Source organism: Mustela lutreola, chromosome 6 (assembly GCF_030435805.1).
Source record: "Mustela lutreola isolate mMusLut2 chromosome 6, mMusLut2.pri, whole genome shotgun sequence".
NCBI lineage: Eukaryota > Metazoa > Chordata > Mammalia > Carnivora > Mustelidae > Mustela > Mustela lutreola.
Window position 1 is genome coordinate 26,493,209 of NC_081295.1, and position 202,812 is coordinate 26,696,020.

At 36.8% G+C, this 202,812-nt stretch overlaps 1 protein-coding gene, 1 long non-coding RNA gene and 1 pseudogene across 3 annotated transcripts; 2 read left to right on the top strand and 1 right to left on the bottom strand.

Annotated features, from left to right (window-relative positions):
* Window positions 1–12,653: 12,653 nt before the first annotated feature.
* LIN28B (lin-28 homolog B) lies at window positions 12,654–150,394 on the bottom strand. 2 transcript variants are annotated; one of them, XM_059176987.1, is made up of 5 exons: window positions 150,123–150,394; window positions 141,559–141,607; window positions 133,348–133,535; window positions 73,395–73,579; window positions 12,654–13,041 (listed from the first exon to the last, which is right to left on the bottom strand). In XM_059176987.1, exons 2-5 carry the CDS (start codon window positions 141,593–141,595, stop codon window positions 12,672–12,674), a joined length of 780 nt encoding a protein of 259 aa, XP_059032970.1. In that variant the 5' UTR covers window positions 141,596–141,607; window positions 150,123–150,394; the 3' UTR covers window positions 12,654–12,671. The 2 variants fall into 2 exon arrangements, with proteins under 2 accessions (XP_059032970.1, XP_059032971.1); XM_059176988.1 differs by lacking the exons at window positions 141,559–141,607; window positions 150,123–150,394 and adding an exon at window positions 133,842–133,872.
* On the top strand, window positions 95,540–96,658 carry LOC131833256 (cytochrome c oxidase subunit 6B1-like; annotated as a pseudogene).
* On the top strand, window positions 149,900–166,482 carry LOC131833565 (uncharacterized). The gene is made up of 3 exons (XR_009354530.1): window positions 149,900–150,175; window positions 153,030–153,178; window positions 166,236–166,482. It is a non-coding gene; the product is annotated as an uncharacterized LOC131833565 (long non-coding RNA).
* Window positions 166,483–202,812: the final 36,330 nt, after the last annotated feature.

Here is a 202,812-nt window from a genome sequence, read left to right on the forward strand (position 1 = left end):
GACTAAATCATATCCAGATATTCTCTTGGACCTTGTATCTCATTTGTCCTTGCTTCCAGGTGCATCTATTCAAATCTAAAACCCGGAACACCTGAGTGTACCATCCTGTGAGCATTTTAACAAGATACGTTTCTTCTCAGATAATGGGGAAACAGATCTTTTTAAAGATGCCTGAGAAGAACAACATCCGAATTTTAAGGAATAAAATCCCAACTAAAAATTCTAGAAGTCTTGTATTTCTTATAGCTTGAGAGGTGGATGAGGAACTTATGGGTTAGTAATGCTGTGTGTATATTTAATGCAGTATGGGTGTTTATAGGTTGGAATGACAAGAGGTCCTAGAAATGCTTAGATAAAATACTTTGTCCTATAGGGCACCTGGGTGGCTCTCCCTTTGGCTCAGGTCATGATCCCAGATCTTGGGATTGAGCCCTGCATCAGGCTCCCTGCTCAGCAGGAAGCCTGCTTCTCCTTTTCCCACTCCTCCTGCTTGTGTTCCCTCTCTCACTATTTCTTTCTCTGTCAAATAAATAAATAAAATCTTTAAGAAAATAAAATAATTTAAAAGACTTTCTCCTAGACAAGTTACCTTATCAGTGCCTTTTCAGTGTGATGAACTCTACATTGACAGCCTGTGTCTTCTGCATAAGAACCCATAAATTTATCACATAAATTTTTCCTGGGAGGAATTTTCCTAGGCAAATTTATCAATCATATGAAATACTGAAAAATCCAGTAGTAGCTAGGAGGCAAGGTTAAAACGGTTTCAGAAAGCGAGTGAAGAGTGCCCTCTGGTGGTATTAGGCAGTAACTGACATGCGTCAATGCTTGGTCTTCGATCGTCATTATTAAACTACAGTTCTACAGTTCCTTAAAGTCAGACTTTCATCCTAACCATTAGAAATTTTTACACTTCCAGTGATCCATTATGCAATGTACTACATTAGGACATGCTGTTTATACTATGTTGTGTTATGTTATGTAGGTTATCTTTTACATAGTGCTAGAGAAAATTTTAGTTAGACTGCTCCACTAAGAAATGATTTAGGGGAAAAAAAAAAAAAGAAAGAAATGATTTAGGGGCACCTGGGTGGCTCAGTTGGTTAAGCAGCTGCCTTCGGCTCAGGTCATGATCCCAGCGTCCTGGGATCGAGTCCCATATCGGGCTCCTTGCTCCGCAGGGAGCCTGCTTCTCCGTCTCCCACACCCCCTGCTTGTATGTGTTCCTTCTCTTGTTGTGTCTCTCTGTGTCAAATAAATTTAAAAAATCTTTTTTTTTAAAAAAAAGTGTTTTTTAAAAAATGATTTTTAATTAAAAAGAAGCACTAGAGGTTGCTAATATAACACTTCCAAATGAGATCTCTTAAATAATTAGATCTTGGCCTGCAGCTTGTTATTGCTTGTTTCCTTATTTTGTTTTTGGGTGGGGCTGGGGTTTGCATTGGAACATTTAGCTATTGTGATGGGGTTCTAATGGAACACGTGGAATCTTTGGCAGGTTTGGGGACTAACCACCTAGGATAATCTAGTGTGATTCTAGAGGAGCACAGAATATTGGGTCAAATGTTAGTCCAGGGTCCCTTCCAACCACTCTGTTCTATGTTAAATTTTCCCTAGCAATCTGATGCATCTCAGCAGTTTGGAAATGTTGTACAGTATTTATACACAAAAAGAAAATAATGACCTGGAAATAGAGCGGGCAGTGGCAAGCCTCCAGATGGCTTCAACAACAGCTCCTCTCACTTCAGCCCCTCCTTTGTATTTTCCAAATTTTCCACCTTAAGAAAGTTGGTCATGATGAGATTCTATTATTTTTTTATTTTTATTTTTTTAAGATTTTATTTATTTATTTGACAGAGATCGCAAGTAGGCAGAGAGGCAGGCAGAGAGAGGGCAAGAAGCCGGCTCCCTGCCGAGCAGAGAGCCCAATGCGGAACTCGATCCCAGGACCCTGTGATCATGACCTGAGCAAAAGGCAGAGGTTTAACCCGCTGAGCCACCCAGGCACCCTTCTATTGTTGTTTACAGGATTGTTTTGGGTGAGTGGCCAAAGCAGCTTCAACCTAGGGCTAGCTAAACTAATATCTGGACCAGCCAATGAAAATTACTTGTACAGAATTAATTTCACAAAGAAAAAAGGAGAATTTGAAGAGCCAATGTAGAGATAACTGTAATGGCCTGAGTATGTGACATAATGATCTAAATGAAATAAGTGAGAAATAGAACTTGAAATATCTGACATGTGAGTAGTGAAGCCACACTTCTAGAAGAAAACATGGAAAAGCACCAAAGGACCACAAAACAATAATACATCTATTTGAACCAATTCGAATGTAAATACAGTTTGATTCTTAAGTTGTCTTTCCTTGCACTCTGACTTTGCCGTATTGCTGTTACGGTAACACACGAGTCCAGTATTCTTAACAAAAGAGCAAAACTAACCATGTTATTTGGGGTACATGCAAAACCCCCAAGGTTAGAGTTGGTACTTTAAAGAAATTAAAACTGGAGCAGGCAAATAGCTACAGATCCTAAGCAGCTGAGAAATTAAATAATGATGGGGCACCTGGGTGGCCCTGGGGGTTAAGCCTCTGCCTTCGGCTCAGGTCATTATCTCAGGCTCCTGAGATTGAGCCCCATCGGTCTCTCTGTTCAGCAGGGAGCCTGCTTCCTCCTCCTCTCTCTCTCTGCCTGCCTCTCTGCCTACTTGTGATCTTTGTCTGTCAAATAAATAAATAAAATCTTAAAAAAAAAAGAGAGATTAAATAATGGAGGTCCTTGTCCTTCAGAAAACAGCTAGCATCTTCAAAACACTGATTAATTTTAGAAACAAAGTACACAAATGTATCCTAGATAGGAAACTTTTTAAAGTAGAAATTTTGTTTTATTTTTAGAGATTCTATTTGTTTGAGAGAGAGCGTGTGGACACACACACAAGTGGAGGGGGGCGGTGGGCAGAGGGAGAGGTAGAAGCAGACTCCCACTGAAAAGGGAGCCTGACTCAGAGCTGGATCCCAAGCCCCTGAGATCTGACAACATGAGCCAAAAGCTGACACTTAACTGACTAAGCCACCCAGGTGACCTGACATTTTTTTTAAGGAACATGCAGTCTCAGAAGTATTAACCATTTTCCAGATACCTAAAACCACTTCAGAAGGAGTGTGTGTGCGCGCGCGCATGCGCACACTGGGGGGAAGGGGATTATAAAAGGTAACATATGCTGATTTCTAAATTGAGGATGACAGAAATAATTTGAGCAGCGGTAAAAGCTTTTCTTTTAAGTTTCAGTTGTTTCTAGAAAGTAAAGCAGACAAGAGAACCCTATAGTTTTTTGAGAGGAAAAAAATCAATTTCATGAAAATAATGAGAAAACTGGAGCAGAATCTATCACAAAATGATAGATTGTAACATAAGCAATTTTTTAAATTTAGTAGCCTATCAAGCAAAGCTTCATAGAAAGGTTCTTACAAAAAGCTATGTAAGAGGTGGAAATGGGAGTAGGTTGTACAAATGTAGCATTTTGTGTACACATAAGGAAAGCCTAGGATTCTGGGGCTTTCTATTATTCTGCTGTTCTTTATTACAAAAAAGGAAAAGAAATATTAATTGTGGAAATATCCTGGATTCCCCCTATTCAGTTGTCAGTCTCCTACCTATGGTTCTTTTCCCCAGTGTAACTCCCTGGAGAGGACAAATGCAGTGAGCCAGGCTTCTCCAAATCAGCACTTGGGTGCGCCACCATAAAATGCTTGTGTATTTCTAAACATTATAAATGCTCAGATCACCTGAAGCCACCGCTTCTCAATGATGCTCTAGGGAGCTTGTGCCCACCCCCTTCAAATGGCTACTTCAAGTCCTCCAAAATGGCAACCCCCCCCCCCCCGCCCCGGCACTGGAGGATGAGGAAAGCACCATTCACTCTGTTAGCATCCAGCCAAAGGCTGGACTAAGGTGAGACCAGAGAGGTGCTCAGGGCAAGGTACCACCCTGAACATGGACACTTCTTTACATTTTATACCATAGCCACCTCTTGCCTCCTAGTTGTGGCCCTGATCTCCTCAGCTGCAGTTTTCTGCTGAGTCTTTTCAGTCAGTGACTTGAAAGGAATCTGTAGAAAGATTTCAGGGAATACCTTCTTTGCGACCCCTCTTCCCTGGGATTGGTCTCTCAGTTTTCTGTTGTTTTGGCAGTCCTGAATTTGTTTCCTCAGCTCAGGAAGAATGCCACTTCCCTTTGGGGTTTTATCATTCTGTGGTGTCTTCAGGGAACCGGAAAGTGCCCTTAGGGGGAAAGCTGGGGGTAAGTGGGTGCTCACCTCCTATGCTTTTTTTTTTTTTTTAAAGATTTTATTTATTTATTTGACAGACAGAGATGACAAGTAGGCAGAGAGGCAGGGTCGGGGGTGGGGAAGCAGGCTTCCCGCTGAGCAGAGAGCAGGATGTGGGGCTTGATCCCAGGACCCTAAGATCATGACCTGAGCTGAAGGCAGAGGCTTTAACCCACTGAGCCATCCAGGCGCCCCCCCCCCTTTTTATTAACATATAATGTATTATTTGCCCCAGGGGTGCAAGTCTGTGAATCATCAGGCTTACACACTTCTCAGCACTCACCATATCACATACCCTCCTCAATATCCATCACGCAGCCACTCTATCCCTACCACCCCCGCCCTCCAGCCACCCTCAGTTTGTTTCACGAGATTAAGAGTCTCTTATGATTTGTCTCCATCCGATCCCATCTTGTTCCATATTTTCCCTCCCTACCCACCATGACCCTCCACCTTGCCTCTCAAATTCCTCCTATCAGAGAGATCATATGATAATTGTCTTTCTCTGATTAACTTATTTCGCTTAGCATAATACCCTCTAGTTCCATCCACATCATTGCAAAAGGCAAGATTTCATTTCTTTTGATGGCTGCATAGTATTCCATTGTATATACCACATCTTCTTTATCCACTCATCTGTTGATGGACATCATGCCCTTTCCATAGTTTGACTATTGTGGACATTGCTGCTATAAACATTCAGATGCACGTGCCCCTTCGGATTACTACATTTGTATCTTTAGAGTAAACCCAGTAGTGTGATTGCTGGGTCATAGGGTAACTCTATTTTCAACTTTTTGAGGAAACTCCATACTGTTTTCCAGAGTGGCTGCAACAGCTTGCATTCTTACCAACAGTGTAGGAGGGTTCCCCTTTCTCCGCATCCTTGCCAACATCTGTCATTTCCTGACTTGTTAATTTTAGCCATTCTGACTGGTGTGAGGTGGTATCTCATTGTGGTTTTGATTTGTATTTCCCTGATGCCAAGTGATATTGAACACTTTTTCATATGTCTTTTGGCCATCTGGATGTCTTCTTTGCAGAAATGTCTGTTCATGTCATCTGCCCATTTCTTGATTGGATTACATGTTCTTTGGGTGTTGAGTTTGGTAAGTTCTTTATAGATTTTGGATAATAGCCCTTTATCTGATATGTCATTTGCAAATATCTTCTCCTATTCTGTCACATGTGTTTTGGTTTTTTGACTTTCCTTTGCTGCGGAGAAGATTTTTGATCTTGATGGAGTCCCAATAGTTCATTTTTGCCCTTGCTTCCCTTGCCTTTGGTGATGTTTCTAGGAAGAAGTTGCTGTGGCTGAGATCAAATAGGTTGCTGCCTCTGTTCTCAAGGATTTTGATGGATTTCTGTCTCACACTGAGGTCTTTCATCCATTTTGAGTCTGTGTGTGGTGTAAGGAAATGGTCCAGTTTCATTCTTCTGCACGTGGCTGTCCAATTTTCCCAACACCATTTTTTGAAGAGACTTTTTCCATTGGATATTCTTTCCTGCTTAGTCAAAGTTTAGTTGACCATAGAGTTGAGGGTCTATTTCTGGGCTCTCTACTCTGTTGCATTGATCTATGTGTCTGTTTTTGTGCCAGTACCAAACTATCTTGATGATGACAGCTTTGTAATACAGCTTGAAGTCTGGAATCGTGATGTTGCCAGCTATGGTTTTCTTTTTCAACATACCTTGGGCTATTTGGGGTCTTTTCTGGTTCCATATAAATTTTAGGATTATTTGTTCCATTTCTTTGAAAAAAGTTGATGGTATTTTGACAGGAATTGCATTAAATGTGTAGATTGCTCTGGATAGCAAAGACATTTTCACAATATTTGTTCTTCCAATCCATGACCATGGAAGGTTTTTCCATTTCTTTGTGTCTTCCTCAATTTCTTTCAGGAGTTTTCTGAGTACAGATTCTTTGTCTCTGGTTAGATTTATTCCTAGATATCTTATGGTTTTAGGTGCAGTTATAAATGGGATCGACTCCTTAATTTCTTTCTTCTGTCTTGCTGTTGGTGTATAGAAATGTAACTGATTTCTGTGCATTGATTTTGTATCTTGACACTTTACTGAATTCCTGTATGAGTTCTAGCAGTTTTGGAGTGGTGTCTTTTGAGTTTTCTACATAAAGTATCATATCATCTGCAAAGAGTGAGAGTTTAACTTCTTCTTTACCAATTTGAATGTCTGTTATTTCTTTTTGTTGTCTAATTGTTGAAGCTAGGACTTCTAGTGCTATGTTGAATAGCAGTGGTGTCCTATGTTTCTTTCTTTTGAATTTGGTGGCCTCTCAAATGTCTGGCTACATTGGTTGACCTCCAATCCATTCATAAAGTTTTTTCATAATTTATACCATCAAATTCATCTCTTTACTGGTTGACTGAACATGAACTACTTAGTCTTGACTCCAGTTTTTTGTTGATGCTGTTTCTTCTGTCTCAGAGTCTCTTCCTTCTCCAACCAAACCAAACCCAAACCTTCCCCTCCACCTCAATCTTATTTCTTCAAACCACATATGCAATTGTCAAAAACTTGTTTCTGAAGAATTTTTCTTGATAAGACATGTTTAATGATGTTAATGGGAAAGTGTAAAAGTTCCCAATCCTATTCAATAAAACCTAATTTTATTTTAAAAAATTCAATAAAACCTCATTTTATTTTAAAAAATTTAAATTAATATTTATTTCCCATAAATATTAATTTATGGGAAATAAATTAGAAGAGAGTTAAGGAAAAATATTAATGGTTATTTCTAGATAATGGGATTATATATTTTTCAAAATGTTTCTCATATTTGAAATTGATGAAATATGTCATTGGTTATTTCCAGGTGATGAGATGATGTACTATCTTTTCTTTCAAGGCTCTCCATATTCTTTATAACAAAATACAATGCTACTTATATAACAAAGATACTCTTTTAAATAACGATTATCAATAAAACATTTATACACTCACTGTCTCACGAGCATGAGATCTTCACATCCTAAAATCGTCTCCACACAAGATGAAATACCTCTACTGAATTAGATATTAAAAAAGGGTTAAGATGGTAAATTATGTGTTTTTTACCATAATAAAAAAGAAAAAGCAGCAGGAGTCATGGTAACACACACACACACACACACACACACACAAACACACACACTTACACACCCAAAGGAAAAGGAAAAGGAAAAGTGAATCATCCAGGTGTAGAGCAGAAATGAAAATGAGTTTAATTGTCAGACTGGTCAATTTATAGAACACAACAGTTTTATCAAATTGTTTTTATAGTATGCCAATACTATATACATAGTTTGATAAATCTACATTCACATTTTAGATATTTGGTACTGGTATAATCTGGCTTTGATTGTCCTTTTTGAATACTTTAAAACTACTAGGAAAATATTGTAGGAAAATTTTAAAATGGTTTTTCCAAAAGGGTTGAACATTTTTGTGTTTGGGGCACTTTTCATGACCACATGAAGTATGTGTCTTGACTCCCACGCTTGCATACTCCGTTAGCTAACCCAGGATGATTCCTGATGAGGACAGGACTCACCTTTCCTCATTAAGATTTAGATTGAATGTATTCACCATCTGTATTGTCGTAAGTTCTACATTTCTAATCACTGATATCTGAGGGTAAGTTAAAACTTATGTTCAGAGAGGTGTAGATACTGCCTAAATGGCCTTTTATCCATTCTTTTCTTTAAACAATCATACAAATCATGAAAAATCTCAAAAACTCATCATAAATGCCAACGTTATATGTTTTATTTTTTAATCAAGTAATTTTTAAACCTCAAAATATCCATAATTGACAGAATAAGACATTAGGCATGAAATGAGAATATAAAATCCACGATCTGCAGAAAGGCAAACAGTACTCCAGTCCCTCAAGATGACTGTACATGAGTGAAATGCCATTCCGAACATCTACTCCTTTTTTGTCCTTTAAAAACATATAGTTCAAGTGTTTTTTTATTTTCACTTGTAAACAACATGAGCCAAAATGGACAATGAGGTAATCTAATTACTACACAGGATAATTTAAAAAACACTAGATAAAACACCATATTAAAGACATATAGAAATCAGTGTTCACTTTGGTCTCTAGTATGGTTAGAGTTGTTAATACCAAAAAGCAACACACACTAATTAAAGCCAGCTTGGTGGTGGGTGCCAGTGGTTGATAGATACTAAGTAATTCAAGAGGTAGTTAACACCATCATTTTCAAGCTGGTAACACTCATAGGTGTTAAGCCACAGATGTATTAAATATTGTAACAGTTTGTCACAGTACAGTACTTTACCATAACTTTGCAGCTTTGTTCCAAATATAAAATTTAAGAACGATTCATAGGTCAACCTCTCACGCTAACTGAACAACTATGACACAGATCACACAACCACCACATCTTAAAGAGGCTGCTGACAGCTATGTAAGACAGAACTTGAGGCTTTTCACGATTTGTTCTTTTCTAAAACAAATAAATCTCATTAAGACATCTAGAAAATTAAAGTCAGTGCAGCTGCACTTGTACACACTTTCCCAAATTTTATAACCGAAGGGGAAATACACATATATATTTTACGATAAACATTTCTTAGAGAAAACAGATAAATTAATTTAAATTAACTTTAAGACTTAATGAGATTTCCCATGTCCTGTATAATTCATCTTACAGTGAATGTTACAAAGTCTATTAACACTTATGGGCTTCTATTCACAAACTAAATACAACTAGCAGTAACTTGGGGCCACACTGGTGCAAAATAAAACTGGGCCAGAATATCTTAAAATATTGGCATTAAAACATCCTATGTTTATAGATGGATCGATGTTAATACCGTGATGTTTCTTGATCTTTTTCCCTACATTGCACACCAAACTTCCAAGTTATAAGCAGGTAAAAATCTTTTAAAATGTTTTAGTTGTAAAAATACATCCAAAGTCTTCGAGTAAATACTAGAAATGCAAGTATAAAAAGGTTTCTACTATAATCTGCCATGTATTGATGAATAGCTCCCAGGGCTAAGAGTCCGGCAGAGCATCTTTCTTAGGAATTACACTTGTGTTGACATGGGGTTGAGATCAAGGAGCAACTAGTTCACACACCTCCTGCCCATCCCATTAGTAACCTCCATAAACTGATGCTTCACACAGACCCTTCTCCTCCGTAGCTAGAAATGGCATTGCACATTTACTCTATGTTCACTCCTTGGCAAGCCAGTGCTAGTTCGTTATGTGCCTAGGGCAATAATGCTGAACTATGCTTGGCCTCAGGGCAGCACGAACACACAAATGGAGATTGGCATCCTTTATACTTTTGCCCAGCATGAATACACTCATACACCAACTTATTCTTCTGCTACCCCTTCCTGCCCTTCACCTCTGGGCAGAGCAGCTATTTCCAAGATTGCCTCTGTGTTTTGTTTTGCTTAAGTGGAAGGGTGCCCATAAGTCTTTAAATTAAATACCTGATAACTTTAAAGAAATGCTTGGAGACTTTGCTAACTAAATGAGATGTGTCCTCATTCACAAGTGTTTGTTAGAAACATAGAGTTGTGAATTGCTATCTACAATTAAAAGGTGAATTGCTATCTACAGATTAAAAGGTTCTGTACCAGAGGATTATCAGCCCCTGTACGGCTGGAGCAGCACAAAGGTGAGCTATGCATCAACTATGAGGTAGCCTTTTGCTGTAAACAGAATATTTCACCCATGTAAATGGACATGTGCTCACATCAGTGATATTCACATATGCAAGAAGCTTGGGAATTTTGCTTTAGCATACTTTTCACAGGAAATAAAAATAGGAAAACAGATATCTGATATTTGGAAACTGTGATCAAACTCAGAGGTAGTTATGACTAACATCAGTTCATAATACTTATACAAAGGTCTAAGTTATTTGGTTTGTTTTGAGTAAGCGGGACTGTAGACTATTCTGAAAAGAAACAACAACATTATATGGTATGTTCCCTGAGCAAAGTTCTTTGTCCTGAGTATGTTATGTAATAGTGATAGTATTTTTATATAAAAAATAAACCCCAGCTTTTAATAATAAGATAGGTTTGGTATGTGCTCTTGGTTCAGTCTGGTAAGATGCTTAAAATGATTTTAAATTGCACCCATAAGGTCCAGTTATAAAATGCTTTTCTTTCTTTCTTTTTTTAACCAAGATCTTAGCTCTGAACTTTTTATATGTAAACAGGGAATGTCCAATTCTCAAGTCCATAACTTCCTATGTCTATAAGGTCAAGGAACTTTGGTTTGAATTTTCAAAGTGACTTATTATGTTTTACATTTTTACCATTAAACCTGCTTATTTTGCCTGCTAAAAATTAAGCAATGCCACTTTGATTTGTCTACATAATTTAAATAAGCTTACAATCCTCACATAAGGCAAGGAAGTACTTCTCTATAGCTATTTATCACATTCAATATCGTCAAAGGTAAGCTTTGCATCACAGCACGTGGATATTCCAGAATACACCGTGGAAGAGTCTCACAAACACTGTCCCAGAATTCAAGCTGATAGGTAAAGGGCTGGCGGCCCAGCCGGAGGCGTTTGCTCCTGATGGGGCCCTGCTCAAACCGCAGGAACTGCCTAAGACCCTCAGGGCAGGACAAGTTGGGGAAGGAGCAGAAGCTGCTTGGCAGAATGGATCTCATTTGACTCATGCTCTTGTCTTCTTCTGATTATCTGAGCTTACACCAACAGGCTCACACACAATGTTGTCTATTGCCAATGTTAAGCATTATATTATTAATCGGTACCTTCTTGGAGATGTTTCAGAAATTTACCCATAACATCTAGAACCAGGAGGACACCAACATTTTTTTAATTTTTTTAAATGACTGAAACCTAAAGGGACCAATATGAGGACTGGTCCCAGGCCAGCTGACTCACATAATTGAGGACCAACCTGAGAAGCGTCTCTATCTCCATTACTGAATGTCCACCCTGAATGCACCGTTTCGGTTACTTCAGCATGAGTAATGAAGGGAACCTCTGTCAAATTCATTTTAATGTACGAAATTCTTGTCGCTTGTGGTGGGAGAGGCCCAGCCCCTCGGCCCCAGGCCCATCACTCCAGCTGCCTGCCACCAAATGCTGCACTTTTCAATATCCTTCCCAGGGCAAACGTATTGGGCAATTATGAACACCCACTTAAATGTTCATTCTCAACCCCGGTATTTTATTCTCACCTGTGCTGTTTTGTTTTAGAAACAAGTCAGATAACTCTCTTGGGGGAGGGGGGGTAAAAAAAAACAGCCACAAAAAAAAAAAAATTACACCAATGACTGGAGCTTTCCTCCAAAGTCTTCAGTAGTAAACAAGGAGACCCCTGCTCGAAGTGGTGGTTTGGACTGACTTCGTCAAGGGAAGCTGCTGTTGCCACAACCCCTTCAAAACTTCACAACACATAAAAGATTATAATGAGCTGGCATCAAAATACCACTGAAAACAATCAAGTCACTACGTTACTACATTGCCCTCCCCCTTCATTTTTCTGAATAGGCGTCTAACTCATAATCAAAATGCTTGAATTAAAAACATGGAAATATCGGCACGGAAATTACACATTCATTGTCTTTTCTGGAGCTCTGTATCCCAGATTCCAAAAAGCTTATGGCAGTCAGAGGCATGTGGAGTTAAGGTACTGCCTTCAAAGGGGGTGCGGGTAGGGAGAAAATTCTCTATAGATAACAAGAAAAAGAGGCAATCCCAAACTTGGGAAAACTGATGACATAAAACCTTTAGTACCATATGATTGGCAGCTCTGAGATCTGAAGTAGCCTTTGGTTCACACAAAAGGTAACAGTCATGTTTTTATTTTAATGTCATATAAAGGGAGTGGTATTTCAAGAAGAAAAAAAAAAAAAAAAAAAAAAACCTCCAGAGGTTAGCTTTGAAACCATCTAAAATGCTTCCTACGGGTTTTCGATTCTCGGGGCTGTCCAATTCCGTGAGGGAGGGTGTGTGCTTCTATCTAGAGACGCACATACATAAAGACAAATCTGCTTTATATACGTGTCCACATTCCTGTATCGATGCCTCCTACACACACACACACACACACACACACACTCAGGCTCTCTCCCTCTCATACATGCACATACAGATATACATAGTATTTCATTCTCTGAATAACATAAAACATGACACCCTGCTCAAATGTAATTTGCTTAGAGTGATTTGTCTGTTTAAAAAAATTCACAGTTCCTCAACAGTAGTTAAAAATCCCAAGTCAGCTGCTGCTGTGAAATACTGCTCCCCTGTACTTATATGAGGTAGACTTCCCAACCGGGGAAAGAAAATGATACACTTAGGAAGAAGCACTATGTCTTTTTCCTTTTTTGAACAGAAGGCCCCTTTTTGCTTGGTTCTTCCGGCGCTGCAGAGGACTTCGCCGAGGAAGCTTCTTGAGAGGACCTGCCTGGCCATTCTGAGATCTCGAACCTGGCCTCCTGAGGAAACGGCGGGGACGTGCAGCCGTGCCCTCCCCCCAGCTCTCGAGGAAAAGTCGAAGTGCATGGCTGTGCTTCTGCTTCCTGTCTTCCCTGAGAACTGGCGGGCGGCTGCGCCACAGTCTTGTGTGGGCAGTTGGCCACCATGTGTGCGATGCTCTGACAGTAATGGCACTTCTTTGGCTGAGGAGGTAGACTACATTCCTTAGCATGATGATCAAGGCCACCACAGTTGTAGCATCTGCAACAAGAACAGCGGAAACGTCTCAGCAGCGGGGAGCAAGTGTCATAAAATGTGTTACAGATTAAAAAAAAAAAAAACTGTCGATGAGGTCAGCCCGTTTTAATGTGCCTTCTTAATAAGTATGTAATGCTATTTAAGTATGTAATGCTGTTTTTAAAAAGGATTTTATTTATTTATCCGAAAGACAGAGAGAGAGAGAGAGAGAGACACTGCACAAGCAGGGGGAGCAGCAGGCAGAGGGAGAAGCAGGCTTCCCACCGAGCAAGGAGCCCAGTGTGGGACCCATCCCAGGACTCTGGGACCATGACCCAAGCTGAAGGCAGACGCTTAACCCACTGAGCCACCCAGGCGTCCCTGAAATGCTGTGTGCTTCCAAGACCATCTCACCAAAATGCTCTCACGAAGTTATAAAGCTATTTGTGCTAAACGCAACAGTCCATGAAAAACGAGTACTAAAACATGAAACACTAGTCACTTCCGTAGAGAAATGACTTTTTTTAAAGACTTGACAGGTTCTTTTAAGAGAACAGTGTAGTCCACTAGAGGGCAGCCAATGTTCAACAAAAAACCACCAGCTCGCTTTAAAAAGAAGCCCTTTAAAAAAACAAAGCTGTTGTGACATAGAAATACACACTGGGAATGCACTCCGCAATTGAGAAAATTATAGACCAAATTAAATTTCATTTTTTTAACAGTTCTTTGCGTGTTAACTATGTTGACTGTGGAAACCAGATGAACTGAAAGAATTTTATCAAGGGAAATTTGATATATAAGAAGTCAGATGTCTATGGTGAGTGATATCTGGAAAATTACCAAGTAATTTGAATCAGAGGAAGCTATAAAAGCTAAATTCTGGGAAGAATTTATTTTCTTTTCCCTCTGTAAGAAATTAGTTTTCCTTTCAGGTAACTTCTTTTCAATTGAAATAAACCTAAATCTACCCTTAATTAGTATTTCAATGCAGACTGGGGGCATGGCTTTGTGTGAGATGTCTGAAAATCTGACTTTGTTTCTAAAAGCTGAACAAGTAAATTAATTGGGAGATATATTTGCTCAAATTTAGTTAGATTTTCTTTGAAAATTTTACATTCAAAACAAGCGGAGAAAATAATATTGTATACTTACAAAGGTTTTTAATCTACTTGTTGACTATAGAATGTGCTTGTTTTGTCTCCAAATGAAAATTTTTAAGAGTTTTCTGTTTTAAATTTATTTCCAAATACATTTAAAATAATTCTTCGTATTAAGAATCTGTAATTCTTAATACGAAGCACAGACAAAATAATAACAAAAATTAATTGTAATTATGTATGTATGTGTGAGAGAGAGGGAGAGAACAGCAAGTTTAACAACATATACTACCATATATTTCAAAGACAAATGACTAAACTACTAACCAACCGAGCAGTATATGTAGGACAATTAGTATTCTGTTTTCTGGGTCAACGTATGAAGAGTATTTTGTTGTTATGTGTTTTGTTTAGTTTTTACCAGGCAGAAATTAGGGTACCTATGGCCTATTTCTTCAGTTACCAATATTACCTTACAGATATTAGAATAACAGATTCACAACATGGGCTTTTGTTCTTTGTAATGATTAACAAATATTTATTCCAAGGAAAAGGAATGCATCATATTTTTTAAAATTTAAGGGAAGAACTGAAAATCCACTTTTTCTGATTATTTATTATACAATTATATACCTTAATAAAATAATATTACAATCCAGATTCAACACTGTTTCAGCCATGTGTTCTAAGAGATCGTGCAAAATTCAAGAATAAAAATTACCAATGAAGGGTTGAAATTCGGGTCCCCCAAATAACACCCTCAAAAATGGCATCTTTGAAAAATATAACCATATTACTTCTCAATAATGTTTTCCCACACAGTTTTCCTCTACCATGGATTAAGTGAATTCTTAAATTAAATTTGCACATCTACAAAATGTCTCCTTTTGAATTTAATTCACTTCCTTAAGGATAACATCCACTCAGGAGCTCATTGTTGAAGAGGAGAAAATAGGTTAAAGCCTTCAGTAATAGAACAGGCTCTCCTGCGGACACATCAATTTCATCCATCACTGTGGTGTGTGCAGCGTTACCCGATGCAGGGATCCGTTCTGCCTACTCAATTTACCAAGGGCCTCATGTCAGGATTCCACTTTTACAAATGGGGCCTTCCATCATATTCTGTATGTGCATTTACCATTACATTTGGGGTTAAAACATCATTTTAAAGGATACTGTATAATGTTTTGTTTCCTTGCATCTTGATCTACTCCATTCATTCACTTTCCTAGCTTCTCAGATATGTGTTATCATGAGGCCAGACTGTCTTCCACACTGAAAAGATTTGCATTCAGTGGATATGTGCTCAGTCTTAAAAGCAGAGGAGTGGTATTTATTCCCCTCTTCTATTTAATCATTCAGCGTCAATCACACTTACTAAGAGTGCAGATCACACTCCATTATGAAGCCCTGTCCTTCTCCAAGGACTGATACCAAAATGGAAATGTTCAGCTACCTTTCAGCCAACAAATGATACCACACCACACACCCCGTACAAGCTCTACGTGGTACTTGTTTCAGTGTCCACACCTCTCCCAATCAGCTGGCTTTTGTTAATTTGAATGAATTTTAACATCTGATGTGAGCATAAAAATGGCATGTGTGCCCTTGTATAGTTACATGCTTAAGAAATATAAGGACCCAGACTCACAAGCAAAAGACTACACATGAAAAAAACCATAATCATACTTCATTATACATTCCTATACCCAACAATAAAAAGTAAAATCATACATAGTATTTTATAAAACGATGAACCAATAGCACAAAGGATATTTTACCTATTGAACATAAAGTAAAATAAAAATGTTTAGATTAGTCTCAGAACTTAATAAGTTCTTTGTAAAATTATAAATACTTTAATTCTAATGAGTTAGCACATTCTACAGATATTACTTCTTATTTAAAATGCTTTTGAAGATGGAAAATAACAATAAAAATGGAGCCTATTTTTTAAAAAATTATCAAAATAAGATGAACATTTTTAAATTAAACAATGCCAACAATAGATATAGTAGGATAGAAGCATCCAAAATAGCAAAATAAATAAAAGCAAATATTTAGGGCTTGAGAACTATATAATTATGTTATGAAATAAGTAATTAGGGGGGGTCTTAACAAACTAAGCCCAAACAATGACATTACTTAATAAGTTAATCAAACATATGCAAAGTTCTGAGGATTCCAAAACAAAAATGAAAATTCTCATCCTGAAATCAGAATTCAGATCTGCTATGACCCTTTGAAAAATTCTCATTTTTGGGGCGCCTGGGTGGCTCAGTGAGTAAAGCCGCTGCCTTCGGCTCAGGTCATGATCTCAGGGTCCTGGGATCGAGTCCCGCATCGGGCTCTCTGCTCAGCAGGGAGCCTGCTTCCTCCTCTCTCTCTCTGCCTGCCTCTCTGCCTACTTGTGATCTCTCTCTCTGTCAAATAAATAAATAAATAATCTTTAAAAAAAAAAAAAAAAAAAGAAAAATTCTCATTTTTGAGGTCCACGCTGCAGAACAACTAATTTATGTTTTCAAATGATAATAGTAACAAGGATTAGAACTGAGCTCAATTGAAAACCACTAGGTTAGAATACGGATGTTAATTTTTTAAATGATACCTCAATGATTTAGATGAAATAATTAATCAATTGTATGTTCTGCCTGGATCTCAAAAGTGATAATAACTTGGGGAGAGGGATGATACTTCATGGAGAGCCAGCTTTCCCTATCTAAAAGTGTAATGGGAATAGCAGAAGATAGGCACTTCTAAGTATTTGGAAGTGTTAACTTTGTAAGCATTTATATGGAAAATTAAATCTACATTCTGGGGGGCTTGAAGGGGCATTAAGGACAAAGATACAGAGATCTGGAAGCGTCTCAAGAACAAACAAATACTGAGACAACAGTGAGTCCAGTAGTATCGAGGAGAGAAAATGGAAAAGAGGACATAAAAATCCATGGAAAAGAAAGATGTGAAAAACAATCAATAAAGTTTCCAAGCGGGAGGACAGAAAAGTCACAGATTGGAAAGAATTCCGGAAACCAATTTGGAGAAAGAATAACTGACTCTTTGAAGAGATTGTTTATCAATCTTGATACAGTCCAACTAAAATCCGGAAATGATACTAACGACATTCATGACTACAGTTTTTTCATTTTATTTTTAAAGATTTATTTATTTTAGAGCGAGGGTGTGAGAGAGGGCGAGTGGGGAGAGGGACCGCGGAAGGAGGAGAGAATCCATAAGCAGACTCCCTGATGAATGCAGAGCCCCAAGGGGGCCCGATCTTATGACCCTCGGATCATGACCTGAGCCAAAACCAGGAATCGGATGCTTAACCGACGGAGCCACCCAGGCCCTCCAGTGTAGTTTTGGATTTTAATATGACTGACACTTGTTATCTAATTCAATTGTCTGCCAATCAACCCAGCCACCTGGGAGTGTGAGATGCCAGTGTGGGAGTGGGAGGAGGTGGATGGCAGAAATGCTATCAAAGAACCTAAGAGAGCTAAAGAAAAGGAACAGATCCAGAGAAGCTTTTGATGGAAGCAATTTGCCCACCCCGTACCTCCTGAGGGTCACAGATTCTTCCAGAAGGCCCCATTTCCTTTTGATAGTGTCCATACATTCTAAATTTACACCTGGGTATAGTTTATTCACTTCACAGGATCTGCCCCCACATACCAAGAGGAGAGTTAGAAAACTTGGATAAATCCAGAGTTGGAAAAGCCTTTCAATAATGCACACATTTTCAGATCTCTATCAAAGCAACCTATTCTTTACATGAATCTGTTCCTTGTATCTCATTCTTCTTATATCATCTCTTGAAACTGTAAGCCAACTCAGCAATAAACATTTTAGTAAGATTAATTTTTATATATTTTTCTTAAGTACGGTGGTAAAAACATTGAGTTTTTAAAAATACTGGCTAGTGGTGATTTATGACTTAAAAAGTTGGGGCACCTGGAGGGCTTAGTCATTAAGTGTCGGCCTTTGGCTCAGGTCATGATCCCAGGGTCCTGGGACTGAGTCTGGCCAGGGTTCCCTGCTCAGTGGGAAGCCTGCTTCTCCCTCTCTGACTTCCTATGCTTGTGTTCCCTCTTGTGCTGCGTCTCTCTCTGTCAAATAAATATATAAAATATTTTTTTTTAAAAGTTTCTTATGGAACAAATACATATTTAACACCAAAAAAAAGTATGTGTATCTGTATGAAGCCAGTATCCCCCTAAATTACCTTAACTCATGTGAAAAATAAAATGAGTTATAGAGTAGGGCTGAACATATTGTTAGCAGAATTAAAATAATAATAGAAATAATAAGAAGTTGGGACGCCTGGGTGGCTCAGTTGGTTTAGCAGCTGCCTTCCGCTCAGGTCATAATCCCAGCGTCCTGGGATCGAGTCCCACATCGGGCTCCTTGCTCGGCAGGGAGTCTGCTTCTCCCTCTGCGTCTGCCTGTGTTCACTCTCTCTCCCTCTCTCTCTGACAAATAAATAAAATCTTACAAAAAAAAGAAATAATAAGAAGTTTAATTTATTAAAAGCTTACTATGTTCCAGACACTGTATAGAAGGTTTCTAATGTGTTATATAATTTACTTTTCCCCACCAAACCCTATATAGTAGGTACTATAATATCTCCTTTGTGTTGATGAAACAACTAAAACTTGAGTTTACAAAGAAGGAAATTTTAATTGAAAATAATTTCCCCTGCATTTTCTTTAAAGATTTTTTTTTTTTTTTTTTTTTTTTTTTTTTTTTGGACAGTAGGCAGAGAGGCAAGCAGAGAGAGAGGGAAGCAAGCTTCCTGCTGAGCAGAGAGCCCAATGCGGGATCATGACCTTGAGCCTAAGGCAGAGGCTTTAACCCACTGGCCATCCAGGCACCCTTTCCTTGAATTTTCATTATATGAAAAATTATACCTAACAATAGATGTAAATTTTATTACATGTAAGTCTAAAAAATAGAGTCTTAAATTTAAAACAGCAACACACACATACAGATTTGCAACAGATTATTTCCCAAGATGTGGCTCACTGCTGAGGAGGAGATGAGTGTCTCTCACTGAATGATCCCATCTATGCCATGAAGGTTGGGACTAATCTAGTACAGAGTTTTCAATGCCAATGCCCAGTTTTATTTCTATTCCTCTTGTACCATAGGTGGAAAATTTTTGTCTAAAAATTAGTAAATAATTTTCCCATTTTCCTTAATCATATATGTTTAAGTCTGTAAGTCAGAACTGCAGGATGACATGTTATAATCAGAGCTATCAAACTAGCTCAATAAAATGCCAGTCAAAATAAAGAACTCTGACATTTTAGTTAGCCCATGAAGACATATTATGATGTGAATGATTTATTTAGGCCTTGAAATAAATACTACAATGAGATTCTACTGGTTGGAGTGAATGTAAATTGAGATGCCATGTTTTCCAGGGCGATTTGACAGTATATTTAAAAATATTCTATGGCACATATATTTTAAAAATAAAATAAAATAAGTATTATATAGTACATATATTTTAAAAATAAAATAAGTATTATATAGTACATATATTTTAAAAATAAAAATATGGTACATACTCTCCCACCCAACAACACCAACTCCAAAAATCTGCCTGTAGAGATACACTATTACATTAGAAATAGTGTTGCCCGTATCAGTAAAAAATAGAAAAATCGAATGACAATAGTAATACTAACAATAATAATAAATGCTTGTGATCAAAATTGGATGATCTGCTCCAGAACTGACGTTCTTCACCACTGAGCTACAAATGTGTGGAAATGAGAGCCCACGTATATCAAGAAATGCTGCAGATATTGAAAGAAATGAAGTAAAAGAACAGTTTTTTAGATCTGTATGTATCCAAATGAAAAGATCTCCAAAATAAATTAAGTAAAAAAGGCAAACCACAGGATAACACATATAGTATAATACTAACTTATGTTTCAAAAACTGTATATGCTTCTAGGTAATAGTACGCATTTTTTCAAATGCATGAAAAACCCCTGGAAGGATAAGCGGTAAACTCAAAGGGGTTACATCTGAGGGGAAGAGAGGTATAACGTGAAGGAGGACTTTCATGTTTACTCTCTAATTTTTGTAGAGTTTCCTTTTTATTTATTTTTTATTATTTATGTCTTTATTTTTATTTTTAGAGAGAGAAAGGGAGTATGCGTGGTGGCGAGGGACAGAAGGAGAGGGATAAGGAGAATCTTAAGTAGGCTCCATGCCCAGTGGGAAGCCTGACACGGGGCTCGATCTCACAACCCTGACATCATGCCCTGTGCCCATACCAAGAATCTGACGCTTCACTGACTGAGCCACCCAGGCATCCTGAGTTTCTTTTTTAAATAACAGGTAAGAATTTATATGTTGTTCGTGTAATTAGAAAAAGAGCAATTCAATAGCTCCACCTCCATTTTGAAATTCAACCATTATTACTGTTTGTCACTGGATGGTGAACTTGTAGACCAGCAGTTCTAGAAACATCTTGAAAGCTTTTAAAAAATACTTATACCGAGATGCTACTCCACACCAATTAAATTAAAATTTAGAAGATGGAGGCCCACGTCTGAATACTTTTTGAAAACTTCCCCAGTGGTAGTGAGCAGCTTCTTAGCACTGACAACCGTACAAGGAGGTCACTCATAATCCCAACCATTATGGAATGTGGTTCAAAAAAGAATTTCAAACCTGGTGATTCACAGACCTGTACCCCTGGGGATAAAAATATATGTTTATAAAAAATAAAAAATTAAAAAAAAAAAAAAGAATTTCAACTGTTTCAACAGATCACGGATGCCTCAGAAAGGAGGAAGGAAGGAAAGGAAGAAAGAAAAAAGTGTGTATGTATTTTATTTCCTTACTGGGAATGAAAAATGATTCCCTAAAATCTCCAGTTGTGGGAACACAAAAGCCCATCACCTTTTACCATCACTGATCCCTGCTAATTGTGGAAGTAAACCAGTGCAAAGAACTACTGTGTTGAGCTTTAGATGTAGTTTCTCTGCTTCTGAGACCATTATTCAATTCTGAATTCATCAGCCAAGGACGGATTCAATGTGTAAGAACCCATGTCATCAAATAGGTGATAATTTACAGCTCTTCATCAATTGCTACTTTCTCTTAACTTTACCATCATTACCAATTAACATTTATTGATTTCCTATAACTCAAGTCTCTATCTTCTGTTGCTTGCATCTAAAATAATTCTCAAAAGCATATAAATTTAGTATAGATAAGACTCCTGCAAACATTTCTATGACCAAGTTTTGTTGGCTATTACATAAAATTACTTCCTTATGAATATAAATATAAAACCAAGATCTTTGCTTTTTATAAAAATCTATTAGCCATGGCATTTTTAAAAGCTCAAATATTTAAACTGCATTTCACCTGAAAGAGTGCATGGATAAAGTAACTACTGCTCACTCTGTCTTCCTCAGAGAAAGGGAAAGTACAGAATAGATGGTTGAAAGAAAACTGGCTTAGTTAGACTATCTTCAGGGTAGGTTTTCAATATAGTTTTTTAAAAAGCAAAATTCAGTTAGTATAATTGCCATTCAGTTCTTTCTGGTGCAAAATTAATGGCAGATGTCTGGATGGCTCTGTATTGTCTAGTTCTAGTCAGAGTAAGGGTCAGTCTGTTGTGGCAATGAACTAATGTGAATTCTAAACTTGAAAACTGCTGGTAGTGTAGGGGCACCTGGCTGGCTCAGTCGGAAGAGCATGTGACTCTTGATCTAGGGGTTGTAGGTTGGAGTCCTAAGTTGCGTGTAGAGATTACTACAAAAAATAAGTAAACTTAAAAAAAAAAATTGTTGGCAGTGCAAATAAACACTCTAGGTCTCCTCCAAACTTTAGTGTTCAGACCATTTAACTAAACTGATCTGGGGTATGCACTGAGTTCAGAGGGTATTTTTTACTTACCAACTATTGTTCTATCCTCTTTCATCATCTGGTTCTATGATGGGAAGTTGTCTACATACCTTGTATCAGTGAATTCAAATGCTTCTAATACCCATGTAATCATTGTCATAAATTGAAAGGAAAAACAAAAAAAGCACTTAAGATATCTACTATGTGCAGGGAGAAAATTATCTGAAAAATAATGTTAAAAAGAAAATCCATACTAAAGGATCCAATTTTCCAGAATGAAAAGGAGATCAATTTCCCAGGGCAACCGATTAATTTAAAAAAAAAATCGGGGCGCCTGGGTGGCTCAGTGGGTTAAGCCGCTGCCTTCGGCTCAGGTCATGATCTCAGGGTCCTGGGATCGAGTCCCGCATCGGGCTCTCTGCTCAGCAGGGAGCCTGCTTCCCCCTCTCTCTCTCTGCCTGCTTCTCTATCTACTTGTGATTTCTCTCTGTCAAATAAATAAATAAAATCTTTAAAAAAAAAAAAATAAAAAAAATAAAAATAAAAAAAAAATCAACATAAGAAATATTTTATTTATATTTCAGAGCACTAGGGGTAAGATTATAAAAATTTTTCAGAAAATTGTATCAACAGTAATGAACATTCAATGATATTTAGATGTCTTACAACTAAGACTGGAAACAAGAAGAAAATTTAAAAATGCCCTTAGCATTTTGGAGAAAATTATTTCCAACATAGTAAAAAATATAAGTACAACTTGGCAGTAGACAGTAATGGAATGTATGTAAATAGAGAGCTGAATGGTAAGACTTATGTATTTACATATTTTATGTTCCTTAATGTCTTCTGACTGCTTTCCGAACCATCTTATGTTTATTAGTTTTGGGACAGTCTCTCTGATAAATGCCATGGCCTGTCATCTGTATCATAATGCCAGCCAAAAATGCACCAAAGTATCTTGAAAACCAGTTAAAATATTGTAATAGTTCTATTTGCAAACCTTTCATCATCTTATGATAACAAAACAGGAAGATGGAAAATGTGGGGGGGCAGGCATGTAACGAACGGCAGTGCTGGGTTTCCAGCAAAGCAGGGATGAAACACATAGCGGTTTTAAGAGAAGAGGACACGGAAGGAGAGAGAAATCACTGAAGAAACAGGGACAAAGGGAGCCTTTCTCATGGAAGGGCACTTCAATCAGGTATAATTATAAGCCAGACATTTTGGTATTTCATTCCACTATGGGTAGAAGTACCTGGTAGATCTTGTGGCGATCCCACGGAACAATAATCATTTGTTCAGAGTCTGCTACTTTGTACCATAGCTTAAGAAAGAGCATAATAATGAATTCTAGGTCAGAAGCTAAATCTGTATTTCAGATAAAAACGTTATCTCCCTTGTAGGTAACAAACAACATTCCAGCCAGGTAATCAGTTCTGTCTAACGGCAAAGTTGAAAAAACAAGGAGAAAGACGTACTTAAACACAGATAACTCAATGCTTTCCAATGTCTTGGAAGAAAAACCAGTTTGTTATGAAATTGGACCCAATCTCACAGGCAGTGGACATTCTGCCAGCATGGCTTTTATGATCCAACACAACTAAGGAGGAGTGTCCAGCTCAAGTCATCTATCTCTCTCTCTCATACATGTGTATACACACACACACACACACACACACACAAGCATGCGCCACAAGCTGTCCTACAGTAGTAGTGTGTAGCCATCCAAACTGTGTATTTAAATGTATCCTTGTTGGAACCAAGTTCAGTTGATCTACCATATTTGTCACAGTGGCTTTTAGGTAGAGAGTATTTTTAGGTTACTGCTGGTATCAAATATAAAGGAAAGGAAAGACAGTCAATATTTAACTAGAAATGGTTAAAACTAGGTGTCTGCTTAAATGGGAGAATCAGATTATAATATGCAACCTGAAAATGGTTCAATTATCTATTTTAGCAGTCTTGCTGAAAATTTTAAACCCCCAGGGCTAACTGCGTTTCCCTAGACCATTTCACATCACCAGTGACAGAGGGACGACTTTGGCTGTAGGTTAAGCCTTGGTACAGGCGGAAGAAATGCAATTCCACTACTGCTTTCGGGTCAACTTTGATAAATTTTTTTTTCTCTTGGTCATCACATGATTTCTTTCTTTTGCAATGTAAACCAGCCCTATTTTTATGTTATTTTACAAGTCATTCTAAAGTGATAGCTCTCTCTTTAGATATATGTTGACTTTTTTTTTAATCTATTAAAGCACAAGCAATTTTAAAAGAGTAGTTTCATCATGACTACTTGATGTGTGAAACAATTTGTTATCTAGAGAAATGGACATAAACGTCAAAACAATATGTGAAAGAATTTAAATACATTATAAAAAACACCTTAGGTTTATAAACAAAGACTATAGAATAAAATTTACTGTCTCATATCTTATCACACCTTGCTGTTAAAACACAGAAGGAAGAGAAGGCATGAGGAATTTCAAAAGAAAGAAAGATGTACAGAGTCAAGAATCAATTTTGCTGGTATGATTGATGCCCTGCACAGGAGAAGGTTAGATTATAGTTCTAGATATATGCTGGTTGTTTGCAAGCTGGAGGCAACAAGAGGGCTAGATTAGAAGATTTTAGCCAAGTGAGCTATTATTTAGCCAAATGTGTTATTGAAAGCGTTGATATTACTATGACTAAGTTACTTTTGGTGCAAGTCAATATTGGTAGTATTTGAGTTTCTATGAAGATAGACGGTTTAAACACCTTCCAGTTGTTGTATTACTAAATTAACACTGAATTTCCGCTATATTACTGAATTAGTAAGAACTATGTATAAACTTCCCATTTTGACAATGTTTATATGGGTAGCATTAAACCTATTTATAGAGGGCCTGTTGTTCTAGAGTATGTTGCTTAGTACGATCTACCCAAAATGTATCCTCAGGATGAATCGTGTGCAGGAGGCCAAAGAAGACTGTGCTAAACCTTCCCCATTTCTAGGGCTATTCAGGAATCTGGAGTTAAAACTATTCTGCTGAAATCACCAATGAGAGGCTTCTAATGATCAGTAAGTTTGGTCTCCCGTTCTAGCATCAGCTAGTGCTGAGGAAAATGATAAACTACAGATAAGAAGTACATGACCTCTGTCCACTCCTCCTCTAGCCCAGCTGGTCTTTCTGTGACTATTTGTTGTCTTTTGCCAAGAATCAGCAGTTCTTAAATTGTTCACCACGTAGGTAGGTAGGTGAAAACCGAATGAAGAAAAATTGTGACTATGTCTAGATAACCTCCCTAAATGGTGATATCAAGTCCTTTCTGTATAAGACTGATCTTGAAAATTAAAGCTTAAGGTAAAGTCATGGATGGCATTCTTGGCTTCATGGCTACTTCTTTTTTTCCTTCCTTACTGGCTGCAGCTGCCCTTCGTGTTATCCAGCTGTTTACATGAATAAAAGCTTGGGGGTTTAGCTGCTAAGGCATCCCTGGCAGATCTTTTCTCTGGTCACGGATCCCTTAAGGAGTCTTGTTTTTTCCCTATTTGAACATTTTAAGGCTGTGACCCGGTGAACACATGGCCATGGTTGTAAAAGAAATGGCTATCAAGCCAAGGATGGAGGTTAAAAACTGAAGGTAGGCATGAGAAGGGCAGACAGGTCCACCTCAGAGCCAGGATTGTTTACACATGTTCCAGTACTCGTAAGTGCTAAGAATAGGGCTAGATTCTGCACATTAACAGATTTGTTTGTGCATACTCCATAAGCCAAGACAAGCTCCTGAGTATCTGAGCAAAGGAATTTTCACCTCCTCTGGTCATACTCTGAATTTGGCTGATAAGTTTGTGTGAAGAATTTAGTTTATTCCTTTAGTGAGACAAAAGAAACAAAGTCACTGAATGATTTTTTGATGTTTTCCTAACAAAAAATAATATTGAAAAGAATGGCAGATATAATGAAAGGCAGTAAATTTGGCTAATACTTAATCTTTTTACTTTAAAAATGTACAGATTTCAGAAAAATAAATATTTTAAAATATGGTAGCTGCAAATGGAAAAGTGCTACTTATTTATCACACTGAATGTGAAGTTCTCTTTAGATGGTCTATTTTTATAACTTAATTGAATATAACACATTTATAGGGGGAAAGCTGTACTTCAGTGGGAAACTGCATTGTCTAGATCTAGAGCTCACACTTATGGATTAACTGATTCTGATTTAACAGAGTAATTTTCCAGCTCTTTAAATCGCCAATAACTGATAGCAATGCAAAGCTGTTCTTGACCATACAGAGGCAAATTCTGTCCTGTCAGGTTCCAGTGACTTTTCCCATCCTGAAAGAAGCATGTTTTTCATTCATTGGATATTGATTTCAATATTCCTGATCTAAAAATCTGTCTGTTCTTTGGACTGTCCTTTGTACAGGTTATTCCAGCTGTTTTCCTCATTTCATTGGATTAAATAAAATCTTTAACATTTGCTCATTTTGTATCTGTATCAGAGTCAAGATGTTACCATTTTTTAAAATTATCCTTTAATTCTGACACAGTAAATATTTAACCACAGAAGCCACTGGTTAAGATGCAAAGTTCATTATGATATCGTTAGGATCTTACTCTTTAAGCATGTAGAATCTAGAATAAAGTAAATGCACAACTAACTTTAATCCTCAGGTTTACTGAACCCGTACTAGTTTCTACGTTTATTCTCAGTGATCTTATTTTTTTTATACCTTGAAATATTTTGTTCTTTCATAATCCTGGGAATTACTTCCAACTTCACTGAAAAGGAGGTTAAAATAACACAAAAATTTTAATTTTTCTAAAAAAGACATGTAAATGGCCAACAGATACCTGAAAAGGTGCTCAACATTGCTAATTATCAGGGAAATGCAAATCAAAACCACCATGAGACATCACCTCACTCCTCTTAGAATGGCTATACCAAAAAGACAAGGGATAGCAAGTATCAGCAAAGATGTGGAAAAAAGGAAATCCTTGTGCACTGCTGGTAGGATTGTAAAGGGTACAGCCACTGTACAAAATAGTATGAAGGCTTCTCAAAAAATTAAAAATAGAAATACCATATGATCTGGGCATATATCCAACTGAAATAAAATCACTATCTCAAAGAGATATCTGCCCCCACCCCCATGTTCACTGAAATATTATTCACAATAGCCAAGACTAGGAATGACCTAAAAGTCCACTGATGAATGAACGGATAAAGAAAATGTGGTATACATACACATAAGGGAATATTATTCAGCCATAAAAATGGAAATCCTGCCATTTGTGACTACATAGATGGATCTTGAAGGCATTACGCTGAGAAATTAGTCAGATGTAGAAAGACAAATATTATATCATTTTACATGTGTGGAATCTAAAAAAAAAAAAAAAAAAAAGTCAAAGTCACAGAAGCAGAGAGTGGAAAAGTGGTTCCTGGGTTTGGGGAGGAAGAAGTGGGAAGGGGTTGGTAAAAGTATACAAATTTTCACCTGTAAGATGAATAAGGTCTGAGGATCTCAGGTATAAATAACATGGTAACTACAGCTGATAACATCGTATTGTATAACTGACACTTCCTTAGAGAGTAGAACTTAAGTCTTCTGCCAAAAAGAAAAGAAAGAAAGATAAATATGTGAGGTGATGAATGTGTTAGTTAACTAGTTAACTAGAGTGTGGAATCTTTTCACAGCATATACATATACCATGTTATCACAAGTACATTGTATTTTACAATTTCATCTGTCAATTAGACTGCAATAGAGCTGAGGTGGAGGAGAAAGAATATTTCCCATACAGGCCTATGTGACACCTTAATAGCTTTTTCTCTTGTCTCATATTTAACAGAATTTTCCCCTCAGCTTTCCGACTTTTCGACTCACTATGATGGAAAACACTGAAACAAAGGTCAGGAATCTTTGGCCCTTCTTTTTAGTTCTAATACTAACTTTCCATCTCACTTGTAAGACGGTGCTAGGACTTGAATTCTCTCAATTCTCTCCCTGATCTTGATATCACCGTACCCTTGTAATCAACTCAGACTGGTTTTTAACTTTCTCCAAGAAATATCTGCCAGCCCAGTAGTGGGCAAAGCAATGGGAGGCAGAAGAGACCCAAATTTATCTAGCGATGCTGTTGGCAAAGTGGATGTTGGGAAAAGACAGGAGGGTCAGGAGGACTTAATTCATTCATAAAAAGCCTTATTGAAATGAACACTCCAAACCGAGAGGCAGGCAACTGAGACCAGAAGAACTCAGATGATGAGAAAAAGGGAAAGAGGATTTGCGATACCTACCCTCAACAGCTCAATTTCTTCTACTTTCATAACATTAGTATCAGTAACATTACATGTTCATTTGGAATCAAGATTATCTAAAGCATCTCTCAACTGCCTCATGCAATCCTGGAATCCAAAATTGTTGGCACAAAACTTAAATCAGCTTAACTGATTCTGCACTGCCTCCACAATATTCTATTAATTATACAATCAAATAATTTTCTGATAACTGGGAAATAACCATTTTGAACATAAGGTTTTCACTGAAAAAAAATTTTAATAATGTAATCATCTAGAGGAGTGACTAAATAGTGAAATAAACCATCACATTCCATCATCCCTCAGCTTCATTATTGCATTGCCCAAACTCAGGAGACAGAATTTCCGTAGTCTTTTTCTTTTCAACCTTTTATTAAACAACATTGAGAATTCAGAATTTTTCGTTTCCTGTCCATAATGGCAAAGAGAAGAAAATTGACAGAAGATGTTTTGCAATTGTTAGACAAGTAAGAACACAAATATAAAAAGAATAGACAGCAGTACTCCAGGCTAATGATGATGGTAAAACTACATATAAGCTAAACCTCAGATTATGAGCCATTATACCAGATAATATCCTAAATATATTTTCTCTAATTGAAAAACAGATGAGTGGACAATAGGTTTCTATGAACAACAATGAAATCTGTTATCCAGTTAGTCATCCTACAGGGAGGACGCTGTCATCATGCAGTATTTTTTTGACCAGAAATTTTTGTGAAAAAGACACGTATTCTTTCACCTTTTATCAAGTTTGTACTAAGAAATTTACTTGCTATGGTTCATAAGTGGGCAACTGCTGACGGCATTATTGAAAGGAGGGAAAGAGCACAGAAATCAAAAGGTTCACTGAACTGATCATTCTAATCAATAGTATGAAGGTATTTTACTATTACAGACTGAAGAAATTGACCATCCTATCTTCGACAAAACTATGAGCCATGAAACTTTTCAAAGCACTGAATTTTGTGGATAAAAGTGTAAGAACCAGGATGCCTGGTGGCTCAGATGGTTGAGTGTCTGCTTTCGGCTCAGGTCATGATCTTGGGGTCCTGGGATCAAGTCCTGCATCAGGTTCTCGGCTCCTTCGGGGGCCTGCTTCTCCCTCTGCCTCTGCCTCTCATGAATAAATAAATAAAATCTTTTTTTAAAAAGTATAAGAACCAGAGGTAATAACAAAGCTGGACTCTCTTAGAAATATATTTAAAATCTGGAGCAAGATTTGTAAGATGAGTATGTTCCAGGCCATCCATGAGCAATTATTCGCATATAAAGGATAATGCCCATTTTGGATACATATATCTTCACACCGGAAAAATATGAAATAAAGTTTTTTTGGTTACATTTAAATTCTCATTAATTTCCAATATAGCTATTTTTCACATCCCTTTATTTTTTATCTGTAAATTATTTGTAAAATGACTTTCAAAATGTGTTCCAGAAAGAGTTCCTTGGACTCAAATGGCAAATAGTAATGATTGCTCTTCCTCACATACAGCTGGCTAATAACATACAGAATTTGATAAATGGTGTAAAATAAAGTGCTGTACCTTTTCAAGAGAAGACATAATCACAGTCATTGGGAACAGGAATGGTTTTGTAAAGGAGTTGGTCTGGTTACAACAAGCTAGGTAAAATTTATTAAAAATTATTGAGGTTTGGGGCACCTGGGTGGCTCAGTTGGTTAGTGTCTGACTTTTGATTTCAGCTCAGGTCATGATCTCAGGGTTGTGAGTTCAAGTCCTGTGTTGGTCTCTGCACTCAACAGGGAGTCTGTTTAAGATTCTCTCTCTTCCTCGGCCTCTGCTCCTCCCTCCCCTACACTCACTCTTTCTTGCTCTCTCTCAAATAAATAAATAAATCTTTAAAAAAAATAAATGAGGTTTACATAGACTGAAGGAAAATATGCTAGAATATATGGCACGAATGGCACGAATACAAAACTAGAGGATATGTTTAGGAAAGCGAGTTGGGTAGCCTGGAAAATAAAATGGAAAACCAAGATTACAGAACAGAATTTTAGATATATTTTATAATTTACTATTTTTAAAACCTTTCCCCTTAGAGTTGAAAGAACTGAGTTTTGAAGTTGATAGATAACATTGCTCATAACCACAAACCCAGTAATGGAGAGCCCAAGATTTCAGCTTACAGCTCCAATGATCCATGAAAATCATTTAATCTCTCTGGGTTTCCTCATCCATAAGTAATTTTCATCATCCAGGAATCCTTTTTTTTTTTTTTTTTTTTTTTTTTTTTAAAGATTTATTTATTTATTTATTCGACAGAGAGATCACAAGTAGACAGAGAGGCAGGCAGAGAGAGAGAAGCAGGCTCCCTGCCGAGCAAGGAGCCCGACGTGGGGCTCGATCCCAGGACCCTGAGATCATGACCTGAGCCGAAGGCAGCGGCCCAACCCACTGAGCCACCCAGGCACCCCAAGGAATCCTTTTTTAAAAATGATAATAACTCCCACTTACTTCTTGTGGTTGCTGCTAGTCTTGAATGAGATAAATATTTAAAGATGCTTTGCAAACTACAGAGTTCTATATAAATAGTAGTTACGATCTCTTTCCCTTATCTTGGATATTATATTCCCAAAACACTTTCACCCTAGTTGTAATAAGATAATTAATGGTAGAAGAGCTGAAGTTCTCATGAATGAGGGGAGGCAGGCAGAAGAGCAAAAATAAGTAACAGGAAAAGCTTAAAGTATTTTTTTGCTTGGTATTCTGCATATTTATTTATGCTCTATAATTAATCTGCATTTAAGATTCCTTATGTCACTGTGATTTCCTTTACCATCTCCTCCTCTTATATACTGGGAAATTCACTTACTTTGTTGCAGATGTCACACAGTTAGTGTAGATAGGTCACTGTTAAAATGTTCACTATTTTTCTGGTTTATATTTTGTAGTCCCTAAAAATCAAATCTCAGAATAACTCTGTTTATTTAATAAACTGTATCAGAAGACTTTGTAGATAAAGAAAATTATAAAGATGTTAATCTGTGTATCATACAGTTTAGGTATGGGGAATTTGCTCATTATTCTTATATTCTATAATCTTTTCTTTCATCTGGCCTTCAGGATACTTTATTGGATTTTTCACTACCCTTTTTTCCATTATTTTCCTACCTTATGCTTTGTGCCTTTCTGGATTCACCAAGATCTACACTTGTCTATCATCTCTCCTTCAAAAAACTGATCCATTTCCCTTAACAAATTACTTTCTTTATGCTGATCACTCACAAATTATTCCCACCTTGATGTCTTCCTGTAATCTCCAACTCAACTCATCTCTTTGAGGTCATTTGACCCCTAGTTTCCAGATCTCTTCCAATATTGGTTGATTTTCCTATAAATTCCATCATTCATCACTATATTCACACTGCTTATTGTGAAGTTACTTGGTTGACTCAAAGAAAAGGAAAAGATATTAAAATATTCACTGCCATTTGTCTTTCATTTTATTTATTTATTTTTTAATTTTATTTATTTATTTTTTAATTTTATTTATTTATTTGACAGGCAGAGATCACAAGTAGGCAGAGAGGCAGGCAGAGAGATGCGGGGCTCGATCCCAGGACCCTTGGATGATGGCCCGAGCCGAAAGCAGAGGCTTTAACCCACTGAGCCACCCAGCTGCCCCTCATTTGTCTTTTAAAAGCAAAATGGAAACATAAAGCTCTCTTAAACCTATGAACTCTCTTAAACCTATGAATAATTTCCTTAACTTCTTGTCCATTTGGGGACTGAGCCCCCATCTCCTATCTTTGCACCATGTCAAAGATCAATCGTGCTAACTCATACTTCAGGTACATCTGTTAGCCCATTTGGCCCACTCAGTCACCAACGAGTGGTGACTGGTTACCTTGGTTAATTTAAATGAAACAAACAAAAATTTATAAAAATCAGTCACCCTGTATTACTTTTTAAAAATAGTGTAACAGGGACGCCTGGGTGGCTCAGTTGGTTGGACGACTGCCTTCGGCTCAGGTCATGATCCTGGAGTCTCGGGATCGAGTCCCGCATCGGGCTCCCAGCTCCATGGGGAGTCTGCTTCTCTCTCTGACCTTCTCCTCATTCATGCTCTCTCTCACTGTCTCTCTCTCAAGTAAATAAATAAAAAATCTTAAAAAAAAAAAAAATAGTGTAACAGAAGAATAAAAACTGTGAAAAGGAAAACTATTATAAGCTGTTGGAACCTGAGGGTGAAAAGAAGAGTATTTAGTACCAAAAGGGCAGGATCATTAAAATTAGAGAGGTGTTAAGTGGCCAATGTCAAAAAGACATAAAAGCATGAATTCCCACCTAACATACTTTTTGTTCTGAATATTATGGTCATGGACTCTAGTCAATATTACAGAGTAACAAAGACTCACTGAGCTGTCATGTAACCCTATGGCAGAAGCCACACCTCCTGGGCAAAAAACTACCAAACTCAGGTCAATTTCCCTTTATCTAGTCATCTTTTGACAAGTCCTCTTGACTTTCTGACTTAGTTTGAGTAGTCACTATTTAAGGAGTTTTCAAAGAAGTAGTAATGGCAAAAGTTAACTATATGCTGATGTGCATCTCTGGAGATACCAGACAGAAGCTTGAAGTCACAGATTTGGGGGAATATCACGGAAAGGACAGACAGTCTTAAAGCCATGGGATGAAGGTCAAGCAGCAAAGTGTGAAGAGTGAGAAGAGGACTCCAGACAAAGACATTCTTCTATTTAATAATGTTCAAGTGTTAAAACCAGTTAGACATCTAAGAAGGAAAAGTCAGAGAAGTAGTAGGAAGGCACAAGAAAAGAGACATTTTCCTCATTAAAAAACAAGATGCAGTTTTGGGGCGCCTGAGTGGCTCAGTTGGTTAAGTGACTGCCTTCGGCTCAGGTCATGATCCTGGAGTCCCGGGATCGAGTCCCAAATTGGGCTTCTTGTTCCCTTCTCCCTCTGACATTCCCCCTTTTGTGCTCTGTCTCTCTCTCTCATTCTCTCCCTCTCAAATAAATAAATAAAATCTTTAAAAAAAAAGAAAAAAAAGATGCAGTTTTGTATTGGAGAAACTGGCTGAAAGTGTTTTTAAAAAATGAAGTATTAAAATAGGTTGATAGACTTAGCAAGCCGGAGAGAAAGAAGCCTCAGGTAGAACATAGTGTGAATACGAACGAATTAAGGAACTGTAACTGAACTGCAGTGTCAGTATTAAACTTAACTTCCTCGGGCACCTGGGTTGCTCAGTTGATTGGGCGACCGCCTTTGGCTCAGGTCATGGTCCTGGAGTCCTGGGATCAAGTCCCGCATCAGGCTCCCAGCTCCATGGGGAGTCTGCTTCTCCCTCTGACCTCCCCTCTTATGCTCTCCCTCACTCTGTCTCTGTCTCAAAATAAATTAATTAAATCTAAAAATAAATAAATAAATAAAATATTAAACTTAACTTCCTCAAAGTCCAACATGCATATCTTAGGAAAAATAGGTCTTCTGAGGGGATTCACTTCCTCAGAAAGCCCTTTCCAAAGCCGTACATTACATATTCTTTTAAAAATGACCAGAGTCCAATAGAAAAACATTCAAAAGACACAAACAGGAAATTCACAAATATAGAAAGAATAACAACAAATAGTCTTAAGTACACTCACCCAAACAAAAAAATTTTAAAAATCAGTGATACAACGAACCATGAGAGGCTGTGGACTCTGCAGAACAATCTGAGGGTTTTGGAGGGGTGGGGACTAGGAGGTTGGGTGAGCCTGGTGGCGGGTATTATGGAAGGCACATATTGCATGGAGCACTGGGTGTGGTGCATAAACAATGAATTCTGGAACACTGAAAAGAAATTTTAAAAACTGAAAAATTTTTTTAAAAACCAATGATACAAAAAAATGAATGATACACTTTTCAAAGTAGCATATAAAAATATTCTGACCATATCATCAAAAACAACTAAAAATACTTGATAAAATATTTTTAAAACATCTTTTTAAATGCATTACTGATCAGGCAAGAAAATAAGGAATGCTTAGAAGTAAAAAAATGAAGTGAAAGCAGGAAACTAGGGCAGTAAGTGGAGCATTGAAACAGACTCTCACCCTGGAGGCATCACAGAACACTGCCAACCTAAGCTTTGACCTTGTAAGGGCGGGGGGGCAAGGGGGGGGTCAGAGGGAGCAGAGGGGTCAGGAAACAAAGTCCAGGACCTGCCTGGAAGCTGGGAGTCTTATTGGAGATCCTGTCCCACAGAGCTGGAACCCCCCCCCTCAAAAAACTCCCCTCACAGTGTAAAGATAAAAGATAAACTTGCCCAGAAGAAGGGGATGGCATGGAAGCTTGTCTACACAGAACACAACATTGGGAGGAACGTCAGGGGAGGAAGTTCTCCCCTGAGAACTGGTAACTATAACCCAGACTGTGTATGGTGTTACAGCTCAAGAGGGCATATGGCATACACTGAGAATTCATTATAAAATGGTTCCCGGTTGGTTCAGTGCCTCCAGGCACACGAGGAAGCAAACACAAAAAGTCTCTGGAAAAAATGTACCTTTCAAGCCAGGAGTGAAGAAATTCATTTAGATAAAAGTCCAAGAAATATCACTGGTTAAAAAAAAAATCACAAAAGACAAAAGAAAACAGGGCACCATGAACTAAAGACAGTAGAATCAGACCTGAAGACTTTTATTGGGTTGATCAGATTCAAGCTGTAAAATAAGTAAGTTTTGATATGTTTAAAGTAATGGTTCTTAATATTATCAGGCCAATGTCTACCTTTTTTTTTTTTTTAAGACTTTATTTATTTGAGAGAGAGAGAGACAGAGAGTGAGAGAGAACACGAGACAGGAGAAGGTCAGAAGGAGCAGACTCCCCACAGAGCTGGAAGCCTAATGCGGGACTCGGTCCCGGAACTCCGGGATCATGAACCAAGCTGACGGCAGTTGCTTAACCAACTGAGCCACCCAGGCACCCTAATATCTACCTTTTATAGTAACTATTTTTAATGCCCTTATTCCTATCCTGAAAGAAATGTAAAATAATATATAGACACATATCATGCATACATGCATATAATTCTTATTCCTTAACTATAATATATAGAAGAAAAAAGTAATTTATCATAAAAGAATACCTACTTAATAAAATATGCAGAAACCAAACTATGTTAGAAGACAGTACACTTGTCTATGTAAATAAATTTGGATTTAAGAAAAGCCATTCCATACAAGTACAGGAAAATAAAAAAGAAGAGTCACAGCGAAATACTAGAATAAAAATTAGTGTGAGTACCCCAATATACAATAAGAAAAAGGAAAATGGGGTGCCTGGGTGGCTCAGTTGGTTAACGATCCAACTCTTGATTTCAGCTCAGGTTCTGATCTTAAGGTCGTGAGATCAAGCCCCATGTCAGGATCCATGCTGGGAATGGAGCTTGCTTAAGATTCTCTCTTCTTCTCCCTTTGCCCAGCACCCACCCCCTACCCGCGCCCTTAAAAAAAAAGAAAAGGAAAGTCATCTTAATTAAAGAAGCATAATATTTCAAAATAAATTAAAAAAACACTCAACACATAAAAAATAGAAAATAAAATATTCTTCAAATGAGCTATACCTCACTTATACATGTAGTGCCTAATTAATTCCTCATGCTATAACATGGTAGATGATAATGATGAAGTACAGGAAAGAAATTTCTACCGCATGCTGACACATACATCCAGTATTGAGCATACCAGAAAGACCCTGGCGGCCGTATCTTTTAATGGGAGATAAGACTGGAAAACGGCGGATGGACTGGAAAACAAAATATAATATAAGATATTCTAAAACAATTGTTTCTGGAAACAGTATCACAGTAAGGCTGAAAAAACAACTTACAACTGCAAATAAATAATTTCTACATATAATTTTTCAATATAGATGTTTCATCTCTGTTATTAAAAAATAGGAATATGTAGACTATGTAGGGACCACACCCTAGAGGAGGGGCTGCACCCTAAACCAAACCACATTTACACTAACCTAGAATAAAAACAAGGCTGGCAGAATAAAAATTTACTAGTAATTCAGCTGCCTGCCAGAACAACACTCAAGAAAGAAGATAAAGACCCGGACTCCCTAGAACTTATCCGCCACAACATTCTGCATACAGTGAAAAAAAATTAGTAACATGTAAAGAAACAGGAAAAACCAACCCCCATTCAAGAAAAAAAGTAGTCAATAGAAAAGATAGTTTTTCTTACTGCATATTGGTATACTCCCACTAATTTTTATTCTAGTATTTCTCTTTAGCTCTTTTTAAAAAATTTTCCTGTACTTGTATGGAAGGGCCTCTCTTAAATCCAAATTTATTTACTATAGACAAGTACATTCTCCTCCAGCATGGTTTGGTTTCTGCATATTTTATTAAATAGGTATTCTTTTACTATAAATTACTTACACTCACACATGTTATCATAGCTCAAAACAGCTATGATAAATACATTCAACTCTATGAAGGAGAAGGATATGATAAATGAAAAAGTGGGGGATTTTGGCAGAAAAACTAAAAACTATAAAAAATAAGCCAACTGGAAATTCTAGAACAGAAAGCCATATCTAAAATGAAAAAGTCACTGATTAGGTATCAGCATCATAGAAACTGCAGAAAAAGTCTGTAAATTTAAAGACTGATTAAAAAGGAAATAATACAGATGGATTACAGAGACCAAAAGGGACTGAAAAATATGAACAAAGCTTCTCTGACCTGTGGGGGTGATAAGAAATGGTATATTATAAATGTAATTAGAGTCTCAGAAAGAGAAGAGACCTACCATGGGGTTAAAAAAAAAAAAAAAAACCACACCATGGAATAGAGAAATTAATGACATTTAATGTCTTTGCAGAAATAACGGAGGCCGGGTGATAAATGAGCACTCGAAACATGTTTGTAGCACATGAAACATCATTAACCAAGAAGAAAGGAGAAACCGAAGAATAGAAGGGGGAAATGAGAAAAACAGAAAACAAACAGCTTGTATCTAAATATATCAATAATTAACTACAAGCAGACTCAATTCTCAAAATAAAAAGTAGAGATTGTCAGGTTTGATTTTTTTTAAAAAAGGATCTGAATGCCTGGGTGGCTCAGTCAGTTAAGCATCTGCCTTCTGCTCAGGTCAGGATCTCAGAGTCTAGGGATCAAGCCCTAAATTGGGAATCTCTGCTCAGCAGGGAGCCTGCATCTCCCTCTGCCTCTCACCCAGCTGATGCTCATTCTCTCCCTTCACCTCTTTTTCTCAAATAAATAAATAAAATCCTTTTTAAAAAGATCTAATTATATCCTGACTATTGGAGATACACTATATAGAGAGTCACAGATATGTTGGAATTAAAAGGAAACATAAAGTACTCCATGCACACAATAATCACAAAAATGTTGGTATAGCTATATTAGTACCAGACAAAAGATACTTCAAGATGAGATATATTACAGGAGAAGAAATGGGAAATTTTGTAAACACAAAATGTCAATCCATCAGGAAGTATAATAATCCCACTGTGAATGCAACTAATCTGTTAGCAACAGAGTTTCAAAACAGGAAGCAAATACTGTCAGAACTCAAAAGAAAAAAAGGAAAAAAAGAAGAAAGAAACCCACAATTACAGTTGGATTTTTACGACTCTTTCTCAGTAACTGATAAAACAAGTAGACACATATCAGTAAAAACATAGATAATTTCAGCAACACTATTACTAAGAGACATCATAGAACAATGCACTCAATATAAGCAGAATATACATTGTTTTCAAGTGCACATGGAACATTGGCCAGAACAGAATAATGGCTTAGGACATAAAAGATGTCTTCATGAATTTCAAATACTGAAATCCTATGAAATGCATTTTCTGATCACAATATAATTAAATTTAGAAATAAATAAGACATACAAAAAAAATATTTTAGAGATTACCTAACACATTTTCAAATAGCACAGATCAGAGAAGAAACACAAGAGTAATGAAAAAAAATATATGTTAAAACTCATGCAATACAGCTAAAGCAGTGCCTAGAGAGAAATTCAGGGCTTTAAATGTTTATATTAAAAAAGTTTTAAAAGTCAATGGTCTAAGTTTTCACCTTAAGAAGCTAGAAAAAGAGCAAAATAAATCCAAAGTAAGTAATATGAATTAAGTAACTGAGTAGAAATCAATGAAATAGAAAACAAACAATACTGAAATTTAACAAAGCCAAACATTGGTTTGAAAATTTAACAAAATTAATGAACGCCTACTAAGACTGGTCAAGAAATGAATTACCAATATCAGGAATGAAAGAGGCAATATTGCTACGTGTCTTACACATATTAAAAGTATATAACGTAATATTATAAATAATTTTATGCCAAAAACATTCCACAACTTAGATAAAAAGGACTTATTCTTTGAAAAAACATAATATAAGAAAACAAAGAAAATCTAAATTGCTTTCTATGATGGTTATTAATGTTATGCATCAACTTGGCTATATGGTTATTGGTCAAACAGCAGTGGCCCTGTTTCTGTGAAGGTCATTTTTAGATGTGATTAACATTTAGTTCAAGAGACTTTGAGTAAAGCAGACCACCCTTCCTAATGTGAATGGACCTGATCTAATCAGTTGAAGGCCATAAGGGAGAAAGACAGAGGTCCCTGAGGAAAAGGAATCTTCCTGCAGACTGCCTTTGGATTTGAGCTGCAACATCAACTGTTCCCTAGGTCTCCAGCCTGTTAGCCTGCCCTGCAAATTTGAACTTGTCAACTCCACAACAGCATAAACTAATTACATATTACTATATATTTATAGCACATATATAGTATATATACTATAACAACATACTATACTGTATATAATATGTAATAAGGTATGCTATAAAATATATATATATTATACTAGTTTTATTTCCCTGAAGATGTCTATTACACCTTAAATCTGTTAAAGAAACAGAATTTATAATAATAAAAAAATCCCTACAAAGAAAGCTTCAAGCCCAGATGGTTTCACTGGGTGAATTCTATCAAATATTTAAAGAAAAAAATTTTAAACAAATAATACAGTCTTACAAAACCTCTTTCAGTATAAAGATAGAAATAGTTAATAAGATCTAAATAATCTGATACCAAAACCTGACAAATATAAGAAAATAAAACTATGCAATAGTATTCTTCATGAACACACAAATCATTAGTAAAATATTAGCAAAAAGAGTTAGCAATATAAAAAAAATTATGTATTATGAGCAACTGTAGTTTATCCCAGAAATATATATTGGTTGGTATATCATCAGAAAACGGGTATGAAGAGGAAAAAGATAAAACTCAGAGGAAATTTTCTCAGTGCATTATCTGTCAATGAAATTGTATCAAATAAAGAATTCTCATAATTCAGTAATAAAATGGCTACCCAATTTAAAAAACAAATAAGCAAAAGAAAAATACAAATGGCTTAAAATACATAAAAAGATGCTCATTCATCATTATGGGAATGAAAATTAAACCCAAAAGGTGATACCACTCACTATACAATAGGTAGGAAGCCCAATACTAAAAACACTGAAAATTTAAATACTGAGGAGGATATGGAACAACTCAATTCATAAACATTGCTATTGTAGAAAAACTGGTGGTTTCTTATAAAGTTTGGCAAGCTACTCTATAACTCAGCAATTCTACTTTTATGTAATTCTTTAAGAGAAACAAAAATACATGTCTACAGAAAGACTTATAAGAATGTTTATGGCCCTTTTATTCATAATAACGACACACTGCTAATGTGCCAAATGTCTGTCAACAGATAAATAGATATATAAAGTGTGGTAAACTCATACTAAAAACTACACTAATTAAAATTAAAATGACCCAATAACATACAAAACAACATTAATCTCATAATCAAGTGTTTAATAAAAGGAACTAGATGTAAAACTGTATACGGCACGATTAATTTCATTTATGCTAAGTTCAGGCAAAAGCAATCTATGGGAACAGAAATCAAAAGTAGTTACATATAGAAAGCATAGCCTGGTTGGAAAGAGGCATGGGATATCTCCTGGAATGATAAAAATGTTCTATATCTTGATGATCATATTTGTTATATGGATGTGTATTTTTATCCCAATTCACCAAATTATACATTTTAGATGTGCATTTCTTTATATATAAAATAACCTCAAATATAAAAAAATTATGGAAAAACCGTTCATAATATGAAGTATTTTATTTTATTTTTTTAGAGATTTTATTTATTTTATTTGACAGACAGAAATTACAAGTAGACATAGAGGCAGGCAGAGAGAGGAGGAAGCAGGCTCCTTGCTGAGCAGAAAGCCCGATGCAGGGCTCGATCCCAGGACCCTGGGATCATGACCTGAGCTGAAGGCAGAGGCTTTAACCCACTGAGCCACCCAGGTGCCCCAATATGAAGTATTTTAAAGTAAACCTTATACTCATGTGTATATGCTAACTTGATATTTGAATTTAAATCTATTAAAATAAGTCTCAAATCTGCTTTACAGCATATTTACATTTGCCAACTACAAATGCATACTGATATCGATGTCCTTTATTGGCCAATCAAATACTAACAGTGGTATTTTTTTAAGGTTTTATTTATTTATTCCACAGACAGAGAACACAAGCAGGCCGAGAGGCAGGCAGAGAGGAGGGAGCAGGCTCCCTGCTGAGCAGAGAGCCCAATGTGGGGCTTGATCCTGGGATTCTGGGATCATGACCTGAGCCAAAGGCAGAGGTTTAACCACGGAGCCACCCAGGCACCCCAATGGTGGTATTTTAAACAAAGTATTTAAAAAAATCCAAAACAGGGGTGCCTGGGTGGCTCAGTGGGTTAAGCCGCTGCCTTCGGCTCGGGTCGTGATCTCAGAGTCCTGGGATCGAGCCCCCACATCGGGCTCTCTGCTCAGCGGGAAGCCTGCTTCCTCCTCTCTCTCTGCCTGCCTCTCTGCCTGCTTGTGATCTCTGTCTGTCAAATAAATAAATAAAATCTTTAAAAAAAAAAAATCCAAGACAAAGTATAACCTTCCCTCAATTTATAGTATAGTTTTATTTCAATAAAATTTGATATATATATTATAATAGACCACAAAGTATTTGTGCTTAAATGTAAAACAGAATTTAGTTTGAGGCTTTGATATTTCTAAATAGGTTTTTTACTAATATGAGTACTGGCATGTATATTTACAAAAGTCAAAATGTAGATAGGACAATGTGTAAGTTTTGGAATACTGCGTCATACACTGAAATTATCTAGCATTCCCACATAAATAACTATCCTTTCTTATCACTGATTATCATTTGTAAGGGAAATGACCAAAATCTGCCCCACCCCCAAATTTCCAAACACCTTCTTTGTGATGGTACAATGCTTGTTGAGAACCATTAATTTAAAGAAACTGCAAAGGTTTGAACATATGGTCAGGAGCAAAGGACTCTAAAACACCACCAAGCAGATTTTAAAAAGAAAAAAAAAATACTTAGAAATAGAAAAAAAATTAGCAATTGAAACAGAAAACTCAAAGAGGAACACCTAGGTAGCCAAGTCAGTTAACCATCTGCCTATAGCTCAGGTCATGATCTTGTGGTCCTGGGATCGAGCCCTATGTCAGGCTCCATGCTCAGTGGGGATCTGCTTTTCCTTCTCTGCCTTCCCCTCCCCACTCCCACTTGTGCTCATGTGCTCTCTCTCTTCCAAATAAATAAAAAAAATCTTTTTAAAAATTTAAAAAAAAAAGAGCTCAATGAATAACTTAAAAAGAGCAGAAATAGGGCTCAGTGGGTTAAAGCCTCTGCCTTTGGCTCAGGTCATGATCCCCGGGGTCCTGGGATCGAGCCCCGCATCAGGCTCTCTGCTCAGTGGGGAGCCTGCTTCCCCCACTCTCTCTGCCTGCCTCTCTGCCTACTTGTGATCTCTGTCTGTCAAGTGAATGGATAGAATCTTTAAAAAAAAAAAAAAAAAAAAGAGCAGAAATAGCTGAAGAGAACATCAAGAAATGTTTCCAGCAGTATGACCAACTAGGTATCTAAAGAACACCAGGTACCAAAAACATACAGTTCCATGCACTACTGGGCTTGCAGAAAATAATGGAATTAACCCCCTCAAATAAACCCAGAGGTAGAGCTAAAGGAAGGAGAGGCAGGGGTCCCCTAATGGTGAATGATAATATTAGTACTCTAACAGGTAACTAGACTGAGTCATGGGGCCAGCAGCATCTAGACTCATTTCCACACCAAGGCAGAGATCCTTGAAATTAGTTACACAAGGCTATTAAAACTATTTCTAGGCAGAAGCAAACACAATTCTTTCAAAAGAAAACTCTTCTCAACTTAGGCCAGCATTATTTCCATAAATTATAACCAAATATTTATAAGCTCATAATCAAAGATCACGAGACACTAAAAAATAAACTACTATAAGGTGAGGTTCAGCAGAAAAAACAAACTATAGATTTAGACTTCCAAAACAGTTACTGGAATTGTCAAAAGCAAACTATAAAGTAGCCAAAGACAAAGAGATGAAGTTTTAAGAAATAAAAGATGAAATCACATAAGTGAGTAACAGCCAAAAAGAGACCAGCAAAAATACCCAGGCACATTTGAAAATATAAAATTCAACAGAATATTTGATATCAAGTTAATAGTGTTGAGATTTAAAACTCAGTGGAATTACTAAACAGCAATGTAGATATAGCTAAAGGTAGGGTTAGTGAACTAGAAAATATATCTAAAGAAATCACATGAAACAGTGTAGACAGATAAGATTATAAAATGTAAAAAGTTAGGAAATATCAGTAAAAAAGTAAGAATGTCTAACATACGTCATGTGTGTGTGTGTGTGTGTGTGTGTGTGTTCGAGAGAGAGAGAGAGAGAGAGAGAGAGAGAAAGAGAGGAACAGAGAGACAGAGACAGAGAGAGACATTATTTGAAGAGATGATGGCTGAAAATTTTCTGAAAGGGAAAAGATTTGAACATGTATAGAGAGAGGGCGTATTACATATGCCAAGGAGGATAAACAAAAATGAACAAAAAGATCTTACAAGAAGCTAGACAGAAAAGATCACTTGCCAAAGAAAATAGCAATTAAAGTGATGGCAGGCACCTTTACCTGCAATAATGGAAACCAAGAATCATAATAATATCTTGAAATACTGAGAGAAAATATCTGTTAACTTAGAAATGCATATCATGTAAAGCTAGATTTTAGGAACAAAAGTAGAATAAAGATTGATTCAGATAAAAACAAAAGAATTTGTCACAAACAGATATTTCTATAGAAATTTTTAAAAAGATATATATTGGGAAAAAGGAAAATGAGAAAGAAATTCAGACATGCAAGAATAATGAGTATACAGTTTGGTAAACATGTAGGTAACAATGACTGATACTACTACCAGTACTACTATTACTAATGATTATTTGTAAAGTTAAAAAGCAAAATTGAAACATAGCCTATATGCTTGGAGGAGGAGGTTTCTAGACCTCTAAATATTCTATATATTATTGTTTGATGGAAATGAACTAATACTAAAAATACTTAACAACTATTACACCACAGGTACCAACCAAATGGAATGGTCAGTAAAATAAACAGTATGAGTATACCCGTGTGTAACTGCTTAATACTGGTCTTAGTTAAGCTGTGGACTAACTGAACACTTCGTTAATTTATGTAAGCATGGTAGGATTTCAAGGGAACCACGAAAAAATGGGAAATAAATAGACTGTATTACCTTAGGACTACTAGGTATTTTTTACTAAAAAAATAGATTTAAAAATCGTACATTTTGGCAAATACATACACACAGATTAAAAAAAAGAGAGAGATCCAGAAAACTACATATCTAAAGTTTTCACATTGGTACTCTGATAAGAGTATGGTCCTTTCTTTTTTTGGCTTGTGGTATATTTTTAAGTTTTAATAATGCTCATGTACTGCTTCTGTAAGAAAAGTTTGTTTAAAAAATAAACAAACTGAGGGGCTCCTGGGTGGCTCAGTCAGTTCGGCATCCACTCTTGATTTCCATTCTTGTTGTGATCTCAGGGTCCTCGGATGGAGCCTCCTGAAGACTCCCAGCTCAGTGGGAAGGCTGCTTTTCTCCCTCTCCCTCTGCCCCTCCCTTCACTCACATACACATGCACACACCTGCTCTCTCTCTCAAATAAATAAATCTTTAAAAAAATAAACTGAGAAAGAAGCAAGAGGCAAAAGCATATGTTATAGTATGCCATCCTTCATAAGAAAAGAATCTATTTATTATGAGCTGCATACAATCTAGGGGGTTGGAGAAAGGAATGTGTTTATAGATAAGACTATATGCTAAATAGGAATATATCCTATCTTAAAGATAGTTGGTTAGAGTGAACACATAAAATAGAGCTACTACTTTTTAAAAAAAATTTATTTACTTATTTGACAGAGAGAAACACAGTGAGAGAGGGAACCCAAGCAGGGGGAGCAGGAAAGGGAGAAGCAGGCTTCCCAAAGAGCAGGAAGCCTGATGTGGGGCTCGATCCCAGGACCCCAAGATCATGACCTGAGCAGAACACAGACACTTAACTGACTGAGCCACCCAGGAGCCCTAGAGCTACTATTTTTTAAATGAAACATTCTGTATATACATAAATGACTTGAGAAAATTGACTTGAGAAAATTTAAATATCAACACCAAAACTGAAAATGCAGGACCTGGGAAAAACGTATCTAGCCCAGTGAACTATTTTTTTTTTCTTCTAATTTTTCTCTTAAAGATTTTATTTATTTGACAGAGAGTGACAGACATACTGAGAGAGGAAACACAAGCCTCAGGAATGGGAGAAGAGGAAGCAGGCTTCCTGCTGAGCAGGGAGCCTGAGGCAGATCTCGATCCCAGAACCCTGGGATCATAAGCTGAGCCGAAGGCAGATGCTTAACTACTGAGCCACCCAGGCGCCCCTAGCCCAGTGACCTTTTAAATGATAATACTTTGTTTTGATTTCAATCTCTGCCCGCCCCCAGTTTAAGAACAAAAGACTATGTAGCTTGTACAGAAAAATGAATAGTGAAGTCACGTTTCTGGCTAGATAAGGAAGTAGTCATTTAATCTACCTCTTTAACCTATAAGCACCAGAAACACTGCTTTGTTAAAGTCCCCACCAACCTCCGTCCTGCCAAACCGAACAGCTGCTTCCCATCGGACCTTCTCAGCAGTGTTACCAGCACAATCCCGGTCTCTGAAACAAGGCTTCTGATGAACCACTCTCCTTTTTTCCTCCCTAATACCCACTTTTTTTTTTTTTTTAAATGCTCACTCTTTCTTAGCTGTATCTTCTGTTGTTGTTTTTTTTTTTAAGGATTTTATTTATTTATTTATTTATTTGCTTATTTCAGAAAGAGAGAGAGAGAAAGGAAAGCACGAGTGGGGGAGGAATAGAGGAGAGGTACAAGCGGACTCCACACGGAGTTTGGAGCCTGACATGTGACAGGATCTCATGACCCCAAGATCACGACCTGAGGCAAAACCAAGAGTTGGATCCTCAACCGACGGAGCCACTGGGTGCCATTAGCTATACCTTCTAATCTCAACTTATAAATTTTTGTCCTCAAAGTGCTATCATCCATCCCCATAGCTTTCAATACCATCAGGACATTGATGGTTCCCAAATTTAGATTTCCAGTCACTACCATTACCTTGAACTTCAGGAAAGAATCACCCGAATATCCATTTGACATCTCTGCTCTAGAGTCAGGTCAAAATAAGTATGTCCAAAACAGTACTCCTGACTCTCCACTCTGCCTGCCTCCATCCTCATCTCAGCAAATTTATACCCTCCTCCACCCAACTGCTTACACCAGAAATTAGGAGTCACCCCAATCCCTCTCTTTCTCTCATGCTTCATACCCAGTGGAACAAAAGTTCTTGTGGGCTCATTCAAATTACCTCCAGAATTGACACCTTCTTTCCAAGTCTACATCCCTGCCCAAGTCCCCATCACTTCTCACCTGCGTACATTATTGTAGCAGCCCCCAAAAGAGTCTCTCTGCTTCTGTTCCTTCCTCACCAAGGCCTGTTTTCCAAACTTCATAAACAATATGTCCTCCACGGCCCTATCCAATCCAGACCCTGCTAATTTCTCAGCGCTCATCTTGTACTTCTCCCTTCAGTTGCTTCACTCCCTACCAGCTGGCCTGCAGACCCTCAAACAGGCTGAATTCATTATTGCCTCAGAGTCTTTGCATAGGTCTAGCCTTTTGAATAGAAATCACTTTCCCCAGAGCTGTACAAGGCTTGTTCTATCTCTGTACAAGGCTCAGATGTCATCTCCACAAGGCATTTCCAGACCACTTGACCTATATCCGTCCTACTGTTGTCCCCTGGCACCTCTCCCTGCTGTATTGTTCCTCACAGCAATTACTACTACCTGACTTTACGTTATGCCTTTATTTGTATATCTGTTTGTCTATCTGGCTCAAATGCTAAAATGTTTGCTCCAGGGGTGCCTGGGTGGCTCAGTGGGTTAAAGCCTCTGCTTTCGGCTCGGGTCGTGATCCCGGGGTCCTGGGATCGAGCCCCGCGTTGGGCTCTCTGCTCAGCGGGGAGCCTGCTTCCTCCTCTCTCCCTGCCTACTTGTGATTTCTGTCTGTCAAAAAAAAAAAAAAAAAAAAAATCTTTAAAATGTTTGCTCCAGAATGACAAAACCCTTACATATCTCATTTTCTGCTATATGCTCAGTACCCAGGACAAGTTTAACCCACAGTGGATAAGCAACAAAATTTGGTGGAATTAATGATTTTAGAGGTGATGGAACTGAAGCATAAGGAAAGTTAACTGTCCAAGGTCACAGCTACTTTATTCAAGAAACATTTACTCAGGACGTATATACCACACCAGGTGCTTGGACCTAGACATACACATTGATAAGGAAGATCAGATCCTGTCCTCATAGGATTTTACATGTCAAAAAAGCTCAGATCACAGGTCTCATGGTCTACTGTTTTTTCTAGTACAAACACTTTTTTGAAACTTTAAAAAAGTCCTTTGGAAGAACTGAACAAAGCTAGACTACAGCATTCCTTAGCAATTCAATTATAACCAGGTGTCCCCTGAATGCTTATTAATAACCGCATTTATTCCTTTTTTTTAAATTGAGGTATAATTCTCATACATTATATTGGCTTCAAGTATACAAAATAATGATTCAACACTTGTATATATTGTGAAACAATCACTAACAAGTTTAGTTTGTTTTCTTTTAGATATATTTACTTAGCCTAGGTGAACCTCATTTACCTTTTACAGCATCATTTGTAATATAGTCTTAAGTATTTTATACTGTGCCTTTAATTTCCTAATAAAACAAAGTACCAAATTCAACATTTCTCAGATACTTTGGTGATCTAACTTAAACAAGAAACAAACTTTAAGAAAATTAATAAAGCCTATAATTGGGCTGAGTATATAAAATATAACGTGATTTTAAAATATTTTAAATCATTTAGTACCAATTAAAATTACTTATTGTGAAACATGCCATTTCAGAAAATAGAATGAAAACAGTACATGGAAAAAAGAATATCCAAGCTTCAGATATACATTTTTTAAGTGGTATTAAATAGTACATCATATATTGCTCATTAGGAGAGAGATGTGTTCAAATTTAGAGTTCTGAGTACTGGCCAGTGTTTGCTCAGCAACCCACCTACTGGACTTTCAAAAGCAGCGTAACCATACACTACAGGACATCGGACACTTCCTTCCTCAGCCAAAATACAAGTAATTTTTTTTACACTTGTCCAAGTATGTGCAGATAAGATAGTTTTTTCATTTTTTTAAAAGATTTTATTTATTTATTTGTCAGAGAGAGAGCGAGAGCAAGCACAGGCAGACAGAGTGGAAGGCAGAGTCAGAGGGAGAAGTAGGCTCCCTGCGGAGCAAGGAGCCCGATGTGGGACTCGATCCCAGGACGCTGGGATCATGACCTGAGCCGAAGGCAGCTGCTTAACCAACTGAGCCACCCAGGCGTCCCTAGTTTTTTCATTTTTAAAGAAAATATAATTTTTTAAAAGTGGATTTTAGGGTTACCCAGAATTTAATTAAGCAGGCCCACCTATATAAAATATATGTAACATGAACAAAGAGTTCCTTCAGGTATTCTTATATTTCTTCTTAATATATTTCCTCTTAATTTGTGATGAGATTATTTATCTGCTTTTTCCATTACTACTCTTAACAGTCTATTAGACTATTCAAAACACATATACCTGTAGCATTATTTTTCCCTTCTTTGACAATGCCTTTCTAATACATCATAGATCTAAATTTTGCTAATTGCCCTGTTATAAAATATTAAATATCAGAGGTAAATTTTTAAATTATTATGAATAGATACTAAACTGCTAAAATAATTTCCAATGACTATATCAATTCAACTCTTAAGAGTATGGAAAAAAATAGATGAAGCTATATGAAGTAACAGCTTACAGATATGATTAGATTTATGGCTTCATTAAAAAAATTAAAATTTCTGGGGCACCTGGGTGGCTCAGTGGGTTAAGCCGCTGCCTTCAGCTCAGGTCATGATCTCAGGGTCCTGGGATCGAGTCCCACATTGGGCTCTCTGCTCAGCAGGGAGTCTGCTTCCCTCTCTCTCTCTGCCTGCCTCTCTGCCTACTTGTGATTTCTCTCTCTGTCAAAAAAAAAAAAAAAAAAAAGTTTAAAAAAAAATTAAAATTTCTATTTATTTAACTGTACTCAGATTTACAAACTACAAAACTGAGATTCCTGTACCCACAGGAATTCCATGAGTAAAATAACTTGAATTCCATCAAAATACCAATGGAATTCTTTTTAAATTCATTCAGAAAAATACAAGAGAATTGCTACAAAAATATTTTAGAATGTAATAAACGGAGATTTACCTTCCAGGTCCTAAAAGGTATTACAAATATATAAAAATTAAAACAATTGGTGGAAGAAAAAAACAGGACAAACCATGCAAAATTAAAGAGTCCTGAAGCATACATACTAGAAGTATTATACAGAAGAAATCATTATATAATAAAAGTGGTTTCACAAATCATGGAAAGAGTCAAACAAGACACAGAGTGTAAGAAAATTCAGAATAAAACTTCATATTATATGAATTTATGAATTAAATTTCAGAAGGATTTAAGAGTTAAAAGAAATAAACCAGAAAAAATATAGATCAATATTTATAAGATTACCAGATGGGTAAGAAACAAAATGTAAGAACTCACCAAATGAAAAAGCAGTAACACTGGACATGCCTAAAATTATCATAGATGAGGCAAAATTATTATTTGTAGGTGAACATATTTTATACCTTGGAAGCCACAAATGCATTAAAAATTATTAAAATTAATAGAAGACATTAGTAAGGTGGCTAGTTACAAAATCATATAAAATCAATCCTATTTCAAAAAAAAATTATAAAAAGAGGACAAAAGAAATGCCATTTTCAATAACACACACGTAGACACAAAGATAACATACCGCAGGAGAGACTTTACATATGTGCTTAGATGCATGCAACTTTTCTTTTATGCTAACAACGTACAGTTTTTGTTTTTTCCATTTAGGTCCTGCATACCTCTTATTAAGTTTTATTCCTAAGTGCTTTCATTTTTTTTTGTACCTTTGGTAAATGGAATATATTCTTCAGTGAACAGAGGAAGATACAGAGAGGGGCTTTCCTCAGCCATCCATCCCTCCGTCCTCCTATCTCCCTTAGCAGAAGAGTCATGCTTTGATACGTTTGTTTATAGCCAGCTCAGAAGAGCAGAAACTATACCTTCCACAGTTCAGAGATTTGCCTCTGCCCAAGAAACACTCAAAGCCAGGTCCGTATTCTTGTTAAGTGAAGAAAAATCATGACTGGAGAAAAACAACAATAACTCATAGGGACAATGTAACCTAGGGAAGAAAGATACACTTTTAAGAAAATGTGGCTCCCACTGAAATTCTCTCAAGAGAATTTTAATGCAAACCAATTAGATTCGAACAGGAAACACAAAAGCTCTCTGGAACTAAAAACATGATTTCAAATTTTAAAATTGAATAGGAAAAAAAAAAACAGTAACAGGAGATAGTCACACCTGAGAACTCAATATTCTGGAAGTTCAAGAACAATCTTATAACAAAAAGCAAAATAGGACATGGGGCAGCTGAGAGAAAAATGAAACAAAGATCAATTCAGAAGCACTAACAGCTGACTAACAGAAGCTCCAGAAGGAGAAAAGGAAAAAAGAAGAAAGAGGTAAACAAGTAACAGAAGATAATTTCTCAATTTCTAAGAAATGAATATTTAGTACAGGTGCCACTGTTTTTGAAGTAAGATTTTAACACTTTGAAGTAAGATAGATAACACTTTCATTTACCTAATGGCACAAATTCCTCATATTGTTGGAAAGCGGAAAGAGTTTTGCATTCTCACTTCTTTGGTGTAGCTCTGTTTTACAAACAAAAGTTAATTTTCCTGATCTCATCAAATATCTCTTTTCCTAACACCCTGATTTGCCCCTTAAAGTCCTCCTTCCCCTACTTCTAACCCTTGTTATTTGGATAGGGCTCACCTCACCCCTCAGCTCAAGGGCTGGGCAAATGACTCAATCTAGCAAATCAGAGTGTTACATTATAGTTCAGATCAATAAAATCAATCATAAACCCTTGTTGGAATTGCTCCTAATTCTATCCCCCTGGGCATTTGGATTGAGCACTCAGATCTAGATGTATGTGAAACTATTCTAATTCCTGGAATTATAAATTATGTGAGTCAATACATTTCCTTTTTTTCTCTTTACGCCAGTGGTTCTCAGACTTCGGAGTACAAGATCACCTGGTGGGTTTGTTAAAAACAAGATAAGACAGATTGCTGGGATCCATATCCCAGGAGAAGTCTGGATAAGGCCTGAGAATCTGCAATGCTAACAAGACCCCATGTGATGCTGGCACTGCTCCAGGGGCCGTGCTTGAGAACAACTGCCTTAAGCCATTATGAGTTAGTTCATATTACTTACACCTGAAAGATTAGGGACCACTATTATCTCCAGTCAGATGAAAAACAATAACCCTTGGAGCAAAATTTAAACTGAAATTTTAAATTATCTAGAAAATAATGAAGATAAGTAGAAATTCATACCAAAACCTGTACGACAATAGTTTTAAGGAAAAGGTCTAAAATCCTTATGACTTATAAAAACAAAGACTGAAAATATGCTAAATATTCAACTAAGGAAAATAGGAAAATATAACCAAATTAACAAAAACAGAGGACTTGATACAGGTAAGATCTGAAAGTTTAAAAAAAAATAGAAAACAACAAAAGCTGCAGAAAACATACATAAGATTAAAGCTAATTATTTGAAAAGCCTAATAATCTATGAGAAACCTAAATAGGAGGAAGGAGAGAAAAGAGAAATGTAAATGCTAGGGACTGTTAAAGTTCACTTGCATATATGAAAGAAACTAAAAGAATATGAGAATCTTATTGCCAGTTTAGAAACAAGAAATCTAAAGGAAGTAAATGATTTCCCAACAAACTACACCAAATGTGACCTAACAAGAAGCAGAAAAACCTAATAGATGAGATAAGTCTCTGGAAATATATAAAAGGCAAAGGGCTTAGATGTTCTGTAGCTTAGTTCTATCATCCTCTTTCAAAGCTGTGGGTTCCAAATTATTTTGATGATGCATACTTATTAGTAAAACACTTTTTTAAGATTTCATTTATTCATTTATTTGAGAGAGCAAGAACTAGACAGAGAGAGAGAGCGAGCAAACACCAGTGGGGGTGGGGAGAGAGGCAGAGGAAGAGGAAGGCTCCCTGGTGAGCCGAGAGCCCAACGTGGGGCTTGGTCCCAGGACACTGGGATCATGACCAGGGCTGAAAGCAGACGCTTAACCAACTGAGCTATCCAGGCGTCCTTCAGTAAAACATTTTTTAACACCCATCCCAATATAGGCTTATTTGTTTGTATTTATAAATTAGATATGCACTAGTATACTCTACAAAACAACAAAAAGGTAAATAAATATAAAAACAGGTTGCGATTTTTTTCACATAAAAGAAATTGAATCTATTATTTTGGAGTGTAAACTTTCCACTTAGGAGTTCATTATTTTAATTGTTATGCTTTTTACATTATTCTACAACAGAGAAAGAGACAGAAAACTACCTAATATATAAAGCTAGAATAACCCTACTAAAAAAACATGATGCAGAAAACACATTAAAAAGTCCAAGTGTGTGTATGGCCAATAAAATTATGAAACTAAATACATCAGAGCACATCATGACTAAGAAGGGTTTTGACACCCCCAAACCTCCCCAGCATATGAGAATCGTTCAAGTTCATAACATCTACAGATATAATTCATTTTATCAATAAAATAAAGTTGAAAAATACAAATTATGTCAATAGATGCTTAAGACTTTTGATATAGTCCAGCAGCCATCCACAATAACTCTGAGGAAGAAGGAAGCAATTAAACATGATGATTATTTACTGAAAAGCAATAGCAAACAGATTACATTTGAAATATTAAAGCCATTTTCATTAAATTAGAAGACGGGATGCTTGCTGACATCAGCATTATTCAACATAGTTTAGGAAATTCTAGTCTATTCTATAAGAAAAGAAAATGAAATAATAGATACAAGTATTTTAGAAGAGTCAAAGCTATCAATCCTCCACACCTATAACTTTTCTTTATAGTAGCAAGAACTAGTTAAAGCTAAAGGAAAAAAAAAATCATTCATAATAGCACCCAAAATTATAAGAATGTGTTAAAAAAAGGAAGGTATGGAATGCTACTGAAGGACACAAAATAACTTGAAAAAAATGGTCCAACAGTTTATATGCTCCTCCTATTCCCTTCCTTGCCTCCCTCGAGTAAGCACTATTGTGAACTAGGGTTTATTATGTTTTTATATTTTTACCACACATAGAAGATCTTTAGTATCATTGGTAGTTTTCAAAAATTAGTAAAGATGAAATAATATTGCATGGATCACTCTGCAACTTGCTTTATTATTCAACAGTATAGTAGGCTTAAAAAAAAAAAAAGTTATCCAGATTGAAAAAGGAATTCAAATTTGTCCGTTTTAGCTGTCCTAAGAATATGCTATAATGTAACCATTCTTTTGTTAATAGACACTTAGGTTGTTTCCATTTTTTTGCTATTACAAATGATGTAAGAAAAAAATAAACATTTTTGTAAAATTATTTTTTGTCTACATGTGCCCATGACCCACAATGAGAAAACATTTTGCATTACAGTTTCAATACTCAAACACACACACATACACACACACAGCATAACCCAAAATGTTTATGAAATAATTACTCTTACATGAAATGCATTCTGAGGATTTTTATTCTGTAATCTTTCATTAAAAAATAATAATGCTGGTTATAACCCACCAAGCTAACATAAAGAATTAGTGGGCACCAACCCACAGTTCGAAAAATAATGTCCTAAGAAATCCACCTAGAAGTGGAACACAGGAAACACAAACAATTTTGATTCTACCAGATATTGCCAGTTTGCTCTTTAGAGTATTGTCCTGGGGCACCTGGGTAGCTCAGACGGTCCAGCATCTGGCTTGGGCTCAGTTTGTGATGAGGGGGAGTCTGCTGCTTGGTGTGGGAGGAGGTCTGCTTCTCTCTCTCTACCACCCTTCCACCCCATGCTCTCTCTCTCTCTCTCTCAAATGAATAATAAAATCTTAAAATAAATGAAGTGTTATATCGAGTCCCACCAGTATTGTATAACATTCTTCACAATATTGTTGGACTTTGAAATTTCTGCTTAATTGAATGAGAGCAAAGAGATATACCATTTAAATTAGTAATGCTAAGCATCCTTTTGTCCAGTGAATATATTCCTCTTTCATAAATTACTGTATATTCGTTCATTTCCCATTGGGTTTTTACTTCTTTTTTATTTGTAGTCCTTTATATATTTTGGATATTAAATTCCTTATCAACGACATGCATTGCAAATATCTTTCCCACTCCATTTTCTAACTTTGTTTATACTGCTGATGCTGGATTGTTGCATGTCAATTTGGCTATGGCTGGTAACTATGTTTCTCAGAATCTCTTTCTCCCTAAGGGCGCTGGGTTGGAGTTAGCCAAAAGAGAAATTTGTATAAGACCTGGAAGGCAAAAATGAAGCAGAAGCCATTATTCTTGGAGGGTCACCGTGGTCAGACACCTGCAAATGCAGAGAGGCTGCAGCCACAGAGAAAGCCATTTCCATAGATCTTCCCAGATCTATGCAACACCAGATGTGCTTGGCTTTTTAGAATTCCCTACAAGGTCTGGTTTGTCTGTCTACTACAGGGTTTGTGCAAAATGGTTAGTCATTATTTCTTTAATTCACTGACTCCTCCCTTCTCTAGCAACTTCCATATTTGCTTAAGATCTAAATCCCCTAGGAGCACTTGGGTGGCTCAGTTGGCTGAGTGTCCAGCTGAGTGACTGACTCTTGATTTTGGCTCAGGTCATGATCTCAGGGTCCTTAAGATTGAGCCCTGTTCTGGGCTCCATGCTCAGCGTGGAGTCCGCTTACTTGGGTTCGCTCTCTCCCTCTCCCTTTGCCTATCTCCCACTCACTTGCGCGCTCACTCTCTCTCTCTCAAATAAAATCTTTTAAAAAAGTACTATTAAGATCTAAATCTCCAATTTTCATAATACTTAGAGTTCTATCTTCCTGAATGAAACCTTTGCCAGGTATAAGTTATACATTCTGAAGTAGTTAATTTAATCTTACATCTTATGATTTGTGCTTTCTATATCTGGTTTAAAATTATTTTTTTGCCCAGACCTAAGAGCATAATGATATTCTCCTATATTTCCTTCTAATAGAGTTGTAAAGTTTTGCTTTATACTTTTAGGTCTTTAAATACGGTATGAGGTAGGGGTCCACTTTCATTCTTTCTCTATAGACAGATATACTCCCAGGACCATTAATAATATTTTCATTATTTTCCAAGATCTGAAATGCCATCTCTGCCATGTATCAAGATTTTTTAAGATTATTTATTTGAAAGAGAGAAAGAACAAGCAGTGGGGAGAGGGAGAGACTGAGAGAGAAAAAGAGAAGCAGACTCCCTGCTGAGCAGGAAGCCAACTGCGGAACTGCCATGTATCAAGATTTATTATATATATTCTCTTAAGGTCTATTTGTCTTTCACTGGGCCATTGCATCACTTAATTACATTTTGTTACCTAGTTGCATAACAAATATTGATATCTGGTAGAAAGAGTGCTCACACTTTGGTTCTTGTCTACAAAACTGGGGGGTTATTATTGGCACTATAAACTTCCAAGTCAATTTTAGAATCAAGCTTACTGGAACTCCGAATGGAATTACATTGAATTTGTAGATTAATTTATGGTGAATTACCTTCTTTAAAATACTGAGCCTTGACATTCATTATTTTGTTAAATATACCTTTCTCCATTAATTTGGATCTTTTATATCTCTCAATATGTTTATCATTTTCTTCCACAGTTTTGTTAGATTTATTCCTAGGTACAGTGTGTTATGGTTAGTGTTCCAGTTGTAAAATAAACCTTTTTTTGAAATTACAGTGATTTCCTGAAGTATAGAGCTGTTTTGACATTGCTGATAATTGTTTCTTTTTCTGATATTCAGTTGTTCTTAGTTCAATTTTCTTGTACTGAACTTATAACTAGTAATGTTGTTAAATTACTTTCTTTATTCCAACTATTCTGCTAATTTTCCTGTAGATAACTATGGATATAAAATCCCATTGCTACGTATAACAAAGCATTTCATTTCTTCTTTTTCAATCCTTAGATTTTCAATTTTGCTTACTTTTCTTATTGCATCAGTAGTACCTCCAGTTACAGTATTCTCAATAATAAACCCAAGAAAGGACTCTAAATGGGCTACTAAAACTGAGGGGACTAAAAGCAAACGCTTAAATCAGGGAACACAGTCTTGAGTCAGCCAAGTAGGAAAAAGCAGGAACTGACTTAATAGCAGTTTCATACAATGGTCCTGTTAAAAAACTGCTATCCAGATAAGCTTTTGTTTGTGACTGTGCAGAATGGCTAATGAGGAGGCAGGCTCTGTATGAAGAGCCCAGGTTCAAATTGAGCTCCTCTAACTATGGCCATATCCTGCTTTCCCAATTAATGAGAAGAGTTAAAAAATTCAGTTGTCCTTGTATACGATTTTTGAAAGACAAAGTTTAACAAATAATTATAAAAATTGTAGATAGTATCTTTAGCCTTCATGGAAGGGTTAAGTAAAATTTTTTGCATTTCTAGGGATTCTTAACATTTTCTATAGCCACTAAGAGTCAACAGTAACTCCCTCCCAAAAGAAAGGAAAACACCTGAGTTTTGTTCCTTATTAACTCCTATATTTAAAATAAGCCTACAACAGACAAGACTAAACTTAAAAATTTTAGAGGCGAAAATTCTTGAATTCTTGTTTGACCTGAGATTTTTTCTTTCTTTCTTTTTTTTTTTTTGACTTGAAATTTTCTTTCAAGAAAAGATGGCAAGAGCATTTTTCCTTTAAAAAACATCTTCTAAATTTTTATTCTCTGCTTATATGCAAATATTTATTCTCTGCTTACACTTTAAAAACCGTCCTTCATTATGTGAAAATGTATATGCTAAAAACATTACTTTATATAAAAGCTTATTATGAATCTGATTTTACTAAAATAGAATCTGATTTACTAAATTACTACTTTTTACTGGTAAGTGCAAGCAGATCAAAATTTATACATTATAAATTATAATATAAATAAGGTAATCCTATTTATTCCAATAAAATAAAATCTCATTGCACTATGAGTACAGTTCAAGTCATAACTCTCAATCTGTTCAACCAAATTTCAAAAAATTAAAATTCGAGTATGAATTTGAAAGATCTTTGCATAGGCTCTTCAGAACAAAATTTGACTTGTACTTCCTTATTAATGGAGAATAAAGAAAGACTAGCTCAAAGCTGCTAACAACTTGATAATTCCCTGGATTGTTACTTGGGCTTGGGGCTTAGGACTAGTATTTCAGTGGAGGGATTTAGCAGTGTAAAGAATGGAAATTTTTGGTTGATTAGTCTCCATCTTAATCAGTCCTTATTGGGTTCACACAGAAACACAATGGATACCATAGTGGATATAAACTTGATGATTTATGTTTTATAAATTTAAGAGTGATACTCTGAACAATGTCATATGTTCATTAAATATATACATACTTAGTATTAAAGGTTAAATTAATTTCCTTTTTTGAAAAGAACTCCAAATTTTGTACTACACAATTCTCATAACAAACCATACTATGAATATTTGATCTCACTTTCACCAGGAACATAGGAAGAAAATCATATAAAGTTACTTATTAAACCTGCAATTCCTAGGGGTGCCTGAATGGCTCAGACAGTTAAGCGTCTGCCTTCAGCTCAGGTCATGATCCCAGGATCCTAGGATCAAGCCCCGCATGAGGCTCCCTGCTTTGTGGAGAGCCTGCTTGTCCCTCTCCCTCTGCTGTCCCCCCTCTTGTGCTTGCACTTTCTCTCCGTCAAATAAGTAAAATCTTTTAAAATAAATAAATAAACCCACAATTTCTACTTGAAGTGTCATGAGAGTTGCTTCTGGAACATTTTTTTCTGCATTACTTTACTATTTATTATGCTTAGAATAAAACAGCAATCAGAAAATCAACCTCAAATTATGATGATTTGCCACTTGGCTTCTGCCCACTCTCATCAGGCATCTGGGGAGACCTATGCAGCGCCAAAGGAAGCTCAGCCCCACACAATGTCTTGTGCAGGGTGATGAGAACGGCACATTGTCTGCCCAGTCTGAACAGAGGTCACAGCAGGGAGAGCATCTGCTAAGATAATGTGAATGAAGGAAACAACTATAATTGCCTCATTAAGAGATCTCTGGCAAAATAATCACAAGAAGAAAGGACTTGGGAAACCACCCTAAAATTAAGTCTACAATAAGGAAAATTTGGGGGTAGAATAAAAAATGCTTAAGAATTAAGGAAATGTGGGTATTCCATTGGTTTTACTAATGCCCTTAGTCACTATATAGATGAATGGAAACTTCGATGCAACAGTTCAGTTATTCAACTCCAGCTCTGCCAGTCATTAGTAGGAAGCAGAAGATGCAAATCCACAGCTGTCCAGGATACAAACAAATGTGAAATAAAGGGTAGTGGGGAACTGTTTACAAGAGACAAAAACTAAGTAAGATTTAAAGTTTATATTTTGCAATTATAATAAAATATAATTAAAGGAACATCTCTACAGGGAAAAGTAAAATATAAAAGACCAACGTCTAAGAAAGACAAAGGAGAAATTGTCTCTACTTGACCAATTTACGTTCTTCTATTTTCTACCACTACCATTTAAAAATACATTTTTCTTAAAGGTCAACAGTATATAGTTACAACTAAATCCTGTCACTTTCTAATTATCAGCCAATATAGGTACACATACATTTCATTCAACATTGTTGAATAAAATTATCTCATGATAAAAGCTAAAGTAAATGTTATTCCAATTTAAATTTAACTTAAACATCCAAACTGGACACAAGACTAAAATGTACTGAAACTGACAAGTTATTTTGCGTTTTCTGACATTTTGAGGTTAAGCTTGGTGAACTTAATTTGTGCTATACAGTTAAAATTTATTATTAAATAGAATCTTCAATTACGGTTACTAAATTTTTCTGATTCCAACAAAAACAGTAAAATTAGCTTGTTACACCCATAAGCCAGGTTTAAAATAAGCAAACTATTTGATGACTTTGATGTTTTGCACCCAAAATGTGCTGGCTAATTTTTCCATTCCATTTACCATTCCGGTCTTTAAACTGCCTTAATCTCCTGCCCTCAGATGTTGACCTTGTAAGAATAGGGGTCATAGGTCAGAATAGACAGACCTCAAAGGATCTGGACTATCAATTCATGCCTGAGAGATTTCTCTTCCACAATAGGAACCTACTAAACAGCAAATTCCTAAATCTAATCACACAAGTATCAGGGTGAAACAGTTATTTATTGGAATTTGTTGATTTACAGTTTTCAAACATCACCAGCATCTAAAGAGCATTTTTCTTTTTATTTTGGGAGCAGGTTCTGAGATATAATAAACATGAAAATAAAATCACTGAAGAACTTTTAATGTGAAACAGATATCCTTAATAAAATGGCATCATAAACTTAAGTAGATTTATTATTTTCAGTGATGCTATGTATGTAGATTTCAAAATGAGAATAACATAGCACTCTAATTCCTACTATAAAGTAACTGAAAAACTTCAAGTTATACCACAAAGATAATGAGAGAAAAGACATTACATTCTTGAGGTAGGTGGGGGAGGGGTGGATGAGGGTTATTTCTAGTTAGTTTTGAGCTCATTTGCTCTAAAGGTAAATAAGAGCATTAAATAAATATTTTTTCTTTTTAACAAATGAAAATACAGTCTTTCAATGATAAAAAGCCTAAGCAGATTTAAAAAAAAAAATCTTATGGCTTCCAAAACCTTTTTCTAAATTTAGGGAACTTGAAATTAAAAAATTATGGCTCTGTAAAAATAACTTTACTATCATATATCTTCACTTTTACTTTTAAACAAAAGGCAAGTTAGCTCTTGAGAATAAATTAGACATACATATTGAGATTCTGTTTATATTCACCTTGGTCTTTTTGACCATAAATTTCCATTCTAATACTACTTTAATACTGGACTATAAAGAATGTCCAATTTCAAAATCAGTTTCTAAATCTACATGAAGAACATCTTAAAAATGACAAATTAATCTTTTCAATATGATCAAATCAAAGGAACTTCCTACACTTCAATGTGAAAAGCAGTAATACTAAACAGAACAATTAACCTTCTTTCTAAATGAAATATATTAAAACTTCAACTTGTGAGAAAAATCAAAAAGCTTAATCATGTGCTATTGCAGTGATGCAAATGAAATACTGCTTGAAATGAAATGAAAGCAGTAAAACATTGGTATTATATTTTATTATTTAAAAAATCTCAGGTCAACACTGTTGAAAGGAACTGCATTATAATGAACACACTTCTTGGACTGTGTGGTTGGGTCAAAAGACGTGGAAGGTTAAAGAGAACAAAGGAAATAGTCGCTACCCTAGGAAAAATTTAGAATTAAAAAGGGGGTAATAAAAGAAACCATAAACAAAAAAAAAAAGAAGAAGAAGAAGAAGAAGCTTATATGTATACACCTAATAGATACATTTACCATGTATATATGCACTTCAAATATTTTTAAAGCTTACATACATTTTTATTCCTTAATTATTAATGATTAAAATCATGTAATCCTCATAGAAAGATTTCCAGACCATCTGTTCAGTCTGTATCATTTTTACTAATATAATACATTTGTTAATATAAAATAAATTTTATTACATGGAACATTTAATTCTATATTATAGTCTGACATGATTATTCCACATAAATCCCAAAAATTAATAGTGGCAAATAGAATAACCATTTTACTGTCTTTTCCCACAATTTCATTCTTTAGAAGTTACTTCTTTTACTTCACAGTAAATTGTGGCTTTATAAAAAATAAAAGTTATCAAGTATAGGCCATATTTTGAGGGGAAAAGTACAGTTTTAAATTAATAACAACCTTCATTTTATTATAAAGAGACCTTTATAGGAACCATTACATCTCTACTCTTTTGATAATGTACATTTTAAAAAATGGCAAAAATAAGTCTGAAATTATTTCATTTAGAATTTTTCAAAAACATTTTAAATGTGGAGGATTCAAAATAAGATAACCACCCTGCTACTGAGTAACTGGACACTGGTAACTGTGGTAACTAAATTCAGAAGAATTTTAAAACAGAATGAAAAAAAAAAAACCCACTTTCTTTTGTAAAATAGTTTATGTAAAATTAAAACAGAATCCTTAAAATTACTTTATATTTCTTGCCACAAAGACATAAATCTTCACAAAATATTGTTCTATCATATATGTATATATATACATATATATATATATATATATGATTTTAGAGTTGAACACTTTGAGTGATGGAACCAATTTCATATTTGTTAAGTATGCTAATTCCATGTAATAAAAATTTTAATAGAGTTTTAATGTTTTAACTTGAAATGACAGAAATTAGATTAAACATATTATTCATGAAAAAAATGAGCCTGGATCTAAACCTCAACCCGATACAAAAATTAACTCTAAATAGACTGTTATGTAAATGTAAAACACAAAACCATAAAACTACAAGAAGAAAACACAGGGAAAAAATCTCTGTGTCCTGAGGTAAGCAATAATTTCTTAAACATAACATTAAATAAACATGATACAAAATAAGAGATTGATAAATGTCCTTATCAAAATGCAAAACTTTAGCTCTGTGACAGATACTTAAGGCAGTGGTAAAAATAATCCACAAACTTAGAAAAAAAAAACACCTGAGTCATATGTCTGACAAAGGATTAGTAGCTACAATTTTTATATAATGAGCTCTCAAAATGCAACAATAACAAACAATCCAGTAAAAACGGGCAAAAGGTATGAACAGACACTTCACAAAAGAAGATATAAGGATGACACAAAACATTTAAAAATGTCAATATCAGTAGGAAATGAAAATTAAAACAATGATATCACTACACATCTATTAGAATAGTTAAAATTTTTTAAAATTCTGATAATATCAAATGCTGACAAAGATACAGAGCAGCCGGAACTCATATACTGTTGGTGGGAATTCAAAATAGTACCAACACCCTGAAAAAAAAAATTGGCATTTTCTTATAAAGCTAAATACACACCTATGGTCAAATAATCCAGCAATCCACTTCTAGATAAATGAAAATTTTGTTCACAAGAAAACCTATATATAAATGTTTGTAGAAGCTCTGTTCATAATTGTCAAACTGGAAAAAAGCCAAATGTCCTCCCACAGAAGAATGGATCTACAGTTTTATATCCATTCAATGGAATACTACTAAGCAATAAAAAAGCATGAACTATTGATACACTCAACAACTTGGATGAATTTCAAAGTCATTATGCTGAGTGAAAAAAGTCAATTTCAAAAGGTTATAAACAAAATTAAGCCCAAATTAGTAGAAGGAAAGAAATAACAAAGAACAGAGTGGAAATAAATGAAATAGAAATGAAAAAGACAACAGAAAGATCAGTGAAACTAAGAGCCAGTTCTTCAAAAAGATAAATAGAAAAGACTGGCATGCCTGGGTGGCTTAGTTGGTTGAGCCTCTGCCTTCGGCTCAGGTCATGATCCCAGGGTCCTGGGATTGAGACCTGCATCAGGTACCTTGATCAGCGAGGAGCCTGCTTCTCTCTCTGCCTACCACTCTCCCTGCTTGTGCACTATCTCTCTCAGACAAATAAATAAGTAAAACCTTTTAAAAAAATAAAAGAGAAATGCCTTTAGCTACACTTACCAAGAAAAAAGGAGAGAGGATTCAAATAAATAAAATTAGAAATAAAAGAGGAGACATTGTAACTGACGCCACAGAAATACAAAGGCTCAAAACAGACTGTGAAGAACTATACATCAACAAACTGGACAGCCTAGAAGAAACGGATAAATTCCTAAAAATATACAACCTATCAATACTAAATTATTAAGAAAAAAAATCTGAGTATACCAATTACTAATAAGGAGTAATAAAAAAAATTTCCTAACAAGGAAAAGTCCAGAACTATATTGCTTCACTGGTAAACTGTACCAAACATTTAAAGAAGGCTTAATATCAATCCATGTCAAAGACTTCAAAAATAAAGAAGAGAAGGGTACATTTCCAAACTCATTTTATCAGGCTAGCATTACCCTGATACCCAAACTAGACAAGGATACTGTAAGAAAAGAAAATTACAGGTCAGTATCCCTGATGAATAAAAATTCAAAATCCTCAACAAAATATTAAAAAACTGAATTCAACAATACATTAAAAGGATCATACATCATTATTAAATGGGATTTATTCCAGAATTACAAGGATGATTTAATATCTACAAATTAATAAATGTAATACATCATATTAGCAAAATAGAGAATAAAAGTCATATGGCCATCTCAATAGACACAGAAGAAACATTGGACACAATTCAACATCCATTCATGATAAAGTGGGTATAGAGGAATACACTCCAACATAATAAGGGCCATATATGACAAGTCTGCAGCTTAACATTATCCAATGGTAAAAAGCTAAAAGTTTTTCTTTCAAGATCTGGAACAAGACAAGGATGCCCACTCTTGTCACCTTTATTCAACATAGTACTAGAAGAACCAGCCAAAGCAGGTACATAAGAAAAAAAAAAAAAGTCTTCCAAACTGGAAAGGAAGAAATAACACTGTCTCCATTTGCAGATGACATGATATAGAAGCCTCAGAAGATCCCACCAAAACACTGTTAGAACTAGTAAACAAATTCAGTTAAGTTGCAGAATACAAAATAAATATATATAAATCATTTGGTTTAGTGAACTATCAGAGAAATTAAGGAAACAGTGTCATATACAATTGCATCAAAAAGAATGATATACCTAGGAACAAATTTAACCAAGGAGGTGAAAGATCTACACACTGAAAACTACAAGACATTGGTGAAAAAAAAATTATAGAAAACACAAATAAATGAAAAGCTATTCTGTACTCATGGAAGAAATAATATTGTTAGAATGTCCATATCACCCAAAGTGATCTACAGATTCAATGGAATCCCTATCAAAATTGCAATGGCAGTTTTCACAGAAATAGTATACACACATCTAAAATTTGGAAGGAACCACAAAGTCGCTGAATAGTCCAAGAAACCTTGAGAAAGAACAAAGCTGGTGGCATTATATTCTGATTTCAAACTTTTGTGTTTTTTTTAATTTTTCTTTTTTAAAGATTTTATTTGACAGAGAGAGACACAGCAAGAGAGGGAACACAATCAGGGGGAGTGGGAGAGGGAAAAGCAGGTTTCTTGCTGGGCAGGGTGCCTGATGCAGGGATCAATCCCAGGACCCTGAGACCATGACCTGAGCCAAAGGCAGACACTTAACGACTGAGCCACCCAGGCACCCCAGATTTCAAAATTTATTATAAAAGAATAGTAACTAAACAGTATAGTACTTACATAAAAAGACTCATAGATCAATGAAACAGAACAGAAAGATCAGAAACAAACCCACACATATATGGTCAATTAATTTATGACATAGGAGCCTAGAATATACAATCAAGAAATTAAAGTCTCATCAATAAATGATGTTGGGAAAACTGGGCAGTCACCTGTCAAAAAATAAAACTGGACCACTATCCTACACTGTGCACAAAAGCCAACTCAGAATAGATTCAAGACTTGAACATAAGGGGCATCTGGGTGGCTCACTGGGTTAAGCCTCTGCCTTCAGCTCAGGTCATGATCTCGATCAAGCCCCAATTCAGGCTCTCTGCTCAGCAAGGAGCCTGCTCCCCCCCCCTCTCTCTGCCTGCCTCTCTCTGCCTACTTGTGATCTCTCTATCTCTGTCAAATAAATAAATAAAATATTAAAAAAAAAAGAAGAAGAACATAAGACCGAAACCACAAAACTCCTAGAAGAAAACACAAGATTTAAGCTCTCTGACATCAGCCTTGGCAATGATTTTTTTGGATTTGACAACAAAAGCAAAAATAAACATATCAACTAAATAAAATTTAAAAATTTCTACACAAAAGAAACCATTAACAAAATGAAAAGGCAACATATAAAATGGAAGAAAGTATTTGCAAATTAGATATCTGATGAAGGGTTAATATTCAAAATATGTAAAGAACTAATACAACTCATTAGCAAACAAACAATCTGATTAAAAGTGGACAGAGGAACTTAACAGGTATTTTTTCAAGGAAAACATATAAATGGCCAACCGGTACATGAAAAGGTGCACAATATCACTAATCATCAGGGAAAGTCTAATAAAAAACACAATAAGACATCATTTCACACCTGGCTATTAACAAAAAGACAAGAAATAACAAATGTTGGCAAGGATGTGAAAAGGGAACCCTTATGCACTGTTCATAATAGGAAAGAGAGGCTACATGTACGGCAGATTCTTATCACTGCTGCTCGTTATTTTCACTTGTATTACATTGCCCTATTTATCACAGTTTCTTTTGAACAGCTTTTTAAATATTTGGGAAGTGTATATTGCCACCTTCCCCTTCCTGGTTCTCTGCACCCAACTGTCCCACTATTGGTGGGAATATAAATTATTCAGCCAAAATGGAAAATAATATGGAGGTTTTTCAAAAAATTAAAGATAGAATTACCATACGATCCAGCAATCTTGCTTCTGGGTATATATTCAAAGGAAATGAAATCATTGTCTCAAAGAGATGCCCACCTGCAACATGTCCTCTGTAGCATTATTTACAATAGTTAAGAGACAGAAACAAACTAAGAGTCCACCAACAAATGAATAGATGATGAAAATGTGAGATACATACACATATACACACATAAATACTAATCAGTCATAAAAAAAAGAAGGAAATTCTGTCATTTGGGACAACATGCATGGATTTTGAAAGCCTTATCCCGGGTGAAAGAAGACAGACAGAGAAAGATAAATACTGTATTACCTTACTTATATTGGAATCTAAAGAAACCAAACTCATAGAAACAGAACAGATCAGTGGTTGCCAGAGGTGGGTGTTGGGGGCTGGGTAAAACAGGTAAAGGTGATCAAAAGGTACAAACCTGCAGTCAAAAGACAAGTAAGTTGTGAGGTTTAATGTACAGTAATACATGGTGACTAAATTTAGTTAACAATACTGTATAGTATATTTGAAAGTATATTTGAAAGTTGTTAATTGTAAATCTTCAAAGCTCTCATCACAAGATAAAAACTGCAACTGTGAAGTGATGGGTGTTAACAAAGCTTACTGTGGTAATCATTTCCCAATATATACATATATGAAATCATTATGTTGAACACATTATAGCTAATAAAACTGAGGGGGAAAATGTATAATTACACACCTAGTTGTGAAAAGACAAAATTATAGTGATATGGGTCAGTGGTAGCCAAGCGTTTTAGGTGGAGTAGGAATAGCTACAAAAAACAGAGGGGGGGAAAAAGACAGAGGGTCAGGACACTCGGTGGCTTAGTTAAGAGTCTGACTCTTCATCTCAGCTCAGGTCTTGATCTCAAGGTTATGAGTTCAAGCCCTATGCTGAGCTCCACACTAGGCATGGACCCTACTTTAAAAAAAAGGGAAATTTGGGGGTGGGAGAATGTTCAGCATCCAGATTATGATGGTAACTACATGAACACATGTGTGAAAATTCATAGAACTGTGCACCAAAAGAAAAAAGTCAATTTTACTATACCACAATTTAAAAAATACAATAAAAACAATTCTCTAAGCAAAACAAAATACCCAGAAATATATCAATGCTTACTTTTTAAAATAGAAATTAACAGGAATTCTAGCTTTCTAATACTTTAGCAAATCAAAGCAAGTATTTAATATCATTATTTTAAAATTTTGTAGGCTATGAGTTTGAAAATATCTTATGTCTATAAGTAAGAAGTACTCAAAAACGGATGAGAACATGTTGAAAGAGTACAGAAGGGGGCACGGGATAACTGGGTGATGGGTATTGAGGAGGGCACGTGCTGTGATGAGCACTGGGTGTTATCCACAACTAATGAATTGTTGAACACTACATCAAAAATTAATGATGTACTATATGCTAACTGAACATACTAAAAAAAATTAAAAATTTAAAAATAAATAAATAAATGACATAGAAACCAGCTGGAAGGGCCTCAGTGACAGAAGAATTGAGCATTAAAGTAAATACTGTAATTTATTGAAAGAAACAGAAACTCATGATCTGTATTGGGACAATAAATAAGTGAAAAAATGGAAAGTCTGATACAGAATGGGATATTTACATAACCTCAAAGTGTCTCTCACAAATTGCTAGTTAATTATGAAAAGAAAATGTAGCGGGAAAAATCAAAATCTTCTGCCATCTGATCGGATACAATGAGAAGAATGTAGCATCACTTCCATGACATTCTTGTCAAAGAGAACAACCTCAATCTAATCATAAGGAACTACCAGACAAACACAGTCTGTGATCTGGATTCATCCTGGTGTTTTTCCACTTGTCCCTCTAACCCTAATACCGCCTGTAAACTAAAAGTCAGATCGAAAGGATTTTGTTAGGTTCAAGATACACATTTTTGCATAATACTTCCAATTTAAGGAAACATAAGTGTTGGAGAAATAAGTTTAAAGACACTCACATGAATTCCAAATATGGCACATTGCATAAAACCATTCACCTAATCTCTTTAACAAGTTAGTGTCATAGAATTCCTTCCTAAAAAGGATGTGTGCGTGTGTATAGGTGTGTGTGCGTACATGTACGTGTGTGTGTAGGGAAGGGGTGTTCTAGATTACAAGAAACTTAAGAGAGATAAAACTAGGGGTGCCTGGGTGGCTGAGTTGGTTGAACAATGGATTGTTGGTTTCCGCTCGGGTCATGATTTAGGGGTCACTGAATCATGCCCCATGTCGGGCTTGGCAGGGAGTCTGCTTGACATTCTCCCCTCCCACTGCCACTTCCCTCTCTAAAATAAATAAATAAAATCTTTTTTAAAAAAGACATATAACTAACTGAAAGCCATGTTCCTTAACTGCATTCTGATTTGAAAAAAGCAGCCAGAAAAGATAAGTTTTGGACAAATGGGGATTTTTTTTTTTAAGACTTTACTTATTTATTTGAGACAGAGAGAGATCACAAGTAGGCAGAGAGGCAGGCAGAGAGAGAGAAGGAAGCAGACTCCCTGCAGAGCAGAGACCCCTGATGCGGGGCCCAATCCCAGGACCCTGAGATCATGACCTGAGCCGAAGGCAGAGGCTTTAACCCACTGAACCAACCAGATGCCCAAATGGGGAATTTTAAAAATGTATCAGGTATTACATGTTACTTTTTTAAAAAAAAGATTTTATTTATTTGACAGAGAGAGACACAGTGAGAAAGGGAACACAAGCAGGGGGAGTGGGAGAGGGAGAAGCAGGCTTACTGCTGGGCAGGGAGCCCGATGTGGGACTGGATGCCGGGACGCTGGGATTATAACCTGAGCCACCTAGGTACCACAGATATTAGATGCTATTAAGGAAGTACTATTTTGATGGATGAGGAGGCATGATATTACACTGTTATGCACCTATAATATACTTTAAAACTTAAAAAAAAAATTCCCAAAATGTTTACAATTACTGCATTATAGTGTGGGTATATATGGGTAATGACCATAGCATTTTTTCAACTTTTTTGTATTCTGAAAATTTTCATAATAAAAAGTTAAAGGGAGGGCAACTGGCTGGGTCAGTCAACAGAGCATGTGGCTCTTGATCTCAGGGTTCTGAGTTTGAGTCCCACATTGGGGGTAAAGTTTAGATTAAAAAAAGAAAAAATTAAATGGGGCACCTGGTTAGCTCAGTCAGTAGAACATGACACTCTCAATCTCAGGGTCATGAATTCAAGGCCCACATTGTGCATAGAGCCCACTTAGAATTTTTAAAAACTAAGAAATTAAAAAGTAAAATGGAAGGAAATAGAAGGATCACACAAAATATTCAGAAAAAAAAAAACAGTGTAACAAAAATTAATCCAAGAGCTGTTCCTTTAAAAAAAATAAAAAACTTAAGGAAAAATGTAACAAAAAATAGATAATGGGAAGTAACTAGAAAATCTAGACTATTTTAAGATCTTTGAGGATATTTTACATAACTAAGCAAATAAACATGAAAATCTGGATCAAAGCACAATTAATATTTATTCTCTTTATTGAGGCTTTCTCCAGAAGCAGACTAGTTAATAACCATAGAAAAAGGCAAGAAAATTACAAAAGATCTCTGAAGTCTTTTGAGCATTTAGGGGGCAAATGAGTGCATTGGAGACTGTTCCAAACATCAGTTAACACTGCCACATACTGCTCTCTCATTGTTTCAGTTTCTACGCAGGGGTCTGTGCTTATTTGATTATTTTATTGCAGCCTGCCTTTGTCACTTTACAAAAAGGGTAGAATGCTAATCCTAGTGACAAAAACTATAAACATCTTGAACTATGCAGTTGGAAATCGTAAGATACCAAATTGTGTAAAAGCCTTTATCACAGTAAGACATACAACAAACACAAGCAGTTATTCACCTTCTGGTCATCACTAACTTCTACCCTCTCGTTCTTTCTAGCACCCCAAGTGCAGCAATTCTAGAACCCCATCTGTAACCCACCCACCATGAGCCTGCCACCCAGTTTATACTGTATAATCCATCATTACAACTGCTCCCTTGCATACATTGTCAGTGCCTTCGCTTCTCCCTCTTTGTTATTCTCAACTAGGAAAGCCCCAACTCTAATTATATCCATTTCTGTGCCTATTCCACTGCTCACAAAATCACCAGTGGCTGGAGAAAGAACACAATCATACCAACTGACATTACTTTAAATTCATGTCCATTTATCTTCAGTGGGTTTTTGGTATAGCCTGGAATTCTACCTTTTCTCCATAATGCCTTCACTCTTTTAATTTATTATTTCAGATTTTTTTAAAAGTACTTATGTATTTATTGAGAAAGAGAATGTGTGCACTTGATTTGGGGGAGAGGCAGAAGAGAATCTTTAAGCAGACTCCCCACTGAGCGTGGAGCCTGACATGGGGCTTGATCTTACAATCCATGAGATCGTGACTTGAGCCTAAACCAAGAGTCAGACATTTAACCAACTGAGCCACCCAGGAGCCCCTTGATTTCCTACTTCATACGTTCTCTCTTTTTAAATCTCCAAACCTCCTTTCCTAAGCAAGGAAAGGACTCCAGCAAGCGTCCTCCTCTTCCCTGTGTGCTCAATCTTCCCTTTCCACTGGACACATAAGCAGATTATACATTCTTTGCCTCAGCTACTGCTTCATTTTTCTGCTCTCATTTAGAGGAAAACTCAAAAAATTGTCTACACTTGCTGTCTCCACTTCCTCGCCTTTCCTTCTGTTGAACACAACCCACTTAGACTTTCATTCTCAACAGTCCACTGAATCTGAGCTTGTCAACTTCACTGGTGACTTCCTTGTTGATAAATGCTCAAGTCTTGGTGGTCATCTTAATAATTTCACTATCAGCACCATTCCAACACTGGGGACCCCTTCCTTCTTGAAATACTACTTGCCTTGACTTCTCAGACAAAATCCTCTTGATTTTCCTGTTTCTCTCCTTCTAACATAATGCCCTTTACTATTCCTCCTACTTTTCCTGATCCCTAAGTGCTGGAGTGCCCTTGGGCTGAGTTTTCTTCTCTTTTCCATGTATAATCCCTCTGACAGTGACCTCATTCAATCTTAAGGCTGTAACTATCTTTCTGCTGGTTACTGTCAAGTTTTTCTCTATAGCCTTGGAATTCCATACTTATGTATCCATCTGCCATATCTATTTTCCCATTTGGATGTCTACTATAAATCTCCAGCTTATATATATCTGAGACCATACTTCTCATTTCCTCCTGCTCCTTCCCTAATCTTTCCTCTCTTGGCAAATGACCCCTCCATCCCTCTGGTTACTCAGGCCAAACAAACCTTGGAGTCATCCTGAATATTCACTTTCTCTCACGGTCCACATCTGATCCAACAGTAAATCCTGTTGTCTACTTTCACAGTGTCAGGATTTTTGTTCCTCACCTCTATGCTACCATCCCAATCTGAACCACCATTACCTCTTTTCTGCATTAATGAAACTGCCTCAGAATTGAGTTAAATTATAGGACATCCAGCTGGTGTTACGGAGGACTGCTTAGTGGGGGGGTAAAATCTCCACACATTTGGTGTCAGAAACCAAGAGTTGCGTAAAAGTAAAGGAGATACACAAGAGAAGAACTATAGGGAAGGACAGGATTTTTCACAGTGGAAAAGAAGAAAACAAGAGTTCTTTCCTAAACAGAAAACTTCCAAATCAACCACAGCAAATGAACACCTTGATAGAAACATGAGCAAAACACAAGAAACATATATTTCATAGAAGGAAAAAATGAAAATTGACCTAAAATTATATTTAACCTCTAATCAAAGGACGCAAAGGAAAAAAAATGAGCTGTATGTCTTAACCTATTTGAAAGAAAGAGAGACAGAAAGTATGTGCACGAGCAGGGGGAAAGGCAAAGGGAAAGGGAAAGAGAGAATCTCCAGCAAAATCCCCACGAGCACACAGCCTAATAAGGGGCTCAATCCCTGACCCCGACCAAAGTCAAGAGTTGGATGCCCAATCAACTGAGTCACCCAAGTGCTCTGGAAAAGATTTTTTAAATGACATCATACAGGGTCACCTGGCTAGCTCAGCTGGTAGAGAATGTGACTCTTGATCTCAGGGTTCAGAGTTTAAGCCCCATATTGGGCATGGAGACCACTTTAAAAAAAAATTCAGGGCAGCCTGGGTGGCTTAGTTAAGCCTTGGTCTTTGGCTCAGGTCATGATCTCAACATCCTGGGATTAAGCCCCACAGGCAGGCAGGCCAGGCTCTCTGCTCAGCAGGAAGTCGGCTTCTCCTTCTCCCTCTGTCTCTCTCCACTGCTCATGATTTTTCTCTCTCTCAAATAAATAAAATCTTAAAAAATAAAATAAATTGAAAAAAAAATTCAAAATGTATATTTAAGGGGAGCCTGGCTGGCTCAGTTGGTAGAGCACGTGACTCTTGATTTTGGGATTATAAATTTGAACCCTATATTAAATGCAGAGATTACTTAAAAAAATAATAAAAATCTTAAAAATAAAATAAAATGACATCATTCAATGAACAGTATCATTTTTTAAGGGGTTGTATATTGGCCCTAATCATTTCTGGAGAATAGTTTGGAAATAGATAGTAAAAATTTTTAAATGCATTGTTTTTGATCTAGATTTTTCAATATTTATTCCAAGGATATAATCAGACAATTTTTCAAAAATGTACACATATGGATTCCACTCTGGGACTACTGATAATGTTAAAACATTCAAAATAGCCTAGATTTAACAAATTACTTTAACCTTGTTTAAATTCTGGTGCATTCAAAAAATAAATTCTGATATCTTCACACAGTGGGAATTTACACAGGTGCTAATGACCACTATGAAATGTTCCTTGATATAATATTAAGTGAAAAAAAAAATGCAAGTTTCAAAAATACTCCATATATTCCCACCTTAGTTAGGATTCTAAGTGAATTTTTTCCTGATTTTTTATAATTTTTATATTGTTCAAATTTTTTATGCACCAGTTATCTTTTAAAAACAGACAAAATAATAAAGGTATTTTCATTTTAAAAAACAGGTGACAGGACGCCTGGGTGGCTCAGTGGGTTAAAGCCTCTGCCTTCGGCTCAGGTCATGATCCCAGGGTCCTGGGATCGAGCCCTGCATCGGGCTCTATGCTCAGTGGGGAGCCTGCTTCCCTCTCTCTCTGCCTGCCTCTCTGTCTACTTGTGATCTCTCTCTCTGTCAAATAAATAAATTAAATCTTTAAAAAATAAAAAATAAAAAGCAGGTGAGGTGTTAGTAAGTCCAAGCACTGTCTGTTGAGAAGCCTGACTCCTCATTTGTGATCTCAGAACAGTCTGGTGAAAATAGTGCAGAGTTCAAATTGTAAGATAGACTATATTCCCTTTTTTTTTTTTTTAAGATTTTATTTATATATTTGTAAGAGAGAGAAAGAGAGAGTACAAGCAGGAGGGTAGCAGGCAGAGGGAGAAGCAGGTTCCCCTCTGAGCAGGGAGCCTGGAGCGGGACCAGACCGTGGGATGATGACCTGAGCAGAAGGCAGCCACTTAATCAACTAAGCCACCCAGGCATCCTGATAGCCTATATTCCTGATAAAGTTTATTCATCTATACAATGGTGGCATTTATTTACTTTGGCTAATTTATTTACTATTGGCTAAGTCCAATAACATAATAAAAATGAAAAAAATTTTCAGAATTTTTTTCCAAATACAATAAACTCATAAACTAACAAAGTAAAATGATTACCTATCTCCCTTTGGTTTTCTTTTTTGTAGTGTCTTCCCTTTGGGTCTTCTTTCACTTCCTAAACAGGGGCTCCCACCAGGTCCAGTTACCCGTATTGATTCAAGGCCTTTGGAAGATTTTTTAAATGTGAATTCCACTGGTTCTCCTTCTTTTAGGCTTCTAAATCCTTCCATGAATAATTTGCTCTGTAAAGTACAGGGGAGGAAAAGAGAGAAAGAGAAATCATGATTATTAATACTTTATAAGTTTTCTCTATGACTTAAAAATTAATATAGCAAGATAGTCATTACTACCCATTATAAATCATAAAGTCTCTTTAAGCTCAGTAAAAGTTATACCATTTGGCAATACTTAAAAAAATTTTAATGTGCACATTATTTGACCCAGCAATTCAACTCTGGGCACTCTCCTACAGACATACTCACACACAGAAGTTCAAAAACAGATGGAGAAGATGACCTACACCAAAATTCACTACAGTACTATCTGTTAAAAAAAAAATTACAACTGCCCCCATGTCCATCAATGGGAAACCGATTACACAAATTACAGCAGAGCTATATTATGTAGTACTATTAAGCCATTAAAAGAAGATCTATACGTCTTGCCATTTAAGACATGGATGGACCTAGAGGGTATTAGCCTAAGTGAAATGAGTCAAACAGAGAAAGAAAAAACTATATGATTTCACTTATATGTGGAATCTAAAAAAACAAAACAGAAATAGATCCACAAATACAGAACATGTATTAGGGCAAAAAGAATAAATCACCTGGTAAAAAGTCAAAGAGAATATAGTCAGTAATAGTGTAACAGCATCATATGGTAACGATTGTAGCTACACTTGCAGTGAACACAGCATAATGTATAAACTTGTATGCTGTACATCTGAAGCTAATGTAATATTTTGGGTCAACTCTACTTCAATTAAAAAAAACATAATTTTTAAAAAGATCTATACGTATTAATGTGAAAAAATAAACACGTAATATCACTGAGTAAAAATATATAGGGAAGGACAGCATATCTACCATAATTTCATCTATGCAAATAAGTTTTTAACAGATAAATGCTTATTTTTATAGAGATAGGGTTTCACACAACAGTCATTTTCTTCAGTCTTTTGTTTTGTTTTGTTTTTGGAAAATGTGGAAGGTTGTTGGTATACATATTATTATAATTTCAAAGGAAACAGATTTTTTAATTTAAAAGATGGTTGATTTTTGTGGGGAAAAATGTTCCTGATTGCAAAAGTGTAACCTTGGTTACAAATATTAATTGGCTCTTTTGATCTAACTCTTTTCATCAAAGCCAATGTGTGAATTCAAAATATACTAAAAATAATCAAATCGTTAGTTTTATTTCTTAAGACACCTTTGTGTATTTTATGGGTCTAATTTGGAACATCATGTAGTTTTCAAAGACTTTTATGAATTTGGGGGTAAAAGGAAGCAAAACTAAATATGATGGAGCCCTTAGGTCAAGTCCATTTCTTTAAGTAAATAGCTATGCGGCTTTGAATGAGCCATTCCATCGCTTTTCTGTTTATCCATAAATTTAAGGGATTTGAGTTTCCCCACGTGTGTTCTGTGGCACAATGGTTCTGAGAAAGACTCCATGAAAAAAGGATTTTGTGGTCAAATAAGTTTGTGAAATGGTGTATCTTGCTTCTCCTCAGTTGAGTCACATTAGCATATTAAAGTCTCTGAAATTCTATACCCCTCCCCTCCACCACCTAAATAAAAATCTTGTTTGACTGTGTGTATTTAATCCAGCAATTTCCTGACCAAACTGATCCCAGAGCCCACCCTTTATGGCTGCGGTTGACAAGCACACTTAGCGAGATACTGGACCACAAAGTCTTTACTCCTCCCAAGTCCATGACTCTAAAGGCAGCTGAATAACAACATACAACCGAATAATTATATGGGACGAATAAAAACAACACTTCAAAATTTAAGATTAAAGGAGACTATTCACAGTGAAAGTGATATGACACATGAAAACAAGGTTTTTAACCAGTCATCCGATGCTTCAAAATCCTTCATGTGGAAGTCTGCAAATTGGCACCAGCTTCTTTGCTGTCAGATGCTATGCAGAAGTCAGGAGGAAAGAATCACAATTGCCTATGCTGTTTAAAATTAAATATATATATATATATATATATATATATATATAGTTCTTAAAGCTTTATTTAATATTTTCATATCTTATTTTTTCCTCCTAGGCTTTATCCTCACTAATTATAAATAGTCCTTTTGCTTTCATTTCCTTTCTTACTCCCTACTCAAGAAAGTGCAGATTATCAAATCAGATGGAAGTGGAGCATACATGAGTCAATTATAGTAATTAAGAAAATGAAGGGAAAACAGTTTTAATTAGAGCTATCATAGGTTCATGTGTTTTTTGCTGTAATAAAAATTCTATCACTTATTTTCTCATAGTTCCTAGTATATAGGTGTTCTTTATTTTCTATTATAATTTTTGATAGGTTTCATTAATAAATTGAATTACTTCTCCAAATTAAAGTTAAAATTCTACCCTTATGGTCCGTTAAGTTCTGGCTTTTCTTCGTGGTATTCCTAAGGAATATTTTTTTAAAATTCTATCTCATATTACTCCTTCCCCTTATTAGTACATAAGGCAATTCAGATTCATACTAATTGACAAGAACTATTGACAAGGAACAATAATATCCCTAAGAAATTATAATCGCTTTGCAAGAAACAGATAAGGATTCAGAGATTATTGTATCTTTGTTACTATATCAAAATTGCTGTCACATTGGTGGGAAAGATTTGTTGAAAGATAGGGAATTCTCTATTATTTCTTCACAAAAAATCAACTTCTCCCCTTGACTCAAAAATTTTAATTAAAGGTGCCTCCATTTTTCCAGTCACACTATTTCCAATCCTTAGTTATACCCAAACCATTCACTGAATCTTGTGAATTCTTACTTCACAATCTGTATCATTGGCCCAAACCATTTTGTGGGATTGCCACTGCCCGACTTCAGGCCCTAACTATCTCCTACCCAGATGAACATAATGGTTTCCTCGTTGCTATTAAAACGTCGAGTCTCCTCCCTACACCACAGCATCTTCCATATCCACACAGTCTCTCAGAATAAATCTTACCCTACTAGTCTCCTGTCTCAACATTCTAAAATATCTCTCCTGGACTGTAGGTTGAGACGATTCATAATCTTATTTTTAGTATGCCTTCCAATTCTTTTCCCATTACTGTAAATCACAATTTCTCCATTAGTAAAGCCGGATGACTTGTACTTCCCTGAAAACACTTTATTTTCTCATCTCCACACTCCAGCTTATGCTGGTAGAGACGCACACTCCTAGTCAGAACTGCCTGTCAAAATCTTACTCAATATTCCAGACACAGTTCAAATGATCCTTTGTGTAATCATCCTCAACAGCTGCAAGTTGTAAATTCTCTCCTCTTTCATTTAATTGATTCTTCTGTAGAGTTTTCACAATATACTGCTGTATATGAAGTTACTAGCCTTACTTTTTATTTGTTCTTTTGGCTTTATCTTCTCCTGAAAGCCAGGAATTTTGATATATATCTTAGTATCTCCCAAAGGGCTTACTTAGCAAAATGCCTGCAGATAGATATCATTCAGTATGTACTTAAAAGAACTGTAGACTTAACAACAGTTAAGATCCTTAAGGGTTATTTAATCCAACTCCCCCTTGGGGGAAAAAAAAAAAAAGGTGAACTGCAGTTGAAGGAGTGAAGTGAATTGCTCATGCAAATTCAAATTTTTCAGCTTCTACTTCTACTACATAAAATAAATTCTCATATTTTTAATGTCAAGGTGACACTGTGTATGGTACAAGTGGGATAGAATACTTACATACTTATAGGATTATAATGTTTCATGGTAATAGCCTTATTCCCTAACTCCATTCCTTGTTCTTCCTTCTTCTACCCATATTCTCCAATCATCCTCATTGAGGTGCCATACAATCCATCAAATTCTGCCTATGGTGAACAGATTTATGTGGAATTTTCAGAATTCTAGATTTTTAAAATAAAGATTTATGTTGATTTTTCCTTGACCTACACAGAAGACCTTCATAAGGCAAGACTCTGGTGTTTGGGCTTATATCCCAACTGTGCCATTTGTCTGGACAAAATGAAAATTTATTCTCTATAGGACAGCATCACAGTTATTGAAGGAATAAACGAACAGAGGAAAGAAGGAGCATTTAGAAAAAGGTGCTGACATGAACACTAAGATATCAGGCACTTACAATAAGGACAGGCCAATTTTGAATGTATTCCTACTAATTCATCTGACACTTTTCATTCATGTTCTTCTTCCTCCAATCAAATAAGGTGACCTTTTCTCCCACTTCCCTTTATTCCAAATTTTAAAATTCACTGTGGCTCAAATTTATTTCAGAACTAGAAAAATACTGGCTTTCGATTTCCTTGTTATACTCCCTTTCCTCTTCCCAATCATTTTAAAATGACTTGCAGAGAATGGCAGTAATATGGAGACAAACGAGAATGGTCCAAATGCTATACTTTATTTGTCAAGTACCTCTATCCAACCTTCCAGTTAGTAATAGGATCATTTATTGCTCTTGGCACATGCTATTTCTTTCCAACTAGACTGGGAAGGCCCTGAAGTGTTGCTACAGTTTTGTGTTTGGTTATCCTTAGAAGAAAGAGTATATTTTCCTCTCTAGGAAGCTTAAGCTGACTTCTAATTCAAGATGGTCTCATGTTATTCTTCAAAAGCCACCAAACTGACAGTAAAATAATAAAAAGAAACAGACTCAGAAGAAGGGTGTCTTCTGAGACACCCATCATGGTGTCTGGGTGGCTTCGTTGGTTAAGTGCCTGACTCTTGATTTTGGCTCAGGTCACGAACTCAAGTTGTGAGATCAAGCCCTGTGTCAGGCTCTACCTGACCATGCAGTCTGCTTAGGATTCTCTCTTTCTCTCTCCCTCTGCTCCCACCTTAAAATGAAAAAAAAAAAAAAAAAAAAAAGCCTCTCCCTCTGCCCCCCTAAAAAAAGAGGGGTGCCATCAACAGAAAGCTAATGCAAGAAATTTCTGGAAGTTAGAAAGCCGACTGGGGTACCAGGCTGGCTCGGTCAGAAGACCATGTGACTCTTAATCTTGGGATGTGAATTTGAACCCCACATTGGGTATAGACATTACTTTAAAAAAGAGAGCTCATTGATTAATTAAATTGAAGGAGCCACACCCTAGAAAACCAATAAAGCAGGCTACAGCAGAAGGAGAAACCAATATTCCTAAGATACCCCAGAGAGGCTATGTGGAGACTCAACATGTACAATGAAAAGCAAGAGTGAGAAGTGGGCTTGGAACCCAGGGGATTAATGGAAGGTTTGTAATGGACTAGATGCTTTTATCCTCTATCCCTATTCCTACCTTACATGTGCAAACAGCCAAACATTATCCCAAAACAATTGTAAGGCTGTTCTCTTAAGACACTGAAGGTAATATCTCGACAACTGGTGAAATAATGGATCCTACACACAAATCCTTATTTATTCTGGCAATTTAGAATGGGTTAGAGAAGGACTATCTCCCTACCCACTCAACCTTCAATCATTCCTATCTCTCATTCTTATCCCTCATGCATATATCTGCAGGGCCAACTAAGAATCACAAAACATGGGCGCCTGGGTGGCTCAGTGGGTTAAGCCGCTGCCTTCGGCTCAGGTCATGATCCCAGGGTCCTGGGATCCAGCCCCGCATCGGGCTCTCTGCTCAGCAGGGAGCCTGCTTCCCTTTCTCTCTCTCTGCCTGCCTCTCTGTCTACTTGTGATCTCTGTCTGTCAAATAAATAAATAAAATTTTAAAAAAAAAAAAAGAATCACAAAACATGCAGCATAGTAAAAAAAAAAAGATCAAGATAAATGAGGAAAGGAAATTTCATGCACCATCTAATCAGTATCTCCAGAGATATCTGAAACAATTTAACATCATAAAACAAAACAACCATAACCAGAGAATTAAAAAAGAATTAATAAAGTCAAAAATGATTGTTGAAATCAAGTGGGATGGAAGTAAAAGATTAGAAAGTCACCCGGGACATAGAAAAAAGGACCCCCAAAAATGAAATATATGAGAAAATATTTCAGAAGTAAAGAGGACTAATCTAAATGGGAGAGATAACAAAGAAGATGAAGGGGTGCCTGGGTGGCTCACTCAGTTAAGCAGTTGCCTTCAGCTCAGGTCACAATCTGAGGGTCCTGGGACAGAACCCACTGGGAACCCATTGGGCTCCCTGCTCAATGGGGAGTCTGCTTCTCCCTCTCCCTCTGCCTGCTGCTCCCCTGCTTGTGCTCTCTCTCTCCGTGTCAAATAAATAAATAAAATCTAAAAACAAACAGAAAACAAAGACAATGAAAGAAGAAAAATGAAATATAAGAGAATTGCCCAGAGCTAAGGGAAATGCCAAGGAGCGGCCCTATACTGGGTGGAGGCATAAAACTTTTATGTAAGATGTACATTTTTTAGTGTACATTTTTTAGTGCATGGAGAGAGAAATGTTAATGGGGACTGAAGATAATTATCCAAACTGACATAACAGTTTAACCACATGCTTGTCCTGCAGTATCATTAATACATGTCTGTGATAACCAGAAACTTAGTTTAAGGGTACTATTAAGGGTGTGACCAAAAATGAGGTTGAAAATGCTAGTTAAAGCCAGATAATGGAAAATTTTAATTGCCAGCCCGAGCATTGTATTCTATCTAAAATAAAAATCTACTTGATTTTTTTTTTCCTGGGTTTTAGATTGAATGTGTGTTTTAAAAAATTTAACTTCTTTGGCAATACTGTGGATGTGTGGGGGATATGAGCAACCTACGTGGGGGTGCCTGCTACAAGGTACAATCATAACCTCAGCAAGAGATTGTTACAACTAATCTGAAAGATGAAAGAAGGAATTGATTTTGCAAAACACTTAAGGAGTCATACTATCATCTCTTCTAAATTATTACTTGTCCCATGTAACAATTCACTGTTAAAATGGATAGTGGTGTTCTAATAGTAATACTTGTTTACAAGATGGTCCAAGAGCTTCACCAAGAAAGGATCATCTAACTCAGTCACCTAGGAGACAACTCTAAAAATCACAATCTGGTTTTTTCCTTTCTTTTTTACTATCATTCCTTGAACACATCAGTATCTTGATAGTTGACTCTCTAACTATAACAATAACTTTAAATGATTCACTCCATTTTTAAGACAGCATAATGAGAATATAATTAAAAATTAAATTGTAGGGGTGCTTGGATGGCTCAGTTGGTTAAGTGTCTGACTCTTGGTTTCAGCTCAGGTCATCATCTCAGGGTTGTGGGATCAAGCCCCAAGTCTGGCTCCCACTCAGCAGGGAGTCTGCTTGAGGGTCTCTTCCTCTCTCTCTCTCTTTCTTTCTGCCCTTCCCCCTATGCTTACATTCTCTCTCTCTCTAAAATAAAATAAATGAATCTTTAAAAAAAATTAAATCGTAGGGGTGCCTGGGTGGCTCAGTGGGTTAAGCCGCTGCCTTCGGCTCAGGTCATGATCTCAGGATCCTGGGATCGAGTCCTGAATTGGGTTCTCTGCTCAGCAGGGAGCTTGCTTCCCTCTCTCTCTCTCTGCCTGCCTCTCTGTCTACTTGTGATCTCTCTCTGTCTAATAAATAAATAAAATCTTTAAAAAAATTAAATCGTAGAAGAATTCTAGTCCAATAAAGCTGGGTGATAAGAGGTATGTTTAAAAAAAAAAAATACAAAACCTCACAGATTCCTGTATAACAGTTAATAGTAGATTAAAGAGCTGAAAAACTTCATGAAAATTCAAATATATTGTTTCTTTTCAATATTTTTATGAGGCAAAGACTGTTTTTCTCTAATGTAGTAGTGGAAAAATTATACCGTTAATGAAGGGGAATTAATTATTACACAATATACAGTTGTAGAGGTATTATACAACATGCATAAGTAATTCTGGGACTTCCAAAGATTATATGCTTTTGATCTACATGCCAAGATACTCCAGGATAATTAAGCCTGCACCCACAAGAACACAACAGAAAGATCACTAGAGTAAGCAGGGATCTAGCCTTGGCTCCATAACATAAGTGTGGTACAACCATGGACAAATTGCCTACAACTGAGTAAGTCTCCACCTCTTGTTTTTGTTATAGACACAGATCTCTAGCCTTTATTATAACTCTTCTGGAAAAGAATCTGTGTCTTCACTGTCTTTGTAGACATAAGTAGAATATATTTTAGCTAATGTTGAACTATCCTTTTATGTATTATTATTATTTCTTAATTTATTGAAGAGTAGCAAGACTTTAGGTCTTACTTAACTCAAATTCCTTTTCTTTTTTTAAATATTTTATTTGTTTATTTGACAGCTAGAGAGAGAGCACAAGTAAGCAGAGTGGCAGGGAGAGGGGCAGAGAGAGAAGCAGGCTCTCTGCTGAGAGCCTGACGCGGGGCTCGATCCCAGGACACCGGAATCATGATCCGAGCAGAAGGCAGCCTCTTAACCAACTGAGCCACCCGGGTGCCCCTTAACTCAAATTCCTTAAGAAAACAAAAACTAATGATGTACTGCATGACAACTAACATAACATAATAAAAAGGGAAAAAAAAAAAAAACTAAAAGAAATATGGTAGCAGTGTCAAGTATACCCAAGAGAATTAAAAAAAAAAAAAAGGGGGGGATGCCTAGGTGGCTCAGTCGGTTAAACCATTGCCTTCAGCTCAGGTCATGACCCAGGGTCCTGGGATCGAGTCCTGCATCCAGCTCTCGGCAGGAAGCCTGTTTCTCTCTCCACCTCTGTCTGCCACTCTGTTGCTTGTGTGCTTTCTCGTTCTCTGGCAAATAAATAAATAAAATCTTTAAAAAAAAAAAAAAGAAAGAAAGAAAGATGCATGCTGTACTCTAGAAGTTGAAGTTTACTGACCTTTACCTAAATAGATCAAATCCAGCTGAACTCCAATCAAATCACTAAATTTCACATAAAAAATGGGATTTTTCTACTTTCCTTGAATATGAAAGGAAGCCTTTGGAAAGTCCCTCCATTTGGCCTGTCCTTCAAAACTGAGAAGGGCAGCACTAAAACTAGCAACACTACTAGGATGGCATTTAAGAAGGCATCATGGAAAGCATACAGGTTTAAAGCATACACAGTTTAAAGGATTTGAATACTGGGTTTGAATCCTAATTCTATTACTTACAACCCCAAGCTGCATGACCATACACATATTAAAAAAAAACTAAAAACAAAAAACAAACTTGTGCTCTCGTTTCTTTATCTGTCAACCCATGATAATAATATCTTCCAGAAAGAGAAAATATCTACTACAGTTATGGTTAGATTCCAAATAACTAGTGTAAAATGCCTTCTACAGTGCTTGGCAGGGGTGCCTGGGTGGCTCAGTGGGTTAAGCCTCTGCCTTTGGCTCAGGTCATGATCCCAGGGTCCTGGGATCCAGCCCCGCATCAGGCTCTCTGCTCAGCAGGGAGCCTGCTTCCCCTCCTCTCTCTCTCTCTGCCTACTTGTGATCTCTCTCTCTCTGTCAAATAAATAAATAAAATCTTAAAAAAAAAAAGCATGAAGTTTAGTGTAGCATTCTCCAGAACGTTTCATTATTTCCTCAATACCATAATCACAATATGAATATTTAGAACATTGAAGCTATAGGTCTCCTCAATTCATGTTCATCTTTTATATCCTGTTTTAATATTGCTTAAAATTTTTTCTGTAAAATTTCTTAGCTGATAAATTAAATTGTATGAAATTAATTCTCATTGTGGGAGAATCTTATTTTACTGCCTCTCTTTGAAAATAAGAGATACTTAATACATGATGGCTAAAAAAAAATTTTTTTAATCCCTATCAAATCTAAGCTTCAATGATATTCATGTTTCATGAAATTGAAAGATTATACACTTCAGTTAGATCTTACTTAAAAATACACATCTCAAAAAATGGTGCTAGATTAACTGACATCTGCATGCAAAAAAAAAAAAAAAAAAAAAAGATTCCAAACAGTTCTTTCACGAAAATTAACTTGCCATGAATCCTTGAGTTAAATTTAAAACACAAACTATAAAACTCCTAGAAAATACCACCGGAGAAAACCTAATGATCGTGGGTATGGTGATGACCTTTCAGATACAACTGCAAAGGCATGAAACAGAAAAGAAATAATTGATAAGCTAGACTTGATTAAAATTAAAAACTTTTGCTCTGTAAAACATGCAACTGATAAAGAATTATTTTTCAAAATGCACAAAGAACTCTTAAAACTCAATAATAAAAAAAGACCAACAAACTAATTTAAAAATGGGCCAAAGACCTAATGTACACCTCACCAAACAAGATATGTGGATGGCAAAGATGCATTAGAAAAGATGTTCAGCATCACGTGGTATCAGGGAAATACAAATTAAAACACCTGGTAGAATGGCCAAAATCTGAAATACTGACAACACCAAATACCAGTGAGATATGGTACAGTTACTGGTAACACCAGGGCCTCTCAATCATTGCTAATGGGAATGCAGAATAGCACACTCACTCTGGAAGACAGTTTCAAATATCTTAACAAAACCAAATATACTCTCATCACGGGATCCAGCAACTGTGTTCTTTGGTATTTACTCAAAGGAGCCAAAAACTTATGTCCACACAAAAATCTGGATATGGATATTAATAGCAGCTTTATTCGTAACTGCCAGAACTCAGAAACAACCAAGATGTCCTTCAGTACCTGAATATATAAGCTGTGACATATCCAGAAAATGGAATTATTAATCGCTGAAAAACAAATGAGTTATCAAGGTGCATATTACTAAGTGAAAGAAGTCACTTTGAAAGAAGCCAATCTGAAAAGGCTACATATTGTATGATTCCAATTACGTGACTTTGTGTAAAAGGTAAAATGGCAACAGTGAAGAAATTAGTGGTTTCTAGGGATTGGGAAGAGTGGAAGATGAGGAGGGATAAATAGGTAGAGCATGGAGGATTTTTAGGCAATGAAAATGGTCTGTATGAAACCATAACAATGGATAGATGTTGTTATACATTTGACCAAACCCACAGGACATCAAGAATGAACCATAATATAAACTAAGGACTTTGGGGTAGTTGTGATGAATCAATGTAGGTTCATCAATTGTAAAAAATATACCACTGTAGCAGGGGATGTTAAGAATGGGCCCCAACCCACACCACACCCCAAGCTCCAGGGAGTGGAGAGGGGGCTAGAGATTGAGTTTAACTACCAATGCTCAATGTAGGTATTGTAGGTCAGTGTAGTAGGTTTTATAATGAAACCTCCATAAAAACTTAAAAGATCTGATTTGGAGAGCTTCCAGGTTGGTGAACCCATGGAGGTGGTGGTAAAGTCTTGTGTCTAGAAAGGGAGTGGATGCTCTGTGCCCTTCCCACATACTTTGCTCTTTGCATCCCTTTCATCTGCTTATTCCTGGGTTATGTCCTTTTATAATAAACTAGTGATTTAGTAAATAAAATGTTTCTTTGTGTTTATGAACACCTCTAGCAAATTAATCAAACCCAAGGAGGAGATCACTGGAAACTCTAATCTATAGCCATTAGATCAGAAGCACAGGTGATAAAGTGGACTTGGGACTACTATCTAAAGTAGGGTTCTGGGAGCAGTCTGGTACCAAGATCCCTTAACCTGCACGATTTGATAATAACTGCTGGCTGACAGTGACATAATTGAGCTGAACTGTAGATTGTATAACCCTCAGCTGGTATCACAGAATTTGCTCGATGATATGGGGAAAAATTTCACAAATCTGAATTGGAGTCAGTATTTTACAGAGCAACTAGAACTCCCATACATTGCTGGGAGGAATATAAAATGGTAGATCTACTTTGGGATTAAGTTCAACTTCTAAAATTTCTAACAGAATTAAATATATACCTGTCTTATAACCCAGTATTTCACACTCCTATTTATTTATTCAAAAGAAATGAAAACACATGTCTACTCAAAGATTTGTGGAGAAACATTTATAACAGGTTTATCCATTGTAGTTAAAAACTAAAAACAGGTTAGCCTTCAGTAATAAAGCAGATAAATAAATTGTGCTATGCACATACAATGGAATACTACTGAATAAAAAAAGGAATGAACTACTAGCATACACATCACAATACTTCTTAAAAACTGTAAAGGGTCTTTGACTTTTACCTCAAATGAAAGGTGAAAACTTAGCCTGCTAGAATTTCACAGGTGCTTACAAAGCACAGTACTATGGAGTCAGAGACAAAGGACAGTTTATTATTCAGAGCAATAATAGTAACAAGTAATCAGCATTTTTGAGCTGGTTCTACAAGTCCTTATTCCCACAGGGTGATAGGAAGAAGGCCAAATGAAACCTACACATGGTGTGTTGCATTACAAGAGAGGAACACTGAGTTTAGGGAAGCTGAATTTTTCATAATGGGCAGTAAGCACGCTTGCCCTTTACTCTGGAAGGAAACACTATCTCTGTGTTCCAAGGTAGTTTGCTGTATAAACATCCTTGAAAAGGTAGCCCAGAACAAAGAAGAGCCGTTGCCCCACTCACAAGTCATGCAGCAATCTGAGAGAGCTAGAGAAAATTGTCTCCCAACAATACTGAGTGAATGCAACTTTATACAAAAAGAGTACAGACTGTGTATTCCATTTGTTTGGATTTCTAGAACACACAGATATGACCTATGTAGGAAAAACATTTAGAATAATTGTTGCCTGTGGATGGGTGTGGGATAACTGAGGAGGGACATGCAGAATCTTCCTGGAGTGATAATGTTCACCCTGACAGTGGTTCGGGTTACAAAAGTATAGACATCTGTCAAAGTTATTGAAAGGTACTTAAGGTACTTAAACTTTGTGCATTTCATCATATATCAATTTTATCTCAGAAAAGATATTGAACTCTAGTTAATGATATGCATGATGAAAGATTTAGGGTAAATTGATGTCTGCAACTTCTTTAGAAATGCATCAAAAAGTTAGGTTAATGGATCCACAGGGACATAACAGGTGTAGAGTTATGTGACAAAAACAAGTATAGGAAAACGTTAATTATACAATCTAGATGTTGGATGTAATGGTGTTCACTGTTGAAATTCTATCAACTTCTTTGTTTCAAATTTTTTATTCAAAAATACGTAAAAGTACATCTTTAACAGATACTTCATGGGTGAGAAACATCTTGGCATACTTGATTTTTTAAAAAAAGTATTAAATTGAAATGGAGGTTTTCATTATTACATTTATAAAGTATCTAGTAAGACCAATGTGTACATGGTACTATATTGGACATTACCAACAAATTTCAGAAAATCAAATATTCTAGTGACTTACAATCTGAAATTCTATATTACTTATGTAATTGGAAAAGGAGAGAAGGTGAATGGCAGGATGGTGAGAAATAGAGAGAGATGAGTAAGAAGTAAGAAATGAGACTAAGGGGGCGCCTGGGTGGCTCAGTGGGTTAAGCCGCTGCCTTTGGCTCGGGTCATGATCTCGGGGTCCCGGGATCGAGTCCCGCATCGGGCTCTCTGCTCGGCAGGGAGCCTGCTTCCTCCTCTCTCTCTGCCTGCCTCTCTGCCTACTTGTGATCTCTCTCTGTCAAATAAATAAATAAAATCTTTAAAAAAAAAAAAAAAAGAAATGAGACTAAGGAAAATGAATAATATTTTTATAGTCATCTACAGAGAGAATCTGAAGAATTAATGTCAGGATGTACACTCTAGACTGCTGGACTAATGCCCAAATCAGAAAGGCAGCAGGAAGGTGATTTAGGGAAAAACACGTGGGAACACAGATCATGAAACTAAAGCAAAAAATGATACAGAGATCATGCTTTCCCTTTATGCATATTTTCTGAGGAGTTATACTTGATCCTTTCCTCCCAGATAATTTCTACCTTCAGCTTGGGGCTGATTTGGCTTTGAAAACACTATGATATTCACTCTTTATTACAATGGGGATAAGTACAGGGAAGATGAATCAATGAGAAGTGTGTTTACTTTTCCTTTAGAGCTGGCAAAAAATTAGAAACCTCTCAAACTGCACATATAATACTAAAGATTCTGAACTTATCTTTTTTGTTTTATCCAATGGAAACAAAAACAAATACAAAACACCACATCAGCTATCTACAGCTAATACTACTTGCCCCCCATCTGAAGCCCTATGAAAGAGTGATTTTTTTAAACTAAATTTTTTTTCTTTTTTTTTTTAAGTAGGCTCCACACCCAGCATGGAGCCCAATACAAGGCTTGAACTCACAACTCATCTTAAGACAAGACCTGACCCAAAAAAAAAAAAAGAGTTGAAAGCTTAACTGACTGAGACACCTAGGTGCCCCTAAACTAAATTTTTTTTTTTTTACAAATTTAAACTCTGGAAATGCTTCACTGACTCTAAAATTTACTTGAATTTTTACTTTTAAGTATATTTTTAAGTGCATTAAAATCTATAACATCAAAGTCATATTATGCTCTTAATTAAGTTAGGGAAACCATAATGTCTCTTGGCACGACGAGGTTTACAAATTTCGTGCATGTGTGCAGATTTCAGAAGCTTCTACTGGTATCTTTCAGTGAGTGTATTAAAACTTGTGCTTTTGGGGTGCCCAGGTGGCTCAGTGGGTTAAAGCCTCTGCCTTCAGCTCAGGTCTGATCTCAGGGCCTTGATCTCAGGGTCCTGGGATTGAGCCCCGCATTGGAGGGGGGGAGGGGCTCTGCTCAGCAGGGAGCCTGCTTCCTCCCTCTCTCTCTGCCTGCCTCTCTGTCTATTTCTGATCTCTCTCTCTCTGTCAAATAAATAAATAAAATATTAAATTTAAAAAAAAAACTTGTGCTTTAGATTTATAGTACAGTAGTATAGTTCTGTACTGCTCTTTCATTAAAGCTTTTTTTTTTTTTTAAGATTTTATTTATTTGACCGAGAGGTCACAAGTAGGCAGAGAGGCAGGCAGAGAGAGGAGGACGCAGGCTCCCTGCTGAGCAGAGAGCCTGATGTGGGGCTTGATCCCAGAACCCTGAGATCATCACCTGAGCCGAAGGCAGAGTCTTAACCCACTGAGCCACCCAGGCACCCCTTACCTCAGGTTTTTTTTTTTTTTTTAACTATTTGATTTTTTTTTTTTTTTTTTTTTTTTTTTTTTTAAAGATTTATTTATTTATTTGACAGAGATTACAAGTAGGCAGAGAGGCAGGCAGAGAGAGAGAGAGGAGGAAGCAGGCTCCCTGCTGAGCAGAGAGCCCGACGCGGGACTCGATCCCAGGACCCTGAGATCATGACCCGAGCCGAAGGCAGCGGCTTAACCCACTGAGCCACCCAGGCGCCCCTGATTTTTTTTTTTTTTAAGATTTTCTTTATTTACTTGACAGACAGAGATCACAAGTAGGCAGAGAAGCAGGCAGAGAGAGAGGAGGAAGCAGGCTCCCCGCTGAGCAGAAAGCCCAATGCGCTCGATCCCAGGACACTGGGATCATGACCTGAGCCAAAGGCAGAGGCTTTGACCCACTGAGCCACCCAGGTGCCCCACTATTTGATTTTTTTTAACTCTTACTTTTATAAAACTAAACTTAAAAAACAAAATCAGAGAAAGAGATCTAAATTCACTGTTTCTATTGCCTCCTGATCCATTTATTCCTCAGTCCTTGGTAAAGTGACTTCTACACCAAACTATAAAGAAATGCTTTCACTAAGGTCAAACTTTGACTTCCTCCATGAAGATCCAGAAGACTCTTCAGTCTTACCGTATTTGTCAGCTTTATAGCACCTGGCATTAATCACTCTTTCACTGCTCTTGGCATGTGGGACTCAAAGGCCTAAATTTCTTTCTTTCTTTCTTTTTTTAAGATTTCATTTATTTATTTGAGAGAGGGACTTGATTCCGGGACTCCAGAATCATGACCTGAGCTGAAGGCAGGTGCTTAACCAACTGACCCACCCAGATGCCCACCTAATTTTATTTCTTATACCTCTACTCTCTCCCCCTCAGTCACATTTATAAGCTCATCTTCCTTGACTTTTAAATTATCATTGTTCCATAATGTTCCATTTTTGGCCCTCTCACTATATTTGCTTTCCCTGGGTATTTCTTTTTTTTTCTTTTTTAAGATTTTATTTCTGTAAGAGAGAGAGAGTACAAGCAGACCCCCCACTGAGCAGGGAGCCCTATGCGGGGCTTGATCCCAGGGCCCTGGGATCATGACCTGAGCCAAATGGAGACCCTTAACCATATTCCCTTTTTAACTACTACTTATATAACTTCCATTATGGTATTTCCGGCCCAGACTTCTCTACTAGACTCTAGTCTCATATTATCTAACTGCATATTACATATTTCCATATAACTTTCCCTCATGTCTAAAAGTGAACTAGCCCATATCCTCTACTACTATTGGTAAACACATACAAAGCTTACATGCCAGAAATTATTCTAAGCATTTCACACATATTAACTCATGTATAAATGAAGCTAATGAAATAGGTGAAGGGGATTAAAGGTACCAACTTTCAGTTGTAAAATAAATAAGTCACAGAGATGAAAAGCACAGCATGGGTAAGACAATAATACTGTAACACTGTCATATGCTGACTGTATTTAATATAATGAGCACAGAGTAATGTGTAGAATTGTTGAATCACTATGTTGTACGCTTGAAATCAAACACGCCTGTCAACCATACTCAATAGCAAATTTTTTTAATGAAGCTAATAAATGAAATTAAGGCTCAAGAGACTAAGTAACATACCCATGGCCACAAAGCTAGTGAAGGGGAAAGCCAGGATTTTTAAACCAGGCTTCAAAGTATAGCCTCCTAAATACACTGCATTACCTCACTAGTCAATTCTTAATGTACTCCTTACCAAGTAAGGAGTCAGAATTCTGTCACCTGAGACAGAAATCTCCACCTTCCTCAACCCCACACCAACCACCAATTAATACTAATTTTACTTAATATGTGTAGACTCTGTTCCCCTCCTTCATTTTCCTAATAAAATTCATTACTTCTCGCTTAAATTGGGGAGGAAAAAAAAAAAAAAGCTTCCTATGGTTTCTTTGCTTTTAATCCATTCTCTACATTGTTGCTAGAGTGAACGTCCTGAAGCCAAGATTTGCTCCTTCTCTCCCCGTGTGTTCACATTACCCTGCTCATCAATACAGGCTTTAAAGGTTTCAGTGTGATCCCACAGTGCTCAGCATGAAGTCTGAACTCTGAATGCTTTCTTTTTTAGCCTTTGCCTATATTCCCAGGCTTCATTTTTACCATACCCTTCTACTCCTTCTCTATGCTTTAGCTGTACACCTCACATACCAGGGTCTCTGCGCACACTACTCATCTGCCTTGGAATACACCCTTCCACTATGCTCTTCTCTTCCTTCTCTACCATGGCCAGGGGTCAGTTAAATAACCTTCTTTTCTGTTTTTATAATATGTGGTACACATCTATAACAAAACTTTCTCACCCATTACTGTAATAATGTGTCTATCCCTCTGAATTGGCTGTAAGCTCTAAAAGATAAGGGTAACATACCATTTCATCCATCCAACAGGAAACTGAGGCAGACAGGTTATGTAAACTCACTAATGCCAAAGAGCTAGTGATCAGAGGAAATAATACCTAAATTCAGATCTACATAACTCCAAAGCTAATCAAGGTCTTTATAGAGAAGCAATGAACATGATGAAAGCAGTATCTTGATAAGCTGCTACAACTTAAGACCAACAGAATCATTATACTTCTTGGTATCGGTTTAGTGATTTACACAGCTAAATGCTGTCTTAAAATAATTGTGTAGAAGGACAGCCTTCTCTTAGCAGCATCAACACACCTCTTCTTTCTTTTTGTATTAGCTCTTCCATTCAAAACCATAGGTCGGGGCACATGGGTAGCTCAGTCCTGAAGTGGCTGCCTTTTGGCTCAGGTCATGATCCCAGGGTCCTGGGATAGAGCCCCACATTGGGCTCCCTGGTCTGCAGGAAGCCTGCTTCTTCCTCTCCCCCTCCCCCTACCTGTGTGTTCCCTCTCTTGCTGTGTCTCTATCAAATAAATAAATAAAATCTAAACACTTATAGGTCTTTTATAAAAGTTGTATCAGAAAAAAAAAGTAATAGCAATTAACTGTTACAACAAAAGACTTTTAAAATATTTTATTTAAAAGTACAATTTAGAGATGAAGAAATTAAGTCTCAAATTACTTTGGGAAATTAAATGCCCAAAGTCTTAAGGCAGCAAAAGTAAAAATAAACAAATGAGACTATATTAAATTAAAAAACTTCTGCACAGCAAAACACACACAGGCACAAAACAAAACCAAAAAAATCAACAAAATGAAAAGGCAACTTACTGAATGGGAGAAAATATTTGCAAGTCACATATCTGATAATGGGCTAATATCTAACATATACAAAGAATTCATACAACTCAGCTGCAAAAAATCAATCCGATTGAAAAATGGACAGAGGGGGTGCTTGGGTGGCTCAGTCTGTTAAGCATCTGCCTTTAATCGCTTCTCGGCCTTTTGGCTAAGATCAAGTGAAGCATCTGCTTTTAGATCAGGTCACGATCTCAGGGTCCTGGGACAGAGTTCCATTCCTCCCTGCCCCTGCTCTCTCTTGCTATCTCTCTCTCTCTCTCTCTCAAATAAATAAGTAAAATCTTTTTTTTAAAAGGAAAAGAACAATGAACAGAGGATCTGAATAGACATTTTTCCAAGAAGACATACAGATGGCCAACAGATACATAAAAAGATGTTTAATATCACTCATCATCAGGGAAATGTAAATCAATACAACAATGAAATATCACCTCATACCTGTTAGAATGGCTGTTTCAAAAAGAAAAGAGATAGCAAGTGTTGGCAATAATGTGGAAAAAAGGGAACCCCTGCACATTGTTGAGGGAATGTAAATAGGTACAACCACTATGAACAATAGCATGGATGTTCCTCAAAAATATTTAAATACACCTAACATATGATCCAGAAATTCTACTTCTGGGTATTTATCAGAAAATTAAAACACTAATTCAAAAAGATATATGTGCCCTCATGTTTACTGCAACATTATTTATAATAGCAAAGATGAGGAAAAAACCTAAGTGCCCACCAACTGAATGTATTAAGAAAATGGGACACATATTATGTGCTTACATATATTATGTCTGCGTGTATGGAATGGAGTATTTTTGAGCCATAAGAAAAGAATAAAATCTTGCCATTTGCAACAACATGGATGGACTCTGAGGGCAGTATGCTAAGTAAAATAAGTCAGATAATAAAAGATAAATGCGGTGATTGCACAAGTGGAATCTTAAAAAGCAAACAAACATAATTCCAAGCTCGCAGATAAGGAGAAGAGACTAGTAGTTGCCAGAGGCAGAGGTGGGGAATGGGCAAGACGAATGAAGCAGGTCAGAAAGTATTTCCAGGGGCATCTGGGTGGCTGGCTCAGTTGGTTAAGTGTTGGACTCATGGTTTTTGGCTCAACGTTGTGATCTCAGAGTTGTGAGACTAATCCCTGCTTCAGGTTCCACACACAGTGGGAATCTGCTTGGGATTCTCGCTCCCTAAAATAAATAAATAAATCTTAAAAGAAAGTATTTCTGATAATAACTTTCCAGTTATAAAATTTCTGGTTATGAGGTATATTTCTAGCTACAAAATACTTAAGTCATGGAGGAAAAATGCCCAAAGTCTTACATTTAGTTAGTGGCAAAGCTGGGACAAGATCACATTTTCTATATTGGAAGTAAGCATTCTTTTTTACTACCTACATAATGATATTTCTCAGAGACCCAACTTTAAAATATTGTATAGGTAAACAAAGTAAATCTCTATGACTGATTAACTTGAATGAAGCCTTCCTCATAGTAAAGTTAGCTAACCTGCTAATCTACTGTCATTATAATATATTGTCAAAGTTGTGAGAACTACCTTGGACCAACTTTAAAAAAACTATGGTTATTTCTCTTCAATAAACTTACACTTTAAAAGACATGGTTGAGGCAACATCGCTGACCTCCTCAAAAGACACGTATACATACATATCTATATCTCCTCTAAAGGAGTACAGACCAATTGAATTTTATGTAATGGATAGACATGTTCTACATTTGCGCTGTCCACGGTGGTAGCTAATAAGTAGCCATGTGTAGGTAACTAATGAGCACTCAAGATACTGTTAGTGCAACTGAAGACCCAAATATTTTATTTAATTGTTCTTAATTTAAATTTCAAGAGCCACATAAGCTAGTGAATACATCTTGGAAACACAGTGTTAGAGTTACATCATAAAGATCTGAGAGGTACTTTGCAAAGAAGGTTTGGAAAGATTATATCTCTATACTGTTCAGTTCTATTAATGTAAAATAATTAACACAGAGTAATGACTATGAGAAGTGTTTTTATAATTTTGAAGTGTTTTTATAATTTTGAAGTGTTTTTATAATTCCATGTTTTTATAACCGTCTTCCTCCAATCTTTGTCTCAGAGACAGGATATTATATGCTATGGGAGAAAACCTTTTAGCAGGTACAAGGTTGGGCAAAGAATGAACAAACCCTCCTCCTCTAAAAAAATCAGAGAATCTCTTCAAGTGCCCAGCCTGCTCCAATGATCACAGAAGGGTCAGGAAGCCCCAGGGGATCTTTCCAGGCATGAAACAAGTTCCACAACTCAGCTCTAATTTTTCCACTGGATACATGTAAGGCAAGGTCCCAGGTACACCAAATAACAATTTTTACATTACTACAAATTATACAACCAAAGACAAAAGAATCACATGTAGTTTCAGGCAAGGGCTTCATTACTTTATGACTACATATGGATTTATGTATTACCTATGGATTTTCTAATGCTTAAATATTTGTCTATACATGTCTCAAAATTATCTTTCAGCCAGGGATATGGATTTTTTAGCATCAAGAAAAATGTGGAGAAGGGCTCATTTTATTCATTGGGATATCATAATATTTCCCTGATTAGGTCATCACCTTTTAGTAATACTGCTTTAATTTCTATATTTTCATTAGCATACTTCCCTATATTTATTTTCTCCTGTATTCTCCATCCATTTCTTCAGCATCCTTCATTAGCCTGTTAATAATTCTTCCTTTCCCTAATTAAAAGGGAAACGACCCTTTTCCCTTATAATCTTTCCAACCCTCACCAAACCTAAATAGTATTTTATAAATGAACTATCTGTTCATTTTTTGAAAAAAGCACATTACATAGAGATTATTGGTCTCTTAATGCACTCAGGTGCCTCCTGGCTTTTTCACCTAGCTCTGTTGAGGCCCAAAGGTCACAGATAAGAGAACATGTGGATGGGTCAACACAATCACTTACCACCATAAATAAGTCAGGCATAAATCTTGCTGACAGTGGGAAGTCTAAGCCAGGAAATAATACCAAACAAAATGCCATCTTCAAGCATAAAAACACATGATTTGTGTATGTTCCAAGGACAAATGATTTCTATGTTGTTCCAGAGGCCCAGCACGTAGACACTGTACATATCTGTATGTATGTGGTGCTCAGTTTGCTTAAAAATAAACAGCAACTCAGGGCCAGGGCTATCACAAACAGGTTTCTAAAAGGTTGTTTGTTTGTTTTTTTTAAGGTGTTTATTTATTTTTCTTTTTTTAGAGAGGGAGGGAGAGATGGTAGGACCAGAACAAGGGGAAAAGAAAGAGTTCTAAGCAGGCTCCATGCCCAGTGCAGAGCCTGACATAAGACTCGATCTCACAACCCCGAAATCATGACCACGGCTAATAAATGAACAGTTGACACTTAACCGACTGAGCCACCCAGGTACCCCTATAATGTTTTAATAAGAGGGTGCCTGGGTGGCTCAGTGGTTAAAGCCTCTGCCTTCAGCTCAGGTCATGATCCCGGGGTCCTGGGATCGAGCCCCTCATCGGGCTCTCTGCTCGGCGGGGAGCCTGCTCCCTCCTCTCTCTCTGCCTACTTGTGATCTCTGCCTGTCAAATAAATAAATAAAATCCTTAAAATATATATATATTTTAATAAGGATGAGCATCTGATCAACTTAGAAGATCCTGTTTCCTATCTGCATATGGTGGTGGCAATGAGTGAAGTTATAGTAAGTCAAAGGCTTCTAACAGGATGAGACAAACAGACAAAAAAAGCCTGAAAATACAAGCAAAATACAAAATAGATACAAACATGTCACTATATCTCTATGTTTTCACATCTAGTACTTATAAACTACTTTTAAAATTTATGGGAATTGGGGGCGCCTGGGTGGCTCAGTGGGTTAAAGCCTCTGCCTTCGGCTCAGGTCATGGTCCCAGGTTCCTGGGATCGAGCCCCGCATCGGGCTCTCTGCTCAGCAGGGTGCCTGCTTCCTCTCTCTCTCTCTGCCTGCTTCTCTGCCTACTTGTGATCTCTGTCTGTCAAATAAATAAATAAAATCTTAAAAAAAAAAAAAAAAAAGATTCTCTCTCAAAAAAAAAATTTATGGGAATTGGTTATATGAGCTGGGGTTTAGTAAGATGGAATTCTTTGTAAACAAGAGATAATTTATCAAGGAGATTCAATCAGCAGCATGACTTTGCTCACATTGTATATATTAATAATACCTAACTAGGGTTGTTATAATAATTAGATGAGTTAATACATGTCAACTGCTTAAAACAGGAGCTGGCATGAGGTAAATCTTATGCTTAAATCATGCCAATATTAAAAGGGGACTTTGCATGTAAATGTGATAGCATTTAAAAAGTATTTATAAGTAATTGCTATTGCTTTTTTTCAATCTCCATACATAGCATGTGTTCATTTTATAAAATACAGATAAGGAAAACAGAGGGTAGACATTGAGCTATGAGCTGTGTAGTGTGTAGGAGTTGGCACCACGGCAGAAGACATCAAAACTAAAATCAAGAACTACTGGGCTGCCCCTGTGAGACACTTCCCCAACCAGAACCAGGCCAGGATACATAATAATAATAATTATTGTTATTATTGACAATAATAATTGTTAAAATCTAGATAATAATAAAGTTCTGCTGGCAGAACTACCTTGACTTCCACCACTATGAGTAGACAATGACTAATAAAGGAGATGGTGTCTCCACATGTGAATGGTACCGGTATGTGTACAAGTCCCTCTGCCCCATAGCCTGGGTGTCAACCTCAGATGACCGACCACCAGGCAGAAGGCACATTTTCTGGCAAGATTTGAACCACCTCTCCTTTGCCCTCCATCCTTCTCCCAGTGTTGTGAAGAAGGTACATGGCGATCCCCATCCTGGGATCCTGAATCATGGCTTAACTAATAATAAATACTTCTTGGAAATGTGTTTTAAAAAGAAAACAAAACAGAAGAGAAGGTAAAAATCACCTGAAATTCCATCACATCACTATTGCTATTTTTTTATGATTTTATTACCCTATTTATTAACCATAAATTTCCACTTTCTCATAGGTATAGATAGAAGGAGATACATTTTTTTAAAACATTGAGACCCACTAAACCCAATGTTTTATACTTTACTACTTCTCATCCAACAAGGTAACTAAATATCTTTCCTTTGCGTTGAACACTTTGAGGCTGTGTTTTTTAGCAGCCAAATGCTCCCCACTCCCATCTTTTCTCCAGGTGTACTCTCAATTTTTGAAACTTCTATATTAAAAAACAGGGACAAAGCTTCTCCAGTTGGACAGAACGAAGTTGTGCTCAGCCTCCCCATCTCCCATTGGTCCTCAAAGTACCCCCAAGGAAATCAAAGACACTTCTGAATACAGTTTAACAATATAAGTTAAAAAGCATCATTTTTAAAAACTGGCTATATTACATGGAGGTTTATAATTTAACCAATCATCTAATAAAAAACATTTAGTTTTTTCCAATTCTTTGTTTTTATAAAAAGTGCTATGAAAAAACATCTTTATGTACACCCATCCTATTCATAGGCTTTTGATGTATACTGCCAAATTATACTGTAGAAACTTGCATAAGCATATATCTCTGCCAGAGGTATAGGAGAATATTTCTCTCCATATTCCACAGCATCAAGTATTATCATTAAAATAATAATAATAATAACATGTCAAACTCTCATCTGTTAAACATTGCTTTAAGCTTTTATTTGTTTAGTTTCTGTATTTTTACTTTCATGAATTTCTACATTCCTGTCCTTTGTCTGTTTGACAAAGTTGCTTGTTTTTTCTTACTAATACAAGACTTCTTTATACTGCAATGACATTAACCCTTTGTTGATGTATTGTAAATAATTTTCTTAATTTGTACTCTGTCTTTCAACTTCCTAACAAGTTTCTCCAAGAGATTGAAGTCGGGTTAATGATACAAACAGTTAATATGAAAAAGACCTACCCATATTTAATTTATACTTAATATATTTACTTTACTTAAATGTCTGAGATTTTGATCTATAAATGTACTTTATAAAATTTGTACTTTATAAAATTAAAATATATTTGGAATAAAAGATTTCACTTATTATATAAACAGCCATCATTACTTTTATAATTAACACATAATCTATATATAAATTTGACTTTAAGTGTCAACATTAGTGAATGACTAATGGTACTGGATTCTAAGAGGAAATGAATGAGCAAGAAGAAATTAATTTTTTATACATGCAGTTGTAACATGACACAGCTGTGACATTTGGAGAGAAAAGGTAGTTATAAAAATGGTGAAGGTCAAAAAGATATTTAAATCACAAATAATAACTTGATTATTATCTAGATGTCACAATTACCATGCTAAGAGTAAATTTAGATGAAATAAATAATCTAATCCTAAATTATTCGGGTATATGTTCATTGTTAAGTATATTCCCTATTAAAATTTAACATTGAAAAATCTAAAGAAAATGATAAAATGTTAATGAATGTTACCCTCTTTTAGCTGCACTTTATTGTTTAAGAATGAAATGTGGTCTCAGGATTTCAATTATATGATGGGTTTGAAGTCCAGTGCAATGAACTTCAATCATTTCTAGGTTTTCCCTTATGGAGTTTTATAATATAAAACACTTCTTAAAATTACAGGCCATGAATTAGATTGATTTTAATATTTTGTTATAGGATTTATATTACATATCGTATCTAAAATTATTTTATATATATGGTTAAAATAAGTTAGGTATAATATGCCTTTTAACTTTTATAGTGTAAAAAGATTTAAAACAATCTTTCAATAATCAGGCTTCTCCAATAATAGAAACTTTCTCTCCTTAGTTTATTATGGTATATAAATAAGACTTTTTTTTCAAAGGCATCTAAAGAAGACAACCTTATCAAACAAGCACAGGGGAATAAACTAAGGATAAAAGGCTAGTGTTCCTTCCAATGAGCACTACCAACACTAATGGGGATGCCAGACATCTTAAACCCAGAAATATCAGTCTTTGCTAATGCTCTCAAACTAATTTTTATAGGAGATGAACCCAGCCACATGCAGATTATAAATTCTGATTTCAGTATGAGTATCCACATCTTACCAATTGCAAATTCTAGCCTCATCATAATTTTCTAATATTTTTAAAATTTTTCTTTTTTAAGATTTTATTTTTAAGTAGTTTCTACAACCAGCGTGGGAGCTTGAACTTACAACCCCGAGAACAAGAGATGTGTGCTCTGACTGAGCCAGCCAGGTGCCCCTCATTGTTATTTTCCACCATTGTCACCAAATGTCCAATCCTCAACCTAAAAATACTTTATCATTTTAACCATCAGGTATATTTTGCAGCTTTCAGGATATCTTGAAGAAATAGTGTTGGTGGGTGTTACAAACTCTTGTTGATATTTTATTATTATACATCATCCAACTGAGAAACTATGTATACAGATAATGGTTCAACTTTGTCAGTTTCAAGGATTCAAAAAAATTTTTTACAAGATTTTATTTATTTATTCATGAGAGACAGAGAGAGAGAGAGAGGCAGATGGAGAAGCAGGCTCCCCACTAAGCAGGAAGCCCAACACGGGACTCGATTCCTCGACCCTGGGATCATGACCTGAGCCAAAGGCAGATACTTAACCATCTGAACTGAACCATACAGGCACCCAAAGATTCAAATTTTTTTATTCTTCTCTTCCCTTAATCCATCACATCAGTAACAGATGTTTGTTAATTCTTCCTCCCAAATATCTGTTATATCCTCCATATTACTGCTTTTCCCTTTCTGAGAAAACAGCCTCACCGACAACTACTACAATGATACTTATCAAACAAGACCAAAACACAGAATAAAGTGTATGATGGTATATTAAGCAGATATTTTTTAAAGTTCAGAACACAAAATAGTAATTTTATGGACAAATATTTTGAAGGAAAATATTTTGAGTTATAGGCAAGGTAAAATGTTCATTAAAATCATTTTAAGATATTTAATAATTTTAAAAGGCAATAGTACTGTTCACAAATACTAATTTCATCATACCATAATCTGATTCAGAAATCTATTTAAACTATATTCAAAGGTGATCATTTAAAAACCATTCACCTGGGGCACCTGGGTGGTTCAGTCAGTTGGGCATCTGACTTTTTGTTGAGGCTTAGGTCATGATCTCCTGCATCATAGGATCAAGCCTCATGTAAGGCTCCATGCTCAGTAGGGAGTCTGCTTGAAGATGCTCTTCCTCTTCCCTCCCCTCCCTCTCTCTCTAAAATAAATAAATCTTAAAAAAATCATTCACCAGTTGGTCACTCTTCTCCTTACCTTTCCATCCTTCCAAAGTTCCCTTAATTATCATCCTTACTATACCCCAACTATAAACTTACTAGAGCATAAAGCACTTCTAACAACACCTAACATTTGTCTCTGTCACCAAGACTTTGCTGAATTCTCTTACCTCTGTTAGAGACTAAGAAAGACAAAAAGAAGCTCTGGACAGCCAGGAGTTAGCCTGTCACTCTCAGTCAGGTCTTGTGTTGCTGGGAGTTGGCTTGGCACTTAGAGCTATGCCAGGGTGTTCATAACATTTTATTTGAACATAAACAATTTCAGAGAACACACAAAATCAAACAAGGCCACTCTAACTTTATGTGAACAGAGACAAAAACAACACTGTCCAAACCAAACAATGGTTAAACACTCCCCTTTCATGGCTAATATGTCTGTTTCCTTACCAACTCTAGTTTTAGCACCATGATGTTATTCCTGCTTTCTAGCTAAGAATTATTAGGATCCCTAGGGCCCTGGGGGGACTTAGTCAGTTAAACAGCTGCCTTCAGCTCAGATCATGATCCCCGAGTCCCGGGATAAAGTCCTGCTTCCAACTCCCTGCTCAGGGGGAGTCTACTTTTCCCTCTGCTCCTCACCCTGCTCGTGTGCTCTCTCTCTCTCAAATAAATATATAAAATCTTCAAAAGAATTATTAGGATCCCCAATCACAGAATTACTTCTGCTTTTTGACAGCATCAAACCCCTGTTTTCTTGACCTTCCCCCAAATCACTTAACAGGAACCCCAATCCTAGAAGTCCTTTCTAACGCCTTCTCACTGAAATGCTTCAAGGTTCCATGTACCCCAGTGCTACAAGTTAATAAATCCAATTTTTTTTATTCAGGTGAGTTCCTGATGGCATTTTTTTACATATTTATTATTAACAATACTATTTGCTTTTTTAAAAAGGATTTATTTGGGGCACCTGGGTGGCTCAGTGGGTTAAGCCACTGCCTTCAGCTCAGGTCATAATCTCAGGGTCCTGGGATCGAGTCCCGCATAGGGCTCTCTGCTAAGCAGGGAGCCTGCTTCCTCCTCTCTCTCTCTCTCTCTGCCTGCCTCTCTGCCTACTTGTGATCTCTGTCTGTCGAATAAATAAATAAAATCTTTAAAAAAAAAAAGGATTTATTTATTTTTAGAGAGAGCAAGCAAGCACGCAGAAGAGACAGGGAGAGGGACTGAAAGTTTTAAGCAGAGTCCCTGCTGAGTATGGAGCCTGACGTGGGGCTCGATGTCACCACCCTGAGATCACAACGTAAGCCAAAACCAAGAGTCAAATGCTTAGCTAACTGCACCACCCTGGGGCCCCAAATACCATTAATTTTTACAATGGTTTTCATTTTTATATATTTTAATCTTATCCCCCCAAAAATCTAAAAAGTCTCTTTTATTTTCTAACATGAAGCTGTATTTAGTTTCAGTATATACTCTTATAGTTCATACCATGTTTCATCCATTTAACTTATATGTTAAACAATTTTTTCCATCACAAGCACATACACATTTGCTCCTTAATTCCATAAAATGGTAATTTCTGGGATGCCTGGGTGGTTTAGTTGGTTAAACATCTGACTTCAGTTCAGGTCATGATATCAGGGTCCTGAGACTGAGCCCCACAGTGGGTTCCATGCTCAGTAGGGCGTCTGCTTCTCTCTCACTGTTTGCCCCCAGCCCTTCCCTCTCTCAAATAAATAAAATCCTTTTTTTAAAAAGGTAAGTTCCTTAAGAGTACAGTCATTGTGATGCACATTGAATAATATATAAAATTACTGAATCATTTTATCATTTTATTGTGTAACTGAAACTATTAGTTAATTATATTTTAATAATATTTCAATAATAAAAAATGATAAGCTCCATGTGGATCAAAATATTTATATTTTTATAACATTACAAAGAAGGCTGTCATTAACTCCTTTTATTTACTGGAAATTCTGATCCTGGCTTCTTCAACTCTACATTTCCTTCTTTTAAGATGCTTTCCTACCTTAGTTTCACGACCACCTAAATATGATGGCTTCTAGCTAAACCTATAACCATAATCGATACCCCTCTTCGAAGACCCACACAGATATCCAAATGGATGGTCAAAGGGCTCTCATGTTCCCCATTTCTAGAACAAAATTCAGTATCTAGTCCCCCAAACTTTGACACTCTATCTCCTTCTCCAACTTCCATCCTTGGGTCTCCCCCAATCGCTCAAGCACTCAAGTCAGAAATCAAGTAGTAATTCATATTCTTCCTCTTCTCTCATCTCCCACAACCAACAGTTTGCCAAGTCTTGGATATTTTGGGTATATTCCCTAACTTTACTTCTCTCCCAATTTATATCTAGTGTAACTACCTTAGTTAAGACCCTGACCCCCTCTCCCAAACTGCAGTTCTCTTACCTATTCAAAATCCATCTTCAACCTAACGCTGCAGCAGAAACCATCTAGAGTAACAATCTGTTCCAGTTAACTCCCTGCTTTTAATTCTTCAATGACTTAAAATCCATTAAAATCCTTCAATGGTTCCGCAGTATCAATAAGTTAAAGGCCAAACCTATTTCTTCTACCTCCTCAATGGACCCTCGCACACCGTCCCCTCACCCTTTAGTCCAGTGATCTGAAGTGTTCAAAAAAATGCCAGGCATCAGGTATAATGCTCCCTCTGTTGAGAAGCACTTCCTCAAGATGTCCGACAAATACTCTGTTCTCACAAGCTCAGTTTAATATTCATCTCATATATAATAAACACTTTGACAAATTAAGCATATCTCCTTTCAGAGTCCAATATACAAGTTTCCCTGACAGCATCAAAATCACTACGAAATAGGGCGGCCTGGGTAGCTCAGTTGGTTAAGCATCTCCCTATGGCTCAGGTCATGATCCCAGGATCCTGGGGTCGAGTCCCATATTGGGCTCCCTGCTACGTGGAAAGCCTGCTTCTCCCTCTGCCCTGTTCATATGCTCCCTTGCTCACTCATTCTCTCAAATAAATAAAATCTTTAAAAAATTAAAAATAAATAAATCACTTTAATATATGTCAGTATTTACAGTTTCTTCTCCTACTCTGAACTGCAAGGTCCTTGAAGACAGAACCCATGACTTAATATAATTTATATCCAAAGTAACTAACACTACACCTGGCACAAAGCAGACCTAAACAAACAAGTTAAGTAACTCATTTGCAAATTCACAGCAAAAGAAAAATTTTATTTTGCCATGAAACTTCATCTAATTAAGGTTAAAGGCAAAGAATATCATATCAAGCATTGCTGTACTTTTTAATGACAAAAACCTTCTCCATAAAATGCTACAAGAAAGAATAATTTTACAAGAAAGGGTAACTTTACATGATGACCATCTTATTGCTTTCAGAATTGCTACTTACGCCAATGCTCATAAGAAATAAGATTTATGATCCTACCTATAATACTATGTTTTAGTTTGTTTAAACAAACTAAACAATGGCTGTTCAATAATAAGTTTTAATAATGCCAATATAAACATGTAAAATCAGGCACTTACAAGTGAAAGATAGCATTTTAAAGCTTTAAAAATAAAACAAAGGAAGACAACTTTATAATCTCAGAGTACAAACTGATATAACCAATGTAGAAAACAATTTAACATTTCTTTTTTTTTTAAGAGTTTATTTATTGATTTGACAGAAAAAGTGAGAGAGCACAAGCAGGCAGAGCAGCAGTAGGAGAGGGAGAAGCAGGCTCACCACTGAGCAGGGAGCCTGATGCGGGGCTTAATCCCAGGACTCTGGGATAATGACCTGAGCAGAAGGCAAACACTTAATGATTGAGCCACCCAGGCACCCCCAATTTAACATTTCTTAATCAAATTGAAAATACACATGTTAGTGCACCTGGGTGGCTCAGTGGGTTAAGCCGCTGCCTTCGGCTCAGGTCACGATCTCAGGGTCCTGGGATCGAGGCCCGCATCGGGCTCTCTGCTCAGCAGGGAGCCTGCTTCCCTCTCTCTCTCTCTCTGCCTGCCTCTCCATCTACTTGTGATTTCTCTCTGTCAAATAAATAAATAAAATCTTTAAAAAAAATAAGAAAAAAAAAAGAAAATACACATGTTACAACCCAAAAATTCTATTTCTAGGTTATATACCCTGGAAAAATGTTTGCATACATGTACCTGAAATTTTGTAAGAGAATGCACAGTATAGTATTATTCATAATAGCAAAAACATTTAAAAATCAATTGATTAATAACAACAGAATATAGCATATTCATATGATGGCATACCCCATGACAGTAATTATGAATATATGGATATTTATATATGAATATGGACTAACTATATCTATATTCAATAATATAATCTTAAAATATTAAGTACAAAAATCAATTTTGATATAGTAAAAATTATAATAAAGAATGTTTTAATTAATTTCTAATTTACTTTTAATCCATTTAAATGGGGAAACTATAGTGTCACTGCTATATTAGATAAGAATTTCTCTTTAGCGGAACTTGAGTGGCTCAGTTGGTTAAGCATCTGACTTCACCTCTGGTCATGATCCCAGGGTCCTGGGATCGAACCCCAGATTGGGCTCCCTGATCAGCAGGGAGTCTGCTTCTCCTCCTCCTTCCCACTTCTGCTCTATCTCTGTGTTTCTCAAATAAGTAAAATATTTTTAAAAAAGAATTTCTTTTTATGTTTTTTAAAGTATACTTAGTTACTTATTTTATTTTTTTTAATTTCCATACCCAAAGCAGGGCTCAAACTCATGATCTCATGATCCTGAGATCAAGAGCTGTATGCTCTTCTGACTGAGACAGCCAGGCACCCCCAGGTAAAAATTTCTTAAAGCAAAAAATTAAGCTCACAACTACCAAACTGAAATTATTTCCTATAGAATAAAATGAAGAAACAAAGTCAGCACTGTCCAGTAGAACTTTCCATTTTAATGGGAATGTTCTATATCTATACTGTACAATAAGATAGCTATCAACCACATGTAGCTACTAAGCACTTGGCTACCACAGTAGAGAAACTACTTTTTTTTTTTTTAAAGATTTTATTTATTTGACAGACAGAGATCACAAGTAGGCAGAGAGGCAGGAAGAGAGAGAAGAGAAAGCAGACTCCCCACTGAGCAGAGAGCCCGATGCGGGGCTCGATCCCAGGACCCTGGGATCATGACCTGAGCTGAAGGCAGAGGCCTTAACCCACTGAGCCACTCAGGTTCCCCGAGAAATTACATTTTTAATTTTAAGTAATTTAAAGAGCTACATTTTATAAGTGGTTATCATATTGGACAATGTAGCACTAAATATTTCTTTGTAGAAACATAACCTAGAAGAATAGTTATATAATACATACTCTAAAATATCTAGTTTTAGCACCTAATTGTTATTGATTTTCCTTGATAAAAATCCATTACTTTATAAAGTTCTTTTCCTTCTCCATTCTCACAATTTAAAGCAAATTTCAGATGTTTGATGTATAGGTGCTTTGGTTATAAAAGACATTTTAAGTACTTACTCTAGGTCTTTTTTACATCTAAAATCTCCAATGAAACTATGTAACTACTAAAAAGTACACAATTAAATTTCCATTCAGCCACTAAAAATTTAATAGGAAAAGCTCTGTTCTCACGGGTAAGAATACCAGTTCTAACTTCACTTACTAGTTCCAGCACTTACTAGTTCTAACTTCAGTCAAATTTATTTAACCTTCTGAGCCTCAAGCTTATCATTTCAAATGAAATAATATCTAATTCAGATGAATATAAAGGGTAAGTGAAATAAAATGATAAACTTGCATTACACAGTGTCTGGCCTCCTGCCCCCGCCTGCTTCTCTGCCTACTTGTGATCTCTCTCTGTCAAATAAATAAGTAAAATCTTTAAAAAATTAAATAAATGCATTTTGATCAGTTCTGTTTTCTTAAGCACAATTATAAAGAGGCTGAACACGTTCCTTTCTTAGCTACTCCCAATATTTAACTCTGGTGATCTATAAAACATTGCTGAGCTCATTTCACAATGTGTTACATGTCTGTTATGACTTTTTGACATATACCTATATTTTGACAAAATGCTTTTAAATATGTTAAACCGTTATATTATATGATGATGTGAACTATAGCATGAAATATTTTTCTGATGCTCAGGGTACATAATATTATGTTTTTTTCTAAGTTATTCAGAAAAAATCTCTAAGTAAAAATAAATGAAGGAAAGAAGAAAATGTCCTTTAACTCAGAAATGAGAAAAAAAAAAAAAACATGGTGTGTTTGTTTTGGAGAAAGCAAAGGCTTTTTATTTAGGAAGAAGGGGAAGGAGTGGCAAAGGTACATGACATTTAGTAAGTATCTAACAAGGGTCAGAAAGAATTTTTATTTACTTTGAGTTCTAAGCTTTTCCCTTAACCTTGGTGAAACTCCCTCTTCTTGAGTAAATGTATTAGTTGGGCTGCTCTGGAACAAGGCTCTGTATTTTATACATTTGTACTAGTTTTAGGTAATGTTTAGACATCTTTGAACTTTTTTTTTTTTTAAGATTTTATTTATTTGACAGAAAGAGAGATCACAAGGAGGCAGAGAGGCAGGCAGAGAGAGAGGAGGAAGCAGGCTCCCTGCTGAGCAGAGAGTCAGATGCGGGGCTAGATCCCAGGACCCTGAGATCATGACCTGAGCCAAAGGTGGAGGCTTAACCAATGGAGCCACCCAGGCACCCTGAACTTATTTTCTTAACCAACATTTAGGTAGTGTCCAAAATAAGTTGTGTCTTTAATTTACTCTACTAATTACTCAGACTTAAGAATTAAATACAATCTTGGGGTGCCTGGGTGGCTCAGATGGTTAAGCGTCTGCTTTCAGCTCAGGTCATGATCTCTGCCCTGGGTTCGAGCCCGGAGTTGCGCCCGGAGTCGAGTAGGACTCCCTGGTCAGTATGGAATCTGCTTCTGCCTACCCTTCTACCCCTCTGGCTCATGTTCTCTCTCTCTTAAATAAACAAATACAATCTTAAAAAAAAAAAAAAAAAGAATTAAGTACAATCTTGTTTTCACTATTTTATTATTTTCTAAATGTTATTATCTTTGTTCCAATAATTCCGTGTTAATTGAAGAGATTAAATTTTTATGTGTACCAAAAATTAACTTCTATTCTTTTCTATTCTGAAGGAAATGGTTATTGGATCCAAATATAATTTTTATTTTTATATTTTTTTCAAACTTTATTTCTAGATAATAATTTTAAAGTTTTATCACTAAGTTGGAAGCTTTCTGAATACTTATTATGATTAAATGATATATCTAGTATTTATGGTGGACAGAATTCTAGGACTCCCAATTACCCTAACCTTTTAAAATTCCTTCCTTTATTAAGAAGACTGGATATCATTCCTATGATCCTGATCATAGATACAAATAAAGTTACCAACAAGGTGACTTTAAGTTAATCAAAGAGGGGATTACAACGTATGTTTCTTGAACTCTATGTAATCATACGTTAGAAGAAGAAATTTTTCTCTGGCTGTTGGGAGAAGGGAAAGTCAGAGCTTTGAAGAAGGATCTCACCTTTGAAGAAGGATCTCACCACCCTTGCTGACGTAAAGACAGATGGGAGGCAGGAATGTGAGTTTGGCCTCTGGGAGCTGGGAATGGTACCTTGCCAACATCTGATAAAAACATGGAAGACCAGTCCTACAGCCACAAGGAATGATTTGTACCAACACCAGGAATGAGTCAGAAAGAGAACTCTGAGTGAGAGATGAGAACACAGCTGGCCAACACCTGGACTTCAGCCTTGGGATATTCTGTGCAGAGATCCCATTTACATTGTGTTGGACTCCTGCTCTATAGACTGTGAACTAATAACTGTGTGTTTTAAGCCACGAAGTTTGTGGTAATAAAAAACTTAATTCAATATCAAAGTGGGAAGAAGGAAATGACGGGCAAGAGGAGTGCTTTAAAAAATGTATATACATCATAAACTGCAGGGAGTAATGTACAAAGTAGTGCTCAAGACCTACCCAACAGCTGAAAGATAACAGTCCCAGGGTAGTAGAACCTCTTACATAGCATCCGCCTATTGAGGCAGTGTAGAAGATTTAAAAGAAGACCTGCACAAAATTTTAAGTCTTTGAGATTTGTTTTCTATTAAGATTTTATTTATTTGGGGGTGCCTGGGTGGGTCAGTCAGTTAAGCGTCTGCCTTCAGCTCGGGTTATGGTCCCAGGGTCCTGGGATCAAGCCCCACATCAGACTCCCTGCTCAGCAGAGAGCCTGCTTCTCCCTCTCCCTCTGCCTGCCACTCTGCCTACTTGTGCTCTCCATCTCTCTGTCAAATGGATAAATAATATCTTTAAAAAAAAAAAAAAAGATTTTATTTGACAGAGAGAGACACAGCGAGAGATGGAACACAAGCAGGGAAGTGGGAGAAGGAGAAGCAGGCCTCCCGCTGAGCAGGAAGCCCAATGCAGAGTTCGATCCCAGGACCCTGGGACAAAGACCTGAGCTGAAGGCAATCGCTTAACCAACTGAGCCACCCAGGTACCCCTGTTTTCTAACATTCTTATCTATGAGTGACTCTCCTTAACCCTTCAGATTATAAGGATTTTGAAGACCAACAGTAACCTACCATCTGTACAAAACAGAAAAGTATCTGGGTGATCATTGGTACTTATTCACTAGACTAAATGAAGAATAGCTTCATCTCCTTGTTGCTATACTACTCAGAGGATAGTGATGTCTAAATAGCTATGTACGAACTCAACTGATGTTTTAAACCCTGTGTTAAAGAAATGTAAAAAATAAGAACAATGGCTATGCTTGTAAGCTGTCTTCCTTAGGGTTTTTCTTTTACTCAGAGATGATATCCCTCTTGTGAAATGACAGTAATTACGAATAAATAAACGTCCTTCCATGGCAAAACAGCCACTGGAGAGGTGTGCTGGGGCTGACTTAGACCAGCTCAAGAGAACTGACTGTTAGTCTGTAAGAATTCTATGAGATCGTTGTTAAAAACAGCGGTTATTAAAAATTAAATTGTAGGGGCGCCTGGGTGGCTCAGAGGGTTAAAGCCAGGGTCCTGGGATCGAGCCCTGCATCGGGCTCTCTGTTCAGCAGGGAGCCTGCTTCCTCCTCTCTCTCTCTGCCTGTTTCTCTGCCTACTTGTGATCTCTGTCTGTCAAATAAATAAATAACATCTTTAAAAAATATTAAATTGTAAAAACATAAAATTATATGAACAAAAGAATAAAAATACTTAAAGCTCATTGCTTCCTAGTTATTGTGCTATATTTTACTATTATCTTTACTATTACTTTACATTTACTCAATCTGTACAGTAGAATTACTACATAATGGTACATCACTGTGCATTTCTTCCTAACTCCACACAGACATCACACTGATAGCTTGAAACTAATTGGCAAATGCTACAAATCAGGGCTTTTTAAACAATTTTGTTGATTGTCTAGACACTGAGGAAAGTCACGGAGAAACTATTAATAAAGCAAATGAACTGTAACAGTTATCATGTCTATAGCTGTTATACTGGAAATGCTATAAAAATAGAGGAATTCTTACAGTGTTCAAAAACTGTTTTTCAATTCAGCAAAGCTTTTAATAAAGTTCTGATATACATCTTTGTCTTTGTCATTTAACTTTTGTGTTGTTACTCATTTAACATTCATGTTCATTTAACATTCATGTAAAAACTACCCTTGATCATCAAATGCTATCAGAGTTTAGCTATAGACGTAAGAGTTCCAGAATAAAAAAAAATCAACAAAAGCATTCTGTGAGAAACAAGTGGCTACACAGAGTTTATAATAAACAATACTGTATATGTATTATTATTATTTGTAAACTGTATTCTATATCATTTATGTCAGTAAAATGCCTAATATACACAAGATGATTTTTAGAAAGCCAATTATTAAAAATTTATCAAATCATCTATATTTCTTGAAATGTTTTCTGCTCTATAAATTACCAAAATTACAATCAGTGACATAGAAACAGCATTTACATTTTTAAATAATTTTTTTTTCCACTTGTAGAACTGTTAGTCCTCAGTAGGAAACGGGAGTTGTAAGCAGTGAGACATACTCTAGTTGAGAGCATGGTAGAAGTGGTGATAATCCAGTCACAGTGTAGGTGTGATTAGAGGATCAGCACTGCCAGTAAACTGTTCATTACTAGACCACAACAAGTATGTAACCTGAGGACAGCATTTGTGCAAAAGTATTCGAGCTGCAACAGATCAGAAATTTTTAAAAATTAAAAAAAAAAAAAAAAACTTGGAATCACTGCTCTAGGACACCAACATTTGCCACAAAACTACAAATGAATTGTCCTCTTCACAGGGGTAAGTTACCTTCAAACTGCTGTTTCTCAAAAAAAAAAAAAAAAGCCCCTAGACTACAGGCCAGAGGCTATTACCAGAAGCTATATAGTTAAAGGCAACTGTGTATGACTGTGTATCACTTGTTTCTTTTTCATCTGATTCAGAATCTATCCCGGCCAGATTTCAGCTTCCCTATACCACCACAACCACCATTTATCAATCTTGAGCTATCCTCACTCTCCTTTTAAGTTGCCCAGACCCACGGTTGATGTTTTCTAATACTTACCCGATTTTATCTCATCTGTTAAGCTATCTGTTAAGCTACTTTCGTTCAATGAAACACTATCTGTCCCTGGGTTTTCTGGATGTCTTAAATACTAGCTAGGTCTCTGGTTTTGTAAAATAAAAACATTATCATCACTAATAATGTTTAGCAGATATTTAAAAGAGCTTTAATTTTTTCTAACTTACTGATAAATTATAATCTGAAGAGTAAAGATGTTAATATTGATTAATGCACAGATTTTTGGCCATCAGCCAGGAGTTTCTGAGTGCTTGCCCCATGGAACCATGTCCTATGAGACTGATAGCACAGTACTGTATGACAAGGCATTAAGAAATCATGTATTTAATGAAGAAACAGGCTGAATTCATATAACCAAGAATGTCCCAAACTTCCTAAAGATGGACTTTTTTTTCTGCTCAAGGAACACTTAATATACAATGAAACAACTTACTCGTAAAATATGCTTTAGAGCATTAGTCATCAGTCTTACCACTGAACCTAAGGCCATTCAAATTAACTCCTTCCTATGATAATCCTGTGTATTACCTAATATCACTAAGTGCAGACACCTTTATGTAATGTCTAAGGTATTCCAAATACGCTTTGCTCATTTTGTCAATTTTCTTTTCAGATCTTATAATCTACTTTTGAGGCTTTAACTTGGCTGTTCAAACTTGCCCATGACCTAAAGGCACATTCTTTTAATTCTGCTTCTAAATAAAACAGTATTTAACATGTTTAAAGAAATATCCTTATTAATAAAGAACAGTATAGTAACTCCCCCTCGTTTTTTGGATTTCATTGTATTAGTTTTCTCTGTTAGCATGATTTCCTTCTATTGAGTGCTCTGGAATTGCTTGGCCTGGGTTTTTGTAGGAAAGTCAACACAAACTAGGAAAAAAATGCACTCATTTTGCTTTGTAGGCACTGTCTCTTGAATAGGAATCAGCTTCATAAATTAAATTATGCAAGTACCAGAATTAATAAGAATCACTGCGGATATATGAATTATAGGAAAATAGCTCTTCACTCTCCATTACAAATGAGGTAACAAAAACCTAAGAATTAAAAGTTTGTAATAAAAACATAAAGTGACAGAGAAAGAAGAGCAGATATATGCAGGGCAGCAATGAGCAAATGATTGAAATTTCAAGCTAGTTTTCTTTTGTTAAAAGCATCTTCTCCAGTAAAGAAAAATTGATTAATCAGAGAAACTGACAAGGATCACAGGAACCTGGTCAATTTCTCTTAACAGCCAGCTCCACTTGTTAAAGACTTTGAAGCAGAAAGACACCGATTGTCAATTTCCTACAGAAGCTCTTTACACCAGGAAGAGAGTGTGGGGGTGGATGTTGAGAAAGAGGAGAAAAAAAACCACACAGAATGGTGAGAAGAGCAAAATGAGTGGAAAATTTTAAAATAGTGTTTTAGAAAAATGGGAAATAACAGCACAAAGAAAACAAAAACTAAGGTGAATTTATAGTGTGGGAGGATATGTCCCGCATTCTTTGTGACACTCTATTTTTGTTAGCTAAAATAAGATGTTTCAGAACCTACTGTGGTGTCCAACCTCATTTCTATTTAGCATTATCTTAAGAATAGGCCAGGCACCCTGGAGGCAAAAGAAAACATACAGCATGAAATATATAACAGAAAATGATAGCAATAGGCATACCTTTTAATATATGGCAGAAATTCAATTAATAACAGTAGATTAGGGATGGGCAGTTCCCCGTGTCTGTGTTGAGAAAATGAGTAGGATGGCCAACAATTTAAAACATGATATGAAAAGGTTAATTCCGTCTGAGTACAGACAGGAAACCTCAGTGTATGGAGAACTTACATGGGTGACAACTAATGTGGATGACTAGAAAATGAGTCAATCACTCTGGAGAAAGGTATATTTAAAGAGGATATAAAGACTGTTTCCTTTCATAGTAAATGAAAATTTTCTCCTTTATCTTTATTTCCTTTATTTTTATAAATTACACAATCTCTACTGTGTAAGACAGAACCTTAAGTGTATTTGCCACTTAAATCCAGGTCAGCATATGACCTGTGCATAAAAAGAAATATATACATTTGTGCATCTCTGAAACCAATTTAGGAATTTAAAGTTGAGAAGGGCTCCTGGGAACTCCTTGTCATTTGAAAATTTTCAAACTCAAAGAAATGCTTCTATCATTTAACACCTGCATCATTTTCTGTGCCCAGATGCTTTTCCTTTTGCTGTGTGGCCAAACATCTTCCTTTTGAAAGATACAAAAATTCACCTTCCCAGAAATGCTAATGACAAGGTTATGGTATTTAATATACTTTGGTTAGATATACAGATTCATCTAAACTTGCATAAATCTATAAATTATAGTAACAATTATTTCATGGTATTTTATTAGATTTACAACAACTATGTTACAGAATTTTAAGTAATATATTTTAGAAGTGAAGGTCATCTCTAAATGTAGTTAGCAGAACTGAATTCCACTATCAAGAGAAAAAATATTAACTTGCCTATAAAACTGAAAAACTAGCTTAAGATTTTATGATGACCTAATTTTTTAAAATTTTTGTACAAAATAAAAACTTTTTCTATACTTTGCATATGAAAATAAAAACATAGTAATATAATTCTGTTACTGTTTCTCCCAAATGGCAAAATTTCCCAAAGGATTTAAATTTAAAAAATAAATGTCTCACATATTCAGAGGTGTGAAATTATGAGTAGATTAAAGGAAGAAATAATAATATAAGTTGTTAGGCTTAGTTTTATTCCAAAAAACTTACATTTCATCAACAAATATTATTTAGAATCTATCATTCAAATGCATAGTATGTGCTTCCCTATACTTTCTTTTTGCAATTTCCAAATCCCTATTTTTTCCTATTATAATTTAATTAGTTTTAAACTCTTTTTTTTTTTCTTTTAGTTTTAAACTCTTCTAATTTAGGACTGGCAATAACTTGACAAAGGGAATTGAAAATTATTTTCCCTGTTTTTAAAAAACTTCAAGAGAAAGCGCATAAAAAGTAAATGACTCAAAACCAGAATTTAAGTTACAAAGAGAAGAAAAACAGTAAAACAAAATACAGTAAAAGTTAATAAGCAGTAATTTCCTCCAGGTGACAGGAGAGTAAGTGATTTTTCTTATGATCTTTGTATTCTTTTTTGTCTAAATTTCTTACACTCAAAATGTACTACATCTATAATCGGAACAGTACAATACATAACACTCTTAAACTTAAAATGTTAAAATGTTTCATATTTAGCTTTCAGTCCATTATGTTACTTAAATATAAACTTAGTGGTAATTTCTTATCCCAAATGTCCAGGCTTTCTAAAGTCATTTTAGACTATATTTCTGCCTAAAGAAAAGATTATATTCATTATGAAGCGTAATATATTTGGTAAAGCACTTATCAAAGTCATTAAATCAGAGGTTCTTAAATGGTGGCAATTTTGCCTTCCAGGGGACATTTAGCAATGTTGGAGACATTTCTGGTTGTCACAACTGGGGAAGTGTAATGCTGACATCTAGTAGGTAGAGATCAGGGATATTGCTACATACCCTACACAGCACAGGCTAGCTAGCCCCTCACGGCAAAAGAGTTATCTGGGCCAAAAGGTCCAACCTGACCCAAAGTGCCAAGGTTGAGAAATTCTGCTGTGGATCATTAACTTTTATTTCTCCTTAACATTATGACTATAGATACCTCATGGTATAATTTTTTGAATGTTCTAGAATTCAGACTTAGAGTTATCTCATTATTATTTTTTTCTGCTTCCCCCCAAATAAAACACCTTCTTTTACTTTGTTCTTTACGTTTCAATTTTCCTGAAATTGATTTCCAGAGTTCAAATATTATTATAAGGTTTTCAAAAAATTAAAGATGCTCTATTTTGTACTTGATATGGCTAGTCTATGTTCCTAGTTTTCACAGTGGAGATAGAAGATAGAGATGGGGGAGTGAGCGCTGGTGCATGAGGGCAGGTGTTTAAAATCACCCATCTGTTTTCTCATTGCTGTAGCTCACATATTAGGTGTTCAATAATTTTTGTTGAATAAACTAATGGAGCTAAGTCCTGACTAGACAGACTGCTTACCACTGGATTCCCTCTGAGGAGTGATGTACCTGCAGAAGCTCACCAGTGGAAGACTCTAACATCAAGTCATACCATATGCCAGAGCTTCTTTATCTGATATGCCAAACTTTCAGGCGCATATTCTTCTAGGTACTAACACAAGAGCAGCCACATGAAGGTTCTGCTCTGATGAACATATCAAGTGTAGATGACAGGAAGCTGCACGGCATTTTAAGATTATTTTTTAAACTATCGATTGGACACAGGGAATAAGGAAGAGCCATGAGTTAGAAATGACACTAAATTTTCTTTCTTTCTTTCTTTTTAAGATTTTATTTATTTGACAGAGAGAGAGAGAAAGAGCGCACACACACAGGGAGAGCAGCAGAGGCAGAGGGAAAAGCAGGTTCACAACCAAGCAGAGAGCCCAACACAGGGCTCGACCCCAGGACCCTGAGATCATGACCTGAGCAGAAGGCAGATGCTTAACTGACCGAGCCACCCAGGCGCACCAACACTAAATTTTCATATCCAAGTAACCCAATTTGGTGGAAAGCCTGAGATGCAGGAGGGTGAGAGCTGTGTCCTCCAAACTGGAATTCAGTATGTATCAAAGGAATCGTTTCTGGTGCAAGTTCTACCCAAGGAAATAGAATGAAGGGAGAGAGGAGGTAAGAGTCACAGAAGTAAAAAAACCAGTAATCTTTTAATAGTAAAATGTAAATAACTGTTCCCTCGTGACTGAGTAAGCCAATTTAAGTCTTATCCCTGCTACTGGAATTGAAACAGTTTATAAGAGAATGCCATGTACTTAGACTGATCGAGCTACCCCTTATCTTAGAAGTGGAGTCATCTTTCCCAGGGACACAGAAAGATAGAGGTGAATACATGAAACAAAGAACTAGGGTTTTGATCAGAAGGATGGAAGGAAGAAATGGATACTGGGAATGCAAATAATGGTTTCCACAATCTCAATTCTTTTTCACACAAGCAGATATTAAGATAGACTAGCCCCATCCTATACTTAAGGAAAAGACTTGCATTCATTATGCTCTTTAATTTTGTTATGAACAAAGATGTAGATAACTGTATTTTTCTCCATTATGTTTTTTTTTTAAAGATTTTATTTATTTATTTGACAGAGAGAGAGATCACAAATAGGCAGAGAGACAGACAGAGAGAGAGATGAGGAGAAGCAGGCTCCCTGCTGAGCAGAGAGTCCAATGCGGGACTCGATCCCAGGCCCCTGGGATCATGACCTGAGCCGAAGGTAGAGGCTTAACCCACTGAGCCACCCAGGCGCCCCTATGTTTTTTTTTTTTAAAGATTTTATTTATTTATTTGACAGAGATCACAAGTAGACAGAGAGGCAGGCAGAGAGAGAGGAGAAAGCAGGCTCCCCGCAGAGCAGAGAGCCCGATGTGGGGCTCGATCCCAGGACACTGGGATCATGACCTGAGCCAAAGGCAGAGGCTTTAACCCACTGAGCCACCCAGGCGCCCCTCTCCATTATGTTTTATAGTGTGTGGGTAGTCTGACTTATCTCCTACATTTGCACCCTGCCATCCCTTTTACCAGATATCCTTTTCTGCATTGTATCAACTGTAGCATATCCGCATTTTTTTTTTTAGTTAAAAAACAAAGAAACAAAAAGAGGAGGGCAATCAGGATACCGGGTACCCCCATTTCAGGCATGAGGCTAGACACTTAAAATTCATTACCTCAACTCCTCTTAACCCTATAAAATTAGTACTGCTAACTGATTTGTATAGATAGGAAATGTGAGGTAAGGTAATGTGACAAAATTCAAACAGCCAGTAAGCACTGGAGCTGGGATTCCAACCCAGGTCTATCTTCCTGCAAGGTTACCACTATTTCCATTTAATATCATCTCATCTCCCTAATGGTATTGCCACTTAAAACGTTTATTGAACATCCATGTCAGTTTTTTCCGGGCTTAAAAAGAGAATTAAACAGGTAAGTTCTCCCCCTCCAAAAAACTACAGACACTTGACACTTATCAATAAACTACTGTAATAAATACAGCACAAAAGCCAGTATCTTTTCTGCTAAGAGCTGGGGTACAAAAACCCAAAAGTGTTCTGGGCCCACAAGTGCACTGTTTACCAGACATAACTCAATGTATAATGAACACGTAAGAGTGACATAAAAAGGGAACTGAAAATAAGAACACTAGGTTTTCTAAACAAGGTAAGTTCACATATACTCTCTTGGTCAATTCAATTTTGTTAGTTCCCTATGAGCCATATATATTTTTTTTAATAAGTCATATCTTTTTATCCAATGGACAATAAGGAAAAAATGCTCCTAATGCAGTGTGATTTCTTCATTATTCAAGAAATGTTTTTGAGTAGGAATTACATAAAAAGCATGCACTTATGTATTGTAGGAAATACAAAATTTGGTAAAACAATTCCACTTAGAGTTAACAATTTTTTTTGGAGGGAAAGTGAGTGTGTACAAGTGCGGTTTGGGGCAGAGAGAAAGAATGTGAAACAGGCCCCATGCCCAGTGCAGAGCCCAATGAGGGGCTGGATCCTACCACCCTGAGATGACCTGAGCCAAAACCAAGAGTTGAATACTTAACCGACTGAGCCACCCAGGTGTCCCAAGTTTACATTTTATTTTTTTTTAAGAATTTATTTATTTATTTGACAGAGATCACAAGTAGTCAGAGAGGCAGGCAGAGAGAGTGGAGGAAGCAGGCTCCCTGTTGATCAGAGAGCCCAATGCGGGCTCCATCCCAGGACCCTGGGATCATGACCTGAGCCGAAGGTAGAGGGTTTAACCCACTGAGCCACCCAGGCACTCCGAGTTTACACTTTAGTAGGAGAAACAAAATATAATAGAAGACAATCTATGACAAGTGTCCCATTATTTATAAAAAGTTTTGGAGTTTTTAAGAAGGAACTATGCAATTCTAGCTAGAATATGGAAAGGCCTCAGGAAAGAAGAATCCGAATCTGGTTCTGGAATCCAAAAGATGGCAAAGATTTCCCAAAGTGAAAGAATGTAGGAGGAATTCAGGGGAAAGGCACAGTACAGTCTGTGCAAAGGAGCAAAGACAAAGAGGTACGTAGTATGTTTACAGTGGCAGATTCTAATAGGCAAATCAAACAATTTAAATAAGAAGTATGAAAAGAAAAAGTGGATAGGTAGACTCAATCAGATGATGAAGAGCTTGGATACCAGGCTAAAAAGCCTAAATTGTATTCAGAAAACTAACAGCCAATGAAGCTTTAGGGAGAGTGAGTATTAAAAGAAATTACAGCTATCTATGTCCATGGTAAGGACTAATGGTGGCTATACCTGCCTGATCACAAGCTGGCCCAGCCCCGGCTCAGACCTCATCTTCTACTCCCTTTCCTTGCTCCTTCTGTACATCAAATACCCAGTAGCATACTACACATTGCCCTGTCCAAGAGGCTCTTTCACCTCTCCATATCTTTGCACATTTATAACATGGAATGTTCTTGGGGCTGGCAAGGTTCTAGGTATCTCCAAGGCCAATCTCAAATGGTCTCTATCTTTGTAAAGCCTTTCCTGCTGCTAAAAGCACAAGCAATTCCTACCTTTATGCTCTTATCTGAACATTTATCACTCTGTTGTAACTGTTAGATACACACACACACACTGCAAGCTACTTAAAGACGGAGACTGACTATTAATGATCTTTATAATGCTATAATGTCCAATAGAGTTTAAAGTTTCATTTTCCCTCCTGCCTGGGTGCAGCCCCCCCAATTCCTCTATTATAATATTCTTTTCCTTGGTGTCTACTCGTTCTTCATCCCTCATCATAAATTTACCTACCCAAAGAAGCCTTCCTGACCCAAAGACTAAGGTCAGGTTCCTCACAGCTAATAGACACAGCACCATGAATCTTTTTTTCATAGCAGTCACAGCAGTTTTTATTTTATTTTCATTTGTGTAATCTGACTGTCTGTCTCCCCTACTGTTCTTTAAGCAACCCCAAGTCAGAATCCCTGTCTGCTTTTTTGCTCATAGTTCAATCTCTAGCACTTAGCGTAAGATAAGCACATTAATATAAAATTTGAACAGCTAAAAATGTTGCTGGAACCCAGAGATTTAAGGGCACAGCTCTGGGAGCATACTGCTGGCTCAACTACATGTAGTTAGGCATTTAGGCATTCTAAGATCATTTCTTCATCTACAAAAATAAGACAATAATAGTAATTGTCTTTCAGAGTTGTGAAAATTTAATGGATGTAGAATGCTTACTACAGTAGTTGGCACAGGCAAGCTCTCTATAAAAGTTACATGATAACTACTGTTATCATTCTGTGTCATTGTTACTGATGTCATGATTACCAACATTGCTTCAATACTGATTGGCCATAGCTGAAGGGCTTTCTTATGTCAGCAGAACAGAAGCATTGGTTGAGGGGAGTCACACCAGTGGCTTTGATTAAATGGCACACAGGATCAATTGGTAGCAAACTGAAGTCTATTCCTGTGCATGCAGCAGTGGGAACTCAGTATCAGCAAGCAGCCAATAAACAAAACAATTTGTTTATCTGGAGGAGGGGTGGACCAGTAGAAATAAATATATGATTGCATTCTAACTATATCTTTAAAGTTATTTTATCGAAAGATTGCTTACACTTACTATTTGTATATTACTTGAAATATGCTCACTATTATATTTTGTATTTGCCTTTTAAGTACATAATATTTAAATTTTTCAAAATATCTTTGGTTCGTTCCTTAAAATGTAAGTATTATTTAATACTTGCTTATACATTTATCATTTATTGTTACATTTATCATCTGTCAGATATAAATTAAGACTTCTAAAATCCTTGTTAGGCTAATTGTGAGATCCCATGACCATTCTGCTTAAGTTTTTCAAACCAAGGCCAACAAATAGAAGAGATTTAAAAAATGCATGTGGAGCTAAGTAAGGGATTGCCCTTTAAGATGAGGAAATGCTAGCAGAAATCTCTCCAGTACAATGGAAGAAATTTGGACTCTTCAGCAATCTTACACTATAGTTTATAGTATTTACCCCACGTATCTGCAGTTTTTACTCATCTTGGGGAGGAGGAAGAGATTTTTTGAACAATCTCTTGAAGGAAGCAAATAATTACAATTCTAGATCCATCAATAACAACTTATTTTCACTCTTGGCCTATTTTATAATTCAATTTGTGGATTCAAAAGTCCTCCTCTACGCAAAAATATGTTACACACAAAAATATTATTTTTAAGTTTGCCTAGGTGGCTCAGTCAGTTAAGCATCTGACACAGAGTAAAATAGTTCATACATACTTTCTTTAGAAATTTAGGTAAATGCTACAAATATCAGTTAAGTGTTTAGAAACGTTAAAATTACCGAGCCATCCACTGCTTTTGTTTATGACTCATCCTTCTCCATGTTAGGAACATCACTGGCAGCAGCCATTAGATAAGGTACAAAAGATTTAACCGAAGCTAAGTAAAGAGAGGAAAAGTGGTGAAGGACTAGGCGGGACTTTGCTAATGCCTAAAGGAACAAAGTAGACTTCTTTTTCAGTAACAACAGTAATATTTAGTGTACCAAAAACGAATTTTGAATTAACTTAGAATAAATCTGAAAAACTCCTATATCTATTATTAACATTTTCTCAACCATACTCTTCTCTAAGGGATGATACTTCTGCTAAAGACAGACACTTTGTGCTGAGTGATTGCTTTTTTCCTGGTATCTCTAGAGTGAGGGCCTCAGGCTTCCTTCCGAAGGGGCAAGAGGAGGGGGAGGGGAAACAGGGCAGAAGGAGACTAACTGGAGTCCAGTTAGGGCCTTCATCATTCCTAGCAGCAGATCAAAGGATAATGTTAGGACAGGGAATACTTTGGGAATATCATAGTGCTTTAATAATCCGAGTAATTTCTTTCTCCAATTTACAGCTAAAAATTTTTTAAATGTAAGCTAAAGCAATTAACTCTCCTGTCTTAAAATCTTACTCTGAAAACATTTTTCTTTTTAGTTTTTCATATAATGTTCAATGACTCACTAGTGGAATAGAATACCCAGCACTCATCATATCACGTGCCCTCCTTAATGCCCATTACCCAGTCACTCCATCTACCGCAACTTACCTCCCTTTCCACAGCCCTCAGACTGTGAAAACATTTTCCAATATTTTATGAGATTTTTCAAAACTCATTCAGATTTTGTTATTCTGAGTAACTGAATGTATGTCAAACATTGAATCTCATAGGAAATTCTAGACTACCTTTACCCATATTAATGGTTTAATAGTGACCAGATATTTTTTTTAAAGTAATGGCAGAAAGGATGGGAAAGTGGTCAACACCTAACAAGGCAAGTCCCCAAATGTTATCTCTTAACAGTTTTAAAAATCAGAATGTCTTTACAAAAATAAACATGAAAACCCTAAGATAAAGAATATGTACTGAAACAAATGTTCATGTTTCTTGGCCTGTCATTCATTGCAACTATTTAAACAATTATTTCCCATTTATTATGAAGTTCATTTTAGGAGAAAGAAAATCTAGAAATTAAATCATTCATGAACTGGATAGTCAGAATAACCCACCATGAAAATGAGTAGCAATATCCCAAATGACATTACCTCCACAAATGAGCCTTATACTTTTGAACACACATGAAGTCACTTAAAGTCATCCAAATTCATTATAAAAATTATTTTCTCTGTGCAAGTTTAAAAAAACTTTGCAGAAAAAAAACACAGTTATAAAAGAAAATCACTCAACGTTTCACCTACATATATTAAAATTTGTTTGAGGCAGGAGAAAAAAAGCATAGAACACATACCAAAAAATCCCAGTAGCATTTTTTTAAAGTAGGCTTTTGTTTGTTAATATTTTTATTTTAAACTTACAGTGACACTAAGATGCTAGATTATTTCAACAATAAATATCAATACTAGATTTAAATACTTAATAATAGCCTTGATGTTCTAGGAATAACTTGCTACCTAAATGAATATAAAGTAAGACCACAGAATTTAAAGATTTGGTATCCTAAGCCTTTCCCAAAGGCAAAATTTTAGTGATAATTTAAACATTAAATAAAATGTCAATAAATATTTATATTAATTAATTAATTAAACAGAAACTGAAATATTCTGTTGTAAAACACATGTAAAATAAATCACTTGCTATAAATTTTAATGTCAAGAAAGCATGGACCAGCACATTAATTACAGACTTCATACCAGATCCTAGTTATTCAAAAGCTGATATATCTACTTTCATTAATAGAAACTTAGGAAATTTTTCTATATATCAACAAATTTTTCATATTGTGAAATCTAATTAATCAAGGAAACTTGATATCAAGGATAACAAACTCATAGGATTAAATATCATTGCTTTTTAAGATCTGCAAGACTATAAAAATAAAACAACGCTTTTCTATAGAAAAACAGTCTGGAACATTTTATTGAAATATAAGATTTGAAATAAAAATGCATCCTAGATTTGAAAATAGTATTGTTCTCAGAAGTCTTTTAAAAGTATTTATGTGCTTGGAAATATCATGTGCTAAAGAACACTATATCTTAGAATCTTTGAAAAGATACTCTTTTAAAACTACCATTATTTCAAATATTTTACTTATTATTTAATGAGAACTATATGGTTTACTAAAATAGAATTTAAATACTTGAAAAGATAGCTTAAGAGCAAGTTCAAATAACCTTAAAGATTAAATATTTAATGATTCATATTTAATGATTCAATCACCAATTAGAATGAAATATCAACATTTTCCTCAAATTATTTAACTTCATATTAAAATATTTGTCCATTGATATTAATAGCCTAAGAGCTGCATAGCATTTTCTCCCAAACAGCTACCTATAATGCTTATTATTACTGAAAGGTTAGACCAAAGAGGAACAAGAGAAAATGTAACCAATTAATTTCTTCTTATATTTACATGCAATCCTATAGAACATATTTTTCTTTTTTCCTACCAGCAGTTTTTCCTTGCTAAATCATTCCAACCACCATTCCTACTTCCTTTACATTGTTGAGTTCTGAGAAATAAGCCACAATTTAGAAACCCCAAATGATGCTAAAAGAAAAGTAAGTACACCAAATGTAGATAAAAAGAGTAGTATTATTTTAAAAATCTATTTAGTTACCTTTTTTTGGCTTCCTAAAAAAACAACAGCATGTATGTAAACTGAGGTAAAATTGTTTGAAAACAAATATTTTAATGCATAAAACACATGAATTCAATAAATATTTCCATGAATATTTCATACATGCATAAAACTTTGATATCTTATTCATTTTGAGATTCACTTCCATCTTATCTGTAGCTAACCAAAAGGGAAGTCACATGACTTACACAATGAAAGAGAAAGAACAGTTTTCTTTCCTTTCCTTTCTACAGGAAGAAACAAAAGCTCAGTATTAGTTATCCAAGGCCAATGGGTGGGGCCTGCAAGCCAAAAAGCTGTAATGGATTGAGGTTAATCTTAATGGGGGCCCACTCGAACCTTCTGAAAGCATCAAAAATGTGAAAACGGCAACCAAAGCTTACAGAAAATAAGAAGCATTTAATGTAAGTTAGTTTTCACATCTACAAAGTTCTATAGGGACCTAATTCAGTTTATAAACAATGTTGCTGCTTTTGTTGGGATAAAATCACCTAACTGTGATTCCCTTACAGATACACACACCATCCCCCACCAGCACACAGATACTTCACAAGCTTCTTGAATAAATAGGAGTATCCAATGTCCAGGGTGATGGGTGGTCCTGAGGTCCTGAACCAGAGCTGTATACTTTTAAGGGATGCTGAGATAAGAACAAAGTGTTTTGTGTTTGTTTAAACCTGGCTCTATATTTAAAGTCTTCACACCATTACTGATACAGTTCATAAACTTGTACTCTAATTGATTCAAGCAAATTTTAACTGTCAACATAAATACTGGAAATTAAACATATCAAAACAAAATAAATACTTTGGGACTTATTATAGATCTGATTGAAATTAACTAATTCAATTTACTTAAAAGTAATCACCACATTTCAAAGCTGTAAATTCTCAACCCAAGATAGAATATCGTTATCATCCCATTTTCACTACCAACAGGGTACTTTTATAATACCTTATGAAATAGCATGTATTTAAATAAAATTATATACACCAAGTAAGTTGAAATGCAATGAAAAACTTCTAAATTAGTGAAATCAACCCATGCTGAGTCACAATCAAGCATCAACTACTATGCCCATTTTTATACACCAGGCTTTATTATAAGTCTAATAGAAAGAGATTTTTTACAGAGCAGAAAGGCAGGATTTACAAGTGGCCCAAGGAAAAGATAAGCAATGAATAGTTCTGACCCCAGCTTCTCTGGCTTGATCAAGTGGGTCTGCAACCTGAGCCAAAGGGCGCAAATTCCTCACCATTCAAAATTCTTCAATGGCATGGGGGAGGAAACAGTGAAAGGGGCAAACGTGCAAATCCAACTGTCCTTAGATTTAGTATTCAACTAAAAATTTTAATTAGAGAGTTAAGTAAATGAGCTCAATACTGTGTGATTAAACTTGGGATTCATAGATTAACCAGTCCTTAAAAAAAGGAAGCTTTATTTACTTATTAAAAATGAAAAAAAATTACTCATTTATCTTCTTAAATGTGTGACTTAAACAGAACTGTGTTAGGTATGTATCTCTGACATAATTTAATCTATTTAAGGAAGTTGTTGATAGTGGAATTAGTTTCCAAGTACCAGTGTTTCCATATCATAAGCAAAATGATGTATTATTAAAGTCAGACTTTGGTAAAACAGTTGAAAGAATTCATTTCAAGCTCCACAATATATCAAAGATCCATGAAGTTTTTAAAGCAATAGGTAGAACCTGTGTTGTCAGACTTCTGTTACAAACTGAACTAAGGATAAAGAATTCCCCTGAATGAAGAAAATGTTAAGATAAAAGAATTTAGGCATTATAGTATCTGGGAATATTCTAGCTACTTACTATCAGTAATAGTCTAGGCAACTGCTTACAAAGCCTAAGGAAATAAATGGTCATGAAGAAATCATGGCCAGAGTAAAGTTAATTTGAATTTTACATAGAGCCTTTAGATAATACAGCACAATAAAACTGAACAAAAATCTTTAAGTTTTGAGCAAAATTAGAAGATTTTGAAATAAATGCCAACTTAAGACTAACAAAGTAATAAATTAAAGTGGGTTTTGATTTTAAAAAGTGGACTGTTAATAACAAAATGTTAAAGCAGCTAGTAAAAGTTGTGTGTTATTAATAACACAGTAAAATGATTCTAAACATTGGTAAAAAAAATTTCTACATAAGAAATCTGAAAACTATGTATTTTAAGACTGATAAGAAATCACTGTATTTAGTTCAAAATTTGAAAGCTAACATTTATTATTTTATCATAGTTGACCCCAATTTAAATGGGTAGAAGCTGCATAACTAGGTTTCATAAAAAAGTGAATGGTTCATGGGAAAAATGATCCACTGCTTTTATACCTTGTATGAAAAGAATGAGAATTGGAAAAATCTTATTAAAAAGTTTGCTAGAAAGAAGAAAATAATATGTAGCAAACTGGAGAGCAGAAATCTTAATCTTTATCACCCCACAGTGCTTTACAACTACTATGTGATCAATAAAAAAATACTTGAATAAATATAGTACCAGAAATTTTTCTAGAGTAACGATTTTCTTACAAGTTAGTACTTTTACACAGTAAACCATCTTGTCAATTAACACCTCTTAAGATTGTTTACTCAGTGAGATAGAAATTCATTAAATTTCTAACAAGAAATATGAGTATCAGCAAGCCTTATTATGCCCTTTAAGTAGGCAATGAGTTTACATTGCATGAAAAAGTACCATAAGGATAAATGAAATCAACACAGAAGATCAGTGAAATGCATACTAATTAATCTTACTTTCACAAACATAGAAACTACTAGTAAAAAAAGCAAGCAGATAACTCTGAGAAAAACAACAACAAAAAAAATCAAAATCAAGTGTGGGCTGGATTTGATAAAGGATACTGAATTGTAGTTTATGTCTAAGGTGATAAAGTTAAAAAGGCCGGGTCAATTAACCAGTTACTATGACATATCAATAATCATATAGAACAACTAAACTTCTTGTCTTCAAGGGTGAATGACTATAAAGAGACACAAGGGAACTTTTGGGGGAGATGAAATGTTCCGTATCATGACTGTGGTGGTGGTTCATAATTTGTCAAAACTCATCTAACTGAAACTTTATGTTAGAGAATTTCATTCTATATAAACTGTATCTTAATAAGCAGAGAATGCCAAAAATAAATGACATGAGCTTACTTTTAAAAATTTTAACGGTTTACATGATGAGAGTATTAATAAAAATATAGTGCTCGAAATAGAAATTTAAACTAAAACCCGGTATTCTTACATTCTTAAATTATTTTCATGTATACTACCTCAATGAGCCCTTTCCTTAACTCTGAAAAATGGGGAGGAAAGATATTAGTGAACACATTTCACCTATAGGAACACTGAAGCTCAAAAAAAGTAACTAGCCAAAACTAAGAAAACCACCAAGTGGCAGAGCCAAATCCAAACTTCCATTTCTGATCCTTTATCCCTTAGTCTACTGCACTACCACTTCTTAGTAATATTAACTATGTACAACAAACATCACTGAGTGCTTACTATCTCTCAGGCTCAGGGCTAAATGCTTTACATGTGTAATAACATTTAATCCTCATAATAACCCTATACAAAAGTGGTTACTGTTTTGTCCCCTCCCTTTATGAGACCCTAGATAACTCACTTCCTCTACAAACAATGAACTGGAATTTGAATACTGATCCATTTGACCAGAAGCTATGCCACTATATAGTACCTCACAAAGATTAAATACTTAGTTATACAGCAAAAGGTATTAAATTGTCATAGCAGGTCTATTTAAAATAATACTTTTTCTTTAGCTTATACTTAAGGATATACAAACTGGATATGTACAACTTAATACTCATATAAAATCTCATGATAAAACAAACTATTAAAACAACCTGTATAACTAATTCATTTCCAAGTCTCAATTTATATCCTGTATTTTAAACAATATTAAACATTATGACATAAAATTATAATAAAATGCTTGTAGTTCACTATAATGGAAATTAAGCTGTTAACATTATATAACACATTCTCCCAATTTTAAAGAGACCACATTAAAGAAGATATCAATTTAATTTTCTACTATGAATATATGCCACTGAACATAACTTATCTGTGATTTTATTGTGACTAGGTTACATTTTAGTTTATTTATTAAACACAGACTTGCTATACAACTTTTATGACAGCCTCAAAAGTTAAGTATTAATGACTCCAATTTGCTGCTGGTTATAAAAAGATAAGACAAGACTAAATCTATCAAATGTCTATAAATCTTAGGTTAGACGGCATTTCCAAATTGTCAAATATTTAGACACTGGGGGGTTCTGTAATTTTCAGATAATTTTCCAATTTGTTACTAGATGGAAAATAAGACAATCCTGATATATCAAAATGCAATATAACAAATAGTTTTGTTACTCATTCAATAGAAGTACTCATTAAAAGATAATTTCTAAATGTACCCCACTGATCTACAATATATTTTCTTGAATATGTTACTGTTAACTTTTCAGTATTAGAAACTGTTATAATCAAATTATTTTAGAGAAGAATATAAACCATTTAAGTTTCTTATGTACTGTATATGTTACAATGTCATAACCTATAGTAACTGTATGTTGAACAAGCTGTATTTCTTATTACTTAAAATTCAGTGAGAAATATCTCAAGATATAATTATAGAATTGATAATAATTTAAAAACTCTATTTCATATGTAGTTCCAAATCAATACAAAAGAATATCATATTTAAATATATTTCCAGTTTAATTAATCAGAAATAACATCACTTTATTTGTTTAGGTTATACTTGGATTAGAAATAAAAACCCAGCACACCATATTTTTAACTAGTAACTTTTAGGTTAATCACAATACCAAAAGAACTACTCAGTTAAGATATATAAAACTATCTGTAATTTCTGAACAGAAAGAATTCTGGCAAGTTTAAATAATAGGGCTTTCTTGCTGCCCCAGAGCAACAAAATTTACAATGATCTCACTTTTTATCTACCATGTTGAATGTAGGCAACAAAAGAAGTTTTTAACTTCCTATGAAACCCAAGAACTCTAAGATTCTGTTAAAGGTATGTTAAAGTTGTTATGCTAAATACTTGTAAGTAGTTTCTCACATATTTGTTTAAAAAACAATTATTTGATTTATTGCCTTAATTTTTTGTGAATAGTCTTTAAAAAAAAGAAAAAGAAAAAATAAGAGGAAAATACAATCATCTTTACTCATTTTTTTACTGAAGTACAATTAATATGCATCAATAGTCTTTAACATGAGGAAGACTATTTTAAACATGTGGTCAATTCACACTTCATGTTTAAATTGAATTAGGATAAAAATATCTTTTAGAAGTAAACAAAAACAAAACAAAAAAAGTGTCTTGAAAATGGACCAGCATTTGAAAATCAGAAAGTACCTAATATCTTTTAAGACAATAAAAGTCATAAAATTTTGATTTAAATGTCTTTACATGTAATTTTCTAATTAAATAGCTTTAAAGCATTTCATTTAGGATTCTTCCAAATTGGTTAACTCAGCAAATCATCTTGAAAATTTGGTAGTTTTAGGAACCACTTTCAAAACATTAAAATGTGTAACTCACTAACAAATGAGCTGTAACTGCTAAATGGTATTTTTATAATTGCTAAGATTTTGCTTTATCTAAATAGTTTTTGACACTGACATTTTCAACAGCCCCAAGAATAATAATAACCACAATTATTTTCCATGTGAAAAATGTTTTCATGCTAAACTATGATAAAAATAAAGATGGCTAATAAATTGGTAATGAAATATTATGAAAAAAATCATTAAACAAGAACATACTGGTATAAATCTGTTTTCATAAATTGCCTAATTAATAACCACTGAGACATGAACTGTCTGCTACATCAACTGAACTGTGTATAATACATAAAATTTTCATATATTTAAAAATTATTTATCTCGAAAAGTTTTCATATCCTATACTGTTAATAAAAATGCTTTAAATTTATCTCAGTTATACCAATTATTGTTATTTCTTCTATTTCCATCGCTTTGAGATATTTTCTGAGCAAAGTAATAAAAGGAACATAAAAAATATAAATCATTGTAACACAGACATTTGTGTTTTTCATTAAGATCAAAGTATAAGTCAGAAATAAAGAGCATAAGAAGAAAACATCAATACATGGAAGGTAAATTAAGAATTCAAAACCAAATTATTAATAAATATTTAAGCCTAATCAAGTAATGGTAGCTAAATTATAGACATTTTGAAATTACACTTTTCTCTCCAGAAAAAAAAAATTCTTATGTACGCAGTGAAATAAATGAAATACATTTATGTTAAGAATTCTTTATACCATAGTGACGGCAAAGAATAACAGATATATAACTGAAAAAGCAAGAAAATATTATTATGCAAATGAGCTGAAGAGAGGAAAATAAAGAGAATGGATTCTGCACCCCACCCCCAACAAAATAAGATTTACTTTTTCTTATTAGGTAAGAAAATGACTTTTGGAAATAAATACCAAATTTTATGTAAAGAAAAACTTACATGATAATAAACATCAATAAGTAGTTATTAGGGAACACTGCCCTACTCCAAAAAGATCTAACTTTACCATGTGAGTCACCTAAACTATCATTAAATATTTAAGTTCTGTCAAAGTTTATAATATTTCAAAAGGTTGTAAGAGACCTCTCCAGGTAATTTAAACATGTTATCCCACAATCTAACTGTGGATGCAATTTCTTTGAACTTATCAGTAACGATAAACTAAAAGAAATATTAATTATTAGCACTTACAAAATAATTGTACTCTCACTAACAAAATTACCTTAGTAGCAACCTAGACTTACAAATCTGTACTAACCATGTATGTATATTCTTAATTCAATTAAGAGACAAATCTCTGTGCTTTGCACTGGACTCTCAAGTAAGAAATTCCTACAAACATACCCTATTTACAAACTAAATCATCATCAAGATTTTCCAGTTTTAATTATTAAATATTTTAAGGAACAACTAAAAAACAATAAGCTGTACTCAGCTTATTGTTAAATTTCAAAAACATAGTATTTATATATTCTTGTAAGTTTTTAAAAGTATTATTAAATGCTATCAAGTTTCCAAATTAATGTGTGTCAAAATACACATATTACCAGCCCATAATCATATGATCATTTAAACCACAAGTTAATATTAGGAAGTCAAATGAGACTGTCATTTTTAAACTACCAATGGTCACATAACATTCTCAAATAGCAGAATCTCTCTGCATTTATCAAAAAGTCTAAAGATAAAGAAAAGTACAGCACCCAAGTCATGTTTATTTTTGAGATGTTGGTGACACTACAGAGACTAGAAGAAAATGTGACTGTATTCTTCCCAACACATTTTAAATAGAATTACGTTAACTATGAATGTACAGCTCTATTTTAAAACTACACATGCATGTATTCTCCTCATTTCATAGCAACTAAATTCTTTGCAGTAGAGATTTTTTTTGTTATTCCTGTTTATTTTTATGTATTTTATTTATTTATTATTGAAGTATATGTAGTCAATATTTTTTAAAGGAAAAAAAATTCCTGGGAGCCATGGCATGAACTTTTAAATATTATGTCAAACTAAATCATTGTTTATTTCCCCAAATATATACAATTAAAAATGTTTCATAATACTTAAAAAATACCTAGTGACACATGTATTTCTAAAGACTAAAAAAAAAACAACCCCAAAACTATTCCATGTACTTAAAATAATGAGTAGATATTGGTCCAGTTGAGCATTTAAAATTCCTAATTACCAACAATGGTTATTCTTTCATAACAAAATAGTATATAGACATAATGGAGGAAAATCTAATTTTAATTATACATTAAACATAATATGTGTTCCAAAATTCTCATACAGTAAAAATGGCAGTAAAATAGTAATTTGAAAAGTATTTTAAAAACTTTTGTTAAATGGTCCTGAGCTGTAACCTGATTGTGTAAGTGATGCTGACATCATGCCTGCAGACATCATTTATAAACATCTAATTATTGCAATTGCTTGGCTAAAATCTGTAGGATTCCTGCCTTGTTCAAAACAATTTTTCATATGATTTATATGCAATTTATATGAGTCTCAATATAAGAGAAACTCCTCTACCAAGGCATCTAAATCAATAAGAAAAAAAAAAAAAGCAACTGAAAACTACATAATTTCCCTTTAGGAAAAAAGTGAGATATGTTTCAAAAAACAAACACTGTAGTCATCAAAAAAAACTCCTTGAAAAATCATTTTCTAATTTTAATTTAAAGAGTATCACTGCTCTGGTTTTTTACATCACAAAAATTCTAATACTTAAGTTTTATCGACTTTTTTACATACTTCTTCCTAAAAATGTAAGAATACAAATATACACATTTTATGAGAATTTTTCTCATATACCATTTTAATACTGTTTTATTAGTAAATATGTGATTTGTAACATAAGATTAAAGGAAGTTTAATATTAATAACCAACATCTGTACTCTAGAAACTCTACACTATCTGTAAATAAAACTTTTCCAGCAATATATTATTTCATAATTCAGTGGGTACACTTGAGTTTAGCAACATATAACCATTAAACAGCTTAAATTTGGATTAATTGTGGTTCTAAAGATTAATGCTGGTTAATGAAATGTCTAATATTTGAATGTATTAAAAGGTAAACACAGGAAACCAAATTATAACAAGGTGTGATCAAAGAAGAAAAGGGCTATTCTTTTTCATTCATCTATAAAACAAATTTATGAGATCGTAAAGAACAATTTAACAACCTCAAGAAGGTTCAAAGTGGGGAAAGCCAGAGCCTGAGAGAAAATGGATTTGTCAATGATTTCAGTCATTCAGTATAGGGAGGGAAAAAAAGCAGAAAATGTAGGTTCATTTTACAATAAAGTAGGGGGCATAAAATCCAGTAGCCTGTCTATGGACTTCTATTTATATGTTTAAACCTTGTTTCAATTCACAGATTATGCTGATCCTTCCACATGTAAACAGCCAATATTGATGGCAAGGCCCTTAGGAAAGGAAAACACACACCACACAGCAAGGTCAGGAAGCTACCAACCACCACAGGACAACAGATCAAAACAGAATGGTTTCATATGTTTCTATTGTTTATATACTTAATTTGAAGATGATATTCCTTGGGGAGTATAGGAGGTTGTAAATATTACCAGGAACATGCAACACAGTATCAAATAAAATATATACTTTTCATGCAAATACACTAAGTATTTCTTGCATGTATCTGTCAACCTGTAGTATTGAGAGCATTTCATTCAATTTTTTAAACTTAAATGTCAAGCCAAAATAAACCTCTTTGGTCTTAAATCCCTTTATTCCTAAGAATTCCTTACAGAGAATTACCTTCTTTCAATGAAATAATCAAGCTCACAAATTGTAATTTTTTTTCTTTTTACTAGATTAAGCAATAGAGGAGTGAAAATGGAAGAGGCATTAATTCACTTGTTTCCAGGTTAAAATTTTGAAAATGATAAGCAATGACATTCTGTTTGGTATTTAAGCATTTTACAAAATTACAACATGATATAAGCAATGGTGGAAATTTATTCAAAGTAGCAGAGGAGAACATTTTAAATATACAAACTAGAGCCACAGCTGGCCACATGTTTTTTGAGTTCAGTTTCTTAAAGAGACAGGATCCTTGGACCTATGCCCTAAAAGGGAGCACATTTCCAAAATACCTGATTACCAAACATCTTCTCTTGACATTTCTTCAAACCCACAGTAGGCCAACGGTGTTCTATTTTATTTTACTATAAAATCAAATTATTTTTATTTGATTCTACAAATGACTCTCCGGGAAGCAGAAACAAATAAATAGAGGAAGCTACTGCGACTAAAGATACCAAAAGTAAGGGAATCCAGAGATTTCCTATAATAGCAATGTTTTTAAACTTAAAATGATCACTGTCTCTTCATTCATTTCCCCACTCGTTCACTCTGCCTAGGCGACAGAGTATATTGTAACCGGTAACACCGGAAGCCACGCTACAGCAGTTTCGCTGTCGAATGAAGAGGGGAACTTCCTAATAATGTCAACCAGCACCATAGCAATGAAATTTCAAAGACTTCATTTTCTGATTAGTAAAAGATACACAGTAAGGGGTCCGTACACATACCCTAAAAACCGAATTAACTCAGGATGGTAAGGAAGATTTCCTTTTTCAGTGTATGTCCATTGACAAACCTACTGACCAACTCCAGCACATGGAAAAAAAGAGAAAGGAGGGGTGGTTAAAGAAGTTTGGCTTACTTGGTGCACAAACACATCGACTGGAATTTCCAAGGGGCTTCCCTCTCGGTTTATCATGGAGATGAATCCAAATCCCATCCGCACATTGAACCACTTACAGTGGCCAGTTCCGTGCAGAACCTGGGATTCTTCCTCTGCCTGCTCCGGCAGCTTCCCGGGCTCTTCTCCACCACCTTTGCTTGCCCCGCCTGAGTATAACAGGACAAAAAGAGTCAGTTAGACTGGACTCCCAAACTGTTCACTGAAAGAGAGAGGGAAAAAAACAAACAAACCTGATTGGGGCATGGGGGTTAGAAATAGAAACAAAAAATGGTTGATTCTTTTTTTCTACAGAAAATATTTAAAAGGAAAGGGTTAAAAGGGGGAAGCGGGGGAGGCGGGAGCCACACTGTTCTATCGATCACATCAACTTCCACTTTTCTGTACATACGTGTACTTTTTCATTTAACTCCATTTTCCAGCCACATATTACAGTACAGCATGGGATATTTTACTTGCATATTGCTGATTTAACACTGATCCCATTTACAAAGAGAAATTTTCAGCGAAACTATTCTCTCCTGAGGGCACGAGGAGGAAAGAGAAATCCTGAAGATGGTTACAACTAGTTAGTGCACATGCGGCAGCAGCGAATCCAGGGTTATTTGCACTGTGCATTCCCCTCCCCCCAACAACTTTCAATTAAAGTTGGGGTGGAATTGGGGAGGGGGCAGGTGTATAAAAGTTTTCTTGGGCTCACTAACTGAAACTGCGCTTAATCACACTCAAACAATTCAAACAATAGCCCACTGAAAGCTTTTCAAGTTGTGAATCAGTGTGGGCGGTACAAAACATTTTTGGAGATCTATAACAATAGGTTGCAGAAAGCCCCATTGCGTAATGGGGAGCGGGGGTAATGCCCAGTATTGGGGTAAAAGGGGAAGGGGGGGACGGGCAAAGAAGGGTGGGAAAGGGGGAGGGTGGAGAGAAAGGAAGAGAGAAAATCACAGTAAAACAATAGAAAAGAAAATTAACCTTCGGCCATGTTGCCCCACGGGCCCTCAGCTCCAAACTCGTGAGATGAAAAGTTTCCCTTTGGAACGGAGTGATCTTCTGCATCAATCTAACATCTTGATTTTGTGCGATCACAAATTTAGCTCGCATGGTCTAATGTGCTTTCCCTCTTTTGATTTTTTTCTCTTCTCTCTCCAGTTTCTGGCCCCCTGAGCCACGTGACTTTGTCAATTACATGCTTTCTTGCTACTAATTTCACCTCGGATCCTTAAGGGGCTGGCAAGAGGAAGAGATAACCAATCGCCATTTCATCTATGCTGACATCAAAATAATTTATGAATGAACATGAAAAACTCAAACATGTTATCTTAAAGAGAATTTGAGACTCTTCTTTACGATAAATCAGAATGCTGATTTCGTGCTCTTACTTAAACACAATAGAGGGTTCCTATGAATCGTCGATTTAGAAAAACGGCAGTCATATATGTGCACACGCGTGCCTTACACACAAGCCTGTCTAAATAATCTCATTTAGGGGGAAAAAGCCATTTAAATAAAGCAACCGATGTTACGCTTTATTTTCCCCCCTAAGAAGTCAGCTGTTCCATAGGAGTAAACCTGCCCAGAGTGCAAATTTCATATTTAATTCAATTCTTAGAGAAAAATATATAATTTACAAACGATCTCATTAAACCTAATTACATCTCCACGAAACTTTGGATAATAGTAACATACACATACAATAAGACGAAAGCGTACAATTACCTGATCGTGCCCAGAAATTTTTTTCAAATTTTAAAATAAGACCCTACCGGAAAAATCGCTAGCACCTTCGCGTACTCAAATTACGTTTAGGTTTATCATTTCTGAACATTTTGAAGGGGGAATTGTACTTCACAGGTTTCTCCGCCATCTCTTTCCGGGGGAGGAGATGTGATTAATGACTTCCTAAATAACAGACCAGTTTTCCAGCCTAACATAGAGTGAACCTCAATCAGCGGCAATTGTTCCCCAAGAGCAAGACGACGTAGGGCAGGGAGGGGGAGGGGAGCGCCAGGCAGGGGAGGTGAAGAGGAGCCGCCAGCACAGGCGGCTGCAGAGCCAGAGAATGAGGTGGGGGAGGGAAAAAAAAAAAATCGGTGGCAGGCGGGGGGAGGGGAAAGGAAAGAGGACAAGTGGGAGAAAAAAGGTAAATTCATATCATATTGATTGGACCCTGACATTTAAAAAGTCCACTACCAATGGACAGACGAGTCAAATAAACGAAAATGTAATAACGGATTAGGCTCCCACTGTCCCTTCTCTGGCCTGGCCCCAGTTTCAAAATGCTTATCTTTTACCTTTCAAATTGATTCAAACGATCGTTCATTACTAGATGCTGACTCCAATATTACCGCCCTCATCGAATACAATAAATATTATGGATCAACTAGAAATGCTTTACTTCCTTTAAAATATAAAATACAACCCGCTTTTGAAACCTTAAAAAGCCCCACCACTCTTTCCCCTACCATACCCCCCATTTTCTTAAACAAGCAGTTTACGGAGAAACTGTACAGATACCACTTCCCTTGGGCAAAGCTACTGAGTTGACCCTCCCCCACCTTACACGCAATCCCCCTCCTGGCTCTTCAAACATGACTACACTCCTAACTCCAGCCACTGTTTCTCACAAACTAAAATGTGGGGATTCTGAATCTAAAAGCATTTGAAAACCCACAAAATGCACCTATTTACACCTCGTCCCCATATTAAATAACTAAATATAAATTCATACTAATTGGTTCAGAACTGAAATAAATGGGGGCATGTAAATATGTTTTTTTCAGCCTTTTTTGGTAAAAGGCATCAATCAAGACTGATCAATTTGGAAAGATTTTTCATGTTTATTTCTTTTGTTGCTTCCCAGAAAAGGAGGTAAAGCTTTCTCATTTATTTACTTTGGGGAGAATAACCATGTTCTAGCTGGTAGGGAGGGAAGCAAAAATGTAAAAATTCAAATGATTTTGCAAGAGTAACAAAAGTGCTCAAAAAATTATTTGCTAACAAAACATTTTTAGGCATTAATTACACTGACCTACAATGAAGTAACTTTAACAATGGCATTTCAGGTTAAACATTTTACATAATATTGAAATATAAAAAAGTAATTTAAAATAAGTTATTTCTTTTTTATATCTTAAATGAGAGAATTGCTTTTAAAAATCAACATCTGATAAAAAAAGTTAACATCTGAAAAAATCAACATCTGGTAACAGAAAAACAATCTGAAAAAGTATTCATGGAAATTAAGGGTAAGTGCCATTATTTATTAAAGTAATTATCATAAAATTCATAGACCAGTATAGTCTAGTGTTGTCACCAACACACATTTATGGTAAACAATATTTTATCTGTAAGTTTATTTTTAATTCGAAGATAGTTTAATCATCATAAAAATCAGAAACAATATATAGGTGGAATCTGAAACCCTTGCTAATTGTTAAATTTGATGAGATTCAAACCTATCAATCTATATATGAAAACTGTAAATACCATAACTGAACCACATTGAATGGTATGGTTATGAGAATCAGAGCCCCGCCTGATTGGGGGCCTCCAGTATTAGTGGAATTAAGGTAGGGTTCACTGGACTGGTCACTGGTGTCAGAGGTTATCGACTCATTCATTTCCTGAGAGGGACATCAGCCTTTCAAGTTGTGTAGAAGGCTTTTTCCAACTGGGAACTCTGAGAAATCCTCTAACATTCATTCACAAAGAATTTAAGCCAAATACGTGTACATACCTGGGGGATGGGGAGGAAAGACAGAGGGAGAGAAGAGAAAGAGTAAAAAAGGAAGAGGGGAGCAAATTGGGAAGGGAGTGAAGGAAGGAGACACAGTGAGACAAAAAATATCACTATTTCAGGGACATGGCATTGTCGTTTAAATAGATTCATCTTTTCTGCTTAAGATCCTTTTATAAAACTGACCATAATCTCTTTAAGCTCTAAGAGTGCTTCTTTCACAGAAAATAGTCCTATGAATCTCCTAGAATGCTTTCTAATTTGTCACCTTCCTGAAGTCTTCTGGTTTTAATTTTTTTCTCATTTCCTACTTGTTTTTAGTGCCAGAAAGACCTGTGTTTGACTCAAAACGCATGTTTTGTGAAAGTCAAATCTTTTAGTAGTTTGATTTATCATAGTTCTTTCAAAATGTTTCAAAAATGAGTTCAAGTAGTTACAAAGAATCATCAACACACTGGGGAGAAATTTAAGGAATTAACCTGTCATATGCCTGTTCGTCATCACAACCTAAAATCTCTTCTTCATTTAAAAAAATGAGGTACATATTTTTTTGGATGTTTTCTTTCTTTCCTTTTATTTTTTTTCCTCCCAAAACTCCAAGAGTACAATGCAAGGAGCCTAAAGAGGTGCCAGAGCCACCAAAGTTGCTGTCAACTATAAGCAATGAGTGACTTCTATTCCAGCAGAAACAATGCTTCGGTTCTTCTTAAAACTAGGAGGAGGGGCCGTGGCACTGCGGAGAGCGACTCTACCGGTGCTCTCCTCCCGGCAAATAAGGCCGGGGTCTGCAGCCCCAGCGCTGCCTTCGCAGCCGCGAATCTTCCCGCGCAGCTTGCGCCCCAGGGTCACCAAGACCCCCAGGCCAGCGGATCCGCCCTTTCCCTCTACCGCCCGCCCCAGCAACTTCCTGTGCCCTTTCTCTCCCCAGTCACCTTTCCCTTTATTCATCTCATCCCCACCTCCTCTCCAGAAGTCAAACCATTCCAAAGAGGCTGGTGATTTCTCAATAAAAAGGGCTTTTAATTTTGTCATTTTGTCCCCAAGAACACTAAACAAAAGAAACTCTTGCCTTTACTATTACGCAAGCAACACTTGGCACAATCTTCTTTAACTGCATATGTATGGCACTTATAATTTGGTCCCTTTATCTGTGAGATGTCAGACTGTCTGCTATCTAGGAGAAGTGAAGTCAAAGGGGAGCGCAATCAGAACCCGAGATTGACCACCACCACAACCCCCACTCCCCCATCAAGTCAAACCTAAAATGGAGCTGTCTTCAGACAGAACTCTGGCGCCGTCCTTTCGGGAAGCCGGGAAAATGTGGCAATGCGCCTTTGGAGACTAGGAAAAGACTTATGCAGGGAAGGGGGTGGAGGGGCAGCTAGGGACCATTTTAGGGAACCAACGCTGGAGCCCGGAGTGACGTTTGCTGGCCAAAAGCTGCGCACCCACACGTTGTGCAAACTGTTCCCGATCCCTCCCACTCACTGCGTATCAGTAAACTACTCGCAATTACTTTTCTTGAAACTTACAATACGGAGTCAAGTGAAAGAGTACTTGCCTGGGTGCACTGGTCTTACAGTAGAGGCACTTCAGAATTGGGGGAGGGGGTAATTTTGTTTTAGTTTCCAAAAAGCAAAATTCCGTTCTCATTTAATTTCCTTACCTGGAAGCAAAATGCTCTCGCTTAAATACAATTGTTCCAATTTGAGGATTTTTTGATAATTTTTAGATAGCTGTAAAAATCTCTTTAATTTTTTCCTTAAATATCTTTACACATTTCCCCAGGTGTAACTAAATTACAGAAAAACAGGAATCGATTAGCATAAAGCTGAAGTTTTCCAGATAAATTGCCTTTAAATTTCAAAAGCAAACAACTTTCTTTCCTTTTTGATCAGTTATCTTTCAGCAAGATATTAAAAGCAACACAATTAATTCAGAAAAGGAGCATTATTTTAAGACCACCATTTTGTAGAAACTTTCTTTTTTAAAAAAACTGGAATAGAAAAAAATCCTATTCTATTAACATACTTCTCCCCCAATGAAAAGGAGAAATATAAATTTTGTTATTATTCCTCCCAAATATTTTCTGAATTGTGCTTAAAACTTCCTTAAATGATTTTAATTGGAACAAAAATAGGTTTGAAAGATGATTTGGTGATAAGCATTACATTACTTTGCCCAAAATAGCACAAAAAGAAGCTTCATGTTTTATTTTAAAAAATGAGTTATATTTTTCACCTATAATACTTGAACATGTATTTTTCATAATTTAAGAATATTTTTGCAGTGAATATTTTGTTTGTAGAAATTACACTAAATAATATAAACATACAAGTCTTTCCCTGTAATGAATGAAAATTTATTCTTTAAAACTTAATCTCATCAAAAGAAATAATAAACTGAAATAAGAGTATAGACTGCTTCCAAGTTATTTCTTTAATATCTTCACTTTGGGTTTATTTGCAGGAAGGAGACGGGTAGATGGAAAATGGAAAGGAAAAAAGAGAGCAGGAGTAAAAGATTAGGCAAGTGAGAAGAAATCTTCAGGCTTTGAAGATGCCTACATGAGAAGCAAATCTGTGGAGAAAAAATATCTAACTATATACTGAAGACCAGGGTTGCCTGGCTTGCTCAGTTTGGTAGAGCATGGGGCTCTTGATCTTGGGGTAGTGAGTTCAAGCCCTATGTTGGGTGTAAAGATTACTTAAACTAAATAAAACTTGAGAAGGAAAGGAAGGAAGGAAGGTAGGTAGGTAGACAGGAAGGAAGGAAGGGAGGAAGAAAGAAAGAGGGAAAGGGAAAAGAAAAGGAAACTGGAGGCCAGAGTTCTGGTCCCATTTAATGACCTTATGACCCTAGGCTAATCATTGACCTTCTCTGGGTCTCTGTTTCCTCATCAGCAATGTGAGGAGACTGAACCAGTCAATCTTCAAGTCTTTCAGCTTAAACGTAATCTCTGGAAATAAACTTTCTTTTGGTCAAAGTGGAGCCTCTCCCTGGCCAACACTTTTAGTCACAAGGAAACACAGACATGAAACTTTATTGCAGTCACTTAACACGTTGGTGTTAACATTATTTCCCAACAGAAAAGAGAAAGGTCTCTGAACTGCCTCCAATTTGCCACCAGAGAAAAAATATAACCAGTAGTAAGAAGCAACTAGTTGGTAAATGAAAATATTGTAGCAACTTTTCAGAATCTTCTATTTCAGGATACTGATTAAGAGCATCATCTCCATGTCAAAGGATTCACTCTAGAGAAAAGTAAAGTGTCTGTCAAATAGCAGAGCCGATCAGTGGCTTCCTCATTAAAAATTTGATCTCCACTACTTCCTCTTGCTACATGCAATCTTATATTTAATAAGTTTACAGAATAATAGAATAACAGCTTTTTATTTGTACTTACTAATGCTCATAAACTTTGTCATATTACAGCACTTAAGTATGTTTTGAAAATAGTATTTATCAAAAGTAGACCCAAGACACTAAATTCAGCACAGCAGAAACCAAATACTACATTATCATCAAATAGAATTATTATTGAAAAGTAAGTTTTCAGTTAATTTCAGTAATAAAAGGTTTACTTATTAGGGCATCTGGGTGGCTCAGTGGGTTAAGCCTCTGACCTTGGCTCAGGTCATGATCTCAGGGTCCTGGGATAGAGCCCCACATGGGGTTTTCTGCTAAGCAGAGAGCATGTCCCCATTCTCCCCTGCACCCCCCCCTCCCCCAGGCCTGCTTCTCTGCCTACTTGTGATCTCTCTCAGTGTCAAATAAATAAATTTTAAAAAAACCTTTTAAAAAAAGGTTTACATATCAAAAGTCTAGGTTTTACAGCACACCTAAATAAATAAAAGGGTATGTATTTTTTAAAGTCTAGGTTTAAATTGTTAAGAGTTCCTATGATTTATTTTTGCAGTATAATGAGGAACAAATTTCATAAATGTTCTTGAAAAGCAAAATAAATGGAGCTTCCAGATTAAGAAAATTTCCTGAATCACTGAAAAATGTTTAATATATCGTGCTATTTATGTTATAGTAAATTATCTGGAAATAGCACCAAGTGTTACCTTTAATTTAATTCAAACAGGTATCTCTAAGTTCCTATTTTGTTATGGGAGTTACAAAAATGAATAAGCAACAAATCTCCATAAGCATTTAAATATCTGTTATCTATCTTGCATGAATAACAGAAAAGGAAATCACAAAATCCAATTCTGCTAAAATAAGAAGGAAAAAGGAGTTAATTAGAATATTTCTTCCACAGAATTCTGGTGAGAGTATGAGTTTATAGATGAAATCATCTGGAGTACAGTAGGATATGGTACCCTTCTTGCCAAAGTGGAGTCAAGTTTTCTTATATGCCCCCAGTAACCTTTTTATAACCTTAGTTAAGTTAAATATTTAATTGGAAAAAAAAAGTAAAGACTAACCTGGGGCTGATGAAACCTGGTTGAATGACCTCATCATCTTCTGAAGAACCTAAAATCAGAGAGCTCAAGTCAGTACTACATTAATTGCCTACATAATTGCCTCTTCTTCAATTTAATGGCTTATTAGAAAGCAATAAAATGCTTAGGTGTTTGACTCTGTGAAGTGACCTGTAAACTTTTTTTAACAATTTAAGACTCACCCAGCAAAATCACATAACCAATTGGCATAAACTTGCCTTTCATTCCTATGAAAGGACATTGGTTTAAAAAACATCTTAAACAAAACCATTAAGATTACTCTTAATTGTTCATGACCCAATTTCATGAAGAATAGTTTTAAATTTTTTCAGTTTTACACTGTAATTTTAAAATCCTATTTTTTAAGCCACTGTTAAAAATCAACCTAACTGGGCGCCTGGGTGGCTCAGTGGGTTGAAGCCTCTGTTTTCGGCTCAGGACATGATCTCAGGGTCCTGGGATCAAGCCCCACATCGGGCTCTCTGCTCAGCGGGGAGCCTGCTTCCTCCTCTCTCTCTCTCTCTCTCTCTCTGCCTGCTTGTGATCTCTATCTGTCAAATAAATAAATAAAATCTTAAAAAAAAATCAACCTAACTTAACAACATTTTATTGATGAACTTATTTGACTCTTCAGATATTTTATAAGATAAATCATGAGAATATAATTGTGGTACTATACCATTCATATTGGGTCCATTACATTTATATACTATGTGAGAAAAAATTACTTTAATGGTAGTATGCTTAATCACTAAGTATATTTAATTAAAAGTATCTAAGATATATGAACCTACAACTTAAAAAGAAAAAAACAGTTTTATTTCAAAAATATGAGTAAATACTAATGTTTTTAATACATCCACTGGCAGATCTCATGACACAATAAAACTTGAAATAAAGAGGTTACCTGGTAATGAAGTATAGCGATTGGAAGAGAAACTGCTGACCACTGAATTAACATTTTTTCCCTGGGTTTAGAGTTATGGAGGTTTGGAAAATAGATTGGTTTGAACATGCATCCACTCACCTGCTACCACCCAGGGTTGTCTTTCTTCCCTTAACCAACCTTTATACACTACATCTACCATATCAACTCACAAAAAATAAGCCATTATGTGTAAATTCTTTAAGTTGCAATCTAATTTTCTTCTGAAAACGAAATGAAGGCTTTTCCAAGTGCAGGGTTCTACTGCACTTGGAAACACAGCCTATGTTTGATCTTCTCTATGTGCTTATAGTTACAGAAAAGTTCAAACCAAGATATTCGAAAGACGTGTAAAAATCAATACGGATTTGTCTAAAATTTTTTCAAATAATTCATTTAATTATAAATGGCAGATTTAATAAAGTGAAAATCAAATGGTGTAAGAAAGTTAGCTAAATGCTATTATAAGTTTGAATGATGAAGATATTCGGATTTTTCATTATTTAAACTTGACATATAATTTTTTTTGGTTTTGGGGTTTTTTTTGGCAGTTTTAATATTATCATCCCTTTCAAAGAAAAAGTAAGATGGAATTATTTTGACATTAATATACTGTATTGAGGTTAGGTAATGGTTTAAAACTTTTCAGAAACAAGGGTAAGAAAAAAATAGAATTAAATTTAAAGATGGATATTAAAATCTGACCATCCAGTGTTTACTGAACAACTATTTTAGGAATGAGACAAATGTTAACTGTTCCTATCTTTACTATGGGTGACTACATTTTGACATGAATAATAAAGAATAAAAAATAAGCCTTTAAATGCATGAAAATTCCAAAAACAGCTTTTTGTAATTTCATACATGGGTATTTTCATTTAATAATAAGTTTTTGGTAAATTTTAGAAAACAAAAATCTAATTGAAACTGTGATATCCTAAAATACCCTTCTCTGCTCCTTCACTAGAATAATCTCTTAATCATTTAAATGTCCACTTAGATGTCTTTTTGTTATTGTTCCATACTGAGTACAATGCCTCTCCCATATAATACTGTACTGTAATTGGCCATAATAGCCCATGAAAATGTTCCCTGTCCCAACTTGACGCTATGCTCTGTAATGGTAAAGGGCGTAGGGAACTGTGCATATTTAGCTCATCATTGTAATCCCAACATTCTTTAGTGTTCAATACATATTTTTTAATGAACCAATGACTTAATAAATTTCTGAACTCCAGCAGACTATTTCTAGGATTGCTTTTATGAATTAAATGGACTTGTATACAAAATTTTCTTAAAACCATATTTTCATAAAAGAGAATGTGATAGGCAATTAATCACTTGACAATTGCTAATGTGAAATATACACATATGAAGTGATTTCAATAATTTTACTTTATATATACATATACTATTATAAAATTGCTTAACTTATAATCACCATTTACTACATTCTTAGATTTCACATTTCCTTCTATTAAAATATGTAACAACATTCTTCTCAAGTACTTTACATATTGTTATTAATCCATTATTGTTAACTATTCAATGTGAAAGAAAACTATTCTTTACTATATGCTCTAACTTATTTTAAAATTGCCAAGTTCTTAAGCCCAAAGAATTGAGTAGTAATAAATAAAAAATGCTACTACATATTACTCAGAACTTTATTTCAATTCAATTTACATCATGTTAGTTTTTACTTCTTAAAAGAAGTTACTTTAAGTTGCCAAAAAACAATTTAACAATAAAAAATATTCACTATAGTAAAAGGAAAATTATTTCATTATTCTCATCACTATAATTTCTCTACATTTAAAAAGATATCTAAAATAACAAATTTTGTTTCTCTTATTATCAGTATATGTAAATGCAAAGTACATTATAGTTTACTAAATAAAATATTCATTTTATGGCTTATAACAAAAATTAGCCTATTTACAATATATCTCAATTATCAATGAACTAAATAAATTCTTTGGAAAGCAAAATAGGCAGCAACGTGACTCTTCCTTCTTAGAATACTTGGGAGGAAAGCTTTTAAAAAATGACTATTTAAGATCATATAGCAAACATTCTACATAAACACCACAGTAAAGCCTAAAGCACAATACTTTTATGTTTATTGCAACTTAAATGTATGTGTATGCTTTATGAAAATGTTTTCTTACTCTGTTCTCTAAAGGAATGCTAATATGTATTAAAACCCTTCACTGTAATTATTTTTTTGCAAATTGAGTCAATAGATAAGTTCAAATGTTGCCTAAGTAAAATCAGGATATATCATTTTGTAATTTCATTGAATATCCTACTGTAATTTTAGATAAAACTGAAAATGCTGTATTCTCATCTACACACAGATACAGAAAAATCAAAGAAAATTACCTACTTCAAACTAAGGTAAAACAAATATTTCCAGATGACTTTACACATTTGAAAAACCATTGTTATTGGAATGTTAACACAGGAAAATTCCCATTTCTTAAAATGCTTAGAACATTATCTTGAAGAATGAATTTTTATTACTTTAAGAAAACATTTTAAAATTGCATTTTTATACTTATGAAGTAAATTATATTACTTTTTACTATTTATAATATATTATGTAAACACTTAACCTTAGAGGCTAATATCTATAATACAGCTGAAATACAGAGATGAATTTAACTTTCACAACCATTTTATAAACTGCAGTTTTATTGGTTTCACATAAAATATGAGCAGCTCTAGCAACCTCTTCAAATACTATAGTAAAAAAATTTTATTCTGGAAAATAAAAAACTTCAATAAATAACTTAATTCAACTGGCAAACTGTCAAGACCGTTTAAAGGCACTATGTTAAACGTTAATTGGTAAATAATTCTTTAACTTGAATGTGAATGTTGTAGCATAATTAAGGCACAGCTGCCAGTTTTGCTAATGAAAACTGTATTTTTCACCGTAAGAAAGAATAGTTTTATAATAAAGCTCATAGTTGAGTCACTCTTGGGGTTACACTGAGTAAAAAACAATAGTGGTTTTAGATTAAAGAATCAAAATAATGGCAAAATTCCTATCTTATGAAGCTAATCACATACATTTGAAGGCCCACCATATCTGTAAGATGAAAACTTTAGAGTAGCTTCTTGATATGGTAAACAAAAATGCCTCTAAATAAACCTAAACACTTCCAAAATTACAGTATTAACAAAACAATTTTATTTGATAATACATTTTAAGTTTTAATATACAATATTAATGGTTAAAAATTTATATCACAAGAGATTAATGACTAAATGAGAACTTTCAGTGCATTTGAAATACTTTCAATAAACATTTAACAAAGATCAAGAAATGTTTTAGAGGTTGCTCACCCTTACCTCACTGCCAGTGATCTAATGGTGTAATAAATGTAATACTAAATAAAAATAATAGGATTTTAAATAGCAGAGAAGATTATATACTAAGAGAACAATGCAAAAAGATAAAACAATTTACAGATTTTTTTCAAAAAAATTTAAAACTACAGAAAAAGTAAAATCTCTTTTTAGTCTGTACAGCATAGAATATTTTAGCTGAAATATTTTTGAAGAATCTGAAAAAAATGTTACATAAAACAATTGTTTGAAAAATATAAAAGTAGCATTTTGGTTCTTGAATTCCCAAATAACATACAGTGATTTGAAATATGCAGCAAATTTAAAACATGTTTTTCCACAATTAGAACTGGTCATTTAACACTAAGTCCTTTTTTCTATATAATTAAGCTTTTGTTCAGCCATGAAAAAACTAGAAACTGATTGCTTGAAAATGAGCTGCATGCCCTTTGTCCTGGTTTGTCACCTTTGACCCTTAATTTGATGATCCTGCATATCAACCCATTCTATTTTTAAGAAAATAATGTCAAAGTTCTAGGCCTAAAATAGTACTTTTTACAAAAATATTAAATGTATCACAACATTCCTTTTCAGGTAATTTCTACAATGGTTTCACACTAGTGTTCATTTCACAGAGTATAAATCTCAATAATATTGTAAGCAATAACAGCCTGGTGTTTATCCTGCTTCAGACAATAGAAAATTTCCTCAAAGTGCTAAATCAAGATCATTATAATTTCAAAATTTATATTTTTCTCTTTAGAAATTGCTTATATTTTTGTTTCTAAGTAGAATTTAGTTGAGTGATTTCTAACTTTATTAATGTCAATAATCACAAGTTGTCATGTTGATTTTGATAGTGCCAGAATATAAACCAGAATAAAAACACAAATATCAAGTTCTTACTCAAACTTACAGTGGTATCAACTAAAAGTGTAGTTTTCGAGAACTCATTTGTTGCTTAAATTGGTTTTAAAACCTTGTCTTCATCTAAGTGACAGCTTTCGAAGAAAGGAAAAAACTCTAGCATTGATCCCATTGATTTTACTGACATTATTCAAAATCAATTTTATACAATAAATTAATATACTTAAGAAATAAAACTTCTCTATCACAATTTCTGGTTCATTTCAATACAGCTGGGTAAAAAGAATACATAAAAATATGTATGAAATGTAATGTATATATTTCCTACAGTGATGATGTAATTGAACCTCTATACAATTTCTGTGTACAGTTTTCAGTCAGATTTAGCAGTGACCAATATGGCTGTCTTGGTTCAGCACTATGGTCAGCGACTTTATAGAGTCACTGTGTCAGAGAACTACAACAGTATACATGCACACAGTGGGCAAACCAATGTGAGTCTATATTTCATATATTCGTATATATGTTCACATGAATCAATCTTAGTTTTTTAATAAGAAATTTTCATTGTTCTGAGTGGCAAGCTACAAAATCTTTTTTTCTTGTGGCTCATCAAAAACAGTACTTATTTAAAAAGATAATACAGTTCCTTTAAAAGGAAAGAAAATTAGGTACAGGTTCTAAGCATTTAAACATTAAAACTGGAAATTTGTAGACTTACAGAACTTTAAAAGGAATTAAGATTCCACTAGAAATTATCAAATAAGAAAACTCTTTAGCTGACAAAAATTTGTAATGGCCCTTTCATAATCAATTACTTCTAAATTGTTTCATCTATGAATAATTTTTAAATTATTTAAAATCAGCTCAGCTATGGATTAAGATAAATGTTTATAGGTCATTTTCTGACTGGAGCCTTCTAATATTGTCCCCAAAACTGGTATTTATGAATAGCACTTTAATTATTTTAAAGAGACATCAGTCCTAAACCCGAGGACTGTTTGGCATGTATGTTTTATTTTAAAACTTAGTTTTCCTTTATTCATAGTTTATAAATTATAATAGCAAGGTGTTACAAACACCAAAAAAAATTATACATGATCAGATAGCAAACAGTATCAAACTATCAGAGAGGTAAGATCCGCTTAATCTTTTTCTTCAGAGTAAATAGGATTAAAAAAACTTTAAACCACTTTATTTACAAAAATCCTGGTGTTTTTTGGAATTTACATGTGCAACACACTTTAAATCATTCTGAAGACTGACTTTGACCACTACCATATTAACACTCAATTTGTTTCACTTACAAAGTCTAGTGTATTTCCCCCTTAACAAAGATTTTTTAATTTAAATCCTGATTAATTTCACAACAAATTTTTCGTTGTTTCTGAAAGAAGTTTGGCATAGACAGATAATAAGATACTGCAACTGGACAAGGATTAATGAGAACTGATCCTCAAATCATTTGGTTCCAGATCTGTTGGCAGAGAAGCACCTATAAACGGTTCTTATAACCAATATGCATTACAAATTGATCCAGACACTTAAATTCTTAACATTTTATTATCAAGCAATGATCAGATGATCCCATTTGCAAAACAGAAAAGTCAAATAAAGCATTTTATTCATTTGTAGTATCTTCCCCTCCCTACCAAGTACTAGAAAGAGGCCTGTATGAGTTTGATTCCTGAAAATGTTCAGTAAATTTAGGCATGATGTATTGTCCTATTTTATACAGTCAGAGATAAATAATTTGGGAAGAAAGAATTCACCCCCAAATGGACAAATGTCTAATTATTAATCTCAGTGGAATACTGATTATTACGCGTTCTGTTGTTAACTTACAGTATAACTCCTCTCACATATGTGCATATCCATAGCAGAAAAAAATGGCATAAATTTCATCACAAATTTGTATTTTGAAAATCACATAAACTGGCATAAATTTCCAAGAATGTAATTTTATATTTTAAAGTTCCCCTGAAATCTTTTATTAAGTTAAATTGTGATGTTTCATAACTTACTATTGGACTTAAAATTTTGCTATACCAACCAATGCGTTTCAGAAAGCATTTTTACATGTCACCTAGCTAACTATGATAATCATCTGGACAAAAAGGAAATATGAGGATTTTTTTTGATCAGAGTAAAAATCACAAAAATCCACCGATATTGTAAAATGTTTTAAATTCATTCTAACATGAGTTGCCGTGTATAATTTTAACTTCCACAATATTTGCGACTAAGAAATAAAAACAATAAAACAGTAATATAATTGCATTAACAGCTGTAGATAAAAAATCTTCAGTGGAGAATTTAGTTCTATGAACAGTAATCATACCTGGTAACCTTAAAAACGTATGGGATGAAAACAAATCCACAGAAAGAACAGAAGGAACTCAAAGAAACACAGGAACCTAAGATTTCAGTCTGTGTTACATGAAACAATTCAAAATGGCGGACTATTACTTACATTTAAGAAATTTCCGCAATGAGGACACTAAATACATACTGTAAGATGTGACTCGAAAACACTCAATATTTACCAACGTGCAATTAAAAAAAAAAAAAAAAAAGTTTTGCAGTACAAATCTTCCTAATGCACCGCTTCCGATGTTCCAGTCAGTGGTCGGTTAATGCTCCTGCGAATGCATCGGGTTTTTTTTTTTCCTTTTCAAACGCAACCTAAATCCAAGTGGGTTTTTCTCCGTTTTCCTCAAATCCTTAGTTTTAATTCATTAATTTATACCACCACTACCGAAGCAAAAAGGATCCCCGACGCCTGCCTGTTACAAAGCAGCACCGCTGGCGAAGTGCGCGAAGGGCAGGTGCGGACGCCCTCTGCTGGTGCGGCCCCGCGTGTCCGAGGCGCCGGTACCAGCCGCGGGAACCGGCCGCCGGGACCCCAGCCGGCGCCGCACCATCGCGACCCCGAGTCGCCCGCGCCCCCTCCCTGCCCCGGCCCTCCCGCTTCCAGCTGGCTCCGAGCGGCGGGCGGCGACCGCGGCGCAGAGACTGGGCGGCCGCGCTGGAGACGCAGCGCCGACAGCGAGCGCCGACCCAGCCGCACAGAGCGGGGAGAGAAAGGTGTGAACCCGGAAGTACATCGACCGCCCGCATCTCAGTGGTAACACGGGGGCAATAAATCAGGGCCGGAGAAGGAAGGACGCGGCTCCGGTTCCCGCACGACAACTTGCTGCGAGACCTGTCACTTCCCCACCTTGCCCTGTCCTTTCCCCTCCCTGGCGCTCGCGCCTCCTCCTTTCTTCCTGCTCCCCGGCACCGAGCTCCCCTCGACGTTGCTCACGTGCCAGACCCGGGGCCGCGAGCGGCGTCCGCACCCGCGCGCACACCCGGCCCCACTCGCACTCGCCCGGCTTCGGGGCGCGCTGCTTACCTCCGGGGCCTCATGGTCGTGTCGCTAGCCCGGGTGGGAGCGGGAGAGAGGGTGTGAGTACGTGTGTGGCGTTCAGTCCGGGGGGACGGGGCGGAGGAAGGGGCCTGGAGTCTGTCACTTCCTGAGGGAGCGCGGCGGCCGGAGACCCGGGATGCGCGCGGCGGGGCCGGGAGGGTCAGCACATTGTGAGCGGGAGGGGAAGACGCGGTGCGGAGGGGCCGGGGAGCGAGGGCGGCGCGCGGCTGCCGGGCGCGGAATCTGCTGTCGCCGCCGCTCCGCCGCCGCAGCCCGGCGGGTGGCTGGGCGCGGGGAGGAGGGGGCCGGGCCGGGGGGCGGAGGGGGGCCGCGGACGCGGCGGCGGCGGCGGGCTGCTCGGCTCGAGCCTGCGTCAGGCGGCGGCACGCGCACACCTGCCCGCCGCCGCTCCCGGCCGCGTCATTGGCTGCCCGCGCCGAGCGCGCGAGATTGAACTTTCCATTCATTCTTGGGCTGGGTTGGTGTGCTCGGCGGTGGCAGAGCTTTCCCCGCCGGCTCCGGGGGAGGCGCGCCGCCTCTGCTGTTGGAAGGGCGCGTTCCCGCGCGGGGTGTGGACGCGCCGGGTCGTCGCCGCCGGCTGCTCCAGTGAAGGCTTCGAGTGTCCGGGCCTGTCACTCTGATCCCACAGCGCGCTGCGCCTGATCCTGGGAGAGCCTTAGGCGGAGGTCCCTGGGGTGCGCCTGGAGGGAGGCGGGAGCGAAACCGTAAGAAGGTATCAAATCTCATCCTCAGCCCCGGCCGTCTTCCGCTTAACAAACGCTCTGGAGGTACCGTGCAATAGTGAACGGCCAACTCGGCACTTCCAAGTAATAATGTTACATATCTCAGAATCCACTAAGTGTCAGAAGCTTGGGGAACCTACTATCAGCTGTGTTCCATATTGCACTTCGGTTAACAGTAATTACTCAGCCTCAAATTGAATACAAACATTAATTATCTCACAAAGTACCAAAAGATCTGTGGATACCTAACCGTTGAATTTTGGTATATTTTTCCAAGTATCATTGCCTTCTCTCCTCCTGTTTTCTATTTCATGACTTCGCAGTTCTTTGTCATCAAAGTTTCTCTTTCTACTCTCAGAGCAAATAGTCCTGGTGAACCACTGTCTGACAGTGGTTGTGATCTGTGATGTGTGATCTGGACTGATCCAATACAGACTACAGACAGTTCCTGACTTACATGACTTAACCATTTTTCGACTTAAAGATGGTGCGAAAGCAATAGGCATTCAGTAGAAACCGTTCTTCGAAATTCTGAGTTTTTATCTTTTCCAGGGCTAGGATTATGCTTCAGACTCTCTCTCCTGATGGTGGGGCAACAGCACCAATTTGCAGCCCACCCCACCTGCCACCTCCCTGTCAGCCAAGTGATTCACTTATAACCATTCTGTAACTGTACAGCCGCTGCGTTTTTCACTTTGAGTACTTCACTTTTTCACTTTCAATTTGAATAAAGTACATGAGATATTCAATACTTTGTTATAAAATAGACTTTGCGTTACATAATTTTGCCCAACTGTAGGCCAATGTAAGTATTCTGAGCACGTTTAAGGTAGTCTGGGCTAAGCAATGACTTTTGTAGGTTGGCTGTATTAACTTCATTTTCAAATTACGATATTTTCAACTTGGAATTGTTTATCAGGTCATAATCCCAGTGTAAATACAGGAAGATCTGTATTAAGTGGAACTGATTAAAGGGGTTAAACATTTCTGCAAACTAAAAGCCAGATGTTTTTTAAAAAAATAAGCACATATGGTATAAAACAAATTAAAAGTGAAAACCTTTTAACATGACTAATAAAGGCCAGTTAGCTGGTAACCTGTAACTAAAAAGCAAATCTCCAAAGCATTACTATGGGATGATGACCACATTCTCCCTTCCAGTTCCTGAGCTGGGATGAGGAAACCAGTTCATCTCTCAGGGATTAACCAGAGACTAGGAAAAATGTTTCTGACCTGGGGATGAAATAAGTGCAGACAAACTGATCAGAAGCAAAAGTCCATTGTGACCCCCCTAAGAATATTCTGGACTGGCTACTTTTGGCAAATTCCCTAGATGGCTGCCCAACTTTCTATTGAGCCTGTGTAGACTGTGCCTGGCTTTAAAGATGCTTTTTCACTGGCAAATACATAAAGTATTTCTTACATTACTCACTGACTAGTACAGAGTAGTACAGAGGATTCTCTTAGATGCAATTGTTACTTATAACCATTGTATCAGTCAATTGCATTTGTTATAATGCCATATGTTTTACACTATGATTCCAAATATAATTTAGTGGAAAAGGCTGCAGACATTGATCACTAGAAATGAAAAACAACACTTAATTGTATATTGCCATCTGAAATATATACTTAGGCTTAAAAGCATTATAGTAATTTTTTATTTATGAGTAGGGCTTGCAAATGATGCACTTACAGAGTGGGCTTTATTTTCATTTAATAAATATGTCTTTTAGGTGCCTTATTAGACTTTGGGTATATTTATGTAATATGTATGTGAAGTCCTGAGAAGAACTGCAAACAGAATATAAAAATTAAAACATAATCTAGAAAGTCATTATTCCAGACAAATCAAGAGATATTTTTCCTTTTTTATTTCAAATTAATTACTGTCATGGCATCATGCTGCTGTCACAAAAATGAAAAATAGGAGTTATAATATTTAATGCATAATTTCATATCAGGTGCTAGGAAGGGGAGATAATGAACTTTGATAGACTAAGCACTAGCTGAAGAATATCTAAGTGTGGTTAGGAGTGGATGAAAAGCTACAAGAGAAAGTTAAAGGCAAATGAATTTATTATTTGTATATGGCTCTTGGCAATTTCTCTCAAAAACCATTTTTTTAAAGATTTTATTTATTTGGCAGAGAGAAAGAGAGCACAAGCAGGGGGAGCAGCAGGGAGAGGGAGAAGAAGGCTCTCTGTGGAGCAAGGAGCCCAGTGCAGGACTCCATCCCAGGACTTCGGTACCATGACCTGAGCCGAAAGCAGACACTTAACTGACTGAGCAACCCAGGTACCCCTAAAAATGTATTTTGCTAACTGGGGCCATGGTGATAAGTTACTTTACTCTTACAGTTGTGTCCGATAATTACTCTCTGAGAGAACAGGCTCTATCTTACTATTCTTAGTATTTCCAGTGTTTGCAACATTGCCTGGTACATGATGGGTATGAAAGAAATATTGTTTCTTATTTTTATTTTTTTATTGAAGTATAATTAATATACAGCATTGTATTAGTTTCAGGGAAAAATGTGTTTTTTAAAATACTTATTTCTAAAGATTTTATTTTATTTTTTTTTAAGATTTCATTTATTTATTTGACAGAGAGAGACGCAGTGAGGGAGGGAACACAATCAGGGGGAGTGGGAGAGGGAGAAGCAGGCTTCCTACCAAGCAGGAAGCCCAATGTGGGGCTCGATCCCAGGACCCCAGGATCATGACCTGAGCCAAAGACAGATACTTAATGACTGAGCCACCCAGGTGCCCCTAAAGATTTTATTTTTAAGTAATCTCTATACGCAATGTGGGGCTCAAACTCACAACCCTGAGATCAAGAGTCATATGCTCTAGTGACTGAATTGGCCAAGGGCCCCAGAAAATTGTTGTTTTTTAATTGGTGCCGAAGAATGGTCCCTGATTACATTATCAAGCAAATAATTAACAAGCTATTTAGAAAATACAAATGCAGTTGCGGTGTCTTATGTCTCATCCCTCCCCTCCAACCTGGCTGACTCAGTTGGTGGAGCATGCAACCGTTATTCTCCAGGTTTTGAATTCGAGCCCCACATTGAGTGAGGAGATTGCTTAAAAATAAAGTCTTAAAAAAATAAATGACTGGAGTATATGAAAGTAAATCCTATATATCATGTCCTTTTGCTTATGAATGGTAAGTATTGAGCATTATAATACTGAAAATGAGGTATTTTGCATATTTACTCACCTGTTCTAAAACAATATTTATTTTTTAAGATTTTTATTTATTTATTTGAGAGAGAGAGAGAACTAGCTAGGAGAAAGGCAGAAGGTGAGGGAGAAGCAGGCTCCCCACTGAGCAGGGAGCCCAATGTGGAGCTCAGTCCAGGACCCTGGGATCATGACTTGAGCCGCCGCAGACACTTCCCAACCCCTCAAATAATTTTTAAAATAGAGTTTTAAGAATAGGAAAGAATACTATTGTATTTGTTTGCTAGAGCCCATCCTAATGACCTCATCTTAACTTGATCATCTGTGAAGACTTTTTCCAAGTAAGGTCACATTTGCAGGTATTGGAGGTTAAAACTGCAACATCTTTTGGAGGGGGAGCAATTAAAATCCCTAAGGTATCATTATTATAAGTAGATGATTTTGCTTCTTCACTGAAAAATGAGTATCTTTTTGGGCACCTGAGTGGCTCAGTTGGCTGAGTGTCTGACTCTTGGTTTTAGCTTAAGTGGTGATCTCAGGTCATGGGATCAAGTATCATGTCAAACTCCAAGCTCAGCATGGCGTCTGTTTGAGGTTCTCTCTCTCCCTCTCTGTCCCTCCCCCTGCTCACCAGTGTGCTCTTTCTCTCTACATAAAGAAATAAATAAAATCTTCGAAGAAAATTTAGAAATGAATATCTTTCTGCAGAGAATTGCTTAGATCCACATCAATTTTTTTAAAAATAGGTATAAACCCTTTTGGTTTTTTTAATCTTTTTTTTTAAAGATTTTATTTATTTATTTGACAGAGAGATCACAAGTAGGCAGAGAGGCAGGCAGAGAGAGAGGGGTAAGCAGGCTCCCTGCTGAGCAGAGTGCCCGATGTGGGGCTCGATCCCAGGACCCTGAGATCATGACCCGAGCCGAAGGCAGAGGCTTAACCCACTGAGCCACCCAGGCGCCCCAGTTTATCTTTTTTTTTTTTTTTTTTTTTTTTTTTTGGCATTCTCTACACACAGCATGGGGCTTAACTCACAACCCTGAGATCAAGAGTTGCATGCTTTTTCAACTGAATCAACCAGTTGCCCCTCACATCCATTTCTCCCCCACCATTGTAATAGAAAAGAAATAACTCCAGGCATAAATATTTGCTTTAGGATTCTGTATACTTATCACAAATATAATTTATCTTGTTTTTAAAATTAAAAGTTTATAAAGGAAGCACTACCACCCAAATTATAAGTTATCTAATGGACTCGCCCTCACATACAGAAAAGAAAAATGAAAACTGGGCAGAAAGTTTTGCTTTCCTAAAATTATGACAAATTTGTGCTTGCCTATCAAACGGACAAAAATCCTGAGGTTTGACAGTCTTTTGGCAAGGCTGTGGATAAACCACTATTCTCACACACTGCTGTGGGAGTGTGAAAGGGACACAACATTTAGAGAGGTGAAATGAAATGAAAACAGAAAAATTACAGACTAATATCAGACTTTATCCCTATTTCCTTATTTCTGGAAAACTAAAATCCAAGACTTAATGATGGTACATCAGTAGTGTCATTTTCATATAGTACAACATAATTTAATTTAATCCCATGAGGAGGTATTTTTCTTGCATTTATACTTCAGGTAAGTACCCAATAAATAGCTGTAGAATAGATTGAATAAATAGCTTGCACTGCTTTCATCCAATTCTCCCAAGCCTTGAGGCAGAGAAGGATTTATTAGTGCTAACCACAAGAGGGTTAGAAATCCAGGGTCTTGGAATATTTAAAATGGCAACTGCATTTTTACTTCATGTGATAGAACATAAAAGTTTGTAAAGGTTTGGTTAATTAAAAAATTGGTCTTGGAGCAGAAGTTGAATGAAACAAAAATCTTTAGAGGAATTGAGAGATCTCAGAACAAAGATCAAATTAAGGATGACATATTTGGAATGTATCTGAATATGTAAAAGCAAAAAAAGAAATACAAAACAGTGACCTAAGTAAAATTCAGTCCACTTCAATTCTAGGGGCTGGATCCTTGGCTTGCTAGAATAAGTGTGAGAGAAGCATTTACCTCTGACAACTGCCTTCAGTTTGCGCTCTCTCCCAGTGAGAATCACCTAGCCAACCCAAAGATACATGAGAAATAATTAGTGTTTGAAGTTTTAAGCTGCTACATTTCGGGGTGGTTTGTTACACAGAAATATTGATATGAAATTCTGATCCTTTGGTCCTTTTCCAGCTTCAGTCCTATGATGTCTCCAGGTCATGGGAACCTACTCACCTGCAACTTTTGGAGAAATGCGTCAGATCATTTTTGCATGGCCTCTTTCTTACCCTTCCATTTTCATCCAAACCCACCTGCTCTTTGGTGAGAACTAACCTGGTAAGTAAACTCTTTGTGCACATCTAATCAGAGGCTAGTATTTTTTTATGTGGCTTCTCACACATTTTTTCCTATAATTGCTTTCTAACCAGGACTTGGGGAAGAATTACCAAGGTAGGCAAATTTGTTCTGAGTCACTTGGAAGAGTAGGGAGTAGTTGGTATTTGGGGAGAAGAGATGGAGGACACTTTGCTAACCTTCAGACCATGCCCATATTTTTTTTCAAGATTTTATTTATTTGACAGACAGAGATCACAAGTAGGCAGAGAGGCAGGCAGAGAGAGGAGGAAGCAGGCTCCCCGCCGAGCAGAGAGCCCAATGTGGGGCTTAATCCCAGGACCCTGGGATCATGACCTGAGCCGAAGGCAGAGGCTTTAACCCACTGAGCCACCCAGGCGACCCATGCCCATTTTTTTTATCCAAAATTATTACTGACTGGGGGCACCTGGGTGGCTCTTGTGGTTAAGGCGTCTGAGCATGGAGCCTGCTTGGGAGTCTCTCTCTCCCTCACCCCCCGCCATTTCCTCCCTCTTCACACTCCTGTCTCTCTCTCTGTCTAATAATAATATAATAATAATAAAATAAAAATAAATAATATTTTAATGAATAAAATTTATTTATTATTTATTTTATTAAATAAATAATTTGCGCTCTCTCCCAGTGAGAATCACCTAGCCAACCCAAAGATACATGAGAAATAATTAGTGTTTGAAGTTTTAAGCTGCTACATTTATTATTAAAAATAAATAAATAATAAAATAAAATAACATAGAAAAATCACTATAGAGTTGGGTCAGCTGACTGGCTTAGTTGGTAGAGCATGCAACTCTCCAACTCAGCGTCATGAGTTTAAGTCCCATGTTGGGGATAGAGTTGATGATAAGGAATTCCCAATCAGTGATCTGCCTGGAGTCATTTCTTCCATTAGTCCTACTTTAATAACTAAAACTGCTGTGCTTTTAACCTTACAGATCAATCATGGAAAGATAGTGTTAAAGTACAAGTGGTATTTGGTATTTAAGATAGTGACAAACAAGTTGGCTCAAATTACGGGACAGAATTAAAAAATTATAACAGCTATCTTGATTTCATGTATTAGAACATAGTATAACGGATGTAAAACTGGAGTAGATGGTAGACCAGTCTTAAACAGTCAGTAAAGTTATTCAGAAATAAACCTAATGGAACACCTGAATACATTTATTGTGATGTGATTGAGTAGAGAGAAATTATATTGTAATTCAACACCTGTCCTTTTTGTATAGTGGGAAGCAATTTCTAAAATAAGAAGGGATTCGGGCACCTGGGTGGCTCAGTGGGTTGAGCCTCTGCCTTCGGTTGGGGTCATGATCTCATGATGGGGAGCCTGCTTCCTCCTCACTCTCTCTCTGCCTGCTTGTGATCTCTCTCTGTCAAATAAATAAATAAAATCTTTAAAAAAATAAAAATACAAAAATAAAATAAGGGATTTGGGGTGAAGAATTAACATGTGTTGAGTCTTTACTAAATACCAGACTCTTAAGTATTTATATCTTATATCTCATAAAAATGATATAAATGATAAAAATATAAATGATAAAAAAGCATATAAATGATTATGCTCATAATCATTTTCATTTCCAGAAGACGATTCTTTTTTTTTTTTTTTTTTTTTAGATTTTATTTATTTATTTATTTATTTGGAGAAAGAGAGAGAAAAGAGGAGCAGAGGGAAAGAACAACCAAACTCCACACTGAACTTGGAGCCTGATACAAGGCTGAATAATGTGACCCAGAGATCACGGCCTGAACTGCAATCAAGAATTAAAAACTTAACTGACTGAGCCACCCAAGTGCCTCTTCAGAGGAGGATTCTAAGGTTATTTATTTACTTCATGTTTCTCAAAGGGTGTTTTATAAATCACTCACATCAAAATCTCCTGAAGAGCTTAATAGAAATTTAAATTCCTGGGGCACCTGGGTGGCTCAGTGGGTTAAGCCTCTGCCTTCGGTTCGTTCCAGTCATGATCTCAGGGTCCTGGGATCAGATGGGAAGAGCGGCTTGACTGGGGCAATGCTTCGGTGTGGCTGCTGTTGGCTCCCTTTTCTCAACAGACCATTACCTTGCCTGGAATACTGTAAGCACATGTTGAAATTTATTTTTTAATAACCGTATGAAGTTATGAATTTGGGGAGAAAGACGTGGCAGGAGCCGCATTCCGTGATTTGTCAGTTGAGTCTGTGTTTTCCTCTGTTATTCTCCAGTCTAAAGAGAACCAGGAAGGAGTGGGTTTAGCCGGCAAGCTTCAGAACGGAATGAAGCCAAATCTGACAAGTGAGAGAAGTGCCAAGAATTCAGGTCTCGGAGATTATGGTGGATTCAGGGATAGATAGCCAGGGCAATTAGAATATGCAAGCAATTAGCCAGAGCTAATTAGTTAACAACAGACTTCCCCTAAGCTCTGAAAACCTAGTTACAGAGCATTTGAAACAGCTAAAGTAAGGCTTTAGATGTCAAAATGTTTCCCAAAGTAGAACACACAAATTGAATCAGCAGGCGTAACTGTGAACAGTTTCAAAATACTGTTAAGTAGAAGATTTATATTTTTCTGGGGTGACTGAAGGGCTCAGTTGGTTAAGAGTCCGCCTTCAGCTCAGGTCATGATCCCAGGGTCCTGAGATAGAGCCCCACACTGGGCTTCCTGCTCAGTGGGGAGCCTGCTTCTCCTGCTGCTGCTCCCCCTGCTTTTGCTCTCTCCCTCTCTTAAGTAAATTAATTAAAAATCTTAGGGGAAAAGATGATTTATGTTTTTCTTAAGGATAACAAAGAAAACCACAGATTAAGGAGTCGTTGAGAAAGGTTAAGATTTACTCTGAAAGGGATAGGACTTGTAAAAAAAAAAAAAGTTTCTTTTATACCGCTTTTTGTATATTTTTTCACTTTGTATAATGAGTAGCTAACTAATTTATAATATCTCAATAAAAGTTTACATATTTAGATATAAGCATTTACTTTTCAAATTTATAGAGCTAATTTCTTAAGTTCAAAGGATTGTCATAGATTCTAGCTAGGAGACTGTGCTTCTGAGTCCTGATGGGGCAGCCCAGTGCTATCTCATCAGGAATGATTAGAAATACGTTAGATGGGAGATGGAAGGATTCAGAAAGTGACATTAGTTGTTAAGCTACCCAATGTGAACCTTGAAGCAGGTTACAAAATTTCCCTTTTGCTTAGAGTCCCAGGAGCCCTTGGAGGAAGCTTTGGGATTGATAGCTACATCCCTGTGATAATGAAATTAGGACAAAGAAGGGAGATGAAATCCACCCAGCTGGACAGGAGTGGGGTTTAATACATCAGGATGGGAAACAATTCACCGTATAGCAAAAGAGGTTCTTTTTGATCATCAGGGAAAGGGTATTCTTTTCATAAAGTCTATATTTTTTTCCTGTTATTCAGATTTGGTGAATTCTATTTATCTGTTCTCAAGTTCACTGATTCTGTCCTGTCATCTGCATTGTACAATTGAGCCTATCTAATGATTTATTGGTGTTGGTTATTATATTTCTTTCAGCTTTCTATTTTCCTTTTTTTTTAACATCTGTTTCTTTACTGAGATTGTCTACTATCGCCCTCGCCCAGCAAGGACAACAAGATGCCCTGGTTCAAATGCATCTTCTCTCTCTTCTCTCTATTTCCGCAAGTCTACACACTTATATATGCTTACATGACCAATCAGCGAGCAGGGTACAGGAGGGAGCAAATCAGGCTGTGCACCTAAACGAACAACTTCGCTAGCAACCAATGCTGTTTACTTCCTCTTTGTGCGTTCCGCTTAGTCTCACGAGGCAATCCTAACCTGGCAACTAGCCAGGCGCCATCTTTTAATGGCGGAGGCCGCCTTGGCCAGGGGCCTGCCTCCGACATCTCCCCCTTTTTTCTTTTATGGCAGGGATCGTGCCTGTCTTAGGTGGTCAGTGGCGGGGAATATCCTTACCCGTCATCAGACGGCGGATATCAATGATCTGCGTCCTGTCTTAGGTTGGTATATTTCCCCCACCAATCTTACCCATCATTGACTACCGATCCAGCATACTTAGCCACACTTGGGGGGATGTTCCAGCCTCGATGGCTAACAAGGCCTGCACCATGGCTTGCTGTTGCCTAGGTTGCTGTCGCCTCCAAATTTGCAGTTTCCTTACTAGCAGAATCAAGCCCACTACGAGGATTATCATCAGACCAATTACGCTAGCCCATTGTTTCGTAAAGGTTAACACATCTTGCAATGTTTTGATTATCTCTGGGAGGGTTGCAAGCTCAACTCTGGTGTTATTTATCCTTGTTATGCCTAGTAGGAGGTGCTGAGTATAGTTTTGGAATTCTGCAGACTAATTCCCCCGCAAGTATTGGGAGAGCTGTCGGGAGACATTCTGTAAGTCACTCACATTAGTATAGGCTATGGGAGTTACACAAATTGCCAGGAAGGGTGCTATACATCCCAGTCCCAATAGGGCCCCCCATATGTCCACTTGTTCTTGAACCAAATCCACTCTCTGGTTGACTATCAGGATTTCTGCTTGCAGATGTGCATTGATCTGAGTTTATGTTTGAAGGGCAGCCGCCGTTCCTTCTGCAAGGGTGTTCACAGCTTCCGCAGTGGGTATAGTTGGAGCAAGCGAGACGGCTGCTGCCGTGGCAGCTGCTGTAGATATAGCCAATGCTGTCACAACGGCAGCTGTGATACCAAAATCTCTCTTCTTTCTGGATAGCACCACCGGTAACTTGTCCTCTGGAATGGAAACTGGGATAGGAACATGGGTAGGGATACGCACAATCACAGCCAGCTTGAAGGCCGTGACATTCCAGCACTGGGAAAGATAGCAATTCTTAGTGCAATTCAATGTATCATACAGCTCGCTAGCATTTGTTACGAGGAAAGGGAACGGTGGCCAGACGCATATGGGAGTGGGCTGATAAGTAATATTATTGGTTGGGACAAGACACATTAACTGTTGTCTCAAAGGTACTAGAGTCATTTTGTTTATAAGAACAGTTGAGGAATTTGCCACCATGGACATGGACACTGATGAGATATCAGTACATGCTCCTAGCAAGTTACAGACCTGCAATGCATCAAAGGGAGAGGAGGGAATATGAGAGAAGAGTTAGTCACTGGTAAAGGATATGGCCATGCTTTAACCACTGCTCACAGCTCTCTGCCTTGAGTCTGCCACAGGAGGTGTAGCATCCCCAGAGTTATCATCAGCATCTTCAGCATCATGACTGGTGTTCGGAGGCAAGGCTGCATGCACCAGCCGCTCTGGGATCCAAATTGGAGCCTCCTTTTCCTGTGGAAAAACACATACAGACCCCCTACTCCATACTAACACTGGATCTGGTCCATTCCACTTTCCTGTGAGGATGTCCATCCAAAGTACTAAAGGCTTAGGGGAAACGGCAGCATCACTTGCATGTCTGTCTGCAGCTGATTTACCCATTTTGTCCAACGTTAAAAAATTCAAAATAAAGAGAATGGTGTTGAGCTTATCTTTAGGGGACCTGAAGGGGCCCCCTATTCCCCCTTTTTGTTTATAAAGCGCATTTTTTATTGTAAGATGTGCGCGCTCCACAACACTCTGTCCTTGTGGGTTATAGGGTATTCCATGTATCAAGTGAATGTCAAGTTGTTGTAGGAAGGCTTTAAAGGGTTGTGAGGTGTAGCCTGGACCATTATCTGTCTTTAATTGGCGTGGCTTTCCCCATGCTGCGAAAGCCTCTAGGCAATGGGCGATAACATCTCTGGATTTTTCCCCCCATATGCACTGAGGCAAAAATTATTCCAGAGCAGGTATCTACAGAGACATGAACATATCTTAACTTTCCAAATTCTGAAACATATGTGACATCCATATGCCATATATGATTAGGTAACAAACCCTTAGGATTAACCCCCAAGGACGGTGCAGGTAGTAAGATCACACAATTTCTGCAGGAGACTACTATGTCCCGTGCCTGTGCTTTTGTTATGTTAAATTTGAGGCGTAGAGTTAAAGCATTGTTTCTTCAAATCCTCCCCTAAGTGGTCCCATTGAGGTATGTTTAGCAAGCCTTCATCTAGGAACCATGGAGCCACCTTTTCCACTGTATTCAAAAAGGCCCGAGCAGTTTTTGCTTTTAGTGGAGTTCCATTGGCTTTCAGCAGGTCTTCTAAAGACCCTTCCAACCACACTTTAGATACTTCAGATCCCATTATGAACACACAGACAACAAACGTGGACGTTAAAGACTCGCCGCTAAATTCCGCTCTAAGGCCGCCCCGCTTCTTACTGCGGACTCGCTAAATCCCGGCTCAAAGGCCGCCCTGCTTCCTTTTTTTTTTTTTTTTAAAGATTTTATTTATTTATTTGTTAGAGAGAGAGTGGGAGAACACAAGCAGGCAGAGGCAGAGAGAGAAGCAGGCTCCCCACTGAGCAAGGAGCCTGATGCGGGACTCGATCCCAGGACCCTGAGATCATGACCTGAGCCGAAGGCAGCGGCTTAACCAACTGAGCCACCCAGGCGTCCCGCCCTGCTTCTTATCGCATACTTTTACTCCCCACTTTCCTGCAGATTACCATGCAAGATTCCTTTATTTAGTTCCTGGGTGCCGGTGCCATTTATCGCCCTCGCCCCGCAAGGACGACAAGACGCCCTGGTTCGGATGCATCTTCTCTCTCTTCTCTCTATTTCCGCAAGTCTACACACTTATATACACTTACATGACCAATCAGTGAGCAGGGTACAGGAGGGAGCGAATCAGGCTGTGCACCTAAACGAACAACTTCACTAGCAACCAATGCTGTTTACGTCCTCTTTGGGCGTTCGGCTTAGTCTCACGAGGCAATCCTAACCTGGCAACTAGCCAGGCGCCATCTTTTAATGGCGGAGGCCGCCCTGGCCAGGGGCCTGCCTCCAACAGTCTACATTTTCCTTTGTTTCAAAAGAACTCACATTTGCTTGTCGAAACATTTTTATGATGTCTGCTCTGTAATCCATGTCAGATAATTCTAAAATCTGATTCATGTTGATGTTGGTATCATTTCATTGTCTTTTCTCATTCAAGTTGTGATATTCCTGGCTCTAGGTATGACAGGTGATTTTCTATTATATACTAGACACTTGGGTGATTCTAGGTCTTATATGCATCTTCTATTTTAGCAGGCAGTCACTCTGTTTAGGTTTACCATGCAGATCATATTCTACTTATAGACTGTGGTTCCATTGATGATTTAATTTTTGGAGACTTTGCTGTGTTATTTTGGTCTGCTTACCTCCCCTGGTACCATCAGGGTTCTGACTGATCTCTTCTGATGCTTTTTATCTGTGGGATAAAAGGCACTTCCCCAGCCAAGCCACCTGTACCTCTAGGTGAGAAAAGCAATTCTTCAGCTCACAGGGTTGAAGAGTAGTTCCCCAGAGCCACCTGTTGGCAGAGGAACTTCTACTCTGTCCCCCTGGACAGTGCCACTGGCCTGCCTGGTGTTATTTGCAGGACTCCTATTTGATCCAGGGGATGAATGAGCCTACCTGGTCCATCTCCTGCCATTATGTTAGGGTTCAGGAGACATGGGGTCTGGGTTGCTTTCTGTTTCTGGGTGAGGAGGATAATTAGGATACCTGATCGCTGTGTTGTTCCTCTAGTCTTTGGTCCCTAGCCTTTCTCTTTTCACCTTTCAAAGGCCTCCAATGATTGCCTCTTTCATTGTTTCCAGGGTTTATAGCTGTACTTGGCAGGAACAGGGAGAGAAGTCTATGCTGTCTTGTCTGAAAAAGCCCACCAGAGAGGATATGTTTAAAGTCAATGTTGTCATTTATGTACTCTCTAGCCAGTCCTTGAAGGACTTAGACCATTCATTGAACAAATATGATTGAGTACTTACTATGTGCCAGGAGGTATCTTAGAAATATGGATGGTTTGGTACCTGCCCTCATGGAGGGAGCATTTCAGTACAATGGAGAATCATTTCGTAGTAAGAGTTATATTTGGAGACCAAAAGAGTATCATAAAACAACAACAGCAACAACACTTTATCATCTCTCTGTCTTCCACTGTGGGGTCAATACAACAAAGACCAGCAGAATATTGTGGCTGGAGATGCAAAGACATGTGCCGACATCAGGATGATAGTGAAAACAGTAGTCCAGAAAGCACTGCCAAGGAACAGAATCCTGCAGTGTTTACAAAAGAAGAGCATGAGCCACATGGGCTAGTCAAAGGAAATGGACTTGACCTGGTCCTGATAGTAGGTAAAAGCTCTAGCAAATTCTCATTGCCTCCTAGACCCACACTGAGCAGAGATGTAGGGGATGGTCTGACAATCCCAAGGGCTGTTTGGATGATAATAAGGCACACAAGACAGCTGAGGCTGTGTTTCACACAACCAATAAGCAGGATCGGGACTATAAAATGTTATCTATATTGATTTATAAAACACTGTTTTTATCTAACCACCCATTTCACTGTAGTGATGCTCATCTTCTAAATAATAAGAAAATAGTCTGTAGAAAAAGTAGATAAAATTATGATTAAAGAAGTAGCAGTAAAGAAATTTTTTCCAAATGAAGATAAATACATTAGAGCAAGTACATGGGCTGAGGAAGGGCACTAATTTTATTTTTTATTTTTTTTATTTATTTGACAGAGCAAGCAAATGAGCAGGTTGACCCATTTCATATTTAAATTTCCAGGGTACTAAATTTTATTTGCTGCAAAATTGAAGCTGACTAATTTTTTAAAACTTGTATCTTTTTTAAAAAAAGATCTTATTTATTTATATGTCAGAGAGAGCACAAGAAGAGGGAGTGGCAGGCAGAGGGGAGGGCGAAGCAGACTCCCCGCCAAGCAGGGAGCCCGGTGCAGGGCTCAATCCAGGACCCGGCATCATGACCCAAGCCGAAGGCAGATGCTTAACTGGCTGAGCCACCCAAGTGTCCCTAAAATCTTTAATCTTAAAATTATGGAAATGAAACAAGTTTATTGAAAAAAATTAGAACATGATAGGGTCCATAATGTAACAAGTAGAATTCTCAGAGTTGAGAGTTTTCCCATGGCATCAACAAAGCATTTCCCTGCTTGAGGACATACAATGTTATCAGAGGTAAGTTAGGGTAATAGAGTACCTACTGTTTTGAAAATGCAAGACTGAAAGGCTGTAAGAAAGGCAAAAACCAAGTCTCCTAGAGCCGTTTCTCCATTGCAGAGGGTAAATTGTAATACATCTGTGGCCACTAACATTTAAAGTTTGTCTAATCTAGCTCCTTAATCAGGATGAGGGGGCTCTGAAGGGTAAGAGGGGATTCTATACTGGGAACTGAATTTGCAGCAGATGAATATCCAATTGGATGGAGAAAAGGACAAGTTGACCTGTAAAAGGCAGGAAAGAAAGAAATGGAAGGAAGGGAAGAAAAGAAAGAGAATTAATAAACATGAGATGTCACATTAACCTGATTTCTTACCAAATTCTGTAACATGCCCTTAAATTACAGAATAAACCAACATCTGTGGATATCCCACTGAATAAGAAAGATAAAGTATTTTTCATAATTTGGCATCAGTGGACAATGGTTGAACTGTTAACATAAAGCCCTAATACTGTGGGCCACCTATAGCCACTGGTTTTTATACCCATCCCTTGCCCCCTTAGGCCTTGGGAACTAATTATAAAATAATGACATCAAAAAGAAACTCCCACATTGTGTCTAAGGTAAGGATTCAAAGGGTCTCCAAATGAATAATGAAAGGTATTAAGATCATTCTATCATACTATTTTTGACAGGTAATAAACATTCACATGGGACCTGTCAAAAAATGCTGGAACAGAAACAGAATGAAGTAGAAGATGTGTATTACAGCTGAAGAGCACACTTCAGAAGAACAAAATTTTACATAATTGCCTTGATTCCCAAAGAGATTAAAGAAATTATGAGCTCAGCAAAGTAAGAAAAGACCATGTAAAATAACCCTATCTCTGACCCATCATATAATCTTGACTGGAACAAAAAAATAAAATCTCTTGTGTGTTTTGTTTTGTTTTGTTTTGTTTAATGTAAGCTCTATACGCAACACAGGGCCCCAACTCATGATCCCAAGACTTGATCACACACTCTACAGACTGACCCAGCCAGGCACCTCAATAAACAAAAGTACTTTGAGATTTCTCCATCATAAGGCACCGTGAATAGAAATGCTAATTCTGTAATGGGACTTTAGTTTTAGTTTAGTTTAGTTTTGTTTTTAATTTTTAAGTAAGAATAAAAACAGTTTTCACTTCCTTAAAACTAAGTGCAGGTGGTACAAGAAACAGAGGCTATTTAATTAGTCTCCTGTATTACAGAATTTCAATATGGAAGAACTCTCTGAGGCTACCTATGAAAGTATCTAATGGCCTCACAGATTCTATTGTTTCCTTTCAGGCTGTGATCAAAATGATGCCAGTCAGCTGAGCCAAGTGTGTACATTCCTCACTCAACCCCAGACAGCTTTATAATGGTTCATTAAGCAGCTAATTAGACTTGCATTACTCTCAGCCATAGGCTCACAGACCCCACCCTGTGGACACACCTTTGCCATACTCCTTTCTCTTTTTTTTTTTTTTTTTTTTCCCCAAGACAGAGAGAAAGAGAGTGAGCATAAGCAGGTGAAGTGGCAGGCAAGGGAGAGGTAGAAACAGGATCCCGGCTGAACTGAAGGCAGACGCTTAACCAACTGAGCCACCCAGGCGTCCCACCATATTCTTTGATCACGATACATCTTACTTTGTTCGCTATTTAGAAACGGCCAAAGAGACACTTTTTTTTGTTGTTGTTCTAGGAAAAAAATAAAACGAACAAACAAAGGTTTGTAATTTAAAGGGCCTGATTTTGATTTGTTAAATATGCTCGAAAAGCAAAGGATATTTAGTGATCACATGGCTTATATTTAAAAGGAGAAACTGGGGTGTCTGGCTGGCTCCGTGGGAGGAACATGAGACTTGATCTTGGAGTCTTGAGTTTGAGTCCCATCTCAGGTGTAGAGATTACTTAAATAAAACTTAGAAAATTAAAAAAAAAAAAAAGAAAGAAAGAAATGGAAGAAAGTTGATGGTTGAAAAGAAGCAACATAGGAAGTCCCCATGCAGGGCCACAACTAGTATGGTTTTGTGAAGAAGAACTTCTTATTGTCCTGATTTGAAGAAAATCCCATATACATAGATTCAAAGTCCACTTCTTCAGTTTTTGAGATGTTGCCTGTGGGGACTCCTCCCTGGGAGAATCCTGTCTTGAGCTGTTTTGGCAAGGTACCGGTTGGTGAACTTCCCTCCAGGGTTTGCAAAATGGTTACTTAAAATGAGATTTTTATTCTTGTTAGAATTGTCGCCATAGAGTTTATTATTTAATAAACAGATTATTTTCCCTACTTCAAGAAAACATTGCAAATGTTTTCCAAGTGTCTTTTATCATAAATCATAATCTTGAAAACAAATTCAACCGACATTAGAGACTTTGGCGGGGTTATAGTTCTTAAGTGCTGACATCTAGTGGTGGTTGCTCTTCCTCAATAAAGTACTTTTGAGGTAATCTCTTCTGTGGGTTCTGTCATCAGTGTTTAAAAAAGTAATTACTTTAAAACGTAAGTCATTTGATTTCTCCTTGTAAAACTCTATGCGTTTAAGATACTTTGGTTAAGAAAAATAATTCTCAAACCTCCAAATTAAACAATTTTCAAATATTTTCCCCCTGCAAGTATGGCATTCACAAGTGCTTTCCCTCAAAGTCTGTTATATGCAATCAGGAGGGTCTGCTGTATGCAATCAGGAGGGCCCTGGAAGAAACATGGGAAGTCCTAGAGTACAGGTAAGGAGTTTCCTAAACCTCTTGAAAAGTAGTTTTAAGTTTTTCTTTAGTGTCTGCTTATGAATGCAGATAGCATCAGGGATGGTCATAATACTTAATTGGGATTTTGAGGAAGCTTAGATCTATTTTGGTGATCACAAGGAACACTGAGAATGAAAACATATACTTATTAGTTTTGTGCTATTCCCAGATTTGCCCTAGGGATGCAAAATGAACTTTTCTGGACACTAACAATGAGAAATTTTAAGGTAAGGAAAAAAAAATGTTTCCATGAGATCACTGCCATTTAGTATGATAGGTAGAATTTTTTACTATGATAGGTTGAAAAGCAGAAAGGAAGAAATTATTGAAGGGGAGAGAAAAAACTTCATATAAGAATAATCTCCAGGGGTGCCTGGGTGGCTCAGTCGGTTAAGCAGCTGCCTTCCACTCAGGTCATGATCTTAGGGTCCTGGGATCGAGTTCCGTGGGGAATCTCCTCGTCTCCTTCTCCCTCTGCTCATGCTCTCTGGCTCTTTCTCAAATAACTAGCTAAACTCTTAAAGAAAAAGAAAAGAATGATCTCTAAAACAGCTTTGAACACTGAATTAACCAGGTGGTGAAAAAGAGGCTTCTACATAGCCATTTATTCATTAGCCACTCGTCGAATATTTATTGAGCACCCACCAAATGCCTAGGTACAGCATGTGCAAAAGCTTGAGAGAGAAATGCTGCTTTAGAGTATGATGTTGCTGAAGCAGAAAATAGAAGAAATTACGGGAGAAGTAGGAAGTGATAGTGTAATGGGAAAGAAAAATCTGAGTTCCAATCTCGTATCTACTACACTTAGTATGTAAAGTTAATCAAGTAACATAAGCTCAAAAAATACCACTTCTCCCATCCATAAAATGCAAAACAAAAACTTTCACGGTTTATTGAGAAAGTTAAATGAGCTAATAGGTGTGAAACTTCCTGACATGAAATAATAAATTTTAGTTATTTTGCCCATCAGGTTTTGCTGCATAATAAACAACCACAAAACATCTTCATGGCCTGCAACAATTAGCATTTATTTTCAGGCTCACTGGTCTGCAGGTCAATGGCAAATAGCTGTTGTTGGGTTGGCTGGGGTGTTCTGCTTCACATTGAGGGTCCAGCCCACATACTTATTCTGGGTTTAGGATACAGGGACAGAGGCTATCAGGTATGTTCCTCTAATAGTGATGGAAGAAGTGCAAGCCTTTGTTCATGTCACATTCCTAACATCCCAATGGCCAAAGCAATCACAATGTCAAATTGAAGGTCAAAGACTGAAAAAGCACAAAATGCCTCCATGAAGCCATGACATGGGTATGAAGTATATACTACCAAGGGGAACAAGATTTGGGAGTGATGTATTTTGTTAGTTGTCTGTTTGTTTGCAGAGGCTGTACATATACTAAGGAGCTTGGCGTTCATCCCTCAGGTAATGTGAAACAGCTGATCAAGGCTGTGTTTTTGTTTGTTTGTTTGTTTGTTTGTTTAAAGAAGGCTCATTCCGTTGATGCCATGGAGGGTAGAATTGAAAAGAAACAAGATGAAAAGCAGAAATACCAGTTACAGTAAGTTCTTAGTCTAGTGATGACAAAGACCTGGGCTAGAAACATTCTTTGGGCTACAGAGAGGCAGGAAACTATTGAATGAAGAGAGTAGTGTAGTTCATTGAATCCTGAGTCTGAATCCTGAAGAATTTATTAGTTTTATCTCATTTGCTTTTTTTTTTTTAAGATTTTTTATTTATTTATTTGGCAGACAGAGATCACAAGTAGGCAGAGAGGCAGGCAGAAAGAGAGAGAGGAGGAAGCAGGCTCCCCGCTGAGCAGAGAGCCCGATGTGGGGCTAGATCCCAGGACTCTGGGATCATGACCTGAGCCGAAGGCAGAGGCTTAACCCCCTGAGCCACCCAGGCACCCCTGCTTTTTTTTTTTTAAGGTTTATTTATTTAACAGACAGAGGTGACAAGTAGGCAGAGAGGCAGGCCGAGAGAGAGGAAGCAGGCTCCCTGCTGAGCAGAGAGCCCTATACTGAGGGGCTCTATCATGACCTGAGCCGAAGGCAGAAGCTTTAACCCACTGAGCCACCCAGGCGCCCCTTATTTGCTTTGTTTTTAAAAATCACTGAATAACTGACTAGAGTTGTTCTTAAGGCCATGGAATTTAGACTTGATAAGCTAGATTTAATCTTATATTATAAAATAATGTCTTTGCCAACTGATGCAGAAAGTGAAGGTCAGGCAGAGGTGTGCTAGCCTATACCAGCTTGTGAGAGCCAGTTAAAATCTCAGGAATTTTGTAGCCATGTAACCTACACAGCCATTATTAAATACTAAATTATATAAACTTATACTGAAATAAATTATACTAATAATGAAGGTAATCACTTTCGCTTCCCGCCAAGATGAAGTAATAGGAAACAGATTTACTTGTCCACCTGGGAAAAAAAATACGTGAAACAATTTTCTAGCCACTGGACATCAAGTAACAAAAGACAGTGATCTCTAAGAGATGAGAAACAGTTGCCCCCAGCTCACCTCCTTGAGAAAGGAGCAAAGGGGAAAAATGTGCGCAGAGCCCAAGATTCTCTAAGCTGAGGAGACAGAGCTAAGAGTCCCGAAAGACCAAGGCGGCTAAAGTTCTCAGGACAGTACCAGAAAGGAGAGAGCTGCAGAGAGAAAACATCTCAGAGTTCTGTTGGGTGTTCTGCAGAGTACTATCAACACATGCAGTAAGGAAGTCTCTTGAGGCCTGCCAAATAACTATCTGAAAGGAGTAGAGGAAATGGTATTCTGGGCTCACAGATAATCTGAAAGAGTGTCTGTTCCCACAAGCTGGAAAAATTCATAATTTGGGTACAATACTCAGAGGGATCTTGCCTCAGGAGTGGGGAATAATTAATTCTAGACTAAATGCCGCTGTGACCCTACCCTAAGAAATCTGAAAATTGAGACCCCAAAGATAACAAACTGTTTTCAAGTAAAACCTACTTATCAGAAATAGCTCAAAAAAATTACAGAGGAGTATAAAAATATGCTGCACTCAACAAAGTAAAATTTCCAGCATCCAATCTAAGATTACCAGGAATGCAAAGCAGGAAAGAAGGAGCCATTAAAAGAGAAATCAATCCACTAAACCTACTCAGAACAGATACAAAGGTTACAATTAAGGAGTATTTATTTTAACTATATTATTTACTTATTTTTAGCTATATTGTTTAAACTATATTCCATGTATTCAACATATAAGTAGAAACTTGGGAGAACTAAAAGAACACCCATACACAATTTCTAGGGATGAGAACTACAATGTCAGAGAGGAAAAAACACTCTAGATTGTATTAACAGCTGATTAGACATGACAGAACACTGGCAAACTTCATTCAACATGTAGCAATAGAAACTCTATCACGAACCCCAAAGAGTAAAAAGACTTCCTTTCTTTTTCTTTGCAATAAAATATTTCTTTTATTCATGTTAGAGAAGGGGGCTTACAACAAGGAACTGAATAACCTGTATGATAATTAACCTCAGGTAATCTTTTATTTCAAATTCAGTATTTCTTTTTTTGGTTTCTTAGCATCCTAGAAGAGCATAATGGCCTCACATATTAAAGCTATGATTGGACTGATTTAACCTGGTTTAACTGTTTCTCCCCCCCCCCCCCAGTTTTTATTTACATTTCAATTAACATACAGTGTAAATTTAGTTCTGGTGTACAATATAGTGACTCAACACTTCTACACATCACCTGCTGCTAATCACAGGTGCCCTCCTTAATCCCTATTCCCTATTTAACCCTTCTGCACACCCACTTCTCCTCTGGTAACCCATCAATTTGTTCTCTGTCATTGAAAGTCTGTTTCTTGGTTTGCCTCTCTTTTTTCCCCTCCTGTTCATCTGTTTCATTTCTTAAATTTGACTTTGGAGTAAAATCATATGGTATTTTCTTTCTCTGACTTATTTCACTTAGCATAATACTCTCTAGCTCCATCCACATTGTTGCAAAAAGCAAGATTTTGTTCATTTTTACGGCTGAGTAATATTAATTTTGTGGACTGTTTCCTTCACTGTGCAGATTTTTTTTTTTTAATACAAAGAACATCACTGAACTTTGGGATAGAAACAACCCAAACACCCATCAACAGATGGGTGGAGGGGTGCCTGCCTGGGTGAGTCAGTTAAGTGTCTGCCTTCAGCTCAGGTCATGATGCCAGGGTCCTGAGATCGAGTCCTACATCGGGCTCCTAGCTCAGCGGGGAGTCTGCATCTCCCTTTCCCCACTGCTTATATTCCCTCTCTCTCAAATAAATAAATAAAATCTAAAAAAAAAAAATTGATGTGTGGATAAACAAATTATGGTATATTCATACAATGGAATACTGTTCAGCAATAAAAAGGAATAAACTATTGACATATACAACATGGATATATCTCCAAATATTCGGCCATAAAGGAAGCAAGATAACAAAAGACACATAGTTATGATTCTACTTAGATAAAGTTCTATAAAATCCAAATTAAGGGAACCTGAGTGGCTCAGTGGGTTAAGCCGCTGCCTTCGGCTCAGGTCATGATCTCAGGGTCCTGGGATTGAGTCCCGCATCGGGCTCTCCGCTCAGCAGAGAGCCTGCTTCCTCTTCTCTCTCTGCCTGCCTCTCTGCCTACTTGTGATCTCTCTGTCAAATAAATAAATAAAATCTTTAAAAAAGAAATCCAAATTAATCTGTAGTTGACAGAAAGCAGATAGTGGTTGCGTAGGGGATAGAGGACAAGAGGAATAGGAAAGGGATGATTACAAAAGGACACAAAGAAACTTGGAGATGATATGTTCTCCATCTTGATTTTGTTGATGGTTTCATGGATGGTTTCATGTTGAAAATTATCAGAGTGTACATTTTATTTTTTTAAGAGTTTTTTTTTTTTAAGTAATCTACACGGGGCTTGAACTTATACCCCCCAAGATCTAGAGTCACATGCTACACTGAATGTGCCAGCCAGGCACCCACCCCCACAGTGTACACTTCAAATAGTACTGTTTTTTTTTTTTTAAGATATTTATTTATTTATTTGAGAGAGAGGGCATGAGCCAATGGAGAGGCAGAGGGACAAGCAGACTCCACGCTGAGTGTGGAGCCTGACACAGTACTCAACGCAGGGCTCGATCCCAGGGCCCTAAGATCATGACCTGAGCCAAAATTAGACACGTAACTGATTGAGCCACCCAGGCACCCCTAAATATGTACTGTTTATTCTGTCAGTTATACCTCAATGGAGAAAAAAAAAAAACAAAAACTGAATACCACCGGAAGAATATTTGAAATCTGGTTTTTACCAGAATATCCATATAAGCTAATTCCTCAGTCTTCACCATCCTGTGGGTACAAATGGACTTAAATAAATGATCGATCAAATTTCACATTCCTGACCCCACCTTCCCCCACCTCCGCTATCACAGGGCTTCCAGCCTCTCTCAAACTTCCCAGGGCATGCCTCGCATCAGCTTGGGAAGCCCTCTTATATGCTCTGAAACTCTGGTCACCTGGTTAATGTGCTGCCTAAGAAAGGAAGCCGCCAGAAGTGATGCTTTCCTTTGTTGCCCACACCCAATATAATACTGGATCTGTTTAAAGTGCCATCTTTCTTTGTTTTCAGAGCTGCCAAATATGATGCCAGGTCACGCTGTACTGTGAGAAAACGTGGAAAATGCCCCCTTCCTTGCTTATATCCAGCTGTGTTCCCTTGGCATCTAGAGTGCCATATAAAGTATTCCTTGGGATTCTTTTTGTAACTTCTCTTTCTGGAGGGTTCCACTAGGAATTAATGGAGCTGAGCTAGAGGACAAGTATCCAAGGCATAATGTACTATTGGGGTGTGACTTGGATGACTGGGGGTGGGGTGGTGCTGAGCAGGGTGGGTTGTGCTGGTGTAGGAAATGACAGGGGAGAAAAGAAAAAAAGCAAGTTAAAAATCAGGTCAAGGGACACCTGTGTGGCTCAGTCAGTTAAGCGTCTGCCTTCAGCTCAGGTCATGATCCCAAGATCCTGGGATCAAGTCCCAAGTCGGGCTCCCTGCTCAACGAGGAGCCTGCTTCTCCCTCTGCGTGCTCTGCCTGCCACTCCCCCTTCTTGTGCTCTCCTTCTCTCTCTCTCTTTGATAAATAAAATCTTAAAAATTCAGGTCCAGACATGTCTAAATGGTTTTTTTTTCTTAAGGATTTAACTTTATTTATTTAAGTAATCTCTACACTCAATGTAGGGCTCGAGCTCATGACCCCAAGATCAAGAGCTGCATGCTTTTCCAACTGAGCCAGCCAGGTGCCCCTACATGCTGGTTCTGACTCATTAAGTGCCTACTTCGTGCAGTCATGTGAGTAACCTTCAGTTATTCCTACAGTGGGAAAAACTGGCCTTATTTAAACTGTCTAATCTAATTCTTATTACAAAGATGAGATATAAGGCAGCACATACAGAGATGGTCTTTGGTTGCCTAAGAAAATTAAAACAAGTGTTGACCCATATTGCCCAATAGCATAACTTTCTTTTTTTCTTTTCTTTTTTTGTTTTTTTTAATATGGTCACTGATCTTTCTCATTCTATCACTGCATCTGGTATTTTTATTTTTGTGAAGATTGAGAAGGATGCATTTGAAAGGCAAGGAGTAGTGCAAAATAAAGAACGATGTCCTTTTCCTTCTTTAAGATAACTTTACCATTAACTGAGGCATAGATGCTAGCATGTGAAATCCATTTCATAAAGAGAAAAATGAGGCACTGCGGGGTTAAATGTCTTATTTCACAAAGCTCCCCTTTTCTAAAAGTTTTTTTTTTTTAATTTATTTGTCAGACAGAGAGCACACAAGGAGGGGGAGCCACAGGCAGAGGGAGAAGCAGGCCCCCCGCTGAGCTTAGAGCCAACACAGGAGACTCGATCCCAGGACCCCAGGATCATAGCTGAGGAAGGCAAACTCTCCACTGACTGAGCCACCCAGGTGTCCCTTCACAAAGACCCTAGAGGCAGAAATGAATTAAGGTCTGTGTCTTTTAACTCCTAGGTCAGAAATCCTCTGTGTTTGCTGCCTGTCACCTTATATTATCTACTAAAATTATAAAATTATAAATTCCTACCTGCTGATAATGTTATGGAGGACCATCTTAATGCTACATTTTGATACTTGTTCATGACTGCACTGCATGTAGTTGTTGGAAGTTTTCATGTGCAGAGCATTTCTACAATGGGCATTAAGGAAATCATGAAAGCCTTACAGAATTGGGAGGGGGGTGTTCCTGGATGGCTTGGTCGTTAAGCATCTGCCTTCAGCTCAGGTCATGATCCAAGTGTCCTTGGATTGAGCCCCCCTCATTGGGCTCCCACCTCGGTGGGAAGCAGGTTACTCCCTTCCCCAGTCCCCCAACTTGTGTTCCCTCTCTTGCTGTCTTTTTCTCTTTCAAATAAATAAATAAAATCTTTTTTTTTTTTTTGTTAAAGCCTTACAGAATGGGAGGCTCTTTTGCCAAATTATAAACCTCTAGGAATGTAGTTTTGTTAGTGTGTTTTTATATCTCTTATAATTCTTCAGAACATGATTATATTTATATCTCTTAAAATTCTTGAAGAAGACTAGCAAATATATGAGCATTAAAAACTCTAAGTTTTTAAAACCACCCTTTAAGTTCCAAAACTGCAGAAGCAATTGGATGATTTAGTTCAGGCAGGGGGGTTGTAGGGCTTGGTTCTAATATTAGACAAATCAGTTCACTCATCTCTAGCTGACCTATTTGCTCATCCATCCAAGTCATTACCCTAATCTCTCTATAGCTTCCGTGTTCTGTAAGGTAATTAGCACATGAGAATCATTTGTAGCAGGCAGTGTCCCCTCCTTGACAATTTCTTTTCATTTTACGTTTTTTTTTTTTTTCACATGGGCTTGAACTCACAACCCTGAGGTCAGACCTCAGCTGAGATCAAGAGTTGGATGCTTAACTGACTGAGCCACCCAGGCGCCCCTCCTTGGCAGTAAATTTAATCTAAATACATACATGTATGAAAAACTTCCTCTTATAAGAGGAGCAGCTGATCAGTTAATGGAAATGGATGTGATGTACCTTGGCCATGGCTGTCAAGCAAGTGTATGTAGAGCCCTCATCGCTCTAGATATGAGTACTGCTCTGTAAGATGAAAATGACACTGGAGGGGCGCCTGGGTGGCTCAGTCAGTTAAGCATCTACCTTCGGCTCTGGTCATGATCTCAGGGCCCTGGGATGGAGTCCTATGTGGGGCTCCCTGCTCAATGCGGAGCCTATTTCTCCATCTCCCTCTGCCCCCCGACCCCCACTCCCACACCTCCACTCAAACTTGCTTGCTCACATTCTTTCCTGGACACTCTCTCTCTCTCAAATAAATAAAATCTTAAAAAAAAATAAAATGACACTGGAGACCTCTTTGCTATAGGAGGGTGTATATCCTGTACCTTATGGGCACGGGAGGCAATTATTGACAAAACTAGTTAACTAGATGGCTGAGCAAGGACCGCTCCTACTCACTCAATTATACTTTATTAGTTCCCTTACATACCTTTTGCAGTTATGAAAGCTGTGTTCTGCAAAAGTAGGACCTGTGAATTAGGTAAAATATAGAAATGTGTTTTATACATATGTATTTATTACATATGCATATTTTATAAATTCATTATTACATAATGAATTACTATGTTACATCTGTTACATATTACATATGTAATACATACACACATTACATATTACATATGTAAACATGCACATACATTGTCTCTATTTCCTAAATATATACACACACATCACATACAGTTATTTTCTACATAATATGGAAAGAAAGTTTTCTTTCAAATTGTTGCATAGGGGCACCTGGGTGGCTCAGTTGGTTAAACGTCTGGCTTCGGCTCATGTCCTGATCTCAGGGTCCTGGGATGGAGTTCCACATCGGGCTCCCTGCTCAGCAGGGGAGTGTGCTTCTTTTTTTCCCTCTGTCCCTCACCCCCATTCGTTCTCTCTCTCTCTCTCTCTCAAATAAATAAATAAATAAAATCTATAAAAACAAAACAAAGACAAATTGTTGCTTAAATAGCTGATATGCAGAAGAAAATCGCTGATATGAGGTAGTGAATATTCCACCTGAGTTTGTCAGAAGTGTTTCCTAGTTTACTCCTATGAACATCGTTGCTTATGTGGAATGGACAAAGCATATCCTTTTCCAAGGGGCAGATTAGTTTTAGTTGTCCAAACCAAAACATAGATGGCATTCCTTTGAAAAAAAAAAAATCACTTTTTTTCTTTTTTTTTTTTTGGAAAGTTATTTATGTTATTTATGTTCCATTGATGCACCTTCATCCTAGTCCCTTCTTTAGGTCAGGTAACTCTAATCTGCTCACCTTTTTCCTTGCAGAAGATGGTAAACTAGATCTTATGGGTCAAATCTAGTTTGAAGTCTGTTTAAACTAAGAATGTTTATATATACAAATAATTTTTTTTTTATTTGACACAGAGAGAGAGAGAGAGCACAAGTGGAAGAGTGGTAGGCCGAGGGAAAAGGAGAAGCAGGCCCTCTGCAGAACAAGGAGCCCAATGCAGGACTTGATTTCAGGACCTTGGGATAATGACCTGAGCCAAATGCAGATGCTTAACCAACTAAACTAAACAGGTGCCTTGTTTTTAATATTTTTTTAATTGTTAAGAAAGTTTATTTTTTAATTTTTATTTATTTATTTTTTTAAGATTTTATTTATTTATTTGACAGAGAAAGACACAATGAGAGAGGGAACACAAGCAGGGAGAGTGGGAGATGGAGAAGTAGGCTTTCTGCCAAGCAGCAAGCCTGATATGGGGCTCGATCCCAGGACCCTGAGACCATGTCCTGAGCTGATGGCAGACACTTGACAACTGAGCCACCCAGGCGCCCCTATTAAGAAAGTTTAAAAAAGGGGTGCCTGGGTAGCTCAGTGGGTTAAGCCTCTGCCTTTGGCTCAGGTCATGATCCCAGGGTGCTTGGGATCAAGCCCCGCATCGGGCTCTCTGCTCAGCAGGGAGCCTGCTTCATCCTCTCTCTCTGCCTGCCTCTCTGCCTACTTGTGATCTTGATGTCCAATAAATAAATAAAATCTTAAAAAAAAGAAAGTTTAAAAAAGAAAAGATATTATGTGATCAAGAAAAATATGTGGCCCACAAAGGCCTAAAATATTTCCTATGTGGTCCTTTACAGAAAAAGTTTGCTGACCCCTATTCTAGAAGTTCACTCAAAGCCCCTAATCACAGTATCCACAGAAGAAAAACCATATGGTCCAAGTGTGGCCCTTGATCTTCCTAGATATTAGGCAAGACCTGAACATGCTTTAAGCAGAAATGTAGTTTTTTGTACATTTCTGAACAAAGAATAAGTCTCTTATCTAGGAAGTTATTCCATAACCAACAAAACATAAATTTGGAAAAAGTACATATGGAGCATTGAAGAAGTTTGAGAACATTCACATTGTCACATCGTATCAAATCTATTGCAAAGGCTGGTGAAGAGACTTACCTTAGTGCCAGGTGACGTTTGCACCCATGATAATGATGCAAGTGATGCAGCAAAATCAAGTAGATATGTGGTCTTCCACTACTTCTGCTTGCGTATTTGCCACTCTCGAACTTTTCTTTACAATTTCTTCCCACTGAGCAGCATTGTCAGTCTCTGAGAAAGGGATCTCTGATGTTAAGATCTTACCCACTGTATTCTTGGACAGATTCTAATGAATCTGTCCTTTACTTGGTATATATATATATATGACAACTGGAGTATATATATATATATATATATATATATATATGACAACTGGAGTATATATATATATATATATATATATATATATATATATAAAAGATTTTATTTATTTATTTGACAGAGAGAGAGGTCACAAGTAGGCTGAGAGAGAGAAGGGGAAGCAGACTCCCTGCCAAGCAGAGAGCCCGATGTGGGCCTTGATCCCAGGACTCTGAGATCATGACCTGAGCCGAAAGCAGAGGCTTAACCCACTGAGCCACCCAGGCAATCTCCTTAGTATATTTAAAAAGAGAGTGTAAGGAGTCTCTTATTCTTAAGTAAGTGGCGCTTTTCTTCTTAACTTCTTACTTAGTTATCTATTTTTCTCAGTTGTGTTGGTACCCCTTCATCTGTTTGGATAAAATCAAAACAAAATTTCTCAATTTTTACACACATGTACACATACACACAAACACACATGTGGTTTTCTTCCTAAAGGAGGTCTATATAAAGTCATTGTTTGTCTAGAGAAATTGAAAAAAAAAAGTGTTAAAATGAAACACCTAATACGAGGGTGGGGATAATGGTGTCAGTACTCCTCAGTTTCCCCTTCCGCAATGACCTCATTCTTCTTTCATTCTGTTTTCTTTATCTTCTCTGAATTGGTGCTAAAGAATTGACAGTGAACTAAGGTACTGTTTCCAGATGTCAAGATCTTGAGGCTGCAGAAGATCTTGAGACTCCAGAAGACCTAGGCCAGAGGTATAATCAGTAGCATCTGTTCAATCTTGTTTATACCTCTGACCAGTGAAAATCTGTTAGCTCTTATCTCTCCACACCAAGATTACTGCGTAAAACCATTGTCTCACTATTGGTGTGCACTGAATGCTTGTGGATTTGAATTCATTTGAATTGAATTGAATTCAGATCCAAAGGCAAGAACACCTCACTCTTGTATAGACCTTGTTGCCTGTTTCTATACTTGAAAGTGCTGTTTCTAGTCCTCATCTTTGAATGCTTTCCCTTTTCCATTATATTTGGCCTTAGCTTATACTCCAGTCCTTTTTTTTACCTCAAATTTGACTTTTCATTTCCCTGAGTGTGATTCCTGCATTTCTGTCTTCAGACTTTAAGGCCTTTACCATGCATGGGCTCTGTTGATGCTAGACTGGCTTCTGCATTTGGTCTCTGAACCTTGTCTGTGCCTTAGCTCTAGCCACTCCGAATATACAGTAACAGATGCCTTCCTGGAGGAGCAAACTACCACAGGAATGATAAGGGAGGCGAGAACACCACTGTCCATGGTTCTGAATCACCATTGTACTGAAACACCATGTGATTACATTCCATTCAACTTGCTAACCAGCCTGATGCATGGTCTTGATCTCTGAGTTCTACTCTGCCTTGCATAAAAGAACACTATTTTAACTTGCAAAGCACTCCAGGAGGACGCTATATGGAGTCACTGAAATAGTGAACTGGGCTTACATCTGCCACCTGACTTGTTTTCATTTAACCAAAAGATGCTTAAGACCAAAGATCATGAAAGAAAATGTTAAATGTGGAAAAACTTTTAGGTCATTTCTTGAAATTATTTTCTTTTCTAATTCCCTCTATTTTACTCAACTCTTTGCCTGTCAGTGCATACTGATAGCTTTAAATACACAATTATCATTGTAGTTCTTTGCACAGGATTTTTATATTTTTGAATTGTCACAGGGACAGAGAAAATCTTAGGGGATTTAGGTTTTAAATAAGTTTGCCCCAGTTACTTGTGGAACTCTGATAAATAACCATGTTATTAATGGAAGTTGATTCTAAAGGTTAATTAAAGTCATAGAGAATGGTGAATGGACCAGAATCCAGATATTTATGAAATCTCTTCTTCATCTTTAGATAAAGATGATTACAAAGAAAAAGAAGTTATATGAGTGGAGAAAGCAAAGTTTTCACTTAAGAAAACCTGTCTGGCCATAAATTAATAATAATTGAAACTGGGTTATAGATACTTGGGGGTTTCTTATATATATGTTATCTAGTTTTGTTTTGGGGAAACTCCATAATAAAAAGTTTTTAGGACACATGGGTGGCTCAGTCAGTTAAGTGTCTGCCTTCAGCTCAGGTCATGATCCCAGGGTCCTGGGATCAAATCCTGAGTTGGGCTCCCTGCTCAGCAGGGAGTCTGCTTCTCCTTCTACCCCTCCCTACTTCTTGTGATCTCTCTCTCTTTCTGTCTCTCTCAAATAAATAAATAATTTTAAAAGTTTTAAAAATTGTTTTAAACAACTAGAAACAAAAGACTTATGAATAAAATTATACTGTATCTGTATAATAAAATACTAGAAACATTAAATTGTTTCTAGACTGTGTTATATAAACATGCTCATAATGTAATTGTTTCATAGTATCAGAGCTATTAAGGGCATAGGAAATTTTATCTTGCCTGAATCAAATTCTGCTCTACCAAGTCACAAGATTTTTGTTGTTATTTTAACTGGCAAAGTTAATAATACAACTTGGGATATTTTTGGCAAAACTTTAAAAAATACAGAGACATATAAAGTGTAAATTGCTGTGTGACCTTAATTTTTCTTCTCTCAATGTGATGTCTCTCCTCAAAAGTGATGCCATTATGAGGTTTATGGGTATTATCCTTGTGACTTTTAAAAAATGAATTAATGTTGATGTATGAAAGTATGAATATGTAATTATATTATGTACATATATGTTATGTTATACAATGTTTTTCTGCCAACTGATTTTTTTTTAAAGATTTTTTATTTATTTATCAGAGACAGAGGGAGAGAGAGTGAGCGAGCACAGGCAGACCGAGAGGCATGCAGAGGCAGAGGGAGAAGCAGGCTCCCTGCCGAGCAAGGAGCCCGATGTGGGACTCGATCCCAGGACCCTGGGATCATGACCTGAGCCGAAGGCAGCTGCTTAACCAACTGAGCCACCCAGGCGTGCCCCCAACTGATTTTTTTTTTAAGATTTTTATTTATTTATTTGACAGAAGGAGAGAGATCACAGGTAGGCAGAGAGGCAGGCAGAGAAGGGGGGGAAGCAGGCTCCCTGCTGAACAAAGAGCCCTATTCAGGGCTCGATCCCAGGACCCTGAGATCATGACCTGAGCTGAAGGCAGAGGTTTAACCCACTGAGCCACCCAGGTGCCCCCTGCCAATTGATTTTTAAATTTAACTGCATATGAGACCTAGTAATAGTCATTAAGTAAGTATTTACTTCTCTATTTAAAATTTCTGTTATATCTGTTAAATAACAAAATTCAGTCAAGTAAATTTGAAGATTTAAGGCAAATCTAATTTGCTTTATTTTACTTTTTTTAAAGATTTTAATTATTTTTTTGACAGACAGAGATCACAAGTAGGCAGAGAGGCAGGCAGAGAGAGTGGGGGGAGCAGGCTCCCTGCTGAGCAGAGAACCTGATGCAGGGCTCGATCCCAGGACCCTGGGATCATGACCTGCGCCAAAGGCAGAGGCTTAACCCACTGAGCCACCCAGGTGCCACCTCTAATTTGCTTTATTAAGTGAATTTATGAATCAGGCAACACCCCATCTAGGAAGTAGAGAGGTGCTACAAGGAGTTGTACAAAATGGAAGGTTTGTATAGAAGGAGAATAGAGGCAAGAAAGTTATTAGCAAAAGAAAAGCATTGTCCCAGGTTAGGCCACTTTTAGGAGGGAAAGCAAAGTGTTAATTGTCTTATACAGATTACTTCATTTTTTCTGGGAAGTTATGAGGACCCAGGTGGCAGATTCATGGATGCAAGTTGAAAAATTCCAGATTGGCCAGTTAAGAGTACATTTCTGGAGGAAGTTGAAATTGCAATTAGATTATATGTTAAGCATTTGTTTGGGAACTTTGTCTAAGTGACACCATATTAAGTCTGTGTTTTTTTGGGGGGGTTGTTTGTTTAAACACATAAGGACTATGTGTTTTAGGACTATATCTGTTGTCTCATTCTAATGAGAAGCTTCTGAGTCTTCCTGGTATAGCGAACAAAGGATAAAATGCCAAAGATAAAAGAAAATATGTACAGCCTATTATAACTACAGTCCATGTAGATATGATAATCTGTTAACCTGAGGTTATAAAACCCCTGAGACACTAGCGATTTGGAAATACTTCTTTAATTTTCCAGGAGCTATGGTACTGAGGTATAATTAGACTTCCAGTCATGGTGGATTCTGCTCTGATCCTATCATTATAGCCTCACACAAAAAATCTAACAACTTTACTCTGGGTCATCTAAATGCTCATGGCTGCCTGTCAGTTGCTTTCTGTTACTTTTATTTTACTTATTTTATTTATTTATATACTTATTTATTTATCTATTAAGGTAATCTCTATACCCAATGTGGGGCTCACATTCAGAACCCCAAGATCAAGAACCTCATTCTCTACCAACTGAGCTGGCCAGGCACCACTCTGTTACTTTTACTGAACAACTACTACAATTACAGCATCTAAGCACTGGAGAGAATCAGTGATCTGATTTGCTTAATAAGAGTGATGGAACAAAGCCACACTATTTACTGACATGTCGATACTTTCAAACTTTACCTGCTTCCTTAAAACCCAGATTTTTTTCTTTGCATCAGCTTATTTCCTCTTTATTGAGATGTAATTGACACATAACATTGTGTAACTTTACAGGTGTTGATTTGAGGTTTTTCTAAATTACAAAATGATTACCACCATAGTATTAGGTACCACTTCCATTCCATCACATAGTTAACCATTTCTCTTTTGCGATAAGAATATTTAAGATCTACTCTCTCACCAGTGTTCAAGTATAGGATATAGTATTAGATCCACAAAGTTGTTAGTCTTATAACTGGAAGTTTGTACCCTTTGACAGGTGTCTTTTCAATTTCCCCACACTCCAATGTAATGTCTCTTCCAATCAGATGAGGACCCCCAAAATGTAGGGTGACCCTATCATGTGGAAGCTGGAGGCACGGGCAATGAAAGGATTCATGGAGGCAGAACAAAGGAGATAGTTTATTAAATACATTTTAAGGGAGCTGTGGGCAGGATGGCAAGGGAGAGACTGTCACAAGGCAGTAGGTAGGGGTTGTTTTTAAGCGGGAAGGTAAGGTGGTAGGTATGGAGATGAGTAGAATTTTCCCTTATTTGGAAACTGCCTGGTTTCCATTGGTTAGTTAGGATCTATGGGTATTTTGAGGTGGGCTGCCTGATGGGCCTGGCTGCATTCAGCCAGGGGGCCCACTGTTGGCTTTTTCTACTCTCCATTCTCAAGCCTGTTGCCTAAAAGAGGCATCTACATCCAAATTGGTAACCATCACTCTAGTCTCTGTCTCTCTGACTTTGTCTTTTTTAGATTACACTTAAGTGTTATACAATACTTGCCTTTTTTGAAAACCCAGATTTTGCCTTAACATAAGCACCATCATTTCAAACATTTCTAAGGCACGTCAGCTGACTATGTTATAAGATAATGACTTTTAAGTACTTTATGTTGGAAAGAATTTCTATGTATACGAAATTAATACAATTTAGGCAACTTTTCCTGAGATGCTATATAGCCTCTTATTCGTAAGAGTTGCTTCTGGGGGGGGGCGGTTGCGGGTGTATGGGTGGCTCAGTGGGTTAAAGCCTCTTTCTTCGGCTCAGGTCATGATCCCAGAGTCCTGGGATCAAGCCCCACATTGGGCTCTCTGCTCAGCGAGGAGCCTGCTTCCCTTCCTCTATCTCTGCCTGCCTCTCTGCCTACTTGTGATCTCTGTCAAATAAATAAATAAAATCTTAAAAAAAAAAAAAAAGCAATATACCTTTTAGAAGAGAAGTTGTAGTAGAGTAGAATGAGTAATGTATTAAGAATTCTATTTTGGGGAAGGGTTGCCTGGCTGTCTCAGTCTGAAGAGCAGTTGACTCTTGTTCTTAGAGTCATGTGTTCTAGCCCCAAGGTGGGCATAGAGATTACTAAAAAAATAATAATAATAAAATTAGAAAAACAGAATTGGGGTGTCTGGGTGGCTCAGTTGTTTAAGCCTCTGACTATTGATTTCCACTCAGGTCATGATCTCAGGGTTGTGAGAAAAAGCTCCACCCTGGGTATGGAGCCTGCTTAAGATTCTCTCTCTCCCTCCCCCACTGCCTCCCCCTTCTGCCCCCCCACAACTCTCTAAAAACAACAGCAGTAACAAAGAATTCTATTTGGGGGCATCTGATTGGCACAGTTGGTAGAACATGAGACTCTTGATCTCAGGGTCATGAATTCAAGGCTCATGTTGGGGTTAGAGATTATTAAAAAAAAAAATCTGTTTTTAGTTTTGCTATAACTAGCTATATAGCTTTGGATAACTCATCTAATCCACTTAGATCTCAGTTTCATCTGCCCAATAGAAATTCTTTTCTGCTTCCAGTGATAATTTTTGTTCCATCACCAAATATTTATTGAATATTTAAGACAGTGAGGATATAAAGAGAGCAAGAATTTACCTCAAAGAAATCAATAGTAAGGGAGACAGTCAGTAAAGTAACCTATCACATAGTGATTAAGCTGATATATGTGTATAGAATAAGCTATGTGATCAGAGAGGGTGGGCCCCTCACTCATCTAGGGGAGGCATGAGCTGAGTCTTGAAGAAAAATAGTCCTTAAGCAAGTAAATGAGATTGGAAGGACATTCCAGGGAGAAACAATAGTATATGCATAGATATGTATGAAAACAAGTATTTTGTCATGATTGAAGTGAAGGATTCATATAGCAGAATGTTGAAAAAAGATGAAGCTGAAGATGGGGCCTCAAAAGGGCCTTGCGAGCCATACCAATAGTCTGAGCTTTATTCTGAATGTGATGAAGGCCACTTGACAGACTTTAACTAGGGGACTGATATGATTGAATATTAGAAAGACATTTGTGTAATAACAACATGAAAGACTGAACTGGAGTAAAGGCCTGGCTCAGGGTGACCAAGTAGGACACTATAGCAAATATCCAAGGAGGATATTGCAGAGGAAATGATGAAAGTTCAATTGCGGCCATGGTAATGGGGATAGAGGGAAAAGGCAGATAAAAGAAATGCTTGGTGGGGGGCAGGGAGATGGTGAAGATGGTCAAAAAGTACAAACTTCCTTTACTCGAAAAAAACTTCAAGGTTATAATGTATAGCAGAGTGACTATAGTAAACAATACTGTATTATATAGTTTAAAGTTGCTAAGACAGTAGATCTTTAAAGGTTTTCATCAGAAGTAAAACATTGTAACTATGTAAGATGATGGTTGTTAACTAAACCTATTTTAGTAATCGTTTTGCAATATGCATGTCTATCACATCATTATGTTGTACACTTTGTACTAGTGCATGCAATACATCTTTTTTTTGTTGTTTTTAAATTAACCTAGAGGGAAAGAAGAAAGGCTTAAGGGGTGGGTGTCAGGGAGATGCAATGAGACCTACTGGTATAGAGGTGAACAACTCAAAGATGCTGCCATGATTTCTGGCTTATCCGTTTGGATGCATATAGATAAAGACTGAGATAAGGAACACAGCTAAATAGCCAAATAGTGGACATTTCTTGTGTTTGTGGCTTCCCATCATCAGAATTCCCTTCTTTGCGGGAGGTAATTCCCCATAATAAAGCCTCAGCTATAGTCAGAGCTCACTTTCCAACATAGAAGCAAAAATGACATACTCTCTTAGCCTTCTCTGCAGCTTGGGCAGGACCACATATCCTAGGCTCACCCAATGAGATGCTCCAGCCCCAGAGTTTAAACTGGAAACCTCTGATATTAAGGATTGATTCTCTAATCCTTCCTTATGGGTGTAGTGGCTGTAGCCAAAAATTCTGCTGTGGCAGCCAGTATTTGCTCACAACTGCTAACAGCTGAGAGTAGTTATATGGCCATGGTACCTGGCATTCATCAGCAGTCATGTCAGACTTGTTCTGTGGAATGACCCTGGTTGTAACTCTGGTTGCTGTTCAGAACTCCTTGCCTGGTTTTCAGGCCTGGCTGTATGCCTCCTAATGACTCTTCAGCATAAATCAGAGAGAGTAAGATTCTGAGGCTTGCAATTAAGGTCTTTGCTGGATACTAACAAATTTGGAGGTAAGATGGTGGGGGGTGCAGAGAAAATATTTTTAGGTTTCTGCACAGCCAAGACTTGCTGAACAAATGTTACTGAAACATGGTTCCAGCAAGCACTGAAAGGTAACTTGACTAATTAGATAACAAGAGACTTCCAGAGAGATTTGCCTCACAGAGGCATGTTTTTATAGTTGTGTGTTTATGGGGGTGTGAAAGCCAGAACCAGAGCCAGAACCAGAGGACCAGAGTTGAGGACAATGATCTTATCTTTCTCCTGAGAGATTATTTATAAGAGAATTCAGGATCATCTCCATCCCATCTCCAAGGATACTTCGGATAGGAAAAGAGACAGCTGCCTCTCTCTTTTATATAAATGTCCAGATTCTTTGTGTGTGGGGGGATTACTCTTCTATAATATAAGCCCCGTATTTGTAGAGCCATATCTGGCTTTTGTTGTATCATTGCAGGGGAAAGAATTGAGACATGGAACACTATAGGGGGTTATTTACTTTTAAGTGAGTAATAACAATCTGTGTCTATTCTAGGAACCTAGTGTATGTGCATTCAGGATAATATTAGTAAACACACAGAGAGAGGAAGAAATAGTCAATATGTTCATGTATCTTGGGCACAACTGAAGTAGCAGTTTTCAGGATATCATTGAGGAAGGACAGGGGAGTATGAATTTAAAGTGGTGGCAACAGATAAGAAATTGGATCAAATTTGCATTAAGGAAAAAGTTGTGCTGGGGCGCCTGGGTGGCTCAGTGGTTTAAGCCTCTGCCTTCAGCTCAGGTCATGATCTCAGGGTCCTGGGATCGAGCCCCACATTGGGCTCTCTGCTTAGGGGGGAGCCTGCTTCCCCTTCTCTCTCTGCCTGCCTCTCTGCCTACTTGTGATCTCTCTCTGTCTATCAAATAAATAAATAAAAATCTTTAAAAAAAAAAAAGTTGTGCTGATCAAGAACTGTGTTTGGGGAAAAATAGGAGCAAAGGACTAAGGGCTCAACATCTAGAAAATGGTACAGCCTCAGGGTCAGGGTCTAATCCATTAACGAGGAAATTAGAATAGGAGTGCTTTTCCCCTTGAAACTCATTCTTGCCAACAACTATTGTGCTCCTACACAATATTGCGCCAAGTATTGTATAGGTTCTGAAGCTGAGGCTATAGCAAAGAACAAAAATAAACAAATCTCCTACCCTCGAGGAGCATACATTCCAATGGGGGAGGGAGTTAAATAAACAACTATATGGGTCAGGTGGAGATAAATATACTGTAAAAAAATGAAACAGGATAAAGGATCTAGAAAATGGTATGAGGGGTTGCATGGGTATTGTTAAAAAATAAACTGAAGTGTGTTATAATTTTAAGCTTTATTTGAGCAAAAATCTATTCAAATTGGGCAGCATCCAACTGGAGGTGACTAGTAGTGCTCCACTAACAGGAATTAGGGACAAGACTTTTATAGAGAAGATGTAGAAGCAAAGCAAGGAAATTTGATTGGCTATAGCTTAAATGGTTACCAAATTTGGGACAGCCTAGTTGGTTGTTGATGATTGGTTGTCCTTAAGTTTTGATTTCTTAAGGTTAAGTTTTGATTTCTTAACCTTGAGACATTTACAGCCTTAGTATGTGATTTTCTTCCACAGGCTGCTAAGGCATAAGAACCACCTCAGTCTAATGGCCTTCTTGTTTAATTAATTTAACACTTAATTTTATATAAGATGGTGGTCCTAGAAACAGAAAGTAGAAGAGTGTTGCCAGGGGCCAGAGATAAGGGGGATGGGGAATTACCGTTTAATGGGTACTGAGTTTCAGTTTTGTAAGATGAAAAATGTTCTGGAAATGGACGGTGGTGATGGTTGCACAACAAGGTGGATATACTTAATTGCACTGAACCATTCACTTAAATATGGTTAGGGTGGTAAATTTTGTTACATAAATGTTACCATAATCATTAAAAACTACCTTTACATATCTACAGGATTAATTCCAAGTTGAATTGCTAGGTCAAAGACATGTGCATTTAAATTTGGCTAGCTATTGCCACACTGTCCTTTAAATGACTTATATGAACACCATCTTCAGCAATATATAGGACAGATGTTCTAGTTTCCATTAAACCCATTCCAGTCAGGTTTCCCACTAGTCACTCCAGGGAAACTACACTTACCGAGAACACAAACAACTTCTCTGCTGCCTCATTCAGTGGTCAATTTTCAGACTTTTTTTTCTCTCAGGTTCACTTGAAATACTTTCTTCATTTTGACTTCTTAGTCTACCAACTCTCACTGCTGCTTCTTAGACTGCTTTGTTAGATCTATCTATAACTTCCTATCTGTACATGTTGTGTAGTTTATTACCTTAAATTTCTCTATCTACAGTCATTTCCTTTAGGGTCTCATTCAGTTCTGTGGTTTTGATACTACAATGCTGATGAGATAGGTAATATAAATATGGTAAAAAATGGAATGTATCTAGTATTGACCTCTTTCCTCAAGTCAGACTCATTTTCTTTCTTTATTTCTTTCTTTTTTTTTTTAATTTATTTGACAGAGAGAGATCACAGGTAGGCAGAGAGGCAGGCATAGAGAGAGGGGTAAGCAGGCTCCCTGCTGAGAAGAGAGCCTGATGCAGGGCTTGATCCCAGGACCCTGAGATTATGACCTGAGCCGAAGGCAGACGCTTTAACCCACTAAGCCACCCACATGCCCCATGTCAGACTCATCTATTTAGACTTCCACTTGACATTTCCTCTTAGATGTCTAATAACCATCTCAAACATAAAGGACTCTTGATTCTTCTCCACCACAACTAGCTCCTTCTCTAGTGTCCTCCATATCAATAAATAGCAATAAATAATAGCAGTCACCCAGTAACTTGGGCCAAAGTCCTTGGACTCAAATATTAGACTCTGAACTTTGTTCTTTGTCTTAAACCTCTCATTCTATGCACCAGCAAAATCTCAAAAAAACATATATCTCACTACTTTCAACAAAATACTCTTGGTTCAAGCCACCACTGTTCCTCTGCTGAGTTGTTACAACAGTCTCCTAACTGACCTCCTAGCCTGTGGTCTTGCATTTCTACACTTTGTTCTCTACTCAGTAGCTAGGCAAATATTTTAAAAATATACATGAGATTTTACCACTTCATTTGTTCAAAGCATTTGGTTCATCAGACTATGTCTACCTACCCCAATATCTCTTTGACCTTATTTCCTGCACTCTCTCCTAAACCCACTATATTCTAGTTAAACTGGGCTTTGTGCTATTCCTCAAACATCCCAAGCTCTTTTCCACTTAATGACTTTTTTACTTGTTCCTTCTGCCTTTTCCCCACAAAACTTTTATAGAGCCAATATCATACTATTTATTTTTATTTTCATATTTTAAGTTTCTTCTACTATAGTACTATAGTGTAAACCCAAAAGGATAGGACTATAATCTGTCTCGTTTATTGCTATATCCCCACTACCTTGAGCAGCACCCGAAATGGAACTGATACACAATAAAAATGTGTTCAGTGAATTAAAATGTGTATATCTTAATCTGTTTTCTGCCATGTATCTGACTTCTCTCCTATATCCACCACCAGTTCTCACTTGTTATTTTTTTTTATAGATTAGGACAACACTTGTATTTATCATGATTTCTTTTAGTGTGAAACACAAGGCTCTGTACGCTGTTCATCTGTTGAACACATGATGAAATAGGGATTTGGAGAAATAAGGAGGTGTCAAAAGGACAAAAGGCTATATCTTTTAGCCTTACAGTCTGATGATATCTTCCAAAAGTGTTTGAAGTTATAATCAACCCAATTATAAAAAGCTATTCAGAATAGACTAGCTACAGCATGGAGGTTCCTCAAAATGTTGAAAATAGAACTGCCCTATGACCCAGCAATTGCACTACTGGGTATTTACCCTAAAGATACAAACGTAGTGATCCGAAGGGGCACGTGCACCCGAATGTTTATAGCAGCAATGTCCACAATAGCCAAACTATGGAAAGAACCTAGATGTCCATCAACAGATGAATGGATCAAGAAGATGTGGTATATATACACAATGGAATACTATGCAGCCATCAAAAGAAATGAAATCTTGCCATTTGCAATGACATGGATGGAACTAGAGGGTATTATGTTTAGCGAAATAAGTCAAGCGGAGAAAGACAACTATCATATGATCTCCCTGATATGAGGAAGTGGTGATGCAACATGGGGGCTTAAGTGGGTAAGAGAAGAATAAATGAAACAAGATGGGATTGGGAGGGAGACAAACCATAAGTGACTCTTAATCTCACAAAACAAACTGAGGGTTGCTGGGGGGGAGGGAAGTTGGGAGAAGGGGGGGTGGGGTTATGGACGTTGGGGAGGGTATGTGCTATGGTGAGTGCTGTGAAGTGTCTAAACCTGGCAATTCACAGACCTGTACCCCTGGGGATAAAAATATATGTTTATAAAAAATAAAAAATTATTTAAAAAAAATAGACTAGCTACTATACTATTGCTACTATACTAACTATAGTATTATAGTATATAGTAGCTATAGTATTATATGGTATAGTAGCTACTTTAATAGCTATAACAGAATAGTGCCTGCCCAGTGGCACTTATTTGAGTATCACTGTAAGTAGCACATGGCCATGTAGGTCCCTCAGTGAGAATCAGACCTAGTTCCACCTTCAATGCTCTTGGGAACAACTCCTTCCCAAAATGAGGGAGTCGGGACCATGTAATCCTCTAACAGGAAGCTCTTCCAAGTATCACTGCGTCTGAACATAGGAATACAGATGATCTCCCGCTCCCCCCTCCCCACCACTATTTCTCAGGTACATGATCTAGAGTACCCACTTCCCCCTTTACCTGCCTTCTGCCCCCATCCTACCAAACCTTTCTCTGTAATGACCCAGGAACTATAACTGGATCTAGTGTATTGAAATTCTGAAAGACTAAAGATTCTTCATAGATTTTTTTAGGAATATGAAAAAAAAATCATCTGTCTCCAATTGATATAGTGATCAGCTAAGAAAGTACCATTAAGCATCAAAGATTTGCTACATTCTATTTCTACAGGTATCCACATTTTAGGCAATTATGAAGAAAAGATAGATCCAATTATCTTCATTGTTTTTCTGCCAGGATTTCCATATGAAGCCATGCCCTGCCTTTGTGAATGCTATAGGCATACTAAGTTATAAATATAATTTGAAGAACCAGTGCCTAAGATGTTGAAATGTAGGGGTAAAGGGACACCTGGATGGCTCACTCGTTAAGTGTCTACCTTCAGCTTAGATCATGATCCTAGGGTCCTGGGACTGAGCCCTGCATCATGCTCCCTGTTTGGCAGGAAGCCTGCTTCTCCTGCTCCCACTCCCCCTGCTTGTGTTCCTTCTCTTGCTCTCTCTCTCTCTCTCTGTCAAATGAATAAAAATCTTAAAAAAGAAAAGAAAATAAAAGAAAAGAAATGTAGGGGTTAAACTGTAATTATGAGATAGGTAGGAAGCAGGTTGGGACACAGAAGTCAGTGGTTAATTAGGTAGAGCTGAGGTTAGATAAGGACTTTGGAGCTGTGATATGTGTCCAGGTAAAATAAAGCTATAAAATCAAGTTTGTTCTTCCCTTAATAACATGAAATCTATCACCTCCAGGGCTCAGAGTGGAAAGGCAGATCGAGTATTCTTGACCCTGTCCCAAATGGCCAGTTGGTCAAGAGAATGATGACAGGGCACAGTCTTCCACAGTGGCTATTGTGAAGAAGAGATCTGTTAGATCAGTTTAGTGTATCTGTTTTCCTAAAGGCAACAAGTGCTAAGATACTAAATGAATCGAGAATTCCTGGGGGCATGATAATGCCAAAAATGAAGAAGCATTCAAGAGATAAATGCAAGGCTAGAAGTACAAAAACAAAACAAAACAAAACATTTACAGAATAGATGGAGAATAGATGTCAAGGATGTGCCAAAAAATGTCCTTAGACACAGACTTTTAGAGTTGAATAAATAAATCCACATCCTCTGTCTTGGCCAAATTATCTTGCATCTCTCTGCTCCTATTTTTGGGGGAACTATATCTTCCATGCATATGGTTCCTAAGAGAGTAGCCTTAGGAACCATATGCTTAGGAACCATAGCTTGACCCTGCACTCCGGTCCGAGACTGGGCCATCAAGGAAAGCTTTAAGATGTGAAACTATGTTTCCTACTATGAAATACAGAATGAAGTGAGTGAAATAAGACAGATACTGTAATAATTCCTATCTTGCAAATCATGAAAACAAAGTCTTCCCAGGGTTAGAGAGGTTTTTTCCAAGATACACAGTTAGTAGGGATTGGCCCATGAATTCTTATCCCAGCTTGTTTCCTCTCTAGGACAAATCCTCGTTGCAATAAGTGCTCAATAAATGCAGACAATTACTAAAAGAAGACTGAAAAGGTGGTTTGAAAACAGATTGTGTCAGGTTTGCATAGCATGCTTAGGAGTTTAGACTTTAAATTATGGAGAATGGGGGAGACTGCATAGATTCTGGGGCAGAAAGCGAAATGTTTCAAGTTGTTCTCTAGAAAGATAAACCTGACAGAGACCAGAGAGAGTTCTAATGATACTTCCTCCCTTGGGTGTCCATAAGCCATCCTATTGTATTAATAAATTCTTTATTTAACATAAGCTGTCTGAAGTCATATTTCTGTCACTTGCAATTGAACAAGTCCTGATTAAGAAATCTCAACTTGCAGATGAAGATACTGGAACCCGGACAGTTTGAAGGAATCACCATGTTCTGGTGTCCGTGTTAGCACTAGAATGCCCACATCTCCAACCCCAGTCCTAAACCACTCTACTCTGGTGGCAAATTCGACCACTTACTTTTTCATGCCACGATGTGGCTTGAAGAAAAAGGAAACAAATCCAATTCTTATTCATGGTGATTTAAGGTGATTTTATGTAAATTAAACACAACTGACATGTGGATGTGGAAAACCAGTACTCAGATCACAGATGCACTTATTAAATGTGTTTTTAGAGCATCCTGTACTCAGACTCAGCCTTGAAAAGGCTCTTCAGAGTCTGCAATCTAATGATTTAGAGCTAGAGATACAGCATGTGCACATGAATAGTAAGAAACATGGTAACATGTGTTTGTCAATAAGTCCACTGCACCAAGTGAAATGGAGCCAGAACTGAACATACCTAATACTAACTTAGAATGCCGGAGACCTAGCTTTATGAGAAATGAATGACTGGAATTTAAAATAATTGTCACCTTTCATGAAAATCGGTTTAAAAGTTTTTAACAACTTTTTTTTTTAAAAAGATTTTATTTTTAAGTAATCTCTACACCCAATGTGGAGCTTAAATTTACAACCTGGAGATCAAGAGTTGCACCCATTACCGTCTGTGCCCTACAGGTGCCCTACTTTTAACTTCTGAACAAGCTTTGCTCCCTCAGAAAGACTTACTCCTGATTCCTACTCACTTTGAAGTCATCTTTAACTCTTCCCCATCTAGTCTGCTGCCCCTCTACATTCTAGATTCTGCCTCCTGTCAAGCCTCTGTATCCACATCCATCTTTTTTCCTTACCTAATAGTGTTTTATTTCCACTCACCTGTGTAATTAGGGCCTGTTAACTCAGTCACTTGTTGCCACTCTCTTCAAATACTAATTACGTTGCTCCTCACTTGCCGAACTGGCCTCAAGCTCATACACACAGCATCAAGGCTAACTAAACTCTAACACAGGTTAGCCTTCATTCTCCAACTGCCCGTAAGCTTCAGCTCAATCAGCTATTAATGCTCAACAATTATCAGCTGTTATTATTTGTTAATCAGATTGTCCTGCTTGTTTTTATTCCCCATATGTTAATGTGACCTCCTTTGGGGCATGAAAATTTCCTTGATTCCATTCCCTCCCTGCTATGAAGTGATCATTGCCTCCTCACATCTCCAGGGTTTTTGGCACAACTTGAAGTAATCTCCACAGTTTGTCATGTATTACTAATGTATTTGTACATGTCAGAACTTTGTTGAAGTTGAACTCCTTGCATAAAATAAAAAAGGTTTATTCTTTATTGCATGTCCACCTTCATCTTGCTTTGTTTGCATCGAATTTGTGACTAAGTTGCTGATGATGACACGAACTCACCAACATCTTTTATCTAACCCAAACTGCATGTTTAAAAAAGGCAGAATTTTACTGAAGTGGGAAAAAACAATATGTATAAAATTATATAAATATACTCAAATTCAATGATACTAGTTTTCTTGACACTATTATTTTTTGGTAGGAAACATGATCTTTCACACTCTCAAGTGATCATTAAGGCCATTAAACTTACTACAAAATTCATAAAATTCTTTCATAGGACTAATTACTGATTTCATTTATTTATGAAATTCAGAGACTTCTACAAATGCTTTGAAATTTTAAAATTCTCAGAATGAGTCTCATTTTGGAGGTTGCTTAATCTCTATTTACGTTATAATGTCCCACTTTGGAAGACATAAGACTGCTTTTAATATTAGCATAAACCACGACATTTTTGCTTTTAATATTAGCATAAACCATGAAATTTTACAACAGTTATATGAAGGTTTTAAACATCAAAATTATTTTTGCCATAGCCAAGAGCTTCTACTTTACACAGCCACAATTTATTTATGGGCTTTGTGGAAATCCCATGATTTACATCTCTCCCAAGAGTGAATACATTTCTTTAGGGGCGCCTGGGTGGCTCAGTGGGTTAAAGCCTCTGCCTTTGGCTCAGGTCATGATCCCAGGGTTCTGGAATCAAGCCCCACATCAGGCTCTCTGCTCCGGAGGAAGCCTGCTTCCTCCTCCCTCTTCCTACCTCTCTGCCTACTTGTGATCTCCGTCTGTCAAATAAATAAATAAAATCTTAAAAAAAAAAAAAAAGAATGAATACATTTTTTAATCTTTTTTTTTCTTTTTTTTTTTTTAAAGATTTTATTTATTTATTTGACAGAGAGAAATTACAAGTAAGCAGAGAGGCAGGCAGAGAGAGGAGGAAGCAGGCTCCCTGCTGAGCAGAGAGCCCGATGCGGGACTCGATCCCAGGACCCTGAGATCATGACCTGAGCCGAAGGCAGCGGCCTTACCCACTGAGCCACCCAGGCGCCCCACATTTTTTAATCTTAAATTTCATGTAGGCTTGTAATAATCTACTCCTGAGAAAGTTCTAGTGTTTTGCAATTTGTATCCAGGAGGAATTGCTATTGTTGGCATGTACTTAACATGTTTGATATGTGGAGAAGAGAATTGGTATCTATAGTGCTTTGAATTAATAGAATTAGGTATAGATTTTTAATATATATGTCCTCAATATTTGTAGTGTGTTATCTCAGAACTAAAAAAATTTTTTTTACTACATAGATTTTTACAGGACTAATTCTTTCCCACATATTAAGCATGAATGTTGTCTGGAAAGGAGAACATCTTCTAACCTATTCCTGTATTATTTCATTTTAGTCTTAGAGAAGAAGCCTCCTACTTTATTAATGAATACTAACTTTGTATGTCATAAAAGTATTAAACTGTGTTTCTTTCTCAGGGGTGACATATTTTCTGGAAATTCTATAGCCCAAATATCTCCAATTTATTAGGTCATTTTTATTTCTTGATTTAAAAAAAAAAAACAAAACAAAACATTTCTTTTAAGCAAACTCTATGCCCAAAATGGGGCTTGAACTCACCATCTGAGATCAGAAATTTTATGTTCTACTGCCTGAGCCAGGCAGGCATCCCTATTGGGTTGTCTTTTAAATGGTAGAAGTTTTTCAAATAGAAAAAAAATTTTAAAGCTTTTATTGATTTATTTGTGAGAGAGAGAAAGAGAGCATGGACGGCGTGGAGGGGCAGAGGGAGAGGAAGAAGCAGACTCCCTGCTGAGCTAGGGGCTTGATCCAGGACCTGGATATCATGATCTGAGCTGAGGCAGACATTTAACCATCTGAGCCACCCAGGGGCCTTGAAAAATATTATTTAAGATATATGGTACAGTGCTTGGATCATGGGACGTACTCAATACATACCTCTGAATGAATAAATGAATATATTTATTTTTAGTTTAAAAAAATTTTTTCAAGAGACTATTTATTTGAGAGAGACAGAGAGAGAGCAGGAGCAGAAGGAGGGACAGAGGCAGAGGGAGAGAGACAAGCAGACCCACTGTTGCATGCAGAGCCCGGGGCTCAGTTCAAAGACCCTGAGAGATCAGGACCTGAGCTAAAGGCAGACACTTAACTGACTGAGCCACCCAGACACCCCTGAATATATTTACTTTTACATCTTTGTCTTTACTTCAGGTAATTTCTTGAGCTATATTCCCAGAGGTGAAATGAATGGATTAAAATGTGCACAACCTTTTTTTTTTTTTAATTGACTTAAAACAACATTTATTATCTCAGTTTCTCTAGGCTAGGAGTCAGGGTGGAACTTAAATGAGTCCTCTGCTTCAGTGTCTTTCACAAACCTGCAAAGTATCAACCAGGGCAGTGGTCAACAGAAAGCTTGACTGGAGAAGCATCTGCTCTTGAGCTCACTCAAGGGGTTGTTGGCAGGATTTTCCATTCCTTGCTGGCCTGAGGCTGGCCTCAGTTCCTTACCACACTGACCTCTTCATAGGGCTAAAACTATGCACAACCATTTTTACGTGGTTTTCAATAGATGGACAATCAGATGTATTCATAAATGATGAAACATTCTCCCCAAAAGATCCCATTAATGAATCACAGAGAATCTAGGAGAAGTTTTAAGTGGCAATTCTAAGTAAGTTTTTCTTCAACCGCCTCGTGTTTTTGCACTTCTTTTAGCTTAAATCTCTATAAAGGCAAGTTTGTCAAATCTGCACAGGATATACATCATGGGAGGATATTAAACACCTGTGTAGTAGATGCAGGATCCAAAAAGATCTTTGCAGGTATAATAATGGCTTCAGTATTCCAAGATGAAATCCAATAAGGCAAGTGCAGGATCCTAAAGTTTTTTGTTTGTTTGTTTGTTTGTTTGTTTTAAGATTTTTCATTTATTCATTGAGAGAGAGAGAAAGACAGAGTGAGAGCACAAGCAATGGGAAAGCCAGAGGGAGAGGGAGAAGCGGACTCCCGGTTAAGCAGGGAGCCTGACTCAGGGCTTGACCCCAGGACCCTGAGATCATTACCTGAGCTGAAGGCAGACACTTCACTGATGAGCCACCCAGATGCCCCAGATCCCCAAATTTAAAAATTCTGGGGGGTGCCTGGGTGGCTCAGATGGTGAGCCAGATTGTAAGTCAATCTTAAAAATAATAATATAAATAATAATAAGATAAAATAAAAATTCTGTTGCCTCTAGAGGTGACTCTTTTCCCTCTCTCAGATAGATAGAATCTTTAAAAAAATAAATAAAAATAAAAATGTGCTGCTTGTATATTGAATGAGAGAGTGGTTTAATGAGACCTGTAGCTGCGTCTTTCGGTTAAGCTCCAGTTAGTTCTTCTGGTTCCTATGTCCCCTGCCCTCCTTGACTCGCAGCCTTCTTTGTTTTCCTTTGATAGCTGCCTCTGTCCACTCCATTCCTTGGGGTTACTATCCTACCCTAGCCTGGCTTTTCTCATGGTCTCCTTAGTTGCCCCAGTTCACACTGCTTGGAAGACAAGTACTACTGCCCTTTGTGCTTTTGTAGATGTAACTTAGGTACTTCAAAAGAATGTGTACTCCTCTGTTAGGGGAGTGAGTGTTTCACACATGCCCTTGATGAGGCTTGTATTTCAATTTTCTAAATCTTTATTCTCCTTACCTTTTTCTTCTAGCTCTATCAGTTTCAGAGTGAAGGGTATTAAAAAATCTACTGTTTGGGGAGTCTGCTTGGGATTCTCTCTCCCTCTCCCCCCATTAAAATAAAGAAATAAATCTTAAAAAAAAATCGTTTGTGGTGGGGAGGTGACTGGGTGGCTCAGTTGAGTGTCTGACTCTTGATTTCAGGGTCATGGGATGGAGCCTTGTGTTGGGCTCTGAGCTTGGCAGGGAGTCTGCTTGGGATTCTCTCTCTCCCTTTCCTTCTGCCCTTCCCCCCTCTCAAATAAATAAATGTCTTTTTTTTTTTTAGACTTTTTATTTATTTATTTGAGAGAGAGAGAGAGAGAGAGAGAGTGAAAAGCGCATGAGCAGGGCAGAGGGAGAATCAGATTTCCTGCTGAGCAGGGAGCCCAATTCAGGGCTCAGGTCCCAGGACCTCAGGATCATGACCTGAGCTGAAACCAGATGCTTAGCCAACTGAGCCACCCAGGTGCCCCAATAAATAAATCTTTTAAAAAATCTACTCTTGGTGGTAGAACTTATTTTTGTGATTCTGTCAAGTGTAGATATATTTTTAGTCTGTGTTGTCAGGCATAGATTCAGGGCTATTACAAACTTCTTGGTGACTCTCTGACTCTAATAATGTTTTTTGCTCTAAAGTTTATTTTGCCAATATTAATAGTGTTTGTAATGGTTCACTTTATGTGTCCATTTGGAGGATCTTTGTGGATGAGATTAACATTTAAATCAGTGAACTCTGAGTAAAGCAGGCTACCCTTCATAATTTTTTTTGTATTTTAATATATATTTTTAATTTTTAAATTTTTTATAAACATATAATATATTTTTAACCCCCAGGGTACAGGTATGTGAATCGCCAGGTTTACACACTTCACAGCACTCACTATAGCACTTACCCTCCCCAATGTCCATAACCCCACCCCCTTTCTCCCAACCCCCCTCCCCCCCAGCAACCCTCAGTTTGTTTTGTGAGATTAAGAGTCTCTTATGGTTTGTCTCCCTCCCAATCCCATCTTGTTTCATTTATTCTTCTCTTACCCACTTAAGCCCCCATGTTGCATCACCACTTCCTCATATCAGGGAGATCATATGATAGTTGTCTTTCTCCGCTTGACTTATTTCGCTAAACATAATACCCTCTAGTTCCATCCATGTCATTGCAAATGGCAAGATTTCATTTCTTTTGATGGCTGCATAGTATTCCATTGTGTATATATACCACATCTTCTTGATCCATTCATCTGTTGATGGACATCTAGGTTCTTTCCATAGTTTGGCTATTGTGGACATTGCTGCTATAAACATTCAGGTGCACGTGCCCCTTCGGATCACTACGTTTGTATCTTTAGGGTAAATACCCAGTAGTGCAATTGCTGGGTCATAGGGCAGTTCTATTTTCAACATTTTGAGGAACCTCCATGCTGTTTTCCAGAGTGGTTGCACCAGCTTGCATTCCCACCAACAGTGTAGGAGGGTTCCCCTTTCTCTGCATCCTAGCCACCAACTGTCATTTCCTGACTTGTTAATTTTAGCCATTCTGACTGGTGTGAGGTGGTATCTCATTGTGGTTTTGATTTGTATTTCCCTGATGCCAAGTGATATGAGCACTTTTTCATGTGTCTGTTGGCCATCTGGATGTCTTCTTTGCAGAAATGTCTGTTCATGTCCTCTGCCCATTTCTTGATTGGATTATTTGTTCTTTGGGTGTTGAGTTTGCTAAGTTCTTTATAGATTTTGGACACTAGCCCTTTATCTGATATGTCACTTGCAAATATCTTCTCCCATTCTGTCAGTTGTCTTTTGGTTTTGTTAACTGTTTCCTTTGCTGTGCAAAAGCTTTTGATCTTGATGAAATCCCAATAGTTCATTTTTGCCCTTGCTTCCCTTGCCTTTGGCGATGTTCCTAGGAAGATGTTGCTGCGGCTGAGGTCAAAGAGGTTGCTGCCTGTGTTCTCCTCAAGGATTTTGATGGATTCCTTTCTCACATTGAGCTCCTTCATCCATTTTGAGTCTATTTTGGGGTGTGGTGTAAGGAAATGGTCCAATTTCATTTTTCTGCATGTGGCTGTCCAATTTTCCCAATACCATTTATTGAAGAGGCTGTCTTTTTTCCATTGGACATTCTTTCCTGCTTTGTCAAAGATTAGTTGATCATAGAGTTGAGGGTCTATTTCTGGGCTCTTATTCTGTTCCATTGATCTATGTGTCTGTTTTTGTTCCAGTACCATGCTGTCTTGATGATGACAGCTTTGTAATAGAGCTTGAAGTCTGGAATTGTGATGCCACCAACTTTGGCTTTCTTTTTCAATATTCCTTTGGCTGTTCGAGGTCTTTTCTGGTTCCATATAAATTTTAGGATTATTTGTTCATTTTCTTTGAAAAAGATGGATGGTACTTTGATAGGAATTGCATTAAATGTGTAGATTGCTTTAGGTAGCATAGACATTTTCACAATATTTATTCTTCCAATCCAGGAGCATGGAACATTTTTTCATTTCTTTGTGTCTTCCTCAATTTCTTTCATGAGTACTTTATAGTTTTCTGAGTATAGATTCTTAGCCTCTTTAGTTAGGTTTATTCCTAGGTATCTTATGGTTTTGGGTGCAATTGCAAATGGGACTGACTCCTTAAATTCTCTTTCTTCTGTATTGTTGGTGTAGAGAAATGCAACTGATTTCTGCACATTGATTTTATATCCTGATACTTTACTGAATTCCTGTACAAGTTCTAGCAGTTTCGGAGTGGAGTCTTTTGGGTTTTCCATATATAGTATCATATCAGTTTGACTTCTTTGCCGATTTGGATGCCTTTAATTTCCTCTTGTTGTCTGATTGCTGAGGCTAGGACTTCTAGTACTATGTTGAATAGCAGTGGTGATAATGGACATCCCTGCCGTGTTCCTGACCCTAGCGAAAAAGCTTTCAGTTTTTCTCCATTGAGAATGGTATTTGTGGTGGGTTTTTCATAGATGGCTTTGATGATATTGAGGTATGTGCCCTCTATCCCTACACTTTGAAGAGTTTTAATCAGGAAGGGATGCTGTACTTTGTCAAATGCTTTTTCAGCATCTATTGAGAGTATCATATGGCTCTTGTTCTTTCTTTTATTGATGTGTTGTATCACATTGATTAATTTGCGGATGTTGAACCAAACTTGCAGCCCTGGAATAAATCCCACGTGGTCGTGGTGAATAATCCTTTTAATGTACTGTTGAATCCTATTGGCTAGTATTTTGGTGAGAATTTTCGCATCTGTGTTCATCAAGGATATTGGTCTGTAGTTCTCTTTTTTGATGGGATCCTTTTCTGGTTTTGGGATCAAGGTGATGCTGGCCTCATAAAATGAGTTTGGAAGTTTTCCTTCCATTTCTATTTTTTGGAATAGTTTCAGGAGAATAGGAATTAGTTCTTCTTTAAGTGTTTGGTAGAATTCCCCCGGGAAGCCGTCTGGCCCTGGGCTTTTGTTGTTTGGAGATTTTTGATGACTGTTTCAATCTCCTTGCTGGTTATGGGCCTGTTCAGGCTTTCTATTTCTTCCTGGTTCAGTTGTGGTAGTTTACATGTCTCTAGGAATGCATCCATTTCTTCCAGATTGTCAAATTTGTTGGCGTAAAGTTGCTCATAGTATGTTCTTATAATGGTCCTTATTTCTTTGGTGTTAGTTGTGATCTCTCCTCTTTCATTCATGATTTTATTTATTTGGGTCCTTTCTCTTTTCTTTTTGATAAGTCTGGCCAGGGGTTTAGCAATCTTATTAATTCTTTCAAAGAACCAGCTCCTAGTTTCGTTGATTTGTTCTATTTACCCTTCATAATTTGAGTGGACTTCATCCAGTCTCTTGAAAGCCTGAATAGAAT

Coding starts and splice junctions, on each gene's coding strand:
- LIN28B (XM_059176987.1), bottom strand. CDS start 141,595: ATGATGAGGTCATTCAACCAGGTTTCATCAGCCCCAG. Junction 73,580..133,347: donor TCGATGTGTTTGTGCACCAA/GTAAGCCAAACT, acceptor TGTACTTTACAG/AGCAAATTATTCATGGAAGG. Junction 13,042..73,394: donor AGAAAACCAAAGGGAGATAG/GTAATCATTTTA, acceptor TTCTTGTTGCAG/ATGCTACAACTGTGGTGGCC.